This window comes from Chiloscyllium plagiosum, unplaced genomic scaffold, assembly GCF_037043375.1.
Source record: "Chiloscyllium plagiosum isolate Xiang-an unplaced genomic scaffold, Cpla_swu_hap1 HiC_scaffold_10, whole genome shotgun sequence".
In the NCBI taxonomy this organism is placed as follows: domain Eukaryota; kingdom Metazoa; phylum Chordata; class Chondrichthyes; order Orectolobiformes; family Hemiscylliidae; genus Chiloscyllium; species Chiloscyllium plagiosum.
The window spans coordinates 117,549,924-117,793,716 of record NW_028270148.1 but is presented as its reverse complement, the minus strand read 5'-3'; the positions used below and the strand labels follow the sequence as shown (position 1 = coordinate 117,793,716).

General features: G+C 40.9%; 3 protein-coding genes across 6 annotated transcripts; 2 read left to right on the top strand and 1 right to left on the bottom strand.

The window, feature by feature from the left end:
* Positions 1-258: 258 nt before the first annotated feature.
* Positions 259-137,218, bottom strand: wdpcp (WD repeat containing planar cell polarity effector). Of its 4 annotated transcripts, XM_087991704.1 has the most exons (22): positions 137,140-137,218; positions 121,550-121,677; positions 121,140-121,429; positions 112,146-112,309; positions 111,848-111,911; positions 98,250-98,333; positions 93,110-93,154; positions 92,491-92,541; positions 90,540-90,610; positions 90,226-90,285; positions 86,842-86,956; positions 85,144-85,277; positions 70,195-70,386; positions 63,891-64,500; positions 59,534-59,722; positions 56,083-56,206; positions 49,917-49,980; positions 45,024-45,126; positions 16,196-16,352; positions 5,367-5,467; positions 4,705-4,736; positions 259-3,166 (listed from the first exon to the last, which is right to left on the bottom strand). In XM_087991704.1, exons 6-22 carry the CDS (start codon positions 98,308-98,310, stop codon positions 3,116-3,118), a joined length of 2,160 nt encoding a protein of 719 aa, XP_087847830.1. In that variant the 5' UTR covers positions 98,311-98,333; positions 111,848-111,911; positions 112,146-112,309; positions 121,140-121,429; positions 121,550-121,677; positions 137,140-137,218; the 3' UTR covers positions 259-3,115. The 4 variants fall into 4 exon arrangements, with proteins under 4 accessions (XP_087847830.1, XP_043552654.2, XP_043552651.2 ...); XM_043696719.2 differs by lacking the exon at positions 111,848-111,911; XM_043696716.2 differs by lacking the exons at positions 111,848-111,911; positions 112,146-112,309.
* LOC122553139 (malate dehydrogenase, cytoplasmic-like) lies at positions 136,860-160,069 on the top strand. Its single transcript, XM_087990985.1, has 11 exons — positions 136,860-136,964; positions 138,839-138,939; positions 142,682-142,721; positions 142,803-142,901; positions 143,671-143,767; positions 144,997-145,172; positions 148,927-149,049; positions 150,275-150,451; positions 152,166-152,279; positions 158,271-158,360; positions 159,744-160,069. The coding sequence occupies exons 1-11, from the start codon at positions 136,860-136,862 to the stop codon at positions 159,867-159,869; spliced, it is 1,248 nt and encodes a 415-aa protein (XP_087847111.1). The 3' UTR covers positions 159,870-160,069.
* Positions 160,070-182,423: 22,354 nt separating this feature from the next.
* Positions 182,424-240,773, top strand: ugp2b (UDP-glucose pyrophosphorylase 2b). The gene is made up of 10 exons (XM_043696714.2): positions 182,424-182,565; positions 194,533-194,669; positions 207,861-207,968; positions 219,132-219,317; positions 220,994-221,127; positions 222,199-222,496; positions 230,961-231,158; positions 234,438-234,680; positions 239,052-239,156; positions 240,226-240,773. The coding sequence occupies exons 1-10, from the start codon at positions 182,556-182,558 to the stop codon at positions 240,331-240,333; spliced, it is 1,527 nt and encodes a 508-aa protein (XP_043552649.1). The 5' UTR covers positions 182,424-182,555; the 3' UTR covers positions 240,334-240,773.
* The last annotated feature ends 3,020 nt before the right edge of the window (positions 240,774-243,793 follow it).

The following is a 243,793-nucleotide window of genomic DNA, read 5'->3' as shown; positions in this document are numbered from 1 at the left end:
ATACACTTTAATGTGACGAGTATAGTGTTGAGGAATAATGGAAAGCAAGACTTCCTGGACTCTACTTCAAAACATTCTATTTTGGACCATTTTGTTAGCATTGTTTCTAGTTTTGATTTCTATTGTCAGCTACAAAGAATTTTCTGGGACTTGAAGGAGAAATTTTATCAATTACATCTGCAAACATACATCTCAACTCTTCTCATTACAGATGCTGACTAACATGTTGCAAAAGTCCTATATTACTGATTTGCATCATTTGCAGTTTTCTTATGACAGTATTTATTGTGGGTGTTATATTTTAATATTTAGCAAGTTATATAGTACAGTACATTCAAATCCATCATTGGTTTTATACAAGACATTGTTACCATACCTTTATATGAAAAGGATTCAGATGTCACACAATAACATAATATCAAAACATTAAACAGGTTTGATAATATCATAGGCACTGGGATATTAACAGAGAGCTTAAAAAAATCAGTCATATCGTAAGGATACTCGTTGAAGTCCCTCATGTATGTTATGGCTATATATATAAAATACTCCGGTGTTTAGAAATTTAGAATAAATGGAACTAAATGAACACAAGAACTTTGAGAAATGAAATAATTTTGATCTTATGCAGATTTTTCACATCAATTTATGCATTTTAAACTCAAATCCTCTTAACATATAAAGCAAAGAAAAATGCTATGCACGAAGGATTATACACCACTGATTGATGCTAGATTAATCCCTCATGCAGGCCATCATCAGTTTTGACAGAAGCCATGAGTGAAGTGGACAAAAACAGTTCTTGTAGATAAAGCATGTATTTCATGTTTAAAGTCAAGGCAATGCTACAAGCTGCTTATTCTGAAAATGCAACAAGATTTTACTGCATGGCTGAGGAGCTGATGCAGGGAAGAAGGGTTCACATTTTTGAATCACTGAAATCTTTTCTGGGGTAGAAGTGGCCTGTCTAAGAAGGATGGATTGCACCTATACTGACAGAGAGATTTTCTAGAGCTGCTTGGGAGGACTTAAACGAGAAAGGTGGGAGGGAGGGTGGGGGGGGACACGGGGGATATTGAGGAAAGAGATCAGTCTAAGACTGGTTTGGTTGGGAAAAGGAACAAGTCAACCAGTCAGGGTAGGCAGGAACATAGCAGAGAACAAGATGGACTGATAAATTAAATTGCATTTATTTCAATGCAAGAGGCTAACAGGAAAGGCAGATGAACTCAGGGCATGATCGGGAACTTGGAATTGGGATAACATAGCAATTATAAAGTCATGGTTCAGGGATGGACAAGACTGTCAGCTTAATGTTCTAGGATAAAAAGGAGGGCAAGAGAAGAGTGGGACTGGCATTTTTGATAAGGGATAACATTATGGCTGCACTTAAGAAGGATATGTCCAGGGAAGTTATTTGGGTGGAACTCAGAAGTAAGAAAGAGATGATCTCCTTATTGGGATTGTACTATAGACCACTCCCCCCATCCAAAATAGTCAGCGGGAAATTGAGAAACAAATTTATAAGGACATCTCAGTTAGCCATAAGAATAATAGGGTGGTTATGATGCATGTATGGAATGAGCTGCTGGAGGAAGTGATGGAAGCTGGTACAATTACATTTAAAAGACATCTGGAAGGTAAATGGATAGGAAGGGTTTGGAGGGATATGGGCAAAATGCAGGCAAATGGGACTAGAGTAATTTAGAATATCTGGTTGGTATGGACAAGTTGGACTGAAGGGTCTGTTTCCGTACTATTCATCTCTATGACTCTACAACAAGCAAGTTGGTAAAAAAACTTGACAGATATAGTATAATGTGGGAAAATGTGAACTAGTCCATTTAGACAGGAAGATTAGAAAAGCAGCATAAATTTTAAATGGAGAAAGATTGCTGAGCTCTATGGCACAGAGGGATCTGGGTGGTCTGGGATGTGAATCAGAAAAAGTTGGTGTGCAAGGACAGCGAATGATCAGAAAGGCAAACAGAGTGTTGCCATTTTTGCAAGAAGAATGGAATATGTAAGTAGGGATATTTTGCTACAGTTGTATTGGATATTGGTGAAACCACAGCTGGGCACTTTGTACCATTTTGATCGCCTTATTTAAGGAAGGATATAATTACAAGTAGTTCAGAGAAAGTTCAACTGACTGATTTCTGGAATGGGGTTATCTCACAAAGAAAGTTTGGACAAGCAAGAGTTCAGAAGAATGACAGCTAATCCTACTGAAACAACCAAGAAGCTGAGAGGACTTGACAAGGTAGATGCTGGAAGGATGTATTCCCCCCTATGGGAGACATGAGAACTAGGGGACACATTTAAAAAAATAAGAGGCTTCCCAATTATGATGGAAATGAAGAAGGTTTTTTTTCTCTTTGATGGTAGTTTGTCTATGGAATTTTCTTCCCCAGATAGTGTTGGAGACTGGGTCATTGAATATTTTTAAGATCAGGTTAGACAGATTCTTGATTATCAAGGGAAAGTCGAATTGACGTCACAATTAGATCAGCCATGATCTTATTGAATGGTGGAGCAGGCATGAAGGACTGAATGTGCCTACTCCTGCTTCTATTTAGTACATAACAAAATGTTAACATTGTGAACAAAAGATAAATGGATAATGAAAGGGTATAAATTCCTTCACATTTGAAGTCACAATCAAATAAATTCTGTCCATTATGAACTTTATTCATATTACAAACAATGATCAACAAAAACATTTGCCATTTTCTGATTATGTGAATCCAAATCTTGCAGTTCTTTTTCTGGGGATATACAGAGAATTTACTGAATGAAGTGGAAGTAATTCAACCATAGCAGCGTAATGAAATAACTTTTACCTTATATAAGATATATTTAAAAACTCATCTAAAAGTGTATCAAATAAGTAGGTCTGTTATCAATATAACCACAGGATAGAAGCAAAGGAAGATTAAGAATAAAAGATTTTTTCAGCTTTTTGGAGTTGTTGCAACATTTTCTGCATTACCTAGATTTTGTGATAATATTTATACAATAGAAACAGTGAGATCCTTTTTAATAGACAAACTTAATGGTAATTAAATGGTATCACTCTTTGTCTACCATGTAATTTAGAAACCAAAACTGCATTTCACACTAGGCCAAAGTGTACCACTTTCAGAGTGCTGCTGTTTTCAGAGCGCTGCAAAGGAAGAACACATTTTAAATAAGCATGAAAACTGAAAAATTGATTAATTTTAATGTTCAACTACATTACAGTAATTAGTACCTTAATAAACATTAATAAGAAGTTCCCAAATAATCCACACAGCTCATTTGCACCAAATCTAATAAAAATGGTCATATGGCTTCAAAGGTTTGAAGGGATCAGTCTTATCCAGCATCTGTGTGATGCAATGTACACTTAGAACAGCAGAGTAACAGAATCGCATTTAGCACTGAGATGGTGTATGCAATGCTGAAGAACTCAATTCCCAGTTTGGCCAATTTCTAGTATTAGGAGTGGCTACCTACTTACTTAGAATCATTTCTAAAACATGGTTTCAGAGGAGCCCAAAGTTTTACTACAGTCAGTGGGATCTCAGACTAGTGGAAAATGATATGGGTGGATTTGTTGTACTTGGGAATTGGATCAGTAATGAATCGAGTGACACTGTCACTGTTGGGCAGTGTTGTGCACCCAAAAGAACTTTGCTTTGAAGTGAAAATGACATTATTATTGCATTCTATAAATGTACCATGCTCATTTTGGTTCTGAAAGAGATTTCAAATTTTTTTGATACAATCCATCAGTTCAACAATGTCAATGCAAGTTTAGATTTAGATTAGATTAGATTACAGTGTGGAAACAGGCCCTTCGGCCCAACAAGTCCACACCGACCCGCCGAAGCGAAACCCACCCATACCCCTACATTTACCCCCTACCTAACACTACAGGCAATTTAGTATGGCCAATTCACCTGACCCTGCACATCTTTGGATGGTGGGAGGAAACCGGAGCACCCGGAGGAAACCCACGCAGACACGGGGAGAACGTGCAAACTCCACACAGTCAGTCGCCTGTGTTCTCCTGCAGCTTGCCATTTTTCCAAAATAGATTTCAAATGTAAATGTAACAGAGATAGAATGAAATTAAATTTAATTTTTCCAAACAAGTATGTTTTAGTAATCATATATCTGGCAATAATCTACAAAAAGCAAACTCTTTCAACTCGGGAAACAAAAGGTTCAATTGACTCTATTAGTTCTGATCTAAACAAATGAAACAAATGATTACTTCTCAGTTTAATGGGAGAAATTGTAGGCTACTGAGCCCATTCAGTATGTAGATATGTGTATAGATTAGGCAGAGTAAGATTTAGAGTGATCTCATATTTAAGTAAAAATGGACAGACTGCATAATGCAAGTTTTTGAGTTATTTAAATATGTTTTATAAAGATACTCATATAAGATTACTATCTATCACAGATAACTCTGAAAGCATTGCTAACATGAAGATAGAGATAAATGGTTGCCCTTAAAGTAACTGATGCCCATGAACAATATTGAAACAAAACAATTATAGTCCGTTACAAAACTGAATAGTTCCATGTAGAAACAGAAAACTTGAGTCAGTTTTCTCTTATTTGAGTGCTGCTGGACTTGAAATCAACTTTCAGCTGCCATGTTTTTATTTAAATGATTTTCTTGTAAATATGCAAAATTAAAAAAAAACTTACCTGTGGGTCTCCTTCTCCATCAAAATTATTCCCTTAAAAATACACAAGGCATTAAAGGTGTCTTCATACTGCATTATTTTAGCATTGCATGCCATAAATAAATTAATGCCTATTACATTTACAAACAAATGCACTAGTTGTAATTAAATGAAAATACTAATAGCTTTAATTGCAAGGATTGAAAACTGAGAAGTTATTGTGGTGTCGCCTCTAAAATATCAAAATTCACTGGAGTACAAAATGATTATTACTCAGCATTAAAATGAAATTACACAGGAATTAAAAGCCTACAATATATTTAAAATGTTTTAAATTCTAACTTGATAAAGTTAAAAATCACACAACACCAGGTGGTTCATCACCTGAAGATGGAGCGGTGCTCCAAAAGCTAGTGCTTCCAATTAAACCTGTTGGACTATAACTTGGTGTTGTTTGATTTTTAACTTTGTACACCCCAGTCCAACACCAGCACCTCCAAATCATAACTTGATAAATGTTTTGATAAATATATTACTGTCACCCTGTGAATATTTCTAAATATTTTTTTCTTTTCATTCTTTCATTCTTTTCATTCTTTCAAACAACTAATCACAAAACTTTCAGGCATGAGGGCATGTTTGTTTACAAATCTTTTGTTGTAAGTTTTTATATCAGTCTCTTACCTGCCTGGTTCCAAACCAAAGGGTCAGCTGTCAGGGCTGCAGCATAGGAATTAAACCCAAGTTCATTCCCCATGTCACCGGTCATGTTATGGCATAAAGACCTGAATAGGATAGAATCAGAAAACAGCACTGAAGTCAGTCTTGTTTATTTACATCAACTAAAGTATCTAGCTGTCAGAATAATTCACCATTTCAAAACTGCACTCCTTTTCATCTGAAGGCTTTCTGTTTACGTTTTAAGCACTGGTTCGAAAGGTCCATTACCCTTTTATTATTGAATAGGTGCCAGTTACTCTACATTTTAGCCTTGGGTTCTCATCTTTCAAGTAGCCAAGAGTTTTGTCAAAAAGAATGGTTTGAGGTTTTATCTATTACAATCTAACAAAAGAATGGAATGTATATTAAAAAACGTTTAATAAAGCATTGTCCTGATACTGGAATGCAAACAGTGAAGGACAATAAACTTCACTCCATCTTTGAGATAATTTCTGCTTCAACATCAGACTTCACAGTGATGAATAGGGTGCCTTGCTAAACCAATACTGTAGAGATGAAGAAAACTCAAAAAGCAGTACAGAAACACGTTGAAGTGCAGTTTGGTGTCCAGGAAATTTAAATGATTTATAAATTGAAAGTACCAAAGTATCAACTGTGAATTTTAAGTTGACATGGCAGTCCTTAAATTCATGAAATATTGACATTGATTATAAAAATAGGTTGTGAAAATAGAAAACACAAGAAAGTATTATCCTGGTGTTAATATCCAACTTACATTTTGATAAAAAAATTGTCAAAGATTTAAAATCCCTGGCATGGGTTGAAGCTCAAACAGGAAACGTTTTGGATTATTAAATGATCTGATTATTCAGAATCAGCAGTTTTACAGCTCTAACTAGATGATATAAAATACAGCTTGGAAAATTTTTAAAAAGTTCTAGAAATTGGAGCATTCTAGGAGTTGATCCCATGCCTAAACGGATGGGTCTTCTGTGACTCCCTTAACAAACCTGGAAACATGAAGAGCAGTTGGAATTTGGGAGGGTGGAGATTATCCCTTCAAGGACTGCCTTAGGCCAGTCGTAGACCTGATTTTACTGAACAGGGCAACCTTATACTGTAGAAGACCTCAAACAGACATTGGACTCATCAGTTGAATATGCACAGTTCCAGATGTATACCCTGGTTGCCTTTTCTTGTGCTTAATCCAATATAATGGAGCAGCGAGCTTCCCCACTGCAATATGAGGCTTTTTAAGGTCATTAAACACAGTACGCCTAGTGGGACCTCTAGGCATAACTACCTGATAATCATATCCAGACGAATTTCAGAAATTTTCCCAACTTTTTCTTTGGATCATTTAATGGAATGAGACACATCTAGAATTAGTACTTAGCAATATAAGTAGTCTCATCATGGATATGTAGAGATACTTCACACTTTTAAATAACAGCATAAACAGAAATCCCACACACAGCTCAATAACTTCTAAATCTGGGTCTTCCTGATATTAAACAAATACATTTTTCTGCCTATTCCTAAACCTTGCTGTCACTTTTTATTCTGAGCAGTACATGTTGATGCCTTTTTGCATTTATGACCGCAATTAACTTGACTCATATCAAGCTTTGTTTTAATGGCTGACTGCTGACAAATGATAAAGATCTGATAGCAATAAAGCTGCTTTTTGTTGTTCAAATCTTTCTGTAAACTGAAACTTAGGACCTGCTGCTATGATTTATCCTCTGACTGTGAAATGATTATGCTCTTCATCAGCTTTCCGTCAGCCAAATGAAGCTTCAAAAATGTTGCTGCTCCATCACCATAAGCTTTATTCGCTAGGCAGAAGAGACAATGAAACTTCACCTGAAGCCAGATAGGCTGGGGGTTGAAAAAAACGGATTGTTTTCTTCACAGCCCCATTATCTTTGCTGTAGCATCTTGATCAGCTTTCTAAGACACTGTTACTAATACTGCCCAGTGTTGTAAACTTCTTTTTTTTGACATTCAAATTGCTTTAACCTTCTTACTTTGTGTTTTAAACCAGTTTAAGCTAATTCATCCTCTCTGTCAATGGGCCCTTTCAAATTGACTGAATTTGGTAGGAAGAGGATAGATATATCTGCATTTTTCAGAGCTTTGATACTTTTACAGTCATCCTTCTGAAAGCTTCACCTTTTGTAAAACAATTTAAATCTATGAATAAACTGCAATTTCACAAGATATTACACTTACAGAACATTATATGTCAGAAAAAGCTGTCATAATGCAAACGTACTGTATGCATCAGATTTATCTTATTGATAAGTAATTTTGCTAGTCACAGCAAATAAACTGCAGCTTTAAGACATTGGATTGGAGCATTTTCAGTTCCCACCTAGCTACAAATTGCCTCAGAAAGTAGAGCATCTTCATCTCATGTTCTGAGATGTGGTTGGTCTGAAAAGAGATGTATTTTGTTTGAACTGTGCTTTTCCTGCTGACTGAAAACTATCATATGGACAAATTGCCATTATGGATTGCAGAATCACAGAATTGTCACAGCACAGAAAGAGGCTGTTTGGCCCATTACACCAGTACCGAGTCCATTCCCCCAGCTTCTGCCCAGAATTCAGCACGTTTTTCCTCATTAGGAAATAGTATAATTTATTTTTGAATGCTTCAATTGAAATTGCCTCCACCCTCAAGCAGTGATTGCAAAGCTTAACCACTTGTTGCACAAAAAGATTTATTATGTCACTTTAATAAAAAATACTCTTGGTATGCGGACATTTTTGGTTAGGTCAGCAATTACTAATCATATCTAAATGCCTTTGAGAAGTTAGTGATGCATAAAAAAATTGTACATTTGAATTTTTAAAAAGTCTTTGATACAGTAAACTTATGATCAAATGAGAACATGTTACATCAGGAACCAGTAACTGAATGGACAGTGAGGTTAAAAAATGGAATGGGGGCTACAGGTAGTTACTCAGACAGGAAATGGTGGGAAGTGGCAATCCGTGGGACTGGTACTGAGGCCATTGGTCATGATTAAATCAATGATTTAAATTCAGGAATTAAAAGCATAACTTCAAAATTTGTGAATGACACAGAATTGAATTGTGTAGTTAATACAAAGGAGGAATGTGACAAAATGAAGGAAAACCATCTTGATACATGTGAGGGTCTGCACTTTTGCAGAAAGAATAATATCCTTGGAAAATAGATGCTTAAGCGGGCTAGAGAAAGAGAGGGATTGGATAATGTAGATATACAAATCAATAAGTGATTTAACATTGTTCTTTTTATGGCTTTAATAATCAAAGTATTTATAGAGGGAGAGAGAAGCAATCTTATATTAAATCTGCAATCTAGATATGGATTACTACAACCAGTCTGTTTCCATCATCTAAAACTGGATATTAAGGCACTGGAGAAAATGCAAAAATATCTTAATAGAATGATAGCAGAACTGAATGATCATAACTTTCAGGATAAAATTGACACGATAGGGCTCTTTTCTCTAGAAAATGGAAGACTTGGGGTTAAATAAAAATAAAATACTGTAGATGCTAGAGATCGAAATAAAGACAAAGTGTTTGGAGAAGCTCAGCAAAGCAGTACCTATGGAGAGTGAAACAGAGTTAATGTTTAGCATCTAATATGATTTTGGTTCCAAAGTAGAGTGGGCAAAACCAGAACTTGGGCCCTAAATATAAGATAGTCATTAATAACTCCAATAGGGTATTCAGGAAAAAAAAAACTTATTTATACAGACAGCAGGTACAGTATTGAATTCACTACCACAGTTCAGTTGAACAGCAAAGGAACAATCAAGGGGAAGCTTAATAACACACAAGGGGGAAAGGAATAGAAGGATCTGCTCATAGGATTCAGTAAAGATGGGTAACACCACTACGGGCCTGTTAAGCTGGAGGGCTTACTTCTGTACTCTAAATACTTTATAATACTTTGTAAATGAACAGATTAACAGTATAGATGATGTTAATCGTCAACATTTATCCGATAGGTGCAGTACTCTCTCAGTACCATGGTGAAATGTCAACCTAAGTTTTCTGCTCAGGTTTCTTGAGTAGGACTTGAACCTCTACTGTGTGGCTCAAATGTAGTTTCCACTCCACCAAGGATATGCAAGCCCTGGGCCTCCTCATGGCCAAATTCTAGCTACTCAATGCCTGGAGGAAAAACACCCCATTTTCCAGCTTGCGACCCTCCAACCACACGGGATCAATGTCGATTTCACCAGTTTCCTCATCGCCCCTCCCCCCAACCTTATCCCAGATCCAACCCTCTTTAACTATCCTACCTATCCATCTTCCTTCCCACCTTCCACTCCGACCTATCACCATCACCCCAACCCTTCATCTATCTATTGCATTCCCCGCTACCTTCCCCTAGCCTCACTCTCCAATTTATCTCTCAGCATCCCTGGGCCCCTCCACATTCCTGATGAAGAGCATCAACTCTCTTGCTCCTTGGATGCTGCCTGACCAGCTGTTCTTTTCCAGCACCACACTTTTTGATTCAGACATAGTGAACCAAGGCTAACACAGAACTATTAAATAGATCTTTAACTCTGCCTGGGCATAAAGCCATCATTGCGGAGTCACCATCCATTATGGCAACAGCTGAATTATAGTTGATTTCAATTGAGGTGAAAATTGGACTACTTTGACAACATGATCAATATGTAGTACTGGTTTCAGGCTCCGATGAATTTGTTTACATTTAGATGCTGTCAGCCAAAACATATGGCTAGATTTTAAACTTTCAATCTGGATTTACAGCATTGTTCTTGTGGAAATGCTTAAAATAAGCCATTACCTGACTGGAGTAGATACTGTGACGTCCAATCCAGGTTTTAATTAATCTCTATTTCTGAACAAGTGAGTGATTCTTGTAAAAATGCAATCATTTACATTTAGGCAGAGGCAAAGAAAAGCTCAAATGTTTTTGAATACTAGCCTCAGGAAGATCTTGAATGACAGGTATAGAAAGGAAACACCATCACTGGAACAGCAGTTTAACTATATACTCTTCACTCTGAATTGAAATGCTTCTAGTTCATAGGCGACTTTTCATTCACAGCATTAACATTAAACCATCTTACAAAGCAGCTTTTTTTTTTGAATGTATTTTAACTGTTCACTAGCTATCAGTCACTTTAAGAATACTGTAGAATCCTGATCTATTTGACTGAGCATTTTTGTGTCATAAAGGGTTCTTTATGAACTGATTACAGTGGGTTTAGCCAGGTCAACTCGACAGGCTCAGAAGACTTTTGAACCTATTCTAATCAAATTGTTACTTAGTGGTACAGGTCTTGGGTATTGCTGAAAAAGGGACTGCTGTCAAAGATTTACATCCTGCACTCATCAGGATAGATCACAAGAATACCCTTCCTCAAAAGGAACAAGTTGTATTAAAAATGAGAAGTCGGTGCTGATTGGTGGGCAAGTGAACTCTGATTGGTCGAGTGTTGCCATGGAGAATATACCAGAGAATGGCTGTGCATTAAGCTTCTGTTTGGTTGAAAAAGATGTAATGTGTGCCTATGTTCTTTATTTGCAAAGGATGGGTCATGTGTGTGAGCATATGCAGCCTATGGCTCATGTAAGTGAGTTATACTGTGAGTTGGATTGAGTACTAGAATAATCCTTAACATAGTTAGAATTGGTTAGCAAGTGTTTTCCAAGCAAGAAATCACATCTAACTTAGTCACTACATTCTGAGTTTTGCCAGTACAGGCCGGGTGATTGCAGAATTATATAAGTGGCGAATATAGTTGCTATTGCAAAGTAGCAAAGTAGCAAAGTTTTACATGGCTAGCTTTGCACATTTTTCACATTTTTGAGACACTTAACCCTTCCAAAATAATCAGAGGTAAAGTGGGCACTTCTCAGAAACCTGAAATTGCAGGCAGTCTTGGTCCGTTCATGGGTTTGCATGATATACAGTGGGCAATGATCTGATCAGGGAGGCTACAATCCTGCAGGATGTCTATTTCAGTATCAAGCTTGCATGATGAACAAATAGCTCCAATCCTACTTACAAGATCGATGATGAGGCCAATCATATAGCCCATGGAACTATATGAAACCAGCGCATTAATTAACCAGTGTAGTTGGGCTTGTTATAGACAGTTAAAAATCACACAACACCAGGTTATAGTCCAACCAGTTTAAATGGAAGCACACTAGCTTTCGGAGCGCCGCTCCTTCATCAGTTGGTTATGGAGGACACAAGTGTAAGGCACAGAATTTACAGCAAAAGTTTACAGTGCGATGTAACTGAAATTATACATTGAAAAATACCTTGATTGTCTGTTGAGTCTTTCATCTGTTCGAATACCATGATAGTTTCACTTCTTTCATGTGTAAATCGTAAATCTTTTTTTAAAAAGTTGCATTCTCAGGTTAGCTGTAACAATGGGTGATAGCTAGATAATATGTTGAAGGTAAAAACAATGACTGCAGATGTTAGAAACCAGATTCTGGATTAGTAGTGTTGGAAGAGCACAGCAGTTCAGGCAGCATCCAAGGAGCTTGGATGCTGCCTGAACTGCTGTGCTCTTCCAGCACCACTAATCCAGAATATGTTGAAGGTGTTGGCCCCCTGTCTGTGCCATGATTCTAATCTAAAAAGTGAGATAACAGAGTTTTACATGAATTCATGCAGTTTTTGAGCAAAGTACAATGTGATGGGCACCTGGAAGTACTCAGGGATGCCCTCATAAGAACGGGATATGATGCTCAACTCATCAACCGCCAATTCTGATGTGCCACAGCAAGGAACCGTAATGACCTCCTCAGGAGACAGATATGTGCTGCAACCGACAGGGTATCCTTCATTGTTCAGTACTTCCCAGGAACTGAAAAACTATGCCGTGTTCTTTGTGACCTGCAACACATTATCAATGAGGATGAGCACCTCGCCAAGACCTTCCCCACACCTCCACTGCTCGCCTTTAAACAACCGCCAAACCTCAAACAGATCATTGTTCGTAGCAAGCTGCCCGGCTTTCAGGACAACTCCATGCAACCCTGTCACGGTAGGCGTGCAAGACGTGTCAGAGTGTGGACATGGATACCACCATTACACATGGGGACAGCTCCCACCTTGTACGTGGCAGGTACTCATGTGGCTAGGCCAACATTGTCTATCTTATACATTGCAGGCAAGGATGCCCTGAGGCATGGTACATTGGGGAAACTGAGCAAAGGCTATGGCAAAGGATGAATGGGCACCGCATAACAAACAACAGACAGGAGTGTTCCCTCCCAGTCAGAGAACACTTCAGTGGTCCAGGACATTCAACCTCGGACCTTCGGGTGACCATCCTCCAAGGCGGACTTCAGGACAGGCAGCAGCAAAACGTGGCCGAGCAGACGCTGTTAACTAAGTTCCATACCCATAGGGTGGGCCTCAACTGGGACCTTGGGTTCATGTCACACTACAGGTGACCACCATTGCACTATACACACACCAGGTACTCCTAAACACACACACGGACACTCATATACACAGACATGCACACACTCACACACATCCTTACAGACACATACACTCCCACACTCTCACATGCATCCTCTCAGAGACTTAGACCACTCTATACTCACGCACACACATATACACTCTCTCACAGACACTCACAATCCCCCACCCCAGACACAAACACACACTCCCACACGCATCCCCTCACAGACTTATGACACTCTACACTCACATGTACATGTACACTCTCTCTCACACTCACAACCCCCCAAGCCAGACAGACAGACACACACACGTTTTTTGTGGGATGAATTTGTACTTGCAGAGTTACATTGTACTTTGCTCAAAAACTGCATGAATTCATGTAAAACTCTGTTATCTCACTTTTTAGATTAGAATCAATCTAAACATCATGGCATAAACAGAGAACACGGGGGCTAACACCTTCAACATATTATCTAGCTAACACCCATTGTTACAGCTAACCTGAGAATGCAACTTTTTAAAAAAAGTTTTGTGATTTACACATGAAAGAAGTGAAACTATCATGGTATTCGAATAGATGAAAGACTCAACAGACAATCAAGGTATTTTTCAATGTATAATTTCAGTTACATCGCACTGTAAACTTTTGCTGTAAATTCTGTGCCTTACAATTGTGCCCTCCACAACCACCTGATGAAGGAGCGGCGCTCCGAAAGCTAGTGCTTCCAATTAAACTGGTTGGACTATAACCTGGTGTTGTGAGATTTTTACTTTGTACACCCCAGTTCAACACCGGCATCTCCAAATCATTGTTATAGACAGGGATGGAAGGCCCAACAAGGCATATCAAGCAGAGCTGCATACGTCAGGAGATTACTTCAGGCTAAAATAGCCAAACATTTTCAGTCTAAACTGAGACAAATATCATGGATGCATTCACAGGGAAACTAGATAAACACTAGAGGGTGGATAGCTTAGAAGGATGCATTGATAGAGCCTGAGAAGCACACCAATGTCAGGAAAAATGCAGACTACAGAACATTTCTTTGTACATCGTTTTGTTTTCTTTTCACAAAAGTCTTTGATCAAACAAATCAAGCAACCACTAGGAAACTGCAATTGCAATATGGATGCCAAAGTTCACAAGCACCATCTGTTCTTAATAGATAATACATAAATAACAATACTGTACAATGGCTCCATCACAGATCTTTTCCCAGTTAAAATAGGCATCATCAGAACAGGAATAGGCCATTCAGCCCCTTGAGCCTGTTCTGTATGTCATTCTGTATGTCACATATTGTGCATCATTACACCAGCACTATACTCAATCTTCCTTGTAGCAGTGCAGGTTTCCCTCAGGTGTGGTAATAACTTATTGCACTGACAGGACTTTCTGTCCTCAACCAGTTGAAGACCACAATCAGGACACTAACACTTCTGTAAACAGAGCTACAAATAGGTTGAGGATGAAGAACCTGCTGGTGCTCACTTTAAGAACTACAATAAGATTGCTGAGTTCGCTGAAATCTGAGAGCATGGGACTTACCCTGAGCATTGGAAGATGAAAGTCCTGAGCTAACTCACACCACAATGCCTTCAATTGGGATTCATGCCTAAGTGTTGGAGAATGTCCCTCACTTCCCTTATCTTTGAAACTAGAAGCTTATATGAATGAAGAGATCCAATGTGCTAACTCAGCCGATGGTGAATTGTGTACGAAGAACAATACAGGACAGAAACAGGCCCTTCAGCCATCCATGCCTGTGCCACTACATTTTGCCCTTTCATGCTAAAACTGTCTTCACTTACAGGATCTGCATCCCTCTAATTCTTTCCTGTCCATGTACTCGTTCAGGTGCTTCTTGAATACTGCTATTCTGTCTGCTTCCACCACCTTCCCTGGCAGCGCATTCCAGGTACTTACCACCCTGTGTGTGAAAAACGTACCTCTCTCATTTCTTTTAAACTGCCGCCCTGCCCCACACCATCCCATCCCCAGAACCTTGAACCTTTGTCTGCTAGTAACTGAGCCCTCTACCTTGGGAAAAAGTTTCATCATTTCCAATCTGTCCATGCCATTCACAACCTTACAAACCTATATCAGGTTCCTCAACCTCCTGAGTTTCAGTGAAAACAAACCCAGTCCAACCAGCCTTTCTTCATAGCTAAAATCCCCCATACCAGACTATAACCTGGTAAACCTTTTCTGCACTGTCTCCAAAGCATCCACTTCCTTCTGGTAGTGTGGTGACCAGAACTGAATGCAATATTCCAAATGTGCCCTAACTAAAGTTCTATAAAGCTGTGACATGACCAAACTACCCTTATACGTAATGCCCTTCCAATGAAGGCAAGTATGCCACAGATCTTTACTTGAACAGGTTTTTGAGAATCAGACAGACACTAAACTCAAAGGTTATCTGGTCCTCCGCAGACTCCTCCACTGTGCTGAAGCTTGGATATTTTATAGATTCTATATCAAAGTCCTAGGACAACACCATCAATGCTGCTTTAGCAGGACCTTTCAAATCAAGTGGGAGGACAAAACAGCAGATGGGAATTCTACAAGACACAGGCATGTCAAGTATAGAGGATATGATAATCACCCTTTAGATGAGATGGAGCAAACATCTAGTCAGAATATCATTTACAAGAATGCCCAAACAGGAGTTCCTCTCAAAGCTAGTTCAGGGAGCCAGTTCACATGGGAACCAAAGATTCAAAAATGATCTCAAAATTTCCATGGAGGTCCACTCTATAATATACAAGGGAGGCAGATGCCCAATCATAGCCAAAATGGCAAATCATCAAAAAGAGTATCAAGAGTTTCTAATCAACAAGAGCAGACGGTCAGAGAGAACAGAGAGAGATGGTAAAAAGAGGAAGATACTCAAGTCAACAAATTCCCCACCCCCATCTCTAACATGTCCTCATCGTGGATGGGCCTGTAAGACTCACAAAGGGATTATAGGGAACCTACAAACCCACAGTCAAAACTGATATTTCATTTCTACCCAGCCATCTGCAAGAACAAATCATCCTTGGCACAGGGATAGCTAACAGAGATAGAAATATTCAGTGCACTCCAAAAATAAATCATCAAAATACCCTGGACAAGCTGTAGCTTTAGAATTTTTGTATTTTTCTAAGAATTGGAAAAGTGGATGGGTGGACTGGCATCACACACTATAGGGAGAAAGTGAGGACTGGAGATCGGAGTTAAGAGTGTTGTGCTGGAAAAGTACAGTAGATCAAGCAGCATCCGAGGAGCAGGAGAATTGACGTTTCAAGCAAAGGCTTCATGATGAAGAGCTTATCACTCACTATAATGCAGTCATGTTTCTTACTTATCAGTAGGATTGTTCTGTGCACCAAACTGTAATGAATGGTTGCTGCTGCAGTTGTTTGATCCTGAAGAAAGATTCCTGCTCTTAAATGATGCAGAGGGCAGTGCTGCCTTGTCTCCTATCAGAGGATCTCCTCCATGTAAGCACTCCAGAGTTTCTATGAATACAGAAAATAATAAAATTTAGGTTTAACTTAAAGCACAAATAGAGACAGAAAATATTGGAATTATTCAGAAGACCAGACAGCATCTGTTGAGAGTCAAACCAAGATAATGTCTCAGGTTAATAGAAAACATTAGAACCATACCTGGTTTTAAACATGTAGCAAGTTCAGACAAAGGCAATGAAAAGGGAAGAGGAATCAAATGTGAGAAAAGATTGATGATAGGGTGGAAGGCAGATGAAATTAAATAATGATAGTGGAAGGTGAAATACAAAGGCAATGGAACACGTACAGAAACAAAAGATGGAGCTAGACAAGCTGTGAATGATAATTGTTAAATGACTACCAGCAGGTGCTGCTGAAAAATATATAGAGGAATCACATTGTGAGCACTGAAGGCAAAGTTAGAGGATGTTTGGGACTAAAAATATTTAGATTAAATTAAGCAAATGGAGATATTTTAAAAGTGGCTGATAAAGATCATAACTAAAAGTGCTTTCTAAAATAATGAGTTTTTAGTTTTCTTTAACTACAGAACTATATCATGCTCTTAAATTGATTGCATTTTAGTGTGAGAATACTAATAAGTAGTGCTACAATCACTTGAACATTGTTGAAAGGAAAATCATTTTTCACTTAGTACAAATGCAAGGATATACTACAGGAAAAACACGTCTGCTGATTGGTTGACAACCGGACACTAATTCGCAATGGCAACATTTTGGTCAATGTGAGGTGACTTACCAAATCAGCACCCTTTATTTCCTGTAGCATAAACTGTTGTGGTAATTTGAAATTTGGCATTCTTGCATTTAACTTGAAGAGGGCAAAATGAAAAGTTTTGGTAACATGTTTTTCTTTCCAGCAATAGTAGTAATATAACAATAGATTAATTCTTCATATTGACATACCTGACAGATTTAAGCATAAGTAAACAGATCAAACATTCTCTCACTGTATCTCTAATAAAAATTAAGATTTTTGTTACCTTCAGGTTTTTAAGAAGTATTTTAAAACAAAGGACAAATCATACAGATTTGAATTAATATTAATAAATGATTAAGTCTTCTGTCGTAAAATTGAAACATTAAAGATATTTTCAGTCCCATATACACTACACTATTCCCCTTAAGAAAATGACTGTAAATATTTGTTAAGTAAACTCTTTGCATGTTGCGAAATGTTTGAATTATACCATAATTGAGGTATATTTATTTTGTGCTTGCCATCCTTATTGTATAGGAATACCTGAGATGTACAAACTAGAAAATTCCTAGGTTCAAACTGCTATAAAACAGTGGCATCGAGTTAGGTAGTGGAAGCCACAGAAATTGGCTTCAGGTTAGGAACATGGGACTGGGATATCATAGCAATTACAGAAACATGGCTCAGGGATAGGCAAGACTAGCAGCTTAATGTTCCAGGATACAATGCTACAGGAAGGATAGAAAGGGAGGCAAAAGAGGAGGGGGAGTGGAGTTTTTCATAAGGGATAGCATTATAACTGTACTGAGGGAGGATAATACTGAAATACATCCAGGAAGTTATTTGGGTGGAACTGAGAAATAAGAAAGGGATGATCACCTTATTGGGAGTGTATTATAGACCCCCCAATAGTCAGAGGGAAATTGAGAAACAAACTTGTAAGGAGATCTCAGCTATCTGTAAGAATAATAGGGTGGTTATGGTAGGGGATTTTAACTTTCCAAACATAGACTGGGACTGCCATAGTGTTAAGGATTTAGATGGAGAGGAATTTGTTAAGTGCGTACAAGAAAGTTTCTGACTCAGTATGTGAATGTACCTACTAGAGAAGGTGCAAAACTTGACCTACTCTTGGGAAATAAGGCAGGGCAGGTGACTGAGTGGGGGAGCACTTTGGGGCCAGCGACCATAATTCCATTAGTTTTAAAGTAGTGATTGAAAAGGATAGACGAGATCTAAAAGTTGGAGTTCTAAATTGGAGAAAGGCCAATTTTGATGGTATTAGGCAAAAACTTTCAAAAGCTGATTGGGCACAGATGTTCGCAGGTAAAGGGACTGCTGGAAAATGGGAAGCCTTCAGAAATAAGATAATGAGAATCCAGAGAAAGGATATTCCTGTCAGGGTGAAAGGGAAGGCTGGTAGGTATAGGGAGTGCTGGATGACTAAAGACATTGAGGGTTTGATGAAGAAAATGAAGGAAGCATATGTCAGGTATAGACAGGATAGATCAAGTGAATCCTTAGAAGAGTATAAAGGCAGTAGGAGTATACTTAAGAGGGAAATTAGGAGGGCAAAAAGGGAACATGAGATAACTTTGGTAAATAGAGTTGAGGAGAATCCAAAGGATTTTTACAAATATATCAAGGACAAAAGGGTAACTAGGGAGAGAATAGGGCCCCTCAAAGATCAGCAAAGTGGCCTTTGTGTGGATGTGCAGGAGATGGGGGAGATACTAAATGAGTGTTTTGCATCAGTAGTTACTGTGGAAAGGACATGGAAGATATAGAATGTAGAGAAATAGATGGTGACATCTTAAATAAATGTCCATATTACAGAGGAGGGAGTGCTGGATGAAACACATAAAAGTGAATAAATCCCCAGGACCTGATCAGGTGTACCCTAGAACTTTGTGGGAAGCTAGGGAAGTGATTGCTGGGCCTCTAATTGAGATATTTGTATCATTGATAGTCACAGGTGAAGTGCCAGAAGACTGGAGGTTGGCTAACATGCTGCCACTGTTTAAGAAAGGTGGTAAGGATAAGATAGGGAATTATAGACCAGTGAGCCTGATGTTGGTGGTGGGCAAGTTGTTGGAGGGAATTTTGTGGGATAGTCAACATGGCTTGGTGTGGGAAATCATGTCTCACAAACTTGATTGAGTTTTTTGAAGAAGTAACAAAGAGAATTGATGAGGGCAGAGCGGTAGATGTGATCTATATGGACTTCAGTAAGGCATTCGACAAGATTCCACATGGGAGACTGGTTAGCAAGGTTAGATCAGAACTGGCTCAAAAGGTAGAAGACAGGGGGTGGTGGTGGAGGGTTGTTTTTCAGACTGGAGGTCTGTGACCAGTGGAGTGCCACAAGGATCAGAGCTGGGTCCACTACTTTTCATCATTTACATAAATGATTTGGATGTGAGCATAAGAGGTACAGTTAGTAAGTTTGCTGATGATACAAAATTGGAGGTAGAGTGGATAGCGAAGAAGGTTACCTCAGATTACAACAGGATCTTGGTCAGATGGGCCAATGGGCTGAGGAGTGGCAGATATGAGTTTAATTTAGATAAATATGAGGTGCTGCATTTTGGGAAAGCAAATATTAGCAGGACATATACACTTAATGGTAAGGTCCTAGGGAGTGGTGCTGAACAAAGAGACCTTGGACTGCAGTTTCATAGCTCCTTGAAAGTGGAGTCGCAGGTAGATAGATAGTGAAAAAGGCTTTTGGTATGCTTTCTTTTATTGGTCAGAGCATAGAGTACAGGAGTTGGGAGGTCATGTTGTGGCTGTACAGGACATTGGTTAGGCCATTGTTGGAATATTGCGTGCAATTCTGGTCAGGGTTCAGAAAAGATTTACAAGGATGTTGCCAGCATTGGAAGATCTGAGCTATAGGGAGAGGCTGATCAGGCTAGGGCTGTTTTCCCTGGAGCATCAGAGGCTGAGGGGTGACCTTACGAGGGTTTACAAAATTATGAGGGGAATGGATAGGATAAATAGACAAAGTCTTTTCCCTAAAGTGGAAAGGTCCAGAAATAGATGGCATAGTTTTAGGGTGAAAGGGGAAAGATATAAAAGAGACCTAAGGGGCAACCTTTTCACGCAGAGGGTGATATGTGTATGAAATGAGCTGCCAGAGGAACTGGTGGAGGCTAGTAGAATTGTAACATTTAAAAGGCATTTAGAGGGGTATTTGAATAGGAAAGGTTTGGAGGGATATGGACCGGGTGCTAGCAAGTGGGACTACACTGGGTTGGAATATCTGGTCGGCATGGATAGGTTGGACCGAAAGGTCTGTTTCCGTGCTGTACATCTCTATGACTCTACGACTGGGGGAAAAAGGAAAATTTGGCAAAGTTCCTGTCCTCTATTTCCTTTGAATGACCCTACTGCTCTGCCAGTTGTATTTATTTTCTAGTCGACCTGTCAGAGGTTTCTTACACACCTCTGGAGCAGGTGGTTCTTGAACTTGGGTTTCATGGCTCAGAGTTAGGGACACTATCAAGCACTACAAGAGTCCCTTCTTGCTAGGCATACAGTGAGGATTCAATTTAACTCAGCTGTAATGTTCGTATGTAGGAATATGCTGTTGACACTCGATGTCTAGGACCAACACATTCCAAATGGACTTTTACAATTGATACAATTGGGTGCCTGATCCCAAGGAAACCATACCCCTGCAAGAAGTAAGTGCTTTTAGGAAAAAAGGCAGGGGTCAGTCTAAAGGGGAAGGACTAAAAAAACACTTTGTGTGCTGCACAGGTATGATGTACGGGTCACTCTGCGGTCTAGGTGTGAAGTAAATCAAGATAAATGTTACACGGGGTCCATCTGAAATGTAGTATCAATTTTGTAACAGGCTGTTTCAAACCAGGTCTTAGGAGACATCGGTGAATAAAACAAAACTGCCCACGATCTAGGAATATGACTCAATGGTATTGAAACATGGCAGAGTACTGGGAGTTTCAGTTTGTATCTAGTGGTGCTATATCTGATTCTCACATACAGTTAAAATAAACACGCTGCAAATATGTGAATTAAATGCTGTTAAAATGTTTATAATGTCATACCTGGCTCCACATGTAATATGCAAATTTCTATTAACCTAGGCATAGGTTTCTGTCAATGTTAATACTCCCCCACTTGTTTGGAATGTGCTACATTATTCAGAAATACAACTGCAGTACAAGAAGTTATGTCAGCATAGATTGCTAGAGGCTTACATTTTATTTGAAGCAAATCAGAGCTTTTTGACTTTGATGATTGTTTCCTGGCAGTCTATAGCACTGTTAAACTAGTTATGACTCACTGTACTGATGGTACTTAATCTACAAAAGGGGCTTGGAATCTCGCTGGACTCAGTTATCTGCCATGGTTTGAGAAAATTCATGAAATCCCATCTTAAGGTACAGTTTTACATCCACTTTAACCAGAAGTGCAATTGGGCAACAGCAATAAACAAGGTGAGAGAGTCAAAGCTACTTCAAATTGTATTGCAGGAAATGCACAAGATTCTCAGAGCTCCCTATTTTCATCACCACAAACAGCACCATCCTGTGACCAATCTGAGAACCACCAAACTCTCACAGAACAACAAACAACAGAGGTTCAATGTTTTTCCAGCTGGGTTCCCAGCGATGCTTTTCTAAATTGTGAGGTAAATTACAATATTGCTGCAGACAATTCAAGCACAATTATTTTGACATGTATATGGTTTATAACACATTTTTGAAAGGAATTCAGAAGATAATTAAACAGGAAAACATTAATTAAGATTAGTAAAAATAAAAATTACATATATGTGATGCCGAAGAATTTTGTTTTGTGTTGTTCCGTTAATTGGTGGGTAAATGTGGTAGGCAATAAGGAGTGTCAAAGTTTAACGACTGAATGAGAATAGAAAATTCATTAAGCATATGCATTATAGGGAAAAAAAAACAAACATCAGAAAATGCTGATGCAATCAAGTTAATTTGGAAATACAATTGTACATTTTCAAAATAAAAGTGAAAAGAATTAGCCTATATCCTGATGCATAAATGTACCTCTTAATGTAATATCACATTATGCAGAATATGAATGTCCCAGGTCTGAATGTGCTGAGTTAGCTGATCTCAGAATATGACCAGGAAGATATTTGGAAACATTTCTGATCTGAGAAAAATTATAAACCAATTACTTTGACTATCCCTGATCGGTATGTAATGATTCTTCCTGCAAACAGCATTTGTGAATTTTAAAAATGTTATTCTTCACACATGGGATGTAGTCATCGTTGGCTAGGCCAGCCTTCTTGAACCGCCACAGTCCATGGTGCTGTAGGTAGACCCACAAATTCCTTAGGGAAGGAATTCCAGTATTTTGATTCAACAACACTGAAGGAACAGTGATACATTTCAATGTCAGGATGGTGAGTGGCTCAGGAGGGAACTTGCAGGAGTGATTCTCCCTATCTCATGCCCTTGTTCTTCCAGATGAAAGAGGTTATGAATTTGGAAGATGCTGCCAGAGGAGCCCTTGGGTAATTTCTGCAGTGTATCCTGTAGTTAGTATATACTGCTGCACCAAATATCAGTGGTGGAGGGAGTGGATGCTTGTGGATGTGGTACAAATCAAGTGGACTGCTTTGTCCTGGAATGATATCAAGCTTTGAGTGTTGTTGGAGCTGCACTCATCCAGGCAAGTGGGGAGTATTCCATCACACTTCTAACTTGTGCCTTGGAAGTCTAGCCACATTTTATATATGGCAAGTCCAATTGACATTCTAGTCAATGGTAACCCCTCAGGATGTTGTTAGTAGGGTAATTCAGTGATAGTAATGCCACTGAATGTCAAGGGGTAATGGTTAGATTCTCCCTTGTTGGAGATGGTCAATTTGCTGGCACATATTTGGTGCAAATGTTATTTGCAACTATTCAGCCCAAGGTTGGATATTGTACAGGTCTCACTGTATTTGAACACGGACTGCTTCAGTATCCAAGGAATGACAAATGGTGCTGATCATTGTGCAATCATCAGAGAACATCCCCACTTCTGACCTTATGATGTAGGAAAGGTCATTAATGAAGCAACAGAAGATGGTTGGGTCTAGGACAGTACCCTGAAGAATTCCTGCAGAGATCTCCAGTAGCTGAGATGATTGACCTCCAACAATCACAGCAATCTTCCTTTGTGCCAGATGTAACAGCAGCTAGCAGAGAGTTTTCCCAATTCTCATTTACCCCAGTTTTGTTAGGATTCCTTGATACCTTATTAGGTCAAATACAGCCTTGATGTCAAGGTCAGTCACTTTCACCTTATCTCTGGAATTCAGCTCTTTTGTCCATTTTTAAACCAATGCTGTAATGAGGTCAGGAGCTGAGTGGTCCTGACAGAACCCAAATTGGGCATCACTGAGCAGGTGCTGCTTAACTGCACTGATGACATTTTCCATCATCTTACTGATGATCGAGAGTAGACTGAAGAGGCAGTAAGTGACCACTGGATTTGGGCTACGTTTTGTGTAAAAGACATACCTGAGCCACTAGCTTATGGTATTTGCATATTCTCCCCTTGTCTGGATGGGTTTCCTCTGTGTGCTCCAGTTTCCTCCCATAGTCCAAAGATGCGCAGGTTAGGTGGATTATCCATGGGAAATGCAGGGTTACAGGGATAGGGTAGGGGATGGATCTGGACAGGATGCTGTTCGGAGGGTTGGTGGATTTGATAGGCCAAATGGCCTGCTTCTACACCGTATGGATTCTATGATTTAAGCATTTCTTGTTATCATGGAAAGTGAATCAAGTTGATTACAAACTGTGATGCTGGGGACCTCTGGAGGAGGCTGTTTTGGATCACCCACTTGGCACTTCTGGCTGAAGATTGTTTCGTGATTCAGCCTTATGTTTTGCACTGAATATTATGCTCCCCCTTATGAGCATGGGATAAATTTGAGATCCTCCTCTTCCATTGAGCTGTTTTGTTGTCCACACCATTTTTGACAGGATATATCAGGACTGCAGTGTTTACTTAGAACTAATCTGTTCTGGCATCACTTAGATTTGTCTACCTTTTGGTGCTTATGCTGTTTGGTGTGCAATTAGCTCCGATGTATAGCTTCATCAGGTCAAAACCTCATTTTTAGTATGCCTGGTGCTGCTCCTTCCCTTTTCAATGAACCAGTATGGATCCCCTGGCTTGATGGCAATGGTAGGGTGGGGAACATGCTAAGTCATGAGGTTGTTGATTTTGTCGGATTACAATTCTGCTGCAGACCCACAGCATCTATGGATGCCTAGTGTTGAGTTGCTAGATCTGTTCAAAATTAATTCTATTTAGTACAGTGAAAGTACCACATACATGCTGGATGGTATTCTCAATGTGATGGTGGGACTTTGTCTCCACAAGAATTGTGTGATGGTCTCTCTTACCGACACTTCATGGACAGATGCATCTGTGGCAGGCATCTGGCACTTGGATGTTGTTTGAAACATAGAAAGTAGGAGCAGGAGATAGCCATTTGGCCCTTCGAGCCTGCTCGACCCATTCGTTATGACCATATCAAATCATTCAATTAAATAGCCTATTCCTGCTTTACCCCTCTCCTTCGATCCCTTTAGCTCCAAGTGCTATATTCAACTTCTTCTGGAAATCATACAATGTTTTGGCTTCAACTGCTTTCTGTGGTCACAAATTCCACAAACTTACCACTGTCTGGGTGAAGAAATTTCTCCACCTCTCAGAACATCTTTCTTTAATAAATAAGAATGTTAATTTCTATCCTTAGGAAATCTAATAGATATCAGGTCAAAATTGGTTAATTATAAACTACTGCTATCAACACTTCAGGAATAACTTGCTCTGTCTGTCTACTTTTGCGATTAAGGATAATAAATTAAAAATTATGTTAATTGGAGTTACTGTGAATTGCAGTCGGCTGAACACAAAACAGATATTTTCTAATAACTTGCATTCCGTGGACGCCGCATGACAGTGATAGTACCATGGATATCAAATATGTCTATATAACGTGAAGTACAAAATGCGCACAAAGCAGAAATCAAGTCTGTTCTTTCTGGAGTTTCAACCAGTAGTTATCTTTTTTATCTCATTTATGGCACAATAGGATTTCTATATCGCCTCCAGAGAATTGAAATTTCATTCTCCCAACACACACATTTTCTGACCCTGCTGAGTGAGAAAGTTTACTGGTTTTACTATAAAACCAAATCTGCACAATCACAGATATTGATAGGATGAATATGTAGAAATTTTAGAATTAATCCATAATTAAATCCTCCCCCCAGAATGAATCCTGGGACTGAAATTCAAACAGTGACCTTCAACTGAAAGTCAACCTTCCAATGATCTTATACCATTCTTTTCAATTCTTAAAATTTTATTCCTAACACAAAAGATTCTAACTTTTTGTGGACATTTGCATCAAATTATCAGATTGTGAAAAATGCAAATTTTCCTCCATATAATTCTGATATAGCAAAAACATATAAACTTATCACATGTACTTATTAACACAGTAATAGGTGAATGTAGTTGTTATGAACCAGACCAAATCTCAATATATATTAAAAAGATAGCTTAGACTTTAACCTTTTCTTATTTTAAAGGTAAGTGAAAGGTGTTGCATTCCAGATGCAATTTGATTGGTCAAACTACTCAACTTTAAGCAAAACACATTTTATTTTTGCACTACAATTAAAATACAGACAAAACAAAAATAAAAGAATGGGCTTACCTGTATCTTTATTTCAACACTTAACATTACTAACTAACTGTTCCAATATACTAACATCCCATAAACACACCTTTGGAAAAGTCAAATTCAGTAAAATCAATTGTCTCATACGCAATTCTAGCAGCAAGAGAAATAAAGCCTAGCTGTTGAACTGTCAGTCAGTACTAATGTTCCAGAGAAAGGAATCAGAGCTTCCACATCCAGCTTCAAGACCCCAGCAACTGCTGAAAGCAAAATTAAAAATCCTATTTCTGTGGGAATGTGACCCCACACATTTAGGCTGCTTCTATTCCAACTTTAAAAAAAAACTCAAGGCCTCACAAGCTGTTTATTGGCTTTGAGCATACAGCTCAGAACCTCTGTCTCAACCTTTCTTCATTAAAAAAAGTACAAAGTACACCTCTTAAAGTCAAAGCATCATCACATAGTGAACAACTCAAGAACGTATTATTAGTTAACTGATAGGATGGGAGATAATTTAAGGACCATTGCAGGATTATCTTCCTGCTGACCATTGATCAATGTTACTGTTCTGCTGAGAGCAGTCAGATATTTAGCTGGGCAGCTGAATGATCCAATCGTGGCATTAAAACCAAAGTGAGATAGGAACATAGGAGGAATAGGGCAGCTAGCCCCTGAGCTTGTTTGCCCATACTAAATCAGGGCTAATCATCTTGCTCAATGCCATTTTCCCAAACTATTCCCATACTCATTAATATAAATCTTGAGTATTCCTAAAAGAAAGTCACCTTTTGGTAAAGTTTTTTTTTACCTTTCACTCCTTAGCACACTTCACAAGAATATAAATTCATGGGGAAAAAACAGCACTTATACAGCATGACAAGAGAGTTGGTTAGCAAAATAGACTTTGATTGGTAGAGGGGTTGTCATAAAGAATGCACCCATTACTGCTAACTGACAGCTAACAGCCAGACTTTATTTATATGTTAAACCAGGCAGGTTGACTCAGATTGATTTGGGCATTTCCCTGAGAAATGAACAAGTAATTAGCTGTCTCCTATTGAAACAGGTGCAATGATGAACAGTTTCTTTCTGTCTACAAATAACTGGGTCCTATGTAACAATATATGCAGCTTTTTACTACACACAAGTATATGACACTGCAAGCCTGACTAACAAATCTGAATTGATTATCAGTTTAATTCCTTGCAGATTCAGGATTATCCAACAAATCCAATTGCAGAGTCATGTCGAACAGCAGGCATGTTGTGAGGTTTGCAAGTGCAATCATACTGATTGGGTATGATCAGTATCTTGGTTGTTGTGAACAGCTGAACGGATGTGCTACTTGACACTAGTGGTCAACAGCCTACATACCTGGTATCATGCAGCCAATAAAATTCATAGAACACATTACTCATTCGGATCCTTCTGGAACTGTCTGGAAATTCAATCCTTTACAAAACCAGGGAAAGTAAAACTTTAAACTCTGAAATGATATGGACCAGCAATGTAAAAAAATTCCACTACCAAACATATATTACAAAAATCAACAATTGGAAATACAAGTAAGCAAACATCAGATCATATTCAATTCATGATCATGAACTTTTGCCAGCTTATTTAAACTGAGGGAAGAAAATAACCACATGTAAAACTTTTTAAAATGTCTTGCTTGAGGCTCATTATCTCGATAGTCTTCCTTGTGTTCTACTCTCACTGCAGAAGTTAAATAATGTATTTACATGCATATTATCAATGCCTTTCAGCATTTTTACATCTGTGACTGTGACTTTCCCAATCTTCTGTACTGACAGTAAGTTTTCACAAATTCTGTGCACCTTTTCTCATAAATTAAAAGTTTCACCATTCCTGTCATCACTTTTTCAACCCTTTCAAAAATCCAAACAGGGGAGCAAATACTTCTCTTGATAACTCTAGTAGCACTTAAATAGTTTTCAGCATGAATACTGAAGATAGTTTGATTCAAAATAGCTGCCTCAAATTAAATGGATAAGTCATAAATATAGTGATTAGGGCCAAGATGTAATGTTAGGTGGGCAATGGGAGGGTGATGGCAAGTGAATCCATTTCCTTCCCATTATTGATAGAGTGAAGCCCCAGCATTCATTTATACATAAGCTGCAAATCCTTTATTAAACAAACAAATTAGGAGCAGAAGTAGACCACTCAGTCCTTGAAGTCTCATCTGTATTCAGTATGATCATGGCAGTTCTGATTACTTTAAATACTGAACTACTCCTGGCAACCATTTACCCACTTGCTTGTCAAGAATCTACCAACCATCTACGATTTAGTTGAACTGAATTAGAAACAATCCTAATTCAAAATCAAAACTGATATTGTTGAATTTAAGGAGATGCTTTATTTTGATGCATCAAGAAACTACTGGAGAAGTGAACATTGCATAAGTGCTTTGAAAGAAGGACACTGCAGCCTTTACCAGATATCTCACAATAAAGTAGCTGGAGCAGTGGCAAGTTCAGGCAGGCAGATGGCTTAAGGGTTGCAACGGTCACAGAATTGACATTGGATATAATGCAAATGTGCTAGCTATGAGGTAATATTAAATCGAGCAGCTTGCTGGTCCACATTGAGGCTATAACTTTGGTCTGCCTTCTGCTGTAAGAAGCTTTAAGAAGGCAATTTATTATATTCATTGCACCTCACATCAACAAATCATTTATTTTGTTCCTGGGTTTGCCATGATTCTGGAACTCCAGGGATGCTCTTCCAGCAGTACAAATGCAAGAACTGCTAGCATTTAATTGCTCTCGAAATGTGGGACTGCCTCCCCTGGGATCTTAATTCCAGGTGGCCTGTTGATGACCTCACCAGAGTCTGACTGGGGTGTGCTTTGGTCGAACATCCAGAAGTAGCAGCATGTCTCTATCACAGCCTCTCCAGTCAGCTGCAAGATCTCTGCTGCCATAACAGGATCCTGCCCATTGATTGGTTGAAGTGGTGTTTTAGTGCTATTTTGCTACTAACTTCATCACAAGGCAAAAGAAAGGCCTTTAGGTTGGACAGTTTAAGTACTCAAAAGACTAATCTGATACGCTGAAGCTTTATGATTTTCTTCACAACATGCAAAATTATAAACATTTACACATTTTTTTGCACACGTTATTGTATATTGCTTGGAGGTTGAAAGATCTAGGTTGGAACACTTAATAAATGTAAAGTGGTTGAAAACATACTGATGAAATATCATCACTATAATTTGAAAGTTATGTCCCAAGTACAGTGAAGACAGTTGTCTCATAATGATTGGGCTTTTAGTGTATGCAATTTAGCTACAACCAAAAGCACGGGGCCATGTTCAAAAGGTGTTATGACAAACTACTGACCCTCTTGAGAACTTCAAATTTTGTATGCAATCTTACTGACGTGAACAGAAAACAAACTCCATCATACCAGTATAAATTATCCATCTGGGAATGGGACTGTATCCAGGAGTACAGGCATATCTGTATAGAATTCCTTTATTACAGAATACAATCCTACTGACAATGTAATTCAAACCCACTGGTTGCAGGTCACACTATACAGATACCAGTCCCAGAGAACGTCCGCAACGTAACCAAGGCAAACATCATCTCATTTGGAATTGGTACCTGATCAGGTGTAGGAGAAAGTGAGGTCTGCAGACGCTGGAGATCAAAGCTGAAACTTTATTGCTGGAACAGCACAGCAGGTCAGGCAGCATCTAGGGAACAGAAGATTCGACGTTTCGGGCTTCCTGAAGAAGGGCATGTGCCCGAAACGTCGAATCTTCTGTTCCCTAGATGCTGCCTGACCTGCTGTGCTGTTCCAGCAATAAAGTTTCAGACCTGATCAGGTGTACTCTAGAACTCTGTGGGAAGCTAGGGAAGTGATTGCTGGGCCTCTTACTGAGTCACAGGTGAAGTGCTGGAAGACTGGAGGTTGGCTAACTTGGTGCTACTGTTTAAGGAAAGTGGTAGGGACAAGCTAGGGAACTATAGGCCAATGAGCCTGACGTCGGTGGTAGGCAAGTGGTTGGAGGGAATCCTGAGGGACAGGACGTACATATATTTGGAAAGGCAAGGACTGATTAGGGATAGTCAACATGGTTTGTGCATGGGAAATTATGTCTCATTAAGTTGATTGAGTTTTTTGAAGAAGTAACAAAGAGGATTGATGAGGGCAGAGTGATAGATGTGATTTATAAGGACTTCAGTAAGGCATTTGACAAGGTTCCCCATGGAGTATTGAGTACAGGAGTTGGGAGGTCATGTTGCGGCTGTACAGGACATTGGTTAGGCCACTGTTGGAATATTGTGTGCAATTCTGGTCTCCTTCCTATCGGAAAGATGTTGTGAAACCTGAATGGGTTCAGAAAAGATTTACAAGGATTTGGCAGGGTTGGAGGATTTGAGCTATAGGGAGAGGCTGAACAGACTGGGGCTGTTTTCCCTGGAGTGTTGGAAGCTGAAGGGTGACCTTATAGAGGTTTACAAAATTATGAAGGGCATGGATAGGGTAAATAGGCAAAGTCTTTTCCCTGGGGTGTAGGAGTCCAGAACTAGAGGGCATAAGTTTAGGGTGAGAGGGGAAAGATATAAAAGAGACCTAAGGGCCAATTTTTTCACACAGAGGGTGGTGCATGTATGGAATGAGCTGCCAGAGGAAGTGCTGGAGGCTGGTACAATTGCAACATTTAAGAGGCATTTGAATGGGTATATGAATAGGAGGGCTTTGGAAGGATACAGGCCGAGTGCTGGCAGGTGGGTTTAGATTGGGTTGGGATATCTGGTCGGCATGGATGGGTTGGACTGAAGGGTCTGTTTCCATGCTGTACATCTCTATGACTCTAATACCATCAAAATTGGCCTTTCTCCAATTTAGAAGTTCAACTTCTAGATCTGGTCTATCCTTTTCCATCACTACTTTAAAACTAATAGAATTATAGTCGTTGACCCCAAAGTGCTCTCCCACAGACCCCTCAGTCACCTGCCGTGCCTTTTTTCCCCAAGAGGAGGTCAAGCTTTGCATCTTCTCTCGTAGGTACATCCATAAAAAGAATCAGAAAATTTTCTTGTACACACTTAACAAATTCTTCTCCATCTAAACCGTTAACACTATGGCAGTCCAAGTCTATGTTTGAAAAGTTAAAATTCCCTACTGTAACCATAAAGTGTCCTCAGCAGGACAATATTGAAGTCAATAGTATCTGCTTGTACAAGAAAAGTTTGTATGCAATTTTTAAAATAAGTCTTCTGGGCTGTGGGTGTCACTAGCTCAGCCAGCATTTGCTGCTCATCCATAATTGCTCTCATGGCACTTAAGGGTTAACCAGATTTCTGACAGTTTGGAGTCATATATGGGCCCGAGTCCAATGGCATGACGACTACACCACCACCTCTCCTCAAATACTACGAAATAAACACGAAGGAGACACTGCCGGAAAAACCCCAGCTTCAAAGAACAGTAAAACATCAGTAAAAGCTCAGCCATCACTATTTCTTGGCAGCTAGATAACTTCTTGCTGATCAGAAACATTTTCTTGTTGCAATTGTAAAACATTCATACTATCAGTCAGACTGGTAACTAGATTATTCTGCTTGTCAAAAATACTCTATTATGACAACAATTATTGAGATAGGGAAGCCTCTGAGGCGGTGGCCAGAAAGAAAAACTATTCTGTCATCTTCAAGGTAAAAGGCAGCATAGATACATGCAGAGCCACCTGTATCCCTCAAGGCTGCCTTGTAGATAGACTCTTCAAAGATTTGAAAACTAGAACACTTCAAACAGATTTCAGTCAACACAGCAATCAAATACATAGGCAAGGTACAGGTCTATACGATGCTGCAAAATCACCTATGTTACAGATATTGTCATATGGCACTGGCCAAGTTTTTGATGATTCCATATATTAAATGACAACATAGCATCAATATTGCAAAATTTCCAACCTGAATCAACAGGAAAGTTCTTTTTTTCAAGAGAAAATTCTAACAAGTATGTACTTAAAACCCTTTAACTTTTTTTGCCTTCCAAAAATATTTCCCACTAATATCTCCTCCTTAGGTTCTGGCATCTACATTAGACCCAGACTGAGACAGTGAGAAACCAATCTTCACAGACCAAAAGGAAACCATCAGTAACTGACTCGCACACAGTAGGAGCAACCGGCCGGTATACAACCCCTGCTTATTGATCAATGGAAAGGTAGAAAACAAGGAAGATCAACCCATCCTCTTGGGGGTGTCCCCGTGCCAAATGTACCAAGAAGGTCAACAACATTTAAAACATGCAGAAGTAGACTAAATCCTACTGTTCCCAAGGTACTGTTGTGCTACATGTTAAAGGAATTCCATTAATTCTCAAGTTCTGAGTTCTGAGGAAGGGTCACTCGATTTCTTTTAATAACTCTGATTTCTCTCCAAAGATGCTGCCAGACCTGCTGAGCTTTCCTACTAATTAAAGGCTTGCCACATCAATGCTCAAAGAAAGCTTCAACACAATTTGATTTCTTCAAATCTGTCTTTAAATTTTAAGTACCAAATATTGCCAGGAATTTCTATCTTGCAAACAAGATATTATTGATATATCTCAAAATGTTAACAAATTGTTGTCATGACAGCACAATATATCAGCAATAAGGTGAAGAAAATGTATAGGGTTTCTTCAATTCCATGTGATCTGACAAACAAAGTAATGAAGAGAATGTTTGGAAATTGTAACCCTGATAGAGAAGGCATATTTTTGTGTTAATTGTAGCATAGAAACTTTAGTGACACTGACAATAATAGCTGGAGGCAGGGAAGCTTAATGTTTACTTGCCTCGTATACCTGTCTTACTGGGTATTAAGCAATATAGAAGAGTATGAACTTGAGTTCAAGTCCTGAAAATTAACAGGAAATACCTGGAGGCAATGAAGATAAAAGGGAAGGCTCATTACAAACATGACTTAAATGTATAGCTTGAAAACATGATTGACAGATCAGAACTCCTATTTCAGGGTGTTACTAAGGGGACAGTAGACAGTGCACTCTCTAATACAGAACTTAGCAACTGCCCTTTAGTTCCTGAAGTTCCATTGTTGCAGAAACAGACACTTCAACAGAATGGAAGCTTTTTTGCTTGTAGGCATTTAGCTGGATAGCGTGCCACCAATGTAGCAATCTAAAGATGCCAATTTAATTAAAACAGTTTTAAGTGCATTGCCTTTATCAGTTAATGAGAGCTTTTCGTCGTAAATGGGTATGTTTAGCTACACAAATCTAAAAGATGTAAAGTACCTTTTGACATACTGTATGATCAGATATGGGCCAAAGGGAATTTAATAGTTAAACTAGAAAGACAATCAGCATACTGAGTACTTTAACTGAAATCATAAAGACTACAAAAGAAGTGCTAAGTAGGTTGAGAACTTCATCACAGGAAAGAGAGAGAGAAAAAAATCAGAGACACAAGTGACAGAGCTCACTGTAGTAGCTAATCACAGAGTAGAATTCTCAGAATGTCTACAAGAAGCATCATATCTTCCAAAGTTAAAAATCACACAACACCAGGTTATAGTCCAACAGGTTTAATTGGAAGCACACTAGCTTTCGGAGCGACGCTCCTTCATCAGGTGATTCGGCATCTCCGAATCATATCTTCCAAGCATTGAGAATAGGAATTCTGAAGGGACGGGGCGGGGGACATTAAATGTCCCATTCAGTACAAGATTGATAATATAGAAGGAGAGATGGATCATATAATATAGAATAACTCTCATTCTTTAATAGAGACTTCTATAAAGATATCAAGATCTTAGTCAAAAGTCCATTTTGATCGACATCAGGCCTATTAAGACTCTTCTTAGACGTGACTTCCACCACACACTAAAATTACACATTAAACAAAACACACATTTTATCAGGCCTCACTTAAATTGCAATTGTGTTTGGTATTTTATTGCTGACAATATTAAAATAATGAATTCAGCTTGCATCCTTAATTCATTTTCTAATATGCCAGTGAGATTTTCATGACATTTATCAATAATATAATTTGATTTCATAATGATTTCATTGCTTAGAACATATTCAGCACCAAACTGAACATGGAATGAAGTTTTACATTGGGAACAATGCCATACATCCAGACAAACTGATTTTTTAAAAAGATGATTTAAAATAACCATGGTCTCACCACCAGACTTAGAACCACATTAGTATACGATTGGGAATGAATTTCCAGGTGACCCCATAAAGTTTCATGACATGAGGTCAAGCATGGACAATGAGCACCCTCCAACAACTCTGGCCTCAGGAGATGAACAAATTTGGAAGCACCACTACTGACCAAGTTGGCCAAGTCCTAGAGGACATTGCTGCTAGAGTTTGCAGCAGATTAGGGAACTAACAAGAATGAAAAATCTACTCTATTTCATCCTAACCAGTCTTCCTGTTGCAGGTGTATTTGTTCATGATAGAATTGGTAGGAGTAACTCCAGAGTCCTTGTGGAGGTGAGGTCCTACCTTCACATTGAGGATATGCTCCTTTGGATTGCATGGCAGTACCAATATGGTGAATAGGTAGATTTCAAACAGATCTAGCAACTCAAAACTAGGCATCTGTAAGGCAGTGTGGGCTATCATCAGCAGCAAGATTGTACTCAACCACAGTTGGTACTCTCATGGTCTGTGATACCCTCCAAACTTCCATCATCATCAAGCCAAGGGATCAAATATGGTTCAATGAAGAGTGCAGGAGGATCAGCACCAGGCATGTCTAAAAACAAAGTGTCAAACTGTTGGAGCTACAACACAAGACTATTTGCATGTCAAGCAGCCGAGGCAACATATAATCGACAAAGCTAAGTGATCCTACAGCCAACAGATCAAAGCTAAGCACAGAAGTAAAAAAGTATTCGGATGAACACTTGAAATGTCATGACATTCAAGGCTATGGACCTAGTGGAGAAAAATGTAGGTAGTAGTGTATTTTTGGCAGTATAGACTCGATAATTGACGAGTCTCTTCTGTACTATATTATTCCATCATTTTATGTCCTGTCACATCCATTTGTGAACTGTGCTAGACAAATGACTCACTGGAGGAGGAGATTTCATAAATATGCATGTGCTCAACAATGGGGGATCTGGCACATCAATACAAAAGAAATGGCTTAACCATTTGTAAGCATTTTCAGTCAGTGATCAATCCATTTCTGTCTCCTCCTCAGATCCCTAGCCAAACTGCCTACTTCTGCTCTTATTTCATATGTTTGTAAGTCAGAATTGTGATGGAATACTCAAGTCCCTGGAGTGCAGCTCTAACAGCACTGAAGAAGCTCAACACCAGAACAAAATGGCCTCTTATTTGGGTCCTATCTAACAATGTCATCACACTGTTCCTCCACCAGTGCACAGTGGAGCAGTGTGTATGATTGACATGCTGTACTGCAATAATTCACCATGGTTCTTCAGACAGCACCCATGATCCCTACCATTTAGAAGAACAAGAACAGTAGCCATCCATCAGTACTGCTGAATCCCACCAAATCCCAAAAATCCCTCTCTAAAAGCATTCTGGGTGTGCTCACACCACAGGCTGCAATAGTTCAAGGATGAAACTCATCACCATTTTCTCAGCAACGAGGTCGCGTAATAGATGATAGCTGAGATAGTCCACATCCAGTAAAGAGATTTTTAAAAGTAATACCAAGAAAACGATCAGCATTTGGCATCATTTCTCCTTCGAACTGACAAGAACTTCTGGAGTCTGGTGATGTGCAGTTAAATTCAGAAAGATCTCCAGAGGATACAAGGAAATTCTCCATACTGCAATCAGTTGGGAATCTATAAACTGATGAAAACTTACACTCTTCATCTATTTGTAAAAACCCTTAAAACTTTGCATGCTGTTGAATGAGGTTTAAAAAGTTCATAATCACTCCTGAACACATTTGCTCTGAATAAGTACTTTTATCTTTGCTGAATGTCAAATTTTGCCCAAATGTAAGAAATTCCACATTTAAAAAAAAAGTGATATTTTATTTTCTAACTTAATTCCATATGCACATCCCACTTATCAGCAAACATTTAATTCAGAAGGAGAGTTATATCAGACTTGAAATCTGAACTCTGTTTCTCCCTCCACAGATGCTGCCAAACGTACGGAGTTTCTCTAGTAATTTCCACTTTTATTAATGATAGCACTCCTGTTTTAGACCTGAAAAACCTCTTTCTTCAGTCTTACAACCTAGAACATGGAACATAAAACATAACATCGCAGTACAGGCCCTTCGGCCCTCAATGGTGCACTGCCCTGTGAAACCAATCTGAAGCCCATCTAACCTACACTATTCCATTCTTGTCCATATGCCTATCCAGTCACCATTTAAATGCCCGTAAAGTTGGCGAGTCTATAACTGTTGCAGGCAATGCACTCCACACCTTGACTACTCTGAGTAAAGAAACTACCTCTGACATCTGTCCTATATCCATTACCCCTCAATTTGAAGCTATGTCCCCTCGTGCTAGCCATCACCATTTGAGGAAAAAGGCTCTCACTATCCAACCAATCTATCCCTCTGATTATCTTATATATCTCAATTAAGTCACCTCTCAACCTTCTTCTCTCTAATGAAAACAGTCTCAAGTCCCTCAACCTTTCCTCGTAAGACCTTCCCTCCATACCAAGCAACATCCTGGTAAATCTCCTCTGAACCCTTTCCAAAGCTTCCACATCCTTCCTGTAATGCTGCGACCAGAACTGTACGCAATATTCCAAGTGCAGCCTCACCAGAGTTTTGTACAGCTGCAGCATGACCTCATGGTTCTGAAACTCAATCCCTCTACTAATGCAGTAAAAGCTATCACATCATATGCCTTCTTAACAGCCCCATCAACCTGGGTGGCAACTTTGAGGGATCTACGTACATGGATACCGAGATCTCTCTGCTCATCTACACTACCAAGAATCCTATCATTCACCCAGTATTCTACATTCCTGTTACTCCTTCCAAAGTAAATCACCTCACACTTTTCTGCATCGAACACCATTTGCCCCCTCCCAGTCCAGCTCTGCAGCTTACCTATGTCCATCTGTAATCTACAACATCCTTCAGCACTATCTATAACTGTAGCAACCTTAGTGTCATCCGCAAATTTATTAATCCATCCTTCTACATCCTCATCCAGGTCGCTTATAAAAATGACAAACAGCAGTGGACAAAAACAAATCCTTGCGGTACACCATTCATAACGGAATTCCAGGATGAACATTTCCCATCAACCACCACTCTGTCTTCTTTCAGTGAGCCAATTTCAAATCTAAACCGCTAAATTGCCCTCAACCCCATGCCTCCGTATTTTGTGCAGTAGCCTACCATGGGGAACCTTATCAAACACTTTACTGAAGTCCATATAAACCACGTTACCGGCTTTACCCTCATCCACCTGCTTGGTCACCTTTTCAAAGAACTCAATAAGGTTTGTGAGGTACAACCTACCCTTCACAAAACCGTGTTGACTATCCCTAATCAACTTATTCCTTTTGAGATGATAATAAATCCTATTTCTTGTAACCCTTTCCAACACTTTACCCAAAACCAAAGTAAGGCTCACTAGTCTATATTTACCAGGGTTGTCTCTACTCCCCTTCTTGAACAAGGGAATAACATTTGCTATCCTCCAGTCTTCTGTTACTATTCCTGTAGACATTGACGACAAAGATCAAAGCCAAAGGCTTGGCAGTCTCCTCCCTGGCTTCCCAGAGAATCCTAGATCAATCCATTTTCACACTTCCCAGAATTTCTAACACCTCCTCCTTGTGAACCTCTATCCCATCTAGTCTGTTTCTCCGTATTCTCCTCGACAACATTGTCTTTTTCCAGTGTGAATACTGATGAAAAGTATTCATTTATTGCTTCCCCTACCTCCTCTGACTCCACGTACAACTTGCCACTACAGTCTTTGATTGCCCCAATCTTACTCTAGTCATTCTTTTATCCCTTATATACCTATAGAAGGCTTTAGGGTTTTCCCTGATCCTATCCCCAACAATTTCTCATGTCTGAGGTCATCTAAACCTGAACTGCTGGTGCTTTAATTTGAAGCATGTCCTCCTCTCCCCATCAATCCTGTGCTCACTGATGTACACTAGCTTCCAGTTAGACAGCATCTTAAGTTTAAAATTCTTGCCTTGGTTTCAAATCCTTCCATGTCCTCACTTTTTCCTATATCCATATTCTGCCCTAATTACACAGGCTTCTGAAATACCCACATTCTTTAATTCCATTGTGCTAATCTGATCAGAATTAAGGACCATGCTTTTAGCTGCTTGGGCCTTAAGGTGAAGTTTCCTCTTGGGCCTCATGAACTCACTTTTCTCCTCTCAGAAATATCTTAAGATCTTTCATTTTGACCGAGCTTTAGGTCATCTGGCTTAATATGTCCATACATGGCTCACTGTCACACTGTTGTAAGATGCTATTGTGAGGCACCTTGAAACAATTCCTTGCATTAAACGCGTTATATAAATTGCCAATGTTATTGCCATGACAAAAGAACCTGATGTTGTGAAATTAGAACACCATGTCTCAGAGATTGCCAGATCTTTGCTGTCAGCCTTTGAAATCAGTGGTGAGAAATGTTTCACTGTTAACTGCAATATCTAGCCTAAGGTTTTAGAAAATGGAATTCAGTACACTTTTGACATTGGAGCACTCTGGAATGCTGCTGCAACGACACATAATTTACAGGCTAGACCAGGTGTACCTCAGGTCTAGTTGCTTTCTTAGCACTAAGTCAACCTCAGAACTATCGTATCTGCCTGAGACAACACAGCAAATGCACTGCACGTGCAGCAGCCAGATGGCTATACCTCAAAATAGAAGAGGATTAGCCCCCTAATAAGTCAAGTGGAAGCTGTTGTCAGTCAGGGGTGCCAGTATTCTGAGTCAAGGGCAATGTCCATTATTAATCTAGGGTCTCGGTATGGTCAGCTGTCCTGGGACAGTCAGACTCAAGTGATCCATCTCATTGCAGTGTGGGGTTTGGCCCAGTCAATCCCACTGATCTGGTACAAACGGTCAAGGGATTTGGGATCATGAGATGGAGAATATGACAGAGTGGTCAGAGATCTGGTAAGTCATCAGTTGGGGCTGCCCACTTAAGACAGTCAGGGGGCTGGGGTCATGGTCAGTCCTGTGGTTTAGCAAAATTAATGCCAGGGGTGGGTATTGGAAGAAAATATTAGGGGGGGATGAGAGGATTAAATGCTGGGGATTTAGGAAGCAGAGAGAACAAGGATGGTGAAGGAGGCATTGTTGTACAAGTCGAAGAGCTGATAGTGAATGAGAGGGGGCTAGCAATAAGTGTATATCACCCTAGTTGCCTCAACATGAGCAACATAACGAAGGGCATGATGAAACTGCAGTGACATGGCTCAAGGGGCAAAGAAGAAGTTGAACTTGCAATTTGAGGAGGTGGGTGAGAACATGTGGGTGTTCAGTAGAGATAGGCTGTCCAGGGAGTGCTACATATTAAGGGACTTAGAGGTTCAGCCAGGGGAGGGCCTGATAACCAGGTCAAGCCAGGAAGTCAACGTGCCCAGCAACCCTCCATGATCTACCAATTGTTAAATGCAACCTACAAACTGAAAAAGACTGTGACCCCACCCATAATGGCACAGTCACAGTTTGCCTGATGACCAGAAATGCAAGCTTTACCTGCAGTATATGAAAGGAATGGATTTTAGAACTATGTGGAAGGAGGGCTCCTCTGAGCCCAGAGGCCCTTGCCCTGCAGGTGTGTCAGAACATGTCTGAACAGTTTAAGTAAAGTGAAGTAACAAATAATAAAGTGCGAATGTTGGTCACAAGCAATGTTGACCATGCCACTGGTCCTTGCAAATTGCAGATAGACATCACTGTGAAGCAGAAATCATCACATGCAACATTAAAAGAGGCACCTTTGGGCCACAGCTAATGCAAGCCATTTGAGGACGCAAAGGGGCATCGAACTGATTCCCTGTCCACCTGAACTACAGATATAACACTACTGTGCCTTTCATGGTGAATTGGCGCTTGCAGGGGAAGGAGTCCATGCTCATGGTGTACCTATACTCTATTACTGTCTCTTTGCTACATGACTGGTGATGTATTCATTGGAATAAGATTCAATGTCAAAATGCCACGTTGGGTCAACTCATGGCCTTTCTTGTTAGAATGCTCCATGTCCCCAAATGGACCAGCATATTAAACTTTTACTTTTCAGGGATATAAATGGTGACTGTTCTTGCTGCTAAGGACCTTGTTCTGTTTCTTCTTCTCCCTATACATGGTCTGCACTGACAACTGTGAATGATGGATCCAGCCACTGCAGATGTGACCATCTCTGTTGCTGCAACGCAATGACAGCAAACACAGGTACAGCAGCAACCCCTAAAAGAACGTGAATAGCTTCCTCATGGTCAGGCTGCAGCTGAAGGGCTCCTTAGGATGTGTTAGAGACACAGGAGGGTCAGAGTCTTTTGTCCTTGTTGCTATTTCCTCCAAGTGAGCAAAGTGTAGTATTGCTGTATGTTGAGGATGTTGTGGGACGTTGTGAATGAACTATGCCAGCTACTGTTGTGGAAGCTGCTACAAATCCTACATCCTGAAGAATTCCTATGCTCCTGCTGCATATTACACAATTTTGTCTAACAAAGTACTATTATCATTGAGGCTCTAGTACATTAAGAGGAACAGGAGAAATTAATGAAGCCATGGAACAGGAGCCATGGCTGCAAAATCACTTGTAAGTTATTAAATAGAAAACAAAATAACTTGAAAATATAGTCACAATACCTGAATGTCTTTCTGTAACTTCTCATGACATCTATAAACATGCCTTCATTTACAGCACCTTAAGTCCTCCAAGCTAACCACAAATATCATATTACTGCTTGATTAAACCTGTAAGCAAAAATGGGCGGGAGTACTCTCTGTAAACACAACAGGACACCATATCTTTAATCTCAAACCATGTCATGTGCAACTATTTACTGTCTGCTTTATTGCTTCCGCTTGACAACAGTATGTTTTGCTTGCACTTTTAAACCAGTTTTCTACTTTGTTTAGGTGCTATTTCAGTGGGAGACTTACATTCCAAGAGGAAAAGGGAAGCGTACATAAGGTCTGCCAAGAGGAAAAGGGAAGCGTACGTAAGGTTCAGGCAGCTAAGAACAGAACAGGCCCTGGAGGAATATCGGAAGAGTAGGAGAAGTCTTAAACGAGGAATCAAGCGGGCTAAAAGGGGTCATGAAATAGCTTTAGCGAGCAGAATTAAGGAGAATCCCAAAGCATTTTATTCTTATATAAGAAGCAAGCAGGTAACTAGAGAAAGGATTGGTCCACTAAAGGATAATGAAGGAATGCTGTGTGTCAAACCTGAGAGAATGGGTGAGATTCTGAATGATTACTTTGCATCAGTGTTCACTGAGGAGAGGAACATGAATCTTGAGATTAGAGATAGAAGTTTGAATAGTCTGGATCACGTTGGCATAAGTAGGGAAGATGTGTTGGGTAGGCTAGAGGTTATTAAGGTCCAGGACTGGATGGGATCTATCCCAGATTGCTGAGGGAGGCGAGAGAGGAAATAGCTGGGGCCCTGACAGATATCTTTGTGGCATTCTTAAATACAGGTGAGGTGCCGGAGTACTGGAAGGTTGCTCATGTTGTCCCCCCTGTACAAGAAGGTTAGTAGGGATATGCTGGGTAACTACAGACCAGTGAGCCTGATGTCAGTGGTGGGAAAGTTGCTGGAGAGGGTACTGAGGAATGGGATTTATTTATATTTAGAAAAGAATGGGCTTATCAGTGATATGCAACATGGTTTTGTGCGGGGGAGATCGTGCCTTACCAACTTAATAGCGTTCTTCGAGGAAGTGACCAAGTTGATAGATGAAGGAAGGGCTGTTGATGTAAGGCGTTTAGTAAGGCGTTTGATAAGGAACCCCATGGTAGACTAATGGGGAAAGTGAAGTCACATGGTGTGCAGGGTGTCCATTGTACCCTGAAGGTTGCTGCACAGGTGAATAGAGTGGTCAAGAAGGCATACAGTATGTTTGCCTCCATTGGATGGGGTATTGAGTTAAGAGCTGGCAAGTCACGTTAAAATTGTACAGGATGTTGTTTCGGCCACATTTAGAATACTGTGTACAGTTCTGGTCGCCACATTACCAAAAGGATGTGGACGCTTTGGAGAGGGTGCAGAGAGGGTTTACGAGGATGGTATGGAAGGTGCTAGCAATGAAGAGAGGTTGAGTAGGGTAGGTTTATTTTCATTAGAAAAAAGGAGATTGAGGGGGTACCTGACTGACGTTTACAAAACCATGAAGGAGATAGACAGGGTGGATAGAGACAAGCTTTTTCCCAGGGTGAAGGATTCCATAACGAGAGGTCACGCTTTCAAGGTGAGAGGTGAAAAGTTTAAGGGGGATACACGCAGCAAGTACTTCACACAGAGGGTGGTGGGCATCTGGAACGCGTTGCCAGCTGAGGTGGTAGAGGCAGGCTCAGTAGATTCATTTAAGATACATCTGGACAGGTGCATGAGTAGGTGGGGAGCAGAGGGATACAGATGCTTAGGAATTGACCGACAGGTTTAGACAGTAGATTTGGATCGGCTCAGGTTTGGAGGGCCGAATGGCCTGTTTCTGGGCTGTAAATTTTCTTTGTTCTTTCTTTGCTCTTTGTTCATGCAAAAAGTACAGACTTGAGGGAGACCTGCTCTCCTCAAAAATAAACTGTTCCTACATGCTTACTGACTTGCACAACCTTGTCTCAAAATAACAGATTGATTCCCCACCTCAAAACGAATGACCTTCCAATCTTTGATGTTTGTCATGCTGGGGAATATATATAGAGCGTCACCTCTGGCCATGCACAAACCTCATCAGAAAATCTAGGTAACACAGCTGTGGAATATTAACCTTGAGAAATATCCCTCTAAACCCTTCCTATTCACGTACCCACCTAAATGCCTTTTAAATCTTGTAATTGTCCCAGCCTCCACCACTTCCTCTGGCAGTTCATTCCATATGCACACCACCCTCTGTGTGAAAAGGTTGAACCTTAGGTCCCTTTTAAATCTTTCCCTTCTCCCCTTAAACCTATGCCCACTAGCTTTGGACTCCCCTACCTTAGGAAAAAGACCTTGGCTATTCACCCTATCTATGAGTCGATTCTCTCTATAGTGAGAAAGCAGCCCTGTAATCCAATAGGATGAGGGCGACTTTACCTTTTAGCCTAAGTTATGATATCATGTGGAAAGGATGCCCACAGAAAGCCTTCTGCAGAAGAGAACCTTGGTCTCGTTAAACAGAATGGGTTTATTACATACTACATAATGGCTAGTTCCACTAGATCAGAGTTGCATGATAGTCTCTTGTGAGTTCTCAAGCTATGCTTATGAGTGAGTACATATTATTGTTTAATTTCATGGATTGAACAGTTGAACAACTCAAACACGTGAGTTCCTCCTCGGAACAGTCTTTTCTATCCTGGTGGATGGAGCTTATCTCATGATGTGAGTTCAGCCTTTCAACAGCCTTATACAACAGAGGGAAGCAACCTTTATGGCACAGAGTTTACAGTATTAGGAGATTGAGAAGGAATCAGTGTTCTATTAAAACCAGCAATGATCAACAGGTGTGACTCAAAATACTGGTATGCAACAAATTGTCCAAACTGGAAGATAATGCTTTTGAAATTACACATGACATAGAGGGAGTGGAAGGAGAAGGTGGTGATATTGATTAGGCAAAGGCAACAATGTAGATGAGGGTAATGCAGTTGGTGTAGTTTACATAGATTTCAGCAAATCCCACATGGGAAACTGAAAAGGTAAAAGCACATGGGATCCACGGTAACTTGGCAAGTTGGAGAGAAGGTTTAGGGGACACCTGTCAGACCTATATAAGATTAGCAATAAGAAGGCACACTTTTAAAAGGTGGAAGACAGGAGTTTAGAGGGGATTTTAGGAAAAATATTTTCACCCAGAAGGTGATGGGGATCTGGAATGCACTGCCTGGTAAAATAGTTGAGCTGGGTAGCCTCACAACCTTTAAAATGTAGTTGGGTGAGCACTTTAAATATCATAACATTTAAGGCTCTGGATCAAATGTTGGAAAGTGAGTTGTGTAAATTTAACGTAATTTTGGTGGTACAGACTCAATGGGCTGAAGGGTCTCTTCTGTATTCTATGATTCTATGAAATATACTCACAACAATAGTTAAGTCACAGACTCATTCAATCGCGTGGTTTTGGACAATGGATGCAATCCATATTGTGGGGGGTGGCTTGGTTAAAAAAGTTATCCAGCTTACTTAAATAATAAGAACTAAAATAAACTTAAAGAATTTCATAATTCTACCTGCTTCAGTTTGGGATGAAAAAATGCTGAAATTACTCAAAAGAGTAGTGGCTCCCTATCAAATAGCTGGGCTAAACCAATTTCTCAGCACAGACATATTGTCAAAAGAAATACCCTTACTGTCTTGAAAAAAGCTTAAATGAAACTTCACCTGGCACAGAAAAAGGGAAGTGTTTTGGAAAGTCAGTGGATTTATGGTTTATACAACTGGACAATATTGTATTTTTTTAAACAAGATCTTTTCTCAGTGATAAGAAATATTAAGTGGGTGTTATTGGCATCAGGTGATATTGCAGTGGTAAGGTTAAACTTCAAGACAAGGGCAACAATTTTAAATTGATCACAGTGAATTTTGTTGAGTGCTGAAGAAGCAGGCAGTCCCTTGAACTGGGTTTAGCATTAAGGAGACAGATTCCATCACAAGAAAACCCTTTCTGGTTCTGCTGAGATTGTAGAATTTAGTTGTGTTGTGACTTCATGAGATCTTTGCTATTAAAGTGTAGCATTTGAATCCTTGAAAAGAACTTTCAGCTTCTAACCAATGTGCATTTCCCATTGCAATTATTTTATTTATATCCCATAATGTAATAATATTAAATACTGAGATTAGGATGGTATAAGCCAGTGAATAAAACACAAATTTACTAACTTAAATGATGGCTACATAAATGTTTATAGCATTCACAATGTAATACAGTGCACAACTGCAAATTCAAATCAGATAAATCTTTTTCAAGAATCTTCAAAATCAATTAACTGCCAACTCCGATCAATATTGCTGGAGCTATATTTGAGACATTTTTAAATGAGTTTGATCTAAATAAAAATAGCTCATCATTTACAAAGAATTAACTCTTACCAACTTCGGCTGTTATTGATTCTGCATTAATCTCATTAGCTTTCTTCTTAGCCACTTCAGCCAGTGCCAACTCACCCTTATCCAAAGCCACATAATATATGTCCTGTTGAATTCAAACCAAAACATATCAGTAAATCCTAAATGTGTTATGTTGTTTATTACACTTTGCTTCAATCCACACGGAGAAGACAAGTTTTAAAACTAAAGTTTCTAAAATAGTGCTAACTTAGGAAGGAAGGTTCAATAAAGTTCTATGTGACAGTGTTAACATAAATCCTTTTCAAGATTACATTGATGCTGGAAAAGCACAGCAGGTCAGGCAGCATCCGACGAGCAGGAAAATCGACGTTTTGGGCAAAAGCCATTCATCAGGAATGAGGCAGGGAGCCTTCGGGGTGGAGAGATAAATGGGAGGGGGATCTGACCACACCCCCCCCCCCAACAACCCACCCTCCCCTCACGACACCTTCCCCTGCCACCGCATGAATTGTGAAACCTGCTCCCACACTCTCCCCTCACTTCCATCCAAGGCCTCAAAGAAGCCTTCCACATCCAAAGTTTCACCTGCACATCCACCAATATCATTTATTGTATCCGTTGCTCCCGATGTGGTCTCCTCTACATTGGGGAGACCGGATGCTTTCTTGCGGAGCGCTTTAGGGAACATCTCCGGGACACCCGCACCAACCAAACCCACCGTCCATGGCCGAACATTTCAACTCCCCCTCCCACTCTGCCGAGGACATGCAGGTCCTAGGTCTCCTCCATCGCCACTCCCTCAACACCTCATGCCTGGAGGAAGAACGCCTCATCTTTCGTCTCGGAACACTTCAACCCCAGGGCATCAATGTGAACTTCACCAGTTTTCTCATTTCCCCTCCCCCCACCTTACCCCAGTTCCGACCTTCCAGCTCAGCACCGCCCTCATGACCTGTCTCACCTGTCAATCTTCCTTCCCACCTATCTGCTCCACCCTCCCCTCTGACCTATCACCTTCACCCCCACCTCCATCCACCTACTGCACTCTCAGCTACCTTCTCCCCAGCCCCATCCCCCTCCCATTCATCTCCCCTCCCCGGAGGCTCCCTGCCTTCATTCCTGATTAAGGGCTTTTGCCTGAAACGTCGATTTTCCTGCTCCTTGGATGCTGCCTGATCTGCTGTGCTTTTCCAGCACCATTCTAATCTTGACTCTGATCTCAGCATTTGCAGTCCTCACTTTCGCCAAATTATTATGTTAAGTACTGAAATACAATAATTTTCCAATTGCTTGTTTAGGTTTGTCATAGAAAAATGGTGCAAATTCAGAATGCAAACAATAGAAACTTTATCATGCAGTGAATGGTTAGGGTTTAGAATGCTCTGCCCGTGTGTGTGGAAATTGGTTCAAATGGGAATTGTATTATTATCTGAAAGGGAAGAATGTACAGCGTTACAAGGAAAAGCTAGGGGAAGTGACATTAGATGTCCTTCTCATCTGGAGAGCAGCGTGGAGAGGGCGGCACGGTGGCTCAGTGGTTAGCACTGCTACCTCACAGCACCAGGTTCGATTCCAGCCTCAGGCGACTGTCTGTGTGGAGTTTGCAATTCTCCCCATGTCTGCGTGGGTTTTCTCCGGGTGCTCCGGTTTCCTCCCACAATCGAAAGATGTGCAGGTCAGGTGAATTGGTCATGCTAAATTGCCCACTAGTGTTAGTGTTAGGAGGGAAATGGGTCTGGGTGGGTTACTCCTCGAAGGGTCGGTGTGGACTGGTTGGGCCGAAGGGCCTGTTTCCACACTAAGGAATCTAATCTAAAAAGTGGGCTAAATGATCAGTTTCTGAGATTCATCTTGCTGAGTATGTGGACTGGACAGATTTGTTTGATGTCCTTGGCTTGTTGGACAATGTCAAAGGCCTAAACCTGAAAGTTTGAGTTTGCTGACTGCTATATTGGCAGTTTTATAGGCACTGTATCAACATTGCACTTGTTCAGCACCTAACTTGAGAAAAGTCTCGGACAATTCTTTTCAGTGTTACAGGCCAGTACCCACTTAGGACAGCATCAAAAGTTAGAAGATTGGTAAACCAGATCAATGCAGGCAGCAAACTCAGCATAAAAACTACAAAATGCAGAAGATGATTATAAACCTCACTAGATATCCACAATCCAAATATATGCACTAACTAGTTAGGCAAATATGCACGATACAATATGATTCTTCCCTAAAAACTATCTTACATTACATAAGGGTTTTGCACCATCAGGTTCAGCTTATAATTCTTTTTTCCCTGTTAAATTCACATATTCAACTTCAAGATTCAAGAAAGAGGCAGCTCCATTTTTAGATATTAAAGGCATCATGAATATGGGGAGAAAGCACATACCTAGCATTGAGTTAAAGGATTAATCATGATCATATTGAAGGGCTAAGTGGCCTTCTCCTACTCCATGTTTCTTTGTTTATATACAGGGATGTGTTCTATCTGTATACTCTGTATTCAAGTATATAAGCAAAGTTAAATAACTGAGACCTGTATGGTTGTCTCAAAAGCACCTCATCCATCTTCGGCAAATCACAATCTTAAGTTTCATTGTTCTCAATCTTTGTGACTGAAGTAGATTGTGGCAAATCCCTCTGGACTCTCGTCATCATAGAACTTTCATGTACTGCTGCTGCCAAATATCCATGACTGGAGAATGAACTGGTTTAGTCTTCCCACCAATTCATCAAATCGCCTGCTTTATATCTGTGCTCTGCTGACTAGTGGTCTTATGGCAACTTGGGTTGGAGGGCAGTTTTTGAGGTATAACATCCAAGGCTATAGTGACCTTGACAACTATTGGCTGTGTTATGCCTGCGTTTGTATGGATAGAGGTCAGAATTAGATAGATACTAAGGTAATTCACTGATAACACCCCCTCTTATAAAGTGCAATTTTGTGGCCCAGAGTAATCATGGAAAACAAGTGAAATTAAATATTCCTTCATTCTGCATTTTGATGGTGTAACGAATCTCCTATGTCATTGGCTGAAACAACCTAACTGAAAGTAATCGGCTTTACATTATGGATGAGATTCCAATCTCTGCACTGACCTAGCAGTCTTTCACTCCTACTACACAATTAGAGTTCTAAAACTAAAATTCCAACCCTAAGACAGGCTATTCAGGCAAATAGGCTCATATTAGTGTTTATCTTTCATGTTTGTTTGAGTTCCATGAAGGCGCCCAGTTCCCTTTGCTCTTTATCCATTTTCTTCAAATAGTCTATTTCACATTTGCCGTGTTAAGTTTGAAGATGCTGAAATAAAATTGATGTTTATAATAACATATTGCTCTCTGTATGAGGTGGGAGGACAACAATATATTGTCCTGCACCTTTCGACCAATCTTCATCTACCATGATTTGGAGGTGTCGGTGTTGGACTGGGGTGGACACAGTGAAAAATCACACAACACCAGATTAACAGGTTTATTTGGAAGCACTAGCTTTCAAAGTGCTGCTTCTTAATCAGGCGGTTGTGGAGCAGAATCATAAGACACAGAATTTATAGCAATTCTGTGCTGGAAAACTAGTGCCTCCATATTAACCTGTCGGACTATAATCTGGTGTTGTGTGATTTTTAACTTTATCTACAAAGCAAGCCTTAATTTCTATCATGTCACTTAGAATAAAATTTATGACTTTGCCATAGCTAAAGGGGATAAATTAAGACACATCACACAGGCTGAATCTGTCATTTCTAACGTTAGGTTTAAAATGTCATGGCAGATGCTGAGCAGCACATGTTCAACCTAATCTTTTTAGTGTAAATGTAGGTGATACAAGAGAACTCCTAGAGAGAAAGTGGTAATAAAAGTGAATAAATCAGCAAAAGCAAATAGCAATTAAGAAACAAATAACTCTTTCAATTTGTGGTGTTTCAATACCAACAGCAAGCTGGCTTACTTTCCAAGAAGGAAGCCATGAGGGTAGCTTTGAGCACAGATAGTTAGATGACAGAAACATTTTACACTAAATTGAATGATAATTATAAAAATAACCAAAAGTCAATTAACAAAGATTTGTTCCTATTCTCCTTGAATCTCTTATTTTCCCAAGATACACAGGAGAATTTGAAGAATTAACAGTAACTTTTTTTTAAATTGCAGGAAAGCCTCTACAATGTCTTTATTAGCAGCAGGCACTTAAAGATTCCCCTCCCCCTGCCAAACAGGGCCTTTTCTTTTCATGCTTTTATATACAATCAAAGCTCTGGCCCAGAAGATACATGCTGAGAGATTTAGCAAAGTGCTTTGTCCACCCAACCTCACTGTGGCATTGTGGTGCAAGATCTCTGGAAACAAGGATCACATGCTGGGTTTCACACAAGATGTTCTGGGCAGGTTAATTTTACTTCTGTAGCTAATTAAATGGGAGGACCAAAAGAAGTGTTAAGTGTCAATTCCTTTGAGTTTGTACTTTAACTTTCATGTATGAAAAGTACCTGCAGAAGCTTTCATAATTTGTCAGAGTGGCATAAGCTTTCAGATTCCTAAGCATGTTCCATCCATGGTATTTTGGTTCTTGCAGCTGTACTTCTTTTTTGGGAGTGGATTACAAATATCATGTCCATTAGATTGAAAGGTGTCATCCACATGCATTACCCATTTAAAAAAAGATAAAAGTTCTGAATGTCTGATTGCTATCTGCAAAATACAAAACAGGCCCAAGGCTACAGTGAGAAATTGTCAAAAAGCCAAAAAAAAGGACACAGTAGAACTACTGACCAGTTCTACAATGGCTGACTGTATGTGTGCATCTCTTTCCTTCAGTCTAGTTGTCACCAATTTGCTTTAAAAAGCACAAATGCTAACAATAGCACCAGATTTGGAACGAGCAAACAGCACAGAAATGTTTAGGAAATGACTCACCATGAAGAGATCTCGAGCACCTATATCTATCGCCAGCAGAAAAGCTTTTTCAAACCGCTGGTACCTGTCCAAATCAAGACAATTATTAGAAATGCTAACTACTATTTGCAGAATTTCAGCAACATCCAAGACAGTGAGGTAATACAAATTGAAGTTTTGTAACACTGATGTTCAGAATAACCTAGCAATTCAAATGAATGAAATTAATATACAGTCACATTCCACACAGCATGCTGCCAAATGAACATACTTACACATTAAGAGCAAAAAAAAACTACTCAGTCCTTAAGCCTGCTCTGTCATTCAATAAAATCATGGCTGATCGGAGTACTCCAATTTCTCACCTATCCCAATAACCTTTTGTCCTCTTGTTTATCAAGAATCTACCTAACTTCAACCTAAACATTTTCAAGACTCTGCTTCCACCAACTCTTGGAAAACAGAGTTCTAAAGACCCTCAGTCATCTGCAGATAAAGATTCTCCTTATCTCTCTATTAAGTGGGTGACCCTTTATTTTTAATCAGTGACTTCTTGTTCCTGATTTTCATCCTTTCCACACTCACCTATGAAGACCCCTCATGATTTTATGTTTCAATCAGTTTGCCTCTTACTCTTCTGAACTTCAGCAGATACAAGCTAAGCCTGTCTAACCTTTTCTCAAAAGACACATTGCTCGTTCCAGGTAGAAATCTCGTAAACCTTCTCTGTATTGTTCCAAGTAACGATATATCAAGAGATATGGGGAAAGCACAAGAATATGGTGTTGTGATAGATAAAAAGTGCTTGAAAACAAAAGCAATAATCTAAAATGGCAGAGCCAATTCAAGACAATTTAAGTTGAACCAATTCAACCACACTCAGGGCTAAACGGCCTACTGCTGTTCCTATTTTCTAACATATTTATATCCTCTCTTAAATAAGATGACAACATTGTATACAGTATTCCAGATGGAATCGCATCATTGGCCTGTACTTAAGTATGAGGTTTAGTTAGCCCAGTTGACTGGATGGTTGCTTTAGGATACATAATTATGCTAACTGCACAGATTCAATTCCTGCACTGATTGAGACTATTATGATGGAATCTCCTTCTCAACCTCTCTCACCGGAGGCATGGTGACCCTCAGATTAAACCAGCACCAGTTATTTCTCTTTAATGGAGGCAACTCTATCGTCTGGTAAGACTAGGGTGACTAGGACACCCACATCACCCTAATAATCAGAGTTCTGCAATCACTCACTATTTAAAAATAATGCTTCATTTTTACTCTTTCTGCATTATACCGCATTTGTCAGCTTTGTCCACTCACTTAACCGATTTAAGTCACTTTTTAAGTCTCATGTCCTCTTCACAATTTACGTTCCTACTTATGTTTTATTATATGCAAATTTAGAAAACTCGCTTTTGATCCTTTCATCCATACAAGTTGTAAATAGCTGAAATAAAGCACTGATCCCTGTGAAACAACATTCAATATACCTTGTCAACCAGAAAATAATCTTTTATGCCTCTTGTTTCCTGTTAGTCAATCTTCTATCCATGCCAAAATACCACCTACACCATAACTTTTATTTTCCATAATAACCTTTCATGTGGCACCTTATCAAATGCATTCTGGAAACCCAAGTACAGTACCTCTACTGGTTCCCCTTTATTCAAGTTACTTCCTTAAATGATACTATTACATTGGTTAAATATGAGCTCGCTTTCACAAAACCATGTTGACTCTGTCTGGTTACCTTGAACTTTAAGTGCTCTGTTACAGTATATTTAATAACAGCTTCTAACATTTTCCTTAGAATATACATTAAGTTAAATGGACAAAATAATCCTGTTTTCTAGTTCCCTCCCTTTTGAATAAAGGAATTATGATTGTTATTTTATATCCAAAAGGCACCCTCCCTGAATCCAGAGCAGTTTGGAAAATTAAAATCTATGCATTAACTATCTCACTCGTCACTTCTTTTAAGATTCCAGAATGAAACCCACCAGGACCCAGGACCCAGCACACAGCTCCAACAATTTGCTCAATATCACTGCTCTGGTGATTGTAATTTTACTGAATTCCTCCCTCCTTAACATTTCCTTACACTGCACTGTTGTTATAGAAGCAAGAAGCTATTGTGGAAGCTGATACTGAACAATCTTGCATCTATGTTGTTTTACAAACAATTGTGATATCATGGCCTTGACAAATGTGAGTATGGCAAGATTTTGAATTGTATGTTGTAGCTTCAAGATACACTAATGAGGTATGAATGTGCATTGCAAGTATTGTAATATGGAGCTCAATTTCTGCCAGTGGGTGAGAAACAGGAGCGAGGTCAAGCTTTGGGTCAGAAAGCTGCTTCTAATAAAAGATAGAAGTTTAGAGTTTCATGGGAGCGAGACCTGTACTGTGACAGTTTTCCTGAAACAGACGAACTGTGGAATTTGAGGACACACAATTACAAAATTATTGGTATCTAGAGGAGGAGCTCTGCCAAAGCCTTCCATTACACCAGAGGGAAACAAGATGTCATGGTGGAGATGGAGAAGTGACACCGACAGCAGGATGGACAGAAGAACATAAGAAATAGGAGCAGGAGTTGGCCATCCAGCCCATCAAGCCTGCTCCGCCATTCAATAAGATCATGGCTGATCCTTTCGTGGTCTCAGCTGCACTTACCCACCCTTTCAACATAACCCTTAATTCCTTTACTGTTCAAAACTTATTTATCTTTGCCTTAAAAACAATGTCGTTTCAACTGCTTCACCAGGCAGGGAATTCCACAGATTCACAACCCTCATCTCAGTCCTAAATCGGCACCTCCATAATTTGAGGCTATGTCCCCTAGTTCTAGTTTCACCTGTCAGTGGAAACAACCTCCCTGCTTCTATCCTAGAGAAAGCTGTAAAATTATGAGGGGAATAAACCCCTCTCATTCTTCTAAATTCAAATGAGTACAGTCCCAGGCTATTCAATCTCTCCGCTGAAGGCAACCGTCCCAATTCCGGAATCAACCAAGTGAACCTCTTCTGCACCCCCTCTAGTGCCAATATATCCTTTCTCAAGTAAGGAGACCAAAATTGTGCACAGTACTCCAGATGTGGCCTCACCAGCACCCTATACAGCTGCAGCATACCTTCCCTATTTTTAAACTCCAACCCTCTAACAATGAAGGACAATATTCCATTTGCCTTCTTAATTACCTGCTGCACCTACAACCTCAACTTCTTGTGATGACATTTTGTGGAACTTGCTTCATTGATGCCCCTCACATCTTTTTTAAATCTCCCTCCTCTCACCTTAAAATTATGCCCCCAATCTTGAAATCCTCCATCCTAGGGAACAGACACCTACCATTAACTCCATCTATACCCCTCATTATTTTATCAACTTCTATTAGGTCACCAATCAACCTCCTACACTGCAGTGAAAAACGTTCCAGCTTAAATAGCCTTTCTTTAAATCTAAACCTTCCATACCTGGTAACATCCTGGTAAATCTCTTCTGAATCTTCTCCAGTTTAAATAATAACCTTCCTATAACTGAACAATATTCCAACAGAACTCGAGACAATATTCCAGAAGAGGTCTCACAAATCCAGCAATGGATATGAAAGCCAATATCACTGTCCTTGCCAGTCTTTGTTGCTAAATGAATGTGCTCTTCAGCTCAGGAAAACAGAGCATTAGTGAACATGAACTGCACTGTTGTGCAGCAGGTTTTCAGATATGGCTAAATACATAGTAGCATTGAACCTCTTTGCTTTTGGCTCTTTGATGGCCACTGGCAATACATGGTACTTAGCACCGTGAGGTATAAGGTCTTCACAGTGACATGGTCTGTGGCCATCTGCAAGGATGAAGATTTGCAGTCTCCTGTGGCACTGGGCCCTGGTCACTTCTGGGTAGCTCCATCTTTGTTGATTAGATTAGATTAGATTACTTACAGTGTGGAAACAGGCCTTTCGGCCCAACAAGTCCACACCGACCCTCCAAAGAGCAACCCACCCAGACCCATGCCCTTACATTTACCCCTTCACCTAATACTACGGGCAATTTAGCATGGCCAATTCACCTAACCTGCACATTTTTGGACTGTGGGAGGAAACTGGAGCACCCGGAGGAAACCCACGCAGACACGGAGAGGATGTGCAAACTCCACACAGACAGTTGCCTGAGGCGGGAATTGAACCTGGATCTCTGGCGCTGTGAGGCAGCAATGCTAACCACTGTGCCACCGTGCTGCCCCTTTCTTTCTTTACAGTGTGGAAACAGGCCCTTCGGCCCAACAAGTCCACACCGACCCGCCGAAGCGCAACCCACCCAGACCCATTACCCTACATTTACCCCTTCACCTAACACTACTGGCAATTTAGCATGGCCAGTTCACCTAATTGTGCCCTCCTCAAGCTCAGGGTACGATGTGCCATCTGAAGGGAGCTTCTTCTAATTGTCACTGGGCCCAAAATCTAACGTTCATGCCCCCATTGCTAACCATTGGGGGCGGCACGGTAGCACTGCTGCCTCACAGCACCAGAGACCCGGGTTCAATTCCCACCTCAGGCGACTGACTGTGTGGAGTTTGCACATTCTCCCCGTGTCTGCGTGGGTTTCCTCCGGGTGCTCCGGTTTCCTCCCACAGTCCAAAGATGTGCAGGTCAGGTGAATTGGCCATGCTAAATTGCCTGTAGTGTTAGGTAAGGGGTAAATGTAGGGGTATGGGTGGGTTACGCTTCAGCGGGTCGGTGTGGACTTGTTGGGCCGAAGGGCCTGTTTCCACACTGTAATGTAATGTAATCTAATCTAATCTGAACCTTCCTTCTGGGCAGGTAGCCACCCATTGTCCTTGGCTGCTTTGTTCCATGATCTTCTGTCTGTAATGTGGGAAAAGGGCCAACCCTATTCAAGCTCAGAGCAATTGCACAACTTCCTTAAAATTGTGCTGCGTCAAGGATACTCTCTCATCAATGAAGATTCCTGTTCCACTCTGCTCTGCACTACTCATTATATTTGGCACGATCAATACTTTGAAATTGACATGCTGTCCAGCTGTGTTAATTTCAGCTCCCCTCTCCCATTTCTCTTTTTTTCCCAGCGGTGGTGCTGAGAGTAGAGAGAGCCAGAATTCAGCTCACAATATTTTCCATTATGCCAACTTCATCCAAGATCCTCAGACAATATCTTTCAAACCCATGACCACTCCCATCTAGAAGGGAGATACATGAGAATACTACCACCACAAATCCCACAAATGAATGTTTTTGAAATCTGTTCTAATACTATACAATCTTCCCTTGTCAAATTCTTTTTAAGTGTGCTGCCTTCTGCTATACCTACTTCCAAGACTTGCAAACATTGCCCCAAACACTAGCCTTGATGCCCATCACCAATTTCAGTCATACAGTGATGTCCTTTTCAGGAGATGCCCTGAAGTCTTGAAGAGGGTTCACACACCTTGTGGTGGTACATCTAGTCATCACCCAACAAAAAGATGCTGCATTACTCCATCACTACCCCAAAGAATAAGCCTTCGCATTACTCTTCCTTTCACTTTCTTAATGCACGACATTTATCCCTCTCTATGCTTGATAAAATTGGATTACTATTCATGCACCGCCTATTGTATACAGCTACATACCCTTTAAGACTGCAAATCCCTTTAACTAGACTTGCTTACTAGACTTTCCACAACCCCCATTAGGTTTAGTTCCTTCACAGGGTCAAACTACACAGGCAGTTATAAATAATTATTTAAGTAGGCTAATATGAGGAAATTTAGGACCAGTATTTCATGCACTACAAGCTAGCTTTGGTTTAGTGGTGTGGCACAAAAACTTAGTGTAAGGAGTGGAAAATCTGCTGTCATCAGAAACTGGGAAAATATATAATTCACAAGTTTGACCAGAAGTTTTTAAACTGGAACCAATGAACACCTAGCAATTCTTCAATAACAGTGAGAGATTTGCTGGACCTCCAACACAGCTGGGTGAGTACTATATAAATTGAAACATACTGCAAATGTTAAAATATTAAATGATCCACATGATTCTATGACTCTATAACTCACATTATAAAAGGTGAAATCGGTATTTTGTGGTTCAACTTATTATTTCTAATCTACAAGTGTTTATGAAAATAACAAGAATGAACAACAAGAAGAAACAGTGATTATTCACCTGAGCAGATGGTGAAAAAAACGTCTGGCATACCGGCTGATTGGATCCCTGTATTCTAATACAACTGTATCCATCAAGGGTCTAGTAGGGGCATAAAATGTTCCGAGACTTGCTTCAAGTTGTGCTGCAGAATTAAAGTACTGTATCATTTAAAAAATAGCCTTACAACATGACCATCAAAATCACTGCCATAGTCTTGTGCTTCAAGTTACATATACCCTTCGTGGTGACTTACTTCATCAATTTTTTTAATACTTGGTGAGAGTCAGAAATCAAAGCTGATTTTGTTGCCCTAATAAGTAAGGCAATAATTGACCCCTGTGCTGAATCTCCAGTAACTTTTACCACCTTATTAGTGTGGCAGATAAATTTTAAAAGGCACAATAATTGGGGTGGCATGGTGGCTCAGTGGTTAGCATTGCAGTCTCACAGCACCAGGGACCTGAGTTCGATTCCAGCCGTGGGCAACTGTGTGGAGTTTGTACATTCTCCCTGTCTCTGCATGGGTTTCCTCCAGGTGCTCATTTCCTCCCACCATCCAAAGATGTGCAGGTTAGGTGAATTGGCTATGCTAAATTGCCCATAGTGTTCAGGAATGTGCAGGTTAGGTGCATTAGTCAGAGGTAAATGTAGAAGATTGGGTTTGGGTGGGATACTCTTCGGAGGGTCGGTGTGGATCTGTTGGGCCAAAGGGCCTGTTTCCACACTATAGGGATTCTCATTCTAATCCTAAAATTATACATTCTCCAATTTTACTTTGAATTTAATAAACTAATTAAAATTTAAAGGCTGAAAGCCAAATAATAGAAGTTTCAATAACATATATGTAAACATCTCTGAGCTATTATTTTGTATAATTGCAACTTTTTCCAAGTCTCTTACTGGTTTCCTTAAGTTCAATTGATGCTCAAAATGAAAACGATTTGCTTCAATCAGCCGGTTCAGTGAGAAGCATTCACACCTTAGGCAGAAGGTTATGGATTCAAATCCCACTTGAAGATCTTAGAAGAAAAGTCAAGGCTGACACTGCAGTACAGGACATTATGAACTTTATAATTGCATTTTAAAAGAAATGGCTAGTGAGAAAGCTGATGCATTGGGTTTAAGTTTGTTGTCTTCTTATCTTGTTGATGAAACTGTGATGGATCTATAAATGCATTTCTAACAGCCTGATAGTAAACAACAACTGGCATCGCCCTTGGCAGGTAAAGCAACACAAAGACCTACAATGGCTCCTGGTCTTCAGTGTCCTGCCTCAACGACTACCGCCCCATTGCGTTAACACCCATCATTATGAAGTGTTTTGAGAGATTTGTGATGAAGCATATTAAGACCCTGATGCCTCCCTCACTGGGCACCCTGCAGTTCCCGTATCATCAGTGGTTAGCACTGCTGCCTTACAGCACCAGGGTCTCAGGTTCAATTCCAGCCTTGGGCAACTGTCTGTGTGGAGTTTGCATATTCTCCCCGTGTCTGCGTCGGTTTCCTCCAGATGCTCCGGTTTCCTCCCACATTCCAAAGATGTGCAGGTCAGGTGAATTGGCCATGTTAAATTGTCCATAGTGTTAGGTGCGTTAGTCAGAGGGAAATGGGTCTGGGTGGGTTACTCTTCGGAGGGTCGGTGTGGACTTGTTGGGCTGAAGGGCCTGTTTCCACACTGTAGGGAATCTAAATCTAAATCTAAAAACAGATGATGCCATCTCCACCACCCTCCATCTGGCCCTTACCCACCTGGACAAGAAGGACATCTACCTCATCTACCTCAGATTACTGTTCATAGACTTCAGTTCTGCATTTAATACTATCATTCCTCAGCAACCGATTGGAAAGTTTAGTCTGCTGGGCTTGAATATCCCCCTCTGTAACTGGATCCTGGACTTCTTGACTGGGAGACCTCAGTCAGTCTGGATTGGGAACAGCATCTCCAACACCATCACACTGAGCACAGGGGGCGCCCTAGGGCTGTGTGCTCAGTCCACTGCTGTTCACCGTGCTGACACACGACCGTGCAGCAATGCACAGCTCAAATCATATCATTAGGCTCACTGATGACACAACAGTAATGAATCTTATTAGCAGGAATGATGAGTCAGCACACGGGGAGGAGGTGCAGTGGCAAACGGACTGGTGCAGAATCAACAACCTGTCTCTGAACATGGACAAAACAAAAGAGATGGTTGTTGACTTCAGGAGGGCACAGAGTAACCACTCTCTGCTGGATATTGACAACTCCCCTGTGGAGACTGTGAACAGCACAAAATTTCTTGGCACCCACCTGGTGGAGAGTCTCACCTGATCCTTCAACACCAGCTCCATAGCCAAGAAAGCCCAGCAATGTCTCCACTTTCTGCGCAGGCTGAGGAAAGCCCACCTCCCACACCCCCATCCTCACCACATTCTACAGAGCGTTCATTGAGAGTAACCTGAGCAGCTGCAATCCTGTGAAGTGCTTTTGGAAATTTTACTACATGTAAAACATTATACACTACAACTTGAAGAGCTCTTAGTAGTAGTGTTCATACTTCTGAGCCAGAAGGCCCAGGTTCAAGTCCTGTTTGCCTGAGGTGTATATAACATCGCTGACAGTTTAATAAAAAACAAACTGTTATTTCTGTAGCTTATTTATTTAGCAAATGTAAATTCCCTGAGTCAAGTGATTTACTCCTCATTTGCTGAGTTTAAGGTTTGTGATTTTGTCTGTAAAGCGGATACTCTTCGGTAATTTGCAGAATCATCCTTCCCTCCACAAGTTCATAAAGTGTTTATCCCAATGCCCCACTGGTGGAAGTTGACTGAGCAGGGGTCTGGGCTTGTCTTAATCCTATTTAGCAAGGCCCCCTCTCATTATGCAAGTTCAAAGCCTGCCATTTGCCAGAGAGTGTTTGTCATAAGGTACTTGTTAATGACTTGCTGTATTTTCCATTCGTTGATCCAAAGCACATTAGCTGTGAGATCTTGTTCAGGAACATCGCTCCATACTGGTTCCCAAGATCGAATGTGGATGTAGATCATCTTGGAGTGGATAAGTGAAGTGAAGCATAGATAGTTTCAACCAGCTTGTGAGATATGTGGGAGAGTGATGTCTACAAGGTCAGGAAACTGGAAGGGGCATTGAGCACAGCAACCAATCATAATGCATGCATGTGTGATGACTGATGAGAGATTGTGCACAATGCTCTTTTGTGGAGTCTGATAGGGTGTGGAGGTCTGGAGAATTGTGGCGGCAGCAGCAGCACCCTACAATGATTCAGCAAGTTTGGTTTAGTTAGATTGTTGCTGAGCTCACATCAAATGAATCTATTGGCATGAATGAGTTTCAAGCCTCTGCTTTAATAATTAAAAGACTCCTATTCAGTAGCTATTAAAGCCTTCTGGCATGCAAAAAGGAAGTCAACAGATTTAAACAACTCGAGATCACCATGGCTAAAGTAAGATTTTGAACATATCCTACCTTCTCTTTCTGGTGAAAGTTTTTGTTTAAGGAGGTAATCCACAAGGGCAATGAGGCAAGTGTAGCACTGGGAGCCCACAGTGTTCCAGTTCATGCCATACAAAATATGAATAGCCTCATCGATTTGTTCATAACGAATATACTGATGGATGAGTTCAGTGGGTCTCAGCTTTCCTCTAAATATGATACCTGTCATAAGAAGAAAATGTACATGTGAAGTAAGAAAAGTTATAGAACAAATTTGGGTTATTATAAAGGTTTCAGTTTGATGCTAATTTGAGGTAAAGCACCAAATTAAATACTACAGGACCAGGCAATCATGTCAGTCACTAATCTCTTGACAACTAGGTCATGAACAAAAGGGGTTAATTATTTAGATGTTGATGGATGCTGAGCAATCATTTGATCTTAGTAACAAGGAGTGACTAATCAGCACATTGTGTAATCTTGTAACTATGGAGGAAGAGCAGTATTCACTGGCACTTGTGGTCTTGTGACTTGTAACAAGGCAATGTTATGGCCGGGGGTGGTGGGGTAGTGCAGAAGAAAGTTGTCATTACGTTTTTAGAATGTTTAAGACAATTGGATACCAGGAATCAGTAAAAGTGAGAGACATTAATTGCAGATGTCAATACTCTTCCATCTGGGTGCTTGACCTCTTGTGGGTGGTGAGCTTCCAAATGACCTACACAGGAGAATGAAGTGACAGACAACTCATTGCCTAATTGATTTAAGAACAGTGCTTAGGGAAGCAGTCCAATTAAAATTACAAGCTGGCAATTAGCAGCTAGAGCTCCAAATCCCCTCTCTCAGCCTGCTGGCAATAAAAGTAAAATGAAATGTGCTTGCAATATGAAGTAAAATCTGCAGATTTCTGGGAAGCAGGCATGAGTCAAACCACAAGGGACAGTGAGAAAGCTTTGCAGGTTCCAAGAAAAAGCAGTATGCCTCACAGGTAACCAGGTAATTTACCATTTTTCTAATGGGCAGCATCTTAAAATGGATCAAACAGGCAATTATAATTAATGGAATGCTTCAGAACACAATACAGCTGCCCATAATAGCCTTTGGCAAGGTAAAAGGGGAATACTGTGATAAAAAGTTAACTTTAAAAAATTGAGTTCAAAAGAAGTAATGAAAGACAATACTGCAATACATTTTGTAGAGCTTGGAGTGAATCACTACCTAGCTCATTTCAAATTTTCAGTATCAAATCATATTGGTAGTAAAAAAGCTGCACCCAATCTGATGGTGTTCATCGATATTGTGACATCATGTCGTGTGTGCAGAAAACTACCTTATTCTACAGTTATTAAAAATACTTTTAACATTATACTTGGGGGCCATCCAATATGGAATGATTTGAGATGGGCTTGTTATTTGCTTGTTCACCACCCCTTCTCAATTCTGCCCTTTGAAAGCTGAATTCCAGAAGACCATGCTGGCTTGCTTCTTACAATTGAGGGTGTCATATCACAGCATGCAAAGAATTCAAGCATTAACTCTGTAAATCAATCTAACTGAAAGTTGGCATGTGAAACCTCATGTCTCTACCAGAGTGTACAGACAGGCAAGTACTTGTATGAATTTGTTCTTTAGCAGTCCAAATGCCAGAGTAATAAATTCTTATACTGAGCACGCTATTACAATACTGAAACAGGCCACTCATCCTAAAAACTTCTACCAATATTTATCCACCACTGGAGCAAATGCTTCTAATAACATTATTCCTCATTTTGTTTCAAAATCTCTCATTGACCAATCCAATCTTACACTGTTCCTGTCTGTCGAACTAAGCAGGTTTGTGTGAACTGCCAATTCTCTGGAGTTGGTGATAGCCTGAGTACAGTCAGCATGAACATCATGCATCAAATGGCCTCCTCTGGTTGCAAGCCATATTTGAATCATATAGGAGAAACTTGTAATAACTCCATAAGGGCTGGTATCCTGTCACCAAATCATCCTTTATTTGCATGTGGAAATTCCTTGACACTGATCCAGCTCCCTCAGTGCCCTGATGTCTGACATTGCTATATTTTTTCTCTCTTTTCCCCCACACCACTGCCTGAAAGTGGTAGTGCTTATTTTCCCTCAGCACCCATGTCGTGTTTGTGCAGGTGTCGGACACAGTGAAAAACAAGGAGTGTGTTCATCTTTATTTATATTCCACCACCAGGAAGAAAGGAATCACCCGAGTGGCCAGTGACAAGCAGTACCCTTCTTAAAGGCAATGCTGGGTGATCAAACAGATAAGGGGAGGGGAGGGCAGGGATTAAATCAAAATAGAGTTGGAGGGGGACATTTGTATTTATTTATTTTTTTCCTTTTGCAGTGGAAACAGGCCTAGGTGTGGGTGGGCCTAGGCAGTAGTAGTTACAGCAGGCCCCAGGTGTAGGTAGGCCCAGGCAGCAGCAACAGTGAGGGAAGGTCCAGGCTCCAGTAGTAGGAGCAGGCCCAAGCTGTAGCAGCAGCGGTGATTGTAATAAGCTGCCTGCGCAGCTGAACACAGCTTCAAATAAGCAAAAAAAAAGAAAAGCCAGAAAACAAACAAACAAATAATCTCAATAAACAATAAAAGGAAAAAAAACCAAAGAACTTCAAAATAAACTCCTCCTTAATGCAAGGACACAGAATCAGTCTCCTCTCCTCTTCTAACACAGGGAAAAGAGCAGAGTCCTTCATTCCCACACTGATCCAGCTCCCTCAGAGTTTAAATAGAGCACTATTAAACACTGAACTCATGGCAGTACAACTTGCAATCCACACAAATGGCAGCAGTGGGATTCAAACCCACGCATCCTTAGAGACTGGAGCCGCTTGGCCACGCTACCAGGGTGCAATGGCTGGAAATTGAACCCGGATCAACTGCATGGAAGGCAGCAACGCTTGCCAGTATACCACCATCACGACATTCCTATTTTTTTTAGAGTTAACGAGATATCTGACATTGCTATTCTTTTTTTTTCTCTTTTTTTCCCCTTTATTTAACCCCCACACTACCGCCTAACTGCGGTAGTGCTTCATTCCTGTTTATATCTGTCTGACAGGGCTCCCAGATTGGACTATATTAACAGCCCCAATCAGGGAATACGTGTGAGGTCCACCTGGCTGACTTCATTATAATCAAGTTAAACTTTAAAAAATGTTGGAGAGAAATATCTAACTTTGTGTTTTAATAAATTAGTAGGACTAGTAAACAAGTGGATTATTCTTTCGTTTTGAAACACATCATACCTAATCACTTCTGTGACATAAAAGTTTCAGGGAAATCCGTAGTCAATTTTTCATAAATTTGACTAACTTATTGAAAAATTGATAATCCATTCCTGATCATGACATTATAAATTGGACATTTTACACACTTATTAAACTGCTTTAATTTCTTTCCACATGTACTATATTACGACTGAACCATTTAATTCTTTTCGCAAGTTATTAAAAATATGTATTATACAATGGCCTAGATTTTGAGATGATAATGACAGCAAAAACAATCAGTATTTACCATAATCAAATCATTGAAACTGAAATTTCTAGAGTCTGTGGAATTTGGAAAATGGAAAACTGGAAGTTTTTGGAAGCTGTCAGTGATTGTAACCTTGCCCAGAATGTATGTTGTGAAGTCCTCCACAGTAAACAAACATTGAATTAACCAGACTTTCACTCATTATATTTGTCTGGCTGTAAAAACCTTTGAAAAATGTATAGTTTTTTGAATCATGTTAAATGAGATTTTAATCATGTACTGACTTAAAATTTACTACAAAAAATCCTTACTGGCCCTGAAAAAACAATTTTATATTTGAGGAATGTTAAATATCATTACTATATTTTTTAAAAGGGCCTTTCATTTCAAATATATCATTTTCGTCTTAATCCAATTATAAGCATTTATTTCACTATTTGAAAACATAAATTAAGAGCAAAAGAATTCAACTTTATGGATTCCTGAATGTGAGAATAATTCTATTTAATTTGCTTCTTACTCTGCTGGTTGACATTACGACTACTAATGTCTGGAGAACCCTCTGACTTGGTGCCAGATTCAAAACTATTAGCAAAAAAGAAGAAATAGACATCCAAGGTACCTAAAGCAATGTGGGCAGCTTTCTACAAGACTAGCAGTGATTGTTGTTGCTTTGCCATTGACTGTGAAACCAAGGCCATTGTGTACAAGTATATTTCACAAGTGGATGTGAAGATGCCAGTTAATCGAGGATATGATATGGATCACAGATTTGAAATTTAAACAAATAAATTAAAAGAAACTGAAGAACTTTATAAACTATTTATGCACTTCATAATAAAATATTACAAAGGACTGAACAAATATACTGAAAAGTAGCAGAGAGCTTACCTAGTTTCAAACAAAGTACTCCAACAGGCCCTTTATCAAATCTCAGAAACATGCGATCATGTAAATCGAGGCTGTCACTACTTGAAGGAATGACCTGGGAAACTGTCCACTGAATCTGTGCCAATCTACTTGTTATAGCAAAATGCTGGTTGAGTTGAAGTTTGGTCACAGGGTTTATGTCCTCTGCTAACAACTGCATCTTCATTGGTGACAGTGCCATGTCATAACACTGAATTTCACCTTGATAGCTGCTCACCATAATTAGTGCACCATCAGGGTGCCATGCTATCAAAGAAGGCATCAGATCAGCTTGAGCTAGTAAAGTTACCCTGCGATGAGCATCATATAAAATCAGTGAAGAATCCTCACAACCTAAAACAAGCTTGTCTTCTATAATATTTCTGCTGCAGCAAATGGCTTTGGATCTCAATGGGATGCTAATGACTGCCACGCGCTGTAATTTATTCCGAGTACACTCATAGATGCAGCTGTCTGCCATTGGCTCTTTGTCTTGGCCGACAAAGCATTCTACTGTGTGGACCTGATATGGCTGATTAATACTGAAACCAGCATCAAGTGGATCACCTTCTGTGCGGATGAAGCTTAAAATCTGAAAAGAAAGAGAAACAGTACACAAATTAAACACAATGAATAGTTAGTATCATTCTGAACAGTTGCTGCTATATTATCCCTACTTATACATTTATGAATCAGAAGACAACTTATTGGAAAATATAGTACTTGTGTTTGTAAAATAATGCGTAATATTTAAAAACATTCAGACACCAATGGCTGGATTTTCCTAATGTCATCAAAACAATCATGTGGCAGACTGTCCAACTGACCATTAATCCCACTGGCATCCAATCACATTTTTGAGAAGGATGTAATGTAAAATGTAAGGTGGCTTTACAGTGAACATCCTACTTTGAAAAGGATATGCACTGCTAGGAAGAAAATAAATCAGATTTGTGGCAGCAATTAAAAGTTTTAGCAGCTGCCAACCTGCACGTGCATGCATAAGAGCTGCAACTGAAGTTTGCAAAGCAATAATAAAAACAGCAATGTGGGCGATTGTGGGAAAGTTGGTGGGGTAAGACCTGCAAATAACAAAGTCTACAGATTCTCAGAAATAATGCTGGTAGAGGTAATGGCATGAAGAAAATGGTTCTAGTAGCCAAGGAGTCATTTGCTAGGGAGCCTGGAGGTTTGTGGCATTGACTGTTTCTACTTCAACAAAAAGGGCTATTTTGTGCTAGAAAGATAGAATATTGCTGAAAGCATTACTCCTCCTCTCACCACGTCCAGCAGCATGTAATGTAAAAGAAAGAACAATGTGTAGCAAGCACTAGAGCCCCCTCCATCCCACCTCTTCCATGCATTCATCTCCTGTTATATCATTCAACTTTCACATTTTCTGTAAAATTAAGTACAAGGTGAAGAGACAATTCCATTGCCTGCAGCTAATATCGCCTCCTTGTACTGGAATATTATTGGATAGCTCGCCCAAAGACATGTACCCCAAATATGGGAAACAAATGCCACATGTTAAATTCTTTTATGGCATGCCTCGATCTTTGTGTTCTTTGCAAGGGAAAGACCGACACACATTCCAACATGGAGGAAAAGTTGCTTCAGATCTCTCAATGGACATTCAGAGAAGGTTCTGCAACTTAGAAACAGACTCAGTGGCAAGATTGGAGGACAGCTGTCAGATTCAGGTTGGAAATGGAACTGGCCACATCCAGAGCTTGTTCTTTCTGTAGAAAATCTCAAGACTCAAAAGGCATTATGTTATTGCTTAGTCACACCTTAAGTCAGAAAGCACCTTCTTGAAATTAATGCTTTTTTTGAGCCTCAAGTGCTGAACATTACAAGTAACCTGACACAAGTCCAGGGTGATGCTTCCTCCACCAGATTCCCCCACTTTGTCCTGCACATCATTTAAACACCAGCTCAAACTGGGGACAGATTGCTACTGAAACAGTGAAAATCTCTGGGTCAATCATGCTGGATCTATAAATACCATTTTTGTCTGGATAGATTACAGTTTAAATCTACATCTATTGATGAAGTTAATAGGGTGACTTTACCCTGCCCTTTGGGAATCCAGTTACCTGGATGAAGATAATGGCTACCTCTTGATTTATTTGATTCTTGTAGATAAGAGTACATTTACAAACACCTTGAGGGCAGCATTCATGACATATTTAATGTAATGATAACTGTCAGCTAACTAATATGACAAAGACAAAATGGAAATTACATCACAGGTACTGGCTGTGGCCCCCACCAGGACACCCTGTTGTCTGTCCTCCATACATGCCCTTAATTATTATGACCCCCAGCTGTTTTCATATCCCTTTATTGCTTTTTTCTTCATCCATTTATTTAATCTATTCTTAAATGTTAAAATGGGACAAACTTATTATCATAGTATCATGGACTCATAGATTAGTAAGGCCATTCAGCCTGTCAAGTCTGTCTCAGCTGTTTGCAAGAGAAATGTAGCTAATTATCTTTTAAGGGCAACTTAAAATGTGCAGTAATGGCTGATACCATGATTAACAGCTTTACCAAATCATTACATAATTTCCTGTTCTAATTAAAATAGTCCAATTTTTAAATACTTTTCTCTGTATTTATGCTTGCTCACACCAGGCAGCATTTAAATGAATCTATCCTGAGCTGTTTTTTTTGCCTCAACATCTTTCTTATTGTGTAGATCCAAAACTGGACACTTTGCTCCAACTGTAGTCTAAATAAGGTTGTGTACATTCAATATTACATCACAATTGCTGTACTTTATGCTTCCTGCCATAATCTCTAACATTCTTCTTATCCTCTTGAGATGTTGCCTTTAAACATCTTAGGAAGCTTAAACTCCAAATCCCATTCAAAGCAGCTTCAATTTTCTTTTATAAACTAAACATGGTACCCCTTTCTCTTGGATTCAGGGCAAGGCAGTCACTGACATAAATCTCCAGACTCTCTGGCTGTAATAGTCAAAGGTAAATTAATTTACAGTTCAGCCCTGGGCATTGGTTACCTAGTTAATACATTTAGGTACTGCAAACTGAGAGATTCAGATGATATCCTCTATAGCAGAGGAGACATTAGCAAACATATTAAGAGCTGTGGAAATATTGAGAAGCAATAGCCAAAGTACATCTTGATGGTAAAGCAAGTAGCAAGTCCTGATCCAGGAGGGTATCATCATTTGCTGGCCCTCAATTTAAATATGATGTCTCCTCAAGATTGGGAATTTTTTTCATTGATGGGTCTTTATCAGTCCTTCAAGTACACTTCAATGGCTCTGAAAAGACCAGTCCGACTAGATATTACTAGCAGGGTAAGCATTGGAGGTAGTGAGTGTGTTAAAAAGACATTGGGGCTCTATTGCAACACAGCATTTTCTTTATTCATGAGACCTCTTCCCATTAGTCTAGTTGATGTAGTTTATATTTATTTCAGAAAAGCATTTGACAAGGTCCCATATGAGGGTCTGATAAAGAAGGTAAAAACACATGGGATCCAGGGAAACTTCGCAAGTTGCATCCAAAATTAGCTTAGCAACAGGAGATAAAGGATGGTGGTAGAAGGCTGTTTCTGTGACTGGAGGCCAGTTTCCAGTGGCATAACATAGGGATATATATAATGGGGGTGGAGTGGGGGGGGTGAAAGTAAGTTTATGGATGACACCAAGATTCACCAGGTACATGATAATAGGAAGAAAGTCTTAGGCTATAGGAGAATATGAGTGGCAGATGGAATTTAACCTTGACAAATGTGAGGTAATGCACTTTAGAAGAAAGAACAAGACGGGGGAGTACTCAATGATGACAAGTGATGAGATAGCTCATGGCGCAATGATTAGCACTGCTGCCTCACAGCACGAGGGACACGGGTTTGATTCCAGCCTTGTGCAACTTCCAATGTAGAGTCTGCACGTTCTCCCCATCTGCTTGGATTTCCTCTAGGCACTCCCACTGTTCAAAGATGTGCAGTTTAGATGGATTGGCCATGCTAAATATTGCCCTATAGTCTCCAGGGATGTACAGGCAAGGTGGTTTAGCTAATGGTTAGCTAAGGACACCTCATGAACTTTAAAGAAAATACTTGGATGAGAACTTGAAATGTCTTAACATTCAAGGCTCTGGGGAAAGTGTGGGAAAGTGGGACTACAGTACATTTGGAATAGTTTTTGTTGCAGCAGACCTGATGGGCTGAAGGGCATCTTCAGTAAAGTCTGAATTTATGGTTAGGATTGATCCCAAATTGAGCAGGATGCATGGTAAAGCGATTTAAACTTTTATTTGAAGTAGTGGCACTGCTGAGACATCACAGGTGAGGAAATGCTAGGATAACTGGGCCCATGTCAGCAAGGGGGTTAGAAGGGAAATAGTAGAAAAGAGTGTGGGGAAGATGAAGAAAGTAAAAGTAAAAAGTAATTGCACCTCCACCTTCTCAAGAGCAACTAGAGATGATCAACAAATGGGCTGGCCAGCGACACCCACATCCCAGGAATTATAAAAACAGACTAAAAGGTGGATGGTGAGGATCTAAAAGGAGGAAGAGAAGAAAGAAGAGAGGAACTTGTGTGCAATGGAAGACAATATAAGATTTGAGTTTTGTGGTTCTAATGCCCAAGATTCTGATGCATGCTACATGTATTGTGCTGGTCACTGTCTCCTGGAAATCACAAAAGGCCTTCAAAAAGATTCAATTCTGCTTTAAAACTGTGCATAGTCCTTTTGAAGACAAACACAACATTTGCTTCACATGGCCATTTATTGTTAAGTGGCTGGAATTGCTTAGATGCTCCCTTCATCTTCTGTCAGCAGCCCTTAAAAGTGAAAATCTTATTGTAAGTATTAAAATTAGGTTAACGCGAGAGGCCCCTGTGGGGACAATGCTTTTTATAAATCAGCTGTTGGCAGGTCCTGCTGTGTCCAGCTATACGCTTGAAAATCTACACCATTATTAAAAACATATATTGGTTGTCTTAAATTTTTTTTACCTTTACAAATTAACTTTCTGCAAAAAACTATTAAAATCTCTAAGCAGGGCTTAATCTTCAGTAGTGTGATAAACAACAGAACAACTTCAACATTTTAAAGCAAATTTTTATCATAGAACTGTTTATTACGGAGTGATTTAGAATTTAAAAGTAACTGCATAAAAGTGTTGAGAAAGCAGTTACTGATTCATGTGTCAGTCTAAGCCTCAAATTGTTTCATCTCCCTTATTGTTAAAGAAGGGAATGAGAAAGGAAGTAAGAGTGAAAACAATTGCGGTAAAACAAATGCCTATAGCAAGGCAAGTGTTGATTGAAAGAATGCAGCTTCAACAAATATCTGTGCAAAACCATTTAAAATATATCTACATTAAGAGCAGAATACTGGGATGTCACTGGTTCTGATTCACGTTGTTTCAAAGAAAGGACAATATGATTGATTATATTCTTTCAATGGAGTAATTACCATTAATGCTGTCTCTTAAAAAAAATCCAATAAAATGAAGCATGTCAAATTGCAATGTTTAAGAAATAGCCTGTAAGTGTTTCAATTTTATACATCCTTTGCATGGCCACTGCAAGAAAGTCCATGAAATCATAAACTGAAGCAAATAACAAGCTTCAAATGGAACACTCTGAGGAGAAAATTGGCTTAACTTGCAAATTGAAAATGAACAAAGAAAATGTATAAGTCAGATTGCTATGATTGAAGTTTCTGAAGAAAAACTGAGACTTGATTTACTTCATGGTGTGATAACTAAAGTAGCTAGTTTTCTCAAAGTTGCAGACAAAAATCACAAACATCACCTTAATTAGAGGTGAACAGCAAATCCATTTCATATTTTAATAATATTGTACATGCATCAGAGTTGCAAACAGAACTTTACTTGCAATTTCTTCTACATGTAATATAAAACAGAATTAAATAAATACAAAGTCCTGAGTTAGGAAAGGAAGCAGATTCATATCTGTTGAACTCCATTCCTAATGATGCATGTTGCAAATGGAGAGATAAGTCCTAATTAGTCTGATGGCCCCAACATAAAATTGGGCAAATGAGTATTAGCTTATAAAATGGAATGTGCACCTAACACTCAGCTACAGGGGTTTCAGTCAGGCAACTAGAGTAGGGATGAAAATAAAGAAAAAGTTAGGAAATTTCCCAATGTACCCTGCATAAAAGGCCTTAACAAATAGTATAATTGACTCGGTAAAATGGGGAAACAAAGATCACATAATATAAATTATGTTCAATTCAGTGTAATTCTGGGTAATGAAATATTTTACCTCAATTCGGCCATTTGTGCAACTCAACAACACCATATTAGCTCTGTCGCTTTCACTAGATATTGGAGACCAAGGCCAGGCATCCCCATGAACTGTTTTCCACCAGCAGATCACCATATCCTGTATGTAATTAATGGCTAAGCAACGTTCTACCCTTCGTCCTGTAGGGCCTGGTAAATTGATGTAAGAAATCTATAAAGAAACAGAACTGTCATGTTAAAACCACTGGATTGTACTGAAATAGTCTGCATAATAAAATGGTTCCTGATTTCACTTTGCTTCAATATAATTAATCTTATTTTACTAGCTATCTAACCCATGAGCTGGGTCTTGTGATTAGGTTGGTAGTGTTCCTGCCTCTGAGCCAGAAGATCTGGGTTCAAGTCCCACTCCAGGACTTGATGGCTGAGGAAGGTGTGTTCATAACATTGTCAAACTGGCTGAGCAGCAACCCGTAGATCCTTCCCACCATGACCAATGGTATGGAGTTAAGGGGAGGTATTCCTGCTCTGCCAAGTGATAGAAAGAAAGTGAAACCTCTCACATTACTATCCATAGCTCTCAGCTACAAAAGGCACGGCAAGGTATATGTTGCCACAGCAACTTGGACTCTTTGGGGACCTAGTTGGCTGAGTTGACTGGCAGCTGTTGTGAATCAGATTAATGCTAACAGCACGGGGTTTGATCCCCTTTCCCTAACCCTACTTTGCCCTACCCCTGGTGATTGCAGCACTGTGGGTTGGCCCTGCGCTTGGGCAGAGAACTCAAGAAGAAGATTCCAGATAAAAGAAAAGAGGATAATGTATAAAAAACTTTAAATCTCCATTGTTAGGGAAGCATATGGTAGCTGTACTGAATTGGCAAGTGTTCTGATATTACAATATAGTGACAGAATTAGCAGTACATTTAAAATTATAATTTTCAGTTTTTCTCCTGTACTCCTATAAAAAAAGGTTGTCAGCACAACATTATTAAAATACAAAAATTGTATCATCTACATGTCATATAAGAAATTGTGCTGTAACCTACCTAAGGAATTAATAGAGTTTGATAGCAAGAAGAAATACAATTTTGCTATTTCTGGTCAGCAATAATCAAACCATTTTCTGAGGATTAGCCATACAGCTAAGCTCACTGGACCAGCCACTCATGAAGGGCAGGGGTTCCCCTTATCAGGAAAATGCTTCTGGAGCCAGTTTCACTATGGGATAGATTGCTTTTATATTCCTGTCTGGGAAGCAACAAAGGATCCCAGTAATGCGATAATGCCAGAGTGCGCACGGTGTTAAGAACCCGCTCCATTTATGTATTGTCGTTAGCAAATAATCACGCTCATCCAAATTGTGATCTCACCACTTGTCTCAGGCCATTATAGCAGGGTTAAGGTTGAAAATCCTTTGCTGCATTTATGCAGTTAAACAGAGGCCTTCTCTATTTGCAGTCATAATATTATTGCTCTCAAACTCCTTGAATGAACGTCAAAAAAGGTGCTACAAATTGTAGAAAAACTTCTGATGCTGTCCACCTACCCAAACTTTTCAAAGCTTTCAACTCATAAGGTTAGTTATCTAAACCTTTTTACTGTTCATTTCTTACATAGATTTTATCCCAATTGCTTGAATTTTCTCGACACAATAAATGTTCATTTTGCTTTCCACCTATCAGTCACAAGAAGGATTAGCATGATTGCATCTCCATAAACTACCAATTAGTCAAGTCCAAAAATGCATTAACATTCTCCAGTTTAAAAGTATAGGTTTAATTACTAAAAATGTGAAAAGTCATTATATCAAGACAACTTTGACAAAATATTACGCACAGTTTTACTCTTTATTTAAGTTCCTAAATGGTTAGAGTATAAAAATTGTTTTTTTATTACACAATATGAGCAAAGAAGTAATTCTAAACCTGGCAACATTTGTATCCAAGGAACTAATAAAAAAACTCTCTCTGCCCTTGGATTGCTTCAGGTCAGTTATGCTGTTTGTTCAACATCTAGCATTGGCAGAGCATCAATTTCTCCCAATTATATACTGGCAAGTTGAAGCCACCTTGACTCTGCCATCTCAGTTCATCTGCTGCTGAAACCCTCATTCTTGCTTTTGACTTACAGTCACAGAATTAGAGCTTCATAGAATGGAAAATGGCTCTTCGACCCATCGTGTCCATGATAGTCATCATGCCACTACCTATCCTAATTCCATTCCAGCACTTGGCCTTATATGGTTTGGCTCTTCTAAAGTTCATCAAAATATTTTTGAAATGTTGTGATGGTCCGTACTTCTAGCACCCTTTCAGGTATGAGTTCTAGATACCCATTACCCCCAGATGACAAAATTCTTCCTTAAATCCCCTCTAAACCTCCTGCCCTTTACCTCAAATTTATGCCCCCAATTGTTCAGCCATCTACTGAAAGGAAAGGTTTATTCCTATCATTCTGTACACTTCAATCAGGTCCTGCTCAAACTTTATTGCTCTAAGGAGAACAATCTCAGCCTATCTAGTCTCTCCTCATCACTCCAACACAGGCAACATCCAGGGAATCTCTTCTACACTAACCTTTGTGTAATTATATCCTTCCTATAGTGTGGTGACCAAACTGCACACAATACTTCAGCTGGAGCTTAACTAACGTCATATGCAGCTTCTTCATAACCTCCTTGCTCTTGTATTTAGTACCTTGACTAATAAAAGCAAATATCCGATATGCCTCCTTCACCACTTTATCCACCCATCCTGTTGCCTTCAAGGACTTGATTCACTGGACTTCCTAGAGCCCCATCATTTATCATGTACTCCCTCGTCTTGTTAGTCCTCCCAAAATGCATCACCTCACTTTTCAGGATTAAAATTGATTCGCTATTGTTCAGCCCATCTGACCAGTCCATCTGCACTGTAGCTTAAAGCTTTCCCTCTCACTATTTACCACACAACCAATTTTTGTATCATTTGTAAACTTACTGATTAAACCTTCTGTATTCATGTCTAGATTATTAAGGATTTTGAGATGATTTGATTTATTATTGTCACATGTTCTGAGATATACTGAAAAGTATTGTGTTGCGTGCTAACCAGACAAATCATAGCTTACATAAGTACATTAGGGTAATAGGACAGGATGCAGAATATAGTGTTAGAGCTACAGAGAAGATACAGAGAAAGATCGGCTCTAATATATGAGAGGTTCATTCATAAACCTGATTAAAAATCACACAATACCATGTTATAGTTCAACAGGGTTTATTTGAAGTACTAGCTTTCAGAGCGCCACTCCTTCATCAGGTAACTAATGGGGCAGGATCATAAGGCACAGAATTCAGAGCAGAAGATCACTGTGTCATACAATATATTGTTCAATATAATATAATTGGATGACACTGTGATCTTTTGCTATAAATTCTGTGTCTTATGATCCTGCCCCACTAGTTACCTGATAAAGGAGCAGCGCTCTGAAAGCTTGTACTTCCAAATAAACCTGTTGGACTATAACCCGATATTGTGCGATTTTTAATTTTGTCCACCCCAGTCAAACACCAGCTACTCCACATCATAAACCTGATAACAGTGGGGAAGAAGCTGTTCTTAAATTTGTTGGTACGTTTCAAACTTTTGCATCTTCTGCCTGGGAAGAGGGTGGAAGAGAGTACAACCAAAGTGGGAGTGCTCTTTGGTTATGCAGGCAGTTTTCCCGAGGCAGCAGGAAGTGTAGACAGAGTCAATGGAAGGTACACAAAAAGCATCAAGGATCCAGCACTGAACCCTGTGATACACCACAAGTCACAGAAACAATTTTCAACCATCACTCTTGCCTCTCTAAGTGAGATTAATTGCTACAGAACCTTTTTGCATTCCCTACCACTGATGTTAGACTTGAGTATTTCAATCCATCATTGGCTGTCCCTTAGGTCGCCTGGTCCCTGTGGTCCCGAATTCCCTCCCAAACCTCCAACTCTTTTTCCACTTTAAGCTGTTCTTTAAACCCATGTTTTCTACTAATTCCCTTACGGTATCAAGTTTTGATAACACCTGTGAAATGGCATGGAACATTAATGGACTTGTGTAAATTCAAGCTGCTAAGGCTGTTGGTGATAACTAATATGAAACAACATAACTGCTAATTTTTACAGAGGCCCAAGGAATTATGGTATATAGTACAGACTTGTAGACTCCCTTTCTCTCATATCCCTATGTTAGTAGTTACTCAAGAAAAAAGAGTTTGGAAAATGAACTAGATACTATACATCTCAACAAATACAAGCTGCTGTCCTGTGGTGAGTCAGTGTTTTGTGATTTCAAAGTGACTGCTCCCTTGGTAGTGTGAGACCACAGGAGGGATGTACTTTTGGAATACTGCGTTCAATTCTTGTATCCCTGCTATAGGAAAGATATTGTGAATCTTGAAACTTCAGAAAAGACTTACAAGGATGTTACCAGGTTGGAGGGTTTGAGTTATAGAGAGAGACTGAATAGACTGGGGCTATTTTACCTGGAAAATCAGAGGCTGAGGGGTGACATTATCAAAGTTTATAAAATCATGAGGGGCATGGATAGGGTGAATAGCTAAAGTCTTTTTTTTCCCCCAGGATAGGGGTGTCCAAAACTAGAGGACATGAGTTTAAGGTGAGGGGGAAATATTTAAAAGGGACCTATGGAACAACTTTTTCACACAGGTGGTTCGAGTGTGGAATGAGCTGCCGGCAAGGCGGTGGAGGTGGATAAAATTGTAACATTTAAAAGGCATCTGGATGGGTACATGAATAGGAAGGGTTGAGAGGATAATGGGCCAAAGGCTGGGGCCCGGAGTGGTGGTCTGGAGTGATCTCCCAACCTCATGATCCTCAAGGTGAAGCCCGGCGCGGTCTGGAGCCAGAGCCCGGTGTGGATTGGAAGCTAGGTGTCAATGTGGAATGGGTTGGAAGACTGCTGTTCTGGACTTGTAATTCTACAATGCTTGACATTTTATTTCTCCATTTTCAAAGATCTCGTGATTAAAGAAGCTGGATCTGGGTACCTTTGTATCTAAGATGTTGCTGTAAGTAAGCGACATATAAACTTTTCACTGTACCAGTTGAGTATATGCAACAATAAAGCTAATTCATTCATTCAAATGGGACTAGATTAATTTAAGATATCTGGTTGGCATGGACAAGTTGACCCAAAGGGTCTGTTTTCATGATGTATATCTCTATAGCTATGACTATCTTGTTGGTGAAGGAGAGATGGCACCGAAGGGTGGTGATTTTTGTTCCAGGTGTTGCTGTGCAGTGCAGGGGACTCAAGCCTGGCTACCATGCCTACGGCAGCACACTTAACAAGACGGGCTATAAAGCTGAACAATTTTTCTTTATTTTTCTGTGTTTTATCATGGTGCCCGAGAATGGTGATACTATTCAAAACATTTCACTATATTTTGTAATAAATAAATAAATAAATCAAATCAAATCAAATCAAATCTCCACAACAAAAGATCTGGAAAGCAATTTTAAAAAGATCTTATCTGAGACAATGGCCTCACAGGCACAACTAAATAGGATGTAATTTTACTGTCACTGACTGGGTGCTAACCTGGCAGGATAGAATGCCTGTCTGTTGTAAAACTAGCTTAATTTTCATCCTGGTGCAATTGTTTAGGTTCCATGGTAGACCATGCATCAGGAATCTCACTCAAAAAAGAAAATGGGAAATTTCAGCCTAATAAAATGATGTTCCAGGATTACAAGAACACTTGTAATACATTATAGTATTTAACAAAACTCCAATTATTGAATGACAATTAAAATAACAATACAACGTTTTGAGTCCTCTGCCCAAAGACAGCTCCGACCCACTGTGCCATGTGCCACAACTTCCACCATGGGTGGGGCAAGTCACAAAATAACCTCAGCCAGGAAAAGGATTGAACTCCTGTTGTTGGCATGAATCTGATCCACAACCAAATGAGGCCGCAGGTTCCCCAAGATGGATTATAAATCAATCCAAAAGAATAAATTCTACTTTTAATACAATTTCATTGTTGGTTCTTGCTCTCACAATAATAATGCCCAAGGAAACATTACTGGAGGTTGGAACCATCACTGTCGTAACATATACCACAGTGTCTCAGGGATGCACCTCAACTGCAAGAATCTGCTAATTAAGCAAATTTTGAAGAACACAGCAAGTCAGGCAGCATCAGGAGGTGGAGAAGTCGACATTTCAGACGTAACCCTTATTCAATACTGGGGATAGGTGTAGGGGGCAGGGTGGTGAAGTGGGGATTGGTGAAGACAGGTGGATGGTACAATCTGGTTGGTCAATAGGAGGAATGAGTGTGATGCTGGAAAAGCACAGTAGGTTAGGCAGCATCTGAGGAGCAGGAAGATCGACGTTTCAAGCAAAATTCCTTCATCAGGAAGGGCTTTTGCCCGAAACGTTGATTTTCCTGCTTCTCGGATGCTGCCTGACTTTCTGTGCTTTTCCAGCACTACGCTCTTGACTCTAATCTCCAGCATCTGTAGTACTCACTTTCACCCAATGGGAAGAATGAATCCAGTTGGTGGCTGGGAGGAGTGGAAGGGAGGGGGAGAGAGATGGAAAGGGAAGACATTTGAAATTGGAGAACTTGGGCGGCACGGTGGCACAGTGGTTAGCTCTGCTGCCTCACAGCGCTAGAGACCCGGGTTCAATTCCTGCCTCAGGCGACTGACTGTGTGGAGTTTGCACATTCTCCCCGTGTCTGCGTGGGTTTCCTCCGGGTGCTCCGGTTTCCTCCCACAGTCCAAAGATGTGCAGGCCAGGTGAATTGGCCATGCTAAATTGTCCGTAGTGTTAGGTAAGGGGTAAATGTAGGGGTATTGGGTGGGTTGCGCTTCGGTGGGTCGGCGTGGACTTGTTGGGCCGAAGGGCCTGTTTCCACACTGTAAAGTAATCTAATCTAATCAATGCTGAGTACTCCAGGTTGTAGGCTGCCTGGGTCAAAAATGATGTGTTTTTCTTCCACTTTGCGGTTTCGTTTGTTATGGCATGGATGAGGTCAAGAATGGTCATGTTGGAAAGGGAGTGGGAAAGGAATTTAAATTGGCAGTGACTGGGAGGGGACAGACATGCGGGCTCAGGTGAGTTGCTTGGTGAACCCAAGTTTATGTTTGGCCTCTCCGATTTTTTAGATTAGATTAGATTACATTACAGTGTGGAAACAGGCCCTTCGGCCCAACAAGTCCACACCGACCCGCCGAAGTGCAACCCACCCATACCTCTACATTTACCCCTTACCTAACACTGCGGGCAATTTTAGTATGACCAATTCACCTGACCTGCACATCTTTGGACTAAGGGAGAAAACTGGAGCACCCAGAGGAAACCCACGCAGACACGGGGAGAAAGTGCAAATTCCACACAGTCAGTCGCCTGAGGCGGGAATTGAACCCGGGTCTCTGGCGCTGTGAGGCAGCAGTGCTAACCACTGTGCCACCGTGCCGCCCATGATGTAGAGAAGACTGCATCGGGAGCACCTAATACAGTAAACTAGATTGGAAGAGAGGCAGTTGAATCTCTATCTAACCTGGAAGGACTATTTGGGACCCTTGGTGGAGGTGAGGGGATCGGTGTACTGGCAGGTTTTGCATCTTTTCCAGTTGCAGGGGAAGGTACCTGGGGCTTTAGGGTGGTTGGTGGGGAGAGTGGCGCAAACCAAGGACTGTTGAAGGGAACGGTCCTTGCAGAAGGCAGAGAGGGGTGGGTAGGGGAAGATATTCTTGAAGGTGGGGGCCACTGGAGTTGTTAAAAGTGTTTAAGGATGATACGTTGGATGCGAGACTGATGGGGTGGTAGGTGAGGACAAAGGGGCCTCTGTCTTTATCGTGTTTGGAATAGGGGGGTTTAGAGCAGTGGAACAGGGAATGGAGGTGGTGTGGTGGAGGGCTGCCTGGATGACAGAGGGAGGAAAAGCTTGGGAATGGAATGTCTCCTCATCCGAGCAGATATGGTGGAGACGGAGGAACTGGGAGAATGGGATGGAGTTCTTGCAGGATACCGAGTGGCAGGAGGTGTAGTCCAGGTAGCTATGGGAGTCTGTGGGTTTGTAGTAAACATCCATCTGGAGATTGTCACCGGAGATGGAAGTGGAGAGGTCAAGAAAGGGAACGGAGGTGTCTGAGATGGACCAAGTGAATTTGAGGGTGAAGTGGGGTGTGGGACACCCCTGCCGAACGCAATAAAGACAGAGTCCCCCTTGTCCTCACCTACCATCCCACCAGTCTCTGCATCCAATGCATCATCCTTAAACACTCCCGCCAACTCCAACTAGACTCCATCACCAAGAACATCTGCCCCTCCCCATCCCTCTCAGCCTACCGCAAGGACTATTGCCATCGATAATCCTTGGTTGGGCCACTCTCCCCACTGACTGCAACTGGAAAAGATGCAAAACCTGCCGATCCACCACCCCCTCACCTCCATCCAGGCCCCCAACAGTTCTTCCAAGTGGGACAGAGTTTCACCTAATTTTCTTTCAACTTAGGTTACTGCATCAGGAGCTCCCGATGTGGTCTTCTCTACATCAGGGAGAGCAAACATAAACTTAGGGAATGATTCACCGAGCATCTCAGCTGGACTCACAAGGGCCAATTAGACCTCACAGTCACTGCCCATTTTAATTCCCCTTCCACTCCCTTTCCGACATGACCATCCTTGACCTCCTCCATTGCCAAAACGAACTGAACCACAAATTAGAGGAACAACACCTCATCTTCCACCTGGGCAGCCTACAGCCCGGAGGACTCAATATTGAATTCTCCATTATCAAATGACCTCCCTTCCCATTCCCTGACTCTCTTCCTAGCTCCTCCCCCTCTCTTCCTAGCTCCTCCCCCTCCCTTCCACTTCTCTCTGCTACCAACTAGATTCATTCCTCCCATTGACCAACCAGGTTGTACAGTCTCCCTGTCTTCTCCTATCCCCACTTCACCACCATCCCTTCACCACATCCTTTATCTGCAGCTCCCCCTATACCCATCCCCAGTCCTGAGGAAAAGTTATACCCAAAACGTCAACCTCGCCACCTCCTGATGCTGCCTGGCTTGCTGTGTTCGTCCAGCCTCCTGCTTGTTAACTTTGGATTCCAGCATCTGCAGTTTTTTTTTCTCTAATTAAGTATTTTGACATATATATTGTCAATGGTGGAAGGAGGTTCTGCAGAAGGAATTTGAACAATTAACAGTCAAATTAAAAAGCAGAACTTCCAAGGTGATAATCTCTGGATTACTACTTGAGCCACTGGCAAACAGGCATAGAGTAAATAAATATATTATTTACTGCAGAGGGCTGTGGAGACTGAGTAATTAAATATAATCAAGGCTGAGACAGACAAATTTCTAACTAGTAAGGAGATCGAGATTACTGGGAAAAGGCAGGAAAATAGATTTAAGGATTATCAGGTCACACCGATCTCAATGAATGATGGAGCAGACTCTATGGGTTGAATGGCCTTCTTCTGTTCCTACATTTTGTGGTCTTATGATCTCTCAGTATTAATATAAACATTTCAGAGCATTGCTTAAAGATGCACATTTATCTTTCTGCTACTTTAAGAAAATCCATTGAAAATAAATGGATTTTATTTCTATCAAAATTGCTGACAAAAAAAAATACAAATTATGAGGGGAGCTGTCTTTAATTCTAGTAGGTAGCTGTTGCTCCTGGTGCTACTGCTGAGATTTGAAGACCTGTCAATCCTCGGATTGGCTCGCAACTCTTAGAGGTAGGATTTTTTTCTTTAAATGACTAATACTCCAATGGCAGCTTTTTAGTTGCCTAATGTCTTTGAATCAGTGAAGGGATCCAAAAATCAGCATGACTGACCATCCTGCACCTGAACCTTCTGTTGGGGTGGCCTTTATTTCATATTTTTGAAAGTCTGCACATTCAAATCTTTGAATTTTTTGCATGGGTATTGTCCCCTCCTTCTAGTTGTCCATTGCTCCAGTCTGGACAGTCGTCAAATTGTTGCAGCAACCCTCACCAACCTTGCTTTAATATTCTAGATAACAGCTCACCTATGACCTTCCCCTCCCACAGTCTGCACAGCAGCGTCTAACCACCACAGCCATTTGGTTAAGCTAGAAAAACTGACTAGTTTCCAGACACTGAATCCAAACGATAGTGGGTAATCTCACTTCACTTCCCTCACTGTGACCACAGCTTATAAACAACCAGAAAAATGGCTCACCCCAAGAAATGGTACTCTGACAAGGTACTGGAAACAATGGCATTCTTGGGATTCTAGAGGCAAGAAAACTTCAACATTTTCAGAAGGGATAAAAACATCTTTTAAAAACTTTCAATCTAAGCCACTAAATAAAGCATTAATACTATCCAAGATCCATCAAATATGCAGCCATCTTCATTTGTGAAGTACCTAGAATGATTCAAGGGAATTTTCATAATGCAATAATACTTTGATGGAATCCATGAGCGGGAAAGTACAGGTCTCCTTGGTCATACATGTGATTGTTAAATTCATCTCCTTTGCATCAAATCAGCAACTGCATCCAGAGGTCTGGCACCTGGAAGCGCTCCACATCCCCTGAAATGCCTCGCTACACACCCTGCACTGCAGTGATAGTGGACTGCCCACACCAAAATGTCAGCTGCAAGAACACAAGTTGGATCCTTTGTATAACATCCAGCTTGGAGTAGCCAGCGTCATTCCTCCACTTGCCCCTTGTAACCCTGCACATTCTTCCTTTTCAGATAATAATCCAAGACCTCTTGAATGTCCAGAGTGACCAGCCTACACCAATCAGGCAATCTATTCTAGATCCAAACTTCTGTGAAGATATCTTCTTCTGACAATACCTTAAAATGGCCCTCTTGTTTTTGATCACCCAGCATTTTGGTGAAACATTGATCCCATTTAGCCTGTTCCAATTACCCACATTTTGAAAATCTCTCTCAATTCTCTTCCCAACCTTCTCTTCTCCAAGGTTCAACTTCTCCAATCTATGTAACTGAAGTGCTCCATCTTCCAAATCATCTCATGATTTTCTGTACCTTTTCTAATACCTTCAGAACTGGAAACAATATACCAGTTAAATCTGAACTAGTGTTTTATACAAGCTTAGCCACTCTATGTAGCTATTATTTCCACTTTACTGATGTATGCACATATACACCCAGGTCTGACTGCCTGTGCATTCCTTTTAGAATTGTGCCCTTTGTTTTATATTATCTCTTAACTTTCTTCCTACAAAAATTAATTTATCTATATTAACTTTCATCAGTCAGCTTTTTGTGACATTCCAGCATTCTGCTCCTGATGTAGAGTAGATATTTTTAAATAGTTTTGCTCAGATATTTGTTGAAGCTGCATACCTTCATCATGCCTTGCTAGATGCATTTGGTTTACCACAGTTGTTTTCACTCTTATCTCCTTTCTCATTCCCTTCTTTAACAATAAGGGAAATTGAGCAAATTTGAAGTTTAGACTGACACATGAATCAGTAGATGCTTTCTCAACATTTTTATGCAGTTACTTTTAAATTCTAAATCACTCCATAAATAAACTGTTCCATGACAAAAATAGGCTTTAAAATGCCAAAGTTGTTCTGTTGCTTTTCGCACTACTGAAGATTAAGCCCTGCTTAGAGATTTTAATAGTTTTTTCGCAGAAAGTTAATTTGTAAAAGAGGTCAAAGGATTTAAGACAACCAATCTATGTTTTTAATAATGGTGTAGATTTTCAGGGTATAGCTGGACACAGTAGGGTCTGCCAAAAGCTGATTTGTAAAAAAACATTGTCCCCTCAGGAACCTCTCGCGTTATCCTAATTTTAATACTTTCAATAAGATTTTCACTTTTAAGGGCTGCTGACAGAGGATGAAGGGAGCATCTAGACAGTTCCAGCCATTTAATAGTAAAAGGCCTTGTGAAGCAAATGTTGTGTTTGTCTTCAAAAGGACTATGCACAGTTTCAAAGCAGAATTGAATCTTTTTGAAGGCCTTTTGTGATTGCCAAGAGACAGTGACCAGCACAATACATGTAGCATGCATCAGAATCTTGGGCATTAAAGAACCACAAAACTCAAATAGGAGAAAGTGAGGACTGCAGATGCTGAAGATCAGAGCTGACAAATGTGTTGCTGGAACAGCACAGCAGGTCAAGCAGCATCCAAAGAGCAGGAGAATCGAACGTCGATTCTCCTGCTCCTTGGATGCTGCCTGACCTGCTGCGCTTTTCCAGCAACACATTTTTCAGCACAAAACTCAAATCCTATATTGTCTTCCATTGCACACAAGTTCCTTTCTTCTTTCTTCTCTTCCTCCTTTTAGCGCCTTGCCAACCTTTTAGTCTGTTTTTATTCATTCCTGGGATGTGGGTGTCGCTGGCCAGCCCATTTGTTGATCATCTCTAGTTGCTCTTGAGAAGATGGTGGTGCAGTTCCTTTTTACTTTTACTTTTTTCATCTTCCCAACACCCTTTGCTGCCACTTCCTTTCCAAACTCCTTTGCCAGGGTTATACCCCTAGCATGGGGCCCAGTTATTCGAACATTTTCCATCAATCTCTGTATGTACTTTTGAAGTTATACATTACCTAACTCAAAGCTCAGAATACTTCCAGGTTTCATGTAATGTGCAAATTTTGAAGTTGTGCCTTGCGACAAAGGTTGAAGTCATTAATGTACAGGAAGAGCAAAGATCTGAACAATGACCCTGGGAACTCTGTTATAAACATTAACCCACAGACAGAAAAGCTGCAGAGGCTGGAATCCAAAGGAGATAGGCAGGAGGCTGGAGGAACACAGCAAGCCAGGCAGCATCAGGAGATGGAGAAATCGACATTTAGGGTACAACCCTTCTTCAGGACTGGTGGTGCGGGTAGGGCGAGCTGCTGATCCCCATCCCACTTCCATTCCTGAAGAAGGTTTACACCCGAAACGTCGACTTCTCACCTCTTGATGCTACCTGGTTTGCTGTTTTCCTCCAGCTGCCTGTTCATAAATCTTCATTCAGTCAAAAACATCCATTTACTACTACTCTATTTCCCGTTACCTCAGGTAGTCTTATAATCATGTTGCTGCTGTCTCTTTTATTTCATGATCTCTTACTTTACACACAGGTGTATTGTACAGCATTGATCAAATAGCAGTTAAAAATCCATGTCCATCACATCCGTCTAAGAGATGCCTCTAACTGACATTTGGTTGTGCTCAGATCTTTATTTTCCACCAACCTTTCTTGTCCATAGCGCTTACTAGTACGAGGTGGTAGAGGAATAACCACCAAAAAGTCAGAAATAGCACATACGTGAGTAACAAGAGGTAGTTTATTAGATAATACTAAGTTAATAGGTTAATTAGAGATTTCTAACTACAGTAACACTAAGAGGCATCGTTTTCTCCCAAGAGATAGCATCTAGGTCTATGTTACATGGGTGTACACTGTACAGTGACTAACCATAAACCAGAACTAATTAGTGCCTCAAAGGGACAGTTATTTATATATCAGTAGGCAGAGCAATTCAAAAGCTTTGGAGTTGACCCTTTCAAGCCAACAACATTATATATCTCCCCTAAGCAATGTCTCTCTCTCTTCCCCCCCCCCCCCCCCCTTGTTTAACACACAATACAATGGTTTAGCAAGTATATCAAGTTTACCATTATCCCCGACAGAATCACAGATGAGGTGCAGCAGGAGGCCATTCGGCCCACCATATCAGCACTGGTTCTCTAAGCATTTTAACTTAGTGCCAATCTTCTTCTTATTCCTTGTAACTATGCATATTGTTTATAAGTAAATCATCAATCCACTCTTGACCCAATCTCCAGGCAGCACAGTCCTAACTACTTGTGTGAAAACACTGTTTACTCACCTCACATTTGCTTCTTTTGTAAAATACTTTAAAACTGTGCTCTCTGGTTCTTGATCCATTTATGAGCAGGCACAATTTCTCCTTATCTACCATTATTTATGAAGCCTAGAATATGCTTTAACAGCTCTTTCTACATGCCCTGCCACCTTTAATAGCTTCTGTGCACTCAGGTCTTTGTACTCTTGCATACCCTTGAGAATAGTATCTGTCATTGTGTACTGTCTCTCCATGTTCTTTTCACCAAAAATACATTTTAAATAATGACTCCTTTTGAAGATGTAGTTGGCAATAAAAATAAAAGTCATTTGGATCAAAATAGTGCTCAGTTTCACTGAAGCTGATTTGTTTCTACCTTTCCCCTGCTTCTCAGCCCAGAATAATGACCAATAAGTTTGTTTTATCATTTTCGCTTCTAGGACTTACCTTGAACATAACATTGACTGTTTCTTTCCTAGGATATTGACAATGATCTCTTCCTTCCTCGCTTTATTGAAACTCTTTTTATATATGTTTTCTCTGGTTTGGGCTGATTGAGGCTTAAGGAAAATGTTGCTCTGCTGCTTGAGTTGTTGCACCAGAAATGACTGATAACTAACAACAAACTAGAGCTAACTAGCACTTCCCACAAAGACGAAGACAATCATTTATCTTTCAGTGGGCAGAGTTTCTCAGTTAACCCTCTCAAGCCAACTGCTTTATACAACATCAGCAACAGTGTGCTTATCAAAAATCTGTGTCAGCTCACCTAAAACCTCCACCATTAGTTGAACAGTATAAGCCCCTAACAGAACCATACTAAGTTTCCTTAATTAAGTTGTCCAAGTGACTATTAATTTTATCCTGAATTATTATTTCTAGATGTTTTCCCACCAGTAATGCTAAATGAAAGCTATGTTACCGATTTCTCTGCTTATGCAATGTGATAAAGCCAAGTTCAAATGAGGAAACAGCAAAGATTTCTCACATTGCTTTAAGGCAAATAATGCTGTGGCAGGACTCTTCCCCAGTGATTTTGACCAATGCTCACTCAGTCTGATAATGCATAGAGAATAAAATTAATGAGGTCAAAATAGATAAAATTCTCTAGAATAATAACACACACCTTAAGATCGGAAGAGGATAGCTTTTCAATTCTTCTCTCAACATCTGGAGAATTCTGTTTCTTTGTAAATTGAACAAAGCAAAGTTTGCTGGACTCCAGAAAAGTTACGATCATAAAATTGTCTGCAAGTACAGCTAAACAAGCAAAGGAGAGTTAAACAATGAGATCCATTAGTTTTCTACACTTGGGCTTTTTGACAGTCTGACTCCTCCAAAATCTGATTCCCGATATTTGTTAAAAGTTTTATTGACCTTAGAAACTGACTGTCAGTTTCCTTGCAACATAGCCATTATCCTTGCTGATATTTACATTTGCTGGTAGTGTTTAAAAGAAATACTGAAGGCAAGAATTAGTCGTTGGCAGTTGTCAAAAATGGAGACCAGTGAAGAGGCAACTTATTTTAGTTCCACTTGTGATGAATGCAATGCCAGGAAAAACTAATCTTCTCCACTTCCCAGCAAATAATTACTTGATATCTATCATCATATTCACACTACTACAGTTTAGTGTACTGAACAACATCATGATTATTAATCAAGCTCCATTTATTAGAGAAGCACCCTGCTGAAACTTTACTCCACACCAACAACTAGAAAAATATTATCCACAACTAGATCTGCGCCATTGAGATTTGTATAGTGACACAGAACACATTTGCTCAAAAGGGGAAATGCAAACTTCTTCTCAGTTGCTATTATATTCTTTCACAGGGAGAACACAGTTCATTACATTTCATCAATTGTTGATTAAAAAATGACACAAGATTCTTGTACTTGAGCCAGGTGCCATAGTGATACACCATATAAAATCCTTTGCCAAAATCAGAGGTTAAAAAGCAAACATTTTGAAACATACAAGACACAAAAATGCAAATGCAAGTAATGAGGGCCTTCAATAACATGAAGATGCTAGAAAAGTTGGGATTGCTCTGCTTAAAGAGAGTAATTTAAGGAAAAATTCAATAGAACCATTCAAATTTGTGAGGGGTTTTGAAAGGCAAATAAAAAGGAACTTAACAACTGGAGCATCACAAGACACAGATTTAAATTAATTGGGAAAAAAATCTGTTCTAATATTAGTCTTTTATATCTAAACAAAATAAGTTGAAGATAATGTAAAACAGTTCTTCAGCACTAACATTCTTTTTTTTCTTGCAAATTCTTCCAAAATAAAGGCACACTTTGTTTCAATGAACCAATACTTTGAAAGTGCAATTATACAAACATATTTAAATAGTTCATCAAACAAAAATCAAAATAGCCTTAGACATCTTAAAAAGGTTTCTCCAAAAGCAATTCCTGTTAATCTCAATTTAAGTAGCTATTTTTGCATATCGTATGTAATACAAGGAACTAAGTGCAAAAGTAGTAAAACTGTGTTTACAGTACACAAAAACTGGATTTAAAGACCTTAATGTTCCAGAATCTGCTTTTATTAATGTGGCTGCAAGGAGTATTGTTGAAGAAAGATGGAACTTTTTGAAATTTATTTAATACATGTTGAAAATAAGATCTGGAAGCTCTCTATACAAAAGTATATTCATAATTTACAACTGAAAGGTTGTAACTATGACAATGCATGTAGTTACTTGTTGCTTTTACAAGTCCCAAGTGAGACTAATTAGTAAATCTGTTGTCACATCATTTTTCAACTGTCACTGTTATTTTAGACATTTGATTTTCATGTGGATACAATTACCATCATAGATGGTGTCAGAGATGAATTTCCCCACTAAGGTCCTGTCGATCATGGCTTTCTCCAGATGTGGCCCAGATAGGCTTAATGACACCAGCACACCTGAACTGAAGAAAAACTGAAAGAGACAGGACATGATGCTAAGTATATTAGTTGAAAGCCGATGGTGAAAAATGCATTCTTTATCACCAAAGTTCCATTAAAGATTTTCAAAGTTAGATTAGCATTTCCATAACAGTTCTTTTTATGCTATGATTTTAGGAACACAGAAGTAGTCCATTCAGCCCCTCAAGGTTGATCCACCATTCTAAATCATCAATCTCATTGCCACAGCCCCACAATATCCCCAAACCACTTGACATCATTAGTAACTATATATCTATCAATCTCTGTCTTAAACCTGCTCAATGACTGAGCTGCCACAGCCTTCTAGGAGAATTCCAAAGATTCACTACTCTGAGTGAAGAAATTCCTGCTCATCTCATTCCTAAATGCTTAGGGAAACATTTTTTTCCGTATCCCCCATGTTTACCCACTTAAGACTTTTGTAATTTGCTATGAAATCACGTTTTATTTCTCTAAACTCAACAGAATTTAAGCCCAGTCTTTTAAACCACTCCTCATATGACAATCCTATTATCCCAGGAATCAGCCTGGTAAACCTCCACTGTACTTCACTAAGTGTTCCCTTCCTTTGAGAAGGTGACCAGAACTGCTCTCAGTACTCCAGGTATGATCACACCAGTGCCCTGTACAATTGAAACGGGACTTTTGCTCCTGTACTCAAATTCTCTTGAAATAAACTTAACATATTGTTTGCGTTCTGAATTCCTTGCTGTACCTGCACATTAGCTTTCAGTAAGGACACCGACTTGCATTTGAAGATCAATGCTTTACAATCTCTCACCTTGAAGAAATACTCTGCATCTTTGTTCCCCTCCCAAAATGAAAAACCTCATACTTATTCACATTATATTCTACCTGCCATGCTCTTACCCATTATTCTATATTCCATTTTCTCCATCTTTACCAATTTCTCGGTCCTCCTTTGTTGAATTCTAAAATTCCTCCAATTCTCAGGCTTACAACTTTTTTTGGCACATTTATAAGCCTCCTCTTTTGACCTACTCCTCTAAATTGTCTTCTTATTCATAGATCTCTCACTTTTCCTGTTGGGTATTTTTGCCTTAAAGAAAGTATTTTTTTGAAAAATACGTACTAACTCTTTTAGAGATTCCCCATTGTCTACCAATTATCAAACTTTTAATATATTTTTCCAACTTGCTACAGTCAAATTGCTCCATTTAACTTAATTATTGCCCAAGTTCAGATTCAAACTGAAAATGTGGCGGAGGAATCCATATCTAGGGCAAAACAGAAATTATTGGAGAAACTCAGCAGGTCTGGCAGGATCTGTAGAGCGAAAGGGTCAATTTCTATATTGCTTCATTTTTTTCAGTACGTGCAGTTCTTTATTTTATGTTCCAAATCTGGGCTTCATTCTTAAATTTTAAATATTGAAATAGACTAAAAGTGATTAAAATTTATTGGTCAAAGAATTACAGAAAGGAACACCACAGATAGAGGCATACCATCCTTCACACCTCAGCCAGATCTTTGATAGAGGAATCATATCAGCCCAATCTCCTGCTCATTCCGCATACCTCCATAAAGTTTTATCCCGAAATATATTTTAAAGTCATTATTGAATTTGTCCCCACCATCCTTTCAGGGAATGCATTCCAGATCAAAACAAATTGTTGAACAAAGAACTATTACCTTATGTCAGTATACCTTCTGATGTACAACTCCAAGACTGCATATGTTGTCTCAGCCTTCACAATGGCCTTATCCACACCCACCCTATATTTAGCTCCTTATGTCAAAGGAAGTAGAGCTGGTCACTTCTCATGCTGATAAATTCCTGCTTGCCTCAATTCATTGGGACCTTGCAGCACTGAAGAACACAATCTCACTGAAATTATTCTAACACTTGCAGTGCTATTTAAATATAACTGTTTAAATTTTAATAAGCAAGATTTCTGTTCGTCCTTTCCCCAAAATCTTTCATTTTCAATTAAACAGCATTTTACAAATTCTCCATTCTCATTAAATTTTAAGTATTTGCTCAGGTACATAATTTATTTCCTTTGTCTTCTTTCCTCTCAAACTTGTTTTATTTTTCTCAGTTATGCACGACTTTATGTGATACTATCATCCCTCCCCATTATATCCAGGACAAAGCAGCCACTTGATTAGCACTCACACACCACCATCAATATTCAGTTGCTCATCTACTGACATACAATGACAGCAGTGTGGACCACCTGCAAGATATATACAGCATCAACTTACCCAGACTCCTTCAATAGCTATTCCCAAACCTACAAACTCTACCACCTAGAAGGAGAAGGGCAGCAGACACATTGGAACTCAACCATCTCCAAGCCATTCACTATCCTGACTTGGAAATATATCGCTGTGCCTTCCTTGTTTCTGGGTAAAAATGTGCCATTTTCTTGGGAACAATTCTAAAGAAGGATCACTTGACCCAAAACGTTAACTCTGTTTTCTCTTCACCATCCTGAAGAAGGATTAGACCTGAAACCTTGACTTCTCCACCTCCTGATGTTGCCTGGCTTGCTGTGTTCTGCCAGTTTCCTCCTTGTCTACTTTCTCTGCACAGATGCTGCCAGACCTGTTGAGTTTTTCCAGCATTTCTGATTTTGTTTCTAATTTCCAGCACCCACAGTTCTTTGGCTTTTTGCCAACATAGATTCCTGGGGAACTCCACCAGTAACTTTCCTTCAGCCTGAAAGATATCCTTTGAACATTACTCTCTGTTTCCTATCACTCAAGACAATTTTGTAACCATAGTGCTATTTACCAGTCTATTTGATGAACTATAACATTTCTCGCAAGTAGGTTTGTGTGGCACAGTGTCAACCGCCTTCTCAAAGTCCATGTGGACCACATCAACAGCATTTCTCTCATCAACCTTTTATTATCTTTTCAAAAGACTCTAGCAAGTTAGTTTACACCTGTGTTTCCCTCTAGAATTCCATGGTGGTTCTTCCTAACCAACAAATTGAAAACAATTTAACCTTCTGAAGCAAACAGCTGTATCAGTTCTTGTAGAGTCAGGAAATGGTTTTCGAATTAAAGTTCAATATAATTTATTGCAACATTAAAAAATATATTTGCATACCATTAACCTCTATATCATGTATATAAATTATCTGGATAGTTTAAGTGAGATGAAGCAGAAGAGACATTGTCATCTATATTTCATGTCATGATATACAATACATTATTTGTAGCTGTAAAAGACAAGCCCTGAAAGGTTCAGTTAAACTACCAAGCCAAGATTATCATTGAAGTGTATACCTGACCGAAGTTCTTGTCCTTCCATTTGCTCAGCACACAACGGCTACACTGCAGTAGCTCCTGAAGGACAAGAAACACACAGATGGCTATGTCAGATGCATGCATTGTCACCAATGGGTAAAGTGTTTCTGATTTCCAATCACAAGAGATTAGCCTACTTCAAAAACAAAGATGCAACTGTTTCAGAACATGCCACTGCACTAGAGGCTGGTTATGATCTCCATGTAGGCTGATCCTTTACAAAAATTAAAGTTGCTGAAAGATGAATGAAGGGGTATAATTGTTTACTGTCAATTTTGTAACTAGGAAGGTACCTCAAACTCCTTGAGGGTGTCTCGAAGTTTATCTGGGCGTCTATTCTTGGGTGTCCACAAGTATTCACGAGCTGACAAAGAAAAAGTGAACATAGTTTTTTGTTAATAAAGTGACTATTCTATAACGCAATTTACTTAATTCATTTTATTATGGCAGCAATAGTGATCAATTTGAACTTGACAATGACAACCAGTACCTAAAGTCACAATAAAAAGTCAAATTATCAAATGAAATTAGTGAATAAAAACAAAATCGGTACATACAAATCAGAAGCAGGAGCAGGCCGTTCAGCCCTTGAGGCTGCTCTGCCATTTGTTAAGATCATGGCTGTTTAGATTGTGGCTTCAAGAATACTTCCTTCTTACCCCCATACCCTTTCACCTCCTTGTCAATCAGAGATCTCTCTGCCTTAAAAATATTCAATGACCTGTCATCACCACTCTCTGGGGAACAGAGATCCACACATGCACAATCTTCTGACAGGAAACAAATTCTCCTCATCTTCAACAAGTACACCAATGGGAGTAACCACGGGACAGATTTAAATTAAATGGCAGAACAAACCCCAGCAAAATTAGGATTTGTTTGAAAACACAATGAATTGTGATCTGGAATCCACTAGCTAAAAGCTTATAAACAGATGCAATAGCCATTTTCTAAAGTGAATTGGAGAGACTTGAAGAGACAAATATTACGAGCAATGGAAAAAGCTGGACAGTGAGACTAAAAGCTGACAGAGGAGCAATGAGCTGAATGGCCTCCTTCTGTTCTCTACAATCCTATGAATCGATGCCAAAGCAATCTAGAAATTAATAAAATGCTATGCAGCTGGAAAATTAGTTTTAGATGTAATGCGCAAGACAGACTTCAGGGGGCAAACAATACACTTTTATTTGGAATTGGAAACTTAAGAACTATCTATTTGTATCCAAAATTAAGGTAAGACTACAAATTTAGTGAATCATGGTCTTGAGAGCGTGCGCCTCAAAGCTGCCTCACACCTATATTACAGTATCCTGCCAGTCAGTACATGCTGCCTATGATGAAGAGGCTTGTGGCAAAACCAAGCTGAAATAGATTGAGACCTAATTTGTTTCTTAACAATGAGTTTCAGGCAACAGTTGAGTCCAGACACAAATTCCCAACACCTTTTGGTAACAGTTTTTGCTGAATTCTTTATTGGAATTGTTAGTGACATTCATCATGAATTAAGGAATATAATTTTGATATACTTATATATTAAATTTTGTTAATTGGAATGAGTGAAAGTAGTCATGGACTACTTAAAACTATTAAATAGAATTCAATTTTATTTATTATTGTTAGTCATTTTATTATAAAAATGTTTGCTTCTCTTTTTTGAAAGAAGTTATTAAGATTGACAAATCATGTACCCATCGATTCTTTGGTTTTACTTTACTCAGGAAGATATTCAGAAAAAATGGGCTTAATAAAGACATGGCTTGTGTACTTAGTATGATCGCTGGAAAAGCGCAGCAGGTCAGGCAGCATCTAAGGAACAGGAGAATCGACGTTTCGGGCATTAGCCCTTCTTCAAAATAATATCCTGAAGAAGGGCTAATGCCCGAAACGTCGATTCTCCTGTTCCCTAGATGCTGCCTGACCTGCTACGCTTTTCCAGCAACACATTTCCATCTCTGATCTCCAGCATCTGCAGACCTCACTTTCTCCTACTTAGTATGATCACTGACATACATGATTTACAGTAATATTCTGTTACCGAGGAGAACAGGAAGACTATACAGCTAGCATTCAGTGCATTTTTGTCAGCACTTTGCTTTATTCTAAGAAGCTGCTGAGCCTATTGGAGACAAGCCATGATAACTATGCAGAGGAACCGGATTCATAATTATCAGAAATGGTGAAAACATATTTACTTCAATTATTAAGATCTTAAATAACATTCTGTCATACTATTACATTACTTACCCTCTGTCATATGCTGCTTCGCTTCCAGGTAACAGCAGTCTGTTGGTGACACTTAAGGGATTCAAAACGAGAAAAATGAAAATAACATACGATAGTGCAAGTTAACACTAAACCTTTGCAGCTAAAATAGGGACTGATGTTATAATGTTATATTACTATGAATCTCAAACGCCGTATAGAAACAGAGACTGCCTGTCACCAGCAATGTAGGATCAGTATCATAATCAACGAGAAGGAAGTGAAATTTGACATTGAGAATGTATTATTTGGCTAGTAATGAGGTGATTGCTTGTTAAACACCAACTAATTCACGACTGCACATTTTGCATTTGCACCAAAGTTGAATTTTATTCCCAAAAGGATCTTAACACAGACTTCTATTTTAATAGTCTTAAATGGAAGGACATTAAATGTAGCAAATAGTCTTCCAGGGTTAACAAATTTTGAGTCACTCAGTAAATGGCATAAAGACTCTATTTCTCTGTATTCATATCAGTTGGATTTTGATGCCCTCTGCTGGAACTTTGGTGCATACATATGGAATTTAGTATTTCACTATTTTTAGATAATTTACATTTGTATCACAGTTACTGATATATAAATGACAGTATAAACCTACCTGCGTCTCTCTTATCATAATATTGATAGATGCCAATATCTGTATCTGTTGTACAGTTTGAGAAAGAAAATAAATAACATTTAAAGACCTGTCAAAGTTTTTTGGAATTAAATATTATTTTGATATTATAAAGATCAAACATCCCAGATGATTTTATTTGCATGTAATAAAAGTAATACATAACTTTTAAAATCAGCTTGCAAACACAGGTACATTCACAGGAAATGACAGCTTTTTAATGTTAACTGTTTGAAACTTCAATACAGGCCAAAATTTGAACATTCACTACTCATGTGAACTTTGCAATCACTTAAGTATATTCTTAAGTAAGTTCTTCGACAGGGCTAACTTCAAACAACTGGTATGTAGAGACCAGAGCCATAAAGACTCCAGGACACAGACTTGTTCAAACAACTAAGAGTGCTTCAATTAACATCACATCCACATTTTTTTTCAAAATGTCATTTTGAGAAGTTATACAAATTTGACTGATGCAACTGTTCCTTAGTATGGTATTTTCTCATTTTTAAAGCTTTTCATAGTTTTCTTTTTCTGTCTTCACTGTTCCAAGGAAGCTGAAATAAAATCCATCTGAAATTCTAGGTCAATAACCAAATAAATGTTCTGCACTACTAGAATCATAGAATGACAGAATCCCTACAGTGTGGAAGCAGGTCATTTGGCCCATAGGGTCCACACCAACCTTGCAAAGAGCATACCACCCATACCCAACCCCCCACCCTATCCCTGTAACCCTGCATTTACCATGGCTAATCCACCTAGCCTGCACATCCCTGGACACTATGGCCAATTTAGAAACAAAAACAGAAGTTGCTGGAAAAGCTCAGCAGGTCTAGCAGCATCTGTGCAGAGAAATCAATGTTAAACATTTCAGGTCCAGGTGACCTTTCAATTTAGCATGGCCAATCCACCTAACCTGCACATCTTTGGACTGTGGGAGGAAACACACACAGACATGGGAAGAATGTACAAAATCCACACAGACAGTCACCCAAGGATGGAACTGACTCAGATCCCTGACGCTGTGAGGCAGCAGTGCTAACTTTGAAGAGAAAATGAGGTCTGCAGATGCCGGAGATCAGAGATGGAAATGTGTTGCTGGAGAAGCGCAGCAGGTCAGGCAGCATCTAGGGAACAGGAGAATCGACGTTTCGGGCATTAGCCCTTCTTCAGGAATGAGGAAAGTTTGTCCAGCAGGCTAAGATAAAAGATAGGGAGGAGGGACTTGGAGGAGGGGCGTCGGAAATGTGATAGGTGGAAAAAGGTCAAGGTGAGGGTGATAGGACAGAATTGGGAAGGAATTGGGAGAATGGGATGGCGTTTTTGGTGGAACAGTTCATCCACTTCACCAACACCTTCCACCCCGACCTCAAATTCACCTGGACAGTCTCAGATTCCTCCCTCCCCTTCCTCGACCTTTCTATTTCCATCTCAGGCGACCGAATCAACACGGACATCTACTACAAACCGACCGACTCCCACAGCTACCTGGACTACACCTCCTCCCATCCTGCCCCCTGCAAAAACGCCATCCCATTCTCCCAATTCCTTCGACTCCGCTGCATCTGCTCCCAGGAGGACCAGTTCCAAAAACGCACATCCCAGATGGCCTCCTTCTTCAAGGACCGCAATTTCCCCCCCGACGTGATCGACGATGCCCTCCACCGCATCTCTTCCACTTCCCGATCCTCCGCCCTTGAACCCCGCCCTTCCAACCGCCACCAGGACAGAACCCCACTGGTCCTCACCTACCACCCCACTAACCTCCACGTACAGCGCATCATCCGCCGTCATTTCCGCCACCTCCAAACGGACCCCACCACCAAGGATATATTTCCCTCCCCTCCCCTATCAGCATTCCGTAAAGACCACTCCCTCCGTGACTCCCTCGTCAGATCCACACCCCCCACCAACCCAACCTCCACTCCCGGCACCTTCCCCTGCAACCGCAGGAGGTGCAAGACTTGCGCCCACACCTCCCCTCTCACCTCCCTCCAAGGCCCCAAAGGAAACTTCCATATCCGCCACAGATTCACCTGTACCTCCACACATATCATCTATTGCATCCTCTGTACCCGATGTGGCCTCCTCTATATTGGGGAGACAGGCCGCCTACTTGCGGAGCGTTTCAGAGAACACCTCTGGGACACCCGGACCAACCAACCCAACCACCCTGTAGCTCAACATTTCAATTCCCCCTCCCACTCCACCAAGGATATGCAGGTCTTTGGACTCCTCCATCGTCAGACCACAGCGAAACGACGGTTGGAGGAAGAACGCCTCATCTTCCGGCTAGGAACCCTCCAACCACAAGGGATGAACTTGGATTTCACCAGTTTCCTCATTTCCCCTCCCCCCAGCCTGTCTCAGTCAAATCCATCAAATTCAGCACCGCCTCCCTAACCTGCAATCTTCTTCCCGACCTCTCCGCCCTCACCCCAATCTGTCCTATCACCCTCACTTTGACCTTTTTCCACCTATCACATTTCCGACGCCCCTCCCCCAAGTCCCTCCTCCCTATCTTTTATCTTAGCCTGCTGGACAAACTTTCCTCATTCCTGAAGAAGGGCTAATGCCCGAAACGTCGATTTTCCTGTTCCCTAGATGCTGCCTGACCTGCTGCGCTTCTCCAGCAACACATTTCCAGCAGTGCTAACTGCTGAGCTAAGTGGCAACTTTCTCAAGTGGATTATATCTTAAACAAATCTTGGTGAGCTTTATTGATTAGAAAATCCTAGCTTTGCTTTTTAGTTGTGCTAACTAACTGATCTCACCAAGTGAAAGGATTGTTTCACAGCTCGTATCAGTACTCTCAGTGAAAATAAAAAAAATCTACCATTGTTCCCACTCCTAATTACTATCCAAGTGTTATGGATCAGACTAAATCGCCTCAAAGTACATTAAGAAGATAGCCGAGACACCAACTTTTTTTATTTTTAAAGGTATTGTGTTTTGGATGCAATTCGACTGGTCAAACTACTGGGATTGAAGCAAAACACACTTGATTCTTATACTATACTTAAAATACAAACAAAAGAAAGAATAACAAAACTCTCTTGGAAAACCTAACAGAATAACAGATTATTTAACTAGTAAACAGCAACTATTCCAATATAGTAACATCTCATTAAACACACCCTTGGCAAAGGCAAATGCAGTAATTCAGACTGTCTCACATGCAATTCTCGTAGCAGAGAGGACTCCAGCTTTTAGCTGTAATGGAGAGAAAAATAACAGCTTCAAGACCCTAGCAATTGCTGAAAGCTAAAACTTCTGATTCTGTGGGAGCTTGACCCCACTTACTCATGCCTCTTCTATCTGGAAAAACAAAGTTAGCCATATTGCTAGGCTCAGAGCAGACACCTTGGCTCCAAGTTTATAATACTTGCTTTCACAAGTAAAATGTGTTTGTTTGGTTTGGACATTGAAACATACTCTATTGAGAGTCAGTGACTTATGGGAGATTTCCACATAGAGTGAGAGAGTGAAAGAATTGGGGAATATATTAGCAAATTGAAAAATATTTGATATTTCTATATATTGAATGTGAATGCAGATTCTATATGGTGTCAACAACCCAGAAAAAATTATATAAGTTGATCAAAGCTTCACACTTTCTTTTAAATGCAACAGTAAAGCTTTTAATTAAAATGGTGTTACCTAGAGTCATACAGCGTGGAAACAGATCCTTTGGCCCAGCTCGTCCATGTTGACCAGGTTTCCTAAACTGAACTAGTCCCATCTGCCTACGTTGGGCCCAAACCCCTCTAAACCTTTCCTATCCATGTACCTGTCCAAGTGTCTTTTAAATGTTGTAATTATACTCACCTCTACCACTTCCTCTGGCAGCTCATTCCATATACACATCACCCTCTGTGTGAAAAAGTTGCCCTTCAAGTCATTTTTAAAGCTTCCCCTCTCATCTTAAACCAATGCCTTCCAGTTTTGGACTCCTTACCCCTGGGAAAAAGACCTTGCTATTCGCCTTATTCATGGTCCTCATGATTTTATAAACTTCTATAAGGTTACCCCTCAGTCTGCTATACTCTGGGGAAAAAGTCCCAACCTATCCAGCCTCTCCTTATAACTCAAAGTGTGCAGTTATGCTAACGTTCCTGTATATCTTTCTTGCACTCTTTCCAGATTAATAACATTCTTCCTATAGCAGGGTGAACAGAATTGTATGCAGTACTCCATTTGTGGCATTACCGATGTTTTATATAGCTGGAACACGACGTCCCAACTCCTGCTCTGACCGATGAAGCCAAGCATCTAAGTGTCTACTTCACCATCCTGGCTACCTGTGACGCCACTTTCAAGGAATTATGAACTTGTACCTCAAGGTTCCTCAATCCAACAACACTTCCCAGTGCCCTACCATTAACTGTGCAAGTCCCGCTTTGATTTGTCTTGCCAAAATGCAACACCTCTCATTTATCTAAATTAAACTCTGTCTTCCATTCCTTGGCCCACTGGCCCAACTGATCAAGATCCCTTTGTATTCTTACATAACTTTCTTCACCGTCCAATTTACCAACATTTTTGGTGTAATCTGAAAAATTACTAACCATGCCTCCTATATTTTCATGCAAATCATTTATATAAATGACGAACAACAGTGGACCCAGCACTGATCCTTGTGGCACATTGCTAGTCACAGGCCTCCAGTCTGAATAACAACCTGCTGGATCTAAGCTCATATTACACTTGTAGTAAAGAAGACAATACTGTTCACCAGTTGAGTGGCCATTATGCGTAATGCTCTAATAGCTCAATAAACTTAAATCAACATTTAGATTTCTTATTGTAAAAATTGCAAAAACACAGATGCAAACTGCATTAAGAGGTGCAATTTCTAACTGCATTTCTACTACAGCACTTTATTATAATTTGGTTTTAAAAAATATTTCAGTATAAAATATACCAGTGTACTTAAATATAAATTCAATTTAAATGAACACATAATAGATAGTGCATTATGCTAACAGCAATGCAAAATCCATTATCACATAACGCTTCTTATATATGTATGAATGGTAATTTTTGTTGTATTTCAATGGAAGGGAGAAAATTATTTAACTAATAAACAGTTACAAAATCTAGGAAAGACTTCAATTACCCTTGACTTGTAAGGTATTCTTCATAGACCACAGGTGCAGCTCAGTCAGGCAGACAGACATCTGATGGCAGCTGGAGCTCAGCTCTGTCAAAGAAACAACACCATGTGTGAAAATTAATTAGCTTCCATTAAGCATAAAATTAAACTTCTCTGCAAGTAGAATTGCAAAATGGTCCCTCATGAACTATATTTTAAGATGAAAATGTGGCAACAATGCATTAGCTTAAAAAGAGCAGAAAAGGAACAGCAGTTTATTCTGCCCACCCCACAGGACTTGCTATTATGAGCTAGGTCTACAAGGAAACCCCAGAAGGCAGCACTGTTTGAGAAACCCATTAACCAATGGCTCAAATTCCACATACTGTCTTTATAATTATTTGCATTTGGGAGAGACTGAAAGTTTATTGATTTCACACTTTTAATTGACAGTGTGGCTCCCCGCAAGAAACCGTTCTTTATGTTTGACTCTGACATGCTTTCTTAAATATTGGGAATAAGTCCGGAGGAAAGACTAATGAAAAATGAAACTTCAGATATTTACTATAACCCAACTTTGTGTGTCACTTGTGGCACAGTGTAGTGGTAGAAGCAGTTTTCTAACATAATAGCAAACAGATGTATTTTCAATCCTTCAGCCACTTAGTTGCACTACTATGAAACAAAAGTACCAGCTAGTGCCAGTTGGGCTGTATGACCTGTTTTAAACCTGTACTTTCCATGTAATTCTACATAATAAAAGTTAGTCAATACAATGGGAGATTTGTGGTGCTTTTTTGGAAATAGCACCAAAGAAACCTTTTTTTCGCCCACTACTTAACATCCTTTGGTTAATCCATTTGTTAGAATTCCTTGGAGTGCTTTTTATTGCACTTCCAAATCCATTTAAAACAAATGAGTTAGCAACCATACAAATATAGCACAGGCCCCTGGACATGTCACTTTCACAAAAATAGTTTGCATTTAGTGGAACAAATCCAGACCTAGAATTGGAACACTTCCTTGAAAAAAATCACAAAAGATGCTATACCATAGCATAAAATCACACATGTAAAATCTTCACAGTAAGCTAGATAGTATAGATTACAACTCAAAGTTCAAGCTATAAATTTCCATGAACATGGTTTACATTAGTACCCTTTTTTGCAACAGGGTAACAAAGGTTACATACAGTCTACATAAAAAAAACAAAGTAAATAAACATGTTTTCTAACTCACAGAATACATTGGGTTGAAACTTTGGATTTGCCTCACAATTGCAGAGTGAAGAGATTCTTGCACTATGATTCCAACTTGACATCCTCTTCCAAGCAAGAAAGACTTTGATGTCAAATTATTCTTTTAATCAGTAAACAGAGATCTAGGATGATAGCCTTTTAGAACACTTAAGAAGATCAGATCAATATCCCCATATCGTTTTAAAATTAACTTTTCAGAACTCTTTAATTTTATTTAAACCTTTTCTCCCCTTGATACAATCAATGACTTTCAAGTTTAATAATAGCTGAAAGGAAAGATGTTATCAAGGTTTGATTGCAATGATTTTTGTTGTATTTATGAAATGGGGAAGTAACTGAGAAAAGGAAACGTAACAGATTATGCTGCCATGACCTTTTGAATATTTTTAGGCCATTCTCCCCTTGTGTAAAGAACAGATGTTACTTCAGCCATAGCTGCAGAAAATGTCATTACTGCCTCTCACCATATTTTGTGACGGGTTGACCTGAAGCGGGATTGATGTGTCAATAGTCTTTTTTTTTAGTTGTAACCACAATCCAGAGCCAAACCCTTTAGCGTACAAAAATACTGACAGGTCTTTAGGACAAATGAATATTTCCTCAGCTGAAGAGAAACAGCTGAGAAAATCAGCCCTACAATTCAAAACTACAACCAGCTTGTCTTGAGAAGAGGAATGGACATAATGTCATCTTTTTTCTGTAAAATCATCACAGGATATTTGCAAGAACAAAGTTACAAACAAGACAATTTGCCTGTCCCAGTAGAAAATCCTGTAATAATATGCACACAAGACATTCAACAAGAAAAAGGTCACAACACTCATCAAAGTAGGCATCAAGTTCTTGACACTCAGATCAATATTTCCATGATCATGGTTATCTTACAAGAATTTTGTTTGGAAGTTTTAAATTTAAGATTTTTATATCATAACCTTTCTACAATAATGAAACCACTTCCTCAGTTTTGCTTACTATAAATTATATTCTTATAACTTAAGCTTCTAGGCTATGTAAAAGATTTAAATGCATAGCATTTGTAGCATTAATGAGGGGAATATTAATTCCATAAATGTTCTAGGTAGAACTATATTTCCATTTATTTTCTCACTTGGTGCTATCCAGGTGCCCAATGAATAGACAATAGGAGCAGAAATAGCTGACATGCAACTCTTCAACTATACCAAGAAAAAAACCAAACCATTTTACTAATGGCACCAAGAATATCTAACCCTTAAAGACATCCTAACTTTCAAAATGACATGCCGATCAGTAGCTCTCAAAAAAATAAAATAAATCGATAATTTTGGCAATATTTGTTGATACTGATAGAAAGAAATCAGGCAAATCTTTCGAGATATAAAATCTGCAATACTACAAACAAAATAATGCAAATTATGAATTTGAATCACATAGAAAATCAAAAATTAGATGAAATAAATCAGTAAGGGAGCAGTTGCATTCATGTGTAACTGAACAAAGATGAAAATACAGGGAACAACAGAAAATGAACATATAATTGTGTATAATGAAAATGAAAATATATAAACTGTAAACAAAAAAAAGTGTAAGTGTGGAAGAGTTTGGCTGTTTTACAGTAATCTAGATAAGATCATCCAAGACATTTTTACAGAACTGTTGTAAATGTTATCAGACTCCTGAAAAGTTGGATAGGAGTCCTGAAGTCTGACAATTATCCATTCAGGGGAAATGCAATTAGTTTATTGTACACCTGAAACAACCTCTGTTCTCTTGAGAGAGAATGAATCCCTATCAGATTTTTTGACAAGCTGTCAACCACATGCAAGAAACTCCACACCCAACTTATTACAGCAGTATGCTTATTATCTTTCTTGGCATTTCATTTGAAAGTCATGTGTAAACTTGCTTACAGCTTGCAATAAAGTAAATCCTGCATACAAGTGCTCTCCCAATACTGGAATAAAAAACAAAATCTCTGTCCTACTGATCAAGATCTCTTTCTAATGCTGTCATATCTCAGAGTAAACCATCCTTAATGAAATAGTCATATGAATTTGGCTTTTAACAATAAAACATGTAGTAGTGTGGAAATATATTCAAATACAGTATTATTTCAGCAAAGAATATAAATACATAACAAGCTCAATGGAGTGGTGTGAAATTGACCAGTAGGTTCCAGAACAATTCAAGATTAGGGACTAAGCTCAGGAGTCGAGAGTGTGGTGCTGGAAAAGCACAGCAGGTCAGGCAGCATCCGGGGAGCAGGAGAATCGATGATTAGGACATAAGCCCTTCATCAAGAATGAGGCTTGTGAGCCAAGGGAGTAGAGAGATAAATGGGAAGGGGGTGGGGCTGGGAAGGGGGAAGGTAGCTGACAGTGCGATAGATAGATAAAGGTGAGGGTGATGGTGATAGATTGGAGAGGAAGGTGGAGTGGGTAGGTGGGAAGTAAAATAGACAGTTGGACAGGTCATGAGGATGGTGTCAAGTTGGAAAGTTGGATCTGGGAAAAGGTGGGGGAGAGGGGAAATGAGGAAACTGGTGAAATTCACATTAATCCCATGTGGTTGGAGGGTCCCAAGGCAGAAGTGAATGTGGTTCAAGACATTATCCATGTGATACACAACTATATCCAGCCCTTGAAGGATATGCAACATTGTGATCTGGACAATTTCCGGCACTGAATTGATGCTGCTGCCTTCCAGTGGGATATCAGCATTCCAGTAGCATCTGCTTAGTTCCTTGATTTTGCCAAGGACAGGTAGCTCCACATTTAGAAAGTCAAAATGCAATCCATCAGAGTCAAAGTTGTTTTCTGAACAGTAAATCATGTTTGATGAATTTGTAAGAGTTCTTTGGAGATGTAATAAGCAAAATGGCTAATGGAGATCTTGTAGATGCAGTAAATCTGGACTTAGAAAGCATCTGATGAGGGTCCACACAAAAGTCACACAAGGGAAGATCCCATTATGTTAGGGCAGTTTACTACCTTGGATAGAGGATTGGCTCACCATACCAACAGAAAACAGAGTCATGATAAATGTAATTTTCTAGATAGCAAGCTACAACCAATTGGGTATCACAGAGTTCGGTCTTTGGGCTCCAAATATTTACAATCTATATTAATGATTTGGATGCAGGGATAGAAGGTAATATAGCCAAATTTGCAAATCTACTAAAATAGGTAGGATACTAAGTTGAAATAAGCAATTTACAAATGGAAATCGATCGATTAGGTGAATGGGCCAAAATCTGGCAGATGGAGTTTACAGCAGCTAAGTGTGAGGTGATCCATTTTGGTCAGAAGAATAGAAAGGCAACTTATTATCTAACTGGAAATAAACTGCAGAGTGCTTCAGTGGAGAGAGATCTGGTTGTCCCCATGCAGGAGTCACAGAAAATTAGAATTAAGGTACAGCAGGTATTAAGGAGTGCAAATGGAATTTTGGCATTTATTGTGAAAGGAATAGAGAATAAAAGTGAAGTGCTGCTTCAACTGCACAAGACTGCACCTGGAGAGCAGCATACAATTTTGGCCCCTTGAGAAAGAATGTAGTTGCATAAGAGGTAATGCAGAGGAGAATCACTAATTTGATTCCAGAGGCAAGAGGCTTTGTTTTATGAGGAGCGATTGAGCAGTTTAGGCCTATATTCTAGAGTTTAGAAGAATGAGAGGAGATTTAATTGAGATAAAAAAGATACTAAAGGAGAATGGCAAAGTAGATACATAGAGGATGATTCCACTTGTGGGGCAATCTAAAACAGCACGGTGGCCCAGTGGTTAGCATTGTTGCCTCACAGCGCCAAGAACCCAGGTTCGATTCCCACCTCGGGTGACTGTCCATGTGGAGTTTGCACATTCTCCCGATGTCTGCATGGGTTTACTCCGATTTCCTCTCACAATCCAAAGATACGCAAGTTAGGTGAATTGGACATGCTAAATTTTCCATAGTGTCCAGGGATGTGTAGGTGCATTAGTGTGGGATAAATGTACAGTACTCAGAAAATGGGTATGGGTGGGATTATCTGCAGAGGGTCAGTGTAGACTCATTGGGCCGAAGGGCCTATTTCCACACTGTAGGGATTCTATTCTATAGTTTGAGGATGAGGTATCAGATTTAAATATAATGAAATAAACAGAAATGAGGAGAAAATACTTCTATCAAAGGGTCATGAATCTGTGGAAATCACTACCTCAGAGTGTGGTGGATGCTGGGACATGTAGTAAATTTGAGGAGATAGAAGATCTTTTATTTGTAATGATTTAAAGAGTTATGGAGAACGGGCAGGAAAGTTGGAGTTAAGGCTGAGATGAGATCAGCCACGATCCATTGAATGGCAGAGTAGGCTTGAGGAGCTGAAATTCCTACTCCTGCTCCTATTTCTTATGTTCACATCACTGATATCTTTTATTTCATGGACCATGCCATTTTTGAGGATTTCCCTGTTGACTTATTCTGTACAAGGGAGAAAGTGAGGACTGCAGATGCTGGAGTACCAGAGTTGAAAAATGTGGTGCTGGAAAAACACAGAATCCTGCTCCTCAGATGCTGCCTGGCCTGCTGTGTTTTTCCAGCATCACATTTTTCAACTCTTACTGCAACACAGCTGAGAAGTGACTGTACTTCATGCATGAATGGCAATTAGCCTCTTTGGCGGGACAATTTTCACACGTGCTTACTTCCCATCATGCTGATAAGTTAGCCGGGTGGTTGATGTACTCCTCCTCCTTACTTCTACAATCACCTCTCTGGTTTAAATGTTACATTTGATGGAGTCATCTTTGGGATATCACTTCCATCACCCCAAATCCATTAGGTTTACTTCCTGATCTCAGCTTGTCTGCTCAGGTAAAATACTTTGGTTAATGTTAAATCATCCCTCAACTGAAAGTGGTCAGAGAATACTTCATCTACACCTCCTGCAACAGTTCTGCCTTTGAGTCATTCTTCTTTTAAGCTGCAATACTCACAGTTCTCAGCATATCTGTAGAGATGATTAAGTGTTAATACTTCCACCTTATCACTGGGTACATTTATTAAATTCAGCTCATTTAACATAAGCATTTTTTCACTGATTGAAGCAAGCATTGAATGTTTTTATTACCTCCTAATGTGTTGCTGTTTTTCAGATGACCTCTTGCCTGACTATGATATTACTTGCACAACTACTCATTACACACGATGGCATATTGAGCTGATCGTTGGCTCAGCTTTCCTGTGAGATCAGATGCAGCACAAGTAAATCTTGAGTACCAATTCAGCAACAGTTCTGCTCGATTGGAACCCATGACCTGCTTGAAGTTTTCCAGTAATACTAGAGACCTCTCCTCATTGCTCTTTCACTTGCTGCTGCTGTATAATATTCTTAGTCTTGCTTTGCTGCTAAAAGAATATTTACACAGTCTGCTGAGGTAACGAAAACATTAACATCTTATTGTGGCTTCAACTTGTCATAAGGCTTCAAAGACTAGCAAAATGATGTGACATTGCATCATTTCTTCTGAAGATGCATTCTGCCCCATTAACACATCATAGTGCCTTCATTTCAGGATTGAACTCCATCTGCCACTTCTCTGCCCAACTCTCCAGTCTATCTATATTCTCCTGTATTCTTTGACAGTCTGCTATGCTTTCTGCTACTCCACCAATCTTTGTGTCATCTACAAACTTACTGATCAGACCACCAATGCCTCTTCCAGTTCATTTATGCATATCACAAACAACAGTGGCTCCAACACTGATCCCTGTGGAAACCACGAAGATGCGTTCTCACTTACTTAATGACTGATGTTAGGCTAACATCCTGTTGATGAATGGTTTCTCCCTCCCTCCGCTCTTGAAAAGTTGTGAAACATTTGCTGCCTGCCAATTTGAGGGGCTGTTTCCAAATCTATTGAATTTTGGGAAATGGCCTCCAGTCTGAAAAAGTATCCGTTACCACCACCCTCTGTCTTCTATCTTTAAGCCAGTTCTGTATCCAAATGGTTAGTTCTCCCTGTATTCCATGAGATCTAACCTTGCTAATCAATCTCCCCTGGGGAACCTTGTCGAACACCCTTCTTAAACAGTGGCACCACGTTAGCCAACCTTCTGTCTTCCGGCACCTCACCTGTGACTATCAATGATACAAATATCTCAGCAAGCAACATTTAGGGGGCATTTGGACGGATATGTGAGTGGGGGAAGTTTGGAGGGAGATGAGCTAGGTGCTGGCAGGTGGGACTGGATGGGGATGAGATATCTGGTCGGCATGGACAGGTTGGACCGAAGGGTCTGTTTCCATGCTGTACATCGCCATAACTCTATTTCAGAAAGACTGGAGGGACAAGCCTGGGAACTATAAATCTGTGAGCCGGACTTCAGTGGTGAAAGTGATTATTGCAGATGCTGGATATTAGAGTCAAGATTAGAGTGGTGCTGGAAAAGTACAGCAAGTCAGGCAGTATCCGAGGAGCAGAAAGATCGACGTTTCGGGCAAAAGCCCTTCATCAGAAATTGAATCCAAAGGTGATTCTGAAAGATAGGATTTACATGCACACGAAAAGACAGGGACAGATCAGGGATATACCAATGCAGAAAAAAAGGTGCAATTTCAAGAATGTAAGGGGTTAAAACAGCATTAGATTATTAAAACTTACAGCAGTAATGTTGTGACAGGTAGATATCCAAGGGAGAGGAATTTGAAAGTTTGAGATCCAACTAGCAAGGGATACAAGTATTTACCATGGACTGATGGTGAGGTAGAAAGACTGGTGAGTGGTGGAACATTTTTCGTAGGATATGGCAGTCAAAGACTCTGGAGACTCTCTGTGTGGAGTTTGCACAATCTCCCAGTGTCTGCGTGGATTTCCTCCGGGTGCTCCGGTTTCCTCCCACAATCCAAAGATGTGCAGGTTAGGTGAATTGGCCATGCTAAATTGCCCGTAGTGTTAGGTGAAGAGGTAAATGTAGGGGAATGGGTCTGGGTGGGTTGCGCTTCGGCGGGTCGGTGTGGACTTGTTGGGCCGAAGGGCCTGTTTCCACACTGTAAGTAATCTAAAAAAAAGACCAGAGACCAAATTTATTGCCTATCCCAAATTGCCCTTGAGCTGAATTGCTTGCCTCATGTTGATTTTGGGGTGCTTGATCACAGTATAGGAAATCAAAGAGTTGTAGCAGTTTTCTGATAATTTGAGTTTATTAGGAAGCAGCAATTTAGATGATACATCAGTTAATTCGGCAAAAAAAGTATACGACTGACAGAACAATTCAGTGATCCTAAATCTGTCCTGTAGAATGGAGGAACAGGAGCAGTAGTTTTGAAGGGGAATAGGTCTTTGCCTTCATTATTCCCTCAGGTTGATGTAAAGGAACTCATCTCCCAAGAAGGTGATATCATTTCCCTGGATTTTCTTGCCTGTATCTGTATCTTTTTACCTATCCCTACTGGTATACTTATTTTAGGTGCTGGCCATCCCTGCTGTGTCAATCACTTGTCTAAGCTCTTTTGGTCAATGACCATGAGCAGTTACTCATGATGCCAGGATGACCAGTGTCCCCTTGCCCATCACAATTTAAAGGCTAGTTTCATTCCTCCCACAAACAAAAGTTGATGATTTCCAAAATGTTGAACTCACAATAGGATAGTGTGGTGCACAATAAATCTCTCCCTTATGCCTGTATAACGCTAGTTATCACTGTAAGACAGTTAAATGAGATTTCATGCTACACAGAAAATACCAAATAAGGAACACTGGGTGAACACAGTTTTAAAGGGACCCCAATTTCCAACACTAGATAATTTCAGAAGGTAGTTAACCATATCTGGATTCACATGTAGGCCAGAACAGGTAAAGACAGCAGATTTCCTTCCCTAAAGGACATCACTGTACTACATTAGTTTTTATGCTAATTAATTGCAGTTTCGTGATACCATCACTGAGAATAGCTTTCAATTATAAAATTATTCATTGAATTTTATTTTCACAGTAGCGGTGGTGGCAGGGAATGGAATTGAATCTCCATCCCTAGAGCAGTAGCCTGGACATCTAGATTTGCTAGTCCAGTGACATTTCTACTATGCTACCATGTCCCCCTAAATTAAGACTCTATGGGCAGTCACAGGACATGACAGTGGTCATCCTTGCATCATGGATGTGGTCTGAGATGAACTTGCTGATGAAAAAGATCTCAAAAACATAAAAGGCAATTAGAGGAAGAGAAGTTTAGTGGGATGCAGTTTATGTGAACAGTGAGAGAGTATTCAAAACTGCGCAAAGAAATTCAAGGAGATCTAGGTATTTAAAGTGCAGGTCAAAAAATTTACTTGGTACAGGTACTATGGGAAGACAAAATTTACATCTAAGTGAGGAAGTCAGCATGGGACTTGGGAATATGGCACATAATGAGGATCCTTCATTATTGGGATTGCAATTTGTAATTAATAGAATTTATAAATTGGTTTGATTTCTTTGCACCCTTTTCTATGTTTGTAATTTATTTTACTGCTGAAGACTTTGTATGCATGAGGACACCGTAAGTATGATAATGTCTTGTTTTACTGCTTTAGGTTTTTTGAACATTAAATGTAGTGTGAAACTTTCACGGTATAATCTTCAATTATCGTGTGTGTACTCTGACATTGCGTTCTGTAAAATGTTCAACCCCTCGGGATGTTGGGACAAGCCTTTGGTAAAAAAAAACTCGAGCAACTATAAATTTAACTGTCACAAGTAGGGTTTTCAGTTAGAATGAAACAATCCCTGGAGCTTCTGAGACAAACTCTCAGATATAGTCTCTGAGCCCTCCTCAATCCATCCCATTTCACAGACGGCACTTAAAATGCAAAACAACACAAATTCCAGGATGATACAATTTTTCACTTGGAAATATAAATTTCCTTAGTCCCCTACTCATCCCCAATCACTACTCATCCATATTTCTTCTCGAATAGCTCCTAAGAATTTTCTATCTTAAACAACTTCACAATTGAAAGAATGCAGGCTTAGATTTCACTTGCAGCTCGAAAATCTTGTATCTATGCATATGTAATGTATCTATACGAATGCATATGTAAATATTTCATTCACTACATACAATCACAAAGTGGAAGTTAAATCTATTCCTAAAATAATTAGCTTTATTGGCAGATTTTGAGCCAATATCAAAAATGACTATTAGCTAAACAATTCAAACTGGCAGCTATTCACCAAAAATCCAGTTCGCTTTGGGCTGCAAATTCATCAGCACTTGTAACAGTCCGTCCACTGAGATTAGTTACAATTAAACTTTTAACTAATAATTAGTTTGTCATTTAGAAAAAAAAGATAGTTTATAACCATAATTTAAGAATGTATTATTAGCCGAGGTGTCCCACATAAGCATTTAAGATCAACTGTTGGTTTAGATAAATAAAGAAATGCAGATGATGGAAACCTGAAACAAAAGTCGAAAGTGCTGGAAAAACGCAGCATCTGTAAAGAGAAAATAGAGTTAATATTTCAAGACCAGTGACCCATTGTCAGAAGGTTTAACTCTTTTCTCTCTATGGGAGCTTGCCAGACCTGCAGTTTTTCTCCTGCACACTTTTTTTTGATGTAGCTGGCTGAGAAGGAAGGGGCAATTGGACCATAGCACAACATCATATTCAGTCCACACCTTAAAATCAGACATTCAGCCCTTACTTTTCACATTGTCATCACAAAACTTATATTTATACATAAAACAGAATTGTTTAATTCAAATCTTTGAATAATTCATTTTTAGGTAGAAACAATGGCTGAATTGTCGGAAGTAGACTCATATGTTACAAAAGAATTATTGTTTTTTTTTAAAAGGAGAGCATGTTAATTAAAATACCAAAATGACATGAAGGCAGTGACTAATATTGCGAAAAAGGTTGGTGAGATGTTCAATACGACACAAAAATTAACCCCAGGAGAAGGCTGCATTTGTCGTGAAAGATCTACATTTAATAAGGACTTCTAAAGTTGTTATGGATACACTCTTTGAAAGACAACCACTGACAAGCAGAAAAAAGGCAGGATTACCAACATCCAGATGAATGAATTTAAGTGAACATTATTCACAAAAATGGCAAGCATCATGTGTACAGCGTGTCAATCACTGACAACATTAGTGAAGTCCAACACTCAATGTACAACTGATACTCCAGGCAAATGCAATGCTCTGCAAAAACAGTCAAAGCAAGGTGGACGGGAAAAGTTAAAGCTTCATAGGATACAAGACCTGCACAACAAAGGTCAGAGTGGGTGTGAAAAGTTGAAAAGTTCATATCAAATGATAGAAAGGGCCTTGAGGCTAAACAGGAGATGCAAGAACAAGGTGAAAAAGATGAAATTTCAGCAACAGAGTTAAAAGAAAAATATTAGTTTCAAATTTCTACATGTAACAGTTAAAAATCAATTACATTTCTAGTACAGTCAAATTCATAATCAAATTAGAACACTGTACAAAACATTATTTGCTATTAAAACAAAATCCTGTTTTGTATCAGGTCAACTTTTTTCAAACTTGCTACAACCAGCATAACAATTTGGTGTTAGTAGATATTCTGCTGATTAGTAATGTCAATAGCATACTGAGCCGCAAGATCATTATTTGCTAAAACAACTTCATATTTTTAAACTTAATGTGATATGAGTAAATGCTCATTTGATGCTGCATCATAGATTTCTGTGTCACACTGTAATTACTCCTTCCCATCTGTGGCTGCACCACTCCAGCAATTCAACTTGGAATACAGAGAAATATCTATGTGCCAATCCTTTGTTTACTGAATTATCATATGGCTTCCTAATTTAACCATAAGTAACAACCTAAATTCAAAGTATAATAAAACTATGGACAGAATTTGAGACTTTAAAATGGGGAAATAATTATATACACAAGCCATGGGGTCTAGTTAGCTCCTGCTCTCAAATCCCAACTCAGATGGAAATACAATCTGAACTCAGTGCTGATGCTACAGGATTCTGATTAGTTATACATTAAGACTTGTGTTAAATGCAAGTTTTCTGTTGTGCAACATTTCTTACAGACAATAAGATGTAGAAGCATAAATAATCAGTCATTCAGCTTGAGTCTGTTCTGCCATTCAGTGAAATCATCTGATGATCCTTAGTTTCACTTTCTTATCTTTCCCCTATAACTATAGATACTGACTTTAAAAAAAATACCTCAGCCTTGAATAAACTTAATGATCCAGTCTTCATAGCCATCTGCCATAAAATAATTCCATAGATTCACAGTCCTCTGAGAGGATAAATCTTCATTTGTTTTAAATGGGCAATAACGATGTTACTTTGAGATTATGCCCTTAGATCTTTCCTTATGTCAGGGGGCCGAACTAGCACTGTATTCCAGTTGTGGTCTAACTAGAACAGAATAGAATATAATAGAATGGTACAGGTAAACAACCCTTTATCTGAAATTCCAAAATCCGAAAAGCTCCGAATGTTTCTTTGTGAAGTTTTTTCCTCATTAACAAGGTTGTTTGGCATGCAAACAGTTAACCCAACTCCACACCCACTTGATTCATGTCACTCAGATGTGACGTGGGTGGGCGTGGCCCAGCACCAGCAGGCCTCAATTCTGTCTCAGAGTCCGTAGTCTGCTGTTCGGTAAGACTTTTTAAAATTTCACCGTCAAACTGTCACTCATTCTGAAATTCGAAAAATTCCGAATTCCATAAACCAGTTGGTCTTGAGCTTTCGGACAAAAGATTGTGTACCTGTAATTTATTGTCACTTGTATATTTACAAAAAAATACAGTGAGAAGTGTCTAAGTCATCATACTCTGGTACCTATATAAATAACAAATCATTTATAAGAAAAGTGCCCTGTATAATTTTAGCATATCATCCCCATTTTTATACTCCATTCACATTGAAACAGAGGCCAACATTCCATTTGCATTTCCTATTACCCGCTGAACTTGTATGCTAGCTTTTTGTGATACAAGGACTTCCAAATCGCTGCTGTATCTTTCTGCAGTCTTTCTCCATTTAAACAACAGTTAGCTCCTCTATTCTTCCTGTAACAGTGTGTAACCTCAAGTTTTGCCCAGCCAAGTTTTTGCCCACTTGGTTAACCTGTCGATATTCTTCCTCAGACTTTTTGTGTCAACCTTATCACTTACTTTTGTGTCACTTCTCATTTTCCACAGGCTGATTCAAAGTGAAACAGCTGCAAAAATGAAACGTAGCAACAGTTTAAGTATGAATCAAAAGTACAGACTGCTTTGACGATGAGGAGAAAAACTCCTACAGATTTGTTTGTTTCTCCTGGGCAGTTAGAGAACCTTGCAATAAAAATTAACAAAATCAAAAATTTTTGCAAGACTAAAATTATGTCTTTTTAAGAAAATCATTTAATATTTACTTGATTGGTTCCTCCTCAATCACGACATTTACCTCCAGAGTACCATGGATGCATCTTGTACTATCTACTGGACCAAAAGAAATAACAAATTGCCACATTTACATCAACAGCATTTCTCCTCATCCCTCAAAGAAACATTAAAAAAAAGAGTAAGTCATTTGGCCCTTTGAACCTATTCCACCTTTTCACCCATACCCTTTGATCCCTTTAGCCCAAGTGCTCTATACAACTCCTCCTTAAAATCAAACAATATTTTAGCCTTTGCTGCTTTCTTTAGTAGTGAACTTCATAGACTCACCACTCTCGGGCGAAGAAATATTTCCTCATCTCTGCCATCACAAAACACAAGAGTAGCAATGTTGTGTATAGGAGCAGGAACGTCTTGCTGCAAATGTACACAGCCTTGGTGAGACCGCGCTTGAAGGATTATGTGCAGTACATATCTGAGGAAGGATGTTCTGGCTATGGAGAGAATGCAACAAAGGTTTATCAGACTTTACAGTGTAAGCCATTTGAGACTGAGATGAGAAGAAATTTCTTCACCCAGAGAGTATAAACTTTTGGAATTCTCTGTGGCAGAATGTTTTCAAGAAGTTAGACATAGTTTTTAATGGCGAAAGTGATCACAGGATATGAGGTGAAAGCAGGAACAGAGTCAAGAGTTGGATGTCTGCCCTTAGGGTCGAGGATGACTTGTTTCCATTAGGGGGCAGCGGTGTTCCCCAATGACTGTATAGTCCAATCCTGGAGATAAAGACTGCCACAGGTGAGGCAGGTGGTGTTTCTTGAGACAATTGGATGACACACTCTCGATTCTGTGCGCTCTTTCTGTTGCTTATGCTTGGCTACCAAGTAGCTTCACTCAGGTGATGGTCAAAGTAGTTGGCACCTTCACAGATGCTTCACTTCAGTTTGTATGTTCTCGGGAAAGCAATTCCCACTTGACAGAGTGTGGGAATGTTGCAATTTTTTTCAAGAAAGGCTTTCAGGGTGTCCTTGTAGTATTTCCTCTGCTCTCCCAGTGATCATTTACTATTGTAGAGCTTGGAGAACAGCACTTGTTTAGGGAGTCTTGTGTTGGGCACACTGGTCTCGCGTGACCAATGCCTCAATACTAGGGATATTGGCTTGGGAGGGCACACGTTGGTATGTCTATTCTGCTAATGGATTTGCAGGATTTTGTAAAGGCAGTACTGCTGATAACTCTCCAGGGATTTGAGGTGTATACGGTTCATGTTTCTGATACATACAGGAGGGTGGGGATCAAGGCTGCTCAATAGACCATAAGCTTGGCGCTGGGTTTGAGGTTTTGAATACTCTGTTCCTCAGGTGCCTGATGGCTGCATTGGCATATTGCTTACACTGACTGGAGGCTCCCAAGGTATGAGAAATGATAATTGTCAGGGGCTTGCTGTGGATTTTGATTGTCAGGGGCAGTGTTGTGCGGCAGGAGTGGTACAGTACAGAACTTTTATTTTCTGGATATTTAGTCTGAGGCCCACTCACTCATGCCTTGGTGAATGTGTTGATGGTTTGCAGCTCAGTGTCATTGCACACACCTGCTGGTGTCATCTGCTGTCTGCAGCCTGATGATGACAGACGGGTGGATTTGGTTGTGATCTGGAGGCAAAGGTTTAATAGTTTTGCATTTATCCTGTAGAAGAACTCCACTCTGGCAGGGAGCTTCGCAGAGATGGGGTGGAAGGTTGCAGTGAAGAAGATGGAGAAGAGTGTTGGTATAATGAAATGGCAGTGCTTGACCCCAGTTTGCACCGATATTGGGTCCATGATGGTGAGGATCACAGTTTGCATGTCAATATGAAGAGGTGAAGAGTGGTGATGAATTTCTGCAAACAGTCAAACTTGAAGAGGATATTCCACAATTCTCGCAATTGACTGAATCGAAGGCCACATACAGAGGTCGGTACTGTTCCCTGCACTTGGATTTGTTGTGCACTGAAAATTGTGTCCATTGTGCCTCTTTGTAGGGTCACACAGCACAGAAACCGTCCTTTCGGTCCAAGTTGTCCTTGCTGACCAAGTTTCTCAAACTAAACTAGTGCCTGCATTTGGTCCAGATCCCTCTAATCCTTCCCTATTCATGTATCTATCCAAAATTTATTTTAAATATTATAAGTATACTTGAATATACCATTTCCTCTGGCAGTTCATTCCACATACAAACCATCATAATGTGAAAAATTGCCTCACAGGTCCCTCTTAAATCACTCTCCTCTCACTTTAAAAAAAGCCCTCTTGTTTTGAACTTATTCACCCCAGAGAAAAGACCTATTCACCCTATCTGTGCCCCTCAAATTTTATAAACCTCTATATGATCACTCCTCAACCTCCTGCACACCAGTGAAAAAAGTCCCAGCCTATACCACAAACTCTCCAGTCCCAGCAATATCTTGGTAAATCTTTTCTGAACCCTCTCCAATTTAATAATATCCTACCAAAGCAGTGTGATCAGAACTGTACACAGTACTCCAGAAGAAGCCTCATCAATGTCCTGTACAACCTCAACATGATGGCCTAACTGCTATATACAAAGTCTGAGTGATAAAGGCAAGCGTGCTAAAGGCCTTCTTCACCAATCTGTCTACCTGCGATGCAAACTTCAAGGAATTATGTTGATACTCGTAGAGGAGCTTTTCAGCTATTGGGAGATGATTGAGGAGGATTCTCATAATGGCCATTCCTATGAAATTTCTTTGTAATTTCCAGTCAGATGTTTTCTTTGTCAGATATCATAATTGTGACCATTTTCAAGATTTCCTAGTATGCTCGCTTCCTCCCAGATAAGTTTAATGTGATCATGGATTTGTGTCACAGTGTCTGTTCGACATATTTTAGCATTTCAGCAGGGATTTCATCATCATATTAAATGATGGAGCAGGATTAAAGGGCCAAAAGGCCTACTCCTGATCCTAATCCTATTTTCTGTGTTTCCAAGTCCCACACGCTATGCATCCCATTACTTAATATCAGCACCAAAAACATGCACTCCTTCACTCAATACATTGTGAAAGCTTGATTACTACAAAGATTATAGCATCATCATCATCATCTTAGGGCAATGAATGACATAACTCCTGCATCACAGATATTTAAAACAAATGAAAATAACCTGACAGTCTTAGTTGTTCCAGAAATCCTGGTTTTCATGTGACATTTCTCTTCAGAGCTGCAGCTCGGTTGGCTAAAATTTCTACAGTGTGAACATATGCATTGTTTATAATTTTGCACGAGGCATAACATGGCAAAATGCATCTCATAGACCTGATAGTATCTGGTTGATAATGTCCTTAAATTAATGTGAATAAAATCTATATCATTAGTTTCAAACATTTTATTCAGCTATTTATTTTGTGCATTTTTTTAAAAGAGCAAGTGTTTGCATACGTAAAAGAAAATGGAGTGTTTAAAATAAAATAACTGAACAACAACTCAAAAGTCAAAGTGTACTCATTATATAGTTGGGACAACTCCATTTGTGTTCAAATTTATTAAAAATCTGTTGTTTTTTTCTCTTCTATTTGGAGTCATGTGTTGTGGATTTGGGAGGTAGTCATTAACCTCCACCATGCATGCAGGACAGATTCCGATTAAAGATTACATCATTTGTTCTTTTGGGACGTACAAATAATGCAAATAAAAGACTATTGTGTTACAAAAGCAATAGAGGTTGCTCCCTGGATAATATATCAAATTTCACAAGATTTGAAACTACCTACACTTTTATGGGGTTATAACCTTTGTGGTAATGGACACATTCAATGTCATATGTACAGCCTCATTGCTGGGGATAAAAAAGCTCCTGGGATGACTGGCTAGTGGAAAAAGGTCTGCATCCTCACTTGATTTTGTCTTCTTTCCAGCAGGGAATTAGTCAAGTGTCTTTTCTCCCTCCTGATAAAAACACCCTATTAGTCAAATGCTTTTTCATAGATATGACTTAGGTGGTAGTTCTTCTTCGGGGTAGCCTGAAAGGATCTTATTGCATAGATACATAACAGCATTGTAAACTTTACATAAATAGGAAGGTCCTTAAAGTCAGTCCAGAACAAATAGTACAAACTCTCGTACACCTTATAGGTCTGCTCAGACATACTGTTAGGATCCCAGCTGATGGTATGAGAAAAAAAACCTAAGAGCATGAGTAGGCAATTGAACCCTTCAATGCTGCTCAGGTGCGATCATATCAGCCTCAACTTTCCTGCCTATTCTTCATTATTTTTTAACTCATTACTTATTAAAAAGTTGCCTATCTCCTCCTCAAAATTATTCAGTGTCCCAACACCAACTGCACTCTGGGTTAGCGACCCTTTGAGAGAAGCAATTTCTCATTGATTTTAAATCTGCCATGCCTAAATGTAAAACAACAACCTCTCATTCTAGATTGCCCAAACATCCACTCTACATTTATTTTGTCAATCCCCTTCAGCACTTTATATACCTCAATTAGATTTCCTCTCATTCTTTTAAACTGCTTAACCTCTCCTCATAAGACAAGTTTTCCATCACTGGAATTAATCCAGTGAACCTCCTCTGAACTGATTCAAATGCAATTATATCCTTCAAGTAGGGGGACCAAAACCCTACGCAGTACTCCAGATGCAGCCTCACCAATGCCTTACACAATTGCAACACTTCCCTGTTTTTAAGCTCCATTCCTTTAGCAACAAATGCCAAAATTCATTTGCTTTCCTTACTATCTGCTGTACCTGCATACTAGTTTTCTGCGATTCCTGCACAAGATCTCTCTGCAACAAGACACTCTCAAATTTCTCTCCATTTACATAAGTTGCCTTTCTATTCTTCTGACCAAAATGGTTAACCTTACATTTATCCATGTTAAGCTTCATCTGCCAAATTTTAGCCCATTTACCTAACCTATCCATATCCATTTATAAATTTCTTATTTATTTATTGCAATTCACTTTCCCACTTATTTTAGTGTCACCTACAAATTTGGCTACAGCATATTTTATCCTGCATCTCAGTCACTAATATAGATTGTAAATAGTTGGGGTCTTGAGGACTGAATCCTGTGGTACCCCACTAATTGCAGCTTGCCAACAAGGAAAAGACCCATTTATTCTGACTCTCTGCTTGCTATTGGTAATCCAATCCTCTATCCAAACTAATATGTTGCCCTTAACCCTATGTGATCATACCTTGTCTATTAACCTTTTGTGCCTTCTATAAGTTCAGTTATGCTACATCTACAGATTCCCCAATATCCACTTTGCTTGTTACATCGTTCTCTAATTTGCTTGAATTCTTCAAATGCTATAAACCCTTTCTAATAATGGACAGATCCCAGAGTGAAACCCAGCTTCACTGATCAAAAATGTTTTACATTAGCAGTTTGACTTCTGTGGTGGTTAATTACTGAACATATTCACACAAAGCTGCCGATATTCTTTTAACAAAACAGCACCAGCTTCAAGCATAAAAAAGAAAAAAAGCTATACATATAGAATACATTTTAAAAATTTATACAATCATAAAGTCATAGGGTCAGAGCATGGAAACAGACCCTTTAGCTCAACTTGTCAACACCGACCAGCTATCCCAATCCAACCTAGTCCCATTTATCAGCATTTGGCCCATATTCCTCTCAACCCTTCTTATTTATATACCCATCCAGATGCCTTTTAAATATTGTAATTGTACCCGCCTCCACTACTTCCTCTGGCAGCTTGTTCCATACATGTATCACCCTCTGCGTGAAAAAGTTACTCCTCAGATCCTTTATAAACCTTTCCCCTCTTACCTTAAACCTACATCCTCTCATTTTGAATTCCTCCACCCTAGGAAAAAGACTTTGGCACCTGTCCATGTCCTTCAAGATTTTATACACCTCTAAAAGGTCACCAATTAACAGCAAAAACAATTATTTTTCCCATTAATATCCTTTAGTGTTTCTCAATCCCATTGAAATCTTATTCCTCCATTAACTTTTTAATTTCTTATTTAAATGACTCTTCTTATTCCTGGACTGCTGAAGCCATAAAGTCATAGAGATGTACAGGAAGAAACAGACTCTTCGGTCCAACTCGTCCATGCCGACCAGATATCCTAACCTCATCTACTCCCATTTGCCAGCATTTGACCCATAGTTCTCTAAACCCAAACTATTCATATACCCATCCAGATGCCTCTTAAATGCTGTAATTGTACAGCCCCCACCACTTCCTCTGGCAGCTCTTTCCATACATGCACCACACTCTGCGTGAAAAAGTTGTCCCTTCGGTCCTTTTTATTTCTTTCCCCTCTCATCCTAAACCCATACTCTCTAGTTCTCAACTCCCCCACCCCATAAACCTCTATAAGGTCACCCCTCAGCCTCCGACGCTCCAGGGAAAACACCCCCACCTTTTTCAGCCTCTCCCTATAGCTCAAATCCTCCAACCCTGGCAACATTCTCGTAAATCTTTTCTAAACTCTTATAGGTGTCACAACATCCTCCCAGTAGGAAAGAGACCAGAATTGTATGCAATCTTCCAGTAGTGGCCTAACCAATATCCGCAACATAACCTCCCAACTCCTATATAAATGGTCTGCCCAATAAAGGAAAGTCTACCATCACCTTCTTCTCTATTCTATCTACCTGCAATTCTACTTTCAAGGAACTATGAACCTGCACTCCAAGGTCTCTTGCAACTGAAGACATTCTTCCAGCTCTGACAGCTGGGAGACGTCTACAAACTAAACTTTCATTGGCTGGAGATTTAGCGAGTTTTGAGAAGATATGTAGCTCAGGTCGAGGTTCTGCATGTAGGTTTGCTCGCTGAGCTGGAAGGTTTATTTTCAGATGTTTCATCACCATATTAGGTAACATCTTCAGTGAGCCTCCAGACAAAGCACTGCTGATGATTCCTGCTTTCTGTTTATATGTTTGGGCTTCTTTGGGTTGGTGATGTCGTTTCCTGTGGTGATGTCATTTCCTGTTCTTTTTCTCAATAGGTGGTAAATCGGGTCCAAGTCAATGTGTTTGTTGATTGAGTTCCAGTTGGAATGCCATGCTTCTAGGAATTCTTCTGCGTGTCTCTGTTTGGCTTGTCCTAGGATGGATGTGTTGTCTCAGTCGAAGTGGTGTCCTTCCTCATCGTATGTAAGGATACTAGTGAGAAAGGGTCATGTCGTGTTGTGGCTAGTTGATGTTCATGTATCCTGGTGGCTAGTTTCTGCCTGTTTGTCCAATGTAGTGTTTGTGACAGTCCTTGCATGGTATCTTGTAAATGACATTAGTTCTGCTTGTTGTCTGTATAGGGTCTTTCAAGTTCATTAGCTGCTGTTTTAGTGTGTTGGTGAGTTTGTGGGCTACCATGATCTCAAGGGGTCGGAGTAGTCTAGCAGTCATTACCGAGATGTCTTTGCTGCAGGGGAGAGTGGCTAGGGTTTCTGGACGCATTTTGTCTCCTTGTTTGGGTTTATTGCTGAGAAATCGATGGACTGTGTTCATTGGATACCCATTCTTTTTGAATACACTGCACAAGTGATTTTCCTCTGCTCTGCGTAGTTCCTCTGTGCTGCAGTGTGTGGTGGCTCATTGAAATAATGTTCTGATGCAGCTTCGTTTGTGGGTGTTGGGCTGATTGCTTCTGTAGTTCAATATTTGGTCCATATGTGGTGTTTTCCTGTAGACGCTGGTTTGAAGTTCCTCATTGGCTGTTCACTCTACTATGACGTCAGTTTGTTGTTCACTAAAGAAGAGGCAATTAGCTTCCCAAGTTGAGACATTTAACTAAAATCACATGATTTCTTGAAAATCATAGGCAGAATCTTAAAGCAGTCTCAGTGACATGGGCTATGACAATATTTGTGGCAGAACAGGACAAGAAGTCTGACGAGGCTTAACTCAATATTGGGAGCATCTCACTCCAGCTTGTGTACTTTTGTGGGCGGCACGGTGGCACAGTGGTTAGCACTGCTGCCTCGCAGCGCCAGAGACCCGGGTTCAATTCCCGCCTCAGGCAACTGACTGTGTGGAGTTTGCACGTTCTCCCCGTGTCTGTGTGGGTTTCCTCCGGGTGCTCCGGTTTCCTCCCACAGTCCAAAGATGTGCAGGTCAGGTGAATTGGCCATGCTAAATTGCCCGTAGTGTTAGGTAAGGGGTAAATGTAGGGGTATGGGTGTGTTGCACTTCGGCGGGTCGGTGTGGACTTGTTGGGCCGAAGGGCCTGTTTCCACACTGTAAGTAATCTAATCTAATCTAATCTAATAAGTGAGTTTCTCACTCAGGAGCTTGAGTTGCTTTTAAGGCTGATTATTGCTTGTTAAATTCCTTTGATGGCCTAACTCACTGCATTAATGTTCAGCTTCCTGTTTCTAAATGTGCCAAACACACAAGGTGTCAAGAAAACTAGTCATGGAAATGACAGTGTGTATCTGATGACTTCAGTTCCTTGCTTGCTCCAAAGGACTTCCATGTTGTTCAGGACTAAACAGCATCCCAGGGAACAATCCATGCACACCAGCAGTATGCACTGTTCATCGGCAGACACTGGTATCTGGCTTTTGCTAACCCCTCACAACCATCAAGGCACTCTCTGATACATCTGCAAGGTGCTCTGGAAGCACAGCCTTACACTGACAACTAGTGTTGAAAGCTTACAGCAGCAGCACAGAATGTGCAGGAACTGGCACCTAGCTCATAGATTGAATCAGTTTGCATCACAGGGCTCCTCATTTGATCGCTACCTGCATGCTCGCAACATCCATGCTTTTCTTGGCTGTGCCAATTAGCACAATCACATAAAACCAGGTAGTATGCATGAGTCAGCAGTCCTCAGTCAAGGGGATGGATATCTGCTATATGGCAGTGTGCTGTGTCAATGTCACATTTGCACCATATGTCAGCAGTTTATGCAGCAAACTGCCAAGTGCAGCAAGCAAACAGCCATGTCTCAAAGTGTATGACAACACCTGGCATAGTCATCTCATATGCCAGTGGTTCCTCTTGCTTTCACGTGGGGTAAGTGACTCGACATGAGAGGAAGGGGTATTCCAAGACTCACCAATGTTAGTCTTGTTCCTCTTGCTTTCACATGCAACAGCAGAGTCTGACATAGACATTGAAAGCAGTACATCACGTAAGGCCATGAATTTTTTGCTTCATGCTGCAACAGTTACATTTGGGACTACACAGAAAGACAAACAACCAGATGCAAGATCAAAGAAGTATCATTTATAGAAAAGTACCAAATTATGTACATTGCATTGTCACCTGTGGCAAGGTGCTGCAGTTTCTGGGCAATGAGGGCCACTGTGTCCAACATACCTGTTGGCTCCTTCTCCTCCCTGTGGATATGGACAAAGCCACTGATTGCCGACACTAGTGTTCTCTCCTGCCTGAGGTTGAACAGATGCCTGGACACTGGCAGTCCTCAGAGTTTTCTTCCTCAGCCAGATGTGAAGTGCTCACCAGATTATGGCCCCACATTGAAGCACGCACGCAGGAAGCAACCTTGCCAATGCCTCCTACGAGGGCTTGGTGTTCTGGAGCTTGAACCAGTGGTTTCTGGGGGAGTTGGGTATTTCACAACAGAGTGAACGAGATGCTGGTGGTAACTGCAAGTCAAAAGGGAGAGAAGGCCAATGGTTAGAAATGGTGTGAAATTAATGATTGACTGTCAGAGAGAGAGCAGGGTTACTGTAAGAGTTATAGTGGAATGAAAAATTGGTACTTACTCAGCGATCCTGCAGGAGTGATTCCAGTCTTTTCCTGAGAGGGCCAAGATTCTTTCCTCACAGTGGGTGAGAAGCCTACTATCTGCTACCCTTTCACCTCCATGGGACATTTGCTACCCTGTTATGGGCTGTAATAAAAGATGGAAGGAATTGAGTGAGATGACAGTGGCTGGCATGGCTGTTAGCGCTGATACAAGTGGATGACAGCTGGTGAGGTATCCTAAGGTGGTAAGGAGGCAGTGCAGAAGCCATACAGAGTTAGTGGTGTGGGAAGTTCAGTAGAGGTGGAGAGAATGTGAGCAGGTGAATGAAGGAAGATGATGTTGCAGGCAATAGCAAAAGTGGCAGAGCTTGAGCTCTGGTGTGAGCTGGGTGCAATAGTAGAGAGAAGAAGGGCACTTATCCTGACCATTTGCCATTGACCTTCCTACAACACTGCTGGCTACTCCTAAGCACCATCGAGACAGCACTGATTCAATTTGTGACCTTGTACCATGCTGCCAGTGTCTGGTGATGCTGCTTCCTCTGTTAAATCCTACAGGAATGAGACCTGTCACCTTTGCATCACCTTCCAGGTTCCTGTTAGAGAATTGCAGTATCATTGTTCCTTTCTCCAACATCTTTACAAAACGTACTTGAATGAGTAAGGTAGCTTTGGAAGGTGAGGGCCCATGGTGTTTGAGGTGAGCTACTGGCATGGATTGAGGATTGGCTGTCTGACAGGAGGCAGAGAATTGGGATAAAAGGCTCTTTTTCGGAACGGCAGCTGATGACAAATGGGGTCCCGCAGGGTTCAGTGTTGGGGCCTCAGCTGTTCACTTTATATATTAATGATCTGGATGAAGGGACTGGGGGCATTCTGGCAAAGTTCGCCAATGATACGAAGTTAGGCAGAAAGGCAGGTAGTACTGAGGAGGTGGGGAGGCTGCAGAAAGATTTAAATGGTTTAGGAGAGTGGTCCAGGAAATGGCTGATGAAATTCAAAGCGAGCAAGTACGAGGTCTTGCACTTTGGAAAAGAGAATACAGGCAGGAACTATTTTTTAAACGGTGAGAAAATTCATAAAGCCAAAGTACAGAGGGATCTGGGAGAGCTCGTCCAGGATTCTCTAAAGGTTGATGTGCAGGTTGAGTCTGTGATTAAGAAAGCGAATGTAATGTTGTCATTTATTTCAAGAGGGTTGGAATATAAAAGCAGTGATGTGCTACTGAGACTTTATAAAGCTCTAGTTAGGCCCCATTTAGAATACTGTGTCCAATTTTGGGTCCCACATCTCAGGAAGGACATACTGGCACTGGAGCGTGTCCAGCGGAGATTCACACGGATGATCCCTGGAATGGTAGGCCTAATATAGGATGATCGGCTAAGGATCCTGGAAATGTATTCATTAGAGTTTAGAAGGTTATGGGGAGATCTAATAACAACTTACATGATAATGCATGGCTTAAAAAGGGTAGACGCTGGGAAGTTGTTTCTGTTTTGCTGGGATATTAGGATGCGTGGGCACAGCCTTAAAATTAGAGGGGGTCAATTTAGAATGGAAATGAGGAGACATTTCTTCAGCCAGAGAGTGCTGGGCCTATGGAATTCATTGCAACGGAGTGCAGTGGAGGCCGGGATGTTGGGGGTCTTCGAGGCAGAGATTGATAAATTCTTGATCTCTTAAGGAATTAAGGGCTACAGGGAGAGTGTGAGTAAATGGAATAGAAATGCCCATCAGCCATGATTAAATGATGGTGTGGACTCGATGGGCCAAATGGCCTTGCTTCCACTCCTATGTCTTACAGTTTTATGGAATTCCAATGCTCATCCAGATGCACAGTGGCCTATTAAAAGATGAGGCAGGTACAAGGACTGCTGGGTCTGTCGGCAAATATCTTTTGAGTGACGAGTTATTCTGAGTAAGGTGCACAATAAGATGAGGATGGAATCAGACGTGATAGACACCATAGTGGTGGTGTAGGTGGTTAATGAAACATGTCCAGTAAAATATGGTGAGAAATCTCACTATGTATCGCAGTAGGAGTCCCTCCAAAAGAAAACTCAGTACAACATGCACTTAGCCTAATAAATATAAAGTGAAGCCCTATGTCTTTAGTTCATTGTTCCAAATGACTTTCTGGTCTGTTAAACACAAAGTAAGTCATTTTCACAATCTATTTTACCTCTTTAAAAAAACAAATTCCAAAATGATAATATCTTAAAGCTTAATCACAATACAATCACTGATAGGTGCACTTTATTTGCATGAAGTTTAAAAATTGTCATAAAATTTGTTTTCTAGATCATGAATAAAACAAAGTTGCATTATTTTTCAAAATTAAACTTCATTAATTACTCAAAACCAGCAAAATTCTTGCTATTATGCATGTCATAAATAACTACTTTCTCAAAAAAATACTCAGTGTTTTGTTATGAACAAAGTAACTGTAGGTGCATCAGATCTACTGTGACACGTAATTGCTTTATTCCTAAGGCGTTTTGTCAGCTTTCCACCGATAATATTAGAGTAGGCTCAGAATGTCATTATCAGTACTAAGCACTCTGAGGCGACTACACTGTCACGCAACCACTGCACTGCTTTTTCCACACTAGTGATTATAGCTTTGATCAAGTCCTAAATTGCCAAATTACTGCAGCAATTTAAAATTCTAATGATTTGGTGCTCCATATTCAGCAATATGACCTAATTTTGCAAACTTTATGCTTTAAACTAACTCCAGAGAATAGGAGATTCTGGGTTTTACATTCTCAAAACATGAAAAAGAATTTTCACTTAAGGGTGGTGCCAAGAGTAAGACCCGGAAGCTAATGCACACAGTGGACACAAAATCAGATGCAAGCCTAGCAATTTTCCAGATATCTACACAAACACCCTTCAAAGGCTATTTGCTGTAACACTTTTATTTTGCAACTCTAAGCAATCACTGCCATGCAGGTTCAAAATAGCATGGCCCAAAGCAAATATTATTCTGGGCAAAAGACCTCATTCTATTGCCAGAATTCTCTGGGTATATCCTGAACCGCCAGAGACAGCTAATCCACATTAACAGAAACGTGAGCCAGCAGGAGGGGTTTGGGGGGGGGGAAAGAATCCACAGTCGTTGGGTGACAGTTGGACAGGAAGTAGGGATGGAAAGAGGAGGATGTCAGAATGGGTCAACAATTAGATGATTTGGATTAGGAGCAGAGAAATCAACGTTTCGGCCAAAAGCCCTTCATCAGGAATAAAGGCAGTGAGCCTGAAACGTGCTCCAAGCCCAACCTCACCATCAAGCCAGCGGATAAAGGGGGTGCAGTGGTAGTCTGGCACACAAACCTCTACACCATTGAAGCCAAACGCCAACTCGAGGACACCTCTTCCTACTGCCCCCTCGACCATGACCCCACCCCCCATCACCAAACCATCATCTCCCAGACCATACAGAATTCAAGAATTCAGGAGATCTCCCACCCACAGCTTCCAACCTCATAGTCCGGGAACCCCGCACTGCCCGGTTCTACCTCCTTCCCAAGATTCACAAGCCTGACCACCCTGGCTGACCCATTGTCTCAGCATGCTCCTGCCCCACTGAACTCATTTCTACCTACCTCGACACTGTCCTATCCCCCCTAGTCCAGGAACTCCCCACATACGTTCGAGACACCACCCACGCCCTCCACCTCCTCCAAGGCTTCCGTTTCCCCGGCCCCCAACGCCTCATCTTCACCATGGATATCCAATCCCTCTACACCTCCATCCGCCATGACCAGGGCCTCCAAGCCCTCCGTTTTTTCCTCTCCAGACGTCCCCAACAGTACCCTTCCACCAACACTCTCATTCATTTGGCCAAACTGGTCCTCACCCTTAACAATTTCTCCTTTGAATCCTCCCACTTCCTCCAGACCAAAGGGGTAGCCATGGGCACACATATGGGCCCCAGCTATGCCTGTCTCTTTGTTGGCTACGTAGAGCAGTTGATCTTCCGTAATTACACCGGCACCACTCCCCAGCTCTTCCTCCGCTACATTGATGACTGCATTGGCGCCACCTCGTGCTCCCGCGAGGAGGTTGAGCAATTCATCAACTTCACCAACACATTCCACCCTGACCTTAAATTTACCTGGACCATCTCTGACACCTCCCTCCCCTTCCTGGACCTCTCCATCTCCATTAATGACAACCGACTTGCCACTGACATTTTTACAAACCCACCAATTCCCACAGCTACCTGGTTACACCTCTTCCTACCCTACCTCCTGCAAAAATGCCATCCCATATTCCCAATTCCTCCGCCTCCGCCGTATCTGCTCCCAGGAGGACCAGTTCCACCACAGAACACACCAGATGGCCTCCTTCTTTAGAGACTGCAATTTCCCTTCCCACGTGGTTAAAGATGCCCTCCAACGCATCTCGTCCACATCCCGCACCTCCGTCCTCAGACCCCACCCCTCCAACCGTAACAAGGACAGAACGCCCCTGGTGCTCACCTTCCACCCTACCAACCTTCGCATAAACCAAATCATCTGCCGACATTTCCGCCACCTCCAAAAAGACCCCACCACCAGGGATATATTTCCCTCCCCACCCCTTTCCGCCTTCCGCAAAGACCGTTCCCTCCGTGACTACCTGGTCAGGTCCATGCCCCCCTACAACCCACCCTCCCATCCTGGCACCTTCCCCTGCCACTGCAGGAACTGTAAAACCTGCGCCCACACCTCACCTCTATCCAAGGCCCTAAAGGCCACATCCATCAAAGTTTTACTTGCACATCCACTAATATCATTTATTGTATCCGTTGCTCCCGATGCGGTCTCCTCTACATTGGGGAGACTAGGCGCCTCCTAGCAGAGCGCTTTAGGGAACATCTCCGGGACACCCGCACCAATCAACCCCACCGCCCTGTGGCCCAACATTTCAACTCCCCCTCCCACTCTGCCGAGGATATGGAGGTGCTGGGCCTCCTTCACCGCTGCTCCCTCACCACCAGACGCCTGGAGGAAGAACGCCTCATCTTCCGCCTCGGAACACTTCAACCCCAGGGCATCAATGTGGACTTCAACAGTTTCCTCATTTCCCCTTCCCCCACCTCACCCTAGTTCCAAACTTCCAGCTCAGCACTGTCCCCATGACTTGCCCGGACCTGTCCTACCTGCTTATCTCCTTTTCCACCTATCCACTCCACCCTCTCCTCCCTGACCTATCACCTTCATCCCCTCCCCCACTCACCTATTGTACTCTGTGCTACTTTCTCCCCACCCCCACCCTCCTCTAGCTTATCTCTCCACGCTTCAGGCTCACTGCCTTTATTCCTGATGAAGGGCTTTTGCCCAAAATGTCGATTTCGCTGCTCCTTGGATGCTGCCTGAACTGCTTTGCTGTACCTAGAGAACACAGGGGGCCAACACCTTCAACATATTGTCTAGCTATCACCCATTGTTAACAGCTAACCTGAGAATGCAACTTTTTAAAAAAAAAAGTTTTGTGATTTACACATGAAAGAAATGAAACTATCATGGTATTCAAACAGATGAAAGACTTAACAGACAATCAATTTTTCAATGTATAATTTCAGTTATATCACACTAAATGTTTGCTGTAAATTCTGTGTGTTAGGATTGAGCTTTCCACTATCACCTGATGAAGGAGCAACGCTCCGAAAGCTAGTGTGCTTCCAATTAAACCTATTGGACTATAATCTGGTATTGTGTGATTTTTAACTTTGTACACCCCAGTCCAACACTGGCATCTCCAAATCATACATTTTATCAAGGTATTGCACGAGCTATTTCCAAAATTACTAGCTTTAAGTTTTATATGAAATAATAGGTCATAGGTTTCAAAATGGATAAATGATTGGCACAATGCAATGTGGAAGAGAATAAAAGAATAAAATTAATAATTGGCAAATTAAAAAATCCTGCTGAATGGACTGAATCATAATTGTTATTCAATTGTAATGACATTTTCTGTCTACAGAGCTGAAACAAAAAAAACAAATTGCTGGTAAAACTCAAGTCTGGCAGCATCTGTGGACAGACAGCAGAATTCGCATTTCCAGTCCGGTGACTCTTCATCAGAACAGCTCTCTTACCAACAACACTTTTGCCTTTCTAAAGTCATTTGTATCAGATACCATAAAACGAGCTGCTGGCAGAGTTCAATGACAAATGCTATAAATGGGATTACATGGATCAGCACTTGATTTTTCATTAATAAAAGTAACTTTTTATTAATCTGTTTAATCCTTACAGAGGAGTCTCATTTATATAGGAGAAAACTATCATTATTACACTACTGCATTAATTGTATGGAATTGATCCATTTGTAATCTTTGTTGTTTGTATTATCATGGAGTTTCTCAGCATTCAGCATACAATAGATACTGAACCACTTCATCACAATAAGTGTCAACACACACTTCAAGAAATATTTTACTGACCACAGGGCATCCTCTAGTCATGAAAGGCACTAGATAAATGCAATTCTGTCTTTCATTAGGGATTTATCCATTTTCCATGAAGCCCTGTAATGGTTGCATAAATACAAGAGATTTAAGAAACCTTAGCACAGTTGTTACAGATAGTAACTTATTTTATGTTCAACTCATTTCAAAATCATATTTGTATAGCACCTAATAGAGAGGGCAAGCGAGCAAGCAGGACCTGGACAATAGACAGGAACAATTATGATCAATTTGATCTAGCTTCTGATTTCCTCTGTTAAATTCTTCTTTCTCTTATCTCTGTTTAGGATTGCATCAGACAGTCAGACAGTGATAGAAAAGTAATATATGGGAAATTTCAGGAATATGCAAATACCTAATATTCTATGTCACAACACTCCAGTCCCACCAACATAGTGAATCATCTGTATAACTATTATCTCAGGAGTACCCTGCTGATTCAAAACTTTGTCAAGGGAATATTGATGGCTTCATTTGGACACAACTTTCACCAAATTGTAATTTCCACACCTGACCAGCAGACTTCTTCATTGTTAATTTTTTTAAAAAGGTGAGATTTGCTGCCCTCCTGTGGCTGCTTCATCACTGACATTTCCAGAATTAGAACATAGAACATAGAAGAATACAGCGCAGTACAGGCCCTTCGGCCCTCGATGTTGCGCCGATCCAAGCCCACCTAACCTACATTAGCCCACTATCCTCCATATGCCTATCCAATGCTCACTTAAATGCCCATAATGACGGAGAGTCCACCACTGCTACTGGCAGGGCATTCCATGAAACTCACGACTCGCTGAGTAAAGAACCTACCCCTAACATCTGTCCTATACCTACCCCCACTTAATTTAAAGCTATGCCCCCTTGTAATAGCTGACTCCATACGTGGAAAAAGATTCTCACTGTCGACCCTATCCAAACCCCTAATCATCTTGTACACCTCTATCAAGTCACCCCTAAACCTTCTTTTCTCCAATGAAAACAACCCCAAGTGCCTCAGCCTTTCCTCATACGATCTTTCTACCATACCAGGCAACATCCTGGTAAACCTCCTCTGCACCCGTTCCAGTGCCTCCACATCCTTCCTATAGTATGGCGACCAAAACTGCACACAATACTCCAGATGCGGCCGCACCAGAGTCTTATACAACTGCAACATGAAATTCTGGGGCATTTAGAGATAAAAGATCCCATGGCTATAATGACAGGAAATAGGTTCCAAAACAAAATACTATTGTGCAAATTCATGCTACCAATGTTTTAATATATCACAGTATTATTTCAAATCTCAACTGATCATTAAACTCAAAGTCAGATTGGAGTTATACAATTGTGTTGTTCAAATGAAGGAGGCAAGATTTAAGAACAGACACAAAGTTTTCAAAATTACATCCCAATACCTCAGACTGTTAAGCTAGGTAATCACAAATAAAAGTGGAAAATTGTGCATGACGAAGAGACAAGTTTGGAGAGTTACAACAATTTTCATGCACAACTTCTGCGAGGATTACGTTTGATTAATTTCAGTCCTTTGCTGGATATAAAAGGTCATTTGGATTTGTTTTGAATTAAGTGCCTCTCCCCACTCTACACCAAGAAAGGGCAGGAAGGTTTAGAGGGGATGTGAGGAAAGCTTTTTTTTTCCATCCATTGGGTGGTGGGAATCTGGAACTTTCTGACTGGTAGAGGCAGAAGCCCTCAATCTTCAAGTATTATTTACACTTGCATTAGGATGCCAAGGTATACAAGGCTATGGGTTGAGAGCTAGAAAATTGGATTCAAATACTTAGGGGCTTGTCTTTGGCACAGACTTGAAGGGCCTTTTTATGTGCTTTAGACCTCTAGGCTCTATGGAGACCAAACCTGCACACAATACTCCAGGTGGGGGTCTCACCAAGGCCCTGCAAAGTGCAGCAAGGCATGCCTGCTCCTGTACTCAAACCTTGTTTCTTTGAATGCCAAGACACCAATTGTCTTCTTGATTTCCTGCTGCACCTGCATGTTTACTTTCAGCAACTAGTATATAAGGGCATCCTGGTCTCATTGCACCTCTCCCTTTCCCAACCTGCTGTTATTCAGGTAACAATCTGCCTTCCTGTTTTTGCTACCAAAATGGATATACTCACATATATCCACGTTATACCACATCTGTCATGCTTTTGCCCACTCACTCAACTTCTTCAAATCACAGTGAATCATCTCCATAATCTCCTCGCAGTTCACCCTCCCACCCAGCTACGGTCTTCTGAAAACTTGGGGATATTATTTAGTTCCCTCATTAAAATCATTAATATAGATTGTGAATAGCTGTGCTCTAAGCGCTGATCCCTGTGATACTCCACTAGTCACTTGCTTGCCACTTGGAAAACTACCCGTTTATTCCTACTTTTCGTTTCTTGATAGCCAAACAATTCTGTAACTATGTCAGTACATTAACCCCATTCTCATGCACTTTAATTTTACATGCTAATCCCTTAGTGGGACCTTATCAAATGCCTTCTGGAAGTCCACGTAAACCCTACTCTCAACTCTACTAGTTACATCCTTAAAAATTAAATTTAAATCTGTTCCAAGTCCATCCCAATGATAGTGCACAGTGATAGTGCCATTCAACATACTGAACAAAAGAAAAGTACTGGCACTGGGGGGGGGGGGGGGGAATTCACTAGATTGATTCCAGAGTTGAGGGGGTTGGCTTATGAGGACAGGCTGAGTAGACTGGGATTATGTCCATTGGAATTCAGAAGAATGTGGGGGTATCTTATAGAAACATATTAAATTATGAAGGGAATTGATAAAATAGAAAGAGATAGGATGTTTCCACTGGTAGGTGAAACTAGGACAAGAGGGCATGGCTTCAAGATTAGAGGAAGCAGGTTTAGAACTGAACTGAGAAGAACTTCTTCACCCAGAGGGTTGTTAACCTATGGAATTCCCTGCCCAGGGAAATAGTTGATGCTATTTCAGTAATCACTTTTTAAGTTAACAGATACTTTTTTGAAAAATAAAGGAATTAAGGGATATTAAGGGAGCTGAGACCATGGAGAAGATTAGCCATGACGTTATTGAATGGCGGTGTGGGCTTGAAGGGTCAGACAGCCTACTCCTGCTCCTAGTTCTTATGTTCTACTTGACATCAAAGTCTCCAACCCAGAGTACATCCTGTGCCCTCACCAGCCTCAGTACCAAATGGTATTAAAAATGGAAGTCATGATTTGGAGATGCCAGTGTTGGACTGGGGTGTACAAAGTTAAAAATCACACAACACCAGGTTATAATCCAACAGGTTTAATTGGAAGCACTGTAGCTTTCGGAGCGTCGTTCCTTCATCAGGTGATTGTGGAGGACTCAATCCTAACACACAGAATTTATAGCAAAAATTTACAGTGTGATGTAACTGAAATTATACATTGAAAAATTGATTGTCTGTTAAGTCTTCATCTGTTTGAATACCATGATAGTTTCACTTCTTTCATGTATAAATCACAAAACCTTTTTTTTAAAAAAAGTTGCATTCTCAGGTTAGCTGTAACATTGGGTGATAGCTAGACAATATGTTGAAGGTGTTGGCCCCCTGTGTTCTCTGTCTGTGCCATGTTGTTTAGATTGATTCTAATCTAAAAAGTGAATTAACAGAGTTTTACAGAGTAAATTTTTGCTATAAATTCTGTGTTTTAAGATGGAGTCCTCCACTATCACCTGATGAAGGAGCGACGCTCCAAAAGCTAGTGTGCTTCCAATTAAACCTGTTGGACTATAACCTGGTGTTGTGTGATTTTTAACTTTTAAAAATGGAAGAGTACTGATTTATCGGTTGGGACAGTGGGGTGGAAGATGTCGATGCTAATCAGCAGGTTTCCTCGTCCGTGGATGGCCTAACACCATGAGACTTCATGAACTTTTGCAAGAGTATTATAATAACTTAATAGCAGTGATGGCAGGAAGCCAGTAGGTAAATTCCCTCTTGACAATTAACAATGGAGCAGTATGTTGGTAGATTGAGTTGTATACCTAGTCTGCTTGGAACTTGTGTTGTACAAAGACAAGGGAATGGTAACAATGCATAGAGATGAAAACGAGCAGTGAAGTGCAGGATGATGTAGTGTTTGAGTCAACAATGTCTTGAAGCTACGATTCTAGTATCCAATCCATAATGAAGAGGTAGGGTGCCTATAACGGTGAACTTGTGTCTAATCACTGTGCCACTAAGATTAGATTCCCTACAGAATGGAAATAGGCTCTTCAGCCCAACAAGTCCACACCGACCTACTCCCCACATTTACCCCTGACTAATGCACCTAACACCATGGGCAATTTAGCATGGCCAATTCACCTGACCTGCACACCTTTATGATTGTGGGAGGAAACTGGAGCACCCAGAGGAAGCCCATGGAGACACGGGGAGAACGTGCAAACTCCACACTGACAGTCGCCCGAGGCTGGAATCGAACCCGGGTCCCTGGTGCTGTGAGGCAGCAGTGCTAACCACCAAGTCACTGTACTGCTCGTAAGGTGGTGAGGTAGAAATATGACATAAATACAGGTAGTTCTCCTATAACGCTGTAGTTGCATTCCAGCGAAACTTCGCTTAATAGAAAAATTGCTTAATAGAAATAATGGGGCCTATGGGAAAAGTGGGGTTAGGGGCAGACCAGCAAAAAAATCTCATGATCACCCAAAAGTCTAACAAAGTATAGCACAGCCTGAATTAAGGCACAAATCATATTTATCAATGAAACAAAAGTAAATTTAACACAGTATATTTAAAAATATATTGTTCATGCAGGGATAGAGGATCATTATGGTGTGTAAGAACGATTCCCTCATTCCTGTTAAGAGAGCTATATCACATATTGTCTCCTTCAGCTCAAAACACTTTATAATATTTAGCTTCTCTTCCAGTGTGACAGCCTTTCTTTTGTTTTCACCACCCGCAATTTTATCACCAGAATGCTTCTTGTTAACATTCTTGTCACTATTGTGACAATGCTGTCACTTTAACAAGGTTATTTTGTCCTTGTTTTTTTTTTATAAAGAGGGGTCATAAAGGCAGAGGTGCCAAGGTGTCTAGAAAGAGTCTAGTTTAACAATGGCAGGAGAGTGGCCAGTTCTCCCAGTATGGGTTTTTTCTAACTTGGTTTAGCTGTGGCAGTCACAAGATGCTAGAGTCCTGGAAAGGTTGTAAGCTTCAGTGAATGCTTCCTGACTGATTTTCTCTCTGAAATCTCTTTGGATGTTATTCCCTCCTGCCTGTGAGAATCTGTGTTTCAATTTACCTTTTTGCTAAGGGGTATGTGTTTATGGGACATTATTGGATTGTAACAGTTCCTCAGTTAAATTGTTGTATCGGGTCAGTTAAGTCTTCCAATAGTTAAGTTCTTCTAAATTCCATTTTCTTTTGTTTGTATTTCAACAGTAGTGTTTAAATAAATTCTGTTTTGCTTAAAGCAGAGTGGTTTGACCAACTGCAACACATCTGGAATATCTACTCCACATCTGCCTTTAAAATAAGAAAAAGTTACGGTCTAAGCTACCTTCTTAAAATATTTTGAAAGGATCTGGCCTGGTCCATAACACTATGCCCCTCCATCTTTTTCAATAAAAAATGGATAATCTAGGATTAGTGTACCTTTCACAGGAAGCTGCTCTCTATACAGTATCTCTCACAGAAAGCAGCTCTGTCAGCAGCTGACAGCAGCACATGCGCAGAACACGGAGACTTCAGCATGGACACTGGAGCATTCGCAGAACAAAGTGCATGAAACGATCACTGCTGCAATCGTGCTATTGTGAACAGAGGTAAGCATTCTCAAAAATATTGTTTCTTACTCCCTCAGCGACGTTATAAGCAAATCGTGCTGCCAGAACCTACATTATCCGAGAACTATGTAACAATTCTATTTTACTAACAGTGTTTAGGGTTCCATACATTGGTACTAGGTGAAAATTCCAACAACTTTTCTTTGTCAAAAGCAACAAGCAAAGTGCCTATTTCCCAAAGATTTCATAACTCCAGGAGATGAAAGATTACCTGCAGCTATTCTGGACCATTAATGGAACGATCCAGTAATCAACCAACTAAAAAAAAATGGATAGACTGCATATTCATTCAAGACAAAAAAAACTGAAAGGATTTTCCTATTGTTTAGCCAAAACACAGATTGTCAAAATTCAATGGCCAGACTGAAAACTGTTAAAAGATAAACAGAAAAAGTTCAGGCCTAGAACATCAAACACTACATCATCCTACAATTCATTGCTTATTTTTCATCTCAATGATTTGTTACTATTCCCTTGCCTTTGCACAACATAACTAGATACACAACTCAATCTACCAACATACTGCTCCATTGTTAATTGTCAAGATGGAATTTAACGATTGGCTTCCTGTCCTACATTGTTGTCAAGTTATTTTAATGTTCTTGCAATATTTCTATATATATCTATTCAACACTAAATGTACCAAACATGTTGATACAGTTCTAACAAAGGATTTCTACGTTAACTAATCTTTTCTCTTTTGAAATTATGGAGCTGATGTGTATTTGTAGCATTTCTGTTTTATAAATATACCAGTTTGATCTTTTAAGAAAGAAAATCTTTAAATCCTGTATTTTGCTCACCCTGCAAGCACCAGAAAAATAATCACTTTGTTTAGTCCTGCAGTGACATGTACAGTACAAAATTAACAAAGGCTCATTGGCTATGCTCTATAACTGTGAATGATTAAATATTCTTAACCCCCTCTATATGTTAACCTTTGTAACTTTTGAAAGCACCTGTTATGAAAACTAAGAAAATAGAGTAAAATGTACAATAAATATCTGTAACTTATTGATTTTATTACAGATTTTGTATTGCCATTAATAGTTTTTACACAAATAAAAACATGGATAAAGTCAGATGGAACAGAATTATATTTGGATTTTATTTGCATAGTAAAAACCATATCACTATCCTTTATTACCCAATCAAACTATCTTTAGCATGTATTAAAATATTTCTTCTAAACAATAGATCAGAAATGCTATGCATTTTATTTTAAACTTTTAAACAGAACACAAAATCTCCAGACTTCATTCTAAAAAAGGATGCCTTATTATGTATAAAGAAGTATGTAAAATCCATATTTTCAGATCCAATTTCAAAACAAGAAAACAAGTTCAATCAAATCTAAACATTTAAAATTTCACAATATCTTTGATTAAACAGAATCATTATAGTGCATGGACATTATAGCTTAGTATCCTTCCAGTCTACTTTCAGATTCAATTTACTTCTTTTTAAACCTAAAGCAGTAATTTAAAAATAAATATTCAACAGACATTATCAAAAGACAATTAGCAAGTGCTGATGGGAACTTGAACTTGGAGCTTCTGGCCTCGAGGTAAGGATGCTACCAACTATCCCACAATACATAGAATATTAAACAAAGAACTGTGGATACTTGAAATCTGAAACAAAAACAGAAATAGGTGAAGAAATTCAGCAGGTCTGGCAGCATCTGTGGACAGAAAGCAAGGTCAATATTTTTGGTCCAGTAACTCTTCTTTAGACCAAGTTTGGACCTCTAGAATTTCTCCAGTTATCTCTGTTTTTTTTACTTCACAAAACATCCCTTCCTCCTGTTCAACTGACATGGCAATCAGATATCAAATAAGTGGGATCACTTAACATTCACTGTTATATATCACTCCTCAAAAAAAAACAATAAAATATAACTGAATAGAATATGACTACAAAATATACAAAATTGCAAAACTCTTCCCTGTGATTTATGGGAATGATTTAAGGAGTTAGGGCAAGGCTTTGTTCATTAACTGCTGGAATATAAACTCAAATTTGTAATAAACTACAGGCTGTGTGTTCTGTGCATCAATTCTAATAAAGCCCTGAATAATTGTATTTCAACATCAGTGCTACTGTTTGAATTATCACTAGTTTCAAATATTGTTCCAGTTCTCAATGCTTAATACAGGAAGCAAAGACTTTCAAAAAAATTTAGCTACTTCTAATTAAAGACTTCAATTTATTCTTTTAAAACATCAATTTGTGCATTAGGGAATTAAGTGGCCAGATTTCTAATGAGTTTACCAGCCCATAGAATCCCAGCATTAAGTTGGAAGGCTGTGTTGATCATGATTTCCACAGCAATGACTTTTCTCTTGAGGAAACTGTGATTTGATTTATTATTATCACATGTATCGAGATATAGTGAAAAACATTGTTTCATATTAGAGCTATAGGGAGAGGCTGAACAGGCTGGGGCTGTTTTCCCTGGAGCGTCAGAGGCTGAGAGGTGACCTTATAGAGGTTTACAAAATTATGACGGGCATGAACAGGATAAATAGGCAAAGTCTTTTCCCCAAGGTCAAGGAGTCCGAACTAGAGGGCATAGAGGGGAAAGATGTAAAAGAGACCCAAGCGGCAACTTTTTCATACATAGGATGGTACATGTATGGAATGAGCTGCCAGAGGAAGTGGTGGAGGCTGGTACAATTGCAACATGTAAGAGGCATTTGGATCGGTATATGAATAGGAAGGGTTTGGAAGGATATGGGCCGGGTGCTGGCAGGTGGGACTAGATTGGGTTGGGATATCTGGTCGGCATGGACGGTTTGGATCGAAGGGTCTGTTTCCGTGCTGTACATCTCTATGATGTTATGTCTCTATTGTGCTAACCAGACAAACCCACGCATTAAACAATTACTTCAGGGTAATTGAAGAGGATGAAGAATATAGTGGGAGAAAACCATGAGGGCACATCATGGGCAGAACTTCAGGTTCCAATTAATCACTTAATGTCCTGTACTCAGTAATGGGTTCAACAATTTCAGATCACGATTGATATTCTATCCTCCTTGTACATGACCAGGCGATCAGTGATCGAGGGAAGGAAGAAGCTCTTCACCACCTCGAGGGGACCAGCTTCCCCACGGGGTCGCGGCGACATGCCTGAGGACCTGAGACCGGTATTAACTGCTTCCTGGAGAAGGGGAAGGGGAAGGTCACCTCCCCGGGCTCCGCTGTCCTTGACCCCCTGCAGATACCGGACCCATTTCTGACAACTCTCTGCTTGCAGGACCTGCACAACCTACACATACACACTCCAGATCACACCAAGCCCTTTATCCAGGAGATCTTTACCTCACACAGCCGCACTGCTCTCCGTCTCTTAGCAACCACTTATATCATCCCTTCCGGGGCAGCCGGAAACACACCTTTCCCTAGACTGTCTACAATCCATCCGCCCGTTATATAAATCATAACCACCTTGTGAAGACAGCCAGCCGTTCGCGAAGCACACATGTACTATTATAACAAAGATAATAAATAATTCATGCCAACACCAATTGCTTTTACTCCTTGGAAGTGATAGGGATGGTCAATTGAGCATTGGCACTGTTTGCTCTCCATGACCGGATGTGCACCTTGCGGTGGGATACTGAGTGTGAGAGACGGCCGTACGGCGCGATGCATGATGGATATTGTAGTCCAACCGTCTCGAAGCTATCAGGATGTTAGCGTTATTTCAATGGAAACAAGACTACATCGCCCAGGGCGCAACGCGCGGTTAACGTCGTACGGTCATGTGACTGTCTTCTAGCATTTGGCGGTCGATAGACAGCAGCGAAGGTCAACCTGCAGCAGCAAAATGGTTAGTATCTGTCTCACTGTTTTATGTAGAGCTTAGGATGGTCAGTATCTCTCTCACTGTTTTACATTCACCTCAATGGTCAGTACTTATAGATGTCAACTATTATTTGATGTATAATGGTCAGTGTCTCAGTTGCTGTTGTATATTGCACACAATATTTCTCAATGTCATTTGGACCTAGTTTGTGTTATTTCTTCACTGTAAACCTTTAGCTTTTTAAAATTTAACTAGATATCTAGGCCACTGCGATAGGTAGGCATTAACTAATGGGTAGTTCATGATTTAGAAATGGCTCCCTCTGGCTCAGTAACGTGAAATAGTTTGTTTCAGCTTGCAAGATAAAACACCAAACTAAAAATACATTGGGTTTCTGAGCTTTCACTGAGATGTTGATGGTTAATGTGTGCTATTTAACCTTCAGTTAAGAATTAGATTCTGGAAATGACGCACAATATTCACCTCCAAGGTCAGATGAATAGGAATGCTGTAAGTTCCTCTCAAATCAGCTGGATGTGAAAGCAAGGTTATTTTGTCTGACTTTGGACAGTGGGTTATACAGGTGGGGTCAAATTTTTAATTTGTGTGTGGGACTAGTCTGGTGTACAACTGGTCAATCAGATGATAAGTCCACTGCCATTTGCAACTCTGCTGAATTGCCTAGGTAGGTTAACTTTAACTGGAAGGATGATGCATGGCACGCTAAATGTGTCGAATTTCCAGAGTTGTTTTTAGACAGTCAGTTTTGAGAATGTGTATCTTTGAGAAACTAATGATTGAAAATCATGGATGCTTATGCAAAGTAGAACATATTATTAAATGGAGGATCTTTTTACTGAGAAAGGAAATGTTATAAACTGGCAATAGACTTAAGAGATTTTTTTCCCATTAGGAGAGAATTTGATATTTAGAGAAGTTATTTTGAAGGAGGAAGCAAAAAGCATGTCGGTTTAGTTAGCAAAGAGATCAGAGTCAGATTTGTATCTTGATTCTAACTGTAACTGGCTATAATTGTCTTGAAGTTCAGACATTGAAAGGCCTATGTAAGGCTTGGATGAAATGATTTCTGATTGTCTGTATACCTTGCTTTCAATGGAAGATTCCTTCTGAGAGTTCTGAAGGTGTGGTCGAAATGGAATGACCTCAAGATTTGTTTATTTTTGTGTAACTATTGTGGTTCTTTTGTCAAAGTTGATTTTGGATGGTGTCATCAAGGTGCACCAAGTCTTGATATTCAAAACACAACTGCCTACAGGTTACAGAAATAATTTCAATACGGTTTCTGCAATTTGGTATTATTCACATATAATAAAATTTTATGTGGGCAGTGAGTTGAAGATAGACAGGCAGGAGGCTGGAAGAACACAGCAAGCCAGGCAGCATCAGGAAGTGGAGAAGTCAACATTTCAGGTGTAACCCTTCTTCAGGTCTGGGATTGGGTGTATGGGGAACTGCAGATAAAGGGGCCGGCGGGGACAGGGTAGTCAAGTCGGGATAGTGGAGATAGGTGAAGACAGGTAGAGGTACGACCTGGTAGGTCAATGGGAGGAATGAATCCAGTTGGTGGAAGGGAACTCAGTGTTGAGTTCTCCAGGCTGTAGACTGCTCAGGCGGAAGATGAGGTGGTGTCCCTCCAATTTGCAGTAATGGAGGAGGCCCCAGCTCCTCTTCTGTTAAATTGATGACTGCATGGGTGCAGGACGCTGCACCCGGGCTGAACTGAAGCAGTTCATCAACTTCACCTGCAACTTCCACCCACCCTCAAATTCACTTGGTTCATCTTGGACACCTACCTCCCCTTTCTGGACCTCACCACCTCCGTCTCTGGCAACAGTCTCCAAACAGATGTTTACAACCAACCCACAGACTCCTATAAATACCTGGACTACACCACCTCCCACCCAGTATCTTGCAAAAACTTCATCCCATTTTCCCAACTCACCCGCTGCATTTGCTCAGGTGAGAAGACCTTCCTCTTGAGCATCCCGGGTGCTCACCTATTTTGAGCATCGTGCTTTTCCTCCCTCTGTCATCCAGACAGCCCTCCGCGCATCACCCCAGGTTTCCGTTCCACTGCTCTTAAACCCCCTCCTCTTCCCAACGCAATAAAGACAAAGCCCCCCTTGTCATCACCTACCACACCTCCAGTTTCCACATCCAACACATCACCCTTAAACATTTCTGCCAACTCCAAATAGACCCCTCCCCCACAAAAAAACATCTTCCCCTCTCCACCCCTCTCTGCCTTCTGCAAGGACTGTTCCCATCAACAATCCTTGGTTTGCGCACTCTCCTCACCAACCACCCCTGAACCCCAAGGTACCTTCCCTTGCAACCGGAGCTCACCTTCCACCCTACCAACCTTCGCATAAACCAAATCATCTGCCGACATTTCCGCCACCTCCAAAAAGATCCCACCACGAGGGATATATTTCCCTCCCCACCCCTTTCCGCCTTCCGCAAAGACCGTTCCCTCCGTGACTGCCTGGTCAGATCCACGCCCCCCTACAACCCACCCTCCCATCCTGGCACCTTCCCTGCCACCGCAGGAACTGTAAAACCTGTGCCCACACCACCTCCCTCACCTCTATCCAAGGCCCTAAAGGAACCTTCCACATCCATCAAAGTTTTACTTGCACATCCACTAATATCATTTATTGTATCCGTTGTTCCCGATGCGGTCTCCTCTACATTGGGGAGACTAGGCGCCTCCTAGCAGAGCGCTTTAGGGAACATCTCCGGGACACCCGCACCAATCAACCACACCGTCCCGTGGCCCAACATTTCAACTCCCCCTCCCACTCTTCACCGCCGCTCCCTCACCACCAGACGTCTGGAGGAAGAACACCTCATCTTCCGCCTCGGAACACTTCAACCCCAGGGCATCAATGTGGACTTCAACAGTTTCCTCATTTCCCCTTCCTCCACCTCACCCTAGTTCCAAACTTCCAGCTCAGCACTCTCCCCATGACTTGTCCAGACTTGTCCTACCTGCCAAGGTAGGACAAGTCCTTTTCCACCTATCCACTCCACCCTCTCCTTCCTGACCTATCACCTTCATCCCCTACCCCACTCACCTATTGTACTCTGTGCTACTCTCTCCCCACCCCCACCCTCCTCTAGCTTATCTCTCCACGCTTCAGGCTCTCTGCCTTTATTCCTGATGAAGGGCTTTTGCCCGAAACGTTGATTTCGCTGCTCCTTGGATGCTGCCTGAACTGCTGTGCTCTTCCAGCAGCGCTAATCCAGAATCTGGTTTCCAGCATCTGCAGTCATTGTTTTTACCTCCCTTCTAACCTAGCTTACTGCATCAGGTGTGGGCTTCTCTACATCTGGGAGACCGAATATAAACTTGGGGAACAGTTCGCTAAGTATCTCAGCTGGGCCCACAAGCACCGAACGGACCTCCCAGTCACCACCCAATTTAATTTTCTTACCCACTTCCTTTCTGACATGACCATCTTTTGCCTCCATTGTTGCAATGAAGCACACTGCAAATAGGATGAGCAACACCTCCTCTTCCGCCTCAGCAGCCAACAGCCCGGAGGACTCAATGTTGAGTTCTCCAATTTCAAATAACCTCCCTCCCCATCCCCTGGCTCTCTTCCCTGCCCCTCCCCCTCCCTCCACCCCTCTCAGCCACCAACTGGATTCATTCCTCCCATTGGCCAACCAGCTTCTACCCTCTACCTGTCTTCATCTACTCCCACTTCACCACCCTGCCCGCGCCACCCCCTTTATCTGTAGCTCCCTCCATATCCACCCCCAGTCCTGAAGAAGGGTTACACCCAAAATGTCGACTTCTCCACCTCCTGATGCTGCATGGCTTGCTATATTCTTCCAGTCTCCTGCCTGTCTATTTTGGATTCCAGCATCTGTAGTTTTTTTGGTCTCTTGTGAGTTGAAGGTGGCAGTTCCTAACCTACAGAATGTTTTTTTTTAAATTAGCAAGGTTAATATACTGCATATGCAAAAGCAAAATAGTCAAGCAACATACTCTGAAGATAATTTTGGGGCGGCATGGTGGCTCAGTGGTTAGCACTGCTGCCTCACAGCATCAGGGTCCCAGGTTTGATTCCAGCCTTGGTCGACTGTCTGTGTGGAATTTGCACATTCTCCCAGTGTCTGAGTGGGTTTCCTCCCACAATCCAAAGATGTGCAGGTTAGGTGAATTGGCTGTGCTAAGTTGCCCATAGTGTTAGGTACATTAGTCAGAGGGAATGGGTCTGTGTGGGTTACTCTTCAGAGGGTCAGTGTGGACTTGTTGGGCCGAAGGGTCTGTTTCCACATTGTAGGGAATCTAATCTAAAAAGCCAAGCTTTGTCATGTGAGGAAATGTAGTAAGAGTGCAGTAAGGTACTTCATGATTTAGCAGAAGACTATGCAGAAACAGCATCTTTCTTTTCCTTAAGGTTCACTAAGGCATCTCTTGCATGTCCTCCTGTAATTTGACTGTGGAAACATTCCTCTGACCAAACCCCTCCCCACACCGAATCAATACTGAATATCAACTAATTGGGGAGATTTTTGGGGTGTGGTAGTGGATGGGATTGTGGAGTTGATGTATTTTCCACTGAGCTGGTGTTGAAACAATTTGAGTAATGTGATCCAGTAGTGTATCCTCTGTCTGTCAAATGACCTTGGACAATGTTGCTGCTGAAATGCTACTAAGAAAAAACACATATTGTATGTAAGGTCAATTTCCTTCATAAGAATGTGATCTTTAAGTCATTCTATTTTAACACATGGTGATTTTGTTTCAAAGTTCTAAAAATAATGAATGGTTTTTCAGAGAAATTAATTTCACTGCTCTGAATACAAGCTGTTTTCAAAGCTAATTCGTCAAACTTTTATGTTAGCTTTAATCCTCTTTTATGTGTGTGGCTACACAGAAATTCATTCTAATACAGATTTGCAGATGAGTTTAATTACTCAAAGATTTTTAAAAAATATTTGTAAACATTTTGCGCTTGTAGATAACGTCAGGCCTCTAATACTGAAGCTTAATAGATTGTTTATTTGAAATGGATACAGTGGTGGAAGAAAGCTTAATTTCCTGGAACCTACAGATAGGGTAAGCTTTGAAAAATCGTATGTAATTTTTTAATGTGCCTCTGAATCATCCACAGTTTCCCATTGTTCAATTTCTCTCCAGGCAGAGCCGATTAAAGTTCTTGTGACTGGTGCTGCTGGTCAGATTGCCTATTCACTTATCTACAACATTGCAAAGGGGGATGTTTTTGGAAATGACCAGGTAATGTTTACTGTATTTAAAAATATATATATAAACAGTCGATTAAACAATCAGTCTTTTCATTTGTTTTATTAAAATAATGGAGTGTTGCAATAATTAGTTTTGTTTGAGAAACTTTGTTAATATGGATGAGTTGGACCAATGGGTCTGTTTCCATGCTGTATGACTCTAGCAGCACAGTGTTCATAAATTTTTTTTTTTTTTAAGAAGCTGCTTGGTAATAGTAGGAGAGAACAAAAGGCAGTAATCAGATAAAGCAAATTGACCCAGATGAATTGCTAGTTTCTGCAGCGTTCAGGGAACCTGAACGTGTATCTACTGCTGGCAATCTGTTAAATCAGTTGACAGCTTTTCCACCACAAAGTAATGGTTTTCTTTTTGCTTTTGCTCCCACGCCGACCCCCTCAAAGAGAAGGCAAAGCTATAAATTAGTTTGCATCTCCCCCTCACCAGGGGCACTGTAGTCACTGAATCTTAAGAATATTGCACCAATTAATGGGTTGCGAAGTTTAATGCAGGTAGCAATGGATGAGAATTGGAAATAGCTTCTTTACCTGCACAGCTATGAAATTGCCTTGTGTTCAAAGGTTTATCTTGAAACAGACAAGAATGTGTGCATTTTTGTGTGGACCATGAATCCTCATTGAAAAATGCCAAAGGAGTGTTGTCTCCAAATAAAATAATTCTTCTAAAGTGTAATGAGTAATGTGGAGTGACAAAGTGTCCATGTAGTGTAGTACTGAATTATGTTTTAATATAATTCCCAAAGCCCATCATCCTCGTGCTGCTCGATATTGCACCAATGATGTCAGTACTGGATGGTGTTGTGATGGAAATCCGGGATTGTGCTTTTCAACTGGTGTGTGGTAAGTAGCTAAGTTGGATGTTACTTTCCAATTGAAATTGAGTCTTATTTATGCTCTTCGTTTCCTTTTCTCTACTTGAAGTAACTTGTTTAACTCTTGGTACAATGCATATTTAGTGTAATGCACATTTAATCTGAGCTTCCTTTACATTGACATCTCCATCGTTTCAGCTGTCAGTTGAAATTTTGCTGAACTGAAAGTCGGTGAGAGCTAGAATTTTAAATACTAATTGTGCAACTGGGAATTGAATTCTGATTGTAGATCTGTTAGGCTATTTGGTAATTCGTTGGAATTACTCTTGTACAATGATTGTCCCATGTTTATGGATCTTTAATACAAGGTCAGATGTGATTGTCCGATCAGTATTCATTGCACATCGGCATTTCACAACTGCTGATCGAGAGATTTGATGCACAGCTTTTGTTGATTTTATTTACTTTGCCAAGTAGCTAAAAACTACGTGTTTTCTTGTGACATTATAATCTGGAACTGCTTATTTGGAAGAGAAAAAAACTGTTCAAGCTTAGGAACAGATTGTAACTATTAGGTATCTGCCATACATTAAACATGGGTTACAGACCATCTGAATCAAAGCTGTGGGCTTTATTTTTAAAATCCTTAGTTTTGTTTCCCTTTTTAATTGTTCCTGACACACATCCCTGACCATGCTTGATCAATATTCTTCATTTTTGATTGTCAAGTGAGTATTTATAGGTGATTTGGACATGTACAATCCTGTTAAAACCTCATCTTGCAGCTGTCACTGAAAGCTAGTTCCGTTTGGAAATGACGTTTTCTCCCTGCCCAGGCCCTGAGGCCCTGAAGCTAATTGTAATGTGTTACTTGTTACTGATGTTCAGCCGTGATCTCATTGAATGGTACAACAGCCACCAAGAAATAAGCTATTAAGCTTTTCTGTTTTCTATGGCCCCTCAACTCAAATCAAACCAACCTGGAATTACACTTTGGAAATTCTGCTTCAAGTAGCTTAATACGTTAGGAGTGCATTTTTAAAAATTAATTTCTGAGGGGTGGGATGTCAAGCTAAATCGGCATTCATCACCTGTGCCTAATTGCCCTGGTAATGGTGGTGATGAGTTGCTGCCTTGAACTACTGCAGGCCTTGGGGTGTAGGAACGTCTACAATGCTGTTAAGAGGGAGGTTCCAGGGATTCAACTCACTGCATGGTGAGCAATCATATTGCTCTTACTTTATATGTTCCTTGCAGAAGTCATTGCAACTGACAAAGAGGAAGAAGCTTTCAAGGACATTGATGTTGCGATTCTGGTGGGCTCTATGCCAAGACGGGAGGGCATGGAAAGGAAGGACCTGCTCCAAGCTAATGCCAACATATTCAAATCCCAGGGATATTCTTTGGACAAGTTTGCCAAGAAGTCAGTCAAGGTGACAAAGCCTTGGAATTTGTTAAATGCCACCATCTTCATACTGAATGTGTAACTGTGTATTTGATTTGGACTAGTAACGTTTTGCCATTTTCTTCTTAATCTTCCCAAATTCAGGAGAGGTTCCTAAGGAACAGGAAGTAGCTAAGTCAAAAACTGCTGTTAAACAAAACACCCTGGGAGCTATAAGCCTCACCAACTGTCAGAAAAATTGAGTTAATATAGGAATCTAGTGGATGGCATAGAATTAATGTAGGGGTCCAGTGAATGAGCGTTTGGAAAGTAGAAAGAAAATACTAGAACTTTTCAACACCTCTGGCATCACCTCTGGGGAAAGGAATCAAGCAAGCATTTCAGGCTAATGACCTTTTGTGAGAATGTTTGAGCTTATTTCAGATCCAGCATCCACTGTACTTTTATTTCTGTATTTGGATATTATAACTTGTTAGAGACCTTATTTAAACAAAGATTAATATTTATATACTTGGATTGTCCTTATGGTTCTTAGTGGAAAGAGTTTTCAAAAGTGCAAATAGGCTAATTGATAGCAGAGGGCAGACAATTGGCTTAGAAGGTCTGATTGAAGTCTTACAGACTAGAATGAGATTGAGAGGGGTACTCCGTGGATCACTTTTGGGACTGAAGCTACGTTTGAAATAAATCAATCCAATGGCGATTGGAAATAAAGCATGCCAAGTTCATTTTAATAAAAGATGAATAAATTAAATAAATGAGAAAGAAATAATGTAACAGGTCCCAAAGCACTTGATTGTTGGAATTGTGAAGTATAAACTCAAATTGCTTAGAGAGAAACTGTGAACTCTTCATGTCAGTAACCTTTCATCAGAACCATCTGGTCATTTTTGTCAAATATTAAGATTTTCTCTATAGATGCTTCCTTGATTCAGAAGGACAGGGATAATTGGTGCTGTCGTTGACAGATGCAGTTTATTACTATGTAATTCGATGGAATAAAAAAAAAATTGAATAAAGAGATCATCTAAACTAGGAGCAGAAGGAGGAGAGAGAGGAGAGAAAGAATTCCTCCTTTTTTTTTCCCAAAGTAGATTCCAGAGTACTTAAGGAAGTGGCTGTAGAAATAGTGGATGCATTGGTGGTTATCTTCAGTATTCTGCAGTCCCTACAGATTGGAGGGTAGCTAATGTTCAATATTCAAAAAGGGAGATTGAGAGAAAACAGGGAAAGGGTCTGTTTCCATGCTGTACATCTCTGACTCTTATCGGTAAGGCTAATATCGATATTGGGGAAAATTCACGAATTTCATTATCAAAGACTTTCTGGCAGAACTTTTGGAGAGCAGTGGCAGCATCAGCATAGATTTATGAAGGGGAAAGTGGGGAGGCAATGGCCTAGTGGTGTTGTCACTTGCTTAGTAATTTTAGGACTTGGCTCATGTCATGGGAACATGTGTTCAAATCCTGCGGCAGCAAATGGTAGAATTTTAGGGTGGCATGGTGGCTCAGTGATTAGCACTACTGCCTCACAGCACCAGGGACCCAAGTTCAACACCAGCCTTGGGTGACTGTGTGGAGTTTGCACATTCTCCCCGTGTCTGCGTGCGTTTCTCCAGATGCTCCGGTTTCCCCCCTCAGTCCAAAGATGTGCAGGTCAGGTGAATTGGCCATGTTAAATTGCCCATAGTGATAGGTGTATTAATTGGAGAGAAATGGGTCTCTTCAGAGGGTTGGTGGGGACTTGTTGGGCCGAAGGGCCTGTTTCCACACTGTAGGGAATCTAATCTAAAAGAAATTTGACAAATCTGTTGGAATTCTGTGAAGATCTAACTAATAACTTGATGTAGTATATTTAGACTTTCAGAAAGTGTTTGACAAAGTTCCACTTAAGAGATTATTATGCAAGAGTAAAACACCCAAGATTGGGGAAGTGTATTGAGATGGATTTTAAAAGGTGGTTGGCAGAGAGGAAATAGAAGGAATAATGGAACCGTTTCAAATTAGCAGACAGTAACTAATGGGGTGCCACAAGGATCAGTGCTGGGAACCCAGCTATTCACAGTATATATTAATGAATTAAATGAGGGAACAAAAAGTAACATTTCAAAGTTTGCAGATGATACCAACTTGTGTGGGAGGGTGAACTGTGACGTGATGCGGAGATCCCTCAGCATGATCTGGACAAGTTAGGTGAGTGGGCAAATCAATGGCAGATGCAGTACAATTTGGATAAATGTGAGGTTATTAATTTTGGAAGCAAAAACAAGAAGGCAGATTAGTATCTGGCTGTAAATTGGGAGCGGGGTGTGTGCAGTGGGACCGGGGTGTCCTTATGCACCAGTTGCTGAAGGTAAGCATGCAGGTGCAGCAGGTGGTAAAGAAGGTAAATGGTATGTTGGCTTTCGTTGAGAGGTATTGAGTACAGGAGCAGGGATGTGTTGTTTCAGTTATACAGGGCCTTCATGAGGCCGTACCTAGAGTATTGTGTGCATTTTTCGTCTGCTTTTCTGAGGAAGGATGCTCTCTTGTTCTCGAGGGAGAGCAGCGAAAGTTAACAGGACTGATTCCAGGGGTGGCAGGACCGATGTATGAGGAGAGATTGACTAGGTTAGGATTACTTTCGCTGGAGTCCAGATGAATGAGGGAGGATCTCAGAGACTTGTAAAATTCTAACAGGACTAGACAGGGTAGATGCAGGGAGGATGTTCCCAGTGGTGGGTGGGTCCAGAACTACGGGTAACAGTCTGAGGATTTGGGGTAGATCATTTAGGCTGGAGATAGATATTTCTTCAACCAAACATGGTGAGCCTGTGGAATTCATTACCACAGGAAGTAGTTGATACCAAAATGAATGTATTCCAGAGGCAGCTAGATATAGCACTTGGGGCAAGGGGTTCAAAAGTTATGGAGAGAAAGCAGGATTAGGCTTTTCCTACTCTGTGACCTTGAGTAGGCTGTCTAGTCAGATGATCAGCAGTGAACGTAGTGAATGGCAGAGCAGGCTTGAAGGGCTGAATGGTCTCCTCTTGCTCCTATTTTCTATGTTTCAATGTTAAAAGGGTGACCCGTATCTTCAGTGTTCCTTGTTCTTTCCTCATCCAGATTGTCAGGTCTATTCAGGACCTTATAAACTTGATTCAAATCACCCCATGCTCTTCTGAATTCCATAATTTCATTATAAGGTGATCTCTTCCCAGGTATTAATCTAATAAGCCACCTATGAGTCCCTTTTTAACCACTTAAATTTGAGTAAACTTCTTGAAATATGTCATATGCTTGTCTATTAAATTTAGATACCTACTAGCGTCAATACACCTGCTTGCTCAAGGCCACTCTAAGAAAAGACATTTGTTAACTTGTACAAGGTATTGAGGTCTATGCCTAGTACAGCAAGACCTAAAAAAAAAACTAATGTATTTCCAGAAGAGTTAAATTTACAGAAGTACTATTGGGTCACGTTTTTAAAAATATTGTAAGGTTTCATTCACCTCATTTGGGGGATGTGCAATCTTTCGAGAGCTGAGCAGTGCCAATATGTTCTAAGGTCAGGTTTGTAGGCAAGGTAGCAGAGAGCTGCAAACCACAAACTTCCAACTGTTTGCAAGTAAGGAATCATTTAACCTGCAGTCAAAACATGTGCAAGTCCTTTGCTCCTCATTTTGCAGAAATCTACAATGTATGTGTGTCACATTTGGCCCGATGAAACAAATCATGTGGTTACTGTCTATCTTACTGGATTTTTTACTGGTACTGTATAATAAATCAAATTATTTCTTGCAGGTTCTTGTTGTGGGCAACCCAGCCAACACCAATTGTTTGACTGCAATTAAGTGTGCCCCATCCATTCCGAAAGAGAACTTCTCTTGCCTGACTCGCTTAGATCATAACCGAGCAAAAGCTCAGGTATGTCTAAACTCTGCTTTTAAAATGAGGCTTGTTGGAGAGCTTCACTTAGAATGGGGGTTGTCTCTACATTTACATTTTATAACTTGCCAATATTCAAATGTCTACAGTCCTGCTTTTAATCTTTGGCAAAGTTTCTGATTATATGGACAAAGGCAAAACCTCACTGTCTGTTAATTTTGTACAAGGTTGGTTGTCATTTTGAAGTAATATCCTAGATGGAATTAACAATTTGAATGTTGTCTGTAGTAGAACAGTTTGCAGATTTCCAAAAAGTGATGAGTTAGTGAAGGTGATTTTAGATTACAGGAAGATGTTGAGATAGGCAAATGGTGTTTAACCTTGATAAATGTGACGTAACGTTTGGCAGAAGAAACGAGTATTTGATGATTGGTAGGACACTCTGTAGCTTAGAACAGAGGGATCTTGGGGTAATTGTTCACAGATCCCTGAAATCAGCAGAGCATGTGAACAGGATAGTTCAGGAGGCAAATGGGACATCTGCTTTCATCAGTGTGGCATAGAGTATAAGAACAAGGAGGTAATGTTGGAGTTGTAAAGTGTGTTGGTCAGGTCACAGCTGGAGTAGTGTGTGCATTCTAGTCACCTCACAACAGGAAGGATGAGCGGCTACGGAGGAGATTCACCAGGATGTTACCTTGGATGGAACAATTATGCTATGAAGAGAAACTAGATAAGTTTGGATTGTTTTCTTTAGAGCAGGAAAGACTGAGGGGGGTACATGATTGAAGTGTATAAGATTGAGGGGTATGGACAGGGTGAATAGAGAGCATCTGCTCCCCCTTGGTTGAGAAGTTGATCACCCTAGTTTTAGGGTAAAAGACAGGTGATTTGGAGAAAAAGCTTCACTCAGCAGGTGGTGGGAATCTGGAATGCATTGCCTGGGAAGGTAATGGAGGCTAGAAACCTTACAACCTTTATAAAAAAAAATTTGGATGGGCACTTCGAATATCATAACACTAACAGATATAGGACAAGTGTAGGAAATTGGGATTAGTGCCCTTTTAATGGTGGTTAAGTTGGTGCAGACTCTAGGCCAAAGGGCATTTCTGTGCTGGATGAATTTGAATCTGAGATTGAATTCAGACCAAATAAGCAGTATGATAAATAATTTAAAGATTGCAGAATAATTTATCTTTGTTTATTTAAGTAAATTGTTTCTTCTCTTTAACTGGATTTATTACAAATTAAGCTTTATATTTAGATTGCATTCAAACTGGGAGTGCCTTCCAATGATGTGAAAAATGTTATCATCTGGGGCAATCATTCTTCAACTCAGTATCCAGATGTTACTCATGCCACTGTCAAAGTTAAAGGGAAGGAAATGAGTATCTATGATGCTGTTAAGGATGATAACTGGCTGAAGGGTGACTTTATCACTGTAAGTAACTTCAGAACTCGTTTTCATAATGTTTATTGTGAAGACCTTCCAAGTTCAATTTCTTTTGTGGTTTTTCAAAGACACGCATTCACTTCGTTGAATTTTACTTAAAACTGACAGTGCTGTGGATATTATGACTGGGTTATTTTGTGCAGAGCAAGGTTTTGATCTCCTATTGAATAATCTTGCCAGACTGTCCCTAAGGTGGTCGTTGTTGTATTTGACAGGAGATGTCAGTTGGCCACCTGCATTGGTCTTAACAGCTGAAATCTGTTTTGTCTTCTCCAATGCAAACTTTCACCAAGTATTATTTGTGTGAATGTGTACCTGACACTGATAACTCAGTATAGTATAGGATCTAAGTTAGCTGCCTTCCTAATCTGCATCATTCTAAACTTGGCACAAAAAAAATCTTATTTTGACTGCAAAAGCAAAAATGCTGCAAATGTTGGAATCATCAAAGAATGTCAGAAATACTCAACCGATCTGCCAGCATTGCTGGACAGCTACAGTTAATGCTTCACATCTCCACATGAAACATTATCCCTTTTGCCTTCTTTTGCCACCCCTTCAAATATTGGAAGAAAGTGAGAATTACAGGTGCTGGAGATCAGAGTTGTGTTGTGCTGGAAAAGCACAGCAGCTCGGGTAGCATCCAAGGAGCAGGAGAATCGACGTTTCTGACATAAACCCTTCGAATATTGCCCAAACTGTTAAGCATTCTGGGCACTATTTATTTCATTTTGACAGTTCCTGACTCGTGCTTGTGTGCAACTTAAGAAATTGGAATTGGGGAGAGCTAAGGAATATTCCCATTGATTTCTGAACAGATGAAGGATATCGGAAACCATGCCAGAACTGTGTTTTCTCAGGCAAAGGATATTTAGAAGTACCATTAACCAAAGCACTCTACATTTATTAAGCTGTGTCAGCTAAATGTTCACTTTAAATTCCAACCAACACAATGCAGCAATGTTTCACAGGCAGCTCCACAGCACACAGGATGTCACCTAGAAAGGGGACAAAACATCTGCAAACCAAATTCCCAGCTCGGTGAGCATGTTCACTTTACATTTGCATTGAATTCTGTGACTGAACAGAAACTGCAATCTGTTCTTTGAATGCTACACTAAATGCAGCAAATGTCTTCCCAGAGGTTATGAAAAATGAATAACTTAAAAATAACAATGTTTCCTTCTGTCCAGAAACATGTTATGAGACAGATTTTGCATTTTGATTTTAAATAGAGCACCAAATGGTTTTTATCAGATCCCTCAACATTGTTGCCTTCATGTATTTGTAACTGTATGTTGCTAATGTTTTGTTCATGTGACATTGTCCATTCACCTGAGGTTGATTGTGGTTCAAAACAATGTTTGTTTGTGGCTTAATTTCAAATTACTCATTTCGATGTCAGGCTTGAGCTTCTTTGTTTTAAAAAATGTACAGTTCACAAATACTTGTGTGAAATTATTTCCTGTGCTTACTTTTGATAGTTTTCTAAATATTTGTTGCCATCCAGTTGTTTTCTCTGTTCATAGACGTGCATGTATTTAGTTTCTTACGGTAGACGTTGTGAAGTGCCCCAGCATTACCACAGCCCAACAAAACTTTCCAGAAGGAGTGAAGAAGAAGAAAGCGATTCCTGGCATTGCACACAACCTGCTGCATGTAACCAGTTGGAAAACTAAACTTTTTTTCCCCCTGCCAACAGACTGTGCAGCAGCGTGGAGCTGCAGTGATTAAGGCACGGAAACTCTCAAGTGCAATGTCTGCTGCTAAGGCCATTTCTGATCACATGAGGACCCTCTGGTTTGGTACTGCTGAGGTATGTTAACGAATTACTTGAACTTGGCTACCTTTACACTAACTCTGTCTCCTAGGATTGAATGATCTGTTGGATATGCCATCCATTTAAAATGCTCTGTCTCTGTTTAGATGGTTTATTTTCTGCTTCCACCCACACTAACTAACAAGTTTATTCCCCAGTTTACACCTTGCTACATGGGTATCATTGCAAACATTACTCCCATAGGGGAAAGTGAGTTTCCATGCTGACTGCAGATGCTGGAGATCAGAGTCTAGAGAGTGGTGCTGGAAAAGCACAGCAGGTCAGGCAGCATCCGAGGAGCAGCAGAATCGACATTTCGGGCATAAGCCCTTCGTCAGGAACCCTTCATTATTCCTGTGTACTGTAAGATCTAATCCTGTTGCTTTGTAAAACAGTCATAAAGGAAACCGACCTTTCGGTTCAACTTGTCCATGCCGACCACCTTTCCCAAACTAAACTAGTCATGTCTGCCTGCCTTTGGCCCGTATCTCTCTCAACCTTTCCTATTCATGTACCTGTCCAAATGACTTTTAAATGTTGTAGCTACCTGCATCTTCCATTTTCTCTGGCAGTTCATTCCACAAAGGAATCATCCTTTGTATGGAAAAAGTTGCTGCTCACGTCCTTTCTTAAATCTTCCCCCTCTCACTTTAAAATTATGCCCTCTAGTTTTTAACTTCCCAACACTTTGCTATTCACCTTATCTATGCCTCTCATGATTTTATTAACCTCTAAAAGATGACCCCCTCAACCTCCCCACGCTCCAGTGGAAAAAAAGGTCTCTGCTTATCCAGTCTGTTCTTATAACTCCAACCCTCCAGTCCCAGTAATATCCTAGTGTATCTTTGCATCCTCTCCAATTTAATATCCTTCCTATTGCCAGTACTGCGCACAGTACTCCAAAAGTGGCCTCTCCAACATCCTGTACAACCGCAAATGTGTCCCAACTCCTATACCCAGTTCTGGGGAAGGGTCACTGGACCCAAAACATTAAGTCTGATTTCTCTCCACAGATGCTGCCAGATCTGCTCAGCATTTCCAGCAATTTCTGGTTTTGTTCCTACACTCTAGTCTGAGCAATGAAAGCAAGTGTGCCTTCTGTATGACCCTGTCTACCTGTGACCCAATTTTCAGTGAACAATGTGGAGAGATTATCTGGGGAGTGGGGGTTTAGGGTATACTCCTGTGTTGAACTCCACGGAAAGTGTGGGGAAAGAGAGAGAGGGCAGGAGATCAGTATGCCTGGGCTCCCATCGATGTTCAGGACTGCTCTTGGCAGCATGTCAGTAAACAAAGTTCACTTTTAATCACTGTAAACAAAAGACGTGATCAGTGTTGAAACACATCTTTGATGTAAAGGTTCTATCGGGACCTTGAGATCATCTTCGGATAACTGATGTTCAGATAATCAAGGTTCCTCTGTATGCCAACAATTTTGGTGTCATCCACAAACTTATTGACCATGCTTCCTATGTTCTCATCCAAATTGTTTATATAAACGACCAAAAGCAATGGACACAGCACCGATTCCTGTGGAACACTAGTCACTGGCTTCCAGTCCAAGAAACAACCCTCCGTCACCTACCAGCAAATCAGTTTTGTATCCAGTTTGCAAGTTCTCCCTGAAACCCACATGATCTCCTTTTACTAAATTGGAGAAACCGAGGACTGCAGATCAGAGTCGAGAGTGTTGTGCTGGAAAAGCACAGCCAGTCAGGCACCATCCGAGGAGCAGGAGAATCGACGTTTCAGGCATAAGCTCTTCATTAGCCTCATTCCTGATGAAGAGCTTATGCCTAAAACATCGACTCTCCTGCTCCTCGAAGGCTGCCTGACCTGCTGTACTTTTTCAGCACCACGCTCGCAACTTTACTGACTAGTCTACCATGCAGAACTTTATCGAAGCCTTCACTAAAGTCTGTGTAGACAACGTTACCGCTCTGCCCTAATCAAGAAACTTAATCAAGCTTTGCAAGACATGATTTCCCACACAAAAATCATGCTAACTTTCCCTAAATTAGTCCTTGTCTCTCCAAATGGATGTAAATTCTGTCCCTCAGAATCCTTTCCAACAACTTGCCCACTGCTAACATTAGTCTCACTGGTTTATAGTTCCCGGGCATTTGCCTATAGCCTTTCTTAAAGGTACATCAGTAACCAACCTCCAGTCTTCTAACACTTCACCTGTGGCTGTCGTTGATACAAATATCTCTGCTAGGTGCGCTGCAAATTTTCCCCAGCTTTCCCCAATGTCATTGGATACATTTGATTAGGTCCTAGAGATTTTATCTACCTCTTATACTTTAAGATCTCCAATGCCTCTTCTGTAATATGGACTGTTTTCAAGACATCAATATTTATTTCCCTAAGTTCCCAAGCTTCCATGACTTTCTCTACAGTAAATGTTGAAGCAAAATATTTGTTTGGTAGCTCTTCCCATCGCCTGTAGTTCCACGCGTAGGTGACCTCATTGATCTTTAAGGTGCCCTATTCTCTTCCTAGTTGGTCTTTTGCCCTTAATATACATGTAGAATCTGTTTTGGATTATCCTTAACCTTATCTGCCAAAGTTATCTTGTGTCCTTTTTTTGGTCTCCTGATTTCCCTCTTAAGAATGCACCTACTCCCCTTATACTTTTCAAGAGATTCACTTGATCCCAGTTGTCTGTACCTGATATACATCACTATCTTATTCTTGACCAGAAGCTCAATATCTCTCTCCATTCATTATTTCCAACACCTACCAGCCTTACCCATCACTCTAACAGGAACCTAACCCCTCTGAATTCTGTCTCATTTTTTTGAAAGCTTCTCACTTGCCAGACATCCCTTTACCTGCAAACAGCTGTACTCTGAGATAACCACCAGTCCACTGCACCACCACCTATTTTGGTGTCATCTGCAAACTAGCTAACATACCTCCTATGTTCACATCCAAATCATTTAATAGGGCGTGGTTGGCAACATGGGACTTTCTATGTTCAGTCTTCCCTGTCAGACCTCTAGCATGGAGTAAATGAAGTTTAATTTCAGTATTACAGTGGTGGAAAGGACGATGGATGAGGACTTGCCATCTGAGGTAGTTTGGGCTGAGGTTAGGAATAGGAAAGGTGAGGTCACCCTGTTAGGAGTCTTTTACAGGCCTCCTAATAGTCCTAGAATCATTGAAGAAAGGATAGGGAAGGTGATTCAGGAGATGAGTGACAGTAATAGGGTGGTTGTTATGGGGGACTTTAACTTTCCTGATATTGATTGGGAAAGCTATAGCTCAAGTTCGTTAGATGGGTCAGTGTTTGTTCAATGTGTGCAGGAGAGTTTCCTGACACAATATGTAGACAGGCCAACAAGAGGTGAGGCCATACTGGATTTGGTTCTGGGTAACGAACCAGGCCAGGTGTTAGCATTAGAGGTAGGTGAGCACTTTGGGGATAGTGACCATAATTCGGTGATTTTTACTCTCGTGATGGAGAGGGATAAGTGTGTACTACAGGGCAAGAGTTATAGCTGGGGTCAGGGAAATTATGATGTGGTGAGGCATGACTTAGGATGTGTGGCTTGGAAAAGTAGACTCCAAGGCAAGAGTGTAAATGATATGTGGAGCTTGTTCAAGGAGCAACTATTGAGTGTCCTTGATAATTATGTACCTGTCAGGCAGGGAGGAAAGGGTCGTGCGAGGGAGCCGTGGTTTAATAAGGAATTGGAATCCCTTGTTAAATGGAAGAGGGCGGCCTATGTAAAGATGAGACGTGAAGGTTCAATTGGGGCGATTGAGAGTTATAGGGTAGCCGGGAAGGACCTGAAGAGAGAGCTAAGAGCAGCAAGGAGGGGACATGAAAGGTCCTTAGTCGGTAGGATTAGGGAAAACCCTAAGGCTTTCTATAGGTATGTTAGGAATAAAAGAATGACTAGGGTAGGAATAGGTCCAGTCAAGGATAGTAGTGGGAAGTTGCGTGTGGAGGCGGAAGAGATTGGGGAGACACTGAATGAATACTTTTCTTCAGTATTTACTCAGGAACAGGACATTGTCGTCGATGTGAATACTGAGTCACAAATAAGTAGAATGGATGGCTTTGAGGTATGTAGAGAAGAGGTGTTGGAAATCCTGGAAAAGGTGAAAATGGATAAGTCCCCTGGGCCTGATGGCATTTATCCTAGGATTCTCTGGGAAGCAAGGGAGGAGATTGCAGAGCCATTGGCCTTGATTTTTATGTCCTCTTTGTCTACAGGAGTAGTGCCAGAAGACTGGAGGATAGCAAATGTGGTTCCCTTGTTCAAAAAGGGGAGTAGGGATAACCCTAGTAACTATAGGCCGGTGAGTCTCACTTCTGTTGTGGGCAAAGTCTTAGAGAGAATTGTAAGGGATAGGATTTATGCACATCTGGATAGGAATAATGTGATCAAGGATAGTTAGCATGGTTTTGTGAAGGGCAGGTCGTGCCTCACAAACCTTATTGAATTCTTTGAAAAGGTGACGAAGGAGGTTGATGGGAAAGTGGTAGATGTGGTATATATGGATTTTAGTAAGGCGTTTGATAAGGTTCCCCATGGTAGGCTACTTCAAAAAATACGGAGGTATGGCATTGAGGGTGAGTTGGAGGTTTGGATTAGGAATTGGCTGGATGGAAGAAGACAGAGGGTAGTAGTTGATGGTAAAGGTTCATCTTGGAGTGCAGTTACTAGCGGTGTTCCGCAAGGATCTGTTTTGGGACCATTGCTGTTGGTCATTTTTATAAATGACCTGGAAGAGGGGTTAGAAGGTTGGGTGAGCAAGTTTGCGGATGATACGAAAGTCGGAGTTGTTGTTGACAGTGAGGAAGGATGTGGCAGGTTACAGCAGGATATAGAGAAGCTGCAGAGCTGGGCAGAAAGGTGGCAAATGGAATTCAATGTAGCTAAGTGTGAGGTGATTCACTTTGGGAAGAATAACAAAAAGATGGGGTACTGGGCTAATGGTCGGATACTTGGTAGTGTGGATGAGCAGAGGGATCTTGGTGTCCATGTACACAGATCTTTGAAAGTTGCCACCCAGGTAAATAGTGCGGTGAGGAAGGCATATGGCGTACTGGCTTTTATTGGTAGAGGAATTGAGTTCCGGAGTCCTGAGGTCATGATGCAGTTGTATAAGACTCTGGTGCGGCCGCATCTGGAATATTGTGTGCAGTTTTGGTCGCCATACTATAGGAAGGATGTGGAGGCACTGGAACGGGTGCAGAGGAGGTTTACCAGGATGTTGCCTGGTATGGAAGGAAGATCGTATGAGGAAAGACTGAGACACTTGGGGCTGTTTTCATTAGAGAAAAGAAGGTTTAGGGGTGACTTGATTGAGGTGTACAAGATGATTAGGGGGTTAGATAGGGTTGACAGTGTGAACCTTTTCCCGCGTATGGAGTCGGGTATTACAAGGGGGCATAGCTTTAAATTAAGGGGGGGTAGATATAGGACTGAAGTTAGGGGTAGGTTCTTCACTCAGCGAGTCGTAAGTTCATGGAATGCCCTGCCAGTAGCAGTGGTGGTCTCTCCCTCTTTATGGGCATTTAAGCGGGCATTGGATAGGTATATGGAGGATAGTGGGTTAGTATAGGTTAGGTGGGCTTGGATCGGTGCAACATTGAGGGCCAAAGGGCCTGTACTGCGCTGTATTCTTCTATGTTCTATGTTCTTACCTCGTTCTTTGCCAAACTCTTCTCTGCTTTGACTGTTAGACTTGGTCCCCTTATCTATTGTGCCAACCTCAGCCTTTACTTTTATATCACCATCGCTTTGGCTGTCCCTGCAACCCATCCATACATGTGCATGGCACATGCCACATGAACAGCACAGCACATGCACACACCCCCATCTGAATATAGCCACACTCGAGGTAGGTAGGAAACTCTGATTCTTCCTTCACCTTCTGAAGAAGGGTAAGTGGGCTTGAAATGTTAACTCTGCTTTCTCTGTGAGTTGAGCTCTGCAGTTTTTTGTTTTATCTGACTTTTTTTTTGTACAGGATGAATGGGTTTCCATGGGAGTGATTTCTGATGGAAACCCATATGGTGTTCCCAATGACCTGGTTTTTTCGTTCCCAGTGCAAATCAAGGTAAGCTGTTAAGCAACATGTTGCCCTTTGTTAAATGTCTCTGCACCATTTGGATATTTCATCTGTTTTAATTAAATATTTCATGGGGGCAGATGGACATGAAGTATTCACATCAATAATTTAGTCATTCAGAACCCCTGGCAAATGTTCCAGGGACTCAGTACAGCAGCAACTTGATGAATTTAGATTCCATTCATAACATCGAAACTGAAAATTAATCAAGTAGTGACTGTGAGACATGTTGTAAACTCCCATTTGGATGACTAGTTCCCTTATTACAACACAACCAAGTGAAATCAGCCTCCCTATCTCTGTATTTGAAACACAATAAAATTAAAATACTTGATGATCCTCAACTGACCCCAATGGTACCTAAACATACTTTTTGAAAAACCAATACAAGACACCAGATTTATAGCTTGAAGAGATTTAACAAATTAATAATATAGTAACTTTAGCAGAGCAAAGTTGAGCAATAAGGTAATCTAATTAACATCTATGACTTAAGCCCAATCTTCTTTGATTCTAGTCCCTCCCCAAATTCAAAAGATGTATGCACGGTTAATGTTTATTCCATGATCTGTAATCTCAGACACAAGGGATTGTATCTTGCTTGGTTTCTGATGACCCTGATGCCTGTAAATATCTTCCAATAGGTTCAAGAATATTCATTTTATACTTAACTGAAAATCTATTCTCCAGACTTCCAATATCTTGATAATAAGAGGACATCCATCGAGTAATTAAATCTTTCACCAGCACAATCCTTCTGACTAAATCACAATTCAAAAACAATTCAAGCTTTGGTTTCTCTTTGTCAGACTGACTAGCATTAGTCTATATCCAAACATCTGTTGATCATAATTCATCCACCAACTGAAATGTTTATAGACTTTTCTCTGTAAACAGGGATCATTATGCAGTTACCTTCCAGGCTGGCCTCCTGAACAAACTTATTGGTTTAGTTTTTTTTTTAAAGAAAGCGCCTGAAGTTCACAGTCCAACGGTTGTCATCAACTGAGTTTACAGCTCCAAACTAAAAATGATAAAGAACAAAGATGATGAAAAATTAACGAGTGTTCTAAAAATCCTTTAGGGAGGGAAATCTTCTATCTTTTACCAGTCTGGCCCACGTATAACTTCAGACCCACAGCAACCTGGCTGACATTTTAGCTTCCCTCTGAAATGGCCAACTGGCCACTCAGTTCAAGTGCAGTTTCAGACGAGCAACAAATGCCAGCCTTGCCAAGGTTCCCAGATCCCATGAAAGAACAAAGGGAAAAAAGTATCATAACTGCACAATGGCTGATCTTAGAGATACTGTATGAAATATTTTTTACTGTCTTTAAAAGGGGTTTACTAATCATCTGCCTTTTGTTCCAGAATAAAACTTGGGATATTGTGCAATGTCTGAAAATCAGTGACTTCTCCTGTGAAAAGCTGAAAGTTACTGCCAAAGAGCTGCTTGAGGAGAAAGAAACAGCCTCTGAGTTTCTGTCAAGTATTTGAGAAGACTGTCTAACCTAAATACTGTAATCACTGTATGTTCCATGTTGGTGATAAAATGAATCAACCTGTTTTGATTCTGTTATCTATATAATCTCACAAAGAAATTTGTGCTGCATTGTCACGATTAATATTCAGTGAGTATGCATTATTGTACTAGGTAGAGAAGGTATAAACATAATAAAATACATGCCAGTAACCTACATTTTGTTTTTGCATTCCTTGAGCAGTTTTGCACCATTATCTGGTTAAAAATTACAAGAGACCTGTAGAAAAATACCTGGTATTCACTACGTGGGTTCTCCTTGCATATTTTAATTACTGCTTTCAATTAATCTTCCAGTGGAGTTGCTTTACAAAAATAATTTAGCCTCAAACTGCACAGTTTGTAACACTCTGCAAATGTTATAGAACATCACCATGACAGCATAGTAGTGTGATTCTGCAGGTTTCTGTAGTTGGTTCCCTATGAATCTTGTCAGGTTCCTCCAGAACCTGAAAATTCTTGATTGAAGGTTTTTTTTACCCCCCACTTTGGAACGTTGGTGAGAGTATATTTATCTGGAAACAATAAACTGAAACTTTTGAAATGAAACAAAAGACTCTGGAAATACACAGCAAGATAGGTAGCATCATGAGATAGGGAAACACTTTACATTTCAGATTTGCCTTACTCTGGCCAGATCTGTGGAACAAAGATTTCAATGTGCCGAGGAGTGGCAGATGTAATTTCCTTGAAATAAATGTAAGCTGCTGCATTTTGGGAAAGCCAAATGAGGGCAGGACACAGCCATCTGTAAGAATAATAGGGTGGTTATGGTTGGGGATTTTAACTTAGACTGGGATTGCCATAGTGTTAAGGGTTTAGATAGAGAGGAATTTGTTGTGTGTACAAGACAATTTTCTGATTCAGTATGTGGATGTACCTACTACAGAAGGTGCAAACCTTGACCTACTCTTGGGAAAGAAGGCAGGGCAGGTTGACTAAGGTGTCAGTGGGAGAGTACTTTGGGGCCAACAACCATAATTCTATTAGATTTAAAATAATGATGGAAAAGGATAGACCAGATCTAAAAGTTGAAGTTCGAAATTGGAGAAAGGCCAATTTTGACCGTATTAGGCAAGAACTTTCAAAAGGTGATTGGGGGCAGATGTTCACAGGTAAAGGGACGGCTGGGAAATGGGAAGCCTTCAGAAATGAGATAACGAGAATCCAGAGAAAGTATATTCCTGTTAGGGTGAAAGGAAAGGCTGGTAGGTATAGGGAATGCTGGATGACTAAAGAAATTGAGGGTTTGGTTAAGACAAAGGAGGAAGCATATGTAAGATATAGACAGGATAGATTGAGTGAATCCTTAGAGTATAGAGGAAGTAGGAGTATACTTAAGAGGGAAATCAGGAGGTCAACAAGGGGACATGAGATAGCTTTGGCAAATAGAATTAAGGAGAATCCAAAGAGTTTTTACAAATACATTCAGGACGAGGGTAACTAGGGAGAGAGAATAGGGCCCCTCAAAGATCAGCAAGGCGGCCTTTGTGTGGAGCTGCAGAAAATGGGGAAAATACTAAATGAATATTTTGCATCCGTATTTACTGTGGAAATGGATATGGAAGATCTAGACTGTAGGGAAATAGATGGTGACATCTTGCAAAATGTCCAGATTACAGAGGAGGAAGTGTTGGATGTCTTGAAATGGGTAAAGGTGGATAAATCCAGGGCCTGATCAGGTGTACCCTAGAGCTCTGTGGGAAGGTAGAGAAGTGATTGCTGGGTGTCTTGCTGTGAGATATTAGTATCATCGATAGTCACAGGTGAGGTGCCGGAAGACTGAAGGTTGGCGAATGTGGTGCCACTGTTTAAGAAGGGTGGTAAGGACAAGCCAGGGAACTATAGACCAGTAAGCTTGACGTCGGTGGTGGGCAAGTTGTTGGAGGGAATCCTGAGGGACAGGATGTACATATATTTGGAAAGGCAAGAACTGATTAGGGATAGTCAACATGGTTTTGTGTGTGGGAAATCATGTCTCACAACTTAATTGAGTTTTTTGAGGAAGTAACAAAGAGGATTGATGAGGGCAGAGGAGTAGATGTGATCTGTATGGACTTCAGTAAGGGGTTCGACAAGGTTCCCCATGGGAGACTGATTAGCAAGGTTAGATCTCATGGAATACAGGGAGAACTAGCCATTTGGATAAGGAACTGGCTCAAAGGTAGAAGATGGGGTGATGGTGGAGGGTTGTTTTTCAGACTGGAGGCCTGTGGCCAGTGGAGTGCCACAAGGATCGGTGCTGGGTCCTCTACTTTTTGTCATTTATATCAATGATTTGGATGCGAGCATAAGAGGTACAGTTAGTAAGTTTGCAGATGACACCAAAATTGGAGGTGTAGTGGACAGCGAAGATTACAACAGGATCTGGACCAGATGGGCCAATGGGCTGAGAAGTGGCAGATGGATTTTAGTTCCGATAAATGCGAGGTGCTGCATTTTGGGAAAGCAAATCTTAGCAGGACTTATACACTTAATGCTAAGGTCCTAGGGATTGTTGCTGAACAAAGAGACCTTGGAGTGCAGGTTCATAGCTCCTTGAAAGTGGAGTCGCAGGTAGATAGGATAGTGAAGGAGGTGTTTGGTACGCTTTTGTTTATTGGTCAGAGTATTGGGTACAGGAGGTGGGAGGTCGTGTTACGGCTGTACAGGACATTGGTTAGGCCACTGTTGGAATATTGCGTGCAATTCTGGTCTCCTTCCTATCAGAAAGATGTGAAACTTGAAAGGGTTCAGAAAAGATTGACAAGGATGTTGCCAGGGTTGGAGGATCTGAGCTACAGGGAGAGGCTGAACAGGCTGGGGCTGTTTTCCTTGGAGCGTCGCAGGTTAAGGGGTGACTTTATAGAGGTTTACAAAATTATGAGGGGCATGGACAGGATAAATAGACAAAGTCTTTTCCCTGGGGTCGGGGAGTCCAGAACTAGAGGGCACAGGTTTAGGGTGAGAAGGAAAAGATTTTTAAAAGAGACGTACGGGGCAACTTTTTCACACACACGGTGGTACGTGTATGGAATGAGCTGCCAGAGGAGGTGGTGGAGGCTGGTACAATTGCAACATTTAAAAGGCATTTAGATGGATATATGAATAGGAAGGGTTTGGAGGGATATGGGCCGGGTGCTGGCAGGTGGGACTAGATTGGGTTGGGATATTCTGGTCGGCATGGACGGGTTGGACTGAAGGGTCTGTTTCCGTGCTGTACATCTCTATGACTCTGTATGTACTTAAGGGTAAGATCCCTGGGGAGTGTTGCTGAACAATGAGACTTCAGAGTGCAGGTTCATTGTTCCTTGAAAGTGGAGTTGAGGTAGATAGGATAGTGAAGGCAGCGTTTGGTATGCTTTCCCTTATTGGTTAGAGCATTGAGTAAAAGGAGTTGGAAGATCATGTGCAGCTGTACAGGACATTATTTAGGCCACTTTTGGAATATTGTGTGTATTTCTGGTCTCCCTGCTATCAGAAGGATGTTGTGAAACTTTGAAGGGTTCAGAAAGGATTTACAAGAATGTTCCTAGGGTTGGAGGGTCTGAGCTATAGGGAGAGGCTGAATAGGCTGGGGCTGGTTTCCCTGGAGTGTCAGAGGCTGAGGAGTGACTTTATAGAGATTTATAAAATCACGAAGGGCACAGACAGAGTAAGTGGACAAGGCATTTTCCCTGGGGCGGGGGATTCCAGAACTAGAAGGCATAGATTTAAAGTGAGAGGGGAAAGATTTAAAGGGACCTAAGAGGCAACATTTTCATGCAGAGGGTGGTGTGTGTATGGAATAAGCTGCCAGAGGAACCTGTGGAGGTTGGTACAATTACAACATTTAAAAGGCATTGGATGGATATACGAATATGTAAGGTTTAGAGGAATATGGGCCAAGTGCTGGCAAATGGAACTAGATGAGTTTAGGATACCTGATTGGCTTGGACGAGTTGGGCTGAAGGGTCTGTTTCTGTGCTGTACAGCTCCATGACACGAAATGCTGTCAGACATGTTGGATTTCTCCAGCAGTGCCCTTCATGGGGTTAAACCTTAGTTTCTCCTGTATATTTCACAGAATGGAATTTTCATTGTGGAAATACATTTTAAAGAATTGCCTGGATTTTGTGGGCAGTCAAGTACAATAATGTTTTGAGGATGGCAGTATCTGTACTAAAGAGAACCAGCCAAAAGGGGAATTGGTCACCTTATTTTGCAGTGCACGATTGAGTTCTGCATAATGTGTTTCAGGTGGCGTAGTAATACTGTCAGCGGACTAATACGCAGCAGTCCCAGGGCACAACTTCAAATCTCCCCATATCAGCTGGAATTTAAATTCAGTTTCATTTATCTGGACTATAAATATGAGATGGCCTGGGGGGTAGAAACGGGCGGTGCGGGGTTGTGGGACTATGAGGTTGGAGGCGGTAGATGGGAGATCCCCTGAGGAGATGAGGTTATGGATGGTCTGGGAGATGATGGTTTGGTGGTGGGAGGTGGGGTCATGGTCAAGGGGGCAGTAGGAGGAGGTGTCCACGAGCTGGCGTTTAGCCTCAGCGGTGTAAAGATCGGTGCGCCAATAGATGGAGTCAGATTCCTGAAGAAGGGCTCATGCCCGAAATGTCGATTCTCCTGCTCCTTGGATGCTGCCTGACCTGCTACGCTATTCCAGCAACACATTTTCAGCTATAAATATGAGATGGCCTGGTACGATGCTTGGTTCATGGGAAACAAACGCTGGTCTTGATGGGGATGTCACCTCCCACGATTGACACTTTTTAAATTCCTATTTGAGCTGAAATTTGTCAGCCAGTTGCTGAAAGTATATTTTCGAACCCTGACTGAATAATTTGACCAACACCATGCTTAGACATTGACACGCAATTCCTCTTGTGGGTTCAAAATGGTGTAGAACTGTTCATTGCCTGTACAAACATCCAAAGTAGAAAGTAAAACAATAGTTTATAGTTAGTAGAATATTTGACTAAAATGATCCATTTGAGTATTTTTGCCTAAGTTTTCTTTTATGGTTATCTTAGCCTCTGTCAAAGATCTGTTTATATTTTTATCCAATGACCCAGATTTCCTGATGTAGAAAGTCTCCAGTTCTTAGATTTTGGATGGTACTGACTTGGATAGGGAAAGAAACCAACTCTTGGGCAAAATACACTGACTCCCAGTATACAACTATACTTGTTATTTTCTGACGACTGTGTGGCCAAACTCAGCTCTAACTCAGTTTACAAATTTGCAACCTGAGTGGGTTGGATCTCAAACAATGACAAGACAGCCAATTTAGAGGCATGGTGTAAAAACAACAATCTCTCCCTCCATATCAGCAAAATGAAGGCACTGGTCATTGACTTCAGGAAGTGGAGTGGAGAACACAGTCCTGTCTATATCAATGGTGCTGAGGTGGAGGTAGTCAGAGCTTCAATTTCCTCAGAGTAACCATCACTAACAATCTGTTCTAGTCCATCCACATTGATACTACAGTCAAGAAAGCTACACCAAAGCCTCTACTTCCTCAGGAGGCTAAGGAAATTTGGCATGTCCGCAACAACTCTCACTAATTTTTATAGATCACCATAGAAAGTATCCTATCAGGATGTACCACAGCTTGGTCTGGAACTGCTCTGCCCATGAAGACAAGAAATGACAGCTGTGAACACAGCCGAGTCCACCATGGAAACCAGCCTTCCTTCCATTGACTCCATCTACACTCCCTGCTGCCTCGGGAAAGCAGCCAACAAAATCAAAGACCCCTCCCACCCTGGTTATACTCTTCCACCTTCTATCCGGCAGTAGATGTAAACATTTGAAAACACGTACTGACAGATTTCAGAACAGCTTCCTCCCTGCTGTTATCAGAATTATGAATGGACCTCTCATATATTAGAGTTGATCTTTTTCTGCACCTTCTCTAAAGCTATAACACTATATTCTGCATTCTGTTCTATTACTCTGATGTACTTATGTAAAATGATTTGTCTGATTAGCAATATCTCAGTACGTACATGATAAATCAAAATCAATCACCCTCTGTAATCCTAGCAATTGCCTCCTCTACCTCCCTTAACAATCTTCCCTTGACTCCCTGGTTGCTCTGTCAACACCCCAACTAACCCTGACCCACCTAACCCACACTAGACTCTCTCCAATTTATCTTCAAACTCAACTTATCCCCTTACTCATAAGAAGCAGACATGCCTTCAGTCCAGACCCTTTGGTTCCCATGGGAGGACCTGCACTCAGTCAGATGTGAAAGATCCCCTAGAAAATCACTCCTGAGCGGAGTCAATATGAAAGACTCCCAACCATAAAGCAGGTCTTCAATAGTGTACATAGGTGTTAGCCTGCATATGGGTTCAATTCTTCAGGATATGAATGTTAAATAGACAGTGTTTCCACTCAATCAAAATGGACACCTGAAAAATAAAGTTGATATTAAGTATTTTCAAAAAGGAAAGGTTGTGACTAGATACATTGTTGCAGAAATTTGTAGAGTTTCATAGAATCCCGACAGTATGGAAACAGGCCATTTGGCCCAACAAATCCATACCGACCCTCTGAAGAGTATCCTACCCAGACCCATTCTTTTCCAGCACCACACTCTCAACTTTGATCTCCCGCATCTGCAGTACTCACTTTTACCATTCCCTTATCCTATTACTAATGCACCTAACCTACACATCCCCGAACACTATGGGCAATTTAGCATTGCCAATTCTCCAGACATGCACATCTTTGGATTGTGGGAGGAAACTCATGCAGACACAGGGAGAATGTGCAAACTCCACATTTAAAGGTTACTTTAAACTGGAGAACTCAATGTAGGATGCCCAGGCAGAAGATGAGGTGTTGTTCCTCCAATATGCGGTTTGATTCACTGTGTCAATGGAGGAGGCCCAGGATGGAAACGGAGTGGGAAGGGGAATTAAAATGGGCAGTGCCTGGGAGGTCAATTGGCTCCTGTGGGCCAGGCTGAGATGTCTGCCAAACGTGCCGTGAGTTTACGTTTGGTCTCCCCGACTTAGAGAAGACCACATCGCTGTCAGGCAGCACTATTAACCAGAGTCACTGTGTCCTTTTGCATGACATTACAGATTAAACCACCAACAGTGCCTTTAACCAAAGTTGATGACCTCCTCATAGCAATACAGCTGAGATTTGCAAACTCGATACATGGGGATTTTACTGTCGGAAATCTAATCTAAACTTCGAAATGGTCCCTTGATGTGTAGCACTGAAATACATTTATTCTCAACGTGCAATTTAATTGGAGATGCAATGTGCAAGGTGAAGCCATCCACACAGTAACCACTAGATGGGGATCATGTGCTACTTTAAACTCAAACACTACAGTGAGCATTCCAATCACTACAGAAAAGTTAATTTATACATGTTATACGTAGCTAACAATTGTATTAACCGGCACAAATCAGTTGTACAAATAGTTTGTGTTGGGAAAGAAGAATGTGTGGATGTCAATTTCTAATGTATCAAAATTATTTTCTCTTGCTGCCGCTGAGTGATGCATGAATTGGCTGTTTTGACTGCAACAAGATGGAATGTTTAATTCTGTGTATTTGGTAAGTTAGGGAATTTTAAGAGTTAATCTGTTTCTGGAATCTCGTCCAAGTTTGCATTTAACTGCAAGAATAATTTACCTCTGTGTTAGTGACAAAGCGGCTCCCCTGCGGAGAGGTCGTTAAAGGCACCGTGCATTCTAAATCGTTCCCATCACTCACCCAGAGAATTTTTGTAAATAGACAATTTTTTTTCTGTTTTATGGGAAGTGTGTAGCGGAGTTTCCGAGGGGTCAGTGCTGAGACCCTTGCTTTTCCGGATGTATATTAATGATCTAGACTTTGCTGTAAGTAACACAATTTCAATATTGACAGACTTGATACAAAGCATTGTGAACTGAGGCCAGTGTAAAAATTCAAAAGGACATTGACAACTTGATGCAATGGCCAGATATGTGGCAGATGAAGATGCAGAGAAATGTGAGGTTTTTGTTTTTTATGAAAAGGACACAGAGACAGTATAAAATAAATGGAGTAGTCTAAAGTCAATGTGGGAATACCCAGGGCATGAATGTATGTGTGCATAAAAAATGGCAGAACAGGTTGAGATGGTGGTTAATAAAATATAGAGCATCTTGAACTTTATTAATAGGAGTAAAGAGTATAAAAGCTAGCTAAGTGTGAAACTAAGATAGAATACACAAATTTCAGGTGGAGTATTGCAAGCAGTTTCTGAGAACCATACTTTAGAAATGATGTGAAGACATTCGAAAAGGTACAGAAAACAATTACAACAATAATTCTGAGGATGCGAAACTTTAGTTATGTAGCTAGACAGCAGAACTTTGTTTTCTTTTCACCTAATGAGATTAAGAGGGGATTTAATGGAAGTATTCAAAGTCCTGAGTGTCCACAGAATAGATCGGGAGAAAATGTTTACATTAATGAAAAGATTAAGAACAAGCGGTCACAGATTGAAAGTAATTGACAAAAGAAGCAAAAAAGTGAAATGAGGAAACACCTTTTCTTCCAGCAAGTGGAATGTGCTGCTTTTGAATGTGATGGAGATAGCTTCAATGGAGACATTCTGGAGGGATTTGAATTGTTGGATTGGCACTAGATAAAACTTTTAAGGTTTTCGCGAAGAGCTGTTGCTCGGGTTGTGCGTGTGGGAGCTGGTTAGCTTGTCAAGTTGCTGGGTTATCGTGCAGACATTCCATTACCATGTTGGTTAACATCATCAGCATGACCCCCATGAAGCACTGTTGTTCTGTCCCATTTGGTTTTTATGTGGTTCTGCTCTGTTGGGGTATGTGTCACTTCTGAGTCTTCTCTGCAGTGGTTTGTACACTGGGTCTATCTGTTGATCGCCTTTTTGTTAGAAAGCCAGGCATCTGAGAACTCTTGCATGTCTCTGGTTGGCTTGTCCTAGAATGGTTACCTTGTCATAATCGATTTAATGGCCTCTTGGTCTGTGTGTACAGAGATGAGGGAGAGTGGATCATGCTGTTTAGTTGTCAGTCGTGTTTGTGAAATTGGATGGCTAGTTTTCTTCCTGTTTGTCCAATGTAGTGCTTGTTGTAGTTGTTGCAGGGGATTTTGGATACCACATTGGTCCTGCACGCTGTGGGTATGGGGTCCTTTCTCCTGGTAAGTAGTTGGTGTAGTGTTAGTTAGTGTGCTCCCATAATACCTAGTGGTTGTAACAGCTTTGCAGAGGGAATGGTGGCCAATGTGTTGGTAAGTACAGTGTCTTCTTGGCATTGTCTAGTGGACAGGCATCGGCGGACGAAGCTGATGGGGTATCTGTTGTTAGCAAAGACTTTGTATAAGAGTTCTTCCTCTTCCTTGCACAGTTCTGGTGTGTTGCAGTGTGTCTTGGCTCTTTTGAATAGTGTCCTGACACAGCTCTGTTTATGGACATTGGGATGATTGCTGTTGTAGTTAAGGATCTGGTCCGTGTGGGTGGCTTTCCTGGATACTTTGGTTGTAAATCCTCCATTGGGCATCCATTCTACCATGACATCTAGGAAAGGGAGTTGGTTGTTGTTGTTCTCTTCCTCCCTAGTGAGCCTGATACTGGTGAGTATATTGTTAATGAGGTGGTGTGTTTCCTCCAGTATTGTACATTTGATGACAACAAATGTGTTGTCCATGTATTGTATCCATAGTTGGATCAGAGGAAGGGCTGAGTTCTCTAGTCTCTGCATGACTGCTTCTGCTAATAGTCCTGAGATGGAAGAGCCCATCGGTGTGTCATTGATTTGTCAGTATATCTGGCCAATGGTATATAAAATCAACAAGCACTACATCAGTCAAACAGGAAGAAAACTAGCCATCTGACTTCACGAAGACCAACTGGCAACTAAACCACATGATTCACTCTTCCTCAACTCCATACACACAGACCAAAAGAGCCATCAATTCGCTATGACAAAGTAACCATTTTAGGACATGCCAATCAGAGACACCTCAGAGAGTTCTTAGAAATCTGGCTTCTACCAAAAAGGCTATCAACAAACACAGAGATAGATAGATCCAGTGAACAAACTGCTGCAGAGAAGACATGGTTAAAAATCACACAACACCAGGGTATAGTCCAACAGGTTTATTCGGAAGCACTAGCTTTTGGAGCGCTGCTGCTTCATCAGGTAGTTAGTGGGGCAGGATCTTAGGATACAGAAATTATAGTAAAAGATCAAGTATTGTACAACTGATGGCGTACTGTTAGTTGGTGTGCTAACAAACCTAGATTGCTGTGAAATCTTTAATCACTTAGAATGGGGATGCAGGTTTTGATTGATTAATGTGTAAACCCCAGAAATTTTTTCAAGTCTCAGGCCTGAGCTAGCTTAAGGTTTTATAAAAAAAGGTGACATCTCAGCTCAGACAATCCATTAAAGGTGTGAGGTTAGAGTCTGTCTGTATCCCAATCTTGAGTCAGACAGGTTCTACTTCCAAAGTAGGAATTTATAAAATGGCACATGGACTGACTGTCTACAGACTGTGTTTTTTTGAACAAAATAGAATGTATCTGTGTTGTCTATCTCACACGCTGCAGGCAAGGATGCCCTGAGGCATGGTATACAGTATTGGCAAGTCCAGACAGACACTACAATATCGGATGAATGGACACCATGCAACAATTGCCAGACAGGAATGTTTCCTCCCAGTCGGAGACCACTTCAACAGTCAAGGACATTTGGTCTCGGATCTTTAGGTGATCATCCTCTATGGCAGACTGCGATACTCAGCAACGCAAAGTGCCGAGCAGAGGCTGATAGCCATGTTCAGTACCCATGAGGATGGCCTCAGCTGAGATCTTGGGTTCATACACACACACACAAATACAGAGTCTCCCTCTCTCTGCCTCACACACGCATATAGGTCTATGGGGTGAATTTGCATTTGCAGATTTGTGTTTGCAGATATATTCTCTTTTGTTCAAAAAGCAACCAATCTATAGGCAGTTAGTCCATGTGATATTTTATAAATTCCTACCTTGGAAATAGAACCAGTCTAACTCAAGGTTGTGATACAGACAGACTCACATCTTTAATGCTTTGTCTGAGCTGAGATGTCACTTTTCTTTTTATAAAACCTTATAAGTTATCTCGGGCCTGAGACTTGAAAGACGTTCTGGGATTTACACATTAATCAGTTAAAACCTGCATTAAAAATCACACTACACCAGGTTATAGTCCAACAGGTTTATTTGGAAGCACTAGCTTTTGGAACGCTGCTCCTTCATCAGGTGGTTGTGACCTGGTGTTGTGTGATTTTTAACTTTCTCCACCCCAGTCCAACACCAGCATCTCCACATCATGCTCCCCATTCTAAGTGATTAAAGACTTCACAGCAATCTAGGTTTGTTCAATACATTGCATCAGCTGTACAACACTTTGATTTTTTTTCCTATAAATTCTGTGTCCTATGATCCTGCTCCATTAGCTACCTGACGAAGGAGCAATGCTCTGAAAGCTTGTACTTCCAAATAAACCAGTTGGACTATAATCTGGTGTTGTGTGATTTTGAATCAGCAATCTACAAGAGCAACATCTTATGTTTAAACAGCAACTTTCAATCATTAAAATGTGCAACAGAGCTTCACAGAAACGTCAAACAAAATTTAACTTGGGTCACATAAATGGGATATCAGGGGACCCACTCTATCTCAGGCTCTGTCTCTTTCATTCTTTTTTTAAATCTCTGTTTCTCCCATTCTGAGGCTGTGTCCACTAAGGGTATACTTCACATCCAGGGGAAACATCCTTTCTAAATTGACTATGTCAACCCCTTTAGGAATTTTATAAATTTCCATCAGATCACCTTTCATTCTTCTACATTCCAGAGACTACAGTCCCACCATCCCAGAAATTAGTCTGGTCAACCCTAACTACAGGCCATCTATGGCATGTATTTCCTTCTTTAGTTAGGGTGACCAGTATTCTAGGTGCAGTTTCACCAATGTTCTATAAACTTGAAACAGGACTTCTTAGTTCCTGTATCCTGGTTCTCTTGTGATAAAGGGAACATATCATTTCCTTTAAAATTGCTTTCTGCTCGAGTAATAATCTTAATTATTACAGAAATCATCTTAAACTATGAAATCTTGTGACATCCATAACGTTTTAACTGGAAATTCAAATTTCTTTTTTAAAAGTTTTATATAGAGTCATAGAGATGAACAGGACGGAAAGACCCTTCGGTCCAACTCGTCCATGCTGACCAGATATCCCAACCCAATCTAGTCTCACCTGCCAGCACTTGGCCCATATCCCTCCAAACCCTTCCTATTCATATACACATCCAAATGCCTCTTAAATGTTGCAGTTGTACCAGCCTCCACCACTTCCTCTGGCAGCTCATTCCATATACGTACCACCCTCTGAGTGAAAAAGTTGCCTCTTAGGTCTCTTTTATATCTTTCCCCTCTCACTCTAAACCTATGCCCTCTAGTTCTGGACTCTCCCACCCTAGAGAAAAGACTTTGTCTATTTAATCTATCCATGCCCCTCATGACTTTCTAAACCTCCATAAGGTCACCCCTTAGCCTCCGATGCTCCAGGGAAAACAGCCCTAGCCTATTCAACCTCTCCTATAGCTCAAATCCTCCAACACTGGCAACATCCTTGTAAATCTTTTCTGAACCCTTTCAAATTTCACAACATCCTTCTGATAGGAAGGAGACCAGAATTGCATGCAATATTCCAACAGTGGTCTAACCAATGTCCTGTACAGCTGCAACATGAAACCCAATTCCTGTACTCAATACTCTTACCAATAAAGAAAAGCATACCAAATGCCTTCTTCACTATCCTATCTACCTGTGACTCCACTTTCAAGGAGCTATGAACCTGCACTCCAAGGTCGCTTTGTTCAGCAACATACCCTAGGACCTTACCATTAAGTGTATAGGTCCTGCTAAGATTTGCTTTCCCAAAATGCAGCACCTCACATTTATCTAAATTAAACTCCATCTGCCACTGCTCAGCCCATTGGCCCATCTGATCAAAATCCTGTCGTAATCTGAGGTAACCTTCTTTGCTGTCCACTACACCTCCAATTTTGGTGTCATCTGCAAACTTACTAACTATACCTCTTATGCTCACATCCAAATTGTTTATATAAATGATAAAAAGTAGTGGGCCCAGCACCTATCCTTGTGGCACTCCACTGGTCACAGGCCTCCAGTCTACTGTAAAGGGATCATATAGGATGTAGAAATCAATAGGAGGAAACAATTTAGGGACAGAATTACAGAACAGAGGGCCAGATAGCTGAAAGTATGGCCACCAATAATGGCGCAAATATTAAGAACAATTTGCTTCACAGTTATTCACCTTATTTGCCCATATCCAATAAAAATTGGCAGGATTTAGCAGAATGACCATCTAAGGATGTCCAAATATGTCATGATTGTTGCTGGAGTTTGAGCAGTTGATACCAGGCAGTTTACAGAATGACTTCCAGGAATATAGGAATGTTGTACTCCATTCTCACTGGGCCCACTGCATGCCCCTCACTTACCAGCAATAAGAGCTTACAGTATTTGGAACAGGAGCACTCCAGCTCTTGGTGATGTACTGTATATGTGGAGATTGTTGCAAGATAGTAGCTGGTCAATCATTAACTTCCCTAGTGCATACCAGCTCTGTCTGTTTCAACTACCACAGAAATGACTTAGTTTCATTTGTCAGACAATTATTTTGAAAGCATCTTGACTCCAAACAAATCCAGCTATTTCCCAAAATTAAAGGAAGTTGGTTATTAGAATGCAATCAAACGTAGATTTGTACCTTCCCAAATGAGTGGCCGGAATCAGAAACACCTCACTATCTGTGTACTGTGAACATATGTATGTGTGTTGGCAATATCTCATTCAAATCAAACTTCTAAACATGTCCTTTTGGAACCTTTGAATTGTCATTGAACTAATCATTAGACCAAGACTTGAGTTTCAAGTGTTTGGGTGTTCCCAAGAGTCCTTACGAATATCACAGGTATTTTTAATCATACCTGTACACAAGCATTGACCCATCATAAATCAGGAATTTGGGGTTAAGCTTATGACATTCTATTTTATTTATTCCAGGTGTGGGTGTGGCTGGGACATTTCCTCTCCTGCCTAATCCAACCATGCAAGATGTTTTACCTGTTATTATTCACGCCTCTGATAGTTTTTCATTTTAGTTTGAGCTTGCTAATTAATAGCAAAATATTAATTGGCAAAATTTCTTCATTTCCTTTCCTGTCACATTCCATCAAAATCAAAATTCTCATCTGTGACATTACTGGAAATGTCAAGAAACAGTTACCTTAACACTGACTTGATCCATTGTCCACAATTATTGTAATATCTGCAAACAGACAAAATGAAGACAGGAGTAAACCATCCAGCACCCACCATCACATATGCACTCACCCACACCCCAGCTTGCTCTGCCAATCAATCGGATCATTACTGATTTTTAAAATTCATTCATGGGATGTGGGCATTGCCAGCTGGACCTGCATTTCTTGCCCATCCCTAGTTCCCCCTGGAGAAGGTCGAGGTGAGCTGCCTCCTTGATCCACTGCAGTCCACCTGCTGTGGGTTGACCCACAAAGCCATTAGGAAGGAAATTCCAAGATTCTGACTCAGCAACAGTGAAGGAACAGCGATATATTTCTAAGTCAGGAAGATGAATGACTTGGAGAGGAATTTGCAGGGGGGGGGGGGTGGGGGTGATGTTCCCATGTATCTGCTGTCCTTGTCCTTCTGGATAGAAGTGGTCGTGGGTTTGGAAGTGTCTGAGGATCTTTGGTGAATTTCAGCAGTGCATCTTGTAGATGGTACACACTCCAGCTACTGGGCGTCGGTGGTGGAGGGGGGTGGATGTTTATGGTTGTGGTGCCAATCAAGTGTGGGCTGCTTTGTCCTGGATGGTGTCAAGCTTCTTGAATGTTGTTGGAGCTGCACCCATCCAGGGCAAGTGGGGAGTATTCCATTACACTCCTGACTTTTGGGGAGTCAGGAGGTGAGCACTTACACCCTCAGCTCCCTGAATGTGTCACACTGACTACCTACAACCTCCTCCCTGCAGTACACCTGTGAAGCAGCCCCCACAGAATTTAGTTGCAACAATAGAGAGCCTTTCACCCAGGCTCAAAATAAACTGAAGAAATTGCCCCGGCCCTGAAACTACCGATGGAAAATACCACCAGAGATATTTTTAATGTTGGCAAAGAAAGGCCTTGTCATCTTCAAAGGGTTATTAATGGAACAGAAGGTCAATATTGTGAGATCAGATTTTTAAAACGCCAGGCAGTTTGCATGGCTCCTCTTTGAGAGAGTGCTGCAGGTTTTGGGGTGGAGCGTCCATTAAATGAAGTCCGGCAGACTTTGGGTCTCAGTGTTCCATTTACTGGAACAAGATACATTTTGACTTCAATTATGTGTTTATTTCATATTAATTCCAATTAATAATTGGAATTTATATGAAATAAACACATAATTGAAGTCAGAATTCACAAGAACAAACACTGAAAATGTATTAATTAATAATTAATTAATTAATTCCAATAACAAACAAATTTGTTATTGACAGCAAGATAATCGATAGATGTGAGTTAGACTGACTTTCCTATTTGATTAAATCTGTGACATTGTTTTCTGGAGCTGTTCGATTTCTCCGGGGTAGTTTTATTCAATTACTAATTTGTTTTCATGTAGAACCTTTTATATAATAATATGCTCCAATTTATTACTACTGACTGAACTTGATGTAAACACCTTACTGATGAAGGAGTTACATGTAGTTTAGGATGGTTTCGGGGAGTGGTGCTAAATTAAACACAAGGGGTGGAAACTCTGTGAAATCACAGAATGGCAAAGAATTGAATGCAGTCTAGAGTGTCTGGTTGATGAGATGCATTCCTACACATTGATGCAATAACATGATGGTTATACATTCCAGTAAGTTTTACTAACCAACTGGAGGGCAGGTGTGGTGGCTAAATGAACATAGAGGTAGGTTTCATTGGAAACTGTCCAGCTGGATCACAAGACAAAGGGTGTAATTAGTTCACTAATCAGGAGATGGTGCTACATTTAATTAATTCCACTATTGCCTACATCATTACAAAACAACTGGAGGGGCTCTTCTGGTGAAGCAGTAGTTCTAATTCTAAACTAGGAGGCCTACTCCGGAGGAGTGCCATAACATCTCTGAACAGGTTGATTAGAAAATATCTTACAAAACGACTTGTATGTCACAGTACATAACTACCTTGCCCATTCACTAACTTTTTCACAAAACAAAAAGATACAAATAACTTTGTTATCCTTCAGAAGGGTCATGATCTGGCTGAAATGACTAAATTCCCAGCGAGTATTCCCCCCAAAGGTTTTGGAAGATTGACTGTCAGTTTCAGCTCAGACTTCTTGCCCAATGTGAATGTGACTCCAAATAGGGAGAAACCAATGGATTGAAAATAGGTGAAGACTCAGTTCACATTAAAGATCAAATGTCAGAAAAGACACTTGGAATTACAGATTGTTTCATTTACAATCTATGAGGAAAGTGCTGTAAAATAGGATGTGAATAAATTAATGTTTGATCATTCATGTGGACACGAGGGCCAAAGGGCCTTTTGCCATGCTGAGATTTAATCTTCCTCAAAGTGCCAGTAAAGTCAATGTGCTTTCCAGGGGGAGTTTCTAATTCCAAGAGGACCCTGAAGTGATCAGGATAGGACAGGGGCAGGAATGATTGTTAGATGTTCCAGGGTTTAGATGTTTCAAAAGGAATAAGGGGGTGGGGGGAGGTAAAGGAGGTGGAGGAATGGCATTGCTATTCATGGATAGTATCACAGCTCAGAAAGGGAGGTCATTGAGGAGGGTTTGTCTACGGAGTCAGTATGAATGGAAATCAGAAACAGGAAAGGAGTAGTCACTTTCTTGGGAGTTTTTTACAGGCCCCCCAATAGTACAGAGACACGGAAAAGCAGATTGGGAGGCAGAATTTGGAGAGGTGCAGACGTAACAGGGTTGTTGTCATGGGTGACTTTAACTTTCCTAATATTAATTGGAATCTCCTTAGTTCAAGTAGTGTGAATGGAGCAGTTTTTGTCAGGCATGTCCAGGAAGGATTCCTGATACAATATGTAGATAGGCTGACTAGAGGGGAGGCCATGTTGGATTTGCTGCTTGGCGCAAACCATGTGAGGTGTCAGATCTCTCGGTGGGAGAGCATTTTGGTGATAATGATCACAACTCTCTGGCCTTTACTAATACTCATGGAGAGGGATAGGAACAGATGGTATGGGAAAAGGGAGAAGGAATTACAATGCTATTAGGCAGGAACTGGGGCACCTGAATTGGGAACATATGTTTTCAGGGAAATGCATGACAGAAATGTGGAGTTTGTTTAGGGAACACTTGTTGATAGTGTTGGACAGGTTTGTCCCACTGAGGCAAGGAAGGGATAGGTTGAAAGAACCTTGGGTGACAAGAGATGTGGAACATCTAGTCAAGAGGAAGAAGGAAGCTTACGTAAAATTGAGATGGCAAGGATCAAACAGGGTTACAAGATAGGCAGGAAGGAACTGAAGAATGGATGTAGGAGAGGTAAAAGGAGGGAAATGAAAAAGCCTTGGCAGGTAGGATTAATGAAAACGCTAAGGCATTCTACATTTAAGAGATGAACAAGGGACATGTCTCACAAACCTTATTGAATTCTTTGAGAATGTGACAAAAACACATCGATGAAGGTGGAGCAGTGGATGTGGTGTACATGGATTTTAGCAAGGCATTTGATAAGAATCCCCATGATAGACTCATTCAGAAAGTAAGATGGCATGGAATGCAGGGAAATCTGGCTGTCTGGATACAGAATAGGCTGGCCCATAGAAGACAGAGGGTGGTAGTAGATGGAAAGTATTCAGCCTAGAGCTTTGTGACCAATGGTGTTCTGCAGGGATCGGTTCTGGGATCTCTGCTCTTTGTGATTTTTATAAATGACTTGGATGAGGAAATAAAAGGGTGGGTTAGTAAGTTTGACGATGACACAAGATTGGAGTTGTGGATAGTGCAGAGGGCTGTTCTAGGTTGCAACGAGACACTGACAGGATGCAGAACTGGGCTAATAAGTGGAAGATGGAGTTTAACCTTGAAAAGTGAGAAGTGTTGGAATTTGGAAGGTTGAATTTGAATGCAGAATATAGGGCTAAAGGAAGCATTGTGGAGGAACCGAGAGATCTTGGGGACTATGTCCATAGATCCATCAAAGTGGCCACTCAAGTTGATTGGATTGTTAAGAAGGCATATGGTGTGTTGGTTTTATTAGCAGCGGGATTGCGTTTAAGAGCTGCGAGGTTATACTGCAGCTCTGGTTAGACCACACTTGGAATGTTGTGTTAAGTTCTGGTTGCCTCATTATAGGAAGCTTGAGAGAGGAGATTTATCAGGATGCTGTCTGGACTGGAGGGCACGTCTTATGAAAATAGGTTGAGGTGCTATGGCTTTTCTCATTGGAGCGAAGAAGGACGAGAGATGACTTGATAGATTATATTGCTTACAGTGTGGAAACAGGCCCTTCGGCCCAACAAGTCCACACCGACCCTCCGAAGAGCAACCCACCCAGACCCATTCCCCTACACCTAACACTACGGGCAATTTAGCATGGCCAATTCACCTAACCTGCACATTTTTGGATTGTGGGAGGAAACCCGAGCACCCGGAGAAAACCGGGGCTGACACGGGGAGAATGTGCAAACTCTACACAGACAGTTGCTTGAGGCGGGAATTGAACCTGGGTCTCTGGCGTTGTGAGGCAGCAGTGCTAACCACTGAGCTACCATGCCGCCCATAAAGGTGTACAAGATGTTGAAAGTCATATAGTTGACGTTGTGCCATGGCAGAAACGTCTATCACAAGGGGACATAATTTTAAGGTGATTGGAGGAAAGTTTAGGATACATGTCAGAGGTCGGTCCTCTACACAAAGAGTGGTCGGTGCGTAAAATGCACTGCCAGCAGTGGTAGTACAGTCAGATACATTAGGAACAATTAAGCGACTCTTGGATAGGCACATGGAAGATAGTCCAATGAAGAGTAGGATAGGCCAAACAATATTGAGGGCCGTTCTATGATCACAGGTGGGTTGCAATGCAGGAGAAATAGACAGAGTAGCAGGCCATTTGGCCTTTGGAGCCTGTTCCCATTCAATAAGATCCTGTCTGACCTGTTTACTCCACATTCCTGCTTACAATGGATACAATGTGGGCGGCACAGTGGTTAGCACTGTCGCCTCACAGCGCCAGAGACCCGGGTTCAATTCCCGCCTCAGGCGACTGACTGTGTGGAGTTTGCACGTTCTCCCCGTGTCTGCGTGGGTTTCCTCTGGGTGCTCCGGTTTCCTCCCACAGTCCAAAGATGTGCAGGTTAAGTGAATTGGCCATGCTAAATTGCCCGCAGTGTTAGGTATAGGGGTAAATGTAGGGATATGGGTGGGTTGCGCTTCGGCGGGTCGGTGTGGACTTGTTGGGCCGAAGGGCCTGTTTCCACACTGTAAGTAATCTAATCTAAAAAAAAACCTTTAATTCCAAACTCAACAAGATTCTACCTACTTCTGCTTTAAAAATATTCAAGCATTCCACCATGTTTAGAGGAAAACAGTTCCAAAGACTCATGACCCTCTGTCAAAAAACTAATTCTCATCTCCATTGTAAATAGAGGACCCTCAGTGATTCCTAATTCTGGATTTTCTCACAAGAGGATTTAACATCACAACTTGATTTACAGGGACAAGTGATCAAAGCTTTTTTTTTGGCAGATGATTAATGCATGTGGCAGCTCCGATTCCCCAAGTTGGATTGCTTCTGAAGGGCACAACAAAACAGGCAGAGCATCTGACTAAATAGCATTCTTTGGAAGAACATAGTGTCATTTTACAGAAGGCTTAAGGACAATGAAATATCTTAAGCCATACCCCAGATTCCACCAATCACAATTTCAGATCCTGTCACACCTCAGTGATTAAGGAAATATTGTACTTGGTTCTGAATTAGTAAAGTAAGGATTGCTATCAGAAAAAACTCTGGTTACAATGTATCACGTAGCTACACAGGTGACAGAGCCAGTCAGCTCAGGTCTCCAAATGGATGATTTTTTTGTTCTGATTTTTGTTTTGTTCCTGCCAATTGACAAATCACAGGGCAAGGAATCTTTCAAAAGGATTTATGTATATATATATCTCTCCACACTCCCATTGTGACAATTTCCTTTAAATTGAACCTCATGTAAATTCTGTGTCTGAATAAGTTTCCTTAAATGAATGTGCAGGGGCTGTGTCGCTACCCCTGGACTTGGAGACCTGGGTTCAAATCCCACCTGCTCCAGATGTGTGTAATAACATTTCTCAACAGGTTGAATATAAAATATTTAACATCAATGTGCTGATTCTCCCCTTGGTCTGTAATAATAACCTATGTGTAAACTCACCTGCGGATCTCGTGTCTAGGTTCAAAAAGCACTTCATTAAATGATGGCCATGGCCATGGCCACAGAGGTGTGTCAGACAATGCTCAGACAGATGGTAATATATAAATTAAATCAATTTAAAGACTGTCTTTACACTGTACTTTGCTCTTAATTTTCTTAGAAACTCAGTTACAAAGGTTTGTATTTACATCAATCATTACATTATAATTATATTGACATTGGAATTTGTGCTTTCCATCACAAGACAATGTTTCTTTCTCTCATTCGAACAACGATCCAGAAGAGTAGGCTGTTCAAGTCTGCTCTTCCATTCAACAAGATCAAAGCTAAAATGCTTTCAATGTCAACTCTGTTCTCATAGAGACTTATAAAATTCTAACAGGACTAGACAGGGTAGATGAAAGGAAGATGTTCCTGATGACGGTGTATCCAGAATCAGGGGTCACAGTCTGAGGATTCAGGGTGGACCATTTAGGACAGAGATGAGGAGACATTTCTTCACCAAGAATGGTGAACCTGTGGAATTCATTACCACAGGAAGTAGTTGGTGCCAAAAAATTGAATGTATTCAAGAGGCGGCTAGATGTAACACTTGGGGCAAAGGGATAAAAGGTTATGGGGAGAAAGCAGGATTAAGCTATTGACTTGAACGATCAGCTATGATTGTGATGAATGGTGAAGCAGGCTCAAAGGGCTGAATGGCCTCCTCCTGATCCTATCATCTATGTTTCTACATTACTGTGTAACAAAGATATTCGCTTATCCACATCATCATTAAGAATCTATCTACCTTGGCCTAAGAAAAAATGTTAAAGGTTCCACATCCACTGACTTTTGAGGAAGGGAATGCCAAAGAATCCCAATCCTATGAGAGAAAATGTTTCCTCATCTCCATCTTAATTGAATTAGCTTTATTGTCACTTACTCAAATGAGGACAGTAAAACATTTATAAATCACCATTTATAGCAGCATCTTAGGTAGAAAGATACCTAGGTACAGCTTCTTTAGTTACAAGATCTTAGGAAATAGAGAAGTAAAAAGTTCAGCTTTGCAGAAATAATAGTTCAGGACAATGGCCTTCCAACCCCAGACCACACTGTCACGTAGACTCCAATCCACACCAAGCCTTGGCTCCTTATTGAGTGTCCCTTTATTTTTAATCTTTGACCCCTAGTTCTAGATTCTTTAACAAAAGGAAACATCCTTTCCACATCTACACTTTCAAGCTCCCTCAGGAGCTTATCCTTATCCTAACTAGGGCAGAACTATTCCTAAGATTGAATAGACAGTACAATACTGTTTGGTTTCACTCAATGCATACACTGGTTCACTCTCTTTAACATTCTTTTAAAATATTATATTAACTTTGAATTTCTAAAGCGTGATGCAACATAAGAAACAGTCTCCCATTGAACTCTCCTGAAGTGTAGACTGAGTAACACATGCGATCCCCACCCTGGAGGCTTCCTGCCTCTATTCCTGATGAAGGACTTTTGCTCCTCGGATGTTGCCTCGCCTCACACCAACAGCTGAACCACTCCTCCCCCATCCCCCATCCCCCATCTCCCATCTCTCCTTCACCCACGTCTGACGTGAGGCCGACGTGCCGATCGTTGATAGGCTGTACCGCCTGTCCGTCGCTGCGGCGAACCGATAGGAATGCAAGAGGGGGCGGGGACTAATCAGCTGGCTGTCCACCGGAGTGCGAAGGTGGGAGCGCGAGCGGGATCAGGGACCCCCCTCAATCCCAGAGACCCGGACCCCCACCCCTCCCCTCCCCTCCCCCGCCCGGCCACTCCCCCCGCCCTCCCAGCCGGACACCCCCCTCAAACCCTGATCCGGACTTCCCCGCTTCACGGGGCGTCCTCTCCCCCGTCAGAGGTCAAACTGCGAGGGCGGTAAGGCCGTGATCTGAGACCGGACCCTGCCCGCGGGGACGGGAGCGCGCATCGCGCCCGGCGCCTCCTGCCTCGGGAGCGCGTTTTCTGCCGCGCTCACCGCCTGGCTGCAGCGGCGCGCCGGGGGCGGGGCCGGTTGTCAGTTTCCCCCGCCCCGCCCCGCCCCGCCCCGCCCGTGCCGCCTCCAGGGGCCGGCTCCCGGTGCCCCAGTCCCGCCTGAGAGGGAGCGGGAGCTGGCTGTCCCGGCTCGCGCCCAGCGGCACCATGGCGACAGGTGAGAGCGGGCAACCGGCCTCTCCCCCCACCCCCCCCTTTCCCCACTCCTTCCCCCCTCCCCCCCCCCCGCACCGGGAGAACTCAAGGAATCTGAGCTTTTTGTTACTTCAGCCAAGGGTTTCATAGCTTTCCCTTTACTTTGTGGTCTGTCCCCGGGACGGGATCACTCTCTGTCCCGGTTTGTGGTCTGTCTCTGGGACGGGATCACACTCTGTCCCGGTTTGTGGTCTGTCCCCGGGACGGGATCACACTCTGTCCCGGTTTGTGGTCTGTCCCCGGGACGGGATCACACTCTGTCCCGGTTTGTGGTCTGTTCCCGGGACGGGATCACACTCTGTCCCGGTTTGTGGTCTGTCCCCGGGACGGGATCACACTCTGTCCCGGTTTGTGGTCTGTCCCCGGGACGGGATCACACTCTGTCCCGGTTTGTGGTCTGTCTCTGGGACGGGATCACACTCTGTCCCGGTTTGTGGTTTGCCCCGGGACGGGATCACACTCTGTCCCGGTTTGTGGTCTGTCCCTGGGACGGGATCACACTCTGTCCCGGTTTGTGGTCTGTCTCTGGGACGGGATCACACTCTGTCCCGGTTTGTGGCCCGTCTCTGGGACGGGATCACACTCTGTCCCGGTTTGTGGTCTGTCCCCGGGACGGGATCACACTCTGTCCCGGTTTGTGGTTTGCCCCGGGACGGGATCACTCTCTGTCCCGGTTTGTGGTTTGCCCCGGGACGGGATCACACTCTGTCCCGGTTTGTGGTCTGTCCCCGGGACGGGATCACACTCTGTCCCCGGGACGGGATCACACTCTGTCCCCGGGACGGGATCACACTCTGTCCCGGTTTGTGGTCTGTCCCCGGGACGGGATCACACTCTGTCCCGGTTTGTGGTCTGTCCCCGGGACGGGATCACACTCTGTCCCGGTTTGTGGTTTGCCCCGGGACGGGATCACTCTCTGTCCCGGTTTGTGGTTTGCCCCGGGACGGGATCACACTCTGTCCAGGTTTGTGGTCTGTCTCTGGGACGGGATCACACTCTGTCCCGGTTTGTGGTCTGTCCCTGGGACGGGATCACACTCTGTCCCGGTTTGTGGTATGTCTCTGGGACGGGATCATTCTCGGTCCCGGTTTGTGGTCTGTCCCTGGGACCGGATCACTCTCTGTTCCTGCCAGTTATGAAGCGATTAATTCTCTGAGTTTTGTAGAATTTGTTGAAGGGCTATAACAAGGAATTTCACAATTGTGAAACATGACAAAATGCACTGTCTGTTAGGTCATGCATGACAGGCATAAAAATTTAATATCCAACTTGAAATAGCATTGTCCAGTGGCAGCATATTTCTCAGTTTTTAGATTGTATGGGGCAGCATTTGAAACAAGTTGGTAAAAATTCTATATGTGGGCTTTCACTGCAGTATGTAATTGCCTTAAATGCTTTATATTGTGTACTTTGGCATTTTGACTGTGTACTATAGTAGTTTAATTGTTGTGATTCATTCATTCAGGACCATTTTTAACAATGCAGCATGTTAGAAATGCAAACTTTGTTAACTGTAGTCTCTGTAAAGTAAGTAGTAAACAGAAGCTTTAAAATATCAAGTCTTGCTATCTTTTTAACTGCAAATATATCCTGTTTTGTTAGGAGATGTGTTATGTTAATTGCAATTTCTGACTAATAAGAAAAGTAATGATAATATTACAGCTGTGCTTAGGGAAGATATTCCAGGGAGTACGTTGAGTGAAGTTATTTGGGTGAAACAACTGATGTTTACACTTATGGAAAAATTTAAGACTGAGGATATAGTATAAGTAAGACAGAAAAAAGGAGGATTTTTTTTGTCAGAAGGCTGAAAGAGACTTTTTAAATCAGAGGTAATTGGGGATTATAGGTGGGAACGTGGAGTTGAAGGTTATGTTCAGAGGGTCGGTGTTGGGCCGAAGGGCCTGTTTCCACACTGCAGGGAATCTAATCCAAACTAATCTAAATCAACTGGGGAAGCTTTAAACTTTAAAGTGATAGTGAGTAAGGAAAAAAAGCTGTGTCTGATACGAAGTTAAAAACCACACAAACCAGGTTATAGTCCAACAGGTTTAATTGGAAGCACACTAGCTTTCGGAGCGCCACTCCTTCATTAGCTGATAGATGTGTCTGATATGGTAGATAAGAAGAGCAAGCCATAAGACTGATAAACTGCATTTAGTTCAATACAAGAGGCCTGACAGGTAAAAGGCAGATGAATGTAGGGCATAGTTGGGAATTTGGGACTTGGATATCACAGCTATTACAGAATCATGGTTCAGGGCTGGCAGCTTAATGTTCTGGAGTATAGATGCCATAGAAAGGGATGCAGGAGAGGAGGGGGAGTGGCTTTTTTGGTTAGGGATAACATTACAGCTGTGCTTAAGGAAGATATTCCAGGAAGTACATTGAGTGAAGTTATTTGGGTGGAACTGAGAAATAAGAAAGGGATTGTCACCTTATCAGTAAATTGAGAACCAAATATGTAAGGAGATCTCTTACACCTGTAAGAATGATAAGGTTGTAATGGTAGGAGATTTTAACTTTCCCAGCAGAGTTGGACTATCATAGTGTTAAAAGGCTTGGATGGGGAGGTATCTAAGTGTTACAAGAAAACTTTCTTATTCAATATGTGGTTGTATATATTAGAGAAGGACTAATACTTGATCTTCTTTTGGGGAAACCAGGCAGGGCAAGTGACTGAGGTGTTAATTGGGGTGTATTTTGGGGCATGTGATCATAAGAACTAGGTGCAGGAGTAGGCCATCTGGCCCTTCGAGCGTGCTCCGCCATTCAATAAGATCATGGCTGTGGACTCGGATCTACTTATCTATGCTCTCACTGTATCCCTTAATTCCTTTATTGTTCAAAAACATCTTAGCTTTAAAAACGTTTACTGAAGCAGCGTCAACTACTTCACTGGGCAAGGAATTCCATAGATTCCTTCTCAGTTCAGTCCTAAATCTGCTTCCTCTAATCTTGAGGCTATGCCCTCTTGTCCTAGTTTCACCTGCCAGTGGAAGCATCCATCCTACTTCTATCTTATCTGTTCCCTTCATAATTTTATGTCCCTATAAGATTCCCCCTCATTCTTGTGAATTCCAATGAATATAATCCCAGTCTACTCAGCCTCTCCTCATAAGCCAAACCCCTCAACTCCAGAAACAATCCAGGGAACCTCTTCTGCACCCCCTCCAGTGCCAGTATATCTTTTCTCAAGTAAGGAGACCAAAACTACACACAGTATCCAGGTGTGGCCTCTCCAGCACCCTATACAGCTACAACATAACCTCCCTGCTTTTTAAACTCAATCCTTTTAGCAATGAAGGAGAACATTCCAATTACTTGTACCTGCAGACGAACCTTCTGTGATTCACGCACAAGGACACCCAGGTCCCTCTGCATGGCAGCATGCTACGTTTTCCCATTCAAGTAATAATCCTTTTTATTGTTACTCTGACCAAAATGGATGACTTCACATTTATTAACGTTATATTCCATCTGCCAGACCTTTGCCAACTCAATGTATGTATGTTCCTCTGCTTAATTTGTTCTGCCACTTACCCTAGTGTCATCCATAAACTTTGACACACTACACATGGTCCCCAACTCCAGATCATCTATATAATTTGTGAATAATTGCAGTCCCAACACCAATCCCTGATGCACACCACTAGTCACTGATTACCAGCCAGAATAGCAGTAATTTACCCCCATCTTTGCTTCCTGTTGGTCAACCAATCCTCTATCCATGCTAATACTTTACCACTAATGCCATGCATCTTTATCTTGTGTGGCACCTTGTCGAAGGCCTTTTGGAAATCTAGGTACGCTACATCCACTGGGTCCCTGTTGTCTACCTTGCTTGAAATATCGATTCTCCCGTTCCTTGGATGCTGCCTGACCTGCTGTGCTTTTCCAACACCACACTCTCGACTCTGATCTCCAGCATTTGCAGTCCTCACTTTCTCATAGAATTCCAAAAGATTTGTTAAGCATGACCTGCCCTCCGTGAACCCACACTGCGTCAATTTTTATCGAGATGCCTTGCTATCTCTTCCTTGATAATAGACTAAAGTATCTTCCCCACTACAGAGTTTAAGCTAACCGGTCTATAATTCCCCATCTTTTGTCTACCTTTTTTCAAATAGTGGTGTCACATTTGATGTTTTCCAATCTGCTGGGACTGCCCCAGAATCAAGCGAATTTTGGAAAATTACCACCAGTGCACTTGCTATTTCTCCTGCCATCTCTTTTAGTACCCTGGGATGCATTCCTATTTTTATTAGTTTTAAGATAGTTATGGAAAATGATAGAATTGAAGTTCTAAGTTGGAGTAAGACCAAATTTGTTGGAATTGGAACTTTCAGAAGTTGATTGGAGGAGGTTATTGGCAGATAAAGAAATGTTTGGGAAGTGGGAATTCTTTAAAAAAGAGATAACAAAAATTCAGAGACAGAATATTCCTGCTCGTGTGAAGGGCAAAGCTTGTAGGTATAGGGCAAGGCTGGATGACAACAAGAAAAATTGAGGCTCCAGTCCAGAAAAATACGACATTTCCATTATAGACAGCCGGGATCAAGTGAATGTCTAGCGGCATATAAGGGCAGTAGGAGTATACTTGAGGGAAATCAGGAGGTCAGAAAGGGCACATGAAGTAGCTTTGGCATAGAGTTAAGGAGAATCCAGAAAAGATTCTATAAGTACAAAAGGGTAATGATAGAGAGAATAGGACCCCTTAAAGATCGGCTTGGCTGACTTTGTGTGGAACCACAACAGATGGGTAAGATACCAAACAAATATTTTGCATCGATATTTACTGTGGAGAACGACATGGAAGCAAGAGAACTTGAGGAAATAAATAGTGTTGTCTTGAAAGAGTTCAAGAGAAGGTGCTGGAGGTCTTCAAACACACAAAAGTAGATAAATCCCTAGGACCTGATCAGGTGTTTCCCAAACTTTGTGTGAAGCTAGGGAAGAGATTGCTGGGCCCATTGCTGAGATATTTGTATCATCAACAGCCATGGGTGAAATGCTGGAAGACTGCAGGTTGGCTAATGTGGTACCATTATTTAGGAAAGGCTATAAGGAAAACCCAGCAAACTTAAGAACGGTGAGCCTTACGTCAGTGGTGGGTATGTTGTTGGAGGGAATTCTGAAGGACAGGATTAACGTGCATTTAGAAAGGCAAGGATTGATTAGGGATAGTCATCATGGCTTTGTGCATGGAAAATCTTGTCTCACTAACCTGCTTGAGTTTTTTTGAAGAGGTGACAAACAAGATTGAAGGTAGAGTGGTCAACATCTATATGGACATTAGCAAAGCATTCGACAAGATTCCCCATGGTAAAGTGGTTACTGAGGCTAGATCATATGGGGTCCGGGGGAACTAGCCAATTGGATACAAAATTTGCTTGAAGGTAGGAGACAGAGGATGATAGTCGAGTGTTGCTTTTCGCACTGGAGGCCTGTGACCAGCGGTGTGCTGGGTCCACTGCTTTTTGTTACTTATGTAAACGATTTGAATATGAACATAGGAGGTAAGGTTAGTAAGTTTGCAGATAACAACACCAAAATAGGTGGTGTATTGCACAGTGAAGAAATTTATCTCAGAGTATAACAGAACTTTGATCATATTGGCCAATGGACCAAGGAGTGGCAGATGAAGTTTAATTTGGATAAATATGAAGTGTTGCACTTTGGGAAGGCAAGCCAGGGCAGAACTTATACACTTAAAGATAGAGCCTGGGGAGTGTTGCTGAACAAAGAGACCTGGGGATGCAGGCACACATAGTTACTTGAAAGTGGAGTTGTATGTAGACAGTGGTGAAGAAGTCATTTTGGCACACTTGCCTTCGTTAGTAAGAACATTGAGTACAGGAGTTGGGATGTCATGTTGTGGCTGTACAGGACATTGGTAAGGCCACTTTTGGAATACTGCGTACAATTCTGGTTGCCCCTTCTATAGGAAGGATGTTGTGAAATTTGAGAGGGTGCACAAAAGATTTACAAGGATGTTGCTGGAACTGGAGAGTTTGAGTTATATGGAGAGGCTGTGGGGGACCTTTTATATAATCACGAGCGGCATAGAAAGAAGGGTGAATAGCCAAGGTCTTTTTCCAAGGGCGAGGGCATAGATTTACGGTGACAGAGAAAATAATTAAAAAGGATCTGAGTGATAACATTTTCAGGCAGAGGGTGGTGAATGTACCAAATGAGCTGCCAGAAGTAGTGCTGGAGGCAGATACAATTATCCGTACAGATGCCTTTTAAATGTTATATATAAATAGGAAGGATTTAGAGGGATATGTGCCAAATGCTGGCAAATGGTACCAGGTCAGATTGGAATTTCTGGTTGATATGGATGAGTTGGACTGAAGGGTCTGTTTCCGTGCTTTGAGACTCTATAACACTATGGTGTGGCAGACTCAAAGTTTTGGTTGGTGTACTTTTTACTCTTGAGTTTTATGGTCCTAACAGTCTGACAAAAGGCCTTAGAAACTTTACAAATGAGATTATAGGTTGTTCTGTTATAATGCATGTTTTGTCACTGCAAATTTGCTATAACGAGTTTGGCGAATTGGGGATGCTGTTTCTACAGCAGGAATGTTTAAAATGTGTGTTGGCTGTAACATGATTATAGCATCAACACTTTAAACGCTGTTTCTAAAGGTTGACTTTTCTGTAACGTGGGGTTGCACTAGAGAGCAATCATTGCGTTATAGAAGAACTGATTATATGTCAGAATATTGAATAAAATGCAGAAGGAGGTTCTTTCATCAGGATGAGGAGTTTCAGGAGAGACTATAAAAGCTAGAGTGGTTATCCTTAAGGTTAGATGGTTAGGGGATGACCTAATAACCATTTATAATGGATTCCAATAGAAAACAGCTTCAGAGAAATTATTTACAGTGACAGGAAAATTTGTGAACCAAAAGCATAGATTTAAGATAATTGGTAATTTTTTACATGTGGCTAGTTGTAATCTGAAATGTTCTTCCTCAAATGGCACTGACGGTAGCTTTCAAAATTAAATTGAGTAAACATTTGAAAACAAAGCAAAGAAGTAGAGCTATACCATGGAATTTTGGATCAACTTTGCTGCCTTTTTGACCTAACCCTTGATTCTCTGACTGATTAAAAATTTGTCTATTTCATCCTTGAGTATACTTAGTGACCCCGCCTCAACACCTCTCTATGGTAAACAATGCCACCTATTCATTATCTTCTGAGAGAAGAAATTCTTTCTGATTTGGATGACGTCTTGTCTGAGATTATGCCCATGGCTCCTAGACTCTCCCATAAGGGGTAACAATTTTTCAATTTCTACCCTGTTGAGTCCCATAAGGATTGTGTATGTTTCAATAAATCACCTCTCGTTCTTCTAAATCCCATTCCCAGTACACCTTTCTTTTAGATTAGCGATCAGACTGTTCACAGTATTCCAGGTATTCTGAAAACAGACTTAAACTGCTAGCTTTTTTGTGATTTATGCTTGAGGACCGTCAAATCCCTCGCTGCTTGTTATCTTTCTGTATTTAAATCATATTCAGCTCCTCTTTCCGCCAAAGTGCATGACCTCATATTTTCGCATTATATTCCATTTGCCAAGTTTTTGCTCACTTGCTTGACCTGTTTGTGCTCCTCTGCAGATTGCCTTCCTGCCTATTTTTGTGTCATCTGCAAACTTGATTGCATTCACTTACCTCATCCAATAATTGATACATCCAAATATTGCAACCAGTGATTCCCATTTATCCTGCTTGTTAACTCCTCAAACATTCAAATAAATTTGTCAGGGTGCATAAAATGTTATATATATAGTACATGTTTCTAAATGCAATGCTAGTATAGCCTATATAACAGACAGATTGAACAGCAGATCTTGGAAAGGTGCAGATATAACATAGTTGTTGTTATAGGTGACTTGTACTTCCCCAATATTGATTGGAATCTCCTTAGTGCACGTGGTCTGGATGGAGCTGATTTTTGTCAGGTGTGCCCAGGAGGGACTCCTGACTCAATATGTAGATAGGCCGACTGGAGGGAAGGCTTGGCAACGAGCCAGGTCAGGTGTCAGATCTCTTGGTGGGAGAGCATTTTGGTGACAGTGACCACAACCACCCATTTACCATAGCCATGGAGAGGGATAGGAACAGACAGTATGGGAAGGTATTTAATTAAGGGAGGGGAAATTATACCACTATTAGACAGGAGCTGTGGAATATAAATTGGGAACAATTGTTCTACTGGAAATGCATAACAGAAATATGGAGACCATTTAAGGAGCACTTGTTGCGAGTGTTGGATAACTGTCCTACTGAGACAGGCAAGGAATGGTAAGGTGAAGGAGCCTTGGATGACAAGAGAAGAGGAGCTTCTCATCAAGAGAAAGAAGGCTGCTTACTTAAGATTGAGAAGCAAGGATCTGGCACAGCTTAGGGAATTGCAGGGTAGCTGGGAAAGAACTCAAAAATGGACTGAGAAGAGTTGGGAGGGGACACGAAAAAGCCTTGGCAGGAAGGATGAGGGTAAACCCAAAGGCATTTCTACACATTTGTGAGGAATAAGAGAATGATCAGAGAGAGTGTTGGGCTGATCAGAGGTAGTGGAGGGAACTTGGCCTGGAGTCTGATGAGGTATGGGAGGCCCTAAATGAGTTTATTGCTTCAGTATTCACTAGAGAGAGGGACCTTGTGAATACCATGGACCAGGTTAATGGGCTTGAGCAGATTGATATTAAGAAAGTGGAAACTCTGGGAACCATCAAGATAGATAAGTCTCCAGGGCAGGACCAGATATGTCCAAGGTTACTAAGGGAAGTGAGGAATGAGATTGCTGTGCCTCTGGCAAAGATCTTTGCATCCTCACTCTCCATTGGTGTACTACCAGCTGATTGGAGGGAGGCAAATGTTGGTCCTCTGTTCAAGAAAGGGAATAGGGCAATCTCTGGGGATTACGGACCAGTCAGTATTACGTCTGTGATAAGCAAAGTATTGGAAAGGATTCTGAGAGAGGATTTAAAGATCGTCAGCATGGCTTTGTGAGGGACAGGTCATGTCTCATAAACCTTATTAAGTTCTTTGAGGATGTGAGGAGACAAGTTGACTCAGGTCGAGCAGTGGATGTGGTCTATGTAGACTTCAGTAAGGCATTTGATAAGGGTCCCCATGGTAGGCTCATTCAGAAAGTTAGAAGGTATGGGATACAGGGAAATTTGGCTGTCTAGATACAGAATTGGCTGGCCAAAAGAAGACAGTGAGTGGTGGTGGATGGAAAGTATTTCACCTGGAAGTTGGTGACGAGTGATATCCTGCAGGGATCTGTTCTTGGCCCCTGATTTTTGTAGATTTTATAGATGACTTGGATGAAGTGGAAGGGTAGGTAAGTAAGTTTGCTGATGACACAAAGGTTGGTGGTGTTGTAGATAGTGCCGAGGGCTGTTGCAGGCTACAACAAGACATTGACAGGATGCAGAGCTGGGCTGGGAAGTGGCAGATGGAGTTCAACCTGGATAAATGCAAAGTGATTCATTTTGGAAGGTTGAATTTGAATGTTGAATACAGGATTCTTGGCAATGTGGAGGAACAGCGGGATCTTGGGGTCCACGTACGTAGATCCCTCAAAGCTGCCACCCAAGTTGATAGGGTTAAGAAGGCATATGGTTTTTGGTTTTCATTAACAAGGGGATTGAGTTTAAGAGCTGCAAGGTTTTGCTGCAGCTCTATAGAACCCTGGTTGGACCACACTTGGGATGTTATTTCTAGTTCTGGTCACTTCATTATAGGACGGATGTAGATGGAGAGGGTGCAGTGGAGATTTACCAGGATGCTGCTTGGATTGGAGGGCTTGTCTTATGAAGAGAGGTTGAGTAAGCTAGGGATTTTCACACCGGAGAGGAGGAAGAAAGGTGACTTGATAGAGGTATACAAGGTAATAAGATGTATAGATAGAGTACACAGATTTCCCCAGGGCAGAAATGGCTGCCATGAAGGGTCTTAATTTAAGGTGATTGGAGGAAGGTACAGGGGAGATGTCAGAGGTAAGTTCTTTATGCAGAGAGTGCTGCGTGTGTGGAATGTACTGCCAGCAGTGGGAGTAAGGATATTTAAGTGACTGCTGGACAAGCACATGGATGTCTGTAAATTGAGGGGTGTATAGGTTAAGTTGATCTTAGATTAAGGTAAATGCTTGGTACAACATTGTCGGCCTGTTCTGTGCTGTTCTATGTTCTAATATTAAAAAAAAGCCAAGTCTTGCTGAAACTATATAAGTCATTAGTTAGACCATGTGGGAATACGATGAAAGGTTTTGAGCCCCCTTATCCAAGGAAAGATATACTGACATTGGAAGTTCATCCAGAGAAGGTTCATTAGGTCTGGTATCCTTCCTGATATGGAGGGTCTGTCTTATGATAATAGTTTGAGTAGATTGGGCCTGTACTTGTTGCGGTTTAAAAGAATAAGAGGTGACCTTATTGAAACATACAGGATTCTTAAGAGACCTTGACAGAGTAGATGTGGAGATGTTTTCTCCTTGTCAGCAATTCTATGACTAGAAGATGTAATCTCAGAAGAAGGGGTCATTTTAAGACAGACGAGGAATTTCTTCTTTCAGAGGAAATGAATTTCTGGAATTCTTTACCACAATGCTGTAGAGGCTGGGTCATTAAGTATATTTTTAATTATGAGGGGCGAGTTATGGGAAAAAAGGCAGGAAAGTGGAGTTGAGAATTATCAGATTAGCCATGATAAATTCAGTGAAGCTTTTCTATTTTTTCAGAAGATCATTTGACTCATTGTGCCTGCACCAACTCTTTAAAATGAACCTCGAGCCAATCTCCTGTTTTTACCCCTATATTTGTGCATGTTGTTCTTAACAAAGTATAATCCAATGCCCTTTCAAATGCCCCAATTAATTATGCCTCCACCACATTTCCAGGCTAAGTGAAAAAAAAAACACTTTTTCCTCATATTACCCCTGTGGCTTTTGCAAATCACTTTAAATCTATGCCCTTTTCTTCATCTTTTTACAAACAGGAACAGTTTCTCTCTATCTCCTCTTGTTTCTGAAAACCTCTGAAATATTTGCTTGGTTTTCTCTCCAAGGAGAACAGTCCCAATGGCTTCAATCCAACCTCCAGCTGACATTTCTCATCCATGGTGTCATTCTTGTAAATTGCTTTCATCCTCTCTCCAATGCACTCAATCCTTTCTTTAATGTGGTTCCCAGAACTGTACACAATACTGTAGCTAAGGTCTAACAAGTGTCATATATAAATTCAGCATCACCTCATTGCTCTCGTATGCTAGTCCCCTATTAATAAAGTCAAGGTTACTGAGTGCTTATTGCTATGTTTACGCTACTGTCACCTTCAGTGATCTGTGCATATATACACACAGGTCCCTCTGTGCCTGTGCCTGCGCCTCCTCCTTCTTTAGGATTGTAACCCCTATTTCACATTGTCTTTCAATGTTCTTCCTACCAAAAATGCACCAAATTAAACTTCTGCTTTGAAAACTATGCCACCCATCTGTTCACTGACCAATTGTCCATATCCTTTTGAGTTCTATACTTTCCTCACAGTTTACAATTTTCCAAATTTTACATCATTTGCAAACTTTGAAATTGTACCCTGAATACCGAGATCTAGGTCATGAATATGTATGAGGAAAAACAAGTACTGATGTCTTCATCCAGTTAAAGGCTAAATCCTGCCAGGTGACTAGTTATACTTAATTTCAAACTATCAGAAACCAGTTATGCTCCTCTTGGCCTATTTGGCATGCTTTCTCAAGATCTGTTCTTTGGTGATCTCTATTTAATTTAATATTTTGATCAATTCCTGCCAATGAATGATTCAGCGGCAAAGTACCATCAGCAAAGTTATTGTAATGCATTTCTCAGGGCTGTGTACTGAAAATGTTGCTTTTCTCGCCCTATGTTCTAGGTGTTCCTTTACCTTCACTTTTCACCACAACCATGTCAAAAGGTATTTCTGTCCAGTTTGAGTGCCGGGAGCTAGAAAGCACCATGGGGAAGGAGCTTACTCGGTTACTGGAGACTGCTTCACCCAGTGAGCAAGAAGTATGTATTCTCCTCATTGCAGCAGCTATCCATTTATATAACTGAATGTAGACCATGTCTCATAGTCGTCCACAGGTGAAAACAAGTGGATGTTGATTAATTGTAGATGACGTTTTGACAGAAATTGAGTAAAATTATGGACTTTAAATAAAGATGTTGCTACATTGTCTTGCGTTTGTTACTCAAAGGTAAGTCTAAGCCTCAGCACTGCAGCCATCATGTGTAAGGCATGGAGACAGGACTCCAATGCATCCCATTGATCTATTTATTTGATTAATTGTTGTCACAATGTACGTACATACGAACAGTGAAAAGTTTTGTTTTGTGAGCAGTACAGGCAGATTGTAGCAAACAAGGACATACATATCATGGGATGCTCAGACAGTGAGGCATACAAGGCTACAGCTGTACAGGAGATGCATAAAGCAAGATCACTATTAGCAAGATCAGCATTATTTGAAGTTAGAGAGGTCTAACTGCCTATTAATGACAGGAAAGAAGCTGTTCTTGAACCTGAAATGCTTATGTTCAAGCTTCTATATCTTCTGCCTGCAGGAAGAGAGCATTACCTGGGTGGGAGGAACTTTTGATGTTGGCAGCCTTTCTGCGGCAATGAGAAGTATAAAATGATTGGACAAGTAGGATGTGAAAAGTTTAGACATGCAGTTCCAGGGAGTAGTAAGTTAAGTTGAAACTGTTAAAGGTGAAGTAGTGTCATCCTATTCCCAATTGTATCGAGAATTGATGGGAATGAAAAAATGGGAAGCATTACAAAAATAGAATGAAATGAAGCTGATGAGGATTTTGAAGATGAAGATTCCTGACCAAATCTGAAGTAATGTGCAGAGTGTTGGTAACTTTATTTAAGGAAAGATGTAAATCCAATGGAAGCAGTTTCTGACAATGTTTACCAGATTAATATCTGGAATGGGCAGGTTATTCGATGAGGAAAGCTTCGTGGACTAGATTTGTATCCAATGGAGTTTAGAACAGCAAGCTACAACTTGATTGTGTGATGGTGCTGCTCCTTTAACAAGGTTGTGTTGTCCTTGGTTTTTTTTAAGAGGATCATAATCACAGACTCCGGGAGGTCTAGGTTTGAAGGGTTTTAGGGCCAATTTGACTATAACTAATAGATACTACCTCAGGCAAAACTCTTTCAAGTTTAAAAAAAACACTTGTATAATGAAGGGGGAGTGGGCAGTTCTGCCAGCTCAGCTTTTCTCTGGTTTGATTTGGTTTTAGCAAGCAGAGTTGTGAAACTGCTGGACCTAAAGAAGCGCGTCCATGCTGATCCTTCCTCTCTCTGACATCTCTCCTGTAAGACCCTGTGTTTGATTTTACCTTTTTTGCAAGGGGTGTTTATGGGGATTGTAGCAAGTATTTGGAACAGCATTATGAAGTTGTGATAATGTGTTGGGTTTCGGATAGGTTCAGTCATTCTGTATTCTGTTCTCTTTTGTTTGTGTTTAATTCAGTAATCTTGCAAATAAATTCTGTTTTGTTTAAAAGTCAGTGCCTGGGCCAGCTGTATCAAATCACTCCTGGAATATCCACCCACACCTGCTTAAAACAACGAGCAAAGTTAGCATCTTGGCTACTTTCTTGAAATGTCTTGAGGGGGTCCGACCTGATCCATAACAATTGAAACATATAAAATCCTGAGGAAGTTCTTGAGAGGGTAAATATGGAATGTTTCCTTTTGTGTGAGAATCTAGAACAGTGAATCTATAATAATGTTTAAAAGTACAGTGTTGTCCCTTTAAGACGGAGAGGTGACAAGATTCTTTCTGATTATTGATTGTCTTTCTGATAGGATGACAAGCAGAGGTAGGCAGATTCTTATTAAGGGGATATGATATTATCAGTGGTAGGCAGGAATATAAATTTAAGGTTGTAGTCAGGTCAGCCATCATCTTACTGAATGGCAGAGCAGGCTTGTGGAGTTAAATGATCCATTCCTCCTTATTTATATGTAGGTTTGAAATTACTCATTTGGTGCTACAATCTCACAGGTCAATAAGGTTAACCATATAATCTGCTTTCCTGTATAATGGTATTGAAGAAAACCAAAACAGTAAATATCACATTGATTTAAATTCTCAAGAAAGCATTTTATTTGTATAATTTTTATTGCCAGTGTCAAAAAGTGACACAGATTTATGCCTGTCATTAAAGTAAATGATTAAATTTTAATTTTGATCTACTGTTGTCATATACACAGAGATACAGTGAACAGTGTTGTTTTGTGTGCTCTGCAGGCAGATTGTACCATACAAAATGCATCAGGGTAGCAGAACAGAGTGCAGAGTACAGTGTTACAGCCGCAGGGAAAGTGTAGAGAGAGATCAGAATTAACATTTTGAAACATCTGTTCAAAAGTCTGATAACAGCAGGGATGAAGCTGTTCTTGAATCTATGTATATTTAGACTTTTATATCTTCTGCCTGAAAGAGGAGGGTGAAAGAGAGTATAATTGTGGTGGGAAGGGTCTTTGATTATGTTGGCTGCTTTCCTGAGGCAGTGTGGGAAGTATAGATGGAGTCAGTGGATGGATTGGGTTGTTTTCATGACTGTGCAGGTCTGCGGTCTTGGGAAGAGCAGTTGCCATACCACCCTGTGAAGTGTCCTAGAGGATGCTTTCTTTGGTACATCTATAAAAACTGGTAAGAGTCCTTGTGGCCATGATAAATTTCCTTAGTTCCCTGAGGAAAATAGAGACATTGTGCTTTCTTGATTGTTGTGTCGATGTGGGTGGACCAGACAGATTGCTGTTGATCATCACTCGCAGGAATCTAACGCTCCTGACCATCTCCACCTCAGCACTATTGATGCAGACAGGGGCGTGCCCTCCACTCTGCTTTCTGACGTCAATATCCAGCTCCTTTATTTTGTTGACATTGATGGAGAGATTGTTGTCGTCCTACCATACCGCTAAGCACTCAATCTCTTTCACGTATCCTGTCTTGTCGTTGTTTGAAATCCGATCTACAATAGTGGTGTCATCAGCAAATTTGTCACTAGAGTTGGCCACATTGTTGTGTGTATTGTAGGAGCTGAGTACGCAGCCTTGCGGGGTCACTAGTATTGAGGATTATGGCGGAGGAGATGTTGTCCCCTGTTCATAATAATTGTGGTCTGTGGGTCAGGAAAAGGAGGAGGTGAGACTTGGGTCTCAGAGTTTAGGGATAAGTTTGTTAGGAATTATGGTGTTGAAATTGGAACTGTAGTTAATAAGTAGAAACCTAATGTAGATATCCTTGTTATCCACATGTTCCAGGGATGAGTGTAGGGTCTGGGAGATGTCATCTATTGTGGACCTGTTGCGCTGATAGGCAAATTGCAAAGGATTAAGGCAGTTTGATGGGCTGGAGTTGATGTTAGCCATGATTTATCTATTGAAGCATTTTGTAATTATGGAAGTCAGAGTCACTGGTTGGTAATCATTTGAGGCAGGCTGCATGATTTTTCTTTGGCACTGGATGATGGTGGTCCTGAAGCAAATGGGGACTTCAGATCATATTAAGGAGAGGTTAAAGATGTCTGCAAATATTCCTGCCAGCTAGTCCACACAGGATCTATTTTTCTCAATTCCTTTATGATTAAACTGTGTAAAATTCATACGAGACTATCTGCTTGAAAAGTAGCAGTAAAATAAAGGCAAGACACTGATTCTGGAAATGTGCCATTACAGCAGAAAATGCTGGTGAAACCCAGCAGTCTGGCAGCACCTGTGGAGACAGAAACCAAGTTAAATGTTCAAAGTCTGATGTGACTTATTCTTAACTCTCTGTTTCTCTCTCCACAGATACTGACAGACCTGCTGGGTTTATCCAGGATTTTGTGTTTATTACTGAAGAACAGCAGTGTTGTTTTCTGCACTGTCAAACATTGAAGGCTGGATCATGCTGAATCAGACTCTGTGATAGGGAATCTCCTCTGAAAAGGTCATGGAAATTCTGTGGTCAGCTGGCTGAGATGGCTGGCGAGTGCCATTACATCACTGACTACATAATCTGGCCATCATACTTTTCAAATGCTCAGTGGGTAACTGTAGTTCAAAATTAAATTCTAATAATTACAGATTCTTCATAGTCCAATACAGTAACATCTTTATAATAATATCTTTATAAGAAAAGTAATTTTCACTGATTCAAATTAATTCTTTCTCTATTCTGATTTAAATTGGATGTTGCATTTGGCCAGTTTCGTTTTAAGATCATCGAGCATTTCTTTGCTTCCTAATCAAAAAATCTAGCTAGGAAATAATAGCAAACTTTTTTTTTGGTGTTTGAGTTTGAGGTGGGAATCAATATCAAAACTTACTTTGTTCAGAAACAGATAATTAGCTGCCATTGAATCAAAGCTCAGGGAAATGAAGTAAGAAGAGCAGAAAATGTATGACTGCATCAATGGTGAGAGAAATTAGACTTAATGTTTCAGGTCAGTAGTATCAGAACATGAGTGACTTTGTTAGAAGTTGCTGGTTGACTGACATTCAATTTTGGCATTGCAAATAGTATAGGCAAGTTAAGATCCAATTGGATATAAAGTTGACTTGAGGACAGAAAGCAGTGAGTTATGGTGGATTGTTTCTTGCATTGGAAAATGAGAGACCATGGTGTTCTCTTAGCATAGTGCAAAGACCAGGGCTTTTTCTTTAGCTTATATATAAATGACTTGGATGTTGGACGAGGGAGTAAAATTTCAAAATGTGCTGATTGTGCCAAACTTGGGAGAGTGGAAACTGGTGAGGATGGTATGAATTGTCTGCAGCTGGACTTCGTGTCACAAGTCTAGGTGGAAATTAATATAGAGAAAAATGAGGTGATGCATTTGGAAGAAGGGACAGAGAAATATGCTCTGGTCTTAATGACACAATTTTAAAATGTGCAGAAGCAGGGACTGAGAAGTACACATGCATCAATCTTTGAAGATGGTGGGACATATTAAGAGAATTTTTACAAAATTATTTGATCTTGATCTTAATAAATAGAGGCATTTACTGCAAAAGCAAAGAGGTTATGCTAAATTTTGATAAAGGTCCATTAAGATATTAGCTAGAGGATTCAGTCACCACAGAGGTGGGGGTTGGCACCATTCATGGTTAACTTAAAAAGTTAATCATAGTATCAGTCTTAAAGCAACATATAATTACACAAAGATAGATGGCAGATCGGAGGATTGGATACAGTATGAGAAACAGCAAAGGATGCATGAAATATTAATGAGGGAAAAATATAGACCATAAAGAATGCTACCTAAAAATGTAAAGACATACGTGTTTCTGATGGTAGTTTAGAAAAGGAACATTCATGAAGTGAGAGTTGATTGTATCAAAAGTGGGATGAATAATGGCAAATAAGCAAACGGTAGATGAATTGAACAGCTATTTTGCATCTTTCTTCATTGTAGAAGGTACACTGAACATCCAAGAAATAGTTGTCAGGAAATGGAAGAACAAAAGAAATAGAATCCTTTCAGGTTTGCCCAGTGGAGAGTCCAGAATTAGAGGGCATAGTTTTACGATGAGAGGGGAAAGACTTAAAAAGGACTTAAAGGGTGATTTTTTTTTTTCTTCACACAAAGGCTGGTGCACGTATGGAATGAGCAGCCAGAGAAAGTGGTGGAGGCTGGTACAATTACAGCATTTAAAAGGCATCATAATGGGTATATGAATAGTAACGGTTTAGCGGGACATGAGCCAAGTCTGACAAATGGTATTAAATTAATTTAGGTTGGCATGAACAAGTTGAGCCAAAGGGTCTGCTTCTGTGCTGTACATCTGACTCTGACTCTGTCTCTATCATGACTGATCTCCCCCAGGCCTCTACTCTTCTTTCAGACCTGATTATTATATTTATATTTGAAAAATCTTATCCACCTCCCCTTTAAATGCTTTCAGTGATCTAGCTTCCACAATTATTTGGGATGGAGAATTCCAGACATTTGTTATCCACTGAGAGAAGAAACTCCTTTGCATTTCAGTTTTCAACGAATGTCCCCTTTTATTTTTGTAACTGTCCCCAGTTTGAGATTCCCCTACTAATGGAAACATCTCTACCTATCTTGTTAAGCCCCCTCAAAATCTTGTATGCTTCAGTGAAACCTTCCTCCATTCACTTAAGCTCTCTAACTTGTTTAGCTGTTCTTGATAAGTTAACTTCTTCATCCCAGGAATCAGCTCATGAATCTCTTTTCAACTGCTTCAATGCCGGTATATCTTTGCTTAAATATAATGACTAAAACTGTAACAGTACCACAGGTGCATCTCACCAATACCCCTGTATAGTTGTAACAAGCCTTCCCTGTTTTCAAGCTCAAATCCCTAACAATAAAGGTAAAATTTCAACTTGTCATCTTGATTACTTGCTGCACCTGCCTGCTAACTTTGTGTTTTATGCACAAGAACATTCAATCCTCATGTGCTTCACTTTTTTGGAGTCTGTGTCCATTTAAATGATGATCCAAGTTTTGATTATTCCTACCAAAGTGCAGCACTCTTTGTTTTGCTGCATTAAACTCACCTGACAAGTTTTTGCTCGCTCACTCACACAACCTATCTGTACCCCCTTGCAGATTCTTTATGTTGTACTACTGCTGTCCTTCTCGTGCAGGTCTGTTGTTCATTCTGCTTCACGAGCAGATGAATTGCAGGAAAATACAGGCTGGATAGCTGAGCATCTGTTAAGATGTGAGAAGCTATTTTAAAAGGTATTATGGCAGGGCATTTAGAAGCAAATCAAGGTAACCATGCTGTCTTTTTCTGATATCTGGATTAATCCCAGTGCTATGAGCTAGTGAGGGAAGGAATAGGAGGATAGAGCAGATGAATGTATGGCTGAGGAGCTGGTGTATGGGAGAAGGATTCACATTTTTGGATCATTGGAATCTCTTTTGGGGTAGAAGTGACCTGTTCAAGAAGGACGGATTGCACCTAAATTGGAAGGGGACTAATATACTGGCAGGGAAATTTGCTAGAACTGCTTGGGAGGATTTAAACTAGTACGGTGGGAGGTGGGACCCAGGGAGATAGTGAGGAAAGAGATCAATTTGAGACTGGTACAGTTGAGAACAGAAGTGAATCAAACAGTCAGGGCAGGCAGGGACAAAGTCGGACTAATAAATTAAACTGCATTTATTTCAATGCAAGGGGCCTAACAGGGAAGGCAGATGAACTCTGGGCGTAGTTAGGAACATGGGACTGGGATATCATAGCAGTTACAGAAACATGGCTCAGGGAAGGGCAGGACTGGCAGCATAATGTTCCAGGATACAAATGCTACAGGAAGGATAGAAAGGGAGGCAAGAGAGGAGGGGGAGTGGTATTTTTGATAAGGGATAGCATTACAGCTGTGCTGAGGGAGAATATTCCCGGAAATACATCCAGGGAAGTTATTTGGGTGGAACTGAGAAATAAGAAAGGGATGATCACTTTATTGGGATTGTACTATAAACCCCCTAATAGTCAGAGGGAAATTGAGAAACAAACGTGTAAGGAGATCTCAGCTATCTGTAAGAATAATAGGGTAGTTATGGTAGAGGATTTTAACTTTCCAAACATCGACTGGGACCGCCATAGTGTTAAGGGTTTAGATGGAGAGGAATTTCTTAAGTGCGTACAAGACAATTTTCTGATTCAATATGTGGATGTACCTACTAGAGAAGATGCAAAACTTGATCTACTCTTGGGAACTAAGGCAGGGCAGTTGACTGAGGTGCCAGTGGGAGAGCACTTTGGGGCCAGCGACCATAATTCTGTTTGTTTTAAAATCGTGATGAAAAAGGATAGACCAGATCTAAAAGTTGAAGTTCTAAATTGGAGAAAGGCCAATTTTGACAGTATTAGGCAAGAACTTTCGAAAGCTGATTGGAGGCAGATGTTCGCAGGTAAAGGGACGGCTGGAAAATTGGAAGCCTTCAGAAATGAGATAACAAGAATCCAGAGAAAGTATATTCCTGTCAGGGTGAAAGGGAAGGCTGGTAGGTATAGGGAATGCTGGATGACTAAAGAAATTGAGGGTTTGGATAAGAAAAAGAAGGAAGCATATGTCAGGAATAGAGAGGATAGATCGAGTGAATTCTTAGAAGAGTATAAAGGAAGTAGGAGTATACTTAAGAGGGAAATCAGGAGGGCAAAAAGGGGACATGAGATAGTGTTGGCAAATAGAATTAAGCAGAATCCAAAGGGTTTTTAGAAATACATTAAGGACAAAAGGGTAACTAGGGAGAGAATAGGGCCCCTCAAAGATCAGCAAGGTGGCCTTTGTGTGGAGCCACAGAAAATGGGGGAGATACTAAATGAATATTTTGCATCAATATTTACTGTGGAAAAGGATATGAAAGATATAGACTGTAGGGAAATAGATGGTGACATCTTGCAAAATGTCCATATTACAGAGGAGGAAGTGCTGGATGTCTTTAAACGGTTAAAGGTGGATAAATCCCCAGGACCTGATCAGGTGTACCTGAGAACTCTGTGGGAAGCTAGAGAATTGATTGCTGGGCCTCTTGCTGAGATATTTGCATCATCGATAGTCACAGGTGAGGTGCCGGAAGACTGGAGGTTGGCAAACGTGGTGCCACTGTTTAAGAAGGGCGGTAAGGACAAGCCAGGGAATATAGACCGGTGAGCCTGACGTCAGTAGTGGGCAAGTTGTTGGAGGGTATCCTGAGGGACAGGATGTACATGTACTTGGAAAGGCAAGGACTGATTAGGGATAGTTAACATGGTTTTGTGCGTGGGAAATCATATCTCTCAAACTTGATTGAGTGTTTTGAAGAAGTAACAAAGAAGATTGATGAGGGCAGAGCAGTAGATGTGATCTGTATGGACTTCAGTAAGGCGTTTGACAAGGTTCCCCGTGGGAGACTGATTAGCAAGGTTAGATCTCATGGAATAAAGGGAGAACTATCCATTTGGATACAGAACTGGCTCAAAGGTGGAAGACAGAGGGTGGTGATGGAGGGTTGTTTTTCAGACTGGAGGCCTGTGGCCAGTGGAGTGCCACAAGGATCGGTGCTGGGTCCTCCACTTTTGTCATTTACATAAATGATTTGGATGCAAGCATAAGAGGTACAGTTAGTAAGTTTGCAGATGACATCAAAATTGGAGGTGTAGTGGACAGCGAAGAGGGTTACCTCAGATTACAACAGGATCTGGATCAGATGGGCCAATGGGCTGAGAAGTGGCAGATGAAGTTTAATTCAGATAAATGCGAGGTCCTGCATTTTGGGAAAGCAAATCTTAGCAGGACTTATACACTTAATGGTAAGGTCTTAGGGAGTGTTGCTGAACAAAGAGACCTTGGAGTGCAGGTTCATAGCTCCTTGAAAGTGGAGTCACAGGTAGATAGGATAGTGATGGAAATGTGTTGCTGGAAAAGCGCAGCAGGTCAGGCAGCATCTAGGGAACAGGAGAATCGACGTTTCGGGCATTAGCCCTTCTTCAGGAATGAGGAAAGTTGGTCCAGCAGGCTAAGATAAAAGATAGGGAGGAGGGACTTGGGGGAGGGGCGTCGGAAATGTGATAGGTGGAAAGAGGTCAAGGTGAGGGTGATAGGTCAGACTGGGGTGGGGGCGGAGAGGTCGGGAAGAAGATTGCAGGTTAGGAAGGCGGTGCTGAATTTGATGGATTTGACTGAGACAGGCTGGGGGGAGGGGAAATGAGGAAACTGGTGAAATCCGAGTTCATCCCTTGTGGTTGGAGGGTTCCTAGCCGGAAGATGAGGCGTTCTTCCTCCAACCGTCGTTTCGCTGTGGTCTGACGATGGAGGAGTCCAAAGACCTGCATATCCTTGGTGGAGTGGGAGGGGGAATTGAAATGTTGAGCTACAGGGTGGTTGGGTTGGTTGGTCCGGGTGTCCCAGAGGTGTTCCCTGAAACGCTCCGCAAGTAGGCGGCCCGTCTCCCCAAGTCGATTCTCCTGTTCCCTAGATGCTGCCTGACCTGCTGCGCTTTTCCAGCAACACATTTCCATCTCTGATCTCCAGCATCTGCAGACCTCACTTTCTCCTCAAAGATAGGATAGTGAAGAAGGCGTTTGGTATGCTTTCCTTTATTGGTCAGAGTATTGAGTACAGGAGTTGGGAGGTCATGTTGCGGCTGTACAAGACATTGGTTAGGCCACTGTTGGAATATTGCGTGCAATTCTGGTCTCCTTCCTATTGGAAAGATGTTGTGAAACTTGAAAGGGTTCAGAAAAGATTGACAAGGATGTTGCCAGTGTTGGAGGATTTGAGATACAAGGAGAGGCTGAACAGGCTGGGGCTGTTTTCCCTGGAGCGTTGGAGCCTGAAGGGTGACCTTATAGAGGTTTACAAAATTATGAGGGGCATGGATAGGATAAATAGACAAAATCTTTTCCCTAGGATCGGGGAGTCGAGAACTAGAGGACATAGGTTTAGGGTGAGAGGGGAAAGATATAAAAGAGACTTAAGGGTCAACGTTTTCACACACAGGGTGGTACGTGTAAGGAATGAGCTGCCAGAGGAAGTGGTGGAGGCTGGTACAATTGCAACATTTAAGAGGCATTTGGATGGGTATATGAATAGGAAGGGTTTGGAGGGATATGGGCCGGGTGCTATAAGGTGGGACTAGATTGGGTTGGGATATCTGGTCGGCATGGACAAGTTGGACTGAAGGATCTGTTTCCATGCTGTACATCTCTATGACTCTATGTGAAAGGGAAGTCCTATATTTGAGAAAAGATACACTGGCATTGAGGCAGTTCCAAAGAGATTCATGGGGCTGATTCCTGAGATGAAGGAGTTAACTCAGCAAGAATGGCTAAACAAATGAAGAGTTTAGAAGAATGGGGGAATGTTCCATAGATTTCAATGTATTGGAATTATTTGAGGAAGCAACAATTGCTGTGTGCAAAGGGGAACTGGTTGATGTACTTTTGGTGCCCCGTCAAATTTTATTGTGGAAAACAAAAGCCCCGAGTGTAGTGGGTACCATATTGGCATGGATAGCAGATTGACTGACAAGAAGCAGCAAATGGTAATTGTTTTGGTTGGAAAGATTGTGCAGGTTAGTTAGGTGGATTGTCCATGAGAGTGATTTGCCATATGGATCAGTGCTGGGCCTTCACTTTTTACAATTTATAAATCTGTTGATGAAGGGAGCAAAAAAGGAACTTTTCTAAAGAAGAGATAAGGAGGCTGCAGAGGAAAATAGGTGAGTGGGCAAAAATCTGGCAAATGGACAATAATGTGGGAAAATGTGAAATTATTAATTTTGGCAAGAATAATAGGAAGTTTATTTAACAGGTGATAAAATTTATAGCTGATCTGGAGGGATCTGGGTGACCTTGTTGATCAGTTACAATAGATTAACATGCAGGTACAGCAAGCAAATAGGAAACCTAATAGAATGTTACCATTTATTGTGAGGAAAATTGAATGCAAATTATGGAGATCGTATCTGCAGTGGTGAGACCATAGCTGGAGTACTGTGCCCAGTTATTTAAGGAAATATGCAAATAAGGTGTGAGTAGCTCAGTGAAGGTTGACTACATTAATAATTGGAATGGGTAGATTGTCTGTCTAATAAGGAAAAGTTGGGGAGGCTAGATTTGAATTATTTAGAGTTTAGGAGAATACGAGGTGATTTGATACAAGCTCCTTGGATCTTGACAGAATAATATGGAAAGGATGTTTCCTGTTGTAGGAAAATAATGTCGGACATTGAATCACTGCTTAAGAATAAGGGGTTAGCCATTTATGACAGTGGTAAGGATAATTTTTTCTGCATGTTAAGAGTTTTTAAAAGTCTTACTTATAGTGGAAAAAAAAGTCTGAATATTAAGACAGGTAAATTCGTTCTTATCAGCAAGGCGATGAAAGGTATGGAGGGGTGTCAGGGTCGGTATGGATGCTAGAATGTACAGTATTCAGATTGGTTGCAATCTGATTGAATGGCTCAGCAGTCTTGAGGCACTGAGTAACCTACTTTGCTCTTAATTTAACTTGGAAGGCTGTATGGGTCCTTGAGAGGGTAGCACAGGAGATTTATTGGTATGGTTCCAGGAATGTGGGGTTATTGAAATGGTTAAATTAGAAGACTAGAATGGTTCACTTTGGACCAGAGAAGATTAAGATTAGGGGACACATGTTCATGGTTTTGTGCAAGAGATGCAAGGAGAGAGGGATAAACAGCTTATTTACCCAGTGAGAGGTAATGACTGGCAACCTGCTGCCTCCACCAAAAAAAAACATAATGTCGAAGCAACAGTAGTCAGCATTTTCACAAGACAACAGAATGGCTCTTAAATGAAATACAGTTGTGTGACTAAAGGGATCAAGCAGTGGGGTGGACTGACTGGATTGATCTATGGGAAACCTGCATGCATTCAATATGTTGAATGACTGACATGTACCATAATGATTTTGTACTGTGTTAAGTTTTAGATGAGTGTACTTTATACTATTATCAATCATTCAGATTTGAAATGGTGGTACTATCCAATCAGTAGGCACATCTGTTGAATAACTGGTGACATTCAAAACCTTTTGTCTTAAAGCACCTTTTTATCATTTTAAAACAAATTAGTGTGCTAGTTTCAGCCCCTTCTTGTCACCCTCTTCTATCAAAGAATTAGAGGGCAGTGAGCATGTCAAGAGATCAACAGTTCTGTATTATATATTTAAAGGGTTCAGAGAATCACTACAGGGTGGAAGCAGGCCATTTAGCCCACACCACCGCTCTGAAGAGTATCCCTTCTAGGACTTACCCTATCCCTGTAACCCTGTATTTCCCATGGAAAATCTACCTAACCTGCACATCTTTGGACTGTGGAAGGAAACCAGAGCACCCAGAGGAAATCCACGCAGACACAGGGAGAATGTGCAAATTCCACATAGACTGTTGTCTGAGGCTGGAATCGAACCTAAGTCTCTGGTGCTGAGGCACAACAGTGGAAGCACCACTGAACTGTTTTCACAATGAGGAGACATTCAGCCCATCGTGTCTGTGCTGGATCTCTGTTGGAATAATTTACTTAGTATCATACTCCTGCTTTCATCCTGTAACCCTATATATTCTTCCTTTTCTGAAAACAATTTGGTTCTCTTGGAATTGAGCTTGCTTCCTTTACAATGTTGCAAAATTGTTATGCAGTATTTGTGGTATAGTATGTCTGTCACATTAAAATTGAAAATGTTTAATAATAATTGTTTTGTATTTAAGCAAATGAAGAAAGATATCGAGGGATTTCAGAAATTGTTTCGAAGCTTGCTGCAGAGGAGAGGTCCTTCAGTAGAATGGGAGAAGATCCAAAAAGCACCTGAAGATTCCGTAAGTTCTGTGCATACAGTAGAATTGTAGACTGCAACAGCAAAAATGAGTATGTAGGATAGAGTATGATCAATATGAAAATGATGAAAACCATATAACTGAAATATTTTCAGTCTTGTAGTTTGAATTTAATCTCTGTGATGAATAGGAATTTAATATAACCTTGATAAAAAAATTCTGGTCTCCCTTCTGTAGGAACAATGTTGTGAAATTTGAAAGGGTTCAGAAAAGATTTACAAGGATGTTGGAGGGTTTGAGCTATAGGGAAAGGCTGAATAGGCTAGGGCTATTTTTCCCTTGAGTGTCAGAGGCTGAGGTGTGATGTTATGGATTTTTAAAAACATGAGGGGCATAGGGTGAATGCACAAACGTCTTTTCCTCAGGGTACTGGAGTCAAAAATTAGAGGGTATAGTTTAAGGTGAGAGGGGAAAGATTTAAGAGACCTTTTTCATGCAGTGTGTGGTGCATGTACTGGAATGAACTTCCACAGGAAGTGGTGGAGGTTGGTACAATTACAATATTTAAAAGGCATCAGCATGGGTACTTGAATTTGAGAGGTTTACAGGGATATGGGCTAAATGCTGGCAAATTGGACTAGATTAATTTAGGATGTCTGGTTGGTATGGATGAGTTGGACCAAAGGGTCTGTTTCCTTGCTGTGTCAGAGCATGAATGTTGATCAAGGGGAATAGATGTTATCTTCATTTGGGAGAATAAACCATTTCTTGTTGGCTTATTGGTGCAAAGTTATAATTTAGTAATGAAAAGAGTATGACTTAAGTTCACATTTATCTTTTTTATATATTTATGTTTTATTAGAAGTATAAATTGTTTTTTGCCCTTGATCTAATTTTAGAATTAGAATAGGAAGGACGAGGTAATTGTTATCCAATTCATTATTTTAGCTTATTACCTTTTTCATGAGCCTTTATGATTGCTACAACTCAACATATTCGTTGTGATTAGCTTGATTTTACCACTTCAAGTGCCTACCTTATTACTGTTTTCATTTAAAGCTGTGCAATTCCATCTATCTTGTTACATGTTCAGTTTTGTCTTTGCAGCAATTGGCAGTCCTATCTACAAATGCCCCTTGATCAGACAATGTATTTTTCTTCATCCAAGAAAACACAGCAGAGTGAACAAAGCAAAAAAGCTTACCAGAATGTTGCCTGGCTTGGAGGGTATTAGCTATGTGGAGAGATTGGGCAGACTTGATTTGTTTTTACTTGGATGTCAGTAGCTGAGGGGTGACCTAATAGTTTACAAAATTGAAGGGCATGGATGAAATGGACAGTCTGAGATTCTTTCCCAGGATAGAAATTACCTTAAGTCTATACTCCCTTGTAAAAGAGGGGGGAATTTAAAGGTGATGTGAGAAGTAAGTTTTTTTTTCCACACAGGTGGTAAATGTATGGAATGTGCTGCCAGAGGAGGTGGTAGAGGCAGATACAATAAGATGCTTCCAGCACCTTACAAAATATATGAAAAAGCAGACAATAGAGGGATATAGACCACATTGAGGCAAAAGGATTTTAATTTAGAAATGTGTTGTGTGTTGGCGCAGGCTTGGTGGGATGGAGTGCCTGTCCCTGTGCTTCAATGTTCTTAGTAAAAAAAAAAGAAAATGCTTTTCCAGTTGCCTGTGAGTGGTTCTGATGAAATTATGAAAAGTGAAGTTCTTCTGATGGGGGAGAAAAGAGGAGGAGTTATATTCTACTTAAATATTCATTTGTGATGTTCAAACCACTTAACCAGCCATACGGTGACTAAAGTAAACTTGTAACAAAAGATTTGCATTTTAATTTTGACCAAAAATTAATTTGACTGTTGAACTAGCCATTCATTCTCTTCACCCCACACCCTGCTGCAGCAACAACCAGTTCCAACTGGTTGTAAGAATAAATGTATTGAGGTTGCCACTGTGGTTGAGCGAATTTGGTGCTTAAACCAGAAAGGCAGAGAAAATTTTACTCTCTCTCTGCCGGGTTACTTAATGGTGCAGGGTTGTGACATGATCATCAGGAATTCCTATATCTGCTCGCAATCCAGAGAATTTGTTTTTAGTGTATATATTTGGGAATTTATTAAGTGCTGCTAGTGACCATATTCAGATCACAAATTAAGAATGACCACTAGATGTGATACTCAAAATAGAAGAAATATATGGAAGGCATGAGTTTCTCCTTAACTATTGGCAGTCCCTATCAGTTTGTCCTCTTTTCCTCAGATTCCCACTCTCCTCTTCTAGTTTGATCAGAGAGCAGCTTTAAGAATAAGATAATGAGAGTTTAGAGACTGTATGTTCCAGTTGGTATGAAGGGCAAGGTTGGATGACTAGAGAAATTGATACTTCATTCAACATAAAGAAAAAGGCATATAGACAAGCTGGTATAGACAAGCTGGGATTAAATGAATCCCTATTAGAGTATAAGGGCAGTAGGAGTAAACTTGAGGGAAATCTGAAGGGCAAAAGGTGGCATGAGATGGCTTTGGCGAATAGAATTAAGGAAAATCCAAAGAGATTCTATAAATACATTAAGGGCAAAAGAATAATTGGGGAGAGAATAGGGCCCTTTAACGGGCTGTTTGTGTGTGGAACCACAGGAGATGGGTGAGGTACTAAACAAATATGTTGTCAATATTTACTATGGAGAAGGACTTGGAAGCCAGGGAACTTTAGGAAATGAATGTAAAGAGTTGATATTACTGAAAAGGTGATGCTGGAGGTCTTAAAATGCATAAAGGTAGATAAATCCCTGGGATCTGATCAGGTGGTTCCCAGAACATTGTGTGAAACTAGGGAAAGGATTGCTGGATCCCTTGTTGAGATACTTGTCATCAATAGCCACAGGCAAGGTGCCAGAAGACTGGAGGTTGGATGATGTACCAATATTTAAGAAAGGCTGTAAGGAAAGCCAGAGAACTATAGACTGGTGGGCCTTGAATCAGTAGTGGGTAAGTTGTTGAAGGGGATTATAAGGAACAGGATTGACATGTATTTGGAAAGGTCATGATTAGGGGCAGTCAACATGGCTTTGTGTGTGGGAAATTGTGTTTCACTAATTTGATTGAGTTTTTTTGAAGAGGTGATGAAAATTAATTAAGGCAGAGTTTGATAGGTGTTGTCTGTGGACTTTACCAAAGCGTTTGACAAGATGCAGCATGGTAGACTGTTTAGTAAGATTAGATCAGATGGGATCCACAGTGAGCTAGCTATTTTGGCTTGAAGGTAGGTGATGGAGGGTTTTTCTGACTAGAGGTATGTGACCAGTGCTGTGCCACAAGGATCGGTGCTGGGTCCACTGCTTTTCACCATTTATATTAATGATTTGGATGTGAATACAGGAGATATGGTTGTAGATGACACCAAAATAGGTGGTGTAGTGGACAGTGAAGATGATTATCTCCAAGTACAATGGGAACTTGATCAGATGGGGGTTTAGATTAGAGCGGTGCTGGAAAAGCACAGCAGGTCAGGCAACATCCGAGGAGCAGGAAAATCGACGTTTCAGGCAAAAGCCCTTCATCAGTAATGGAGGGCTTTTGCTCGAAACGTCGATTTTCCTGCTCCTCTGATGGTGCCTGACCTGCTGTGCTTTTCCAGCACCCCTCTAATCTAAACTCTGGTTTCCAGCATCTGCAGTCTTCACTTTGGCCCATCTGATCAAGTAGGCAAATGGGCAGGGAATGGCAGATGGAGTTTATTTTAGATAAATGTGAGCTATTGCATTTTGGTATGGCAAACCAGGGCAGGACTTGTACAGTTTATGGTTGGCTCCTGGGAAGTGTTGTCAAGCAAAGAGACCTAGGGGTGCTGGTGCATAGTTCCTTGCAAGTAGAGTCATAGGTAGATCGTGGTGAAGAAGGCATTTGGCAATCTTGCCTTCATTGATCATAACTTTAGTATAGGATGTGGGATGTCATGTTAGGGCTGTACAGGACAATGCTGAGGCCACTTTTGGAATATTGCATACAATTCTAGTTGTGCTTTTATAGGAAGGATTTTACTAAACTTGAGAGGGCGCAGAAAAGGTTTACAAGCATGTCCCTGGGACTGGAGGGTTTGAGTTATAGGGAGGGCTGAATAGGCTCAGGCATTTTTTTCCTTGGAGTGTTAGAGACTGAGTGATGATGATGATGATTATGTTGATGATGTTTATAAAATCATGAGGGGCATGGAAAGAGTGAATAGTCAAGGTTTGTTTCCTAGGATAGGCGAGTCCAAAACTAGAGGATGTATGTTTAGGGTGAGAAGGGAAAGATTTAAAATGGACCAGAGAGTTAGTTTATTCACAAAGACATTGGAGCTTGTATGGTATGAGCTGCTACAGGAAGTGGTGGAGACAGGTGCAATTACAACATTTAAAAGGCACCTGGAGGGATATGGACCAAATACTGGCAAATGGGACTTGGTCAGATTTGGATTTCTGGTTGGTGCTAATGAGTTGGGGCCGAAGGATCTGTTTCCATGCTGTATGACTCTTTGACAGTGTGACTTCTAAATCTAGATAAGACCTGAGCCTACTAAGTATGCAATTGATCACTATTCAGACGTACTTGCTCTTGGCGACTGAAATGTGGGAGCGATTGAGATCACTTTGCATATTGACTAATGAGGCTGTTATGTCGTGTCCTTTCATTTCTCCAGAAGCTGTAGATATCTTTCTAGGATATTATTCACTGATTCCATACGGACTGGTTACCCTCTGGTATCTTGTCTGGATGAAAATTATGTCAGGGAATGCACATTACCGACAACATTTTAAAACTTTCAAAAGGTATGAAAGTTTTAATAGATCGAATTAAAGAGCAAACTGATCATAACAGATGGGGAGTAATTTCCTTAACTTCTAAATGCAAGTAATGGAAGAATTTCCTGCCCAGTAATCTTGAAGAATTAACTAACTATTTCAATACAGTGGTTGTTCTAATATTATTTTAAAATGATTGGCCCAGATGAAAATAATGAATAATAGAATATGTTGTGTAAGTGGGGTGAGGCAATGAATTCACTATTAGGTAGCTGGTATCACATTTTGGAAGTTAGCCGGCTCTGCTCCAGCTTGGCTTACAGTGCTTTGGCTATAAATTGCTTTGAGTAACTGTTTGGATGCTGGAAACTGGAATCGGTTTCGCTCTTCTATCTGGCTGAGAAATCAGTACAGTGCAGCTATGTTCATGTTTAGAAGGCCCAACGTACATGGAATAGAGGTATTACATTTCTGTCGGCCCTGTTTTAAAAAAATATTATTCTTCAACTGACAGAAAAATATTTTTGTTTATTCATTAATTCAACTTTTCTGGAATGTAAAAAAAAAAATTTCAGTTGGAAATATAAAATGACATTTTTGTTTAGCATGGTCTTTGGCTCCTTGAACAAATCCCATAGTTTATTTATTCATTAGCAGCCAGATTATTACCAGGAGTAACAGTGCACTCTAAATATATATCCTTAATTTGTTTAAATGAATGGTTGCCACATTTACTGCACAGTTACTGTTGAAACAGACTGTCAATCATGACTAAATTATATTGCTTTAAAACAATTGAAATATCTCGAGAGAAGTGTTCACTATTACAAAAATGAGTTTGCAGCCATTAGTATTTTACCAAATAAGACTGGAACTAAATGCTGTTTTTGGTTTGTTGAAATATCCCACCTTTTTGTTTCTGGATAGCTTTTATTAGAGTTTCATTATTTTATATTCAACTATCAATGCCTTAAATATATAATCATGGTATTGAAATAGTTAATTGATTTAAAATTAATTATGATAAGTTTGTTGCCAAATATTGGATTTTGTATGAAAACATTCAATGTGAACAATATTTTTGCATTTCTAAATGCACTCTCATAACACTTCTGCACAACAACTATCTAGTGCAATTTGATGAACAAATTATCTATTTTTTTTTAGTATTTTCTCAATTTAAAGTTTTTAATGTTGCAGGAGCACACAAGTTAATTTTGTCCAACTGCCGAATTTTCTACGTTGAGGGTTATGGTATTGGTTCATTAACAAAGGAACATGTATTCCGTGAGCACACCAGTGAACAGGTTAGGATTTATTTTAGGAGCTGAAGACTGTCCTCTAGTTTAATTCTGGCTGACTGGTCAGGAAATAGAAGGAAAATTCCTGAACAATTTAAATATAGTTATGAAAAGTAGCTTGTATAAGTTTTGTGTGCAAAATGAAAGCTGTCAGGACAACATTTTTCTGTGCACTTAGTCTAGTTTGCTTAGATTTAATTATGTACAAGTTATATAACAATCAAATTTGCACTAGAGTAAATGGTACCATGCAAATTCACAACACTTGCTAATAAATAGAACATTGAACATTACAGCACAGTACAGGCCCTTTGGCCCTCAATTTTGAGCTGACCTGTGGAACCAATCTGACGCCCATCTAACCTACGCTATACCATTTTCGTCCATGTGTTTATCCAAAGACCATTTAAATGCCCTTAAAGTTGGTGAGTCTACTACTGTTGCAGGCCTCTATTACTGAGTAAAGAACCTACTTCTGTCTTCTGTGCTATATTACCCCTCAATTTAAAATTATGTCCCCATATGCTTGCCATCACCATTTGAGGAAAAAGGCTCTCGCTGTCCACCCTATCTAACCCTCTGATATCTTCTATGTCTCAGTTAAGTCACCTCTCAACCTGCTCTCTAATGAAAACAGCCTCAAGCTCCTCAGCCTTTCCTCATCAGACCTTCTCTCCACACCAGGCAACATCCTAGTAAATCTCCTCTGAACACTTTCCAACGCTTCTTCATCCTTCCTATAATGCGGTGACCAGAAGTGCAGGCAATACCCGCCAGTTGTGGCCACGCCAGAGTTTTGTACAGCTGCAACGTGACCTCATGGCTCCAAAACTCCAATCCCTCTACCAATGAAAGCCAACACACTATACACCTTCTTAACAACCTTATCAACCTGGGTGGCAACTTTCAGGGATCTATGCACATGGACACAGAGATCTCACTGCTCATCTGCACTAACAAGAATCTTACCATTAGTCCAGTATATTTTATTCCTGTTGCTTCTAAAGCGAATCACCTCACACTTTTCCACATTAAACTCCATTTGCTACCTCTCAGCCCAGTTCTGCAGCTTATCTATGTCCCTCTGTAACCTGCAACATCCTTCGTCACTATCCACACGTCCACCGAACTTCGTATCATCTGCAAATTTACTAACCCATCCTTCTACGACCTCATCCAGGTCATTTGTAAAAAATGACAAACAGCAGTGGCTCCAAAACAGATCCTTGAGGTACACCACAAGTAACTGAACTCCAGGATGAACATTTCCCATCAACCATCACCCTCTGTCTTCTTTGAACTAGCCAATTTCTGATCCAAATTGCTAAATCCCATTCCACAGTACTTTGTGCAATAGCCTACTGTGGGGAACCTTATCAAACGCCTTACTGAAATCAATATACACCACATCAACCCCTTTACCCTCACCTACCTGTTTGGTCACCTTCTCAAATAACTGAATAAGGTTTGTGAGGCACGACCTATCCTTCACAAAACAGTGTTGACTATCCCTAATCAAATGTGTTGAGGCACACAGTTGCATGAGTCTGTCCAGGTGAAGTTTGTGGTTGTGGTCGCTTTACACCAAAAGCACATTCCTGTTGCCTCGAGATATAAATGGAAATACCTAGTGGCAGGAAAAAAAGTCACATTCGCAAGCCTTTTCTTTAAACACAAATTGGAAAGAGACTGTTTTGCAAAACCTGGGTATCCAGAAACTATTTGAGCAGCAGCTATATCTCCAGTAATTTGTTACTTCAGGTCAATAAATTTTCGTTCAGATTAACCAGCGGGAAGACTAAAGCTGTTGCCTGGCATCACTAGTGACTCAGAGAGAATCGTCACTCTTTCTTGGGTTCATGGCAGTGGGAGTGCAGCACACTGACCAAGCAGCCAGTGCAAACGACATTCTTATTAAGTGGCAGCAGCTTCATGGCAGTGCAATCTCAAATGCATTGTTATAATTTGAATGGAGCAGGGTAGGCCATTCAGCCTCTCCCACACAAGACTCCCAATAAAAAGATAACTGTGCAAGATGAATGTGCAATCTCAAATACATTGTTATAATACAACTGTTTGTCATGCCTAACAATCAGAAATGAAGAGGAAACATTCATAAGCATACCTTCCTCTGAGTCAGAAGGTTGTGGATTCAAGTCCTACTTTAAAGACTTGAGCACTTGCATGTAAATTGCTGCAGACGCAGTACGGGGGGTGTGCTCCTCAGTCAGAGCTACTGTCTTCCAGATGAGGTGTTAAATCAAGGCTCTGTCTTGTCCTGGGTGAAATTAAAGGGATTCAAGGTACTATTTCAGTGTAGAGGAGTGGCGTTCTTCCAGTGCCTGATCCTTTCATTTTTATTCACTCAAATGTATTCATTGCTGGCTGGCCAGAATTTATTATCCATTGTTAATTGCCCTTGATAAGGTGATGGTGACCTGCTTCCTTAAACTGCTGAAGTCTGTGCAGTAAATTAACCCATAATTCCCTTTAATGAAGGAATTCCAGGATTTTGAAGGAAAATGTCAGGATAGTGAGTGGCTTGGAGGGTGATGTTCCCATTTATCTGCTGCCTTTGTCCTTCTAGATAGATGTGGTAATGGGTTTGGAAGGTGCTATCTAAGGATCGTTGGAAAATTCCTGCAATGCATCTTGTGGATGGTATACATTGCTGCTATTGAGCATCAGTGATGGAGGAAGTGGATGATTTTGAATGCAGTGTTAATCAAAAGGGATGCTTTACCCTGGCCGGTGTAAAGTTTCTTGAATGTTGTTGGAGCTGCATCCATCAGACAAGTGGGGAGTATTCAGTAACACTCTCAACTTGTGCCTTGGAGATGGTGGATAGTTAACAATTATGTTATAAATGTTACCTGTAAGCCTGAGTCTGGATATTGTCCAGATCTTGTGTTTGAACATGGACTGAGGAATCGCAAGCTGTGCTGAACATTATGCAATCACCTCCAAACAGCCCCACTTCTGACCTTGTGATGGAGGAAAGGTTATTGATGAAGCAGTTGAAGATGGTTGGGCCTAGAACTTGCCTCAGCAACTTGTGCAAAAATGTCTTGGAGCCGAGATAACTGACCTCTGACATCCGCAATCATCTTCCTCTGTGTCAGGTATGACTCCAACCAGCAGAGAGTTTGCCCAATGGTATCCATTAATGCCAATTTTGCTAGGACTCTTTGATGCCGCATTCAGTTGAATGTGGCCTTGATATTAGGGGTGTAACTCAACTCACTTTGGAATTCACTGCTATTGTTCAATTAGGTCAGGAGCTGAGTGGCCCTGGCGGAACCCAAACTGGGTGTCACTGAGCAAGCTATTGCTGAGCAGGTGCTGATGAGAGCATTGCTGATGTTGCCATCCATGACTTTACTAATGATTGGGAGCATAGGTCTTCAGTGTTATTGCCAGAATGTTGAGGGATCTTAGCATTTGCAATATCCAGTGCCTGCAACCATTACTGGATATCATGTGGATTGAGTCAAATTAGCTGAAGAGTGGTATCTGTGATGCCGGGGACAACTGGATTAGGCTGAGATAGATCATCCATTCAGCACCTCTGCCTGAATATTGCTGCTAATGCTTCGGCCTTATTTTTTGCACTGATGTGTTGGTCTCTTCCATCATTAAGGATGGGGATATTTGTGGACCTGCCTCCTCCAATGAGTTGGGTGAAAGTGGTGATGAAGGGCCTTTGCCCGAAATGTCGATTTTTCTGCTCCTCTGCTGCCTGACCTGCTGTGCTTTTCCAGCATGACACTAATCTTGACTCCTCCAGCGAGTATTTAATTATCTGCCATCGTTCATTCCTGGAAGTGGCAAGACTGCACAATTTTGATCTGATCCTTTGGTTGGAAGATCATTTGCTGCTTACACTGTTTGGCATGCAAGTAATCCTGTTTGGTGACTCTATCAGGTTGATATCTCATTTTCAGATATGCTTCATGGTGCTTCTGGTATGCCCTCTTGCACTTTCTGTTGAAACAAGATTGATCCCCTGGCTTGATGGTAATGGTTAAGTGGGAACACCCCTGGCCATGAGGTTACTTCTTGTGCTGATGTGCATGGCGGTTTTGGACAGGGTTGAGGGGTAGGGGGGGTGTGAGTGTGTTGGATGGGGTGTGGAGGTGGGCAGGAGCATTTGGGGTGGTGTTGGATGGGGTTTGGGGGTGGGGCCTCACGTGCATGCATGGTGCGCTGTAGTCTCCTCAACAGGGAGCAGACTTAATAGAAAACTCCCGAGCCCCAGAGGAAAGGCATTGAATTGATTAACTGAATAAGCAATTATCCGAATGAAATAGTGCCCACCCATTTCGTTCGGATAACTGAGGTTCCCCTGTAGATAACTTAGTCATTATCATGTTGCTGTTTATGGAATTTTAATTGTCTGCAAATTCCTGCCATAATGCCTTCATTTAGAGCGGTTACAAAAAGTACATGATTGGCTGTGAAGCAGTTTGACATAGCTCAAATTTGTGATAGGTGCTATATAAATCTAAGTCTTATTGTTGTCTTCATTTCTATTTTACAACCTCAGGATGTCCAAAAATGCTGTGCATCCAATAAAGTATGATTTTAACAAGCACTGTTATACTCACAACCCCGCTAATCTGTCAGTGATGTTAAAATGATAAACATAAATTGGAACACTAGGAAGAATGCTCTTGTTCCTCTTGAATAGCTGTGTAACCCTTTAAGTCTATCTGAGAAGGTAGAAAGGACCTCAGTTTAATGTTGCATCCGAAAGATGACAATCTGAGGCAATGCTGCCTCAGCAATGTACTGGGAGTACGCCATGGTTTTCATGCTCAAGTCTTTGGAGCAGGATTTGAATCTTAACATTCTGACACGGATATAAAAGTGCTACCCACTTATAATTGTCACATTAAAGGAATATGGGAGACTTTATTCAATGAAATTTAGAAAGAACACTACTCTAACTTTTAAAAAAAAGTGACAAAATGCAGACTTTTTAAAACAAAAGAGTGCAATCAAACAATCTATTCATCAGTTGTCATTTTGAACTTTGAGCAGATTTTTACACTTTGTTATCTTGAATACAGCTTAATTGTGTTTGACGTGTGTTGTCTGCTTCCAGATTCAGTCCTATGATAAAATAAAAGCTCAAGGGGTGCTGGGTGATGTGACTCCATTATTAAGCAAACTAGTGGTGGTCAAGTTGAATGGAGGTCTTGGCACTAGCATGGGCTGCAAAGGCCCCAAAAGTCTAATAAGTGTACGCAATGAAAATACCTTTCTGGACCTCACCGTTCTGCAGATTGAGGTAAGGACAAATTTCCTCTCTTTAATGGAATTGGGCCAGAGCCAGCCAGAACAAACACAGTATTACAGATACTCTTGCTATTAGTTTCTGATAGGATGCATTAATTCACTGCGCTATCGTATCGTACTCGTCCATTTACATAATAGATAAAAGCTTTTAGAATCAAAACCTGGACTAGACAAAGATAACTAATATCTGGATCAGTGGTGCTGGAAGAGCACAGCAATTCAGGCAGCATCCGAGGACAGATAACTAATAGCTGTGGTGGGACATTACAGTTGATGTTGGTGTTGCATGTGCAGATGTCAGGTGAAGCTGTGTGGCTCCTTGGCTAGATCCCTGAACAACTTCAGTGTTTGAGGTCATCTGTGAGATTGAAGTCACCATAGGAGTACTGCTGAAATATGATCAGCAACTTCTGACTGCTACCTCTATTCCAAAAGGTAAGATAAATAAGGTTCTAAACAGTGATGGTTCTTCAGTCAGCTGACATGTCCATAAATTATTGTCAAGGATCGGTAGTAGTTGTGATGGGAGTTTCTAAAGGGATTGAGTTTAAAAGCAGAGAATCACCTGATGAAGGAGCGTCGCTCCGAAAGCTAGTGTGCTTCCAATTAAGCCTGTTGGACTATAACCTGGTGTTGTGTGATTTTTAACTAAAAGCAGAGAAGTTATGTTGCAGCTGTATAGGATTGCTGGTGAAGCCACACCTGGAGTACTGTGTGCAGTTTTGGTCTCCTTACTTGAGAAAGGATGTACTGACACTGGAAGGGATGCAGAAGAGGTTCACTAGGTTGATTCTGGAGTTGAGGGGGTTGGTCTATGAGGAGAGACTGAGTAGACTGGGATTACATTCATTGGAATTTAGAAAAATGGGAAGGTGCGGGGAGGGGGGGAACCTTATAGAAACATTTCAAGTTATGAAGGGAATAGATAAGATAGAAGTAGAGAGGATATTCCCATTGGGCAAAACTAGGACAAGAGGGCGTAGCCTCAGGATTAGAGGGAGCAGATTTAGGACTGAATCCAGAAGGAACTTCTTCACCCAGAGGGTTGTGAATCTATGGAATTTCCTGCCCAGTGAATTGGTTGAGACTTCCTCAAATATTTATAAAACAGGTTTTTTTGAACAGTAAAGGAATGAAGAGTTATGGTGAGAGGGCGGGGAAGTGGAGTTGAGGCCACGAATAGATCAGCCATGATCTTATTGAATGGCGGAGTGGGCTCAAAGGTCCAGGTGACCTGCTCCTGCTCCTAGTTCTTATGGAGTTGAGTCAATCTGCTTTTTTTCCACCTCTAGCCTTTTGTGCATCATCCCCTCCCCAGACTCCATGCTGTGCTGGGGGTTACCTTCTTGAAACTTCTCTGCCTCCCCACTGCTGAGATCACACTTTTTCTTTGCTAAAATCTCCTCCTTTCTCTCGTCGTCTTTGAGACCATAGTTGGAATACTATTTTGTTTGGATCTTTTTATAAAAATGCTCGAACAAAAGGAAAAATAAAACTTTATAAAATAAGCAACCACTATGGTAATTGGGTTACTGTGGTTCAAATTCTAATTATGAAAGGTTAGCTTACATTTAGGAAGTGTTAATATCAATAAAATATTATCACAAATAGTGATTAACATTTGAATGTGAACTTCCTAACAAATGTAAATCAAACTTGATTTGCTAGCATTTGAACAGGACATATGGTGCTGATGTCCCCCTGGTCTTGATGAATTCATTCAACACCGATGAGGATACAAAGAAGATATTACAGAAGTATCGGCAGTCCCGTGTGAAAATCCATACTTTTAATCAAAGCAGGTAAGTCTTGGCATCAACATTTGCTGTCACCTCCAAAATAAGAACAGACTTCGGTTCATCTAATCAATTTTCCGCCTTTAGATCAGTCTACAATGGGGGCAGTATAAATACAGTGTCTGTACCATTCTGACTCAACACAACAGTGAGAAAAACATTGCAAGGAGCTAATCTTACACAGTTTGTGCATGCCTTTATATTGAGACCATCCAATCTGACAGCTTCCTTCATTCTCGTAGCCAGTAGCTGCCTCTAAGGCTTCCTCCTGCCCTAGTCCATAATTTTTATCTTTCTCTTTCTCTACTATTGCCTTTTGTGCTCTCTTGTACATGTGACTCATTATCTGCTCCCTTGACCCTATCCTTGCTGAACCTATTAGCCTTGAATTTTACCCCACTCCCATCTTAGTTGACATTGCTCATAATTGCTCCTCCTCTGAAAACCCATCTATCCTTGTAAACTTCCATCCCATCCCCCTTTCCTTTCCAATGTGCTTGGCTGTGTTGTTGCGCCTCAAATTTATCTCTCTCTGGAACCCCTTGGTTAAATCCTTCCAAATCTGGTTTTGTCCCCTGCCTTGGTAGCAATATGGCCCTTGATAAAGTCACATGATGCTCTGTGACTGTAAGAAAGTTATATTTTTCCTCCTTCCTTTTCCTCATGGCTGTAGTGTGATCATGGAAGGTTGCCTTGCAAGTTTTTGGGCCATTAGTTTCTGTTTTGCCACAGACTGGGAACGGGGCAGTTTGAAAGAGACTCTCCAAGCCTATATCGAAGACAGATTAGTCTCTTTTCTAAAAACAACTCTTGGTTGTGGAAGGTTTTGAGAGGAGGCAGGGTGTATGCTTGTCCTCTATCTTTAACTCACAATTTCTCTTTCTAGCTACATTTCTGTCTCTCCATCTATGGTTTTGTCAACCAGTGCATATATAGTTCAATTTTTGCCCAATTATAGCTGGTACAATAATGAATTTCGTATAACTTAAGTATTGCAAATTCTGGGAGATTTGTCTGGCTCTCTTCTCTTTTTCCTTCCTTTCAGTTCAAGGCCTTCTTTTCTGATTTGCTCCTCAGGTATCCACGGATTGATAAAGAGTCATTGCTTCCAATAGCCAAGGGATTATCTCTGTCTGGGGACAATGCTGAGGCCTGGTATCCACCAGGTCATGGAGATATCTATGCGAGTTTTTACAACTCTGGATTGTTGCAGACCTTTTTGCAAGAGGGCAAAGAATATGTTTTTGTATCTAACATCGATAATCTGGGAGCAACAGTTGACCTTAACATTCTTCGCCACCTTTTGAATCCACCAAATGGAAGACGGTGTGAATTTCTCATGGAAGTAACTGACAAGACAAGAGCAGACGTTAAGGTAATTTGCTGGTGTTATAATGTAAAGATTGCTTGGAATCAAACTGATGCTTCTGATGTGCAAACCTACGTTATTAATGCTTTTTTTGTACACTTCCTGATCAGTTGTGGTATTGCTTACCCATTAATGAACAAGGGATTGCTCAGAATAAGGATGAGGCAAGATCTTGTCCAGGATTAGTTGATAGTAAAGGTACACTCATCAGTCATATCCTGTTGACTGTCATGGAGATGGAGGTTAATAAACATAATTTAGTCTGAGTGTATTCCAGACAACAAAGTATTCATATAGTCTGTTCTGCTATAACAATAGTTGCATTCTTGTGTAACTTGGTGTTATAGAAAATTGCGCAATTGAAATAACCGGATCTATGGGAAAACTAGGGTTAGGGGCAAACCACCAAAAATATCAGTATAAACCAAAACAAAAATAGTAGTTAGTCCAACAGAAACTATAGCGTGGTCTAAGTAAATGTTAAAATTGTATTTTTAATGAAATAATACAATAAATTTAACACTCTAAGGGGTTTGAGCTTGCTGAATTAAGATCAAGCTGAGGGTCATCATCAGCATCATTACTTTCAGGTGCTGTTCTGTGTGCAGGGTCACAAGATAAAATATTTAATTCAGAAGTAGATGGCTATGGTTCTTGTCCTCAGACTGTTTTTTCTTGGGGGTTTGCTTAAAGAAGGCATCTAGTTTTTGCTGCTTTGCCACCTTTCTTCTTTCGTGAAGAAGCTGTTCATAGGATGCCAGATAAGGCTTTATGCCACAAACTGCATTGTTTTGCATTGTAGTCATTGTCTTCTAAGAGCTGCAACTGCTTCTCGCCTTCACACTGGAATGAAGACAAAAGAGAAGTGGAAAGTTCTCATGGCGTTGCATCCTGGACATTATCTTTATCGTAAGCAACAAATAGATCTGTCTCCACTTCAAACCCAACTTGTTTTGCAAGAAGAGCTGGAAGCTCCTCTGGTTCAACACCTTTAAAATCTTGAAGAAAATCTGGGAGAAACTTCTGCCAAACTGCATGCAAGTGGTCTTTATTGACATCACCCCAGGCCTCCACAATGATGTCAATAGCATTCTTGATGTTAAAACTCTTCTAAAATTCAAGTACACTGTCCTCATTATCCTTCTCAGTAGCTGCAATCAGCTTCCTGAATGTGCGCCTTAAATAATAAGCATTAAAAGTTGCTATTACAGCCAGGTCCATGGTTTGAATGAGAGGTTGTGTTTGGAGGTAGAAATAGCACTTAGATGTTTTCAGAAAGCTCACCAACATTGGGAGGATGGCTTGGTGCATTACTCAAAAAGAGGAGAATCTGAAATCCAAATCTTTACTTGGCAATACTTTCTACAAACATCCTCAAACATCAACAAAAAGATCCTGACCTGAAGTAACCACCTAACGTGGACTTAATGTAACCAGGGATGGAATTGCGTAATAGCTAACGGGAGTTTGCATTTTATTAAAATTCGTTCCCCAGTTCACCGGTCACGTTATGGCCAAATTGCATTGATGCAATGTGCGTTCTAGGAGAATGACCTGTACTTTAAAGACTGAGTCACTATAATATTGCAGTGCTCTAGTGCAGTATACTGCCATTAATACATGATCTGCATATTCAATCACTATGAAATTCAGTGGGGATCCAGTGTTTATTTCGTGGGATTTGGCATCACTAGCTAAACATTTACTGCCCATCCCTAATTGTCTTGGAGAAGATGTTGGTGAGCTGCGTTGAACCCATTGCAGTCCAAGTTGCGTAGACCCACATTGCTGTTAGGATGGAGTTTCAGGGTTTTGACTCCGATACAGTGAAGGAACAGTGATATATTTCCAAGTCAGGATGGTGAGTGGCTTGGACGGGCAGTGACATTCCCATACATCTGCTGTTCTCCTTCCTTGTAGGTGATGGTGGTTGTTAGTTTCTAATTCTGTTAATAGAATGCTAAATACCTAGGGTTTAAAGGTAACCAAACAAACACATGTTGTGAGCTAGTTAGTTAATTGTAGGCATTCTTGAAGGGCTCTTGTGGCACAGTGGTATTTGTCTCTAAGCCAGAAGGCCTGGGTTCAAGTCCTACCTGTCTGGATATATGTTATGGTCACACAGGTTGCTTAGAAAATATCTAAATGGCCCAGAGGGCCCCTGATAGGTTATGCTTGTAAATTGTTCAAGATTCTTGTGGTACAGTACTTGCGGCCCTACCTCTGAGCTAGGGATATGGATTCAACTTCTGCTCAGAGGTATGCTATAGAATCATAAGATCCTGATGGTGCAGAAATAGGCCATTTTGCCCAGAGTGTCAGCACCAACCTCTGAAGAACATCTCACCCAGACCGTATCCTATCCCTGTAATCGTGAATTTAGCCTGGCCAATCCACCTAATGTGTGCATCTTTGGGCTGTGGCATGAAACTGGAGCACCGGAGGAAACCTGTGCCAATACGGGAGAATGTACAAACTCCACACACAGTTGTCCACAGCTGGAATCGAACTTGGGTCCCCAGTGATGTAAGGCAGCAGTGTTAACCACTGAGCCAACGTGCTACCAACCAGTCTGTTGGGCTATGTTTCAAAATAAAGGATTTAAATATATAAAGTACAGTCATCCAGGAGGTAGCTGGATTTTATGGTGTGTGGTTGAAATAAAACACTTGACAAACAAAAAAATATAGGTATGGTCTAAAAGGATTTAACTTCAGGTGTCTAACAGCAAAAGTGTGGTCCATGGTGAATGAAGGTTTTATAATTTTAAAGGGTTTACATTACATTATACCTCATACAGCCTTAGTTGAAACATGGATAAAAGAGCTGACTTCTAGAAGGTGAGGTGAGAGTGACAGCCCTTGACATCAAGGTTACATTTCACTGAATATGATATCAAAAAGCTCTGGCAAAACTGGAATTAATGGAAATCCAGAGAAAATTCTAATGGTTCAAGATGCATCCTGGCACAAAGGAAGATAAGTCATGTGAGCAGTTGTTGGAGATAAGTCATGTGAGCTCAAGGAGATTTATGCAGGAGTTTGAGAGGATAGTGTGCAAGACACAACTACCTTCAGCTGCTTTATCAATGTCAAATCCTCCATCATAAGGTCAGAAGTGGGAATGTTCATTAATGATTATTGCTGAACATTGCACATTTTGACTCCTCTGATACTGAAGCAGTCCATGTCAAAATGTAACAAAACCTGGACAATATCCAAGATAATGACCACTTTCCCATAAAAGACAATCTAACCACCATCCTTTGCATTCGATGATGTTACCTTCACTGAATCCCCCACTATCAACATCCTGGGGGTTACCGTTAATCAGAAATTCAACTATCTAGCTGTATAAATATAAATGAGTACAAGTCTATGCTCTAAGTCAGAGACTAGGAATACTGCAGCAAATAATTCCCCACCTGACTCCCATAGCCTGACTGTCATCTACAAGGTACAAATCTGTTTTGATGGATTGCTACCCACTTGCTTCGTTGGGTATAGCTCTAACAGCACTCCAGAAGATTGACCTTATCCAGGATAAAGCAGTCTGCTTGATTGGCATCATATCTACAGCCTCCTCCATTGGCATCAAGTAGCAGCAGTGTGACTGTCTACAAGATGCAGTGCAGGAATTTGCCAACCATCCTGAGGCAGCACCTTCCAAACCCATAACTACTATTATATTTTGAAGAAGTGTCTGAGAAGATTGAAGACAGAGCGGTGGACGTTGTCTTTATGGACTTCAGTAAATTGTTCGACAAGGTTCAACATGATAGACTGGTTAACAAGGTTAGATCACGTGGAATCCAGAAAGAGCTGGCCAACTGGATACATAATTGGCTTGAAGCTAGGAGTCAGAGTGGTGGTGGAGTGGTGGTTGTTCTTCAGATTGGAGGCCTGTGACCAGTAGTGTGTCACAACAATCAGTGCTGAGTCTATTGCTTTTTGTCATTTTATATAAATGATTTGGAAGTGAGTATAGGAGGTATGGTGAGTAAGTTTACAGATGACACACAAATTGAAGGTGTAGTGAAGAAAGTTCCCTCTGTACTACAGGACCTTGATCAGATGGGCTGAGTGGCAGATGGGGTTTAATTTAAATAAATTTAAGGTGGGAAGGACTTATACAGTTAATGGTAGCGCCCTGGGGAGTGTTGCCGAACAGAGAGACCTAGGGGTGCAGGTCCATAGTTCCTTGAAAGTTACAGTTTGATGGATGGTGAAAAAAGCATTTAGAACGCTAGCCTTCATTGGTCAGTGCATTGAGTATGGGAGTTGGGTTATCATGCTGTAGCTGTTCAGCACATTGGTTAGGTCACTTTTAGAATACTACGCTCAATTCTGGTTTCCCTTCTATAGGAAAGATGTTAAACTTGGCAGGTTTAGAAAAGATTTACGAGGATGTTACCAGGGTTGGAGGGTTTGAGCTAAAGGGAGAAGCTGAGCATACTGGGGATTTTATCCCTGGAGCTCCGGAGGCTGAGGGGTGATCTTCATAGAGGTTTACAAAATCGTGAGGGGCATGATTTGGGGAGAGTAGCTAAGTCTTTTCCCCAGGATGGCGGGAGTCCAAAACTAGAAGGCACAGGTTTAAGGTGAGAGAGGAAATATTTAAAAGGGACGTAAAGGACAACAGTTTCATGCAGAAGGTGGTACATATATGGAAAAAGCTGCCAGAGAATGTGGTGGAGGTAACAGTTACAACAATTTAAAAGGCATTTGGATAGATACATGAATAAGAAGGGTTGGGAGGGATATGGGCCAAATGTTAGTAAATAGGACTAGATCAGTTCAGGATATCTGATCTGCATGGGCGAGTTGGACTGAAATGTCTGTTTCCATGCTGTATAACTGTAACTCTGACTAAGTGGCCTGGTATCCAGTACACTTGGGTGCTGATTTCTGTAGACTCATGATCTTTTAAGAGAAAGTAGCTTCTCTTCTCTACTTTAAATCTGCCACCCCTTAGCCTAAAACTCTTGGTCTGTATTGTCCCATGAAGGGGAACATCCACTTTGTCTACATTTGTCAATCCCCTTTAATTGTAATTAGATGTCCTCTCACTCTTCTAATCTTGAGACCTTCCCCTTCTTAAGAATTAAAGAAATATTAGCTTCTCTCAAAGATGGTGGTAGGCATTCATGCCTATAGGAGTGATTGTACATCTCCAACATCGGCCCTGACAGAATCCCTATAAACTTCTTATAAAACTCACCCAGGAGACCATCAGGGACAGGTGCTCTCCCACTCTGAAGTTGCCTCCTGTATTTCCTGAATTGTCAAGGGGGCATTAAGGAGAGAGACCTGTTCCAAGGTTACCCTTGGGAAGTCCAGGTTCTTAAAAAAGGTCTCCATTTTAGCCCTCCTGTCCTCGCATCCTTCAGACTTTGATACAATTCGAGTAAAAGCTCCGAAAAGCATCATTAATCTTTTTAGCATTGTATGTAAGCGCCCTGGCACTGTCTCTGATTGCAGTAATGGATTGGGGAGCACGCTTTTTCCTAGTCAGGTACGCTAAATATTTCCCTGGCCTATCCCCATATTCGAACAGCCTTTGTCTAGCAAAAGCAAGTTCTTTCTTTGTGTTTTGTGTCAGTATTGAATTCAGAGCAGCCCTGAGGGCCGTGATCCGCTGTAGCTTAGTCACTGAAGGCCGCACAAAATGTGCTACCTCGGCGGCTTTCACCCGTGTCTCAGGTGGACGCTGCTGTTCCTCCTTCTGTCGTTTCCAGCCAGCCGAATAGGAAATAGCTAATCCCCTAGCAAAGGCCTTCGCAGTCTCCCATAGCATGGACAGACTACTAGCCGTGCCTGAGTTGATAGTCAAGAATTCCTGAAACTCCTTCAAAACGTATTCCACAAATTTGGAATCCTTAAGGAGAAAAGGGTCCAAACACCAGTGCTGCAAACCTAGCCCTTCACTCTTGGCCTTAATCTCCAAATATACCGCCGCGTGATCAGAGATAGCTTATATTCCCAATTCTGCAACCCATAATCTAACCCAGGAGGGCCAAGGGAGCTAGAAAAAGGTCTATTCTCGTGTAACATTTATGTGGGTTTGAAAAGAAGGTGAAGTCTCTGTCAGTAGGGTGAAAACATCTCCAAATATCTACCAGCCCCATTTCCCCACATAAGTCAGTCACCTGCTTGGCCTGTGAAGAAATAGTTGGGGACGCACAAGGCATCCTGACTACTGTCGGATCCAAAAAACAATTAAAATCCCCTCCCTATAATAATGTGCTATGTTCCAAAAGCACTCAACTTAGAGAAAGCACTAATCAAAAATTTGAGGGGATGCGCCAGAGGACAGTAAACATTTAAAATGCTATACTCCTCCCCATGTATCAGGGCTTTTAAGTTTCACAAACCATCCTGCTCATCTTTCACCTGCTCTAATAATGTGAACGGAAGATTTTTCTGGATAAGTACCGCCATTCCCCTACTTTTAGTAGTAAAGGATGAAAAGAATACCCGGTCATAACCCCCCTGTTGTAATTTCAGGTGTTCCCCATCAAAATGGGTTTCCTGCAACAAAGCGTTATTAACCCTTTCCCTCTTAAGGCTAGAAAGCACCTTTTTCCCTTTTAACAGGCAAATGACTTCCCTTAATGTTCCAGGTGCACCATTTAGTAAGACACTTAGCCATATCCCCTTTCAGAGACCCTTGAACCCCTGGGAGGGAGAACCCTGCTTACAAAGCACCGAGCACAAGTAAATAAAAACTGAGTCGAAGAACTATATATACAAAAACTACTCTATCATAAATATAAACAACTATGACTACCCAAAAACTACGAAGAAAACCAAGTATTCTTGAATGGATGACTCTTTCCCCCTGCCCATAGAGGGCACTCAACCTTCCCATCCCCTCTTTCACAGCTCCTTCAAATCTGGACTGTGCTCCAGCCTTAGGCCAGAAAAGAAAACAAAAGAAAAAGAAACGGAAAAAAGACAAAGTCAGGATGAGCCCTCCACTCATCCCTGGTTTCATGTCGTCACTACTTGTGACTAAAAGAGAAACAGAACAAACAAAAAAAGAGGGGTAGACAACCAAGAACATTCACAAAATTTCCCATCAGAAAATCCAGCTATTAAAAAAAAGGAACAACTTATTCCAAGGTTTTTTCTCCCCTTTCCAAAAAAAGAAATTATCAGGGAGAAAGAAAGGAATAAAAAAAGGAAGGGAAAACGTGGGGAAAGAAGGAAAAGAGAACAAACATTAACTGTATTCTTCAGGTCAATCCATCTATTTTAAAACGTCTACAAAGTTTTTAGCTTTATCTGCTGAGTCAATTGTATAAACTGAGTCCTTGTAGCTGAAATGGAGCACTGCGGGGTATCTCATGGAATACTGGATGCCCAGGTTCCTCAGCACAGAAATCCTGGAAAAACATGATTTTTGACCCCTTGTACAGCAGTGCCTGCGGGTAATTTCCCAGTAATCTAGAAGCTTCTATCACTTATTGCTTGTCCTTTATATGAATGGAAGTGCACTAGGACCGAGCGGGGGCGCTGCACTGGGTCTGACCTGTGCACTGTAACCCGATAAGCCCTTTCAATCTGAAGCCTGCTGGACTCGATGTGAAGGCCCAAAAACTTCAGCAGCCAGCTTTCAATGAAACTGACTGGCTGCTCACCTTCAGGGAGCCCGACAATTCGGAGATTTATCCTCCGCCCTCGATTTTCGAGGTCGTCGATATGGTCTCACAAGGCCCGCACCTCTCGCTCCAGCACCTGGATCCGACTGGATGAGGACTCCATTGCAGCTTCCGAGGCCTTAGTTCGACCTGCCACCTCCTCCAGCTGCTCCCCGAACCCTGGATCTCCTGCTCGTGCTTCTGCAGCATGGATGCGATAGGTTGGACCTGGGCACGAATCTCCCCACGGATTTCCTCAATCGCAGCCGCAACTTTCAAGGCACCGCCGCAGCCAATTCCTGTGAGTCTGTCAGGTCCCCGGTGGGTTCAAGAGAGGCTCCTGCTGCTGCTGTCTCTGGTGTGGTAGGTGCTGCAGGGGAGTGTCCTCCCTGCTGCTGTTTACTTGCTCCTTTTCCCTTTGGCATCCTTCCCATTCCCAAATATTAACAAATATGTGTCCTGTAAGGTTTTAAACTAATAAACTAATAAGTTGGTCAGGGATGGCAAAAAACACCAGTAAGCCTTGGCTGTTAGGCAGAGCAATCCACAGCAGTTCTACAGAATCGCCGCCATCTTGCAGAGTCAAAATGTAATCTTAACTGCTTTGAAATAAGCAAGGTAATGTTGCATTTCTCAATCATGCTGGAGATGTTGCAGGCAATCTCAACATTCATTTTGATTCATGCTTGCTCTCCTATTGCATTGAGTTTGTCAGTTATATTTTTATGGAATTGGTGTTTTGTGCTCTTGAAGAATAGGAAGAATATAACTTGAATTGTCAGTGTTCTGCATAAGTGCCATGATTCTGATCAAGTCTTTGTTCCACAGGGAGGCACCCTTATTCAGTATGATGGTAAACTCCGACTGTTGGAAATAGCTCAAGTGCCAAAAGCACATGTGGATGAATTTAAATCAGTCACCAAGTTCAAGATCTTCAACACCAATAACCTATGGATTTCTTTAGCTGCAATTGAAAGGCTACAAAAGGAAAATGCCATTAACATGGAAATCATTTTAAATCCGAAGGTAATATCATTTAAAATATTCTTGTATGTAAGTCCTTTCTTTAATAAAAAACTTGCATTGATGTGACATCCACTGATTTTTAAAATTGTATCATGTGAACTTACAGTAAGATGGTGTTAGCCACTTTATTTACTGAGATATCTCGCAAGCATGGGTTAAATCAGTAACTAATTAAATGGTGCTGGTTGGGAAAGCCTTTTGCATTGTAACGCTGAACTCCACTTATTTTGCCAAATAGCGGTATGGATCTTAAAATATTCTGCTAAAATATTGAAGAAAGTTGTGGGTTAAATTAGAAAAAAAAATGGGTGTAGAGGCAGAAACCCACAACATTAAAGAAAGATTTAGGTGCACACTTGCTCGAATTAAAGTAGTTAGGTGCTTGTTTCTGATTAGTGCTGATTCATGGGCCGAAGGGCCATTTTCCTATGGTGTCAATGTCAATGACTTAGCATCTTTTGCCAGATTTGGTACTGCCCCGGATCCCTCACTGCTACCATCCAGATTAATACAACTAAACACCAAGATTTCGTGGTACTTTTTTCATTGTAGTATTCTTTAATAGCATCTACATAACTTACCCTAATTTTCTACTTTGAAATTCTATTACTTTTAATATTTTAAGCCATTTTGTAATGTTACAGTATCATTGTGACAGAATGAAGTAACTGTTCGGTCAATTAATAAATGCTGACTTTGGGTTGGATTGATTTATAGTCACATCTTATTTTGGTTTATTGCTAGTGAACTATCTTCCATCATGACCAGTTATGCATTGAAACCCTCACCAAGACGTTAGTATTTACCACCTTTCTGAACAGTACTGAGGGAGGTGCTGTTTTTCTGATGAGATGTCAGAATAAGGTGAATGTAAAAGACTTGAGGGGCAGAAGATTGATTTGATTCATTGTCACATGTACATAAGTATAGGTAGACAACCCTTTATCCGAAAAGCTCCAAAATGTGAATTTTTTTGTGAAGTTTGTATCTCATTAACAAGGTTGTTTGGCATGCAAACAGTTAACCCAACTCCACACGAACTTGATGCATGTCACTCAGATGTGACGTGGGTGGGCATGGCCCAGCACTAGCAGGCCTCAATTCTGTCTCCGAGCCCATAGTACTCAGTGAGTCTACTGTTCGGTAAGACTCTTTAAAAATTTCACCATCAACCTATCACTTATTCCGAAATTCAAAAACTTCCAAATTCCAAAAACCAGCTGGTCCCGAGCATTTCAGATAAAGGATTGTGTACCTGTGCAATGAAAATGTTTATTGTGCAAGCTTACAACAAACAAGAACATACAGATCGTAGGGTGATTGTCCTGACTGTCATATCCTGCAATTTAAAAAAAAAACACACCAAATACCAACTAACTATCATTTATCTCTGTTTCTGGTATCCTGCTGTATCACAATGAATATTCTCAAAGTAATTCATTGACTGAAATCCTTCTAGATGTTTTGGTGTTCATAGGATGTTGTCTTTGGTTTTCTGGCTCATTTACATTGAGGAACCAACTAGAGAACACTGCATGCTAGACTGATTATTGTGTAATGAAAACGGAATAATTGGCAGTCTAGTTTAAGTGGCCTCTTTGGGAAGAGTAACAATAATACAGGTAGTTCTTGGAATAACGCGCATTCAAGCATTGTGATTTGCTTATAATATTGCTGAGGAATTAAGGAATGATACTTTCGAGAACATTTACCTCTGTAACAGCACAATTCCAGTGGTGATTGTTTCACACACTTGGTTCTGCACATGTGCTGAATTCTCCACACTGTTCTGCACATGTGCTGATGTGAGCTGCTGACAGAGCAGCTTTTTGTGAGGGCTACTGAGAAAGATACATTGAGAGGTACACTACTCCTAGATTATCCCTGTGTTTTTTAAGAAAAATGGAAGGGCATAGTGACAAGAATGTTAGCAAGAAGCATCCTGGTGATAAAATTGCAGGTGGTGAACACAAAAGAGAGGCTTAACACTGGAAGAGAAGCTAGATATTATAAAACCTTTGGAGCATAACGAGAGAATACATGATATAGCTCGCTTAACAGGAATGAGGGAGTCTACCTTACGCACCATGATGACCCTCTGTCCCTGCATTAACAATATTTTGTAAGTATACTGTGTTTAATTCTGTTTGTTGATGAATATAATTTATACCTTCATTTGGGCTGTGATATACTTTTGTGGTAGACTTCTGGGTAATTTTTGAGTGATCATGAGTAATTTTTTTCTGTTCTGTCCTTTACCCCACTTTTCTCATGGGCTCCATTATATAACTGATTTGGATGGGAATATAGGATGTACAGTTAGAGTTTGCAGATGACAGCAAAATTGGCGGTGTATTGGACAGTGAAAGTTGCCTCCAAGTACAATGGGATCTTGATCAGATTGGCTGAGGAGTGGCAGATGAAGTTTAATTTAAATAAATATGAGGTGCTACGTTTAGTTCAGGCACATTGGGGCAGGAATTTTACACTTAATGGTAAAGTCCTGAGGGGTGTTGCCGTACAAAGGGACCTTGGAAAGTAGCTCCTTGACAGTGGAATCGCAGGTAGACAGTGTGGTGAAGAAGGCATTTGGTATGCTTGCCTTTATTGGTGCATGCATGGAGTATAGAAATCTAGGAGTTGGGAGGTCATGTTGCAGCTGTACTGAACATCGCTTAGGCCATGTTTGGAATACTGCATTCTATTCTGGTCTCCTTGCTATTGAAAGATGTTGTTAAACTTGAGAGGGTTCAGAAAAGATTTACATGAATGTTACCAGGGTTGCAGGGTTTGAATTGGCTGGGGCTATTTTCTCTGGAGCGTCGGAGGCTGAGGGGTGATCTTATAGAGGTTTATAAAATCACGAGGGGCATGGATAGTGTGAATAACCAAGGCCTTTTCCCCAGGGTAGGGGAATCCAAAACTAGAGGGGATACATTTAAGATGAAAGGGGAAAGATTTGAAAGGGAGCTAAGGGGTAACTTTTTCATGCAGAGGGTGGTACATGTCTGGAATGAGCTGCCAGAGGTGGTGTAGGCTAGTACAATTACAGTCTGGATGGGTATATGAATAAGAAGGGTTTGGATGGATATGGGCAGGTACTGGCAGGTGGGACTAGATTAATTTTGGATATCTGATTGGCATGAACCAGTTGGCTAAAGCGTTTTGTTTCCATGCTGTACAACTCTGTGACTTAAAGTTTTGTCTAATGTTCATGAAATGCTGTGGCAAGTTATTCTAATGTTCAAGTTGTTTTAATAAAATTGTTCTTTTCAACAGACATTGGATGATGGTCGAAATGTGATTCAGCTGGAGACAGCTGTTGGTGCTGCCATTAAGTGCTTTGAAAATGCTTTAGGTATTAATGTGCCACGTAGCCGTTTCCTGCCTGTCAAGACCACCTCTGACCTGATGCTGGTGATGTCCAATCTGTACAGCCTTAACGCAGGATCCCTGACAATGAGTGACAAAAGAGAATTCCGAACTGTGCCTTTGGTCAAGTTGGGCAGCTCCTTTACTAAGGTACTGTGTTCTGCAGATGCCAATTAAATACAATGAACCGTATGTTATCTTTGTGCCAGTATCGATCCAGTATCCTGTTCAGCTTTTACACAGTTAGAATTGGAAGCTGTGCTGAACTAATTTGCTTTAAGTACTAACTCTTCCTTGTTTACTAAATTGGAATCTGAAATATCTTATTCAAGTGCTTAATTATTTTAAAAACCATAGTTATAATCTGTATAAATAATAGTCATTTCCTGTATCATGATTGAACCTTCAAAGTTTAACAAACTTGCTTGAATCCTGACCAATGTTTTCAATTTATTGTTCATGATGCCAAGATTTGTTCAGTTCAGTGACTTCATAAACTAACTGCTCTCAGTTGTATATAACTGAAAGACCAGCCCAATCCTAATATAAAACTGGAAACAGTCAGGCAGACTGTGAAGAAAGAAACAGAATTAAGGTTTCAGGTTTGTGACCTTTTTGATTCTATCTTTGCTGGATTTCTGCACAGACACCTTTTCTTTTGAATGGAGGTGAACTGGATAGCGATGAATAGGAAATATTTTTAAGTGTATCCCTTCTGCATATTCTTAACTATATGGGGTTTGGAATGACTTGGGAGTGTCCTTTTGTAAATTCTGGGCTGAAACCAGTTGAACTAGTAATAAACCAAGATTAAACTTTGGTTTAAGACCATAAGACAGGAGCAGAAATTAGGCCATTCGGCCCATCAAGTCTGCTCCATGTTTCAGTTGTGGCTGATAGGTTTTCATTCCTGCTTTCTCCCCGTTGGTAATCAAGAATGTATCTATCTCTGTTTTAAATATAATCCATGACCGGGGCCTCCACAGCCTTCTGTGGCAATGAATTCCACAGATTCACCACTCTCTGGTTAAAGACGTTTCTCCTTATCCCCATTCTAAATGGTCTCCCCTTTACTCTAAGGCTGTTCTCTCGAGTCTTCGTCCCTCCTACCAATGGAAACATCTTCCCAACGTCCACTCTGTCCAGACCGTTCAATATTCTGGAAGTTTCAATCAGATCCCTCGCGCCCCCAGAGTCCTTAAACGTTCTTCACATGTTAAGCCTTTCATTCCTGGGATCATTCTTGTGAACCTCCTTTCGACCTACTCCAGGGCCAATACGTTTTCATGAGGCATGGGCTCTAAAATTGCTCACAATACTCTATAAGGCTCTGGTTAGATGACATTTAAAGCCTCAGAACAGCATCCTGCTTTTATATTCTAGTCCTCTTGAGATAAATTACAACATTGTATTTGCCTTCCTAACTACTGACTCAACCTGCAGGTTTACCTTAAGGGAATCTTGGACTAGGAGTCCCAAGTCCCTTTGCACTTCAGATTTCTGAATTTTCTCCCCATTTAGAAAATAGTCCATGCCTCTCTTCTTCCTACCAAAGTGCATGACTTCACACTTTCCTACGTATTTCATCTGCCACTTGTTGCCAACTCTCCTAACCTGTCTAAATCTTTCTGCAACCTCCTGCCCCTCCACCTATCTTTGTATAATCTGCAAACTTAGCCAGAATGCCCTCAATTCTTTCATCCAGATCATTAATGTATAAATTGAAACATTGTGATCCCAACACAGACCTTTGTGAAACACCACTGGCTTCCATCCTGTGAAGGACTCTTTTAACCCCACTCTCTGCCTCTGCCAGACAGCCAGGCTTCTATTCCTGCTAGTACCTGGCCTCTAACACCATGGGCCTTTATCTTACTCCACAGCCTCCCATGCGGCACCTTGTCAAAGGCCTTCTGGAAGTCCAGATAAATAACATCCACTCGCCCTCCTTGGTCTAACCTGCTCATTACTTCCTCAAAGAATTCTAACAGATTTGTCAGATATGACCTCCCCTTGATGAAACCATGCACTTTCACATCTTCAGAAATCTCAACCTTCATAATGGACTCAAATCTTACCAACAACTGAGCTCAGGCTAATCAGCCTGTAATTTCCTGTATTTTGCCTCACTCCCTTAAGCAGGGGATTACATTAGCAATTTTCCAGTCCTCTGGGACCCTCCCTGACTCCAGTGATACCTGAAAGATCACTGCTAAAGCTACCAGAACATCTCTTCAGCTAACTCCTCAGAACTCTGGGGTGTAGCCCATCTGGTGTAGGTGATTTATCCACTTTTAGACCTTTCAGTTTTTCTAGCACCTTCTCCTTGATGATGGCCACCATACTCATCTCTGCCCCCCAACTCTCTCGAATATTTGGCTTATTACTTGAATCTTCCACCCTGAAGATTAATGCAATGTGCTTATTCTCATCCTCAGCTATTTCTTTGTTCCCCATTACTACTTCTCCAGCATCATTTTCTAGTGGCCTAGTGTCCACTTTTGCCTCTCTTTTGACCTTCGTATATCTAAAGAAACTCTTACAGTCTTTCCTAAAATTACCAGCTAGCTTACCCTCACATTTAATTTTCTCCGTCCTTATTTCTTTCTTCGATGTCCTCAGTTGGACTTTGTCACCTTTCCAATCCTCTGGTTTCCCACTGTCCTTTGCCACGTTATATGTTTTTTCTTTTGCTTTTATGCTGTCCCTGACTTCCTGGTCAGTCATAGTTGCCTTATCCTCCCTTTTGTATGCTTCTTTTTCCTCCGGATGAATTTTTGCTTTGTCTCTCTAGTTACTCTGAGAAACTCCTACCATTGCTGTTCCACTGTCTTTCCATTAGGCTCCTCTCCCAGTCAGTTCTGGTCAGCTCCTCCCTCATGCCTCTGCAGTTGCCTTCGTTCAGCTGTAATACCATTGTCCTTACTGGTATGATTCCATTCCGCAGTGTACGTAGGAGGTGGTGAGTGGGTTGGGAAATAGAAAGATTTGCTCCTAGCATGAAGCTGGACTTGTCTCATAACACAGACACATTGTGTCAAACTGCAATGGTATACACTGGCCAAGACTGTTTATTCCCTGGATATAGCAGTCTACAAAAATAAACTGTATCGTGATGAGTTTTCTTTCACACTGGCTGTGTGTGTAATGTTTTATGACCTATATTCCAGTCATTTGATCTAGTCTGCAATTAGGAAATACTGCTCAGCAGATTCAAGTTCATTTTAACGATAGGTCAGTGTAGCAGCTGATGACACTGCATATTGAGCTGCTTAGATAATATGATGCTGGCAATAGACTTGCTTCCAGTGGCTCACAATCCACATCACAACATACTTCCATCTGTTAACCGTGTCTGATAGCCAGCACATGAACCAAAAACAGAAATTGCTGGAAAAGTCTATTATTTAGATTAGAGTACTTGTTGGGCCAAAGGGCCTGTTTCCACACTAAGTCCACACTGACCTGCCGAAGTGCAACCCACCCAGACCCATTCCCCTATATTTACCCCTTCGTCTAACACTACGGGCAATTTAACGTGGCCAATTCACCTAACTTGCACATTTTTGGGCTGTGGGAGGAAACCGGAGCACCCGGAGGAAACCCACGCAGACACAGTCAGTCGCCTGAGGTGGGAATTGAACCCTGGTCTCTGGTGCTGTGAGGCAGCAGTGCTAACCACTGTGCCACCGTGCTGCCCACAAAAGCTCAGCATATCTGGAAGCATCTGTGGAGAGAAATCAGGACGTGGAGATGCTGGTGTTGGACTGGGGTGGACAAAGTCAGAAATCATGCCACACCAGATTATAGTCGAGTGTGTGGTGCTGGAAAAGCACAGCAGGTCAGGCAGCGTCAGATTAGCAAGAGAGTTGTTGGGGCAAAAGCCCTTCATCAGGAATTAGATTCTAGTCTAGATTCTAGTTTATTTGAAATCCCGAGCTTTCGGAGTACTGCTCTTTGTCAGGCGGAGTGACTTTACCTGATGAAGGAGGAGTGCTCTGAAAATGTTTGATTTCAAATAAACCTGTTGGAATATAAGCTGGTGTGGTGTGACTTCTGACTGGGAGAAATCAAAGTCAACATTTCAGGTCAAATGACTTTTCCTCAAAACATAGATGTTGCCAGACCTGCTGAACTTCTCCAGTAAGTTGTTTTTGTTCGATTTACAGCATCTGCAGGTTTTTTTTCAGTTTTTATGTAGCCTGATAAGACGGCTGACCATGGTGCAACACCTCTATCGATGTTTAACTGTCACCTTGTAAATTGACAATGGTCATAGAGTATTTCGCCTACTGATTAGCATTTAATTTTTGAGAAAATCTGAATATAAAACAAAGATCGATGATGCTAAGAGCAGGTTCTAGAATACTTTCCTCTGAACTGGTGCCAGAGGTGGGTTTTGCGTTCAGTGCTAGTCCGGCTTGCTATAGTAATACTATACAGTTCATTTGGGTTAATAACCCTAACAACACGACAGGTTATACATGAAAATAACTCAAAGCCTTGATTATTTTTGACCAGGTACAAGATTACCTGAAGAGACTGGAGAGTATACCAGATATACTGGAACTGGATCACCTTACTGTTTCAGGGGATGTCACTTTTGGGAAGCATGTTGTATTGAAGGTCAGTAAAGGACTCTAGTGTGTTGAAACTTTATTATAAAGAGTGTATTTAATTCTTCTAAATTGCTACTACAGAATTTTCTAATCAGTGACATTGTAATATCATGACCTAAACCAGCAACTGCAGTATTCCTTTTAGGAACAGTTCAGGCAGGCGTGCAGATGATTAAATTATGACAAATCATTTTTCCGCCCATGAGAAGTCAAAGTAATTGAGTAACTTCTATTTTTATAGCTGCTGTTTAGTTTTGCAAAAATGTCACAAATTACTATTGATGTATACATTGACCTTTTTAATTCTTTGAACAAGTTGCCCAAATTTTTAAAAGTATTAAAGTGAACTGTCAATGTGGATAGTTGCCAATTTGCAGTGTCACTGGTATTTGACATAGTGGCTGTGTCTTAAACCCACGTACCTTTGCAACACAAACTTTGATACCTTTCTTACAGTAAGTAAAACTGGACAATAAAAGCTAGTCAGCCAGTGAAGCTTGCATCTCTAAATGAATAAAAACATATTTTTTGGGTGTTAAACTCACAGATACTAATGTGACTCAAAAGGGAGCTATATGCAAAAGTATTTTTAGAGCTGGACAAATGGGGTTGTCTTATAGAAGTTGATTTATAGGTGAACAGATTAGTTAGAATATTACTGCAAGATCCCAAAGGAGATGTCCCTGCTATATGAATAGTACAGTGGGACTTTTTCTATCCATCTAAAAGAAGATAGGGTCTTATAGTTTTGATATCTCATGAAAGAACAAAGAGTATTATAGAAAGAAAACAAAATGATAATTTAGTGTATATTGTCACATCTTGGGATTGAGAAGTTTCAGAATATCATAGATATGAGTGACATGGTACCACATTGGGAATGGAAAGTTAATGTATCTCTGAAGTGTGCTGTTCAGGGAAAACCAGAATCCTAACATGGCACAATGAGTAGATTTAAAAGTATTTTAAGGATAGTATTGGCTTTTTTGCTAATTATGATTACATCTAAGATACTTGGAATAATTTTGATTTTTAATCTTGTGTACCTATAATTACACTTATTTTTCTGTATTTAGGGAACAGTTATAATTATTGCAAATCATGGTGATAGGATTGACATACCCCCTGGAGCTGTATTGGAAAATAAGATTGTTTCAGGTAATCTACGAATCCTGGACCACTAAAAGGGACAGTTGTGACTCTAATCTACTGAAAGTGCTTCATTTTATCATGTAATGCGTTACCCATGTGATTCATACATTTTATGTGCATTAAATTGCTAGGAGTACATGCTAACATTGGGTGTGAAATGACTTGCCTCTTCCAGGTAGCTGTTTTCAATATGTTTACTGTGTTAAAATGTACTTTGTTGCCATTTTTTGTGGAGATTTCAAAATCATGACCTGCAGAGAGCTCTAAGCACTTGTATTTAAACAGCCCAATGTTGTATTGTGATTGAATTTTGTTCTTTTAACAATACTCTCAATTCAGTCTGGTTCTTAAAAATTATTCAACTTTGTGTTAAATTGTTTCCAGCATTAAAGTGGTTAAAAGTTTATGTTCAAAGCTAGTACATACTTTATACACGGTCTTTGAACAATAATAAAATGCAATGTGAAAAGTTTTTTGTGTTCTGCTGAAGATTTGCTAATTGTTGGCAATAAATCCTAAGGATTTCATCCCAAAGACATCAGATCAATTATAGTCATGGAAACCAGCTCCATCTTCTCAACATGAAGGCACTCTCTTTCTTTAGTTAAATGTACTGGAAAAAGTACTGAGGGTAGATCAAGTACTCAGGCTGGGTAACTTCAGTATTCAGTCACAAATTAGCTCTGTTCTGACAGTACCATGTGGGACAGGTCATGAGGATGGTGCTGAGCTGGAAGTTTGGAACTGGGGTAAGATGGTGGGAGGGGAAATGAGGAAACTGGTGAAGCCCACATTGATGCCCTGGGGTTGAAGGGTCACGAGTCAAAAGATGAGGTGTTCTTCCTCCAGGCATTGGGTGGTGAGGGAGTGATGGTGGAAGAGGCCCAGGACCTGCAAGTCCTCTGCAGAGTGGGAGGGGGAGTTGAAATGTTTGACCACGGGGCAGTGGGGTTGATTGGTGCGGGTGTCCTGGAGATGTTCCCTAAAGTGCTCTGCGAGAAGGCATCCGGTCTCCCCAATGTAGAGGAGATCGCAGCGGGAGCAACTGATACAATAAATGACATTGGTGGATGTGCAGGTGAAACTTTGGATGTGGAAGGCTCCTTTGGAGCCTTGGATGGAGGTGAGGGGGGAGGTGTGGGCACAGATTTTGCAATTCCTGCGGTGGCAGGGGAAGGTGGGTTGTTGGGGGCTATGGACCTGACCAGGTAGTCACGGAAAGTGGATAGAGGTGGGGAGAGAAATATATCAAATGTCAGTGGATGATGTGGTTTATGCAGTGGATGATGTGGTTTATGCAGAGGTTGGTGGAGTGGAAGGTGAGGACTGTGTGTATGGGGGGGGGGCGGGGGACGACGATGTTCTGTCCTTGTTGCAGTTGGAGGGGTGGGATGTGGATGAGATGCATTGGAGGGCATTTTCAACCACTTGGGAGGGGAAATTTGGTCTTTAAAGAAGGAGGCCATCTAGTGTGTTCTGTGGTGGAACTAGTCCTCCTGGGAGCAGATGAGGCGGAGGAATTGGGAATATGGGATAGCATTTATGCAGGAGGTGGGTGGGAGGAGGTGTAATCCAGGTAGTTGTGGGAGTCAGTGGGTTTGTAGAAAATGTCAGTGTTGAGTCGGTCATCATTGATTGAGAGGTCTAGGAAGGTGAGGGAGGTGTCAGAGATGGTGAATTTAAGGTCGGGTGGAATGTGTTGGTGAAGTTGATGAACTGCTCAACCTCCTCGTGGGATCACGAGGTGGTGCCAATGCAGCGGAGGAAGAAGTGGGGAGTGGTGCAGGTGTAACTACGGAAGATGGACTGTTCTACGTAGCCAACAAAGAGACAGGCATAGCTGGGGCCCATACGGGTGCCCATGGCTACCCCTTTCATCCGGAGGAAGAGGGAGGATTCGAAGAAGAAATTGTTGAGGGTGAGGACAGTTCAGCCAAACAAATGAGTGTGTCGGTGGAAGGGTACTGTTGGGGACGTCGGGAGAGGAAGAAGCAGAGGGCTTGGAGGCCCTGTTCACGGCAGATGGAGGCGTATATGGATTGGATGTCCATGGTGAAGATGAAGTGTTGTGGGGCCGGGGAAACAGAAGTCTTAGAGGGTGAAGGGCGTGGATGGTGTTCTGAACACGTGGGGAGTTCCTAGACCAGAGGGATAGGACAGTATAGTGGTGGGTGGAAATGAATTCGGTGGGGCAAGAGCAGGCTGAGATGATGGGTCTTGGGAAGGAGGTAGAATTGGGTGGTGCAGGGTTCCTGAACTGGTAGGTTGGAAGCTATGGGTGAGGTTGTGTATGGTCTGGGTGATTGGGGATGGGGTTGGGGTGGTGAGGTCATGGTCGAGGGGGTGGTAGGAGGAGGTGTCTTCGAGTTGGCACCTGGCTTCAGGAATGTACCTACTTCACCTCACTCTCACCAACACCATAACATTTTTAATTCAGTATGCTGAAAAAAATAGGAAAATTAGACCTTGATGCTTACTCTGCTGTTCAGTAAGATCCTGGCTGATTGAAGAATCAGTCTTTGTCCTCATCTTCCTTTGCTCCTTATTGCTGTCAGTCACTGATGTAACACTGACAGGGAAAAGAATGACCATGTTCAGCAAATGGAGGTGCATGAGAGAGAGAGATATAACCAACAAGTAGCAGATTCCCATTCGTTGCCAGCACTGTCGTGGATTTATGTGTGCTTTGTGCAGCATCATCTGCCTAATTTAAGTGTACAGCAGTGTATAATGTAAGGCTAAAACTGCTGACCTTTACCAGGAATTTGTTGCTCCTGGGAAAAGCATTACAGGAATATCTTAGGCAATAGCAGGGGGAAAAAAACCTGAAAGGCAGCCAGCTGCCTTTGGAGCCAAAACCTTTCATCATTTATAGCAAAGTAAATGTGATTCAAAATGGAAAATAAACTGCGTTACCATGGAGAAATATATTCTGTTGACTAAGTAATTCTTTTCCCAGATTTTGAACCCATGCAATGATCTGTCCCTCCTTTCAACTGTGTTTACTTTGCCTCTACTCCTCCTAAGGCTTTAGAATATCTCCTGTCCTTGGTTTCCTTTCTCTAGTGTATGCTTTCCACTCTCACAAGCCCCCCACCCCAGCCCCTTATGCATTTCTTTGTGTCTCCCCCATTCCTCTTCCAGTAAATGGTTGAAATGAAAAAAGACTTACATTAAAATACTAGAACCACAGTTGGAAGATTTATTTTCACTAATTGCCCATGAGAGGGTGAATTTTGAAACTGGATGATAGATTTTTGCTGAGTAGGGGGATTAAGTGTTAAAGAACTGAGGTGATTAGTTTTAGCTTTACAGACTAGCTGTGAGCGAATCAAAAGTTGGAACAAGGTTGAAGGATTAAATGGAATTTGTAGGGTGCAATCATTTGAGTAGTAGAACCGACAAGTGTAACAAGACTCTAATGATATGTCTGTGCCAGGAAGGTCCAGACGTGAGCTTGAGGGAAAATATCTGAAACTCAGTGAAGCTGAA

Bases quoted from the DNA above. Each gene is read 5' to 3' on its own strand.
- wdpcp (XM_087991704.1), bottom strand. From the start codon at position 98,310: ATGTCTGTCTGCCTGACTGAGCTGCACCTGTGGTCTATGAAGAATACC. The intron at 85,278-86,841 runs GTAATTGTATCC...TTGCTTGTTTAG, and splicing joins CTCTGACACCATCTATGATG to CTGTACTTGCAGACAATTTT. The intron at 16,353-45,023 runs GTAAGAGTTAAT...CTGTATTCATAG, and splicing joins ATCAATAACAGCCGAAGTTG to AAACTCTGGAGTGCTTACAT.
- LOC122553139 (XM_087990985.1), top strand. From the start codon at position 136,860: ATGACCAGGCGATCAGTGATCGAGGGAAGGAAGAAGCTCTTCACCACC. The intron at 136,965-138,838 runs GTATTAACTGCT...CTTTTGTCAAAG, and splicing joins TGCCTGAGGACCTGAGACCG to TTGATTTTGGATGGTGTCAT. The intron at 143,768-144,996 runs GTAAGTAGCTAA...TGTTCCTTGCAG, and splicing joins TGCTTTTCAACTGGTGTGTG to AAGTCATTGCAACTGACAAA.
- ugp2b (XM_043696714.2), top strand. The intron at 207,969-219,131 runs GTAAGTTCTGTG...GTCTGCTTCCAG, and splicing joins AAAAAGCACCTGAAGATTCC to ATTCAGTCCTATGATAAAAT. The intron at 222,497-230,960 runs GTAATTTGCTGG...TTTGTTCCACAG, and splicing joins AGACAAGAGCAGACGTTAAG to GGAGGCACCCTTATTCAGTA.